The 212,313-nt window shown below is 41.0% G+C and overlaps 3 protein-coding genes and 1 non-coding gene across 12 annotated transcripts; 3 read left to right on the forward strand and 1 right to left on the reverse strand.

Moving 5' to 3' along the window:
* Positions 1-62,615: 62,615 nt before the first annotated feature.
* LRP4 (LDL receptor related protein 4) lies at positions 62,616-144,226 on the forward strand. Of its 5 annotated transcripts, none has more exons than XM_059849381.1 (39): positions 62,616-62,817; positions 102,856-103,002; positions 109,008-109,067; positions 112,142-112,258; positions 113,839-113,952; positions 114,397-114,513; positions 116,912-117,040; positions 117,386-117,505; positions 117,637-117,762; positions 120,005-120,130; positions 120,580-120,714; positions 120,879-121,004; positions 122,023-122,253; positions 122,511-122,667; positions 122,994-123,211; positions 124,023-124,199; positions 124,770-124,895; positions 125,604-125,812; positions 126,424-126,505; positions 127,126-127,231; positions 128,009-128,210; positions 128,576-128,765; positions 129,016-129,147; positions 129,823-129,963; positions 130,657-130,743; positions 130,949-131,120; positions 131,203-131,365; positions 131,611-131,836; positions 133,234-133,537; positions 133,809-134,027; positions 134,339-134,473; positions 134,720-134,828; positions 135,158-135,302; positions 135,837-135,950; positions 136,242-136,365; positions 137,362-137,429; positions 138,038-138,125; positions 138,658-138,799; positions 140,542-144,226. In XM_059849381.1, exons 1-39 carry the CDS (start codon positions 62,733-62,735, stop codon positions 140,875-140,877), a joined length of 5,805 nt encoding a protein of 1,934 aa, XP_059705364.1. In that variant the 5' UTR covers positions 62,616-62,732; the 3' UTR covers positions 140,878-144,226. The 5 variants fall into 5 exon arrangements, with proteins under 5 accessions (XP_059705364.1, XP_059705365.1, XP_059705369.1 ...); XM_059849382.1 differs by having other exon boundaries at positions 124,773-124,895; XM_059849386.1 differs by having other exon boundaries at positions 139,363-140,567.
* Positions 144,227-145,502: 1,276 nt separating this feature from the next.
* Positions 145,503-199,245, forward strand: CKAP5 (cytoskeleton associated protein 5). Of its 5 annotated transcripts, none has more exons than XM_059849376.1 (45): positions 145,503-145,621; positions 155,558-155,649; positions 156,208-156,401; positions 157,491-157,697; positions 160,126-160,297; positions 161,229-161,361; positions 161,637-161,740; positions 162,112-162,225; positions 162,427-162,531; positions 165,074-165,163; positions 165,266-165,430; positions 166,215-166,343; positions 167,099-167,281; positions 168,178-168,291; positions 169,476-169,586; positions 170,737-170,829; positions 171,405-171,590; positions 173,266-173,360; positions 174,721-174,778; positions 174,859-174,984; positions 175,316-175,452; positions 175,613-175,787; positions 176,313-176,426; positions 178,523-178,651; positions 179,259-179,453; positions 180,090-180,225; positions 180,953-181,041; positions 181,859-181,969; positions 182,253-182,375; positions 183,041-183,190; positions 183,575-183,778; positions 184,443-184,578; positions 185,362-185,555; positions 187,763-187,935; positions 189,062-189,235; positions 189,667-189,787; positions 190,481-190,660; positions 191,104-191,291; positions 191,687-191,762; positions 192,553-192,741; positions 192,852-192,986; positions 193,498-193,581; positions 193,675-193,834; positions 195,476-195,630; positions 196,830-199,245. In XM_059849376.1, the coding sequence occupies exons 2-45, from the start codon at positions 155,593-155,595 to the stop codon at positions 197,082-197,084; spliced, it is 6,219 nt and encodes a 2,072-aa protein (XP_059705359.1). In that variant the 5' UTR covers positions 145,503-145,621; positions 155,558-155,592; the 3' UTR covers positions 197,085-199,245. The 5 variants fall into 5 exon arrangements, with proteins under 5 accessions (XP_059705359.1, XP_059705362.1, XP_059705363.1 ...); XM_059849379.1 differs by having other exon boundaries at positions 196,833-199,245; XM_059849377.1 differs by having other exon boundaries at positions 145,521-145,651.
* Positions 189,835-189,945, forward strand: LOC132329538 (small nucleolar RNA SNORD67). The gene has a single exon (XR_009487094.1). It is a non-coding gene; the product is annotated as a small nucleolar RNA SNORD67 (small nucleolar RNA).
* Positions 199,246-200,335: 1,090 nt separating the features above from the next.
* On the reverse strand, positions 200,336-210,020 carry F2 (coagulation factor II, thrombin). The gene is made up of 14 exons (XM_059849401.1): positions 209,935-210,020; positions 208,876-209,039; positions 207,926-207,950; positions 207,676-207,726; positions 207,075-207,180; positions 206,862-206,992; positions 204,946-205,242; positions 204,472-204,585; positions 204,074-204,197; positions 203,423-203,590; positions 202,921-203,094; positions 202,631-202,809; positions 201,291-201,361; positions 200,336-200,550 (listed from the first exon to the last, which is right to left on the reverse strand). Exons 1-14 carry the CDS (start codon positions 210,011-210,013, stop codon positions 200,407-200,409), a joined length of 1,827 nt encoding a protein of 608 aa, XP_059705384.1. The 5' UTR covers positions 210,014-210,020; the 3' UTR covers positions 200,336-200,406.
* Positions 210,021-212,313: the final 2,293 nt, after the last annotated feature.

Here is a 212,313-nt window from a genome sequence, read left to right on the forward strand (position 1 = left end):
ATGCATTTAAGTCAGTTACCCAACACTAGCTAGATCCTTGCATTATGGATCTGGACTCAAAATGCTGAAAATTTTCTTCATTAATTTGGCTAGGTAGATTATTGCTAAAGCCTAAATTAAGCATTATTGCTAACTGAACAGATGAGAAACAAATGAACTGAATCATCAATGAAAAGATTTAAAAGCACAGCAAAGCAGTCCCTAGTGTTCTGCAAAAACCTCTGTTTATTAAACTGGTTACTATTTAATCTTATAAAATTTAAGGACATACGTGTTTCTATTTCTAGGGTTTTCCTTGTCTGTTCCAAGACAGATCATCCTGTGAAATTGGAGCCCAACATTAGCTGTACAGAAGGAAGGTCTTTAAGTGATAGTACATGATACCACATTTAACAGTGTTCCTGTGCCAATCTGCATAATGAGTGGGGGATGAAAAGCAATAGTTTTCTTCATGTACAGCTCAGTGAGGACAGTTCCAAGCCTGCCACACAAAACTGCTTTAATAATGCAATCCAGTGCCTTTGATTTGAGGAACACGCAAAAGAATAAACAACCTATTAATCTAAATTTTCTCGTTTGCCTGAAAGTACAAAGCAGCAAACCTCTTGGCTACATTAAGCGCACTGAAATGCAAAACTGCTTTTTTTCTCACCCTACAGTTACTCAGGAAAAAGAAGGGTAGAGAAGAGGGGAAGAAGAGAATAGGCAAGGGAAGCAGAAATTGTTTTCATAGAAACTGCTCAGTTAAAACACAGGGCACAACAAATTCTGAAGAAGGGCTTTCAAGTATTGCCACACGAAGGCACTTTAATGCAAGTGGATATGCTCAGAAGATGAGTGCTAGAGATAGCACTACTTAGTAAAGAGAAAGAGTCCTCAGGCTAACCAGCTCTGAATTGAACTGGTACTGTCAAGACTAAGGAACCACTGGTAATAGCCTGAACAATGTTTTCAGTGGTTTTGTTTGTTTTGGGAAGCTTCAATACAAAATACAGGTGAACACTTTGATTAATGTTAGTCTCCTGACTGTCTGCAGTGGTGTGTTTTGCTCTGTTATTCTAATGTACTTGCAGTCAGCAGAGGTGCTTTCATTATCCATCCACTAATTTTAACATCTGAAACAGAATTATTCTGGAAACACTGTCAGTCTGACTCAGTCTGAATCTGCTGTGCTCAAGCACTATGAGTGTGGTTGGAGGATATGTTTAGGCATTTGGCTAAGCAGTTTTGGCAAACATTCTTGGTTCCCCTAGAGCCTTTTTCACAGTTTGAGAAGGGCAGAGATATATTAAAGTTGCTTGTCAAAGCAACTTCATTACATCTATGGTCTGAGTAAAACATGCATAGTTTTGTTCAAACTCTTTTCTGTATGTAGAGTAAATTAAACCATACATCAGAGAGTTCAGAAAAAGAATAAAGCTACTTCATTGGCTGCAGTACCAGTGGGCTTTTGGTAAAAACAGAAAAAATATTCTGACAACTTTGGGATGAAGAGAAGAACAATAAACTGAAAAAATGCCAGGACCTATACCACAGAGGATTTAATATCTGTATATCTGTCAGTTCAGCATCCATAATACTTTTTATATGGAAAGTTCAGGAAAACACTAGAAATACCTGCAACCAGGATGCTTTCAGTAAAATGTTATGTGAGCCAATAAACAAGTCATCCTTGTGCTTTGGCTCCCACTCTTCCATATGCAGTTAAAGCCAGACAAGACAAATTCAACAAGCTGTCGATAGCTTATGCTACAATTGTAAACAAGAGATCTGAAGTTATATATAAATTGGTTTCTGAGGAAGAGAACTTTGATGGTGTTAAGAACAGGTCTGGCCTAGGAGGCCCTTTATAACACCATCAGACAAAGCTGTAATATAAACAAAGATTTTATACAGGGTCTTCTACTGCAAAGGGAAGTCTTATTCTCCCTTATATTTCATTCCCATCCTCTCCATTATTCCAGCACAGCTGCCTATACAGCCTCATTACAAACAGGACAAATACTAGTGAAACTGATAAGAAATTTCTTTTTTACAGGTTATTTTTAGTTTGGATCAGCTCTGTGCTGATTTCACCACGCAGCCAACTGCACCCCCACAAAGAAAGGGAAGAAAATCAGTAGAGAGGAAGGCAAGGACTACTCCTTCTCTCACCAGTGCCAACCTAACAGTCCTTATCTGGCCACAGGCTTGGTTGTCTTCCTTGGGCAGAAGCAGTTTCCTTGCAAGTCACCTGGCAGCACAGCTGGCCACAGAACTCCCAGGCAAACTCTTTTCTCTACCATCTAAAAGCAATGCATCACCTTCCTCAGAATGCAATCCACAAAATGTCCCCACCTCCAAAGCACACAAGAGAGTGACAGACAATGCTTTATAAATTATAGTAGCTGCAATTAGAAAACATGACTGAAATACATAATATTCCTGTTAAAAAAATAAGTCAATGCCAGTGCAAAAGCAGGAAATTAATCTCCTGGAGAGTAAGCTTAACTATCTCCTGAATCACACAATTCTAAATCATTAAGGAAATAGCTTATGGTTATTAAAGCTAGAGCATTAAAGGGATAAATCATTCTGAATTTATCTACTGAAAAATCTCTTACAAGAGTAAAATCTTGAACTAAAGTTAGTGAATAAGTGTCAGGTGCCTCCAATTATATCCTCCAGTAGCCACCGTGCGAAGAAATTTAAGGTCATTTAATTAAGGACAAATGACTCTTTAACCAGTCACTTTAGCACTCAGCAGTGGTGTATGAGTCTCTATTTTGTAGCATCAGAGACTGCATTTTATTAAAGAACACTGGAACATCCCTTGCTCTGGGCAATAAAGTCATTAGTGCAGCTAGTTCCACCCCCTCTTATGCGTTTATGTATTTGACTTGGAAAGGTGCATCTTCTTCAAAAGTGCCATGTTTGCCTTAAGGTATTCCAGACAAGTCAATTTTCTTTACTAGTAATGGGAGTACATAACCTTTTGAAGTTTTGGAGTTTCTTGGTTTGGGTGGATTTTTTTTCAAGAGTTACTCATGACTATCAGGTGGTTGAAAGCGTGATAATTAATTTTGAAATTACCAGATTAGATTTCTTAGCAGAGAGTGGGTTATTAATAGCTAAAGAGTTCAAAATTCTGAAAATCCACCCACAGTTGAACTGACATGCCAACATAAGGCTTATTTTGCCTTTGCTGTCAGCTTCTATCATTTAGAAGACTTATTATTCAGCTTTTAAAATGACAAATATCATTACAGCAAACCACTCCAACTTCAGTAAACTGAAAAACCTGCTTTTGGATCTTCACAGTTTAAAACAATCTATCTTTCCACTCAACAGAATAAAATAAGGATAAGAAGAGATAAATCCATTTGTAGAAAATAACCCTTTGAGAAACTTTATGGCATTGCCTAAGCACTGAATTTTTTATCTTATGTTACAAATTCCTGTAACTGAAACTGAAATTTTTCCCTGTTTACTCCTTCAGGTGTTTTGGAAGTCATGCAAAGAATAGAACAAGGTTTTGCCCAAGCTGTTGCCTGATTTTATGCACAAGTTATAAAATGAACGAAGAAGAAACACCTGCTCTGGAATTTGTTCAGCACATGGAATACATGGCAGCACATGGAGTAAGAAGGCTGTTAGTATTCATCAATTATTTCAGTAATGTAAGTCCTCGTTTATCCCCCCCCAAAAAAAAAAAAACCAAAAAACTCAAGGAAAAGCCCTTTAAAGAGATGACAATAATACATTGTAAATGTCTTGAGGCTGATCCTGTGCAGGGCCAGGATTTGGACTCAATGATCCTTATGGGTCCCTTCCAACTCAGCACACTCTGTGATATATTCCTTTCCCAAAGGTGCACAGCCTACCCAAGATGAAATTCAGATAGCAGGAGAGATTAAGTTCTCTGCCAAACATTGACAATATTTTAACTACCTTTCTGATATATTTCAAGTGGAAGATTCAAGTAAGATTCACCTAATATTAGCATAAATATCTTTCATAGATTCCTAAGCAGTATAAAAATAAATAAAACAATGTAAAAAAAAAAAAAAAGCATCTGACAGCAGCAAATAATACTGAGAGGCCAGGAATTTGCAGAAAACTGGGAAGAGAAACAAAATGAAGATGGTAAAAAAAAAAAAAAAAATCGGGGGAAAAAGAGAAAGATAATGATATGCATATCAGGAGAAAACTGTAGTAATGATAGTCCTCTTGACATTTTGCTACACAGGGGGGAAAAAAGTAGTGTTCAGAAAAAGCATGTGCTGTATTTAATGTGATACATATCACCCTTCTCTTTCTGCAAAATCCAAAACATTTTCCATTCCAATGATAATTTGCGAGGATGTCAGAAGTGAAGTGGTACTTAACATATTAAAAAATTAAAAGCAGATGTTCATAATTTCTGTGAGAATTTTCAAGAGGGTTGGCTGACAAGCTCTCAGCACTACTGAGAAGTGGTTTTCAAGGCCTGAAACACCTGGGAAATTTTACAGGACTAGAAAAAAGCTGAAGTCACTTCAGCACTTAAAAATTCTAAGACTGGGACTTACTCTGAGTGAAGGGCCTACCCAACAAGGGCACACAGTATACTGATGAGAGCAAAGATGGGGTCTAAATGACACTTAAAGTACTGTCACCAGTTGAGATAACCTGGGCATCTGTACCATGGCCACTCTGATAGCACTTCTAAACAAAATATTCAAACAGGAAATATTGCATTTTATCAGTAAATAACTGATAGCTATGAAACATGAAGAAAGGTTTTTTGGTGAATTAAGCAATCTTTTCAAAGGGAACACAAGTCAAAGTGTAAAAAAGCATCAAAAATCAGTTAGGTTTTCTGAGATATTACCCTTCATACAAACAACACTGTGATTAAAATTTTTGAATTACTCAAAACAACAGCTAACTACAATAACTGTTACATCTCAAAATAAGGATGAGGAATCGCTACTTAGGAGATGTACTTCACGTGGGATCCCCAAGAATACCTCCTCGGTTCTACATTTTAAAGCAGCTTTTCAATTAATGGCCTAGAAGAGAAAAAGAATTCAGTGTAACATTTGTGAGCCAGATACAAACTGAGGAAACTAAAAATTTTAAAGGAGTGAGTAGTAACACGGTGAAACCTCATGGGTATAGTCGGCTCACATGTAGCTTAGAGCCTCATACACGAAACACTCTATCCAGAAGCAAAGAATGCAGAGGGTTCCACTTGCATACATAGTTAAAACAAAGACAGGTGAAAAAGGTGGTCACCAGAAATGCTCAGAAAAATGCAGTTAGGAGAATAATATGGTCCTGAGATGAGTAAACACAGCAATGTCAAGTAGAGAGGTTCAGTTACCAGTACTTGACCAATCTGGAATGATGGTTGAATTGAAACGGAGTCAGAAGCGCTGTGGGAATGATCATGTGCTTGCAAAACATGCCTCACAGAGAGAGGCTCAAGATGATAATTTACTTAGCTTGTCAAAAGCAAGAATAAGGAATTGACTTTAACATATGATTGAAACACTTAAAACCCCCTAATTTTCATAAAGTAAAAAAAAAAAAAAAATCAGGTGAACATAATCACACTAGTTGAGATTGCAGTAGTGTACTCAGAAATGTGATTTTACAGGCACCCAAAGAGATGTTTCAGTTCAAAATCAAGTAAGTCTTAGTAAATTCTGACCTCCAACAAAACACACAAGTTACCAATAAACAACCTTCCTCTCCTGTCAGGACAATTTCTCACCTGGCCCTCCTATCTTCACAAGCAACTGTCCTCTCAGCAGCAGCAGCGTGGAGTGTGCACAAGGGCCACCGTACTGCATGTCTGCAGAACAACTACACATGGCTCAGCCTTCCTGAGGAAGGTGTCTGAGAGCAGGCAGTTTGCAGAAGCCCTCCTTCCCATGAAAACCCAGTACTTCATGGGGACCGGGCTGCAGGCCAGCCTAATTGCTCTGGCAGCATCGGCAGCTGACTGCTTCCTCCTGCTATTTTTCCCAGGGGCCCTTCGGCCCCTTCAGGCTCACATGACTTAATCAAACCTGAATGCCCTTCTGGAAGATATGCAAATTATTTTTCAGTCAGACAAAAGTGTTTTGGCTCAATACTGGTGTTACTAAGTGAAGTTTAATGATGTGCTATACAGGTCAAACTTCATGGCCTAATGGCACTTTCTGGCTATAAACCCAACAAGTGTATTATGCTCTAAAGGAGGTTTTAAAGCAAAATATTAATATATTCAGTACATTACCTAATTAGACTAGGCTAATATCAATACAAAGCAATATGACCTGTATTTTAAGGTCAGGTTTGTCAATGACGGGATTTTTGCACTCAGGAACTGTTGTCAGTTTGAGTTCAGCCATGGGTGCAGAGTACCACACTCTGCATTCCACCTCTCTGTGACCTCGCACTGGCACATTTCAATGTGCTGTGCTGGGAGAAAACTAACTCAAGCAGCAGAAGTACTGAATAGTTTGCTGCCAGTTTAGCATGCTGAGACAGATCAGCACAAGATGGAACAAGTGCTGGAGCTGCCATGAGAAGGATGCAAGAAGGCAGTACCTCACTAGCCAGCAATTAGATCAGGTTATGCTGACATGGTACTGCAGATTTAATTAAAGTCTCAGATGCATTAATAAAGTCTCAGATGCATTCAATTCTGAGAAGACAACATCTTCAGTTTCCAATTTATCTTAGGCATATGACCAGAATAGGTCCCTTTTTCCTGTCTAGCTCTTACCGCAAGAAATTGAATCACTAGGATATCTTAAATGCTGAGCCTTTTCCCAGTGCCAAGTAGAATAAACCAACTATAAATGTTTCATAGCCATATGAAGCATGGTGGTTTGGTTTTAAAGCCATTTTAAAAAATGATTGTGAAGAAAGAAAAATTACATTGCTTCCAAGGTAATGAAAGTACAATTTCTAACAGAACAGGTTTCAACTTGCAAGTATTCCTGGGCAACCCACTGTGGGGTGGAACATACAGTCCTGTGTATTTCCTTTATTTATATTAAAGATACAGTGTGGGATCATAACGTGCATTACCAACAACAACACTTAACTGAATATTGAACAACTCTACAGGACATACACATGTATTTTCTTGGTTCTCTTTCACCTGGTCAGATCAACTGAAAAAAAAACAAGGACACTAGAAGTAATGCTAAGATAAGGATAGTGTCAGTTGTTCTAGTTAAAGTAAGGCTTCTGGGATAATGTGCCAAGCACTTAACTGGGTACAGGAATAAGTTCTTTTTAAACAATAATGGTATCTCTACCTTATCCAGTCAGCTGCATGTCCTTGTACACATTACTAGAATTAATACTACACAGAACTCAATTTGTTGTTTATTTACAATCACCCTTCTCACATACTAATGAATGACACCAGCTCTTCAGAAGGAGAATTTGCTTTTCTTGCCAATTCATCTTTGGCAGACTCTGCCCTCAAAATAGAAGATTTCAGGGAGGGACTGAAGCAAATGAGAGGGAATACACAGGAGGATAGCATGATAGGAGAAGAATGCTTGCAATTTTATGTGGAGAAAACCCAGCTGCCAGTTTTTCAGACATTTGAACTCACATACAGATACTCTGCTGTTTCATCAACAAGGGGTAAACACTTTGATACTCAGTGGCCAGGGAACAGGTGCTCCTCTGTGCCCTAACCTGCTTATGCACTTCTAATCAAAAATGGCTGCATTAAAAAATAATGCAATACAACATGCTTCATCCCACTCCCTTAAAACATCTCTATTACAACACCATCACCTCCATGTTACACAAAGCATATACAGACACCGTAGTTACTGGGCAGCTTCTTCAAACTCACCTGTGACTCAGGTAAAACATTGTGGAATTGGGACTTTCCAACAAGCAAAAATTTAAAATACTTTGGAACTTTGAAACTCCTTCAAATCCAGAGAAGTAATTTGCCCTTCTTTTGTTGTCTTGCAAGCTCCTCTCATGGTGCTTGTGGCCCTTTCCAAATCACTTAATGCTACTTGGAAGCAAGAGGATTGCATGCAGTAGTTTTATCAGAATTTGTCTATTCGGTAAATCTAAAGCCTGCAACAATGTGCATGCACAAATCAATTGAACTATCACAATGTTTGTTGGTCCCTAGATATCTTCTAGCTCTCAGGCATAGAAGTCACATGCTAAAACTGTGGAAGATAACCAAGGGATATTTTGTAGAGGTACCATCCAGACCAGGCTAAAACTGCAGAATACAGCATCCCTTCAGGTTCTCACTTGTTCCTTAATGTAACTGGAAAATAATTATATATAGAAATGGGAGAACAAACTCTGCAACAATTTCTAAATATATTAACTCTAGTAGAATTTGAAGTAGTTCACTTAAAGCCAAAATTGAATTCTGTGAAAAGTCATCCAATTGATTCCCAGATCATCCCACTAAGATAATCCAATGTCAAGATTTCAGAGAAACCTAATTATGAAAGTGATCCGAGTTAAAAATAAGCTTTTAAAAATGCAGTACAAGTAGTGAAATGATAAAAGAACACTGTACTGAGTATATCTGGAGAACTCCCCAGTTAGCAAAGGGAAATCACATTCTTTTGCAGAAAAATTAGCAGCCTACATGCAGCTTTGCCTGCATTCAAGTCCCAAGAAGTTCTGCATTGCACTTCCAATTAAAGCAGATGGGAGTCAGTCTCAGAGGCTTAACTGAAGGTATGTTCTGTGAGATGTTTCCATTAACAATTCTTTCTCAGTGTGGTCACTTTTGCTTATTTGGTTTTGTTTCTCCTCAAAATCATCAAAGGCGACAAATAAAATGCTATTTTTTCTTTAAGGCCTAAGGATAATAATATCTGTCAAATCTGCATTTACCTTGAAACCATTTCAAGTTCCAAGTGATCTGAAAAAGGTTCCTGAAGAACAGAAAAGTCACTTCTAGATACCTCAGTAACTGAAAATTGCAGTATTTTGAAGAAAACTCTCTTGATATTTTCTTTAAATCATCTCTTCTGCAGAGGTACAATCTATTTAATTCTTTATTAATTTTTTCTGTATTTATTTGTTTTTGCGTGTATTTCCTCAAAAAGCTACTATAGCCTGAAAACAAGATTTTAGAATAACTTCTGGCTATAACTTGAATAATCACATTTCTAGGTTGTGAGGAATATGTTTGATGACACAGTTAACTCCTTAAGGATTCAGGCTCCTCTACAATTACCACCACGCTCTAGTTTCAAAATGAACACTATTGTGTAACTTTAGGAGTTATGTAAATTCCTTTTGCTAAGGTAACTGTAAAAGATCTTAAAAGACAAATAAATTATTAAGGTGAGTTAACTTACTAGCAAGCAAATATCCATCATTTTGAGGCTGCTTAAAATATTAGATTAACTTAACACTAAAGCTTCTTCTAAAAATACCTTAGAGCCATTGTTTAGAACAGACATAACAGTGAGGTCTCTGCCCTGTAGAGTAGTCATAAGTGAATAAAAAGTAAAATTCTTCTCTACCTGTATCTCCGTTACATAAAAAATGCTCCACTCCCCAAAAAAAAGGTAATTAAGACAGATTTGCTTGTATGATGACACTTTCCTAATCTGAATTTTTACTTTTTTTATATGCTCAGTTTGTACCAGTTAGAAACATACAAATATCCACAAATTAATATTGGATGTATGTGACCAACACTTAATTTTTTATTAAACATTTGCCAAATGCTCAAAGAGAGTAAGAAAAGGCAAAGGAGCAAATGTTAACAATTGGGCTAAGAAGAATGGTACACCTCACACTCTTCTGAAACCGTTCCAGGTCTGAAGGATTTCAAGATGATTCTGTACATTGTGTGTGACAATCCAGCGCAACCAAACCACAACAAACAGAGCCGCCACTTTCATATTTACTCTCTGCAGGTTTGGTTAGTTTTCACATGAATAGATATAACTCTTGAAATCCAGTTCTATCTGTCATAAAGCCGTTCCTGTCTTCCTCCAGAATTGATTTTAATATCATCCTAAGAACTGTTAAAAGGCAGGAAAATTCCCACAGGAAAAAATTTTGAGTCTGAACTGGGGGAGGGGGGGCAGAAAGAAGAGAAGAAAGACTGATATTAAAGGCTTTTTTATGTTAAAGTTTTTACATTTCAAATGTTAACAATGTTTTACTCACTCTTTTTTCTGTATTCAAAAAAGAGTTACATTATTTTAATGGAAGGAAGTTGCAAGTTTACATTCATCTGTCTAAAATTAGCTGTTTATCACTAACAAGAAAGTTCCTTAGGCCTTGACTCCGTCAAATTTGATCTATACAGATAGCTAAACACTCTCAGTTTTACTGATCCAGCCAACACTTCTATGTCCAAAGATTACTTAATTCACTCCAACAGGTGTAACTCCAGGTTATAAATAGAAAAATGAAGGTACAGTGAGATTAAGGGATTTGCCAAAGATACGGATTAACAGGATTAGGATTCAGGAGCTGCCAGTTTGAATTTCCTTACTTATCCCATATTTGCTCCAGCAAGCTAAGTACAACAAGGACAGCAGAGAACAGAAGAAAATGCTGACATCTTCTACTTGGCACCAAGAAAAAAAAAGTTAAAACCACTATTCAGTATCAGCTGTCTGACTAGGAATTTCCTTTATGTATACCCAAAGCATGCCTATTATCAGAAATAATATTTTGAGTACACAAGAACTAATTTAATTTATTTTAAATCAGCGTAAGACCTTGCAAAACAAAGCTCCAGGCTCTGTGTGTGTATAGGGGTGCTCCAAATACATTTTTCTAAAAGAGAAAGACAAAAGAAATAACAAAGCTTTCAGTAGCTATATTATTTCTTTAAAAACTGCTTCCCTTAGTAACCCTGTTTATTTGCTGCATCTGTGTGTTGGGTTAGTGTGGCAAGGTTTTGGTAGTGGGTGAAGATGCAGGGATGGTTTGTGTGAGAAGTTTTAAGAAGCTTCACCCCCAGGTGTGACAGAGCCAATGCCAGCCCGAACCAAAAGCAACACATCACTGGCCAAGGCTGAGCCCATCAGTGACTGTGGTAGTGCCTCTGGGATAACATATTTAAGAAGGGATAAAAACCCCCAAACTGCAGAGCTGCAGCTGGAGACTGAAATGAGACTGTGTGAGAGAAACAGCTCTCACACAAAGGTCAGTGCACAAGGAGGGGCAGGAGGTGCTCCAGACACCGGAGCAGAAACATCCCTGTAGCTCCGGTGGGGCAAGGAGGTACAGAAATCCAGAGTAAGGTTGAGCCTAGGAAGAAAGGAGGGCTTGCTGGAAGGTGTTTTTAAGATGTGGTTTCCTCTTTATCCTACTCTTGATTTCATTGTTAATAAATTCAATTAATTTCCACAAATCGTGTCAGTTTTGCCCGTGACAGTAAATGGTGAGTGATCTTTCCCCATCCTCATTTGACCGCAAGCCTTTAGTTAGATTTTTCTCTTGATTCTCCAGCTAAGGAGGGGAAGTGAGAAAGCAGCCTTGGTGGGTACCTGACATCCAGTTAGGGTCAACCCAACACAATCTGCTAAAGGTAGCAATGTTTACTTACCAAGAAACAGATAATGAACATTTTACTAGACTTTTTTTCTTTCATATTAGTTCTGCAAGATATCTTAGCTGGGGTTCAAAGGAAATACTTGAAGAGATTACAAATTCAATTTCAGCAACCATTGATTTGTTTCTTAACTCCTCTGTCTAGTAAGATTGAATACAATATTCATTTCCCTTTGCTTTGCTTAGGGGATACTTTAGATACAAAAGCTGGGGAAGATTTATAAGGGACAAAAAGCATCATGGAATAAAAAACTTTCCTAAAATGTATTAATGAACTTTACTCATGATTCCTTATTCAAGAATAGTGAGTGCCAGAATAAATTAACACAGCATCATTAGAAAGACACATTTTGTAAAGGGTTTAACATACTGATCCAGAAAACAGAAAATGTTTGAAATGCAGAGTGAAATTTAATTTTTATGTTGTCTTTCCTCAAGCTCTGAACTTAGAGCCTCATTGAGAAGGCTGTTCTACCTAAACTCCTAGTATAAACAACAGGAGAAGGATAGTGAGCAGAAACCCATTGGAACTATTCAAAACTACCCTATGGATGAGACACTCTCTGATGACTACCAAAGAAGTGCAATAGATTTCAAGTTTGGGCATCAAACTTGTATACTCACAGGACAAGACATGATGCATACAACCTGCAAAAAGGGACATGCTTCAGCAGATATTCTTTAGTTTTGGCTTTAGCTACACCATGCATATAGGACAAATTTCCCATGGAGCAGCCTCTTCAAAGCAGAGGCTGCTTTGAAGATGTCAAAATTCCACTTTGCTGGGTTTGAGACCCAGAGTTTAGCTTTTAAGCCTGTTTTTCCAGATACACAGCCAGACATGACATAGCCAGATCAGGTTCTAAGCTTCATTGTTTTACTCTTTAAATGAAAGAACTCAGAAGATGGCCCTTCACAGAACAGATATGTTTAAGAAATCTTTCACTAGACATTGTATGCAACTTGCCTAGTAGACTGGACCTAAAGGGAAAGAACTGTCTGCTATTTTATAAGGTGGTCAATCCCTTAAAGAACAACATGCCTGAACAAGACTGCTAGCTAGTACTTTGAAGCTAAGCAAAAATAACAAAAGACTGCAACCTGTGTATAAAAGGGAAATAGTCTGAATTTACAATAACGGAAGATGAATAAAGAATATACTTCAGCATATAAAGTAGTTTCTATTTTGAGCTTCTTCAAAAGGGATAATCTCTTGCCAATTCTACTTTAGAAGCCAGCAACTTCTGTACACCAAGACTGGCTTTCTAAGTGATACAGTTACCAGCTAAGCACCAGACTGCTTATGAGCCAAGACACTTTCAGACAGGGTAAACACTTTTAGACAGGTATTGCACACACATGAAATAACCTTCCCCTCCTGAAGAGCAAAGAATTGTCAGGAGAATAATACTGAGCATGTGGTCCTACAACAGAGATGATGAACTCGATGGCACATGTTAATTAAACTGATTTCTATCTTGCTCTAAAGACTTTATTGAGAAAAGCATGTGGCAAAGGGGGCTGTTACATCAAACTTGAAAACAACTACAGATACATCCCACATCATCCCACACAGCCCATGCACAGTGATCTACCATTCTGAGTAAGATGAGTAGTCTCAAAACATTTAAAAAACAAAAAACCCGACAGATTCTTACAATTTAAGCAGACAATGTTGCTTCATACTAACATATGTGTGTTTTCCTACTTGTTTCACAGTAAAGAAATCCTGTATATCTGTAAAAAATACAGCTTTAGTATATAAAATTGAAGTAATATATCAAAAGGCCAAACATCTTGAACTCTGACTATGCGAACTTCAGCTAGTTACTTCATTTCCCTGTCTCACTTTCTGGAACTGTTAAGTGATAATAGGATTGTCAAGAATTTTGGGAAGCTTCAATTCTTAATGTGTGAAAAATACCTGGAGAGTCTTAGAGAGTAGGTACCAAAAAGTGTTATCAATAATCATCATTCTGAAATTAAGACATCACATTTGAGGTCCTGTCCATCACAGAAGAAAGCCATGAAACACTTCTCAGCACCTTAAGGACAATTACACTTGCTCAGTCATTTCAAGGGTTTGATAAGAAAAGTTTCCAGTCAAAGTAGACAGAAAAAAATAAATTCTTTCAGAAATAAGCTGCCATATTAACTGCTGGTTATCCTAATCATGTTAACTAGCATTTGCTTTGCATTGTAACTTTTCACAGCACACCTATCCTTCTGCCTCTGCCTGTAGAATGAAGAAATACCTAACAGCAGCATGGGGAATTGGGACGAGAAAGAGGAAATAAAGAAAAAAAAATTTTTCTGATATCAGGTAGTGATGCAGAGACAATTCCATGCAAAAAGAACTGACAGCTTGACTTCTTTTCAGAAAATGTTTAAGTTATTCTGGGAATTATGCAAGGGAAATTTGACTGAAGACTAGATGAGCACTTTGAATATGCAATACCTTAACTCCAGCAGAAAGAGTAGGGAGAAAAGTGGTAACAGATAAGAAGATACCATAGCTGGAAGGAAACAAATATTTGACAAACAGATGATAAAACCAGAGACAAATAATAAAAAAATGGGCAGGTAAAGAGCTGACTAGAGAAAGGGATGAAGATAGCTCTCAATTAGTTTTGTCCTACAACACAAAGGAACTAAAGGGGAAGAATTAAAATTCTATTCAGGACAATATTGCCTTTCCTGCATCTCTCCCTACCCTCTATGAAAATGAACACTATTAACACTTTGGAATCTCACATACTTGCATTTCCAAACAGAAAAAAAAAATTATTCTCAAATGTTCAGTTTCCTTTAGGTTTATTGTGTACTTCATGTACTCTCCAGCCCCCTATGCTATGGCTTCTTCTACTGAGAAATGCCAGGTTACTGCATTACAAATATTACCCAAGTTCTACTGGAGAATCTGTACAAATTCATTAAATTAGCTGATGTAAATTTTGACTATTTCTGGGTCTGAACCTTAATGCAGGAAAACTTCAGAGAAGACAGGATTTGACAAGTATCTATGTGAGCACTAGGATTAGCAAAGCTTTTATCCTATGAATTTTTGGGTTTTGGCTAACTGACATTGCAGTCTAGACAAGAGTGAACCTCTGTGTAAGCTTTTCCTGTGCCTGAAGTATTTCTAAGGTGTTTTTCTTTATACCTGAAAAACCATTTTAGAAAAGTTTCAGAAATGTATCTACCTGCAATTAGAAGGACCACAGCCTTGGACTTCAGGAGAGCATACTTTAATGACTTCAGAGATCTCTTTGGAAGAATTCAATGGGATATGGCTCTAATAGAAAAAGGGGTCAAGAAGTGATGGATATTTAAGTATCTCTTCATCCAAGATAAAGAAAGCTCCATTTTTCCAACAGAAGTTATGAGATTCATGCTTAGCAGGATCACGGAATGCAAATCACTCTCAGATCTGGTTATGAAGGAAGGTATCACAGACTGTACATTACCACAGTCATGTCCTCTGACAAATTCAAAATGGATCAAGCTTAACTTATAAATATTGCTGAGTACATTTCATAACTCATTTGCAGATTACAGGTTTTCCATAGTAATACCTTATCCCCATTTCATAGAGTAGTAGTAGCATATCAAAGTACTAATCATGCATGCAGATCACTTCTACTGATACTCATCAAGGATCCTTGAAAGAGGCATAACAAAGTGTAAGCCAACAATCCTTTGCATCATATACAACAACTTTACACCTGATCATACTGATTTAAACCAGACTTCAAGATGTTTACTGAGGTAAGGCAACTTTAAAAGGATGCAAGAATTTCTGTACTTAATTCAATATCACACTTTAGTCAAACATGGACATACTGAATGGAACCAAGGCATCAAAACAAAGCAAAAAGTAGGAACTTCCTGAAAGGTTTAAAGTTGATCGAATTATCTTGCCTAACAAGAAAAGGCTTACTGGCAGAATTCAGTAATATAGTTATAGAAACAGAAATTCAGCCAGTCCTTTTAAAAACACAGGGGAAAATTAGTTCCTCAAAAGAAATAAATGGCACTCTCAAGCTTATTTTATCAAAATAACTGAATATAAAGCTTTTGTGAGTATAACTAATAGATTAAGTAGAAGAACAGGGAGCCAGAAATTGTAGTTGTGCAAATTCCCACTAAAAAAAAAACCTTCTAGATATAGGTCAGTCTGCTCAATCCAATGAATGAAATACATATTGTAGAGTCAGGAGCACACTATATAAATCAGCTGAGTTAATTTAGGAAAGCTAGGAAGTGTATGTGGAGTGATGGAAACTATAAATAATAAGACTATGAGAGAGAAAAGTTGAAGAAGAACCTGGGATGATAAAGACACAAAAATTATTTGTTCTGAGATTTTTTTGTGCAGCTAGACAAAAACACAGTTATCTCTCCACTTAAAATGATAACTCCTACTACCAAGGCTACGTCAAAGACTTAATTACATGTGTGAAGGAGACACATGTACTCTTCTGTTCATGCTGAACACACATTCACCATCTTCTTCCTCAGATTGCAGCTACACTGCTCACAGCAGCTCAACACTCAACTCTAGAGATGCTAGAGTTTATTCCACAGAAATGAGCGCAGACACACCATAACAACCCTCCCCTTATGTCCGCTGATCTGCTGAGACAGATCAAGAAGGCTCAGGCTGCTGTCAGAGCAATATAGCTCTGCAGCATCCAGGTCCCAAGCTAGTATTTTGAGATAGCGCTGAATTGTACCATAGGGAAATACAACCACCAAGCTTAGTTGTCTATGTAAACATTGCATTACACAGCACAGACACACATTTGAAGCCAACAGCATGGGCAGAAATATGCTTTAGGGCTCACAGAGAAGGGATGAAGATAATGCAGTTTAGGTACTTTCACCTCTCAGGGCAGACTAAGAGCCAACACTGGGCTGAAAGCAGATGTGGGCTTCACAGAGACCCTTCTCATGAAACCTCTTTGCAGAAAGTCACAGTATAAGGAACTGAGACAAAACAAGATTTTCATCTACTTTCTCTACCTCTCCCTTTCAGCATCTCTGCTGCTGAGGAATAAATCAGAAAATATCATAAAACATATTAATTAATGAAACTAAGGCTTCATAGACATTCTACTAGATGATCGCCTATGCATATGAAATGTACTGATCATCTTTTGAGACATTCACAAGTGAAAGAAGAGATAGACCAAGTTTATCTAATATAAGAAACATGGAGCATTCAGAATCCCAGGCCAGGTCAAACAATCTAGAACCAGTTTTGTTCCAGGGAACTTCCCCACAATTTGTAATTCTAACTCTTCAAGACTACATTGAAACCTAAAAAAGTCTTAATTAAAAAAATTCATTTCAGTTGGTTTGAATAGGAATGCTGTCATAGGGATGGGAAGCTTGCCAGAAGACTGCAAAGCAAATAGTAATAATAATTACCAGTTGAATTTTGGATAATTGCTTAGCAGAATGCAACAATGATCACTGCTTATTTAAATGTTTTGCTCAACTGGGACGAAAAGTAAAAAACATATTAATTTAATTTGCCAATGACACAACCAGTGAAGAAGTGTCAAAAGACACAAAATAGCCAGAAAACATTAGAAAACAAACAGAAACATTTACTGGTTAAAAAAAAAAGTCCAGCGAGATACACATCTGGAATATGAAATTGAAAAAAACCATTTGAATATTAAGAAGAGCTGGTGTATGCTCAGAGACAGTTGAAAAGGAAATATAATACTGGGGTGAAAAATAAACCCAAACCAGATTAGACAAGAAGGATTTTGAGTATACTACATTTAATTTCACAAACCACCTTGACAGAATGGCATGAACTGAATTCAGGGAGAGACTAGCTGAAGACTCCATCACTGACCCACTTCTACAAATGATTTGCCCCAATGCACTTTAGATCTATGTAATGCAGATGTTTTAACTTACAATGTCTTGTAGATATATCTCACCATCTCTAAAATGTAATCCTCCACTTATTTCTCCCCAGCTTCAGAAATCCTTTGTCCTGATACTCCAGAGTCATGAGTGCTTCCAGGCAGAGCTACACTGATAAATCATAAATAGCAACAGCTGTAACCGTAGTGCGAAGGAACTATGATGTTAGTAAGGTTAGAGATCAGTCATTTCAGCCAAGGCTATTTTGCTGCAGAATGAATTTCCAGAAAACACAGCTAACTTATCTTTAGGACATGCTGTGAGACCTCACTGATTCATAAAAGATTTCCTAAAATAACATGGTATAAAAATCTGATTTGGTTTGAGTAACAAAAAGGAAATGAAAAAAGATTCTGATATTTATTGTGATCATCACCATATTGTTCTAAACATCTCAGTTAGCAGAGGTTGGCAAAGCTAAAAATGAAGATAGTCTAAAAGCTTACAAAGGTGGGAGTAAAAAAAGGCAGAGTAATTTAATATAAAGAATAACATATGGAAGCATTAGAATGACACTAGCAAAGGAAGGGATTTGTAACCTCAGGAAAATAATCTTGTTGGCAAAAATGCATTAAAATAGCATATTTCAAAACTGAGCTGGGAGAACAGTGGTCCATTTAGCTCTTCTCCATCTCCAAGTAGCATGAATTATATAGATAAGACATTTCTTTAATTTTTGTAAGGAATCTAGCCTTCCTGGCAAACTCAAGTAGAATTAGTCATAGAGGCTTACCACTCTTCTCATTTCATGACATAGTTTGTGTGCTTGTGGAAAGGGAGGTTGTGGTCAACCTCCCTTTCCACAAGCTCCAGAGACAGCTAGGCTTCCAATTTCCTAATTCAAGTGTGCAGAAGCAAAGAAGTAGCCATCACACCATGTGATGAATGTGAAAGAAACCTGGTCATTTTACAAGATTTTATTTCAATATGAACAGTAACAGTACCTTTTGTCTGAAGGGGAGGCAAGTGTCTGCAAAAAGGATTCTCAGGCATTATAGTCTAACATACTTTCTGCAGCAGTTTTACATTTCAGTGCTAAGTCTAAGGTATCAAACAACAGCTATTTTTGCTGGAAGCAGTTCTAAATTGGGAGGGGGGGAGGTGCAAAGAAAGAAAAAAGAGAAAAGCTGTTGAAAAGCACCAAAGAAAGCTGGGGCTCTAGAAAAGAAGTGCCAATGGTTCTGACTGAGCTTTCTGTTCACTTCTCAGTACATCAGGCCTGGAACAAGTTTCTCAGTGCAAAATTTCTCTAATTGGCTGGAAAGCATTTAAGGAAAAATCTTTCTTTTTAATTAAAAACAGAAAACCAACAAGACATGAAAGCCATGGGGGTTGGGAGAGGCATATGTTGACCTTATGAGGCTTCACAGCAGAACTCTGCAGGGGCCGTTTAAACTGAGAAAGCACAGTTTTAATTAAAGAGTCCTGAGGAACAGACAATTCAAAAGAGCAGGTCAGATAGATTCCAAGAGGTCAATTTAAGCACAAGCAGAGGGAAAACAAGACTTCTGGCCATTCTGCCTTCCTCTGGGAGAAATCTGTTGCTAACTGATCATTATGCTTCAACAAACACAAGCTGTCCTCTAACCACCTCTGTGAGCGTTGCGTATCATTGGTACAAGCTAAAAGGAGGGCACAAAGGGTTACAGTGAATGGGGTAACAGACTCACTGGTGACCTCTCACTAGTGGGCTTCCACAGGGCTCCATCTTACGCCCAGTTCTCAACATCTTCATAAATGACCTAGATGCACAACTCAAAGGAATACTAAATAAGTTTGTCAATGACACTAAACTGGGCAAAGCCCTTTTCTCAAGGGCAGAAAGGCCCTGCAGAGAGACTTCAACAAATCAGAGGGCTGGGCATTCACCAACCATATGAATTTTAAGACAGGCAAGTGCCGGATTCTGCACCTGGGGTGGGGCAACCCTGGATATGTGGACAGATTGGGGAACAAGAGGCTGGAGGGCACCAACACAGGAAAGGGACATGGGGGTCCTGGTTGACAGAAAGTGGATTATGAGTCAGCAGTGCCCTGGCAGCTAGGAAGGCCAACCCTGTCCAGGGGAGCATCAGGCCCAGCAGCACCAGCCGGGCAAAGGAAGGGATTGTCCCACTTTGCTCTGCACTGGGGCAGCCTCAGCTCCAGTGCTGGGGGCAGTTTTGGGTACCACAATCTAAGAAAGACATTAAAGTATTATAGATTGTTCAAAGGAGGGCTAGGACGGGCTGAGGTCGCTTGCTCTGTTCAGCCTGGAGAAGACACTGAGGGGAAACATCATTGTAGTCTTCAGCATCCTCACAAGGGGAAGGAGAGGGGCAAGCACCGATCTCTTCTCTCTTGTGACCCGGGACAAGACTCAAGGAATACATGAGGAAGACATGAAGCTGAGTCAGAGGAGACTTAGGCTGGATATTAGGAAAAGGGTTTATCACCCAGAGGGTGGTTGGGCACTGGAACAGGCTCCCCAGGAAAGTGGTAACAGCAAAAGCCTGACGGAAGCAAGAGGCTTCTGTTCAAGAAGCATCTGAAAAATGCTTTCAGGCACACGGTGTGATTCTTGGGGTTGTCCTGTGCAGGGCCAGGAACTGGATTCAGTGATCATGATGGTCCCTTCCAGCTCAGGATATTCTATGATTCTATCACAAGAAATTCTGTGAAGTATTTTTCACCAAGAAACCTCAGTTTCTTGACACTGGATCACATTCATCTGTTTCCTTCTAGTCCTGGTATCACATTCCCAATGCATGGAATCCCAGATATGCTTATGTATACTTGAAAATAGAACTCTGCATCTTACTAAGCTTCTAAACCCACTGGAAAATCCTGTAAAATGGATCCAGCATATCACCAAAAAGAAACTATCTTAAGAAAAATAAACAAACAAACAAAACCCCCCCAGACAACAAATTTTTCTTTACTTTTTTAAGTGTTAGCATCACATTTATTGAAGCTGGTAAATTTCCCTTACTATTCAGGGACAAAACTAAAACTAAATGGACAAATGAACTAAACAAAAGGACTTCAACAATCAACTTAACTTCATAGAAAAAATAACATAAAACATACCATATTTCTCCATGAAGAGCTATTTCCCAGTAATACAAAAGGATAAGGAATTAAGTAGAAAAGCAACATCTACAGCAATTTCCCATGAGATACAGTAATGTTAGTGTATTTCAGTTACTGTATAATGGTTCTGCACACACACAGATTGTTACATTTAAGCATTGCTTGTGTTCAGACAGATTTCTCTATTATTGGGCATTTGAGAATTCATGGCTAGGTGCATCTTCTTAGTGAATGGCTAGGTGCATATTCTTGGGTGAATGACAGGCACATTCCAAGTCAAGGCATGGTCAAGACTGACAGACAAAGCAGGAAATTTCCCTGCATCAAGGAGGAACAGCTACCAGACAGATTAAGCAATCACTTATTTGTGAGATATTGTCTACTTTTCTAAAATCCCAATTACACACTCAGAAGTGAAAATATGGGGGTTTTGTTTTTTAGGGTTTTGTGAATTTGTATAAGCTCACAAAACTGCATCATCTTACATCTTTAATATTTTCCCTTGCTCCCCTCCAGCTGGGTACAAGCTTTGATGTAAGTTATTTATTAGGTGGACTTACATCCTCATAGGGTTGGTATTTATGTCATTTATCAGGGATACTCTCCACAGATGCAGAAAATTAAGAAAAAGCCACCACCCACTCCTAAAACATGAAATTCAAATCTGGAATGAAATGTAAAGTAATTGAGAGGGGAAAACAGCAGTAAATACTTTTATGATAAAGGAACAAATAAAACCAAGAACAACCTAGAAGACATTGTCTTCCTTTGTCAGAAGACATGTACTTCTGACAAAGGAAGACAAAAGATGCTTTCATAGTTCTTCACAGACATAAATCAATGACAAAGAATGGAGCAATCCCTGCTCAGAAACAAACACAGAGAGAAAACTGGGGCAGATAAGAATCGTGCTGTAGAAAACAAAGGGTATATTTTCATCCTTTTCTGCACACAGAAATTCCATTGACAAAAAGTGACCATTTGATGAATAACACTTCATACACCTCACACAGGGCATCGAATGCAGAAATTCTAGCTCAGGTCTCAAAAGCAATATTTCTATGTTAGCCCAAGCTATATTGCTACTAATTTCAGAAACAGCAGGTTGTTTGTCCCTTGCTCTGTTGCACAGTATACATCCATAAGCAGAATTTCTTACCAGGACTCCATAACTTACCTCCTTGTGGTGGTTTGACCCTGACCAGGTGCCCACCAAAGCTGCTCTGTTACTCTCCCCCCTCAACTGGACAATCAAGAAAAAATATAATTAAATGCCCATAAGGCAAGAGTAGGACAGGGAGAGATCACTGGCCAGTTACTATCACAGGCAAAACAGACTTGACTTGGGGAAATGAAATTGAATTTATTACCAATGAAATCAGAGTAGGATAGTGAGAAATAAAACCAAATCTTAAACCTTCCACTCAGCTCTCCCTTCTTTCTGGGCTCAACCTCACGCCTGATTTCTTTACCACATTCCCTCCCTCAAGTGACACAGGGAGACCAGGAAGTTTGTCACACATTGTCTCTACCATTTCTATCTCCTTGCTCTCTTCCCCAGCTCCAACATGGCATTCCACAGACACTCCTCCACAAACTTCTGCAGCATAATACCCTCCCAAGGGCTGCAGCTCATCACAAACTGCTCAGAGTAGGTCCCTTCTACAGGGTACAGTCCTGCAGGAATGCACTGCACCAGCTTGAGTTCCCCATGGAGTCACAAGTCCTGCCAGCAAAGCTGCTCCAGCATGGGCTCCTCTCTCCATGGATCCACAGGTCCTCCCAGGAGTCAGCTTCAGCATAGGTTTCCCATGCAAACAGAGCTAAGAAAAACCATCTAGGTCTACTCTATGCCTGAGTATGGTAATGACCATATTTCACCCACCACATTGCACAGGTTCAGCATTTCAATAAATGAGTTTAATTCTTAAGGGGCCATGAATGTTATGAGTTCCATTACACACAGGTATAGCAAAAAAAAAATTCCATAGCAAGTAAAACTGAAATGAAAAATATCAAGGCTCTAGACTATAATTATGACTAGAGAACCACAGAAATTGGACTAAGTGGATGAAAATATTGACAGTAATTTATCCAAAGTGACGCATTGCTGTTTCTGGTTAGTGTAAAAAGAAAATGTATGTAAATGTATAAATATACAGTTAAACATGTAATATTTACTCAGACTAAAAAGTGAAGCTAGTGGACTTCAAAGTTGGAAAAACACACACTGAACTCCTTTTAGGCAACAACCAGAGCTTAGCAACATCCAGCTGAGCTTTTGTTCCTGTGCTTATTACCCTTTCTCTTCCAAGTACCTTGGTGATTACACTTTCTTCTATGGCCTTTTCCATACTCACATAAACCTACTAAAAGTTAAAGAGAAAGGAGATATTAAGAAGCTAAAACTTGTCCATTCTTTCCAACAAATCCAGGTGCCCTTCATCTGGCTGAGGTTGGTGCTGGATAAATGAAGCGTGATGAAAACTTACACTGAAGGTATTGCAGTGGATACTTTGCATTAGAGAGCTCTACTTCTCAGTTTTTCAATATGGTTTACCACAAACAGCTGCAGTTCTGGTGGATGACTACACTATTATCTCTAAGTCCCCCCCAGAAATATGTTCTAGAAGTCTACATTTTATTTTTCCTGACTATGACCTGATCTCAAAACAGGTATGTCCTTACTGCATACTGTTAAATTAGTATCATATAGTTTATCTCAAATCTTTAAAATATTATCCCTGAACTAAAGTAAATTATTTGTAACATAACAAAGTACCTCTCCCTGGGAAGAAGGTGTTACAGATAGCATAGTCAGTTACTTCAGCAGCTTAGTACAGATTTTGTCATTTTTAACTATGATTGCTTAATTGCCAAAGATCTAGATGGCACACGTCAAAAAAGTCTTTATTCACGGTCTGGCAAACTCTGTTCATCAAAAGCAGAAGTGTTGCAAAGCTTAGCCAGAAGGCAAGGTTTTATCTATATTTAAGAGATGGTTCTAGTCTTTCCTGCAAGAAGAAATGAGACTGAATAGCCTGAAAAAAAATGAGGCTTATAGTAAAACAAAAACCACCAACATCCATATTTGTAGAGCAACTTTCAGTGTATTTGCTTAAAATACTAAATTAAAAAGCGAAACAAAACATAATTTTAGTTGCATGTAGTTACAGGAGTTTATTTTGAACTCTGGCCAGTTCTGTAATACCTAATATACCAAGTACAATAAAAGAATAGCTAGACATGATAGCACAGTGCCGAGCATTTATTTTGGCACTGGAGCTTTTTCCTTGTGGGTAGGGCTGGGGAAGAGGTCACACAGTTGTCAGTGGTCCCTCTTCCACAGCCATCAGAATTCTGCAGCATCACCTAGCTGTGGCAGGACTATTCAGGCACCACTCAGGTGGCAGTGTTAACTGCCCCTCACCACTAGGAACCCAGCCTCCTGCAGGCTCCTAATGAGAGCACTCAGGAGACCAACTGGCTGAGAATCTCAGCACCCCCTTCCCTCACACTCCACACTGGATATTCTAACCTTCTCTGGGTACCAGCCACCAACCTCCAACACATTTTTTTCCCTATCCATCTCAATGCACAGGCCTACAATGTCCTCCCTCTGATCTACTGTTTTTTGACATGCTGTGCTATTACAGAAGTAGCATTGGCAACAAGGTGCTTCTACACTGCTGTATTCTGGGAGCTATTTTTAACCATTCCACAGGGAAATGTGATGTTCTCTCCCCATTAAAAAAGTTAGAATATTAGAATGCAATGAGAAGGACCAGTATTTGTAGTGCATTAATAGCCTGGCTAACGATTTTCATGTCAAGGTAACAGGACAGCAGCAGATGCTGGAGTACTTGCCTCCATTTTTCCCCACAGTTCGGAAACACCTCCAGAAGGTCCGAAGAAAAGAGGCCCTGTTATGAGGGGTGGCTTGGACGAAGCTGAACTCACGGAACAAGATGTGTGTTCCTTGCCGCACGCTGTTAAAACTGTGGACAGAAAGTCAAAACAAGAATGTTAGAAAGCTGAACCAACATGAATATTCTGGGAACAACTAGAACAGCAGCAAGAAAACCACTGGCCATTACATTTTGTGAAACCAAATCTCCAAAGTTTATACCCATCTGTTCTCTAGAGAGAACTCTATTTGCAAAAACCACACATTGAAATTTAATTATAGGAATTAGAGGTTTGTGAAAGTAAAATTCATTCTAAAGAATCCCAGCAAGGAGTGTCCAACACCCACTTATTTGAAAACAATCCATTGGAAAATGGCTTGCCAAGAGTAACTGTTGTTTATTTGACCAGAAGATGCCCTTTCTTTTAGTACCTTTGAACTTCACTGCTGTTTTCATTACAGTTTTCTTAAAAGCCACAAAAAAATCCTCTTTAAGAGAAGCCTCAAGGTGTCATTTCTAGGTTACTGAAAATTGACCATTGGATAAAATTGACTGCAGTTGTGATGAAAAGCTGATTGACACACCAAACAACAATTTGCACTAATGCATTTTGAAAAAAAGTAGTTGGTCATTATGATGAATCTTCAATTTGACACTCATATTTTTGTATTTTAGTATAAATTTCTAAAATATGAGTTGTAAGCACTTTAGGCTAACTTATTACAGCAAACATTTGTCTTACAGAGGTTTCTCTGAAGTGCAAGAGGTTCTCCTTTGGGCATGGTAAAGCTCAACATACAAGAACAAAAGAAATGCAAATACAAACATTATATACCAAAAGGTATAATGACAGGGTTGCCTCAAAGATAGATTTTGTGCATTTCACTTGGCATCATGCAAGTGGGACAAAGCTTTGAAACACTCCAGAGAGATCATTAAAACATTCACTTGGGACAGCAGCTTAACTCTCCCTCATAGATGAGAATTAATGAAAAGATACAAGTTTACTTTAATCACAGCAGATCCTCTCCATAGGTAGCATCTCCGAAACAGACAAAATCTGGTGGTCAGTGTGAACCCTCTCAGTCTGCAATTTAAAATCACCTCTTTTAATATAAAGATTTTAAATCACTTTATCCTTCTTAATACAGAAAAGGGTCTCACATTTGAAAGAGAATTATACCAGACAGACCTGAGCAAAATTTTAAAAGTCATGTTACAACTGGGTGTGGGCATGGATGTGTGTATGGAGAGAAGCCATTCAGTTTTTACAAAAGGAATCACCATTTCTCATTTTTAATATCCTGGTTCTCAAACATATGTGAGTAAACAGAATCTGTTGTCATGTGTTGAAAGGTAGTACAGAACACAGTTTCTAGCCCCCCTACCCAAAAGGAAATGTAAATAAAAGAAGTACAATCACCTTATGATTAAGAAACAGTCATGACACTTGAATCCTGGAATCAGGAATATTCTTCCTCTAAATATCATGGAGAAATACAGTGTTTCATATTTATGAAACTTTATTCATGCAAAGCACAACCATTGTCCCAAGAGATTAAAGTAAATAAATAAATCATGTGCTGGATCAAAATATGCCAAAATTACATGACTATCATTGCAAGTAAAGGGTATTCATGACAAAGTGCTGTCGCTCACTGCCTTAGAGTGAACAAGTTAAGAGTAAGGTAAAGTAACTTGCAAAAAGTCCCACAAGATGCCTGTGACAAAGCTGGAAATGGAATTTCAGATCTTCTCATCCCAAACCACAGCCTGTATGACTTTTTTCATTTCTGATCTGCATTGTTTCACTGATGAAAGAGGGATGGAGAAAAGAAGGATACAGATGAAAAAGAAGAAACTTGGTGTAATAGAAGAAGGCAGCTTTCAGAAAGATAACACACATAAGGGAGACATTTTGGAAGAGAAAGAAAATGAAGGCACAATGATACAATTAAATGCACCAAATTATGCTGCTCAGAACATCTACAGAACATGCAAATTTTGGAAGCAGATCCTGGCACAATTGTAATGGAAAGGTCCAGACATGAAGCCAACATACTATTAATTCACAGCAGACAGCCCTACTATATAACTCCTTTTTTCTAATAAGCAAAAACTCTCGTCACTTGCATTTTCAGCATGGGATGGCTATAAACCGACCAGGCAGAAGGGTATGACATCATTTGTTGCTTACTCAGTTAAAAGAGTGGGTGGAAACGCTGGAACATCAGCACACCTGGATGTGCTGACAGCCAAGTGCCGCCAGCTAGTTGAGTAAAGGAGGATTTTGTTTAACTATACAGTGGAAGGATTTTCCCCCAAAAGCTCAAGATTGCAAGCCTGGGAGTCAGAATTTTATCCCAGTTAAGATGCTGCATTTCAGACACCCTACTACTTACATTCCTTTTTATAAGTAATAAAAGTTCAGCTTAAAGGAACCAGCCCATGATGGAGCTATCCAGCAAGCAGCCCAATGACAAATCTATTCTCAGACAGGGTCAAGATCACTACAAGGGACAGGAATACTATATATTTTGAATAAACTATATATGCTGAAATTCCTAGATCATGGGTAGATGGGCAGTAGCAAAATAACTTGGCCACCTTTTTTTAACAGCTGCCCAGAGATAAAATTACCATTAATGTGGCAATCTTACAGGTAAACATTTCTAGAAGAAAGAAAAATTATGACAACCCAAAGTTGTTACAGGTATTCAAACAGTAGGTAGGGCATAAGACCAACACCCTACCTTGATTTTTATACATGCAAACAGATATTTTTTCCAATATCTTTTGAATACAGAAAAGAAATAAGCTGCACTCAGAGGAATAGTTTCAGCAAGATACCAACAATAAAGGAACAAACGTAACCATTAAGCTCAAGCATTCTCAGCAAGTTGAACAGCTGCTGAGATTCTTCCCTTAGGATTGCTCAGTCTTCCCTCTATCTGTCCTCCTCTCACTGAACAGCTCATACTGTTAGCAAAGTTAAGTGTCCAGAGCTTTTCAGCACATTTGAAGAATAAAGACTTAGGACAAAAACCAGGGTACCTCAACAAGTTATTACTTTGTGCTCAATGATTTAGAAATGGGTTTGGGAACCCAGCAGCACGGAAAATAATTTTTCACTTCTCTGGTTAATTTTTCTTTTTCTTCTTTCAGGCATTTAAAGTGCAGCCATCTGCAAGAGATTCCTTCTAGAAGAAAACTTTCAACAACTGTGCTAGCCTCCAAGCCTCCTATTGCAAACCTAATGATTGCTTCAGTCCTCTACATTACCATTAAATAGAGTAGGCAAATTAAAAGAATAACAACAGTTACTAATGATGTGATTTTATTTGTCCTGCTGAAACCAAGACTACAAATTGAATTGGATGTTCATTAGTTAACACCAGTTTACTATGAGCACTCATATTTCACACAAGAAATGTTAGGCAACTGGATACTCTGTTAACAAAACAGCTTTTTCCATTCACTTGTGAGAAAATCCTGAAGACAAGAGAAGAATAAAGCAAGGTTCTCAGCTGATGGGGATATCTAAAGAAATTCTTACAGTAGGGGCTTCAGGATGCCTTTCTCACTCCTTTCCTTCCTGTGCCCCAGAGCAGCCAAACCCCAGAACTGTCTCCTCCAAACCACTGCTGAGAGGGCTGCATCTTGTAGCGCACCCAGGCTGTTCTTGTGGGATGGCACACAAACGTAAGGGGAAGAAAAAAGGTTTGGGAGGAAACTGTGATAAAACAGCCCCAGCTCTCAAAAATGGCTGTGCTGGGAATCCCAGGACTCAGGTGCTGCTTCTCTGAACAGAGCAGCTTTCATAAGGCTTTGTCTTTTGTGTGTTTACATTTCGGCAACCTGCCAGAGTCCAGAAACTTTCAAGCACTCTTTTCAAACCTTTGGACTTCTAAATAGATTGTAAAAGTCCCAGGATGCTATGGTAACATCTCAATTGAAACCCATTACAGCAGTTAGCCTCTGCCTGCTGAACTCAGGCAAAGCCAAATACGCACAATGCAGAGTCCCAAGTCCTCGAGAAGGATGGAAGAGCTTGCCAGGACCCTGCTGTCCCCCTAGCAGGTGCCACCTCTGGTTACCATGCAAAGAGCTGAACAAGCTCACAAGACCCCTCCTCTACCAAATGGAAAACAAGGAACAATGACCATTTTTCCTTAATTGACAGCATTACTGCTTGCATTTTCCATCAAGAGCATGATGAAGAAAAAATTTTGAAGGCTTCTTGAGCATGAAGCACTTACACACACACCCCCCCACACACTCTTCTCTTGCCAGCTACACAAGTGTCTAAGTCATTAAAGCAGAGTTGAGTATCTCAAGCAAAAATAAGGAAGTCTCAAATTCAAAGTTGCTGTCAGAGGCTATGTTCAGACTGACTGAAAGGTCTGTAAAGAAAAACAGTGCAGAGGATTTGATATCAACATCATGGGCATCCCAGGATTTGTTTTTTCTTGACACATGCCCTGGACTACTTCTAAATCTAGTCCCATTGACTGAATGCTCATTTGCAGAAGGAATACATCTTCCAGTTGAGCTCCATCTGAAAGGAACCCAGAGCTCCAAGACTGCTTCATTGTGTGAAGTAAAGCACAGTAAGTAGGGGCAACCAGGAGTATCAGGATAGGAGACTGTGCCACAATGGGTAACAAATAACTAGCAATAGAAAATACTGAAATACAAAAGGCTTTATAAAACAGGCAATTTCTATTGTTAAATAACTCATCCACAACAATAAAGCAACCCCAAATGACCAACTGCACTTAGCCCAAGGCTATGCTCTGAGATAGCAAAGTGAGGTTTACCTTGCCTAGAAGGAACCCCGAGAAGGAACACTTAAAACTGGAAGCATAACTGGGAAAAAAAAAAATCACTGTTGTAGTGATTAAATTACTGCTGTATGAATGTAGTTTAAGATCGTTTTATTTTCACCTCTTGGTTTAAGTGTACTACAATATTTTCAATACTCAGATGAATCATTGGACTGCTTTTTTAGCTAGCCCCCTTGGAAAGCAGTGTAGGACTACGAGCATTCCTCAATTCAAAGGCATTGTTTCAAGTGCTTTTTTAAATTCCACAGATCTTAGAACTTGGGACACTGAGGTCAGCCTCAAGGAAACCACCATCCTCCTCTAACGAAATTAGCCGTGCTTTTTAGGCATTTCCTTGGAAATGTGTTAAGACAAAACAGATGCAAAAAGTTATTCCTGATGACTGGCTTTAAGGGAAAATAATTGGTTTTTTTAACAACTAGGCAGATAGGAAATCATTAACATTAAAAAATTTTGGCAAGATTGGGTGATATAACACTGCAAACATAGAGACTGCATCTTTTGAGATCCTTTCTGTCTCGCGCACTCAAGTTTACTTCAGCTGAAGGGTGTGGAAAAATGAAAAGGAGCGACAAATTTTAATTATGTGTTTTCAGACTTCTTGATATAGGCTAGGAATCTCTGTATTCATGGCAGACTTAATACAGGTGGTGCAAAGATTATCCCATGTACTGGGATGAAGGAAATTAACCACAGCACCTGTGACACAGCTCAGAGGAGGCAGTGAACAAGCTTTCTTATGTTGCTTTGTAGCAAATCAAACCCTCTGAGACCAGTTTACAGATTCTGGAGAAGGAAAGGATTAAAGGAGTTGCCGTGCTTGCTTGTTATTACCCAGAAAGCCTTTATCTTTTTTAGAGTCCCTCTCCCTTAATTTTTCATATGCTAGGTCAGTAATTTAACACCTCAAGCCCTGCAAATCCCAAGCTAAAATGACCATACTGTGTTGAATTAGTAGCCTAGGAATAAAAAATAAGAAAAAAAATTAAAAGGCAAATGGGGAGGGGTGGGGACGTGGGAATCTTTAAAAACAGAGGCCTTTTGATCAGAGCAGCATCCTGCAGTTTGCTGTAACTCAAGCTGACCATTCTTACATAGCAGGAATTAAGGACTCCCCCTGCCAGGCAGGGCCCTATTAAAACACAATAGCTGTTTGAAAAGGGTAAGCAAGCTGATATGGATATAATAGGCCACATATTGGGGCCCCTTTCTACTGTGAAATAAAGCTTCTTCTTAGAATTATGAGCTGGGAAGCCTAGTATTCAGGAAGATGGGAAAGGGCATACAATAAAAGACCATAAATAGCCCTGCAGAAGCCCTTCAAGGTGCTTAAGGGAAAAGTAAAGAAGCCTTCACAGATAAGCATCAATCACCCATGACCAGCTCTTTCAGTCTGATCAGGTGCAATTTCAGACTACATGGTGTTTCAGTGAGTATGGAGAGGTCTTGCTGGTATAAACAGAAATTTATGTTTTACAGTAGGAAACTCTAAGTTGCATACCACAGGAAGGGCTGCATGAACACCATTATAACTAACTTTTATGGAGATGACTGCAAGTTGCTACCCAGCTTCCCTCAAAAAAAACCTGGTTTTTTCTGCCCAAACCTAAACTAAATACATAAATAATAAACCAATCCAGAATTTTAACTACACAAGGAAAACTAATAACTCTCCAGCTAATCTATTTAGTATTTGTTCAAAGTAGTCCAACTTGAAATTTTGGGGCAACAAGAAAATTCCTTCTGAACTGCTCCATAACTCTCTACATTCTGAGGGTATGGGAGATGCAAGTCCTCTGTTAACTTCATTATCATACAGCCATGATCTCTATTCTTTGGCTTCCTTTGTTAACCAATGAGTATTTCTGTCCTCCCTGTCGTGTTGTGGAATTCATTCACTGGCTTCAAGATGCCACAGAAACCATACTGTGAACCTGTGGCAAGGGTGACAAGATGGCACAAGGATGAAAAACTATATTAAAAACACAAGCCACACAAGGTAGCACTATGATTTCCTCTTGTCTAACAGTTCACAAAGTAGCTATGGAATTGACATCGTCTGGAGATGGATTTTGATACCAAAGCATAAATGTCCACCAAAGGAGGAGTATGGATTTGAAAATTATGGAGGAACTGCATCCATCTTGAGCTCCTGAGATCAAAGCAAAATGCCATGTAAAGGCAAATTGACTTTTCAGAAAGTTGAGGCCAAAGCATAAGTACAAGTAAGAACCTGCTTGCTCCATTCTGCAGGAATCTTCCTGTTGTAAGACAGTTCCATGTTTAATAAACTAGACTTTTAGTTTTTTTAAAAGGTAGCAGCCCAATCATATTATGGCTGTGATGCTGCACGAAATACTGAAATATAACTGAATATGTGTTCCAAAGAGATTCGATACCGGTGCCATGCAAACGGATTCCGTATTTGCTCATTTCAGCCTTCGTTTGACTGGAGAATTTCAGAAGAAGAAATTTACTACTGGTACTCTGTCATCCGATTCAGTTGCCTTGGCAAGAACTATAGCACATCAAAGACTGAGCAGCTTCCAATATTTTCATCATGGCAACAAATGAACCTTGCCAAAATTCTCTAATATAGATGAAGTTACATCATTTGACATTAATGCTAACTCTGCATTTGGAGATTGCTAAGCTAAACCACTTCGTGCTCACTACAACTTCTTGGCTACAGTGTTGACCAGATACAGTTTGTTTAATTCACTTGAAGATACACAATAACATTAAATTGCAGGACCTTGTTATTGCAACTCACTAAAACTAATGTATTCTGGGATCTGTATGGTTTCAACACAGCACTGCACAGAAAATCTCAGGTTCTCTGAAGACATGTAGATTTCTAGAAACTAGACTTTTTGCTTTTCTTGCTATTGTTTAGTGCTGGTTTTAAAGAAAAGGAAGATAAACCACATTTCAAAAATGGATTTTCCAGGCTTTCAAGACTTTTGGTGTTTGAGATTTATGGAGATGCAGACATAGTTAAGGGATTTTATCCTGTAAAGGATAAGGAATCCTATTACGGGATCTTATCTGATCCCATTGCTGCAAACATTTGCTGATTTTTACAGTTTGGCATATTTAATTTAGGAAAAAATTTCCATTTGTCGGTCTTGTCCACAAGGGAACACATATATTCTTAGCACAGCAAATAGAAATGTTCCTCAAGGTTTTCTGTGATGCCTCAACATTTTGCAGCCTAAGAAGAAACACAAAAGTCCTTCCAACAACACAAAACTGGGAAAAAAACCCAAACCAAGAACAAAAACCCAAACCCTCACTTCAATTCTGATCCATCTTTCCTTAAAGGTATTTCTGGGAAAAAAATAAAGTGTTCCTTAAACTTACACTACGTGATTCCGATTTAATAGGAAGCCTTATAGGTTTAGACAGATGTAAGCCAAGAACTCTAAAACTGATCTCCTATATACATGAAGTAGCCTAGACCCATGCCAAAGTGCTTTATTAAAACAAGAACTAAATCATGTGAGTTAGTAACACAGAGAGAGGTACCGCTATTCATGAAGGTACCATGTATCCAACAGTAGTACTCTTATTGCTTGAGACATCAAAAGCTTTATTGGAGGAAATAGTTTGTTAAAAAGAAAATATTACTAACAGAAAATTATAAAACTATGCCTTCCATTCTTAAGAATAATTTTTAAACCCCCACATATAATATGGGAAAAAACCCCACGTACCAAACTTTCTACACTGCTATGTTTTTCCAAAGCTGCTATTGTTGCGTGCATTTCTACTGAATTCCAGTTCCCAATTCCACACTACTAAAACAGTTTCCTTCAAAACACATCCAGAAACTGTAGGAAATCCAATCTTTCAAGTATGTGACCAAGCATGAGGTGAGATTTACTGCTTTATATACACATTGCAGATCATATGCAAGACTGTAAATAGTCCCACTACATCTGTGGTACATGTATCACTATTTATGTTTCTCATCTACTCCTCTATATTCCAACAGTGACTCAGCAAGCGCAACTGAGCAATTTTCCAAAATGGTGAAGAAAGTTGCTTGTCAAACAGTTATATCAGCACTGAATATCTTATTTGCATCACGGCAAACTCTACTGCAGACCTTTTCTCAGTGGAAGATGGACAATATAAGATTTCCAGAGCTCTCCAATTCTGACTTCAGGGCCCTTTCACTTCTGCAAGGATAGAAACAAAACCACAACAAGAGATGCATGATAAGAAATGCAAGAACAGGGCAGGAACCAGCCAATACCACAGATATAATTAAAAAAAAAAAAAAAAAAAAAAAAAAAAAAAAGGCAGACTGATGGAGAAAGTAAAACTAACAGAAGACTCTGTGACATCCCAGGAAGGGTGAGAGGCACACTGCCAGCTCGTGTCCAGCCTCTCATCCACCAGTATCCCCAAGGCCTTCTTGGCAGGGCTGCTCTCAATCTGTCCATCCCTCAGCCTGTATAAGTTCATACATTTGAAGTCACAAAAGCCTGATCTTAACTCCCAGCTGGGATCATATACTTCGCCAAATTTGTACTAGTAATATCAGCAACTATGATGAAAAGCAATAAAAAAATTGGAAGCATAAACAAGAGTTAAAAACTAAAGCTAGAGAGAAGATAGTACATTCAACTCTAGCACAGAGAAAAAGCACAAAGTTAACTCAGATATATATTGTCTTGATGCTTGTACCATTTGCCACATTCCTGGACTCTGGCTTTTGGGAAATTTCTTTCCAGTTTTATTAGCTATCCACACCACCTGTATGCAGTTGGCTTTAACCTAAAGGAAGCTCAATTTCATGGCAGATGTATTGCATTTCAACCTTCAAGGTTGTAAGAAAAAATAAAACATAACCAATTACATAAGGTCTCCATAAAGTAGTCAGCCAACTCTTGCTGCAGCTATTCTGAAAAAGACCACAAGTAAATATGTAATTTCCAAGATGTGAAGGAATAGGAAAGAAGTAGGCAAAGACTGCACTGCTACTCCTGTGAATCTATACTAGGAGCATCATAATCTGATGACACTGCACTGATCACACTGGAAACTGTGATTACCTCTCTTCAAAGAGCAAGAGCACAGTACAGGTCAAGTCAGTATGTAAGTGCAGACATCATGGGTAACTACCCCGGGCTGACAAGATGCTGATATAAAGTATTAACATTCAAATGCTTTGGCAAATGCTGCAGATTCTTTTGTCAGCAAACAGTATGAAAAGTTTCTTATGTAGAGTATACTACCACATAGAGCATCACTGGTAAATGCTTTCTTTTAAGTTCAATTCTGTTACTGCTTTGCTACAATTGTTAAAAGATAATCCTGTTTACCAAAAAGATTTTTTACCTTTTTATCCCCTTTGTATTTCTTTGCAAGGGATACATCTGAATATCCACTCATCTGTAAGATTCTCAAGAATAAGGTAAGAAAATACTACATCTTCTAATATATTGGCAACATGTGCAAACTACAGTGGGAATTGTGTTATTGAGATTAATATATGCATTTTTTCCAGCTGTTTACTCAACAGCAGTTATCCCAATCAGCATATTTGTCAGGTTAGGACTTGTTGCAATGTTTGTTACAGAGAAACAACTCTGGGAAAATCAGGAGTTCATAGATCCTGGCCATCATATCAAAATCCCAATGCTGTTTCTGCCATAAAGCAATTCTATAATAAAAACATATTGTGGCAGATATACAGTTTCCAGACAAAATTCACATAATTTAAATGTCATACAGAGTTATCCACAACCCCTAGATCTTCCATAGCTCTCATACAAAACACATACCCCATGCACAGTGAGCAGGAGGTGTTGAAATCCCATCTCTAAGGTGGGCTGGAGAAATGCAATTACAAGAAAGAGAGTTTGCCCTTCTGACAATGCTTCTCTGTAGAGGTGAGACTAGAAGACAACAAAGGGACTAACAGAAAGGCTTTGTGTCCATTAGCAACACTCTTAGTGGAGAAATATGCAATTACTGTAGGTTCCCCAGAAAGATTTATCAACAAATTCAGTCCTGCAAATCCATGTAGTCTGTGGAGAGACACTTTGAAAATGTTTCCTTCACAGCAACTTATTCACATTAGCTGCAAAACCTCCTCCGAGCTTCTGGCACAAGAGCCGTGTCTGAGTTCATACATTCACTCTCTTTCCACTGATAACTGAAGAGCAAAGGAGAGGCAGACAGCAGTCGTACGCAGTGCCCTAGGGGTCAAGGAATCCCAAATAAAAGCCTGTCAGGAACCATCAAGCACATTATCCCAGCTGAGATTTTCAGCCCAAAGGGCTGCTGCACAGCTAGGTCATTGACAGCAGCAGCTTGATACTGATCACAAGGCTCTGTGCAGTCTTGCACTGAGTGGCATCATTTTATCTTTTTCTCTCCATAGCAGAAGACATGTAGGAATCAGGACAGTATTTGAAGAATACATGAAATGTTGTGGGGGTTTTTGCAATTTCTCAGAAGATAATATCAGAGAGAATATCAATATTTTAGGTAATATCCTGAAAGTATTAATACCTACAAATACTACTGATTTGCCCAAAACACAAAGAACTAACACTAAAAAACCCGAACAACCAATGCCCCTCCCCCAAACAGTCGTACTGAGAAATTCTAATGAATGGCTTAATCTCTCAGAAAGGGAATCTGGCACAACTTGTCAAAGCCCTAAGGACCTTCTCACTACTGTTTTCGCTGTTTGTACTGTAATTGTACAAAGTACAGAGTCAACATTCTACAATGCTAGGTGCTGTAAAGTACATGCAGTACAATATAATTTCTGTCTTGAAGAGCTTACACTATCCTTGCAAACAAGACAAAACAAGTTACTCTGAAAAGGGGAAAGATGCAGAGCAGATGACAGCAAGATGATGACGATGATAAGGCCTATATACACAGATGCAAAGAAAAAAGAAAATTGATGGCTCTAAGCTAGCTCTAAGAATCTCTCCTTTTCATAATCAGATAATTCAGCTTATTTCCAGTTGCCAATTAAGGCTGCCTTCAGTGAGTGGCTTAGTTCTCATGGGCATCCCATCTGTCTTGTTCCTGGCCCTTCCCCCCTGCCCTCCTCCCCCAAGGGTTTGAGACTTTTTTAAAGAGGAGGACATTATTTACTCTACAGATGTATTTCTGTAATGTTGTACAGCAATAAAGGACTGAACAAGCCAAAAGTTTGTCTGATACCAAAGCCTGTGTCTATTGCCAGAGAAAGCCAAAGGAGCAGTATCATATTTGTCCCTAAGGAAAGAGTTGAACAAATTGTTCCAGCCAATCCAGACAGCAAGAGAAAATGAGGTACTTTCATTGCTAGAAGTTGATACTTCTCACCATGATAACATCTCCCTTCCCAAGGATCCCAAACTATATAGCACTGTCAGTCTTGTCACTAGGAACAAAGCAAATGTTCCTTCCTGTAAAACAGGGCTTTACACAGTGCTGAGCTGGTATTTTGGATTGCCAGGCACACAACAGATCTAAAAGCTGTATCTGACCCTCAGCCCTGTCACACACATCACAGAGACCTCCTCAGATAAATACTGTTAAATTGCCACGTAAGATCCAGCAGGGGTGTTTAAGTTAGAGCCAGCAGAAACACTCTTTACAGAAAAAGGGGATTTCAGACATCAGTTTGCAGAGTCCAGGGAAGCAGCACAACATCTGCAAGCTAAAAGCAAGAGTTTTTTTCTCAGTCATGCTCCAGCTAGCACGTGGTCAGGATATATTTCACCAGAAACAAAAGAAAAGGAGAACTGTTTTGTGACAGAAAATATAGACTCAAAAAGAAAAAAAAAAAAAAAGTCCATTCCCTTGTCTGCAGTTCACTTGTGCTTGATTTATCAAACAAATAATTAAAGTTATGGAAAAAACAGTTTCCTAACCAAGGTAAGTTACAACTGCTTATTATTTCTGATCTTTCCAAAGAGTCTTGAACAGAGCAGCACATCTACCTGCATGCTAGAAGAGAAAGTTGCAAGCAAAGGGTTAGCCTACAAGAAAAGAAAAACGTACTACTAGGAAGTCTCTTCATCAATTTTTTTTTCTTGCTGGTTCTTTAAGCTGAAAAGAAAAAAAAAGACACACAGACTCTTTTAAGAGCCCAGAAAATATAAAGTGGGATGCTATGCACATTCCCTCTGCATGATCAAATGCATTAGAATGAGGGCCCTGTTTTTCTTCAGTATAGGAAAGATCAAGAAAACAGGATGATAAATAATGTATAGGGGAACATGTTCCTTTAAGATATGTTGGCACAGACATCAGGCTGGAAGAAGCAAAGCAGCATTAGTGTGTAATTACACAGAGGGTTTTCAAGAGTCTGCATTTCATGAAGATTCAAGAGCAGAGCTGAGATTTCTCAGGCTTGCAATGAACAAATACTGGTAGCATTTCAGCATATCTATAAAATCAGGATTAGTCCTAAGAGAGGCATAATTTTACTTGTTTAACTAAAAGATGTAGATTAATTGGCAGAAGGATGATTGATCCCTGTTCCTGTAAGGGTCAGGAGTGAGCCAGATGATGGAAGCCTGAAGGTACTCCTAAGATTGAAAGCAGATGTCCATATGATTAGGACAAATGAACACTGGAATAAAGTGGGAGAAAAAACTATCCTCGAAGACTAAAACTATTTTTGAAGGAAAACTGTAGAGATCAAGGTCAATCCTCTGCAAACAGCAATCACAGTGCTAGATGGTGGAGAGCAGTGAAATACATACCCAATTCCATTTCTTAGAAAAAAATTAAATATTCATTTTCAGCAAAACACTTACTGCTTAATCCATACAGAACTAAATTACTCCATAATTTCCAATTCTGAAATTTCACTCAGGTATGCTAAGTCCCAACAAAGTTTTCTTAATTACCAAGAAAACCAAGTTGTTGTAACTGGCTCAAAGACTTGAATTGACTTATGGTAAAGTGGGACATTGCAAAGCACGATGGAAATGCCAACAGGCTGCTCTTCAGCAGTGAATCCAGCAGAGAGGTCCATGGAACATCACCGCATTGAGAAGTATGCCCTCTGAAAGGAGTTTGGAAAATATTTAACACCTGTCCTTGACAGACTAATTTCAATTTCTGAAAAGTTACAGAAGTCATTCTTTTACCCCATAAACACTTTAAAAAAAAAGTTACTTGTTTGGGCCTGGCTGCTAGCTTTCTAAACCCTGGGCTTGGTCTCTAATTTTAAATCAGCATAATAAGGAAATCACAATTTTAAAAACTGGACATCCTAATCCCAAGTCCCTTCATCTCAAATCACTGCAGCATACTTCAAAACATGCCCATTCCAATCCTCTCCTTCAGAAAAACATGGATTATGGAAAACACTGGGACAGTGCCCATAAACCTTCTGGAATCTCACAAGTTATCTTTGAGCTTGAAGAGAGACTGAAGATCAAGTTTATTTGCTTGGGAAAGAAGTGTAGCCTTCAAAGCACAGCTGGAACAAACGTTGATAGTTGAGTGGATGAACAGAAATCTTTAGGGCAGTGAGGGCTCACCACTAAGCCCTGGGAGCCAGAAAATATGACATTTTCATAATATGAAACTTCGCATTCTACACCCATATTGGTTATCATTTATTCTCCATTTTAAATGAAGAATCCCACATTTCAAATCTTCACAGCTCTCAAAATTACTAAGCTTGTTTGTGCTTTGGTATGGGGACACAGTTTCATCAGCTAAAGTTTCTTTCTTTATAAAAGAAAAAAGAAAAAAAGAGAACTACTAGTTCTATATTGCAGTATCAATGAAAATTAATCCTTTTCCTATCTTTCATGAAATCAGAAACTCCACAAGACACTTACTGCGAACAAGAAAACATTGTAAAAATCGTATCTCTGAAAATAAATGGGAAAAACAAGATCCTAGCACCTAAGTCAGTTTGAGGGTTTTGCTCTATGGTGACAGTTTTGTTCATTATTATGGTCTTGAATCACTGCTTATTCTTTTAAAGGTAGAAGAGGAAGAGGAAGTGAAAAGAAAATGGTTATCACATCAAGATGAAGAAATACTACAGAGCATTTTGAACAGTTTCACTGTGTGAACGACCTCTTGCTCACCATTTAATTTTTGAAGTATATATGAGGTATATATCAGAAGTTTAGAAAAGGCACAGAAGAGTCAGTTTGAAGCTAGATGCAAACTCATCTGCAGAGATGCCCTAATGACAATTTCAGCAGGGTATTTCAAAACCACCTTGCCTTCAACTTCGGTAAAGAAATCCTGTTGCTGGGTGGAGGTCATTGTAATCCTGCTCTATATCTTTCTTTAGCTCTTGTTTCCAACTATTTGCTAAGCTGACTAATGTCAGTATTACTTTCTGTGGACAGAAAGCACATAGTTTTTGCCTCAAGAATTTTTTTGCAAATTAGTAAGAAGAGATAGTGCTCCCAACTAGTATTTAAGGACTTACACAGGTTTTAAGGGAAGAAGAGGCATCCTATTAAAGCATTCAACAGAACAATAATCACACAAGGAGACAACTCAGAAAAGGAAGAATGAATGCTGCTGAAAAAAGCAGCAGTTTGTGAAACAGTTTGCTTCAGTATTTCTAAAGCAGTTTGATGCTAACAGTCCTAACCAAGAGTTGCAGAATTTGGTTTTCCATGTTTTTAAAATCACTGTTTCCCAGAGTGACTGCTTTACACAAATGTTTGTAATAGAAGAGGTACTGAACTGTACAAAACCCACTACATTTCCAAAACACACTCAGACAGCCCTTGACTAACCCAGTAAAATCCAGCATTCACAACATAACCAGCACATGTCCAGCTCCATTCTCCACGTTTTCTGTCTGTTTCCAAAAGCCTTCCTCAGGCTGGCCCTATTGGCAGCATCCTGATGTACTTACTATTCAGTGAAGAACCTGGCAATGCCATACTGACTAATATCTTCTCTGTTCTCCAGCAGCTGACTCACTGCATCCTCCATGTATGTGAGGACATGTCGCTGAGCTGCAAATAAAAAACAGTAAGAGACAGAAGTTAGAATACAAGGGGCCTTCCCAGCTGTGTGCCTTACACAAGATATCAAGTATCTGCTTCCTCAATTAGAGAGTGGAGGTTTCTTTCTCCCAGAAATGGATAGCAAAATTCATCACCTAAATCCTGCTTTCCTTCCTGGCTACACAGAGTTAGTCATTAGCAGCACTGACTCTTTTTTAGAATCCCCTGAGACTTTGGTATTGAAGGAAGATAAGGAGTTGTGAGGCAGTTTCACTGCAAAAATGCTTACTCCAGAGGAGTTCCTGATCTCTGTTCTGAGCCATCTTTCCTACACAGATTGTCAATGCTGTTTTGATGGGGCTGTTGCAGAGCTTTAGGTGTTCTTTACTCTTCCCTCTATACCAAAGCCAAGTAGCTTTAAGGTTGTTTTGTAAAGGTTTCCTCCTGAAGGTGCAAATAAAAGTACATCTGTTTCCAAACAAGCATCGGTGAATGTGGCAGGTGGGGAACAGGTCTGAATGCCAAGAGAGATTTACACTGCTTAACAGCCAATCTCAAATAACTGCCTCGGCCAAACACGGGAGAATTTCAGAAATGGAGGATCTGCCAATACCTCACCATAGAATGACACTCACTTATAGAACTCTGGAGTAAAGACAGTTTGGGGCAACACAAACAGTTTTGCTGCTTCTACAGGGGGCAGACTGTACAAAACAAGCATTTGCCAGGGAGGAAGCAGCACAGATTTACCACTGAGCCCCTTTGATGTTTTTGGCTAGAAACCAAGTTGGAGCAACAAAGAGCCGAGTCTGAGGTGATGTGCCAGCCAGCAAGCAGTAGACTTTCCAAATCTACAAGTTCAACAATCAGTAGACAAGTTACAACGAACCCAGGAAAATCATTCCTAACCTGGAAAGCACACAAACCATGTTCCCAAACCACACACCTCCATCCTAAACACGTATCCTACTGTACCTTTGCAAGTAGTGTCGTGTCCTAAAAAGAGCAGGAGAAAACCCTTAGGGAATATAGGAAAGGCAAGGGCTGTTCTTGCTCCTTGCCAATCTGCTCCAGACTTGGCAGAATCACCCCCTCACCAGCAACTGGCCAACCTCAGACCCACATCAATATTCTCCAAACCATTTTAATTTGTGTTTAATATCCCGGTAAGCATCAAGCCTGTGCCACTTGATACACAGCATGGAAGGCCCTTTCATCTTAGTGTGGGGCAGGTGGACTTCAAGAGAGGCCCGGAAATGATTATTCCCAGTGGATACAGTGATTAAAAGTATGCATGAATATTGATTGCTATCAGGGGATTTCTCTGCCTAGAACACTTTTCAGGACAATAGTAAAATTGGTTAAGCACACCCTGGAAAATACCTTGCAGCTGATAGCAAAATGGTGAGCCAAAGGTTTAAAGATATTATCTGGCACTAAAAGATATAGGGCGTAACTTTATTTAATTATTTTAATGCAAAGGAATAAATTTAATTTATGTGAGTGATTAAAGAAAAATAGCTCTGCGCACCTGTGTCCCCCGAGGGAAGAATGAGTCCGTGCAGCTCAGTCATAGGCTCAAGATAGCAACAACTGGGTAACTTTACTTCAGCCCATCCTTCCTCCCTCCTCCTGAAGCAGTCCATCTCACACTCAGCAAATGTCTCCCAAGGCCCCTCCTGAGGTGTCACATGTACCAGATTATGCCAGGAAATGGTACTAGCAGACAGACTTCCATTCATCTCAGCCTGTAATAAACTTCAGCTCAACTGCAAAACCATTCTCAACACGTTGTGGGGAAGTATACCCTCCTTTCACAGAACAGTCCCTATCAATGAACCATACTTCTCCTTAGAGTCATAAACCTCCCCTAGCCCCACAGTGCTACACAGCACAATGTAGCTGACCTCTATAATAAATACCTTTGAATCTGCTCCTGGAGAATAAATTAACTTTCAACATAGAATTTTAGACCTTTCAAAATGTACACAAAAATATGTAGGTCACTATCGAATACAATTGCTTGTAAAAGGGTATTTCTCTTAAGTTTTTTGTTGCATAACCCAAGGATCCTGGCAAAGAGCCTCTATACCTATTTCTCAGAAGAGTGGGTAGAGGTGTGGGGAAGGGAAGAAAACTATGAGCAGAGAAATTAAAAGAAAATAGCACTTTAAATCTCCTTGAGAAGTCTCCCTCTTTGTCCCTTTGGCTGTTGTGCTCTTTCCAGGTAGTACAGTTCACACTGCCAAACCAAATTCCAGCTCTGGCTTCCTGTTCACTGACTGCCCAGTTCCATGGAACGATGCAAGTAATATGTTTTATAACCCAACTAATGCTACGCTATACAGAAAAGTCATAGAACAAAATGTAATTTGCAGACAGGTTTTAGCAGGCCAGAGAGGCAAAATAAAGTGCCAGGAGTCTGGTTATAGCAAAAGAGTAGTTCCTTAATTTATACAAATGGTACTTTCCATAACAAACACTGGAACCATACTGGAACATAGACTGTTTATGCAAGCATAGTCAAAAATCTGCAGAGTTCTAGGCAAAATAAATGAGATGATTCATACATTTTAATAGATTTTGAAAATTCAGGGATAATGATGTACTGGTTGCTCATATTTTGAGGCCCTCTATGCAATAACAAGGCAGCAAGTCCAAATCAGAATGTAAAGCCCAAATACTCACTGTGCTATTACAGCTTTCTGTCTCTACTAATTTTCTTCCTGACAGAACTCCAGTATACTGCAGTTTCCACACAGGAGGTGTTACATCAGGACATCATCCTCGGCATTGGTTTGTTTCAGGCTTATTGTAACCTGAAGAAGTTCCCTACTCATACAGAACTTTCCGATGCAACCCATATTCCGTAAATATAACAAAAAATTCTCAACTCTGAAATCCCAGGCAACTACCCCAAACAGGAAGCCAGTGTGCCTGCCACACTCATTTGGCAGGTGCCACACTCTTTGCTGTCAGGTTTAAAAACTAACAGTTGGTTTTTCACAAAGGAATCTGACAGAGTAAGTTCACAGAGGATTTTTCAGGCAGCCCATAACCTGTGATGTTAAGTAAATACCTTTGCACAGAATATCTTAATTCTCATCACTAAGCCACTAGCAGTGAGCCTCAGTCCAAGCAGCAGCAGCATGTACAGCTCCTCCAAAGCTGCCCCCTGCAGCACTTAAGAGAACAGCCTGTGATACTCACGTGCTCACACCCCACCATCACACACATGCCCAATGTTTAAAATGAATTTTGGAATGAATGCACTTTTGGCTCAGAACCAAATTCAGGGCCGAGCAGTGGCTGTTCAATTCAAGCATGGCCAGACCAAGTCATACAAGTACAAGGCATAATGAGGATTATATCCACAATCTCTATGGATTTCTCGACAGCGGACTAGACAATCACAACTAATTCCATTTAGCCACAACCACACCAAATAATTTTGCATATGTATTTAAAATAGTCTTTTTACAAGCTACCAAATTACTTGTTTCAATCTTCTGATAAGAACAAACAATCCACTACTTTGTAGGTTTGATTACACATGGTATAAGAACAAGCATTGATACTTGAAAAGTCTTGAAGGAAAATTTAATGCAAATAATATCACTCACAAAACTGAATATATGCACTCAAATTCTCAGAGCCAGAAATTCAGGAGGAAGGAAGGAAACAGATGTCACCCTTAAGTCATGATACTGCGTACGTGTAATGGTTTTATTATCCAAGTGGTTATATGATTGCTTAACTCTTCAGGAGATATGACTTCTTCTGAAACAGAAGCTGTCTATCAAAGCAATTTGTTCTGTATGCACACAAGGGGGCTTTTTTTTTTTTTTTAATTGGGGTCATTCCTGACATAACTGAATATGCTGAAAAATTAGGAGTGGGAATTCCTGGATAAGACCAGTTTTTCTTACTTATTTGCCTCCCCCTCAGCTGAAGTGCTGAAAATACACACTACTTGATGCAATTAACGCTATGATTCATTTCAGTTATCAGAAGCTCGAGAGCATAACAAGCTTTAATGGATCTGGAGTATTTCTGGCATTTTTAATCTCTGAGAACATATACTCTGAGAGCATAAGGCAATAGCTAAATGCCCTTTCAATATTTGTTCTAAACTGGAGCTTAACTAAGGACCACCTTATTACACACATCCATAGTAACATAAAATCAATTTCATGCAAACATTACCAAAACAATTATGATGCAAGAGAGAAATAGTAAGGATTTAAACTGCAACAACAAAATCACATCAACTCTGGAAATTTTTCCAGCATTAATGGTTTTTCAGGATGCTCATTATAATCTTTTCAGATATCATTAAGGATTTAATCTCTTCAGATGTTGCTAAGAAATGGCCTGGGAAAAAGAAATAAGTGAACAAAACAATTAACCTAAATGCTACATCTCTGTACTGTCATAGTTTCCTCCAGCTTTGCATAGCTTCACAGTGTAATTTCCTATTAAGCCCCAAAAGCAAAATGTTTTTTGAAGGACAGAACATATAAGTACAAGTAGACCTTGTCATACCAGAGGTATCACACAACATGACACTGCTCTTACTCAGGAGCACATGCCAAGGGGTCACACACCATAACAACAGCACATTTCATATGTTTGAATTTTCAAAACCACTTTCAACAAAAAAATTTAAGAAATACTTCCATTTATAATTTAGTCTTGACCACAGCTGAGAACTTGGTTCAAACAATGAGCATAATATTGCACACAGACGGACTTAATTGTGCAAGTCCTTCCAGCAGACTGCTTCTTGCAAGGTGTCATAGAGCTGCTAGAAACCACTCCCTCACCAAAGCAAATCACTGAGCTATCTTTTCTTTTTTTGTTTGGTTGGGGTTTTTGGAGGTTTTTGTTTAAGTCTAAAATTATCAATCATGGAAGAAATTGTCACTTCAGTTTGTTATAAGGCATTAAGTAGCCTAATGGTTCCCTACCTACTCATGCTCAGAGGGACATATGCAAAGGACTGTATTCTCCAGTTCTGGAACTCTACCCAATTCAGGATCAGATTTCACCTGTACCTTTCAAGTTAAGGTGGAAGTCCTGTGGTGCAACAGCAGTACAGTGGTGAAACCTCCATCTTTTGGACAAAATACTAGACTGAGTCTAGGAAGATTCAAATTTAACTAATGTTTCTTACTCACACAACTCTTACACATTACATGCAAACTCTTACACATTATATTCAATCTACATTACAATCCTCCTATTTGTACAACAGAGCAAGAAATAAAATTTTTTAAAGGCATTCTCTTCTCTTTTTCTAGACCATAAGATCTTTAAGTCACAGAAGTTCACCAAATATTTATACTAAGAGGAGAACCAGGGTCAGCTGAGATGTCTGGATAACAATGCAGCCTATGTGTTGATTATGCTGTTAAAGGAAATGATTGTACTTGCACTTTCCAGATCAATATTTCTTAAGACTGTTCAGAAGAAGAGTAAGCCTTAGGCTTCAGCAAGGTCTCCACACAACTGAGGTTCTCTCTCGGGAGCTACTCAGTTTTGTAAAAGAATGTACACTCTTTCTAATCATTAAACCCTAGACCTTTTATAAGAGAGATGAGGAAACACAACTTTCTTTCTAGGCCCATGTTTTACTGATAAGGCACTTTCCTAGCAGAGTATTTGCATTCTTACATGCCTTATATTGGCAAAGAAGGACAAGAAACAACATCCTGGAGCTGGGTAGTAGAAGGCAGGAGAATACATAGAAAATAGAAGTTTGGAAATTCACAGTACTCTACAGCTTTTTCTCTGTAACAGGAAATGGGAGCAGGGAAGTAATACAATATGAAGCTTCAGAGACAGCTGCATGAGCAGAACAATACCCTAAGTGCTCTACTGCCTGCTATAAATAACTGAGCAATCACCAGTTATTAAACCATAATGAGGAAGCCATGAAAAAGTGTCTCAAATATGCCTCATTTTGCCTACTGTAGGTCCAGTCTCATCCATCAAATGAGAAACACATTATCATCACTATACCCAAACAATAAATGCTGTTTATTCAGTGAAACTACTGTTTATAATGTCCTGCTTGTAACAACATCATCTTCACTGTAGCTTTCTGCCAATTCTGCAGACCTCATCTCCATTCCTATTCCCTAAGCAATGGTCATCTCTTTCCTTCCACTTACTGTCTCATTGTGGCATGAGACATGTTGCCTTGATTTTCACATTCCAGGAACTCTGGCATAACAAAGGTTTGCAATTCTTTTTCATCTTAAGTGAATACTTAATTCTCTCCCTGTTCCTTTTTATTTTAACTCAAAACTGCTTTTACTTCCCTCTTAGCATTCTAACTTGTTATACAAGAATTATCTCAAATAGAACAGGGAATAACACAGCAAGTAGCACATTATGTTATTCTGGCTGCTCAATTTATGTGTTTGCCTGGTTTAGATAATGAGAGAGAGAAGAAGGGAAGAAGGGTTTGGGTGAGTTGCCCATTCCAGCTCGGAAATGGCATGGTCATCTGGATGTGAGAGTCAGAGAACACCTTAAGTGGCAAGCTAAGGCAACACAACTCCAGAATGAAATTATAGAAAGTGAAATTTATCACAGCTCCTTACAACCCCACTTCAGACAACTGTATTAACAAGACCTTGAGGTGCACAACAGAACAATCCAAATAATGGGGGTGATTTCAGGATGCCAATGTAGAAAACAGAAATGCAACTTAGAAAAACATGTGGGGAGGTGTGTTTGTTTGGGGTGGGAGGAGGGAGAGTTGGGGGTTGTTTTGTTTTGGTTTTTAACCATTTTCCTACTGCTAATACACATAAATTCCTTAGGATCTGTGAGCAGTTTGGCAAGTTACAAAGTCTCATGATGGCAGAAATGTTGGTTTTGATAACATTTAGAGCTAATAAGAATATGCTTCCCCATCTAATAGACAATAGAAACTGCAATCTAAAACCAAGGTATACTAAGTAATGAACAGAACAGACGCTTATAGAAGTTATTCCTCAGCCTAATATGGTGACATGTCTTTTTCTGACTCCAATGTCAGAATAATTTAGGAAGTTGTACAAAATGAAAAGGGAATTCCAAATCAGCATGTGGAACAGAGACAAAAGAAGGCTCACTTAAGTGACTAGTAAAGCTGCTTGCTCCTAACAATCTTGTACATATAAGAAATCTCTCTTGTATATCTCATGTCTTACCTTCAGATGTGCAACAGACAACTGGATTATTTTCACACTTTAAGAATTTTTAGTCTGCTTCCTAGATTGTTTTGAGTGATTCAATCCTTACTGACAAGTTTCACACAATTAAAAGTGCCTATTTAATTAAAAACAATTACAAGAACCTGAAACCAAGTTGGCTCATTAAGCAAAATAAATTTTACAGGTTTCAACCGAGAGCCACTCTGGAAAAGTTATTAACTACTCTATTAGCATGTAGGTTAAAAACACTGAAGTGGTGTGACAGAATAGCACAAACCCAAAGGGTGTGTGTCTAGTGTATCTACATGGCACTGTGATGCTGTTCTCCAACACCCAAAGCTCCACAACTGAAATCAGCAACAACAACTTCAGCAAGGTGAGTCCCATGAGAGTCACTCTGAATAGAGCAGTAAATAAACCTATTTCTGCCTTGAATTCCTCGACACAGAACAGCATTGCAGTTATACAGGTATGCACAAAGCACCCCAACAGCAGCCTAGCAGCAACAGCACAGTGAGATTCTACTCTAAGACTGTTTAGGTCACTCCTTTGCTTAAATGGTTAAATAAAAGTCTTTTAGTGTAGTACCCCCTGCAAGACAGGTTTTCCATTTACAGCAGTGTTTCTGTACTCTTGTTCCATTTTGACTTACAGAAATGGCAAAATCATGATGGAACAAGCAGCACCAAGCAATCCAATCCATTTCTGACCTTCCCTTGTACAAGAAAACCACAGAAAATTATGTATACCTTGATAAGAGTTATTACCGAACATTCTCTTGGGCCTAGGAAGTAATGGCTGAAGAGTTTCACTTCACAAACACTCTCTTGAACACAATCCAAATGCTTACTACTCACAATTTATCTCCTCTTCACCAATTAAATGAAGTCATATTGACTTTATTCCATCTTAATTATTTTTATTTGACACCTTAACATCAAATCACTTTGCTCCTTAGTTTCCTGGAACATCAAGCCGTTACAGACAGCTTTAAAAGGATGTAGTCTTCAAAAGAGTAGCTGCTTCACAGGTTAAAAGATTTTCATTTTATGTAGGAAACATCATCGACGCTACCTTATTTCAGAACAAAAGCTAACATTCGAACCATCTCGCAACGTAAGAGCAGCACTCCTTCCCATTGTCGGGAAACGAGCACAAAATAAAGATGCTCACACAGATCTGTGAGCAAAACAGGTTGGTAATGGGTGAAGTCTATCACAGAAAAGCTGGACGCCGCTCGCTCTACTCTCACCGCCAAAACGGACAGTGGCCGCTCATGGAGACCACACCTCTGGGCACCGGAGCGATGCTCCCTGTGCCCGAGAGGGCTCTGCAGCCCTCCCACCCCAGCGCCCACAGCCCCGCTCTGTTACGGCCCGGTGCTGCCCGCTCCCCAGCCAAGGCGGACACAGAGCCACTGCGAGCCCCTCAGCCCGGCCCAGCCTGGGGCCGCTCGCCGCAGTCCCCAGAAAGGGCGGGCCGGGCGCAGCCACCCCGGCCCCGCCGAGCCCTCCCCATGCCGGGCCGCAGCACACCACGGGGAGAGAACCCTCAGGAAGCCTCCCCGCCCCGCCGCGCCGCTCCTCACCCAGGTACTCGGGCCCGGGCAGCGAGAGCCGCTCGGGGCTCAGCATCCTCCTCCTGCCGCTCCTTCCCGGCTTCCGCCCGTTTCCAAGGCGCCCGACGCTCCCGGCGCTGCTCGGCCGCTCGCCCCGGCTGGGAACACGCCCCTCGCCGCCACAGTTCCGCGCCCACAGCCGCCCGGCAGCCCCATCGCTCAGGGGCTGGGGCAAGGCTGGGAGAGAGCCCGGGGGAAGGGGCTGCGCCTGGAGCCTGCTGCCAGCGCCCCGAGCAGGGGGCTGCGCCGAGGCCGCCGTGCAGCTCCGGGGCCGAGGGACGCCTCAAAGGGGAGAGCGAGTGAGCAGGCTCTCCCGAAGAGCCGAAATAGCAAGAGGAAAGGCACGTGTAAAGTCATTCTGATTAGATTCAAGTTGTCTGATTAGATTCAAGTTGCTGCTAGGGGTTATTTAGGACTACAGCTGTGAGGGAAAGACCTTAATGTGAAGGTGAATTGTAATAAGTTAAAATCATACAATATGCTGAGTTGGAAGGGACCCATCAGAATTGTCGAGTCCGGCTCCTGGCCCTGCTCAGGACACCCCAAAAATCACACCGTGAGCCTGAGAGCATTGCTCAGATGCTTCTGGAGCCCCGCCAGGCTTGCTGCCCTGACCACTTCCCTGGGTTAATGAAGTCAATGTGTAGCAGCTTTGTTCCAGGGAGCAACGACTGAAAGTGTGACCAAGAAGATCCTTCAGAGTTGTGTCCTTCTGTCCATACTATCCCAGAGCTGGAATTTCTGCATCCCTTGTGCTCAGGAGAGATAGGTATAGAGAGCCTCAGGAATTGTCCCTTCTGTAGATTCAAGTAGAAATGAGCAGAAAAGTCCTGAGTCGCAGGGCTCTTTCTGTTCTTGGCTGGGAGCTTGTCTGGGAATGGCCATTGTACAAGGGATGTACGAGTGGCAGAGCTCTTCATGTGGCTGGATGCAAGCCTGCTGGACTTCTCTTTCCCAGAAGCTGTGGGAAAGCTATTTTTTTCTAATGGTGATGAAAGAAACTGTGAAGTAATTTGGGAATTTTAGCCACAAATTCCTAAATTAAAATTCCCAAATTACTTCACAGTTTCTTTCATCACCATTAAAAAAAAAATACCAGCCCAGGATGTAATCCTGGAAGTATTACCAAAAAACCCACCCAACCAACCAACCAAACAAAAAGCTCTGCAGGTGTTGTCTGTGTTTTAATTGACAGATGCAAAATAAGAGAAATTAAATGAAGCATGTGTACCTGCATACGATCTGCCTTTATTCCACTAGAGAAAAATGCTGAGGCACTGGCAAGTCAACTTTAATCTATATTTAAAGGACAGCCACATTTAAAAAGGGCAAACAAGATGTTATAACTTAACTGTCAATATCCCACATAAGATTGCCTGGACCTCTCCTTTGTTTTTTGGTCTGTCTTTAAAAGCATATAGCTTAGACATAAATATTTCAAAGATGAGCAGAGAGAATAGTTTAGGGAGCAGACAGTGAGACACTCCAGCATGAAGAATTATTGAAAAAATGTAAGATTGCCTTAAAGAGGATAAGCATAACATATGAAATGATGCTACCTAAAATTATTTGTACTACAATGAAACTCACTCAAAACTCCAGTTTGTTCAGTTTGGCACTTTGTGCATTCTGTTATAGGCTATAAATTTAAATATGGGATTTTTTCAGTAATGGATACAATTAGATCACAGAATACATTGATACAAGGTATTTTTGAGCCCAGAAAATCAGCAGAATTTAGAAAGGAAGTGGATTCAAGCAGAATGACAAAACACAGGATTATGTTGTTGCACACATAAGCAGTGTCACTGGTGTTTAAAAACCTCTTCTGTAATGCTGGTCAGCTGAGCTGGTAAGAGCCTTCCACAGGTTGTGCTCTGTTTCCTTTTGTTGTTTGAACCATTTCTGTAAACCAGAGTTTAGCCTTGATCAGTTTCTAGAGCATTTAAAGTCCAGTTTTGAATACTACATATTCTGACATCTCTCTGGTTTTTCCTTTGGGGTGTTTTTTTCCCTTTCCCTTTCACTTTCCCTTTTCCTTTCCCTTTCCCTTTCCCTTTCCCTTTCCCTTTCCCTTTCCCTTTCCCTTTCCCTTTCCCTTTCCCTTTCCCTTTCCCTTTCCCTTTCCTTTTATTTCCTCACTTGGTCTCTATGGCTTAGACTTTGTTATTTCCTTCAGACCAGCTAAAGGAAACCTTTTGGACACTGGTCCCATCTGCAGTTTTAATAACAGTAAGTTTCAGTAGCAATGGTGACTGACTGTTAACAACTTAAAGAAAATTATATAAAAACAAGATGTCATTTCTGAGGCCATTTATAGACTTTCCTGTTTACTCTTATTTCTCCCTTGGCTTTGCCAGAGCCTGGATTAGGTGATATAACAGATCAGCAGCACTTACCTGTTCCCTCACTCGCATGACCTGAAAAGGGAGAAATGCTGCCAGCCTAGCCATAGGTGTTAAGTTTGTTTTACCAACTTCATTTTAGAACCCTAGACTAGTGCATTTTGATAAATTCAGAAGGCTTTTCTGGGCCACTGGAATCCATCTGGAGGTTTAATAGCTGCCCCCAGAGGGGCACATCTAACAAGGACTTAATATTCTTTTGGACCCAGCTGGAAGAATGATTGTGAAGAAAATTATTTTTCCTTGTCACAGCCTCTTGGTAGATTATCAGAGGTACAGATCTCACTTCAGGGCAGCCTATTGAGTACACTTTTATTATCTACCCTGGGAATCATGGTGATGCTTCATCTAGTAACTAAAATTGCTGCATTTTGTTTACCAGGGACATTTGGGCATTCAAATCAGTCTTTCAAGGAGGATCAGTTGGATGACATTCGTACATTTTGTGCCCACCCACTTTCAGAGTTAACGTGATCTTGATCTGATTTAGCTTAATTCACTTTGAAGTGTGGTTTAAGTAGAGTTTCAGAAATCATATGTTTAGTAAACTGGGATAATTTAGTTATATAAGAGTCCATGTGACCACAAGTTTGAAAATAGTTAGTGGTGTAATTTAAATTACGTCATGAAATAAAATGTCTTTATTATGTTAAGATGCATGGACTGAAAATCTTTTCTGTGTAAGTTTTGTGTTTCTCAGCAACTTAGCTGAAATCAGATTTCTGTTTTTCTCCAGAAACACATACTTTGCCCCAACTATATTAATTTCTTCACTTACTTTCTGCTGACTTTATGTTAATCTTCCTGGATTATACTATCAATGTGGAACTGAAATATTTGCCTTTTGTTAGACAAGTCCTCCTGAGAAAAAGCTCCTGTTTCAGAGAGAGTATTATATAGAATAATAAACAGGACTAGATAGCAAGAAAAAAAATCCAGAAGAAATGCCTTGTTTCAAACAGATTGAGTCACTTTGCCTGGCTTCTTTAGCTCTTCTTGGAATTAAATGTCTTCATTTGCTTAGAATGTTAACAATTATTACCATGGTAGTTACAATACAGCCTGTTAGGTGTATTAGAGGAAACAAACTTTTTTTTCTTCAAGTGACTGATGGAAATGCTATGCAATGTACAAAGAACTAAGCTGTGGGCAGTCTTCTCTATTGTTCCATCTGACTGTGAAATCAATGTAAGACAGTTTCACAGAAACACTAAGAAAATGTCTCTAGCCTTTCTTGTTTATCCTTTGAGCATCCAAAGCTTTATCCTGTTTTAAAACATAGCTGAGAGCCTGTCTTGTGCAGAACTCAGCTTTTTTGACTTTGATAGTGCTTTGTGTTCTTCGAGGCTTCCCACATATTTTCTAGATGAGCTTTTCCTTGTACATAATAATTAATAAAATTGCAGGTGTGATAACAAAAAGACATATGAAAAACAAATTATACTGTGAGGAGGAAACATTGACCGAAATAACTGTCAATCTTATTGATAATCTAGTATTTTGGGCACAGTAGCAGAGATAAGTTTTGAGGAGAGATCTGAAGAAATGGAGAATAAGGATTTCGCATGCTATTATTTATGTAAATTATTTGAAATTTTGTAAGTGAAATTAAATTCTATTTTGTAAGTAATTTTAAAAATCAATGGTACTGAAGCTGGATGATTCATTAATGAGTCAGTTGCAAATCCATAAAAACCTCTCATTAAATTTTTGATTTAATAATTATTTATATGGATTATGACCTAATTATTTATATGGATTATGACCAAACTCTCTAAACACATACACTAAAAATAAGATTATCTTAAATAAAATGGTCAGCCAAAACCACAATGAAATTATGTGATGAATTCCATGTTTTTATATTGTTGGTTCCTCAGGAGTCATTTACAGGAAAAGATCCAGTACTTCTAGTGCTTCTCCTAATCTGAGCCTTTTCAAACTGGATGAACTGTTTATCTGGTTCACCTACAGCACAGTGGTTTTGCACAATTAATTATTTTTCCCAAATAATGCAGTATTAATACTGGTTTACCTCTTCAGGTAAAATGAAGACAAACAGATTGGACTTACACTGTTCTTTAAGATCTTCAGAGCAATAAGATTCACCAAATTTCTCTCTCCTAGAATCTGCCACCAGATGAATTCTGGAAACAACTGTGTTTTACAGCTAGTGGTAGATAACATGATAAAGCAGCAGCTCTCTTAAGTAGCCAACATTTGTACCATTACAGAGCTTAATTACTGTGACACCAGTAATTGCACCAGCAAGTCTTAAGTCAGGAATATACTTAACTAGTAAGATGTCATAGGCATACAGAAAACTGCGCTGTGAAAATGATGCCATCATAATTTTTATTTTATTTACTAGTTTAACTGCATTTTAATTTGGATTGCTAAGATTTTATTTTCCCTCTTGAACTGCTGGACAGAAAGAAAGTAAAGAGGGATCTGATCTGATTTTGAGATGTCTGTATTGTTGATGATTCAAGTCTAAACAAGCTCCAAGATCCTTGTATTTTAAATACAAGTTGGTGGGGAGAAAAAAAAAAAAACCTTGAAATATTCTTCTACTCCTCAGCCATAGGAGTGCTTTTGAATTCTGCATGATGTGCTTACGAGAAAAGGGAATAGTAGTATGACAGATTCTGTGGCTCAAGGAGGCCAAACATTCGTTTTCAAATCAATGGTAGCTGTAAGTTGTATAATAGATTCCTGGCATGTATTAAATGCAATGTCCAAATTCTGATTTTGAGTTTAATATTTAGTAAGCAAAGTTGGCTTTTTTGTAAAAACAAACTGTTGAAAGACTCTCCTCCAGTTTTTGTTCCCATTATCTCATCAGGAAGGAAAGGACAACATCTTTAAAAGTACTTAAGTACCAAGTGAGTGACCCTTCTCTGTTGGAATGCCGCCCCACTAATGATGCAGAGAAGAAAAACAGCCATTTCTGGCAGAGTTTGCAGGATCTCTCATGCCAAACAAAAAAAAAGTCTAAAATGCCTGGTAAAAATAAATATCACTATGAAATTCTGGCATGGGAAGCATTTCTGACAGCCAAGGCTTAGCTCATCCTGGGGGGTAATGCAAAAAGGCCAGCAATTTTTATTCTTTGTTTCTACTTATCGAATGTTCCTTGCAAACATAAGCTGCCAGACTCTGTTATCCATTAGACAAGGTGTCTGTGTGAGAAAATTATAATAAGTAAATGGCTCTGTGTGTTGCAAGAGAGCAGGCAGATCTAAGTGGGAGTGAGCTGTTGTGTCTGGGGATCAACTGAAGCTGTAATCGTGATGGCTGTGGTGGCCAGCTCTTATGGGAAAGGTGCGTAACTTTCTTTGTGCAGAACAGAGATTAATCACATGCAAAGTACTCTGAAAATATTTTGTCTTATAACATCTGCATGGAAAAGCAAATGATGGAATCAAGGGAAAAAAACAATTAAATGGAAGAAAGTGGAGATCACAGGTTCATTAAAATAGTGGAATTCTTGCTAAATTCTCAGTCTGTTAGCTACACAAAAGGACATTTGGAAGACAGCACTGCAGAACCCTGCCACTGTACAGAAGTTACAGTCAAAATATTTTTCCAGCAAAAGCACACATCCGTAGCCTGGTGATTCACTCCATAATATAAGAGGACATAGTGATGAATGTTTTTTTTTCCTTTTTGCTACATAATGCATAAGGTGTTTTCAAGAGTAACACGTTTATGGAGTCACTAGAGGAGAAGATAGAGATTGGACAATGTTATAATGGTTGGAGAACTTAGGAAGAGAAGCAGATCACGTAGTGAGGGAGAATATAAACCAGCTGAGACAGAAACAGTAAATGAAGATTATGGCAATTAATTCTAAACAGACTAGAGGAAGTATGGAACATTTTTCAGAATATAGTAGAGAATTAAGACCTAATCAAGTTTTATCTGAGGAACATTTTAATTTTTTTCCTTTGCTTTGTTAACTTTATCACTCTAGTTTCTATACCACAACAAAATAGATTGACCATTCTGCATTTGAATCTGGTAATAACATTAGATATTAAGAAAACATCCTTAAGATTCCAACTTTAAGTGTTAAATTTTACACTGTGTTAGTGAAGGAAGAGGTGTTCCTTGAATGTGTAAAGTTTAGATGTGGACCGAGTTTCAAATTCTGTGGCTACAGTCCATTTCTAATATTTACTAAACATTTCTAATATTTACTAATACTCAAATATTTACCGTTTCACATAACTTAGAACACTACAGTGTGCTCTAAGTTATGTGAAACAGAAAGAGAAACCTGTAGTCCCTATGACACGGTCTTCCCCTGTGCATTAAAAGTGTTGGGTTTTGCTCACTCAGATCTCTGATAGAGTTTCCAACAACTCTGCTGACATAGAATGAAGCACAAATGAAAATGCAATGCACAAACTCAGAATACCTTAAACTCTTAGAATGCTAATATCATGTTAAATAATCAAGTTTCTAAAATCCTAAACTTGCAATGAAATGGACACAAGTATATGTGACTGGGAGGGAGGTTGGATGTGTGTACATACATGTGGGTGACTCATGTGAAGGGGGTATTCAAGTCTGGATCTTGCTCCCACCCATGCCTTTATGCAGATCTCACCTGGTGCTCGTAGGAACAATTAATTTGTTCCCTCACTCCTATTTTTCAAGAGCTAGTATGACAGAGAGAGAGGTGTTAAGAGCTATCTCTGATTCAGCCATCTGATAGGAAAGCAGATGGTTGACATGTTATCAGAAACACTCAAGGGTTGTATCTTGTTTGTGTTGGCAGTACTTGCCAGACCTATCATGCCAATAAAGTATTAGAAGTGAATCATCTTCAAAAAAGAAAACTCTCTTTATCGTTCTGTCTACATTTTTACATCTCCATAGTGGCTTCTGCAAACAAGAAAGGTGTGTGAGCTGAGAGAAAGATGTTTATATCTTTCACATCTATTCCCATGACTACTTGTTTCTTTACAGGCCTCATTTAAGTATTCGAGGTTTTTAAGAAAGGAAAAGTCAACCCATTGAAGATATTCCACATACTGAGATATAAGGTCACATTTCTTTCTGATTGTGTGATTGACTTTTATCACAAACTTCTTATCTGAGTGCAGCAACTACTGATGGCGAACTACATTAATAGCTGGAAGTCAAAGAAAGACACATCTTCAGTTCTTTAGAAAATGCTTCTTTGTGGAGTCAAAAATTAATTTAGATGACACTACTTGCTATTTATCCATTTGAATTATGTTTGGGGAGTAAAGGTTAGGCTTCTTCTGTCTTCAAACTAAATTCTTCTTTTGCTGGCTTTTGAGAGAACATTTCCCTTTTAAGCTCTTCCTCTTTTCCTTTTTTTCTGTGCCAGAGTCAATGTATTAAGCTGTGCAGTTCCTAAGGGTAGGCCATAGGCTACCTTTGCAATGCAGACATTGTGCAAGGTCTGGATAATTGCCATTTCACTGCAGGGAGGAGTCTCATCAGGAATAGAAGAGGGTGTTTATTTGCATTATTTTTACATAGAGGATGTTAGGGAACCAGCAAAAGAAGGAGCAGAACCAGCTTTCAAAAACACAGGAAGAGCTACCATCTCAAAGAAAACATGAAGAAAGATTTGGTTTGGTCTGTTGTTTGGTTTGCGTTTTTTTTTTCCTATTTTGAGAGTCAATTTACTTATGGTTTTGTTTCTTTTTAGTCTTCTTCTTTTTTTTTTTTTTTTTTTTTCCTAGAGTGGAAGATTAAAGGGCCTTGGAAGTTGGTTTCTGTCCCACATTCTAGACACACACACAAAAAGGGGTGGGGTTAGATGAAGCTGTACTTTGGACATTACATTACAAAGGACCTTTTACAAGATTCTTTATATCTCAGCTTTTGAACGTAGCCACTTAATGTAATCTTTAGTTTTCCTGGTCTGCACTGCAAAGTAGAATTGATAGTGGTCCATGAGATGATCATAAAGTTTCCCAAAACAATTGGGCAATTGGAATGCTTAGAAAGCAGCAGTTAAATGAAAGGTCAAGAAAATTAAGTAACACCTAAATTCTCATCTGCTAACCTGAATTTTATATTTTTGTGAATGAAAGCAATTGTGATAACACTGCAAAAGATGGCATCTAGTTTTATTAAGAATAAGTGAGCAGTAACTTGAGAAACACTGTAGGGGACAATGGTGACAATATTTGAATGTTTATGACACCTACAAGCATCTCTGGGTACACAGTAGTAGTGCTAGTACTTAGAAAACTTAAGGAAAGGCAACAAAGGAAAAGGTGATAACATAAAATATAAATGAACGTTAAAATTTCATTTAATGTATTTAACACAGAGATCATAATTTATGAACTAGAAAACCAGATGCAAAAGCTGTCAATCCCTCAGCTCTTTGGAAAATTAAACTATTTATTTACATCAGTGAAGTTGGAAGCCCAACTGTCCTATGTGTGGGTGAAATCTGACTTTTAATTTACCTGGTAATCTAAGCTACCACCTCTTTAGTTCACTGGTGGTATGGAAGAGGGAACTGATGTGGGTAATGTGTCACTGAATAACTAAAGAAATTAAAAGGGCCTCTGGAAAATCTCATGGTCTAATACCTATGGTTTTATCTTGAACTTAGAGCCCTGTTGGGAACATTTTGGTGTTTTCCTGGCTTTTCTGTCTATTTAGTGGAGGTCACTAGTAAAGCAGAATTTGGTCAGAGTGCAGAGTTTGTAATTATCTTTCCAGTTAGAATTTCCTGAGCTGTTGTAGAGCCGAAGTTCCGTAGGCATTCCAAAAGATCATCTTGTCCAGTCTGTACTGCATCAAGACTAAACAAATCAAGGCTAGAAGCAGCATGCTTATCAAATTATGTTCTTATAAAAATCCAATGGAAGAGGTTCTACAGTCCCCCTAGACAGTCTGCTCCATTGTTGAAAAATCCTCAGTTGGAATGCTGATCAGAAAAATCTTTTAAGCATTTCTTGTTGCAAATGAGGTTGACTCTTTCATGTCTTTCTACTGGAGCCATAGAGGATGGCTGATCAACATCTCTGTAATTAACTCTTATAAATATCAGAAAGCTGCATCTGGCTTGAAGCTTTTATTTCTTGACTAGGCATACCTAATTCTTTCAGCTTTTTCTCAAAGGGTTTGATTTATACATTTCTTGTTCTAATTATTTTCTTGTTTCTCTTCAGTTTTTATGTTTCTATGGTGTTCAGGTGGGACCAGACACAGTATCCAACCGGGGGCTTCTGTATTACGCGAATTTAAGAAATCAAATTGTCTCATATGTCACACACCTGTAAAGGTGTTCCAAAATTCAACACATTCCTGGCAGTGCTGCTGCACTGTTGGTTTATACTGTTTGTATCCTAAGATGCTGTATCTGTCTAGTCCAAAATTAAGTGCAGTTTATTCATTTTTCATTCTGTTTCCCAAGAATAGTATGTTTCTAACTACTGTCTTTTTCCTTGGTTTTTGGACAACCTGACCAATTTGTCAGTAGGATTTGTGGTGTCTGATCTCATCCTTCCTAGTGTTTCCAGCCCTTTGCCTTTGTTTTGAGGTTATCAGTTGTTGTAGCACAGATTTTACAAGCATAAATATTGCATCGTTTAAGATGTCAGTGAACATAGTAGACAAAACAGAACTCAGGACACATCTTGAAATAGATCTGAAGTGTCTTTGCCTTTTGATGAATAATGACTAATGACCACTGTGATTTCCTTCTGTCAGATGCTTGCACATCTTCCCATATCTGTATTTAAAATGTTCTATGAAAGTGTCTCGTGAGATGATGCCAAAAGCCAAACAAGGTACATCATGTCTGTTGCCTTCTGTTCACACAGCGAGCTTTACATTACTTTAAAAAGGGAACTTGGTTTAGCACAAATGCATTTTGCCCATTTTCGTGTGTTTTTCATTCTAGTAAATTAATTCACTCTGTCTCAAGTATTTAAAACACAATTGCTCCAAACCTTTCTGAACACAGCAATTAAGCTATCCAATGGGTTGTTCTCTTCTACGAAACCTGAGGTGTGGAAAAGCATCTTCACAAGTAAAAGCTCATTTGAATCCTTTAAAAATACTTTGATAGGTAAGACTTAGACATTTTTTCCTTTGTTTCCCCCTTTCTTTCTTTCAAATTTTATTAAGATCTTTGCAGTTTCAAAAGAGATAAAGCGTATTTTCCCTAATAATCTTACCTTCTTCTGGTCCCTTTCTTCTTTTTCCAATGACACCGTGTTCTTGGTTGTCTTTTTTCTGACACAGGTTTGTTATTTAAAATCACCCTGAAAATGATGCAAACTGTTAGTATTATTTCATTGCACTTATGTTCTATCATCGGATTGGTTTATTTCTCAAATGTTTCTTTTGGAGGGGATGTATATGAATTATGTCCCAAAATGGTTATTAGGATAATAATCTTCTTCCTGTTTCAGTTATAATGACTGGTTGAGTTTTTTTGCTTGGACATGTTGTCATATAAATTAATTGGTAATTATATTTTAATTACTTCTTTCTCATCTGTCTCACAACACTTGCATTATATATCACCTATCAGTGATCTATAAATTATTGCAGGTTACTTCATGATGCTCCTCCCTCATAGGTGTGGGTAGAAGCAAGTACCTATGTTGTGCATGGATTGAAGTGTATTCTGATATTTCCACAATCTTAAAGTTATTTGGTCGGAAAGAGGCAAGACCAAAGCCATATGGTTAAATTTTACCAGCATTATTTAGCAACTATTCTGCTTTTACCATAAATATCCATTTTACACTGCATAAATCTACTTTACAATTATTCCTTAAAGATCCCACATGTAATCAGGGCTATATTCAATCAAAGTATTTATTAACAGGTAGGTAGCTGAGAAGTTTATATTATAAATTTTCATCTGTTCAACTGCAACCTATTTAGGAGATTTTTGGGAAAGATAATACTATGTGCTTCTCTAACATTTCATCAGGGGATTTCAAAATTACTAATAAGACAGAGATATAGTTTAAGGAAAAGAGGAAAGTGATTTGCCAGAATACAGTGCAGGATGCAGAGGACTGGTAAACACACTTTAACAGAGTGGGTAAAAACATTTGTTCTCTGGGGAGAGAAGAACTGAAGAGCTAACAAATGAATTTATTTGTATTTAGGACAATATTTTTCAAGAGGCTTTTGTTCCAAACACAGGGAACCACTCAACAGCTCACTGTTCCATTACTTAAGTATATAATTATCAAGAAGTTTTGGGCCCTTTGTCTGTGTTTTATCACACTCAGTATTTCAGCACCTAAATTTCTAAAAGCTTCTGTGAGCCTGAAGTCAGAAGGACTCCTCTGAGTTATACTACCTGATGATCTAGCCTTACTAGAGAATATAAATTTAAATAAATTTTCTTTATGTTGCTTTGTATTTTAGGGAGATACAGTGAGGGTTTTGCATTCTAGTCAGTCAGTCAGACAGTGTGAGGTTATTGTTTTCTCTCTCAACTTTAACCCACTATTCAGAATTCTTCCCCTTCAGCCATCTTAAACTCTGGTAGCTTGGAGTTTATTACTTTACAATAATTGCGTATGCTTTATGTGCCTCAGTCTGTCACTGAGTCCAAGTCAATATTAGAATGGAGAAGTTTTTTAATCTCGTCACCTCAACCAGTCCCTCTTGACTACCTGTATTTGTTGTTACTCTTCTGCAAGTTTGCACACTTTGCCTATCTTGCACTAACATGGATCTATTCCTATCTTGAGGCAGTGGTTGTGCATATAAAGAAAAAGTCTGCTTTTTAAAAATTTTCGTGGCCATGTACAGAAGAATTTAAACATGGTTTGCTGCTTACTGTTTCTTGTGGTGTTACTGCTCATGGGAGTTCTCCTCAGTGAAGCTGTGTTGGATTATTTTCTCTTTTCACTGAGCACAATTTTTCAAGACTCAGTCCCTGTTTTAATTTTATGTTGACATTTTTTATAATACCCCTTGTCTTCACCATTTTACACTTAATTAATAGGAGTGGCATAATTCAATCACATGCTGTGCCATTTTCTTAGTCTTATGATTGTTTAAAGGATGGGATTAATTGCAGCTTCCTCTGGATTAATCTATGGGAAGGCTTTAAATAAGACCATTTCTATTACTGGCCCTTTGGTGTCAATTTGACAAAATTCTCATCTTCCCCTGTGGTCCAAGGTTTGGACTATCTTAGTCAGCTTTCTGTTCAAGTTAATACTTTGAAATCAACGGAGATTAATTATTTAACAACAGTTCCTTGCATTGTCAACCCTATGCATTAAAATGTCAAATCATGCCAAAAGGATCATAAAACTGGCTCTGAGGGTGATCTCTAGAGAAAGCCCGTCTGCCTTTTAGTGCAGCACAGAATATAAGCCAATTGTCCAAGAATTCATTTCTACTCCTGCAGGAAACGATCCTAAATCTTTTTTTAGGGTACCTGAGATTCATACGTAGTCAGCTGTCTGCGGACACCGCGGCTATAAGGAAAACACCAAATAGCAGAATATTGTCACGAACAGAGGGAAAAATCAGACGTTTCTCCTAGGTAGCAACATGCTTGCTGGGCAAAGGGCTCGCGAACGTTTCCCTTTCGAAGGGAGTTTGGCAAACGGGGACGGGACGGGGAGAAGGGCTCTGCGATGTGCCCTGGGTACAGCAAGCTCACACAAGTCGGGAATCGGTGGCAACGCGCTGGGACCGGAGGATACCGGGCAGCCCTGCTGCGGCCAGCCGAGAGCCCGAAGCAATGTTCCTTGGCGATGCTGCGGGAATTGGGACAGGGACAGCCGACACCGACGGCCCCGAGCACCGGGGCCGCTTTAGGAAGGGCTTCCCCGCCCGCGCTGAGGGAGCTGTACCGGGGGCAAGGGCTGAGTGGGTCTGAGGGCTCTGGGCGAGTCCAAGGGTCTCGCCGACGTGACGGGCGACGGCCCCTCGGAGTGGGGAAGGGAGGTGCGTGTCTCCCCGCGGAGCCTCCGCCGCGGGACCGCCTCTACCGCGCCGAAAGTTTGCGAAGTGCCTCAGCGCTGAGGGGAGCGGGGCGGGGGCTGCCCCGGCGGAGCTCCTCCTTCGGGGCCGGGCCTGGGCGGGCGGAGCGGGGAGGGAGCCCCCGGCCCCGGAGTGCCGCGGCTGCGGACGGAGCGAGCGGCGGTCGTGCCGAGGTGCTCCGCGCAGGAGGCGCCCGCGACGTCGGTGCGGGCGGCCCGGGCACGGGGCCGGGGCGCTGCCACCATGAGGCGGCGCGGCGGGGGTTGTCTCCTGCCTGCGCCTCCGCAGCTCCTGCTGGTGCTGCTGGGAGCGCTGCTCCGCTCCAGAGGTAAGCGGCTGCCGCGGCACGCTCTGCCCCGCGGCAGCGCGGGGGGCCCAGCCGCCGTCCCGGGCTCGGCGGCGGCGATCCGTGCCCGGGCGGAGAGCCCTGCCCGGCGCGCCGCTCACCTGCCCGCGCCCGCCGGGCGGGGAGCCCTGCCCTGCGCCGCCCCGCCGCGCTTTGTCCGCGCCCCGTCCCGCGCCCGGACGCGGGGCTCTCGCCTCCGCCGTGTCGCGGCGGGCCGGAGCCGGCGAAGTGCCCCGGCAGGCCGGAGCGCGGGGCGCGGAGAGGCGCTGCCCTGGGAGCGCCCACGCGGTCGCTGCCCCCCGCGGAAGTTTGGCGGCGGCGGGCGCGGGCTTTGTTCCCGCGGTGCGAGCGGCGGGCCGGGCCGGGGCGGGCGCGCAGGTTGCCTCGCAGGCTGCCGTGCCCGGCGTGTCGGGACAGCCGCCGCTCCGGAGCAGGAATGCAGCCGCTCACCCGCCGCGACGGGCCCCTTAAAGGTACAGCCCGGCTCCGCGGTGGCGCCCCGGGCTACCTGCCTCGCCTCGGCGGGGACTGGGAGTCCTCCCGCAACGCCCTGGCACAGCGGGGCCAGAGCAGGAGTACCAAAAATAGTGATGAGGGGAGAGTTTCGCTCCGCTCTTAGCGAGCCGGGAGGTAGTCTCATGAAGTCTCGCCATGAAAACTTTAGCTTTGTGGTTGCTCTATCAACTGACATCTGCTGTTTACTCGTCTTGTGCTGTGGTTCTTGATTTTACAAGTGCGCCCGGTGGAGAAGAAAACATCTAAACGGTTCACAAAATTGTTTATAAAGAGTTAGAAGGCTTTTGGGGGAGGGGTGTGGAGTAGAGATACGTACCTCATTTCTTTCCCTTCACTGCTTTGGCAGCTGCTGTATAATTTCACCCATCCGTTTTCTCCTGTGCTACTCTGAAATTACAGGAAGCATTTGCAGTAGTGCTGCTGACCTCCATCATTCTACAAGTATTGCCCCTGGGGCACAATCATAGGAAGTTCGGGTTTCAAGTAATATTATTTCTCTTCTAACAAAAAAACTAATTGCAGGCAGCTTTGAAGAATGTGCTAAGCTAGCTTGGATAGACTGACTAGAGAGGGCTGTAGTTCTGCATATCAGACAGCCTGAGTTTTGGGAGCCAGAAGTACTCTTGAGCTCCCAAATGCCACACAGATACTTAGCCGCCCTCTCCGACTGAGAAGGATCTAAAAGATAGATCTTAGTGTAGGTACAGATCTGGATGTGTTTTATTTTGGCTGTTACCCAGGTGCTCCTAGTTAATGTGTCTGGGCTGTTAACAGCCATGTGGGGGATGTCTGATTGTAAAATGCAAGTTTGCTAGTAGGTGGTTGTTCCTTGATGTTTCTAGGATGCCTTTTTTTATGGCAGTTTGTTTGTCTTTCAAGTAGTTTTCCCATCAGTGCACTTTTGTATCCTCTTGTCAGATGACTGTAAGTTTATGTTTGGATGTGCCAGCTGCTTCCAGAAGTAAATATCCCCTTTCCTTCATCAAAACATGAGGAAATAAGGACACAATTTTGCAATAAGGACACAATTCCTGAGCAATCATTTTCCTATTTGAAGTAGGGAAAAACATGAGGAGATACCAGGATGGAGGTGGCAGAGAAAATGCCAAAAATTTGTGATGAGTCAGTGTTCTTTCACTTAGCTAGAAAATTTTTGAGGTTGTCCCTTAGGAGTACCTGCAGGGGTGGTGTGCAGCTTAACTGTCATAAAGCATTCACGGAAGTTGTGATGGCAAACAGGTAAGCTGTTAGAAACACTTGGTCATTTACTGCTCTGCCTCAGTACAGGCGAGCGTAAAGCAAACGAGTCTGCAAGGCTGACCTTTGACTCTTTTGTTGTGGATAGTGGCAGATCAAACTGGAGAAGTCTGTGCCAAAAAATCCCCAAACCAACAAGAGGTCTGCAAGTATCCTGAGCTCTTGGAAAAGTGCATTGCAGGTAAAAACAGGTATAGAGAGGGAATTTAATGCTAATGTCATGCACTACTGGTGGCTGGAGCAAAGAAGGACCGGGTGTTAAGATGGTCTGTGTTAGTATAAATAACACAATGTCACAGAACCCGTCTGGCTGATGTGTTTGCTCTTTTGGCCCCTGGAGCTCTACCAGAACAATACATAGCTAATATCAGAGCTTCACTTCTGAAACATCTTGACTATGTTTTGCTGTTGGAAACCTGAATGTGTTACTTCTGTGGAAGTATATTTTGCAGTGGGAATCACAGTTTCAACTGCCTGTGCTTGGCATAGCTGTTGGTTCTGCAGCTATTAGCCAAGTACAAAGCACCCATTTTCTTATTGTCAACTTGGAGCTGATGATGACCTTCCTGGGTGTGCTCAGAGTGCCAGGGTTTGCTGAATCATCAATTGGGATGATATTCAGGGATCTCTTGATCGCCCTGAATTATCTTGACTTTTTTTTTTTTTTTCCATAGTGGTGATGGCATTGAGTAGCATTCCCTATATTTCTAAAATGAGGAGCAGCTTGCTGCAGGCGGTGACAAGTGATGGTTTTTTGTTTTGCTTTTGACAATTCTGTCTACTAAAACATAGTGGAAAAGCATATGGCATAAATCTTCCGGTATGAAGTTAGCATTATTGTTTGATTTAGTGTATATAAGCAATTTTCTTTTATATTCTCTTTCTAGAAGCTTTCAGTTATGTGCTATAGCACTCTTTTCTGCAATAGAGAAACTCTTCTTGTGTCTTGGGAGTGTGGGTGTATGCAGCAAGAAAATTAATAGGTGCATAGTTGCATAAAGTGTTTGCATTTCCAGAATGTCTTGTGAACCTTGAAAAGGGATATTCTCTTCCTGTGGGCCACAAAATGTGATTGCAGAAAACTGGTAGTTGTTTTTCTACATTGTATTCCTTGAAATTACAGAAGGAAAATGTGGTTAGATACAAACATTATCCAGTTGTTTGTAGTTCAAACCAGAAAACAGTACGTGCTGTATGTTAACTAGAAAGAAATCAAAGAAATTTGTATTTTGTTTTTACTTGTAAATGCTCTCCAGACGAGTGAAATTAACATTAAAAAATAGTTAAAACATTAATTCTGTGAGAATGATCTGTAGTCTGATAGTGCTCTTGAATCTTCGTGCGCTCTTGTGAAATAGGCAAATATTATCCTTGTTTTGTAAATGTGGGAAGTGAAGTAGAAATTGTCTTGCCCAAGGCCAACTCCATTTGCCCTAGAATGCAACTTACCGTCAAACACAATAGAATGTATGCTTCATAACACTTATAAAAGCTGATGAAGAGATATTATCTTAAAAACCAGTCAAGGTTTTAAAAATAGGTTTATATAGTAAGCGCATGTTCTGTAGCTTCGTTGAATTCCTTTGCTGCTTGTGACTTTTTTTCTTTTTAATAATACTTACATTTCTCTTGCTGATGGTCAAAAAATCATAAAACCACAGAAATTTTACTGACTCTGTTGGAAAGGGTGAATTGGTAAATAGTGTTATTAAAAGAAATGTAAAAGAAAGGTGGATACTTAATTTCTCTAGTCCTCTGTTTTTCCTGGCTTAGCTATTTGTGATGTCTTCTTATTTGGGTTTACATAGTCAGATGGTATATCTGTAGACTTAAACTGACCATCTTTTAAGGTGTCTGGCTTTACCTGATAAAACGTCCAGAGCTGGAGCTCTGGCATACAACAAACCCACTCCTTTAAATGACTTACTGTATTTAGCAGCTGTCTGTGTTTCACACAAATCATGGCAAAAAAACCACTAAATGTAATTGTCATCCACAAATCTCATGTCCTTGATGGTTAGGCGCTTTTGTGTCTGTGGTGTTAATGGTTCTTTGCCATTGCTGTTAGGTTAGGTATTACTCTTTTATGGGATTTTGCTGTCTCTACTGAGTGAAAACTGGGCACTGTAATGCTCCTTGAATCTCTTCTTTCTTCTGTCTGTAGATTTCCATTTCCCTGTACTAAAGATAGTAAGTGTATGGATGCAGGAGCTTGTTATCCTGTTCACTTGTTGTTTATTCATGCTGTATATCTGGTTGCTCTGGCCCTGTTACCTGGGAGTATTTGACTGCCCTCCTGTTGTGAGTGAATTCAGGTTCAGGTTTTCAGCTTTCCAGGCATGTTTTTTTGCCACTCTTAAGCAGAGCTGTCTCTTAGATGCTGTGTGTTCCAGCCCTTGCATTTTGTCTGGGGGACTCTTGAACTGCAGTCAGTCTTTCTTTCTGTGAGCAGCAGATCTCCTCAGCTGTTGTGACCTTAGATGAAAATAGACTCACTGTGTATGGGCAGGAAAATAAGTTTTCATAAAAACTTTATTAACATCAAATGGAGCTGATGTTTGTTGAATTTTGTAGTGCTGAATTGTGAATGACTGAAATTCCTTATGTCAGGGAATTAGGTAAGTTAATATAGAAGACAAAGGAAAAAAGGGAATTGAAGTATCATGAACCCAATTCTGATGGTATGAGATACATTAAGCATTCTGGTATAACATGTTAGCAGGACACCTGTGGGTTGAAAAAGTAGTAACAGAAGCTTTGTCTGTCATGAGGTTCTTAGGTGATTAGGTTCTTCTGGTATTAGCCACCAGTCAGCAAGTCACAAACCATTAAGATTAACAGACAGCAATGTAGATGCGTATTCAGTGTTTGCACTGCCCGTTGCAGTTTTGTCAAAAAGTATATGACCAAAGACAGCACAGATCTTGTTTCTCAAGCTGTTGTATGTTGAGAGCAACTTTCTGATGTTGCAATACTCAGAAGTAAAAAGCACCAGCAGATTTTTTCCCTGAATGGGTTAGAGTTAGAATAGAATTCACCTTCCTGTACTGTAATGATGAGGTTGTATAAAGAACTGCTGTCCAGCAAAGCTTCCAGTAGATAACATATTTGCCTGAAAACAGCCCCCATGTTCTGTAGGGTCAAGGTGGAATTTTACTCTTGAAGTTAAATCTACCAGCCGTGAGACGTTATCGTGACTCCAGGCAGGGGAGACCCCTCTCCTGGCTACCAGCATGGTGACTTCCTCAGTGTGCCCTAGCAGGGCATAGTCTTCTGTGTCTCTTTGTTACTGCCTGACAGCCCCTCCCAGCTGCTGGGGCTTTCTGTTTCTATTGCATAGCAGCAGTTCTTTAATCAGAAATCTTGTTAGTATTCAAGGATAATTGATCCGACTCTCTGGTAGGGGGTGGGGACCCAGCCTTGCATCCTTCTCCTACTTGCCACCCCCAGTTTGACCCCTGTTGTCTCTTTGTTTCCTCCTGTTAAGTTTGTGCCAGTGATATGTGTGTGTGCTGTTTTTCCAAGCAGCCTGAAGTTGGCTGTAACCAAGAGCAGCAGTTAAATAGAGCCCGATTTCCCCGCTTCCTGGCGTTCAGTTGTTCGGCTCCATTTTCTGGTCTTCTGTGTTTTTGATTTGCAGAGAAGGAACTTACTTGGTGCCCCCGGGCATCTCTTAAACCCATTAGAACAAACTCCATTATTTCACTGTACTTAGAAATCCTCCTCCTTTAGCCCCAGCATCCATCAAAATAATGTATCCTCTGTAAGGCCCTCTGGAAAATGTTTAATAGGATCTTTTCAAACTCAAGGAGAGTTCCAGTTGGAAAGGGGGAGGGGAGAAGGCTAATGGAAGATCTGACTGTGACTTGCAGTAAGCCTGAACTTGGCCTGTGTCAGCTCTCCCTTCACCTCCATGCTGAACAGAGCAGATCCAACACTGGGATCAAAGCTGGAAACAAAAGGCTTTGGGAGAAAAATTTCCCGTCTGGCCAAGAGGCAGCCACACAAAAGTGGTGCATAATTTATCACTCGAGGTTTATTTCTGCTGTGCTCCTTCTGGAGAGAGGAGGAAAAAAGAATTGACTCTCCTGCTGTTTTGAAGTGGATAAGTGATGGCTTTGGAGATTTGAGGCAGGAAGGAGCTAGAGATACCATGGAAAAACCTTTTTGGTGCATTCTGTACCCAGCTCCTCTCTTCTCAGACATGGTCAGACATTATTTCTCTTGAGGGGAACCCTCTTCTTGCATTTTGAAGTTTCAGAGATTGAGGACTTTTAACTTCTCTGGTAATTTTCAAATCACAATGGAGTGGTGTTGCCCTCAGCAAAATCAAGTTCTCTGACTTTCCAAGGTGTTTTTCTTAACTTAAGGATTGGTCTAGGTGCTGTGGCTCTGTGTAACATGAAGGAAGAGGCTATATTTGCCCCAAAGGCTTTATAGTCTTAATTTGACATCTAACATCTGATAAGGATCAGGGGTGTGATAATTCTACTGGGATAGATAAGGTCAATATTAAAATTGTATTGCTTTCTAATTAAATTTCCTTTAGCTTTGATTAAATGGGAAAAGCTTCCAAAGTTTTTCATTCCAATCACTTCATAGAATGAGGATAGAGAGAGGTTTTGGATAGGAGTTGGCATCAAAGACACTGAAAGCTGGTAACTGTGTAAATAAGGATGAGGAAGCAAATGCAAGAGTAGTGTAAACCATGAGAAGAAGGTAAAGGGATATAGGAGTATAGATATTAACAGAAGCAAAGATAGGCATTTTGGAAATGAGAGCCAAGGACTTGAGCTGGCAAAGGAACAGAAGAGTCTTCTAAGGAAATCCAAGTGGAGTAATTATGTGGGATCTGATGGCAGAAAGCGTTGTTAATTAGGTAGGATAAAAGATGGAAATTTTGAAAGTGAAGATGAGCATTGAGCATAATTTAACTGCTGAGACAAGGAAAGACTTATTTTACTAATGCTTTAAAGGAGGATGTGACAAATTGTTAGGAATCCATGACAGTAGAGTCCCTGACCTAATGGAGTGATTTTATGAAATATTAGGAGCCTAGCAATGGAGTCAGAGGTGGAAAGGGAGACTATTAGCAGAACACTGAGATGGTGAACCCATGAGATAGCTCCATCACTACCTCTATCTGCAGTGGTGGAATGTGGAATCTCTCAGCCTTAGGAGCGCATAAGCTAGAAGGATTTTTGAGTGGGATGTCCTGGAAGGTATTTTGGCAGACAGTATTGTCTGGAACAGTGTATGAAATTGGGAGAGCAGAACTGAAGTGAGAAGCTGGAACTGTGGAGATAATTGCTTGGACAAAAGCATAAAGTGAGACATAGGAGATGACTATGTGTTTGGTAAGAAGTCTGGATATAGAAACAAGTGTAAGTCTGGTGGCAGAAAATTGCTCCTTTCCTGGAAAAGCAGCCTACTTCTCTTCCCTTTCCCCATTAAGAATTGGTGTGTGAAAGAGTGAGTCACTATTGTGAACAGTTAAAACACAGACACCTGATGTTCTCAGGCTTCTTCTCTAAAAGGCTTGTAAGAAGCATTTTGGGACTGTGCAAGGTTAGAGGGAAATACACACTCTGCTCCTTTAGCCTGAATCTCCAGCTCCGTCAGTTCATTTGACTTGGTGACAGCTGATAGTGCTGGGAGAGGTTCTTGCTTAAGGTGCAGCCATTCAGTATATCAGAACTGTCTCATGGGATCTAGGATTAGAATAAAATAAAGACACACCTTCTTTCTTTTTTTTTTTTTTCCTTTGTGCTCCCACCCAAGTTTAGTTCTGAATTTCCATAACTGCTGAATAGTCAAATCCTTTCTTTGCAACTCTGAGGGCCAGGGAAAAAAAAAAAAAAAAGGAGAGATGTCTTGGGGTTGTAATTTCCTGCTTCTGTTCCAAGCTCTGAGGATGAACTGGGAGGTGGGATAATTCTCTGAATTAAAACTGCATTTGTTAAGAGGAAGCCAGCTTTACTGCTGTCCATTCTTTGTTATTCAGACTTTGCCACGTCTTCAAGCTTGACAAATTTAAGAAATTAGGTTTTTGAGGCCTCAAAGACTGTATTCTCTTCACTGTGATTCTTGAAGCCTGCTACTCCTGAAAAGCCTGAGTTGAGCTTCTTGTGGCTGAAGGACATGCCACTAATTGTGCTGCCTTTATGAAAAGGGCCTTGATCAGCATAGTACCAATTAGCATGAGGAAAAACATAACGAGTCTGTCTGTGAGAGAAATCTAGAGTTTGTGGTATGGGAAAGGGAAGATGGATTGGAGACTGTCATTCTGGAAGCTTTAATAGCCAAGAAACAGGAAAGAATCATCATTGGTAAATAGGAATGCTAGAGAACTACCTGCATTTTAGTAATGGATCTCAAATAGAAGTATTTCAGTGTTTAAATCTTAGAAAGCATGATGCAGGAGTAAGTGAGAGACTGGGTCAGGAGTTCTTCAAGAGCAATAGTCATAGCCCTGCAAACAGACCTAAGTTAAGGAAAGAGCAGGTTGAGCTCAGAGCTGTATTCATGCAGAGATGAAGTGGTGAAGGGAATTTTAATTTTCTTGGGCATTGTCTTGGAAACTGAGAAGGACTGATTTGTCCAGTTGACGTGGTTATGGCCCTTTGCTATCTTAGGGAAGGCTGCCTCTGCATCTCACTTCTTCCCTGATCCAGTGAATGGCAGCTGCAGGAGGGTGTTGACTCATGAAGAGCTGATTGCTGAGCAGTTGTCTCCACCACAAGGGTGGTAACCTGATGTGTTCCAGTTTGAACTGTCACCACTCATGAATCAATACTGTCTGTAGGCCTTTGTTCACTGCATTTTTGAGTGTATGGAAGAACTCAGATCTGCAGTCTGCATTACCTTAAACAACAGAAGACCTTTAGGCGTTTTGAGTGTTAGTTGTTGGTTTTAGAGGGTTTGTTTTTTTGTTTTTTGTTTGTTTTGTTGATTTTTTTTTCCAGGCACAAGGTTCTTTTGTCTGGGAAGCAGGTGGATCCCCTACCTGTGCCTCAACTCCTCCAGAAGGGCAGATTTGTCATCTTTGCATCTTTACAGCTATGCTGAGTAATTTCTATGCTACCAGTACTCAAGCAAGAACAACCCTGGTGTTCCTGGGCTTCTGCAACCTTTGACTACAAACTTTGGCTTGAAGCAGCTTGCTCACTAACAGGAGAAGCTTGTTATTTCTCTGAGGTTTCTCTTGTTTGTGACCTGCTTTCTGTGAACTGGAAGAGGAGGAGCTGTAATCTTATGTTGCTCTTAGTGCAAATTCCAGACTAGAACAAAATAAGTAAATTGCTTAGGTTTAAGTTTTCCAGTCAATTGTCCCTAGAAAATGTTGGGTGTTTTTTTGGTGCTTCTTTTCTTGTCTCGTTATGGTTAGTTCTTCACTCGTAAGTCTTTTGGAGTTTGGGAGCAAAGTTTTAAACTTGAAAGAAATGTCTGAAAAAAAAAGGGGAAAATTCCTGTGATACTCTATAGTAACCTTTTCTTGGTTGGTTGTGCTGGAGAAGCAAACTTGATGATGGTAATATGGAAGAATAAGAGAAACTTAGATGATTATTTTTTGAGAAAGGATCCATGAGCAGTTTTTGTGATGAGATGCATTAGAGCAGACCAGTAAGAAAGAGAGGGTGGCAGACACTTGCCTCCTTTAAATGCTTGGCAGAACCCCACTTAGCTTAATTGGGTACACAAGGTGAAACCTAACAGTTACAATGTAGAAATAATGGGAGATACAGGGCAAATTAGACCTATGTACAGTTCATCAGTTGCAGGATAAAAATAAACAGTACTCAGACAGTAGTAGCCTTCAAGCAAGGAAGGGAGTGAGGCAGAGATGACATCTTTGGTATGTACATCTCGACTTACCCACTCAGATGAAACAGCCTCTGAGCTCAGGCTTCGATCAAGTGACTGGGACAGCTGCCAAAACACCTACGTTAGCTGGCTAAGGTACTGCAGTGCATTGGTCCTGCAGGTTAATCTGGGAAAGGCAGAGTGTTATCTGGGTTTGTCTTGGGTTTTTTCTTGAGCAGCATCATAATAACATGCTTTGCATCCTGTGTCAAGATCTTAAACTAAATGTGGTGGCAGTGCTAAAACTGCTTCTTGAAGTGTTGTGAGGACAGAGGGCCATTGGAGTTACACCCTAGAAGACCAGGTAGCCTAAGGAGCCAGCTTTTCTGATTGTGCAGGCTGCATACCAAAGTCTCTAATGTATGTGCTTTATGGCTCCATGCCCTTTAGAGACAAGCAGAAGGGGAGTGGCTCACAGGAGCAGAATGACAGTAACTCCATAAGGAGAATATTATCAGTTGTGGGATGGGACTGAGCTAAGGTGGGTAGACAGCATAGACCCTCCACAGCCCCACTGTAATGAGCCTCAGGAACCTTTGCATGCTTAAGGCTTTGTGTGGCTGTGCTGGCTGCATTAGTGGCCCTAGCAAGTAGGACATGTTTGAACTGTTCAAACCATTAGAACTGAATGCACTGCTGAGATTTTCCTCCTATACTAATCAAGAGTAAATTAAATATTTGGCTTCCACAAGAACGAACTCCAGAGCTCTGAATGTTCTTCCATTGTAACCAAAGGGAAGCCAACTTTTTTATTTTCAGATGTGCAAGGACATGAAGTTACTAGATATAGAGGTATGTATAATGATTGCTACGGAGTAGGTGTGGGAGGATTTCCATTGCTGATCCTAGCAGCAGCAAAACCAATTTTTTTTAATGCAATCTTATTCAAAGCAGCAAAAATTGTCTCCACCTAAAAGCACAGGAGAACCATAGGCTGAAACCAAATGAAAATGCTATCCATGCCTATGAAAACATTGTTTCTGGGGTTTGACACTCCTTTTGAGGCTCAGGAAGCAAATAATTTCATCCCAAATTCACATGAGAAACTAGTCAGAATCTAAACCAGAACACAAGTTTCTATAGCAGAAAAAAGTCTAAACCTGTTAGCCAACTAAACTGCCACAAGTTATTGTGCAGAGTTATTCTGCTGTCACTTAGTGCCAAGTGAAATGTGCAAAATGAAGTCAGACTTCTACCAAATACTGAGCTGGCATGTGCAATTTGGGTTGCAATTTGGATCCAGGGAGAATACCATAAATAATAAATGTTGGAATGAGAAGTAAAAGGAAATTTTCTTCTGAGAAGAAAATTTTACAATTTTATGAGTAAAAGACAAAATATATTAGAGCAAGGACCATTTATCTTACTAGAAATAAAATGTTATTCTTTGGAACTTGGACTCCATGCCATGTATCCCTTTCTCTTAAAACCTCTGTGGAGATGGGCCCTTCATATGTTGAATCCACTTCTGGAAGAATCTCAAGCATGCTGCTTTTTACATGTGGGTAACACTTGCAGAGCTTGTTTTGCCAATAAAAGTGTCTTTGAATTGATTGTGGTGGGATGTGGTGCGAGTTCTGATGTAACATTAGGCTCTTTGCAAGTGCAGATTTTGATGAGAACTCCTCTCTAAAATCTCTAGTAATTTTGTTCTTGTTGCTGTTGTGAATTGGCTCCTTTCTTTCTGTGTTCCGTTGTTGTACGGATGATGTTTGGAAATGAAATATCTTCCATCTGGTTAAGAAATTTGATTTATCCTTGGAAGTCTGAACTGCTGTCTTTGCTAGCAGGAAATAGACAATGTTCCAACTGTCCTGGTTATCACCCACTTGCCTTTCTCCAGATCCATGTCTTTTGCAAGGATCCTAGAAGAGATGACTTATGGATCATGAATTGCATTTTGCCAATCCTCTGTTCCTTCATATCTATCAGTTCAGTCCTCTCCTCCTGTTTAAACTTGGTAAATTAAACATACGGCTTAAAACAATTAAACAGTGAGCTGGACCGTGGAGGTCTGGTTTGCCTGGATACATTTCATAGCTTGTTTCAGGTGGCACTAAGTATGCAGCTCCAAATGACTTACAAGGGCGTGTTACTGATTCAGAGTAGGGTTTAGTATAACCTTGCTTTATGGGAAATATTGTCATCAAAATACAGTTTTATGGTGATATATAGCCCATGTTTTGGAATAGCTGAATTAGAGGAGTTTTTGCTCCTGCTCCCTTTTCTTTTAGTAAAACTTGATTTCTCTGAGAGAAATTTTTTTGGCAGGGATACTAGGATGTTGTCACTGCTGAGGGTTTTTTTCTCTGCCTACAGTGTGTGTGGCTTGGCCTCCAGCTGCTGGGCTTCCTTGGCCCAGGGGTGTGGTTTCTTGTTGCGCCTGGTCTGGTGTAACAGTGGGTTGTCCCAGAGAGCAGTCTCGCTCCCATGTCCCTTTGATAGATCTAGATATCTGCTGGATGAATCAGTCCAGCTTGTTGGTTTGTCACAGAACTGGCCTGCAGAATGTTGAAATCACAGGTTGCGTGGTATTGGCAAACTGAAGTGTGTTATAGAAGAGTGAGCTCATCAGTATAGACCTGATGGAAGGACAGAGGAAGGCAGGACCAACCGTTTTTTTGGCTTGACTTGCTGGTTCGTTGCCTTGATAGTAATTTGGAAAGGCTTTCCCTAGAAACAAGGAGAGGTGAGAATTCAAGCCCAAGATTTAATTTCTGTGGCTCACATGAGCACAGGCCTCTTTATTGTATTGTTACTTGTATGATAGTGCTGCTTTAGCATCCAAGTGTGGTGAAAGGTCAACCTATAGATGTTGCATTACATTAATACATGTAGAAGGTGTACATTAGTTGTTGATGCCCTTTGTGGTGGAAACTTCTATTCATTAGGTTTGCAAGAAAAGACCTACTATCTTATTTTAGTTGGGCTAACACAGACCAAAGTTGTGAGCTGTTGCTAGAGAAATGGTCAATCTGAATATGAAAAGCTTTATCACTATGCTAGTGCCTTGATTATTCTTCCTTAATCTTGCCTTTTAAATGACTGATGTCTGGCAGAGAGTTGGTTTTTGATGCTTATTTTCAGCCTCTGGTTTAGAGTTTTGCTTGTTCTCCCCACCACTCTCCACTGATGTAGTGTGATGATGTGGTTTCACAAGCCTGGCTTGGGCATGCACACAAAAGAAGGCACAATTCATGCTCCTCCCAAGCCAACGTGGAAGTGGCAGTGGTGATGCAAAGTGTCTGGTTAGTCACAGGAAGACAGAGCTAGCTGTGGGAAAGCATAAGCTGTCTAAATGGCCATTCCTATTCTCCCTGAATGAATATGTGGCAGGCTGAAGGGAAAGATGTACGTAGGATGAATCTTACACATGAATTGTCAATTGGATCACGTAAAGATTCACTCTAATGGAAATCAGAGCTTCACAGTGTTACATGCAGCATGTGCATACAATAAGAACAATCCCTTCTCTGAAGTATTAATAATTTCTACATGTAGTAAATTGACAGATATGTGAAGTAATGAGAAAAAATACCCACAGTGAAATACCGATTAACATAGTAAATAGAGGCTTCAGTTAAGCTTTGCCTTTTAGTCTATATGATGATGCTTCTTCCTGCCTTTCTGTTGAAGCTGCCTTTCTCTAATTGTTCTTTTTCCCCTTCTGATACAATACATGCAAGATTATCACAGTTAGACACATTTGTTGTGTCTGAGGTTGGATACTGGGAGAGTGAAAATTATTCTCAGATGTAATGTCCATCTAAGAGGATTTAGTTGCTCTTTTTGCCCTGGATAGTGCATGTTCCTGTCATCTGCCAGCATATGCAATAAGCAGCTGGCACTAGTCTAATGAGGAGCATCATATCTAAACCAGCTTGCAAAGATCTGTTCTGTGTCTGTGACTCTTCCACTCTTTCCCTTATCCTGACTATAGCCTCTCTTAGGAATGATCACAAAATGGTATTTAACCATGTAATCACAAAGGTCAAGAAAATTGAGAAGCTTAGCTTGGGCTGGGTTAGAAATCCAAGTTTTAGCCAGAGATTCCTGGCTTGGGATAGTTTAACTGTTGCCAACTTTACCTAATAATTATTAAGTGTTCCTTTTTGCGGCTTTGTAGCAGCAAGCTAGATTGCTGGGTAGAGTTCTGTAAATATCTAATTGCCTCCAGTGGCTGTATTTACTCAATAGCTCAAGTGTTTTTCCCTGCACCCCCTGGAGATCAGCTGTACAGAACTTGGGTTGGGAGTGCCATCTTTGCAAGCTGTTACATAAAGATTCCCTGTGGTTGTTGGGTCAGGTGTGCTAACGGCTAGGACTGGGATTTTTTTACTTTTCTCTTAGGAGAGTTGACGGTTTTATTTTGGAATCTACAGACTTTTTTTTGTTTTGAGGTAAAGAAGTTAGCCATGGTGACTGGTTGCTTAATAGCTGGTTTTTTTCTGCACACTAAAGTCAGTGTTTTTTTCCCAGATTAGAATGTTACAGTTTTAAACATTTACTTACTCAAGTGTAGAATGATCTATTTCCCTTTGTTTATTCCTTTTCATAAGAATTTTCAGCACAGTAGCATGTCTATCCTACTTCCAAATGTACAAACACTTGGTAAGCAGACTGTAAGAAGAAAGTCACGCATGACCCACTGTAGTAAATACATTTTTAAAGCTTTAAACAGGAAATGACCCCATCTACTTCTGTCAGTTTGCCTCTGAGGCCATGGTTCTGCCAGCAGTGAAGCAACAGAAGGAATCAAACTGGGCTGGGTGAGGAGGAGTTGGAAGATCCTTCAAGTTTGCCTCTTTTTGAAGCTTATTGCCCACTGCATAGCTTTTGCTCATCCATTTTATTATCAGATTGCACAAAGGTATGCCAGTTTATGGGGTTGTAGGACTGGCAGTAAGAGAAGGAGGGCTAAGGGCTCTTTAGGGTGGGACAGCTGGTGGATGTAAAATCACCATCCTGATGCTTCTTTCTCATTTTGAGCAAACATCATTGTGTTTATGGAGAGCCTGAGACTTGTGTTATCACTTGAATATAGTTACGTCAAGACTGCTTTTTGTCCTTTGCTTATTGTGCACAGAAGAAGGTTTGTTTCAGAGGGATACCTGGAAAGAAATCAAGAAACTAGATTACAGCATGAAGGGCAGAAAATTTTATCTTCCTCATGGAAAACAGACATCTTCCTCTGAGGACTTGATACCTAAATCATCATGTATGTATTGAGTTTGCAAAGTGTGCAGTTTTAAGGAGAGGTACGGGAATGATTTCCCGAAGGCTGTTGCTGTTTGTAGTTCCACTTTATCAAACTGTATGTTTGATAATGTACAGTAAAAAAAATGAAGAGAGGGTAGTGAAACTCTAAACAAGCTTCTCAGAATCTGGACTTTGTGGACCACATTCAGTCTCAGAATAAAGGGCCAGGAAATGGGAAAGCTAACTGAGCTCAGCCTCTGAAGCTGAGTTGGATGCTGTCATGACTGTAATGCTGTGTAGCTTAATGGGGTACTGTGACTTAAGCTGACCTGATCTTGACTCATCAAGTCTTGTTGGCTGAAGGTCCAAATGTACCAGATGTTCTTACTTAGAGAATGATCCATTGGAATAAATGTTATGTTCTTACTGTGTCTGAGAATGGTAGCATAAGGTACCAGAAAAATTCAGCAAATTTAGTCAAGATACATACTGCACAGTAGGGCCTTCCCCCCCCCTTCAGAAACACATATTTTTTTCTTTTTTCTTCCTGACTGAAAAAAAGGTAATTTTACTTCACAACTTTTGAAAAGAATAACTCCTCCACTTAGGAGTGGAAAGAGAGGAAAATGTCTGTATTCAACTGAAAAAACTCCTAAGAACTTCTCAAGGTAGACTGTAATTACTGGAGATAAAATTCTGCTACAAGTAGACACGTAGCCCTGTGTTCTGTCACTTCTCTACTGTTATCCAGTCATTTTAGGTAGCGTTTTTAGCACTGATGGGCTTGGGTTGCTCTTTGATCAGAGGAAGTACTCTATATTTGGCTGAATAATATTGTATTGCAATGCCCACAAATTGACTGAAAAGCCTGATACAACTTAATTTGTCTGTTGTACCCTAGTCCCCAAAGTATGGTGGAATAACAGAAGGAAAATTGCTATTGAGTCATTGTGGTAAGTGCATCTGTAGGACAGGAGACATCACACTGTCTATTCATGGGTTTTGGCCCTGGGTTTTGGTCATGGTTCTAGCAAAAGGAAGTCTGCTTGCATAGGGGACACAGTAGAATTTAAAAGCTTTTCAAGTAGGGGAAAATTCTTCTTCCAGGGCTGAATGATGTGTCTGCTTAAATGGTTTCTTAGCTTTGAGGAATCTTTTGTTTGGATAGGCACTTCAAATCCTGGAACTTAGTCCAGGAAGTAGTATCAGAAGCACTTGTTAATAATATTGTTAATACAGACTATTCTCATGAGAAAAATCTGCAGGCATCTTTAGCCTGCTTTTGTATGGAAGCAGTGGTTATTTCAATATGTGTGCATATCTTCTCACCCAAAAAAACTGGTCCCAGAGAATGGAAGTTTCATGAAAGCAGGCAGCACAATAAAGGGAAGGGACCACAGGAGCAACCTGGCTGTGGGTGAAGATTCCTCATGAGTTTGCATTTTGTTAGACATGAAAGAATCCCCTCCCTCCATTTGGCAACAGATGCATCAAAATTGTCTGTTAAGAGATGAATCCATCTGAAACTGGCTTTGTGAATCCTGTTTCTCATGTAGCTATTGAGATTATTCAGGTGGGCAAGTTGAGGTCTTACTGGACATAAGCCTATTTCCAGGTCCCCAAGCAGTGGCAGTGGTCTGAGTGGTTAGTTCATCAAGCCAGGAGATGTTTAGTCGTCTCTCATTGGGAGGCAAAGGTCTTTAATGGGCTTTAATTGGATTGCACTTCAGGACTCAAAAGCTTTTTTTGGTTTAGGATGTGGCTGCTTGGTTAGAGTGTAATATTTCTGGAAAGAAGCATGTTAAACCTGTGTTTTGAGCTATCTGGTTGCTGGCTATTTCCCAAATATGAATGAGGTTTTGGGTGGGTTATTTTGTTGTTTTTTTTTTTTTTAATGTTTAAACAGTGATGTTTTTGGACTGGATTTTATCAGTTAAGGTTCTGACATTGTGCTTATCCCCAGCTTAAGGATCCATGGAGGCTGTGCTCTCTTGTATACCAAGAAATTCTAAGTAGAATATCTGAAATAATTACTACTCCCAGTGATCTGCCCTGTGCCTCTGAGTGGCTGAATATGAGGTAAAATATTGCTGAATGTCACAGTTTACAGCCTGGCAACTTTCATTTATTTTAGTGTGCTGGGTTATCAACTGGAGCTTTAGGAACTGTGCACAAGTGTCCTGAGGTAATGTATTGCCAGATAAGATCCTCTGGATTGCTGGGTCTAGTCTGATTGAACTGGAAGGAAGCTGCAGGCGTGCCTCTTTTTCCTCTGGAGATGTGCCTCTTGCTCTTCAGGCTGTGTTACAAGGCCTGTGTGCCTCAGCCTGGCCAGGGCAGAAGCTAGGTGAGGGCTTTTGCTGAGGGCAGGGGAAGGAAGGAAAGGTGTCCTATTTACGCCTAAACATCCTCGGTGTCTCGAAGCACAAGAGAGACATTTTGGAATGCAAGTTGAACCAGTTCTGATGGTTTTTCCTAACTAGTTACATCAGAAAGGCCAAGGATCATTACTTCTTTTGCTGATTTTTTTTTCTTTTGTTTTTTTCCTTTTTTTTTTTCTTTCATCCTTCCTCCCCCTCCACCTTTTGTCTTGCTTTCAGTTCACCCATCTGCATCTGGTCTTGCCCAGGCAGCTGCTGCTCTATTTGTATGTTCCCTGGGGGAGCTCTGGTGTTCCTTTAAGATCTCCTGTTGCTTTGGGAATTCACCTTTTAGACATGGTGCTTCATTAGCCTCTCTCATTTATTTAGTACTGTGAGAAAAGATTTCCCCTCCCAAAAAGCAGAAGAACGAGTTTCCAGCAGCATGTGCTTGAGAGAAGAGTGTCTCTATGTAAATAGAACAGGTTTAAAAGCAATTGGCAAGGGAGCAGCTGAAGAGGTTTTGAAGGAATATTGTTTGACCGAGTTGGCACCGTGAGGCCCTTAGGAGGCTGAGGCTGAAGAAATCCCCCCTGCTCTTTCTCCGTGGGGAAGGTTTGTCCACTGACGAGTGACTGCACTGCCCCTGTGCACTCTTGTCTCTTGTCCCCTGCCTCAGTCTCAGCACGGTTGCTCCTTTTTGTTGCAGCTCGTTAGAGGAAAAATAGCCATTTGGGATTTTTTCAACCATTGGGTTCTGCATTTCCTCATTTGCCGCCCCTCTCCCCTGCCGGGCGTTGCGGGAGTCGTCCCCTCTGCAGGCGATGGTGGGAACGACTCCGGCCTCACTTATCATCAGTGACAAATCAATGGCAGCCTTCAGAAAGCTGGCCCCCAGGATCCCCGCTCGGCCCAGCTCTGGAGCAGTGGGAGGCTTCCCTGGTGGATAAAGGACTCCTTGCAGCCTTGACTTGTTGCCTTAAATCTAACTGAGGAAACCTTTTCAGTCTCTGCATCAGTGGCCCCCTCCCCTCTCGATTTGTCTTGGGGAAGGTGGCGGCTGGTGGAAGGGGGGCACATGGGGAGGTGGGGGGAGATGAGAGTAGGAGAGCGTTTGTAACACTTTTTTCTGTTTCCCTTTACAATAGCCTGGCTGGTGCATGCAGAGCTGGGCTCACAAAGCCTCCCCGAAGTGCCTGGAGTCCCGCAGGGCTCCTTACAGTGAAAGTTTGCTGTGTGTATTCCTACCAACAATACAACTGGGCCCAGCAACCGGCTCCGGCTTTGGGCAAATATTTCTACAGCTTTTCCTTAATCGCTTTTGAGGGAAGGAGGGTGAGATGGGTTTGAGAGGTAGGAGGGTGAAAGAAGTTTTGTGTATGCAAAGGAGACAAAAATACATATGGGTGGACAGATTTATCTCTAGCTTCTGGGGTCCAGGCTTCTAAAAGGAACCTTTGTCAGTATCCGTGCTAAAGCTAGAGAGGGTTTGGGAGGCATCAGTGTTGGATCTGAAGGAGAAGGGAGATTAAGGCAGACAGGGCATAGTGGTTTCAGCTCTGCCAGTCTAGTTTTTTTGTTTTCCTTTAAGAAGGAAGCATAGCTGACAAGCCCTTTCTGTGTAGTTTAATCCAAAGTGTTGGTGTGGACTGAAAGTACAGTCTTTTTTTTTCTGTTATGTCTAGCTTATTTCTACTTAGCTGTTCTGTAGGGTTTATGCTTGATTTCCTATTCTCTCTTTACCTGTGAATTATCTTTCAGTTTCTAGTTTATTTGATCTGGGTCACAGCTCAAGACTGGAAGAAATCAGAGAAGTGATGTCCCTTTAAAGCAAATTATTTCACCTTCACTGTCTGATAGGTTTTGGCCTTGGATGTTGCTTGAACCCACTGCTATAGCCCTGGGAGAGACAGGTAGGCTCATATTCATGTGCTGGTTTTGTCTGTTTCTAAAGGTGCAGTGGAGATACCTAAGCAGCATGAAACTCCTTGATTGGTCCAAGAAGAGATCATGTGAGCCCACTTCTCTGTTGCATTATGAGGAAAAATTAGCCAGGATGCCTCTTTTAACCATTGCTTTCCACCTCTGCAGGGCTGGCAGCAAGCTTGGAGTTCCTAGAGTTTGGAGTTAAATTCTTACGTTAGTTAAGCTGTGTTGCATGCGTATTAAAGGTTCAAATGTAATCTTAGATCTGATGTTTGTGTTACAGTAGGAATGATACCAGAAGCATAATCCTTGTTCCAGGTGTATTATGTCAGAAATTAAATTTAGGCAGGAGGTGCTTACCTGTGTTCTCCTAGAACAGGTAATACTTTCGCTCTAAGGTCGTGGTTCCACAGATGCTTCACACTGAGAGTAACTAGGGGCTGCACATATGGAGACTGAGCTTCCTGGACTCTGTCCAAGGCCATGTGCAGGATGAGCGAGACTACTCTGCAATGGTAAAGCCGAGAGTAAAGTTCTTAGCGTGGATATAACCAGTGCTTTTAAATAAGGGATATCCTTGCCTTTCATTTGGAGATGAGCACAGAATATGAATCCTTATTTGTAGGAGGAAATTCTTAATAGGCCAAATACAGATCTGAGTAAAAAGAACATAGAATAACATCTGTCCTTATGTAGATGTTCAAGCACCTTTACCCTCACTAGCATCTGGTGACTTCACCTTTGTTTTATATTTCTGATGATATAGAGTTTGTAGAAGCATTCTATCCATAGAACATCACAACTAGTAGTGAGGCAAGGTTTGTAGGAAAAGAGAACCACTTCAGTTAGACCAGCTAATGTGGCTGGAAAAACAAACAAGATTTTGGGAGCAGTTTGTCCTAAGTTTTTAAATTAAGTGCAAGTTGAGAATAGTTGCTTTGAGTTCAGCTTGACTGTGTTAGTGAGTTGGATATTACAAAGAAAGTTCCTGATACTTCTGGAGCAGAAGGGGGATGATATGTAGGAAAGGAGTTAGTGCATTAGAGGCCAAGCCTACTCCAATCCTTGCCTGATTCTCTCTTGCAGTTGATTAAAGTGTCACCAATTTCTAGCTTTCCAGGCTGAAACTTGAGGGAGAAAGAGAAGAGTTTTGCCTAAAACTGTCTGTGTAATTTAAGTTAGAAATGATTTGGTGAGTTTGGAGAATAAGGATGGAGAGTGCTTACCCCCTCCATGTTTAAAACCTTGCCATAGTACAGAAAAGTTGGAGAATGTTAGAGAGCCTCTCATACTCTAGAAATAAAAATTAAAAAAAAAAAAAAACCAATCCGAAACCAGAAGAAGCTTAAGGATTCTTTGGTTTCTGAAATTCACCCATGAATAGTGGAGTTGCAAATACTTTGCAAATATTCAAACATTTCTAATGTTTTAAAAATTTTCAATCAGTATTTGTATGTGCTGAGTAGGAGTTAAAAACCCTGCCAGCAAAATCCTCTTTGATGCTGACTGTGGTGGACATGGACTATCCAGTCACACAGGCTTGAGTTACCCAGGAGCTCTGCTCCAGTTACTGCTCTGTGCGAAGGGCACCAGAGGAGCTCTGGTCCAGAGAATGCCTTCTGAGAGGCTGCCCTTTGGGCTGAAGGCTTCTTTGCTGACCTACAGGCCATGAGGAGGAGGAGAAGGCAGCTGCAGGAGGCTATTTCTGTGTGCCACAAAGCAGTGTTGAAGATTGTGTTGCAATGCAAGAAATAGCATGGAGAGTTGAGTCTGTCATCCCACAAGGGATACATGCAAAACCAGTGCAGCTGTATTCTGTCAAATACCAAATAATACAACCTGTCTGCCTGGTCAGATTATTCCAAGTAGTTTTAAAGGGTTAACTTTTTGGTAGCTAAGTGATCCAGATGGAAAAGAGCTATTCTTTTGCCATCAGTGTGCACCTGGCTTAAACTTGTATATTTGTACTCAGAGGGAATAGAGAGAAAAGTGACTGCTGGCATCTGATTGGACCAAGATTGAATTTATGGGCATTTTTCAGGGGAGGAAAAAAGCCAGTAAAGTTTAGGATGAAGGAGTAGCAGAAGAAAATTGAAGTTTGTAGAAGTGGGGAAGCTTGTTAAGAGACAAAAAGAAATGAGGGAATATGGGCATGTGTAAGGAGGGTTCTGAGTAGTGAGTGTGAGATGGGACATTCTGCCTCATGCTCTTTTCCTCCCATCTAGCTCATACCTGTACCTCATCTCCCAAGTTCATCTAGCCTGTACATTTTACTCCCAAGTCCCACTTTCCTATAGTGGCTCACCCACAAAGCAACTTCTGTCTTTTACATTCTTTTCTGTAGCCCATCCTTTTTCTTAGGAAAAGGGGACTTGCTAGTTTGAGAGGCCTGAGGCTGACCTGTTTGGCCCTGTGTTTTACCTTCATATCACCCGTGTTACTCCCCTTTCCTTCTGTAGTGTTTTACAAGCATCCAAACCTTTTGCAAACCAAGTTGGACACTTGAGAACAAGTTGGACACTTGGATTTCTGTCATGAGACTCTGTCTGTCAGAGGTCTAGAAAACAGAGCTGATGATAGCATTTAAAGAAGTAAGATGTGAAGGTGAACCTGTGTTTATGGATTGCTTGGCTGTTCTGGTGATGAATACCATATAATAATTGTGCATTGGGTTCAGAAGTTTGTGTTGCAAATAATACGGAGATTGTGTGGTGCCATAAAAGTGCAGAAGCTGTACAGGTGAGTTTAATTCTGGGATTTCATTAAAGCTTTTTCTAACTTGTTTATAATGGAGTTTAAATGTTCTGTGTAATCAATAACAGCTGGATTTTTCTTCTGAAGTGTGCTGCGTAAGATACTGTTGCTCAGTTCTGCATACCAGGAAGCAACCTTTTAAATTCACACCTGTGAAACAAAATTTACTAAAATCTTCCAGGCCTTGGCTCTTCATTTCCTTTCAGTGGAGGGAGAGCTGGTGTTGGGGATGTGTCTCCTTGTATGTTGTTTACTGCTACCTCTGGTTAACCTGTTCCTCATGAACCATTCAATGCATTCAATTACACTACTTATTTCCTCCACTGTTGAGGAGTATATTTGTATATAATACAATATTTTTACTTAGACATGTCCCATAGCAGTTCCTTTCTCTTTCTGCTCCTGCAGGAAGAGATGGTCCAGGTCTCTCATAATGCTGTGCTTGTAGCCTCTTTCAGTCTCTTTTGACCCATTCCCTGTTGAATGAGAGTGTTGAGTAAAGGCCACAGGTCTGCAGATGAAAAACACAGGGAACATGAGTTGAGATCCATGTTAATTTCCCTCCGGAAACTGCATCTCTGTAATTACAGTTCCAACATCCTCCAGAAGAAAAGGGCCCTGTCCCCCCCTACAGCCCCCCTGGCAAATTTGATGTTCCTTGCAGCGGGGAAACCAGGCGTGGAGCAGAGCAGGTCAGCTGGGGCTTGAGAACGCTCCCTTTTGGTGGCTTCATTGCTGAAGGGGGGTGGGGGCCTATTGCTGTTCTCAACCCCCTTCTTGCCCCTTCCCTCAAATCTCCCAAGTAAATACAATTTTATTTTATTATATTGCTGCTGATCTGCTGTTGTTTTTGATACAAAAAAGGTGGAAGGGGCAAGAAGGAACGAAAGAGTCTGGCGACAGGAAGAGATGAATTGCTGAAGAATGACACTGGCAGGGACTATTGTTCATTTTAACGCTGGAGCAGGAGCAGAGAGAAACGTTCACACGCCATTCTTGGGCATCCTGCTGGGCAGGCTAGGAAAGGGGCATTCCAGCTGGTCGTGAGATTTGGCTGGACAGATTGAATTGGGCTGAATAGAATGCTCGCCGTTTTTTATTATTATTATTTTTTTTCTTATAAAGAAACCCACTGATTAATTGCAATGGAACCCGATTAAAGGCAGAGTCTGAAACCCACACAGACATTAGACATAAAGCTGTCAGCCTACCAGCATGTGATGACTGGGCATTAACCCTTTACAAGGCTAATGGGGGAGGGGGATCCTCACCAGAGTCAACGTTGCTCAGTGTGTGTATACGTGTTTGTGAGAGACGGGACTTCTGTCATTTGGGGAAGGAGTTGTGTGCACAGCAGGAGACCTGTAAACAGACCATATCTCATAAAAAACAAGGGACTGGAGAATGAAAATAGGGTTTAGGGCCATTTTGTTCATGGAGAGGTTGTATGAGGTTTGCTCAAATGTTACTGGCTATATTTTAATAGTTTTGCAGAATTCAGTAGCCCTTGTCCACCCATATCTGTCTTTCCTTCTGTGCAATCCTGAATGTGGCAGTAGGAAAAATTCTGCAAAGAGACCTGTAAAGTTCCACAGATTGCATGGGGAATGTTGTGAAAGAACTTGGTTGAAACACAAAGAGCATAAAAACCAGGTGACTATATAAAGGAATGCTATAATTTGTGTGTGAGAACAAAGCTGTAGTTGAGCTCAGTTTGGTGACTGGTGTGGAAAGTGGATGGCAGCTTGGACATATGTTGTCTCAACAGGGAACGGGATGGAATTTCAGAATGCTTAGAAACCCCTTTCTAGGACTAAAAACTCATTTCTATTGTATATTGATTTAATTTTACAAATTTTGAAAAAAATTCCATGTTGTGATACTTGTGGCTTTCTTTAACCTATTTTTTTGCTCATCTGATTTAGTGTCTGGACATGGTTCAATGCTCTCTGATCATTCTCTTCTTCTTTAATACCCTGTTTGTAGCTTGCTTCTCTTGAGAAGCACAGATGATTTATTCAAATAGACTCTTCAAGCTTTGAAAGGAGTCTCTGTGCTGCAGTGCGAGGAGATTGGTGGGGGGCAGATGCTCTTGCCCCCCAGCAATGCTCAGCTTCAAGTGTGGCTCAGCAAAAGATGGCACATAAGTCCTCTAATGAGTGTGCTCTCCAGTCGTTTTATCTTTTTCTACAGCACCCTGTGCACATGTGTGCCCACTGGCTTGGAAATGTGTCTGTAGAGAAGTGGAAAGAGTGGAGATACGGTTGGAGCAAACAAAGGTCCTTTGTGGGCTCTGGGAAAATGACAAAGGGGTTGCTTTTTGCTCTCTGAAGCTCCTCATTCCTTCCAATTCATCAAATAGTTAAGGTTGGAAAAGGCCTTTAAGATCAATGAGTCCAACTGTTAACCAAGTACTGCCAAGTACACCCCTAAACTATGTCATTAAGTACGTCTACATGCCTTTTGAATACCTCCAGGAATGGTCACTCTACCACTTCTCTGGGCAGCCTGTTCCAATGCTTGACAACCCTTTTGGTGAAGAAATTTTTCATAATAAATCTAAACTAGGTATTTCCATGTGTAACTTGAGACCACTTCCTCTTGTCCTATGGCTTGTTACTTGGAAGAAGAGACTGACCCCCATTTCACTACAACATCCCTTCAGGGAGTTGAAATGGTCTCCCCAAGCCTCCTTTTCTCCGGGCTAAACACCCCCAGCTCCCTCAGCTGCTCCACATTGGACTTGTGCTCCAAGAGCCTTCTCCAGCATCATTGCACTTCTCTGGATGTGCTCCAGCACTTCCGTGTCCTTCTTGTGGAGAGAGGCCCAAAACTGGACATAGCACTTGAGGTGTGGCCTCACCAGTGATGAGTACAAGGAGATAATTGCTGTCCTGGTTCAGCTGGCCACACTACTGCTGATACAGGCCAGGATACCATTGGCCTTCTTGGCCACCTGGATGCATGCTGGATCATGTTCAGCTGCTGTCAGCCAGCACCCCCAGGTCCTTTTCTGCTGGACAGCTGCTTCCTGTGAAGCCAAGCCAGTGAAGGCACAACTTGCATTCTGAATGCTCACTTCCTGTTGGGAAAAGAAAAAAAAGTCAAAACATCATCTTTAAACTCCCTCCATGTAGACATTTGTGTTGGATCAAGGAAGAAGGGCATTATGCGAAGTCCTACAATTCATCACTAAAATGAAGAACAACATGAACAGATAGAATCTTGCATTATTTTCACTGCATCCTATTAATAAAAAAGAGACTGCTGCAAAAGTTTTTTCTGCAGACAGCTGTGTATAACTCCCTTTGAGAACATGGGGTCTCTTGAGATCCTGTGAAGGGATACTGGAAATGTTCACTCACTCTCAACTGACCAAAGATGTCAATCAAATTTCATAGTAACTCAGCATCAGTGTAGCCCAAGGAAGCAGGGATAACAGTTTCCTCAGATTCTTATTCTGTATTTTGAACATGGAGATAGGAAGGTAGATGTTAACCACTGTAGTGCAAAAAGCCCTGTGAGCAAGCAGGACTTAAAAAGTCCGCTGTTCATGCCGCTGGATTTGGAGGGGAGAGACGGGGGGAGTTGCTTCTGTACAAAAATCTCCTTACTCTTTGGTGACTTCCCATGTCTTCTTGTTTCTTTTTTGGCTGTTCATTTGTGGGTTCTCTTCCTCTTCCCCACCACCTACTAGTCCTGCTGTGGTCCTTTCCTGCAGCTCTGTTAACGTTTAACAAATTTCCCTCCAGTTCCTATGTTTCTTTTGGCTGTAGCTCAAGGCAAACTCCCCAGATCCAAAACTAATTTAGGGCTCTGAGCAACAGTAGCATTTAAATGTTGGCTTTGTGCCATCAGGCGGGCAGCCTCTTCACTGAGAAGAAATCTAATTCCAGTGTTTATTAGATTAACAGTGGCCTCAGGACTGGACTTCCTTTTAATGTTGTCCTTTTAAGAATTGTAAGGCTAATACAGGAACTTGGGAACCCCAGGAGAGTCTCAGGAGCCTGGCTCTGACTTTTTTTTGGAAGCAGGACTCGGATCTGACTTAATTTGGGTCAGATGGCATAGGGGAGCAGACTGGTGAGGTAGAGCAGGAGGTGTTGACTTCCCAAGCAGTGTGTGTAAATCCTTCCATGTTTGTGCAATAGTGGCTTTGATTTCCTGCAAGTTTGTTTCAACAAGCTCTCTGGGGTAAGAACCTAGGTATGGAAGGGCAAATTGTGCCCTGGTTAAGAGGTGGACTGGGACTGGGTAGGATCTGTTTTAATTTCTCAGTTTAGCCACAAGCTCTTTGGGAAGTCACTTAAGGCTCAGGTTTCCAAGCGTGAAGACTGCCTGTGGTGGGAGGTATGAGTATTTTGTAATATTCAGAGTCAGGTCTGAGTCTCTTAGGCCAGCTGTGTAATAATGATAGTTAAATGTCTAATTTTCTACTGATTTTAATCACCTTAGGCACCCAAATACTCACAGTTCTGGGCTGTTTAGCTTCCATTTTTTTTCCTCCTGTATTGAAGATAATACTTCTCAGCTTTTTAAGAGGTGTTAAAATTGTTCATTAGTAGAAAAAGGCAACTTGACGCTGTAATAGTAGAGACCACCCACATACCTAGAAAGATGTGGTTCCATGACTGGGCCATTTTGTTTTTTGTGTATCTTCCTCTGCTTGCCTCACTGCTGTTGCTATTATTTAATTGAAAGTGAAACCCAGCATGAACAGTATGAAACTGGCTGTAAGGGATTCTCTGGTGCTTTTCGCTATTGTGGTGAATTTTTCTGGGGTGTGAATATAAATGAACTGTGGGACTTGGGGGTTTGTAGTGGCAGCACCTGAGACTTCCAGTTTAAACAGAGGAAGAGTTTGGTGACCATGTTCTAAGTGTTGCAAAGCAGTCTGAAGTCCAGGTGCTGTGGGAGGTGTAGGTTGGTGCTTCATGGGCTGCCCTGAAAGCAAACAAATGTGGGTGGGCTAAATAGGGGGTGATGTACGGTATAGCTGCCCTGCAGTAAGCCCAGCACTGACATTCTTGTTCTTCCTGTTGGCAATTCTGTTAGGAAGAATTTATCCCACCTGAGCCCATAAAGCATATTTGCATCGAACTTGTGTTTTTTGGGTGCACATCTGTGTGTGTATATATGTGTGCATATATATATTTTAAAAATATTGCTGGTAAAGGTTTCTTTTTTACTTTAAAGTTAATCCAGTTCTCTGGTAGGCTGCACAGTTGCTGTGATGTCTCTGTGGTTGTGTGGTACCTCTCTCTTTGCCAGACCCAGCTGTGTTCTTCCAGCTCAATCTGGGCAGTTAATAATTGCTCCTTTGCCCCTCATCCTCTGAGGGCAACATAATATCATGTGTGGAGTTATTTTTTAGAAAACAACATACAGAACAACTTTCTTTGTCCCAAGATAGCTCCATTTATCTTGTGGTTTCTGCTTTTGAAGTCCTCCTGCCCGTGGGATTGCAAAAACGAGCTCCTGCCTCCTTATTGCCACAAAACCACATTTTGTATCCTATCCCTTCCCTGGAGGACTCTTCTGCTAGGCTGAGCTCTTGTGGTTGGCTTCCCAGTCTCTTGAGTGGCAGAGCTGGAAAGGTTCAAAGCTCAGATGCTCCACTGCTAACATGAGGGCCTCTTTTTTTCTATAAATACCAAAATAAATTCCTTAACATGATCTCTCTATAAGAAAACAGTCTCTATCTTGTCCAGGGACCTGGTCTTTTTTGTATCATGCCATAATGATGGGAAGAATCTGACTGCAGCCTGCAAAAGCCAAAATGGTTTTTTTTGGAGCTGGTTGATCTCTTTGCATTATGGGCCTGGACAACTGCAGTCCCGCTAGAACCTAAAGTTCCTTGAAAAGGAAAACTTTTCAATGCTTTCACTTTTACTTTCTGAAAAGTTTATGGCTATGAGTATTGGTGTGTTCTGGGACTGAAAAGAACAGAAGTCCTGAAAAGGTTAAACAAATAAATGAGTTTTCTGGGTTTTGGAGAGAAGTTCTGGAGGGTGGAATGTCCTTACAGCTTGTCCAGTGCCTGGAGCATCTGAAAGATGAAAGAAGCTGGCTGATAATTTCCTGTGGGACTAACTTACTTAGAGTAGTTCAGAGAGCCAATGCCAGGTGAAACCTTGAAGACAGAATGAAAATGGCTTTGAAATTGTGTTGAGCAAGGTTATGAGTAATTTGTAAATCAAGAGAGCACTAGGGAAGCACTGATGCAGTAATTAACAAAGATCATGAGTGGTGTGGCAGGAGAAGCTAAAAGCTCAAGGAACTTTTAAATCAGAAGGAAAAGGATTTTCCTGTAGACTTTGTGGTAAGGAAGTGGCTGGATTCTGAATTTTCCAAAGCACATTTATCCTTGCAGCCCAGATAGAAAAATGCCACTTCTAGTTTGTCTTGGATCCCTGAAACCTCTGAGCACAACTTCTCAAGCAAAGATGGCAGTGGTGCTTCCTCCTCTTTGCTACCATCTTTTGACCATTCCATTTTCCTTTTGCCCCACCTCCAGACACCTTAGCTGCTCATGACACTGCAGGTAAATCAGTGCAGTTTACAGCCAGTAGATTAAAACAAATTGGCATTAATTTCGGTTTTTGTTAATGCTGTGACCTGTAACTGGTTCCTTAAATAGTCTTTGTCATTTGGAAACTGTTATTGTTCAACACTTATGTGCAGACAGGAAGATATATGGCTCTCCTGTATGAAACTGAAAACTGAGTGAGGATTTTTTTTTTACTTGTTTTTAGCTCAATTCATATTTAGTTAGTGGTGAGATGACAGCTGTGTCTTTCTCAGCTGTGAAGCAAGGAATTCAGTGATATCTCAAGGATGCTTGGAAGAGGAATGGGAGCAGAAGCAGAATAGATGTTGGAAAAGCACTGATTGTTATGCTCAAAAGTTAATAGTTGAGTTTACTTAAAATAAGAGAAGTGAAGTACAAGAGGGAGGAATGCATGTATTCAAATTAAATCTTTATTTTCTCATGTTGTAGTTAGGAGTGACAGATGCCAAGCTGGTTTTCATTAGGTCCTTTATGTAGCTTGCTTGCATTCTTCTCCATTTAGTGAAGGGGAAGGATTGTAAAGCTCCAGAATTTCTGCAATAGCTCTGAGATTCTGATTCTTAGAGATTGTTTCCCAGAAGTGACAGAACTTATCCTTACTGTGACTATAATAAACTTTTGATGCTCCTGTAGCTGAGATAATGTAAGGATCACTTTAGGATAATTACTTCAAGGATGAGAGTACTTCTGTCTATGAAATAATGGAAAAGGTAAAGGAAAGCTCACAGAACGTGAAATGCCAGTGTTTTCTGCCCCATATTTGGGAAAACAAAGTCCAGTGTTTCACTTCCATGAACTTTGATGTAGCAGAATGTTTTCTGGCTGTTCAGTTCACTTCATTTGCAAGTGCTGTCATGCTAGTGAAACTCATAGGTATCTCTACTAGGTGAAGTACATCAGAAGTACCTTTTTCCTGTGGATTATCTGCTTAAAACACCAGGTTGCTTCTCCAGCTGGCTCTTAGCAATTGCTTCTCTAGCTGGCACTTAGTAATTTTGAAAGTCACCTGGTAATGTTTCTGCTGTTGTGCTATTATTTTCTAAATTTTAGTCTACTGTGAGATTCATGATAAGCGAACAGTAAATTGTTTGCAACCTTTATGGGACAGGAAAGGGTAGAGGTTGTTAGTGTGTGGGTTAAAAAAAACAACCACACTGAAAGAAATGGAAAGTTATGTGTCTCATATTGCTGAAGTGACTAATTCTTGCAAAGCATGACGTAGGCTAGGTAGTATTTTAAAGTGTTTGTCTGGCATGCTGTATATTCTGAAAGGACCTGAGTCCTGTTTCTCTGCCTGTCAGGCCCTTGTGGTCCTGCTAAACATTCCCACAATGTTTTAGGTTGGATGATGATGTCCTTGAGTGATGTTATGCAGTAACAACCTTTTGTCATTCTGTCTATTTCTCAGTGGGCAGTATTTCATTTATGTTTTAATGTGCTTGAGTGGAATGATCCTGCATGACAAGTAACTTAATGCTGGGGTAAGTCCCTTGGATTCCTTATTGCAGTTCTCTGTTGACATGAAGTTGCACAGGAGCCTGCAGCTATGTAAGAAAATGCTGCTTCATGTTAAAATCAGCAAAGCATCTTTCTTGATGCCATCCTTCAGGTGTCACTCTGCACTTCATAATATAAAATGGATGACATGCTCTCTGCCAAAGAGAGAAAAGCTGCAGGTAATGAAATGCCAAGACTGAAGGGATGCTTTTAACAGTAACATGAAACAAATTCGCACAGTGGGAAACAATGTTCCTGCTCCTTGGAATCCATGTAGGAAAAATGATTTAGTCCACAGAGAAAATAGAAGTACATGGGTTAAAGATATGTAGGAGGCTCAGTCTCTTCCAGTTAGGGCCTTGGAGGTAAGAAACAGAATGTCAGATTTAGTGTACTGCAGGTCATGACTTTCTGAGGTCTTTGCACCTTCATAGATTCTTGGTAAAACAAACAGATGCTCCCACTATCTAACGTTTTTGTACATACTTATAGGGAGAGCCATCATAGTGAATTCTGATCCTTTGAAAGGCTCAAAGACTTTTTTAAAAGGGCTGTTTCTGTTAACATAGGACATGATGCTTGAAGCAGGCTGATATGGTGCTTGGTTTCTTGGATGTCAGCAGTGTTTGACAGATGTGTGCAGCTACAGAACAAAACCAGCATTTACTACTCTTCAGTTACAAATGTTTGGGGGAACCTTGTAGTTACAAAAAGGACATTTGCCATTTAATGGCTATTAAATATGCAAAATGTATCACTGTATGGTCACATTTCAGCCAAAATATCTGGAAATTAGAGTTGAGGTGTTTTACCAGGTCCTTAAAAAGTACTTCTGGTATTCCCAGGAAGGAGCTGCATATGATTCTGAAGAGAAGGCTGGGGGAAAAAGTCACAGAACAGGTCAGGTTGGAAGGGACCCCAGTAGGTATTGTGGTCCAACCCCTGCTCATGCAAGGTTGTCCTAGATCACATGGCACTGGATTGCACCTAGGTAGTTTTTAGATATCTCCTATGAGGAAGACTCTGCATCCTGTTCCAGTGCTTGGTCACCTGCACAAGAAGAAGTTCTTATGCTTGAGTGGAACTTCCTGTGCATCAGTTTCTGCCTGTTGCCTCTTGTCCTGTTGCTTGGCACCACTGAGCAGAGCCTGGCTCCATCCTCTGACACCCTCCATTCAGATATTGATAGACTTTGATGAGATCCCCTCTCAGCTGTCTCTTCTCAAAGCTGAACAGGCTCAACTCCCTCAGCCTTTGCTCCTAAGAGAGATTCTTCATCCCCTCAATCATCTTCTTAGCCCTCCACTGGACCCGCTCCAGGACCTCCATGTCTATCTTGTGCTGAGGAGCTGAGAGGTGGAGATAACATTGCAGGTGTGGTCACTAGGATACAGCTTTCTCCTGTCTAGCCTCACCTGTTAAAATTCCTCAGTCCATTTGAAATAGTTGTCATTTACCTGATACTTCATGCCTGCTTTTGGACAAGAACTTAAAGCTGAGATTTTCATATGTTTAACGTGCTTTAGTGGTTGAAAAGTTCCTGTTTCAATACTGAGACTTCATGTGTTGTCCACTGTGAGCTACTTCCATAGGCAATTAAAGAGTTGCTCAGGAAACAATGTTTCCTATTCAGAAAAAAACCCTCATAGAATTGGTAGTTGTTGCCTTTTATCTGATTTCAAGAACTAAATAGTCAGCAGGGAATAAAAATATACCATGTTGGTTCAGGCTTCAAATAATATTTTTGGAGTCTTGAGGGAACTGTGGGCTGTAACACACTTTTGATAAATGTTTGGTTGCTGTGGCTAGTATATGATGCCTAATTTCCCTGTACAAGCCTCAGTATGGACCTTAATCTTACACTTCACTTCTCAGATGGGGGAAAGTTTCTTCCTCCATGGTGTGACATTTATACATAATTAGCTTAAAGTTTTTTTTTTTTTTTGCTGCCATATTGTGTCATAGCAGAAACCAGTGGCTAGTCTTTTATTATTGCTCCTTGATTTTTCCAGGCATTGCTGCATCCTAGCCTTTTCTATTAATTTGTTCAATTTGTTTCAAATTAATTTCCACCAGATGCACTAGTTTAAAAAAAAAATATTTTTTTAAAGGTTGAATCTTAATTTCCTGCCCATAATTCTAATCTTCTAAGGTCTCTTCTGTATTATTTCTTTTTCCTCTGTTCTGTTTGGAGAAGAGTATTTCCTATTTTGGTATCATTTGCAGGCTCCTTTAACTTGATACTTATTCTTTCTTCCAGATCATTAAAGAAGTTATTTAATGGGACTGGATCTAATGCTGATCCCTGTAATACCTACTAGCTATCCCTACCCCCTGCAGCTTGACTTGCTGCCATTTCTCATTATCTTTTGTTTATGGTCCTTCAGCTGACTTTTTTGATCTGTGTTTGCTGGTAACCCAGCCAATTTGAATAGGATTTTGAGTAGGATTTCATGGCAATAATAATGCACCTTCTGTTCAAAGACTCTGTATGTGTAGAAACAGATTAAACATTAAACCTCTGTACATTGTGGTGGCATAATAGTAGTATACCCATTTTAGAAGGGAAGAAGTAATTTTGTCAAGTTCTGTAGAAGATACAGAATTAGGACAGATATCTAGAGACCTCAGTTATAGTCACATTGATTATTGCAAAGTATTAATTTATGGCTTTAATGTTTTGGAAGAAGGAACTGTAACATTTGCTTCCTAATCATTGAGTCTTTTTAAGTTCAAATCAAATGCTTCTTCAGTGTATTTTTTCAACAGTTGTTTCTGTAAATGCTTTCTTACTCCGCAGGTGTGGGTAGAAGTTTTCAGTGGGATTGCTGGTCTTTAATTCTGTGGCATCAGAGTTGGGATCCAGAGACTTGAGGATGTTTTTAAAGGTCTCCTATTTCTCTCCCCATGCAGTGTTTCTCAAAATATAGCTTCTCACTCTAGCTCAATCATACACCCATTGCACTAACACTCAGTCAGTTTGCACTTTGTTGTACCCCTTATTTTCTTCAAGTCCTAATTAGCAGATGCCCTGTGGAATTTTTCTTCCTTATGCTTTCTATTCTTTGTGCTCACATTAAGTGTAACATTTTTGAGGTCTGAGGTGTGTAGTTGTGCAGTTTAATATGGTAACTGGAGGTGATTGTGCTTGATAACATGCCTCTCCCTAGCACTTTGTGCAGTCATGTGTTTAATTGAGAACAAGCTGGTTCAGGATTGAGGTTATCCCTGCTTTTTCAAATTGAAAGGGGAACTTCTAGGACTAGGGAACTTTCATTCTCACTTGGAGACTGCCAAAGTAGGCACCATATTCCAATACCAAAAAGCTGTAACATCTTCAGTTTCTTCTATGGTTCATGTGGTTTTGTTGAGGTTTATGTCTTTTCTTTTCCTTAACCTTTCCACTATCACATACTTCCTCAAACAAAACTAACAATTCTGTTTAAAGCTTTGAAAACTTTTGGATTGCTCTTCCTAGAGATGTTAACTTTAGTCTAGGCAGGCTTCAACAACTCGAAAACTATGTGGGTACCCAATCAGAACTGCTTCAGATGCTTCTGTAATGGGAGTAGAAAAGAAGAGAAAACTGTTGGCTTTTATCAGTGCCTGGTGCCCCTTCTGACATCAGGCTGTTGTGCTGCAATGTTGCCTTTTCTGTGTCTGCCAGCAGAGCTCTGAGTTTAAACAATGGTCAGCAAATCCCTCTTCTAAAGCTGGATTAACTGTACTTTTTCCTTCAGTGGAAACTGCTATTTGGGTAAGAGAGGAATCCAGAATTTTCATTTTCCCTCAAGACAGGCAAGCAAATAAAGCTGAGCTGCTTTGCTGTAGGAATTCAGGGAAGTTCTGGATAAAGAAGGAAAGTGTGTCATCTGAACTATGCTCAAGACCATCTGATATATCCTCTCATATGCCCTCATCAAGATGTCTATGTGATGGGAATGCAAAAGAGAGCCTGACCTGAAAGTGGAGAGAGAAGGATAATTGTTATGACACAGACCTTCTGGCAATGGATGGGCAAGGTGTTAAGAAGGCTATTAAAGGCCGTGCTACAGAATTCACTAATTTTAACCCCAAGTAAACAATCAGATGCTCATGAGTTCTTAAAATACAGAAGAAAGAAATTCAGTGCATCTCTTGAAGGCAGGGCAAAATATTCTGATGCTTATTCCAGATTTGTTCAAAAATGCATCTGGGGATACCCTTCCATGCTTTCTCTGGAAAAAACCCTACACCCTTATACCCATCACTATTAGGACTTCAGTTCTCTCCTTTCACCTTTAATGCCATTAATCATATTCCATTTCATTTACACAGTCCTGGATTTCTTTTTTTCCTCTTTGTATCTCTAAGTGTCAAATGTGTCCTGTATTTTCACCCTCCTTCAATATCCACTTATACCTTCTGTCCTCACAACATTTTTCTGTGGTAGAATTAAAATTATAAAATACTGTATTTTTATATTTCTGGTTGCGTCTCTTGTAATCATGAGGTTTGCAGAAAGATCTCTACCTGCCATTGAAGGTCTTCCCTAGGCCAGAATTAGATCCCTGTCCATGGAGCGGGAGAAACCCAGATCTGTATGTTACTCAGTGCTGGACCAAGAGAATGATTGATTGTTCTTTCCAGAGGTTTCTGATTCTGAGCTGAACAGTCTGCAACTGTAAATAATGCCAAATGTGTTTGTAGTTCTGGCTTTTCTAAAGCTATTGGTGCTGTTTTCCTTGCAGCATAGAAACACTTACTTAGCCATGGTTTTAGCTGTGCTGTCCAATGTTACAGGTACATGAAGATCTGGAGGGTGGTGCAAACAAACTGATGGCTGTGAACTTCCTACTGCTGATTTTAAAAATAACAGTAAGAGGTTCTGTGTTAGGATCAAAGGGAAAAGATAAAATCAACAGGGTAGTGTGGAGTGGGAGTCTCTTTTATGTAGCTGGTTCTTGATACCTGGATAAAAGAAGATTTGGAAAGGCAGCATGGCATTGACCATTAAAGCAGCGTGGCATTGGCAGCATGGCATTGACCATTAAAGCCAGATTGTTTTGCAGTTGTTCATTGAGGAAACTTCATCCATATATGAATATGATAAAATTCTGATAGTGCTAGAATGCTACTACAGACTGACAGGAATGTGTTGATCTCAACAAAAGATGGTTTTTACAGTGAGAACAACCATGCTACCTCCCCATTACCTCCCCAGAGACATGACAGAGTCCCCATCACTGGAGGTTCTCAAGGTGCAGCTGTACAGGGTGCTGGATAGTCTCATCCAGTCTCCAATCTCCACAAAAGGTTGGGCCAGGTGATCTTTTGAGGTCCCTTCCAAATCGGGCTGTTGCATGATTCCATGTTGTATAAACAGCCTGTCAAAGGTTGAATTGCTGCAAAATAGTGTTAAGAGCTGCCATGTGTCATTATTTTTATTGAAGAGGGAATGGGTTAGAATCTTTCTTTTTGGAATAAAGCATGCCATTAAGACTTAAACAAAACCATGTTTTCACTCTCCACTAGAAATCTGCTGTTTCTGTCAAAGCAACAACTACAGACCCCAGTTTGGTAGTTTTCCTGTCTACTTAAGTTTTCTTTGTAATGTCAATATCTTTATGAATCTGTGGCAAATAATGGATTGCTCTGTAACAGCTCTGAGGGCTGCAAATGACTTTATCAGCAAAATGAAACTGTGTATATTATTAGGTTTTGCTTTATGGGACTATATTGTTTGACTTGATGAAGAGTTGCTGGGAGGTGAAGGAAGCAGAGTAAGAACCTATTGTTTAAGCAGCCCTGTCCTCACCCCCCCCCCAAAAAAAAAAAGGCAGGAATAATAGGATGTTAATTGACTTCTGCTTTTCAGCTATTTTCAAATTATAAAACTGCTTTGCCAACTTTAGACATAAAAGTACATAAATCCTAACTTGTTTTAAGAGAGGTGGGGGCAACTCACCCTTCCTTAGGAGACATTTCATTTATCGGATATATATGAAGATGTGGAAGATATTTGGAAGCAATCTGAAGAAACAACATACCATGCTAAATTGAAGGTGATGGCAGATGTTAAGTATGAGGGCTGTGTTTAGACTGACTTACTGTTTTTAAAATCCAGAGGTTGTTTGTATACTTTGCTAGAAAACTGTTTGGTTACTGGATCCTGCTGCTGTGCATCTGGAGGGAGCCAAACGACAGACAGCGAAGATAATTTTTTAGTTGTTTGTACCCATGGGCAAGTGAGAGTAGCAAGTTTTTTTTTGGTCACATGAGGGATCAGGAGAGGCCATGAAAATTGAGTGATATCAGCTCAGCATGTGGTAGTATCTCTCTTTAGCTTTTTTGTGGCATTTTGTATATATTGCATTGCTAAAATATGTCAGGGTTTTTCCTCCTACATAAGTGAAAATATTTTTGAATACTGAGTCAGTAAAATGTCCAAGCCTGCAACGTGATGTAAAGTTTTGGGAAAAATATTTGTCGTTACTAAGCCCAGACGTGCCTCTCGTTGTTCCTGCTCCAGAATAATGTGTACAAGTGCAATTAGATATGTCCCCTTTGATTGTTGGTCCAGTTGCCTGAACAGCAAGCACTGATTTCCGTCCTGTTCCTGGCCCACTGAGTAACTGGGATTGAAACGTGACACTGGAGCTTTATATGTGTGTTTGGTCAGCCTTCTGTCTCACACTCCCAGTGTTTAATGAGAGTTTGAGGTAAGAGAGTAGATCTCCTGCTAAAGCTTCTCACACCAAGTGCACCATTTCCGCTTGGAGTTGGAAAAAACATGCTTCTCATCTTTATCCTTCCTGACCCTCTACTGTTACAGATACAGTTACAGGGTAGTGTCACTGGAGCTCTGAGTGCTGGGAAATATTTATGAGACACCAAAAGTGAAATGCTATGCACAGTGAAATGATTGAGAAAATTCCTGCTGCCTTCAGGTGGGCCAGCTTTCATTCACCTTGTTCTTTCAGCTGGGAAAGACTAGCCATCCAGGATTTCCTTCTGGAGCTGTTCATAGCTTGAAATCAGTGTGCTTTCCCAGCAATCATGTGCATTAATTGACAGTGCAAAACCAGGGTAGATCATGATTTATAAATTACTAGAAGGCTAGTTCTCCTAAGGGTCACAAATCACAAACCATTAGATCTGCACTGGTTGTAATTTGAAATAGTTGAGCAAAGTATGCTTACATAATGGCACTGCAGACACCAGCTAGTGCAAATGAGAGAGTGTTGATACCTGGGTCATAGTGTGTCCTTCAGCTTCCACCAGTTTCAGTAGCAGGGTAAAATCACAGAGCAGAGATGATGGAACATAGCAACTTTAATGAGGTGAGAAGAACAGATTTAGTATGTGTGTGCTTATATGTAATATTAGTAACAACTTTGAAGAGCACTGTGTGTTTGACAATACAGCAGATTAAGTTACAGTTTGCAGACTGGGACAGCTGCACTAATTCTTTCATTGCTGTTGCAGAGCAGTCTGCATGCTGCTCATGGGGAAGGCCAGAAAAGCTGGTGAAAGGATTAAAGAGAGCAAGTCTTCAGAGGAGGGGCTGAAGGAGTTAAGGTTGTTTAGCCTGGAGAAAATGAGGCTCAGGGAGACCCTATCGCTCTCCACAACTACCTGGAAGGAGGTTGTAGGGAGGTAGGTGTCTATTTTCCCAGGTAAAAAGTGATAGGATGAGCAGAAATGGTCTCAAGTTGTGTCTGAGGAGGTTTAGCTTGGATATTAGGGAAAATTTTTTCACCAAAAGGGTTGTCAGCAGTGGAGGACAGGCTGCCCAGGGAATGGTGGAGTCTCCATTCCTGGAGGTATATAAAAGGCATGTGGATGTGGCACTTAGAGATGTGGTTTAATGGTGGACCTGGCAGTGTTGGATTCATGGTTGGATTTGGTGACCGTGGAGATCTTTGCCAAGCTAAATGACAGTGATCTTGTGTACTCCAACAGGAAGGGGTATCGGGGTTTAAAGTAGCTGGGATGTGTTTTGGGGTGCTTTTGAGGATAATGGTAGAAAATTGCTTTGGAAAAGGTAGTTTAAACAGCAGCTACTTAGGTTACAATGTACAACTAGTTCTGCCTTTTTAAAAGGTTGTAGCACCTACAACAGCAGAAGATAGTTTGTCCTGAATTTTCTGTCTTGTTGCTTTGAAGAGACAGACCTGTTTGATTTTTGTGTGTGGTTGTGGTTGTTCTGAATTTCTCCTAGTCTGAAATACTGCTTAGATGATAAATTGCTTTTCCTTAGCCATGTCTGTTGCTTTTTTTGCCTTCTGGCTACATCACCCACTTGCTGTCCTTTTGAGCCAGCCGTTGCCCTGGCCATACCTGGTAAGTCCTCCAAAGATCTGATTGCCTGGCCTCTTGCATTCCTTATTCACTTCCTGTTCTTTTAGCCTTTATCCCTTGTTACACCAGATGATGGCTGCATTTCTGTTGTATGCAGTAGCACCTTGAGATGTATGTATTCTACTAAACCTTTCAAAGGTAACTTGTAGTGGCCATGAGTGAAAGAATAAAAGATTTTCACGCCCATGACAGACTGAACAGAAATCCCACAACCAATTTGTTGGGTGCAGTTCAGCTTGGAAAATAGTTTGTAGTTAAGGCCTTGCAACCTGCAGTGTAGCATTTGCAAGCAGGCAGCTGAGGCCAGCAGAAAGCTCTTCAGCCAGTTTTGTGCAGAAGAAACATAATGTAATCCTTTTTCAAGGAAGTGCATTCTCTCTGAAGTTAAATCTTTGCTTTACTGGCACAAGTGGATGTCTTCACTGGAAGGAATTCTGCTGTTGAAAGAGTTGCAGAAATATTACATCAATTTTGCAGTTATTCCTTTTCTCAATTAGAATGAAAAATAATGAAAGTATGAGGCTTGCTTTTTCTTTTTGCTTAATTAGTGCAGGTTATGGTTAATCACATGTATGAGTGAGATCAATGAAATCAAAAAGGCTGAAAATAGTTCAGTATGTATGTAATTACCACTTGGGGCAGGTATTTCTCTGTAATTCTTTCCTTATGATCTGTTGTTTAATCTAAGAGCTTTGGGTTTATTTGAATCGCAGAAAGAAGGAACCATGCAAAAAAATCCAACCAGACTAGCTTAAGGGAGTTGATGATTGATAATCATTTGTTTAACAGTGATATTGATTATATAGATTGTCTAGATAACGTCAGACAGAAGTTCAGGCATGACCTTTTCCTTTTGGGGGTGGGGGGTGTTACAGCCTGTTCTTTCTCAAGGCAGAGATTTTCTTAAGAGGAAGTGTGGGATAATAGTGTCCTAAATAGTTGCATTTGCACAGGGGTGAGAGTCAAGAGTTGTGTTAGAGTATTGTTCTGAAGGTGGGAAAGGAGGGCTGGGAAGTCCTTAGGCTAACTTTAGGGCTGGAAAAAATATTCTCATCAGGTTATATATTATCATTTGGACTGCATTTTCTTTTGGTCAGTTTGTAAAGCTGAAAATCCTCTTGCTCTTATTAATGTCAGTTATGCACAGCCTAGTGTAACAGTTTAATGTTTACAGGTAAATAATAAAAGGTATTTTTTTCCACTCTGACTGGAGTCTGAAATGTCTAAAATAGTGACATGCTAAAGGTTTTAATCTAAAAAGTTTAGGGTTTGGAGAAGACCCTTCAAATAGCAAGGATTCTACTTCAGAGAGTTTTCCCTTGTGTTGTGGTGTCAGAACTAAGTGAAGAGCAGCAGCAGTGCTGTGGTCTAGGAGAGGACTGACTTTGTAAAATAAAAGGGGTGTTCTGATACCTGGCATTCCTTGAATGTTTGTGATTAGTGCTGAGTTATTTTTCAGCTGATTCCCAAGTCTCTTTTTGGCAGATTGCACTTTGCTGTTGCCTTCAAAGAGCCCCTTTCCAAGAAGCTGTGCATAGTAATTGATCTCCAATTTTTCAGCATGTGAGGTGAATATTTTCCTTTGCAGTCAAGGATGTGTTCTTACACAGTAGTGTGTACATACTTTCTGTGTGTACACAGAGAAAAATTGATGTCACTTTGTATTTAATGTTTATTCTAAAATAGATGGGATCTCTTCAAAACATTTTTCTCTCTTTTTTATTTCCTTTACAGGTGTTACAAGTAGCACTGAGTGCTCCTGTGGACGTAATCATTTTACCTGTGCTGTCAGTGCTTTTGGTGAATGCACCTGCATCCCTGCTCAGTGGCAATGCGATGGAGACAATGACTGTGGGGACCACAGTGATGAAGATGGCTGCAGTAAGAATACCATCCTAGACTTGTGTTTGGGAAAATTGAATATCTTTTTCTCTGCAGGTGCTGCCCTGTTTTACAGGCGCATCCTACCATTTGTGTGACAAATGTTTTTGTTTGTAGGTGACTTGTACTTTTGACTGACTCTGAGGTGAACAAAGCCATTGTCCAATGATATAAAACACAGTGGAAGCCCAACTTCGGCTTTTTTTGCAGCTGGTTTTAGGTGATGCTTGGACATAAATATGTTAGAGGGAGAGGAGGGACAGAAAAGAGTATCTCTCATTTTTCCACCCTTGCAAAAGCACTATCTCTGAGTTAAATTATAAGATTTTGCTGTGAATAGGAATGGAAAATAAACAGTTTGAAGAGGCGTATTGAGGGTGTCTGCCCACTTAAGTAACATTCTAGTTTCTGTCCTTGCTGCCCTGTGATGGGAGGGAAAGGCAAGCACTGAAATTCATTGGTTTTGGGATCTGCTGAGAGACATTACCTTGCAGATACCGTGTATCTGCATAGTGTTGGCACCTGTGTAGCTGAGCCCATCTAGGTGAGACCTGTTGAGAAATGTCATTCTGAATGTGTGTAGCATGACAGAGGTGAGTAGAGAAAGCCTCTTTCCATGGAAACACAAGGAAGTTCCTTTTTTACCTTGTCTCTTTGTATTCCACAGAGCATGGTAGAATGAAGAGCAGAAAAAAAGGCCTGGTGTCATGACACTCCTTTCCTAAAAGTTGCCCTAAAGCTGAAAATTTAAGGCTCCTGTCAGTGGGCATGAGAGAGAAATTTATCTTCCTCTGCTGGATCTTTCTCTAATCTTTCCTGATTTCTGTTGTTGATTACTGTATGGAAAGGAGCTTCCCTAATCTTTTAAGTATTGTCTTAAATAATCTCTTCTTCCTTAAATGTGGGAGATGTCAACCCAGCTTCATGAAAATTTCTTTCCTTCTGAGTTCTTGTTTCTTAAATTTTTTTTTCTTAAAAATTTTTTAAAATTTTGTGAATGTTGAAGATGAGGAAAAGGCTGGGTCAGTGGGCTGAGACCAGTTGTGCGAGGTTCAACAAGGTGAAGTGTCAGATCCTGCCCATGGATCACAACAACCCCAGACAGCTCTACGGGCTGGAAAGCTGCACAGCAGAAAAGGACCTGGGGATGCTGGTCAAAAGCAGCTGAACATGATCCAGTGTATGTGTCCAGGTGACCAAGAAGGCCAATGGCATCCTGGCCTGTATCAGCACTAGTGTGTCCAGCAGGACCAGGGCAGTGATTGTCTCCCTGTGCTTGGCACTGGTGAGGCCACACCTGAAGTGCTGTGTCTGGTTTCAAGCCCCTCTCTACAAGAGAGAGATGTGTGTCCAGAGAAGCACAACTGGGCTGGTGAAGGGTCTAGAAAACATAATAATATATAATTTTATTTATTGACTGGGGTTTAGCCTGGAGAAAAGGAGGGTAGGGCAACCTCATTGCCCTCTACAACTACCTGAGAGGAGGTTGTAGTGAGGTGGGGTCGGTCTCTTCTAGCGTGTCTCAAGTGAAAGTATGAGAGTGAATGGCCCTGAGTTGTACCAGGCATGGTACAGATGGGACATTAGAAAATAACTTTTCACTGAAAGAGTGGTCAGGCTTTGGAATAAGTTGCCCAGGGAGGTGGTGGAGTCATGGTCTCTGGAAGTGTCTAAGAGGTGTCTGGATGTGGCACTTGAGAGTATGGCTTGGGGGTGCTATAGGTTGACTGTTGGACTAGATGGTCTTGAGGGTCTTCTCCAACCTTGATGATTCTGTGATCTTATTCAGGATATAACTTGCTCCATTTATACAGAGTAGTAAAGTGATTCAAGGGGGAAGGACTAGAATAGGAGCTGTCTTTTTAAATATTGCATCCTGGTAGAATAGATACAAAGAGAACTTTTTCAGCTGACAGCCAGCAGTACTTGAAGTGCAATTTAGAGGAAAGGCAAAAGCAGAAATAAAAGTTAACATTTCTGTAACATCCTTTGCCCTATTTCTTAAGTGCATGACTTCAGCACACACATACAAGGTTGCAGTGGAGGAGCCCGAGGAACACTTACTCCTTTAAGCCTGTTATATCTTGCTCTGAGTGGCTGCTCATTATGAATCCAAGTATGATACTATTCTTAGCCTGTAAGAACTAGATCAGCTCTACAGTGTAGGTTTGTGGTAATTGTCTGTGCTGTTTCGTGTCTTGCTTAGTTATTATAGCACCAAACTTTTTTTGCCAGAACAGGTTGCTTGCTAAATCCCTCTCTTCTGCTTGGCATACAGGAGCCTTTTGAAGCTGTACTCATTTGTGGGGTTAACCTTCCTTTTTCTCTGCTTGCTGACTGTGCCAAGCATAAACAGGGCAGCATGAGTGCAAGAGCAAGGGTGGGGCTTGAGCCCCTTGGAACAGCAACTTGAACTTTAAATTGATTTAAGCTTCTCAGGAATCAGCAGTGATGCACACAGTACATGTTGGGTCACTAATTTTTCTTTCCTTCCCTGGCTGTTTGTCTATGACATGCATAAAGTTTCCTGGCTGGAGTGAAATTTTGAGCTTCTCTGTTTTGAAATTGATTTATAATTTTATTTATTGACTGAAATTTTAAAATTCCTTTTAATACAAATACTTAGCTAAAGATTTGGATTATTCTGAAGTCATCCAGCAAGTCCCAGATATACTAAAGGTCTACTTTAAAAATTCCTCAAAAAACTGGGGCTAGTCTTCATGCTGAAGTGGCCCAGTTGTTTTTTCTGACTTATGAACTGCAATCTGCAACCTCTTTATATGGAGTCTTCTGAGATGCTAAAGCTGTTTAGATTCTTTTCCAGCAATTGTATGGATATGCCGCTCTGAGTTTTACAGGCAGGAATTATAATATCAAGTAGATGTCTCTGATTGTCAGAGTGAACAGATGTGTTTGCAGGGAAACCCACCTTTCCACTGATCTGCTGCAAGCTATTTTTAGAGTTACAGGATTTTCTCTTTTCTCCTGTGAATGTCCAGACTTTCCAGAGAAATACATCTGCAACCTTTTTAAAGTGTACTTTTCTTCAGTTTATCATATGCTCATATGTGTACTCTAAGCCAGTACAATGAGAAGAATGAGTTCTGTCTACTTCCTTGGGAAGAGAGGAGGAAAATGGGAAGACATTGGACTTACTGGACTCCTAATAAAGCAAGAAACTGAAACAAGCTGGGGGCTAAGATGAAAATTACTTTAGCAAGTCAAGATTCAGTCTTGCATCTGTGTCTATACAGTACTCTATATATGCTTTAGTAGTTGATTGGAGTTTGCTACTTCTGTATTAATGCAATTTTCTAGCCTTGAATTGGTAATGGTGTAATTTTGGTTAAAGAATAACAGCTTGAAATGCAGTGTGTGGTGTAAAAAAAAAAAAGCAAGATACTTAGTAGTGAGTGGAGTTACAACTGTGAAAAAGAGGAGCAGAGGAGCAGACGTGGGAAACACTCCTTTTGAGAGATATTTTCAGTTTTGAGATAAATTCTTAAAATATGGTGTGTTTTACTTTGTTTGAATTTTAATATTGTGTTGCACACTATAAAACAAATCACGACTTCCTGAGTTGATTCCACTAAATTTTTCCTCAACTGTCACTGTTTCTGCACACCCCAAACACTTTACATTTGTATCAGTATCCTTGGAACATCTGCCTCTCCCATAGGTATTTTCCATTAGTTTTGGGAGAGCCCTGCCTCTGCTTCCCTGTGACAGAAATTGTTCTTGCAAATTTGAAGCCGTGCTGTGATGGAAGCCAATTATTCTGTGACATGTTTGCTTCCTGCTCTGGATCATGTTTACAAGCCAGAGTGCTGTAGTAATAATAGCAATAAGCAACCTGCTAGCTGTCATGCCAGCTCCATAGACTTTGTCTGGTGTCAGCTCTCTGGCTTGCTGACAGTGTCTGCCTTGGAAGCCCTCACTGTACATGCACAGAGTAGTTCAGCTGCCTTCCTGCCTTGTGCCAGCAGAGACTGCTTTGGCCTGTCCCTAACGAAAGCCGCATGCAAGAAGAGGAATGGTTTTCATTCTGCCCTCCTGCACGCCCTTTGAAGTCCTCATGGTGTGAATGAGTCTTACTTCCTGTGGCAAGGGTGAAAGGACAACTGAGTAAACTTGGCCAGAGGACTGATACACAGTTCTGTTTCTCATAAGATACACAGAATGTCCCCATAACCATCTTCCTAGAAGAGCTTTCTTGCTCTGAATTTTGGATCTGTATCATACATAATTACTTGTTACTTGTTGGGACGCAGACTTGCTTGCTTACCTCCTTGCACTGTTGTACAATACTTCTCCATTTGAAGGAACTGAAGAAAAATTTACTTCTTTTACCTTAAAGATTACTGAAAGTGATCTGTTATTCCCATCTCATGGAGAAATCTACACAGTTCCAGTTGGGCTACAGCTCATTCAAGCCCTGTAGAGGATCTACTCCTTGCCAGGCAGGACTATCACTATAACCTGCTCATCAGCCCCACAAGAAAAAATTTTAAGGTGAGGTTAGGAGAAAAATCTCATAGGTCTTCTATTAAAATTAATGGAAATTTTGAAAGAATAATTTTCCTTCTGCCATTCACTTAATCAGGAGCTCAGATGCAAAGGCTCAGGTGAAGCTTTACTTCTAAACTTCAAGTTTTAAAATCTAGGAACTCTTGTCAACAGTTCAGTATTCTATTGAAAACACACCAGTTCTGTATCTGCAACTTTGTCATGTTATTGGGCCTGGAGTATGTATGTTTCCTTTAAAAGGCACCAGAATTAATGCAATGCCCCCTCAGGCAGAGTGCTTGTGATCAAAGGGCTGTGAAAGATTGGATGCTGATAGTCTTTACTTCTTCTTTTTTTTTTTTTTTTCTTTTGACCCACAACATGCTTAAATACAGTTCAGCAGTGCAATAACATTTTATGTTATTCTGGAACGAGATTTTCTAAAATGTTTGTTAGTAAAATGCAATGTCTCCTTTTTCTTCTGAGAGTGGAATAACCTCCTTTATTTTTGTCCCTGGACTTTTTGCCTGCTGTGCTGCAGATCTCAGCAAACAGATCTGTTTGTGGGTATGTGTGTGTTTATACATATGCACGAATATGAACATAGCTGGGGGTCAGGCTGCACTTTTCTAATGTAGGTAGCATGATTTTTTTTTTAAATTGTATTTATGTTTAAAATTGACTTCTCATTCTTCACATGAATGAGAGTTTGTCTAATTAAGCAGCCAGTATTGTTCAAGCCTCTCTGTGTTCCAGAGCTCTGAACACCAGTTGCTTGCTGTCCTTGGGTACAAAGCAACCTGCTTGCCACAGGCAATAGGGAAAAGTGTTCAAAGGACAGTGGGACGTGATTCAGTCTGTGTTTCACCTTATAAACTTCTCTTTTCCCCCACCCTCCCCCTTCTCCTTCTGCTTGGCAATAAAAGAGTGTCCTGTGTAATAGGAGTTGGGAGAGGGGGAGGAATAGCAGGCTTATGATAGACCTAGCTTTGCTGAAACATTGGATGATGTCCAGTGTGACCATGCAGAGGGATGAGCTCAGGGAAATGGTTGGAAGTTCAAAGGCCTTTTTGTATTGCTCACTGTCAGTTGACAGATGTGCTCTCTTTAGCTGTTGCTGCCCAGCCCAGTTCTTCCCACTGGCTCCCCTTTCTTGGGTTTGCTCCCCATCCTGCCTCTGGCTCTGCCTGGGGAGGCAAGTTAGTACCTGTCTGTCTGGGCATTTGCCTGCTTTCAACTCCATCCTGGGACTTGTCTTTGCTCATCTCTCTTAGGGAAATATTGTTTCTTTGCATTGATATGGAGAGATCAAGCTGGAATTGAGCAGAGAAGGGGGGTTGAGGATTAACTGTGTTTACTGTTGGCATAGCCTAATCCTGCTATGAGTACTGGTGAAAGCATCTTACTACAATCTATGATAGCTCTCTTATCAGGGGAAGCGATGCCTATGAAGGACTAGCAGCTGCTTCAGAAAGTAATTAATATCCTTCATTTTACAGGTTGGAGAAGGGGGAAAAAGAGGCAGATCTGTCCCAGGGTCATACATCAATATCAAGATGGTATGAGAATATGGGGATTCAGTTTCTAGTCTTCTTGATGCTAATCCAGCTTGTCCTCCAGCAAGATGAAGAGGTCTTGTTCCACCTCTGTCAGTGAAAAGAGTTCTTGCTGCTTCATTTGTATTTCATGTACCTACCTTGTGACTATGGCTTTTGAAGTTAGCTATGTGAGTAAAAACAATACACTTACCAGACTGTATAGCTGCTCCATTATGTCAGAACAAGACATGGTGGTGGTTGTTTGAATGTCCTTAGTGCAACCTCCTAACTTTTGAATTACCTCTTAACTTCAAATTTCCAAACACTTTGGATGTATTTACAACAGTATTAAACATTCCCTGTGGGCTAGTGATATGGCCTTGGCTCTAAATCTATAGAAATGAAACTCATCAAAATATGAAGTGATAAATGGCCAACAGAAGAGCTGATTCGTAACAACCCTAGGGCAAAGGGCTGTGCAGTGGAACTGGAGCCTGATGTCCTTAGAACTTATAGAAGGAAACTGGAATGTTTTTGTGTAAGCGGTGTGCTTTTTAGTGGAAAGAAGGGATTGGGAGGGCGGAGCTAGGAAAAGGGGGATTAGGAAGATTGCCCCCATGTGAAAGCTGCTCCCAGAATTTCTTGCATTTTCTTTTGAAGCATCTGTTTCTGACCATTATTAGATTCAGGTTACAGGTTTATATGGATCCCTGCCCTGATCCCATTGGCAGTTCCTCTGCTCTATGAGACATCAGCCCTCATTCATTAGTTTGGGTTTTTTGGTCTCAAGTGGATTTGTGGTTTTTCTTCCTCCTTTAAAGTAGAGCTCCTGTAGAAGGAGATTTAATTCCACCCTGCCCCCACTCCAGTGTTTTCTGGGCTAGCACACACTTGCTCTCTGCTAGGGGAAGGGAATTTGGTCCTCCTTTGTATATGGCAGTTTGTGTTTTGCTCTCTTCCCCTGTGCTTGAGGCTTGATTTTTATATCTTGGGGGAGTATGAAATTGGTTGAACTGCTCCCTGTAGGGGTGGAATTTCATTTTATGTCCTTAGCTCATGGAGGGATGCATCAGTTCAGTGGGATAATAGTATCTGCTCTGAACCAGCGCTAATGGCTTAACCCTCTGGGAGCCTGAAGAATTCTCCCCTGGAGATTGAGCATGCAAATTCCCTTCCAGGTGGCTCCTGTGCAGTCCTTTGGTGATTAGTCATGCTAAAGCATATGCTGGGAGGATGGTCTTAGTCCTGAAATTGCAGCTGAGGCCAGGAAAGGTTTTTCTCAGCATGAAGTGTTTGGAAGTTGTTCTTGAGGGAGAGAGATGGGATCTGTGGGACTGATCGTCTGAGTCCAAAAATGTCCTGGTTTTATTTGGAAGCAGAGTTTGGAAAGTGGAGAGTTTTCAACTTCTACCTGCCCTGAGGAAGAAGATGAAACTCCTTCATTTTGCTGCAGCAAACCACAGAAAGTGAAATATAAGGAAGAGGGTCAGTTATTGAAAGATCAGGATGCTGTCAAACCTGTAGAGGGAAAATACAGATTTTTGTGCTTCCCTTTCCTTCATACCCCTCTGGGGCCTAGAAGAAGATACAGCTGGATATGAGATGGATAGATATCTGCATGGGGTAGCCTAGACATGATTGGAAGGACCTTTTCCCAAGGGCCAATGCCAAAGTCTTTGAATGTTGAGGGCAATTAAATCTGCAGTGATGTCCTCAGATACAAAAATGCCTGCCACACTACAGGAACAGCTGAGAAGATGATTTGAATTTGTGGTTAGAAAAATGGATGTTAGACAAAGTCTGAATTTATCTGCCCTAATATATTCTTAGAGAGGGGGGCTTTTAGGACAGGCCCTTGGTGAAAAATGTTGGAGGACTTGCTATGGAGAGCAGTGAATGATTCAGTATGTATAGTCCATGCTTCTTTAACAGGACAATGATGGCAGTCCTGGGCCAAGGGGAAACAGAGAAAAGCTGGAAAAACTGAAAATGTGACTATTTGTTCTCCTTATTAAATCATCCTCCTTTTGTGTGTGGCTGCTGTCTTCACCTTCCTTTTTTACCCACCTCCCTCCACTCTCACTCCCACCTCCAGGAGAGTGTTGGCAGGAAAGGGAGTAGCAGCATAGCAGAAGAGGGCCGGCCTGCCTGGTGACAGATGGGAGTTGCTGTCGGCAGGCTGGGCTGGGATGAAAGGGTTTCAGGCAGTAGCCTTTCTCACCCGTGTCACATCCCCGAGCAAATGCTGTTCTTTGGAGAACACACCTGTCAGGAACAGTCTTGTGCAGCCCCTTGCCTACCACAGCTGGCAGCACTTAAAAGCATGAACCTCTCAGAGTTGAGTGTTCCTCTCATCTGTGGGGGAAAGAACAGGAATGATGTTCCCCCTTGAATTCCAGCTTTGTGGCTCCAGGCCGCTTCAGATGCTGTGGATTTGTGGTTCCACTCCATTGCAAACAGACTCCTGTGTAGACAGGCATCATCCCATGTCTGTCCCCTTCATTCATCCTTTCTGAATAGAAACCTTGGGCAAGCTTGGGACTCTGTTGTCCACACCTGAGGTACAGAAAATTATCCCCTGCAGTGGATTCCTGCTTCTCAGCTTCTCCTTGCAGGTTTCTTAGGCAAAAAAAAAACCTGACAGAGCCCCCATGCTGAAACATACTGTAGCATGTTACTTCATAAAGTCAAAACATTTCTTCTGATAGTTCTCACTCTAAGGAACTTGCTGTGTGATAGAAACAGGATAGACTGCTGTGGGAAGCATGCAGGAAAGATGTTGATGGTTTAACTCTGTTTGTTATAAAACAAGTGCAGTTATGGGAGGACAGCAGGCTCAAGGATGAAAGAGGAAAAAGGAACTCCATGGGGGGAATTGCAACAGCTACTTTATTTTGGAAAGGTCAGTGTTTCTCTGGGGAAGAGAGACTGCCAAGCTACAGACCTACCCTGACCCACCCCCCCCCCAAGGAATAACTTGAAATTTTGTCTTTTGTTTCTAAGAGATTTAGCTCTGCTCCCTCAGGAGGGAAGGAACTTTGTTTTCAGGAAGGAAGCTGGCTGCAGCTCCATGAGGTGTTTCTTTGCTCTTTCAGTGCTGCCCACATGCTCCCCCTTGGACTTCCACTGTGACAATGGGAAATGTATCCGCCGGTCGTGGGTCTGCGATGGAGACAATGACTGTGAGGATGACTCTGATGAGCAGGACTGCCGTAAGTCACGTGTCTAGGGGAAGAGGGTGGGTGCAGTGCCTGCCTGCTGTGACTGGCGAAAGTTGACCCTTTTTATTACAGGAATGTAAGGTTCTATCCACTGAGTTGGACTACTGGCTTGTAATAAGCTATATTCTGCCCATGACAGAGGTGTGTACCTGTAAGCCCTGCTGCCTTGGCACCTGGCTTGCTGTTCAGCTGCCTGTCTTGGGGGAGGGGATGCTTCTCCATCCAGCTGTAGAACCGTTTATGCCCTGCAGCCCTGCTAGTTAATGTCCCATGAAGCACTTCCCTGAGTTGGGCTCTTCATGCCCTCCCCTGTTAGTGGAAACACCTAACCCCTGCCAAATCCTACTGAACTGCCTGTCTGGCTGACTTCCTGTGGCCTCAGGTTCCAGTGTCTGACTTTTCTGCAGGGCTGGCCTGTCACCAACATCCTGTCCCTTCAAACAGGGCTCCTTGAGGAGAGGGAGGTGCTGTAAGGATTCTGCCTACACAGAGTTGTGTGCATGGTGCTCCAGAGTGACTCTGTTGGAGGAACCCCATCTGAAGAAATGTAGAAATAAAGCTTTTGACTGTAAAGTATTCCATGTCCACTGCATGCATGGAAGTTTGTTCACCTTCTGATCAGTATATCCCTGATCTTTGCCTGCCTTTTTGGGCAAAGAACTGGGAAGCAAAGTTCAGGGGTTGACATCCTGTGTGATGCTCTGGAATGCAGGACTAAACTCCGTTTTCCAGTCAATTTGAATATATTCATCAAGGAAAAGATATGTAGGTCTGGGTCTCTTTGGTTTTCTGTTTCTTATAAAAGTTTGAAATGCCCTCATATCTAAGACAACAGTGGAGAAGGGTGTGATCAAAAGATTTAGAGACCAATGAAAGAAGAAAGACAAGGTTCTGTGCATGAGAAATTCCTGGGGGCTTATTCAGGCTAGTGGTAACCATAGGAGGGTTTCTGTTGGACTGGAGTCCTCAGGTGCTAAATTTGCAGTCCTTTTCATTTCCTTACTTGTCTGCAGACAAGCTTCCTTAGGAGACTGGCAAGGAGAGTGGAATGAGCTGCAAATACTGAGGTGTTCACAAGAGGAAGTTCAAATTTTCTCTCTCCCTCTTCAGTGAACATGTCCTTTGCTTTGACATTGGTGTGAAAAGAAGGTGGAAATACAACACTGCTAGCAGTTATCTGTTAAATAATGATAGAGACTATTAACTCATTTAAAAAGAGGTTTGGATTACCTTTTTTCTGTGCAGGGTTATCTTGAGTCTGGCTTGGGACAGTGCTAGAATACATACTGGCATAGGATGGGTGGCTTCATCTCTCTGTTCCAGCTACTTCCTTCAACCTAAACCTCAAGTTTTAGAGCCTGCTGTACTGTTGGTGTGTGAACAGAGTGGAAAAGAGACACTCAAGAAATCTCCCAGTGGCTCTCCTGGTATTTGTTAGGAGAATCAGCTCTCCAGCATCCTTGTTTCCTCGGAGGATGATGTTGCTTGACTTGTAACATGTCACTCATTTGGTGTCCAGCAAGCTAAATCTTCTTGCCTTGCCTTCACCTTACCCTGTTGTGTTCTTGCAGCTCCAAGGGAGTGTGAGGAAGATGAGTTCTCATGTCAGAATGGATACTGCATTCGCAGCCTGTGGCACTGTGATGGTGACAATGACTGTGGGGACAACAGTGATGAGCAGTGTGGTGAGTAAATGTAAATACTGCCCTCACAGTACTTTAAGAGGAGTTGTGCAGAGTCCTGCCTGTGCAATTCTAGGATTCCCAGAACACGGCTAAGGCTCCCAGCTGGCTTTTCTGGGCTGAACTTGTGGGATATTCCATTCCAAGGGTTGGCTGCTTAGGATCTTGGGTTCTGTGGCTTACCTGCCAGGCAAAAAAAAATCACTTGAGACCTTTCATTCCTTGACATGGCATTGTGAATTCCCCTTGGATTCCTGTTGAATCCAGCACTCTCTGTCAGTTCAGTGAACAATGATGGTTTTGCTCGGGCCCTGCCTGATATGGGTATGTATAGTTTAATGAGCAGTCTTGTTTGTGGGTGCCCTAGGAGCTTCAGGAGGATGTTGTGGTGTTTTCCTTGGTACTCTGAGAAAAGCCAAGGCTTTGTTTGCATTGCTGTCTCTGCAGATATGAGAAAGTGCTCAGAGAAGGAGTTCCGTTGCAGTGACGGCAGCTGCATAGCTGAGCACTGGTTCTGTGATGGGGACACAGACTGCAAGGATGGCTCAGATGAAGAGAATTGCCGTAAGTGCTTTTCTTTGTAATCACAGGAAATAGCCCTTTGGACCTGCTCTTGCCTTGGGTTTGGCATGTTTTCTGCAGCAGAGATCAAAAACAACTTAGTTCTGCCTGTACTGGCAACTATGCTACCTTCTGGTGCCTGTCCCAGAGGGCACAAAAGAATGGTGTCTCTCTTGTGTTTACTCACAGGCATACTTCATCTGTGTTTTGCTGCTTCTTTCTTCCCATAGCTGTGACCTTGAATCAGAGCAGGAGGTTTATACTTTACTGAGTATTGCTCTCTATAAAACTGGGGGAGTTGAAGGGCAGCTGGAAGGCGAGAATACTATTCCCTTCTTTTTCCTCTTGTCTGATTCCAGACTGAAATTTTGGAAGTGGAGGGGTACTCTGCTTATTGAAACCACCCTCAGGTACTGCACACTGAAGACACCTCCTACCTGCCCAGTCTCTCTTCACCTAAATGCTTTTTGTAGGATGTTGCCCAACAAGTGACCGATGCTGAAGGAAGAGGGTGGTGTTGATGCATGAGAATCCACAGCAGTTGTTTCCTTCTTCACCTTCACAGGCTTGTAGCAAGTGGGACAGGAGTTTGTGTCCCTTTCTAACCCACACTGCCTCTCTCCTGAGTCTGTGAGCACTGTCCATGTCTCTGGAACTTGCAGTGGTCCCTTCCCCCTCCCTGCTCTCAAAGGCATTTTGCAGAATTTGTTCTAGATAGCAGGAAACTTCAAAAGGCTCTGGGAGGGGGATGAGGGCCGCCAGCTCCTGAAGGGCAGGGGGAGTGGATGCATGGGGAGTTGTCTTTTATCTTTCCAGATAATGAGACTTGGCAGAAAGCCAGGGGCTGCAAACATTTCTAAGCCAGGAAAGGACTCTAAGAGGAAGCCAGCCTCTTTCGCTCTCTGCCTTTCTTGTTCCCTTGCCTGTCACTTCACCGAAGGCCATGAATAGACCCTCAGGAAGGGAAGAGAGATGTTCCAATGTTTCCTCCTGTGGGAGTGCAGGGGCACCCAGAAGTGCTGTCCCTGCTTCTCTGAGCTGAAATGCTATTTCAGTCCTAGTTGGCAGTTGTCTCTATAAGACATTTTAAGTAACTTGCTAAGAAGTTCAGTTTGGCTACCTCCTGTTCTTTTATCTTCATCCATGTGGTTGTCATCTTTTTCTTCTCTACAGTCGTGTTTGTCATTCGTCTGGGACAAGGTGGGATTACACACTTCTTTTTTGTCTGGGTTTTTTATTTTCTTTTTGTTTCTCTTGGGGATGTGTGTGTTATAATTGAATCACACAGCATGATAATTTAAATCACTGATTTAATTTTCTCAAGGAAACTGAAACACTCAGGCTCTTTTGGTGGGGAACACATTAACACACATTTTCATATCCAGCCACTGACACTCACTGAATTAAAGCTCTTAGCTCATGCCTTCAGGCTGTGCCCATTTCTTCAAGATGAACAGGCAGGTGAATTTCACTTCCTAGACTACTCTTTCTTTTCAGTCTTTCTTTTCCTTTTTGTTTAATAGATTTATATTCAGAACTCCTCAGTTGGGAGACTTGTATATCTGAAATGTACAGAGCATTCTCCAAATAGTATGAGAAGAGGTGTCAGATTCTGTTGTGAGGGACTCAAAATATTTTTCATGCCTTCCCACTTAGTGTACTGTTGAACAGAGAGCAGTAGGCAAATCCTTGACCATTAGATTGTTTGGCTTTGCCCGGGGTCATCTCTCTGGCAGTGCTCCTTACTGAATAGACATGGTTGTTTTGGTCAGAGCTTGAGAGGAGAGGGAGGGGGAAATCCTCAAAGGTCAGGTGCTGGCCTGGACACCCTGCTGCTTGTTTGCTTCCTTTGGTCTTTAAGTGCTTATTTTTGTTAAAATTTTAAAGGAATCATTCCCTAGTTTAACCTTGCATTCTGACATGCCTCAGTCCTTAATATAAAGCTATCCCTAAGGTTTCTTTTTTTTCTGTTTTTCAATCTACCTTTTTTCAGATTTATTAAACAATTTTAACACATTTTTGGCACTAAGACATAGTGCTTCAAGCACAAGATGGAAGGTGACACTCTTGGATCCATTTTGAGGCTTTCCCATCAATTCTTCCTTCATATCTTTTTGCTTCTCTAGAATTTAATGGCTTTTGAAAAGTTCCATGTTTATAGCCTAATATCCTATGTAACTTTTTTCAAAATTGTATTTACTGGATCGTCTGCACGAGTCTTTACATATGAATTTAACCTGCTTTTCAATGAAGCAAAACCAGCATTCCTCTCTGTAATACAAATCATGCAGAGATAAGCAGCAATGAATACTTGCCAATCCATTATGGGGCTGAGAAGGTTGCCTCTAAACTAGGCTGTGCCTTGTCACCTCACATATTTTTTCTTTGATTCCCTTGTTAGCATCGGATGTTCCAGCTGCCACCTGCAGCTTGGAGGAGTTCCAGTGTGCATATGGACGCTGCATCTTGGACATCTACCACTGTGATGGTGATGATGACTGTGGGGACTGGTCTGATGAATCTGACTGCTGTAAGTTAGCCCAGGGTGATGTCCTTGTCCAAGAATCGGGGTTGCAAACCTAAATGCATTTTGCATTGGCTGGAGAAGGGGTTACAATGTAGATGGCAATCTAATTGTTCACAGATAAGCTGGCTCCTTCATTATTAGGGGTTTTGTTTAACTCTGGAAAGTGAGAATAGTGATGAGAACTGTGTAGTTCGTACACTTCTGCTTACAAGAATTACTACAGTTTCCAGAAGAAATCTACTCAGGACCAAGTTCCTTAATAATGGAGGGTAATGGTGAAACTGAGGAGCTCTGGGGATTGTTACATTGGTCTGAGTTTGCTCTTTTTGTGTTTTATCATCTCTGCAGCATCTCACCAGCCTTGTCGCTCTGGAGAGTTCATGTGCAACAGTGGCTTGTGCATTAATGCTGGCTGGAGGTGTGATGGCGACTTCGACTGTGATGACCAGTCAGATGAGAGGAACTGCAGTAAGTGCTGGGAACTGGAGGAAACGTTCTGTTTCTGTGGATGCAAAAGAGTGTTTGGGACAGTTAGCTTTGGAATTGGGTCTCTTCTGATCCTTCTTGCTCGTTTGATGTTCCTTTTTTTGGGCCCTCAGCTACATCTATGTGCACAGCTGACCAGTTCCGCTGTAAGTCAGGACGCTGCGTCCGTCTGTCCTGGCGTTGTGATGGGGAAGATGACTGCTCTGACAACAGTGATGAGGAGAACTGTGAGAACACAGGTTTGACCTGCTGCCTTGCTGCTTAATAGCTAATTAAGTTTCCATCCTGATGGTAGTAGGTAGTAAAGTCTCTTTTGAATTGCTTCAGGGACTTCAGCCTAGAGTTTCTGTTGTTCCCAGAGAATGGGAGCTGTAGGCTGTCTTATATGCTTGCCAACTTGTGCAGATCTGTGTGCTTACACTAACTTAGGTGAAAGTATTTTCTGGTCAAGTATCTTCCTGTCTTGTCTTTGCACTGTGAATTACTACAGAGCTCTGGGACAATTCCATTCAGACTTGGAAACATCCATAATGTACCAAGTTGCTACCTTTGTCACATGGGCTATACTAACTTATGCCTTCTAAGTAGTTCTGGATAGCTTTCCTGTTGCATTGTGAAGTTGCTGAACAATTCTAGCAGACAGTGGAATCAGGAAGGACATTTAGTGGAAGAGAATAACCAAACCTTTGTTTTAGAGGATTAAGGGCATCAACTTCCCCCTTAGATATTTGCTCAGGAGTTACTCTTTCTAGTATTCATTTCACATATTGCTATTCTTTTGTGTGATAGTGGTTATGGGGAGCAGGAGGGTTTTAACACACCCTAGTGTTATGGTAGGATTCAAGAAATGTCTAGAATCTTCTTTTTCCTTAAAGTCTTCAGGATGCCTATAGGTTTTGTTGAGGACTAGATTGTGTTGGTCCATGAATTCATCCAAGTGAGTGCAGCCCAGCTATGTGTACTGATCCTTCTGCATGAGTGTATTCTCAACAGTGGTTTTAGGGGTGACAAAATGGATCTGTGAAAATGTACCTCTTGTTTTGGGACTGTAGAGGGGTGGAGAGTGGCTGTTCTATGAGGACAGCTGAGCTCAGAGGACCTGGAGAGGCACACTTTGTGGTCGCTTGAGAGCAGCTGCTCTCAATTGGTCAGCTGTTGTGAGCGTCAGTGTGGTGATCCTGGAAAAAGCAATTGTACTTAAAGACAAGCTGGTAACCCTGTTTCCTCATCCTGATAACAAAGGTATTTAGAGGTACTGAAAGTAGCCAAGTCAAACTTCCAGAGCCATTGACATTCACTCTCCATATCAAACGAAACACAAGGTACAGTTACTGTAAGGTTAGTTGTGCAGTTCTACGTTAGGTCTGTGGTGAAAATTAAACTGGTTTTTCCAGGAAGTGTACTCGCTCATCTAAACGACATGGTATGGTGTCCCAATGTCTGTAGCAAGAGTTAAAATCCTCTTGGCTTTAGAGTGGAGATATATTTTTATTGGCCATAGAGAAGATTCCTAAAATACTAGGCAATCAGCTGGTGTAAGGATCTTTATGTTCAATATGACAAATGAAGTCCAAGTTTCAGAATCCTTCATTTACAGTATTCCTGTGCTCTGAAACGTGAATCTGCATGTTGTCTGGTTTTATGTTCCCATTTGGTGTGTCTGTAGTTCTTAACTGTACTTGTTAATCTCACAACTACCCTTTTCCACACTGTTTACAGGCAGTCTGCCAATCTGATTGTTTTTCTGCTGGTAACTGTATTGTCCTATTATCTTTGTAAGATTATCAGAGGGTGATGATTTAGGGACCGCTAATCAAGTTAGCTCAAGAAGTACAAGTAAGAGGCAATAGGACAGTGCAATTATTGCTGAAGAAACAATTTGGCAAAGTCCCTACAAACAGTATTACTTTGCTTACAAGAATTCTGTACAGTTTCCTTGCCAGCAGCAGAAGTTGAAGCGTGTAGGTCATGTGAAATCCTGTTGCCTGAGCTCAGATGTCAGGGATGCATGTAAATCTCATTCCAAGTCCATCAAAGTACAGCTAGGGCTAGACAAGATGTTTCTTCCTAGGCAGGCTTAAGATCCATAGCTCTGCTGGTGTGACAGATCAGATTATTAAAGTGAGGAAACTGATTCCTCCTTTGCACATGCTGAGTAGAGTTGTGGATACTGAAACCAAAGGGAGCTAAGCCAGGACCTTCCCGTCATTCTAGGAGAAACCAGTCGCATGAACTTCACAGTAAAGTGACAGTGGACTCAGACTGGCAGAGAGTTTGCAGACCTCCAAATCAGCATAAAAGTATGCAGAGCAGTAAGGACTGCTAGATGAGCTGAATTCAAAGGAAGAGGAAGTAATATATTTGTGCTCATATGAAAAGTTTGTAATAAATCTTGGAAAATGTTCTGTATTCTTTTCTTCACCATGACTATTTTTCCATCAGTAAGCTGTGATGTGCTACTCTCCCCTTCTTCTATTGCAGGCACCCCTCAGTGTGCCCCAGACCAGTTCCTGTGTGGGAACGGGCGTTGTATTGGCCAGAGGAAGCTGTGCAATGGAGCAAATGATTGTGGAGATGGCAGTGATGAGAGCCCACATCAAAACTGCCGTAAGTCCTCCCAAGTTCAGTCTTAGACATAAATGGAGGCCCATTAATGTGTGGGAGTCTGTCTGGTGTTACTGAAGGGTGTGTGTAGGAAAGAAAGTCTGAGCTGTGATAATGGGAGCGAGTTAAAGATGGAGGAAAAAAACCTTGTTGGTTTTGTCAATTAAAGACTGCACACAAGGAATGATGGGGAAAAGATTATGATCTCAGATATCACCATTTGTCTGCAGAGACACTGAATCCTAAAAACATATTAATCTGAGCTCTGTTGTCCTGTTCAGTTTTGGCCTGCAGAGGAGAACTCTGGCTGCAAAGAGGAAGCTTCCAGCACAGCTTGTGTCCTCCCCCTCTTGTTGAGCCTGCTTTGAAGGGTGACTGCTGCCTAACAGCTGAAGGCAAGAGCAGCTGCCTTGTGGTTTCTGCTCAGTTATCTTCACATGTTTCTTCCGCAGGTCCAAGAACAGGGGAGGAGAATTGCAATGTCAACAATGGTGGCTGTGCTCAGAAATGCCAGATGGTGCGAGGGGTGGTGCAGTGCACTTGCCACACAGGTTACAGGCTCCTGGAAGATGGCCGATCGTGCCAAGGTGGGTTTTTGGAGCAAGAGCCTCCTCCCCGCTGCTTTGGTGTGTTTGAAATTAGTGGCTGTGATAGGGTGAAAATCAGAGTATGAAAGCAGATGCAATCTGTCAGGGAGATTTTCGGGTTTGTTGATGATCTATCTAATGCTAACTTTCTCTGTAACATGCAGATGTGAATGAATGTGCTGAGGAAGGCTACTGCAGCCAAGGCTGTACCAACAGTGAAGGAGGCTTTCAATGCTGGTGTGAGCAAGGCTATGAGCTGCGACCTGACAAACGTAGCTGCAAAGCTCTAGGTAAAGGGGAGTTCAATCCAACAATACAGCTGGTGTGTGTCTGTTGGTCCAGTTCTCATAATGATGTCTTTAGTGCTTCACTGGCAGCATTGTGCTGTTCACCAAACAAAAATGTGAAGGAAAGGAGGTACTTGGATTTGTGTTTGATATGCCCATGCTGTTGATAAATGTTTGTGAAAATTTTGTGTGATTTTGACCATGGAGAGAGGTACTACAGTTTCCTTTTCCCTGCCAGGGAGACAGCCCTTGCCTTTTCTTCTGACACAGAACCTGGGACAAAACAAGCTTTCTGTCTCTGTTCAGGAAGTGTCTTAGCCTTTCCAATGAGTGAGGTTGTATCACAACTCCTCATGGTTTGACCCTTAATTCTGGTCACCAATCCTGAATGCTGTGAATGGCTGCTGTATGGACATCGGCTGGGTTTTTTTAAAGATAGCTATACACCTCTTTAACTTTATTCCTCCTCTAAAGTAAGAGCTGAGGAATTAGAAATTTCACTTAAAGACTTTAGATTTCATTAGGAATTCGCCTAGTGATATCCATAAAGGATGTTGATATTTTGGGGATTTTTTTTTGCATTGGAAATACCTGCTGAGTTTATATCTGGCTGAGGCAGATTTCACCTGTGTCCTGTCTGTAGTAGAAGGTGTAGTAGAGCATGTGTGTTTGCATGGCTAGGAAATGCATATAGGAAAAAGAAACTCTAGTCCAGCTGTTAAGCAGCTGTCCAGTGATATGGTTTCAGAGGCTGAGGGGAGGCAGGCTTAGGTAGGACCTGGAATGATTGCTTCTTGCATAGTTAATATTTGCCAGAAGGTTTAAAACTGCTCATCTTTGAGTTAGGACTGTGTATAGAGGATGTAAAACCAGCTCTCTGAAGTCTTTTGCACTTGAGGGGGTTGATTTCTGCTGCCAGTACTGCAAAACTCAGTTCTGGGACTTGATGCAGAGGGATGGTAGGCAGGACCCAGTCAAATGCTGTCAAATGCTCCAGTGCTGTCTTCCTGTATATTCTTAGGGCCAGAGCCCGTGCTGCTCTTTGCCAATCGAATTGATATCCGACAAGTGCTGCCTCATCGCTCTGAGTATACGCTGCTCCTGAACAACCTGGAAAATGCCATTGCCCTTGATTTCCACCACAGCAAGGAGCTGGTGTTCTGGTCTGATGTCACGCTTGATCGCATCATGAGGGCCAATCTGAATGGTAGCAATGTGGAAGAGGTGGTTTCCACAGGGCTGGAGAGCCCAGGTGCGTTACTGCAAAAAAGGCAATGGTATAGGGTGGGTGAGTGGAGGAAAGTGGGGACCCAGCATTCAGAACAAAGTGCATCTCTCTGAGGAAGCCTATGGGTTGGATGGAATGGGTGTTAGGTGAGTGTTGCCCTGGAGTTAATCTTGGCTCGCAGGGGAAGAAACTGGGCCTCTTCTGAGGTGGACAGAGAAAGGAACTATTTTTCTGTGCAGATCCATGGTTTCATTTTGTGCTTAATTCTGTCTTGTACAAAGGTGGACTTGCTATTGATTGGATCCATGACAAATTATACTGGACAGACTCTGGGACATCTCGAATTGAGGTAGCAAACTTGGATGGCACTCACAGGAAAGTGCTTTTGTGGCAGAACCTGGAGAAGCCCCGAGCAATTGCCCTACATCCTATGGAGGGGTGAGTGAAAATATGAGAAACCAGGGGGAAACCCCAGTGAGGTCTCCATGTAAGTGCTTTTTGTTGAACATAAAACCTCATTCTTGGTTGCAAAGATTACCTCAAGACTCAAGTCTTGAGTTGGCACTGACAGTTTGGGGAACCTGGCAATGTTGGGACCCTTCAGAGCCTTAATCCTGCTGTGGGCCCTTCAGCTTTCAGCAGGCTGTGACCCAGTCTCATGCTCAAGGTCACAGACAGATGATGCTCTGCCCTGATAGGGAGTGCTGCTGGGTGCAGTTATGTGGGCCACAAGTTTTCTAGCTGTCTCTCCCTGTCTCCTCCAGTACTATCTACTGGACTGACTGGGGCAACACTCCCCGCATTGAGTATTCCAACATGGATGGCTCTAATCGGCGCATTATTGCGGATACACACCTCTTCTGGCCCAATGGACTGACCATTGACTATGCAGGACATCGAATGTACTGGGTGGATGCCAAACATCATGTCATTGAGAGGGCTGACCTTGATGGACGCAATAGGAAGGCTGTTATTAGCCAAGGTAAGTAACAGGCTTTCTCCAGGGAGTGCTTTCTGCAGTAAAGACCACAGAGTAGCACAGTGTTGATCTGAGTTTGAGACACTGGCTCCTGCATCTGTGCTTGTCTGCTCTTGTGAGACTCCACCTGGAATGCTGCATCCATCTCTGGGGCTCCAAACATAAGAAGAACATGGAACTGTTGGAGGAAGTCTAGAGGAGGGCCACAAAGTGGATAAGAGGATTGGTGCACTCCCCTACAAAGGCTGGAAAGAAAGTTGGGGCTGTTCAGCCTCGAGAGGAGAAGGTTGTATGGAGACCTCATTGCAACCTTCCAGTATCTGCAGAGAACCTGCCAGGAAGCAGGAAGGGGACTCTTGATCAGGAACTGTAGTGTTAGGACAAGGAGTACTGGATACAAATTAAAAGAGGGGAAATTCAGGTGAGGTATTAGGAAGACATTTTTCACTTATGAGGATGGTGAAGTGGTGGAACAGGTTGCCCAGGGAGGTTGCGAATGCCCCAGCCCTGGCGCTGTTCAAAGCCAGGTTGGATAAAGCCTTAGGCAACCTGGTCTAGTGAGAGGTGTCTCTTCCTGCCTATGGTGGGGAGATTGGGACTAGATGATCTTTAAAGTCCATTCCAGCCTCCTAATGTTCTATCTATGATTATAGGACAGCAGAGAGGAATTGTCTGTTAAATTAGCGTAAAGTGTATTTGAGCAGGTTGAGTGTGGTGAAGCCTAAGGGGCAGTGAAAAGAGCTTTCCCTTGTCTCCCTGCTAGCCTGAGTTATGTTAGATGTGATCATATTCCTGTATCGGATGTCTATTGCAGGGCTCCCACACCCATTTGCTATCACTGTGTTTGAGGACAGTCTGTACTGGACAGACTGGCACACCAAGAGCATCAACAGTGCGAACAAATTCACAGGCAAGAACCAGGAGATCATCCGCAACAAACTCCACTTCCCTATGGACATCCACACGCTGCATCCTCAGCGTCAGCCGGCAGGTAACTGCAGAGAGGGTAGAAACTCGTTTGAGCCAGTAGAAGACCCGGAGCCACCCACTCCCAGTAAAGCCGGGAGATGACATCCTGAACCCAGCATGTGGACACACCCCACCCTGTGCCCGGGGCTGTGGCAGAACTTGCTCCACCGCCCACTTGTTCACTTGTTGAGGTCGCTGGGCCGGTACATCGGCGTGTACCTTGAGTGTTACCGCAGCTCCCCCTGCTGACACCGGGGGTGGACGCCTTTCAGTAGGAAGTGCCTGGGGCTTGTTTACGCAAGAGAAGTTTTGGGATGGGGAAAAGTCCTAAGTGGACGTTGTAATGACTGACATCTTCCTTACTCCTCTTCAGTTGCCATTATCTGCTCTTGAAGTGCATTGAGTTAAATGTTCATTTTAAAATTGAGCCTAAAAATTGAGTTAGTGCTTTAGTTTATATGTTTCCTTATTTTCAGTTAACTTCTGGGTTGGGAAGTTATATCCATGTGGCCATGGCACCTCAACTAGTGTTTTTCCTCATTTCTTTACTCTTTGCTTTATGTGTGGTTGCTCTTGTCTTTGGCTACTTGAGCAGGGAGAAACCGTTGTGGGGACAACAACGGAGGCTGCACTCACCTCTGCCTGCCGAGCAGCAAGGATTACACCTGCGCCTGCCCCACGGGCTTCCGCAAGACCAGCAGCCATGCCTGTGCCCAGAGTAAGTGAGGTGGGACCACGTGCTCAGATGTTCAGTGGGTGGCAGAGGGCTGGCAGTGAGACTAAGCATCAGCAGTATTTGCTTCCAAGGAAATGTAGCTGGATAGACTGAGGTAGAAGTATTAAGGGTCCTGCCAGAGGATGCTTCACCTCTTTGATACATTCCCCTGTTCTGTATTCTCACTGCCCTCATGAGGCTTCATGGGTGGGGGTGCAGACAAATTCCACCCTTTGTCCTTATTTCAGGGCTGCAGTTGGGACCATGCTACCTGGCACAGCTGATTGTTTTTCTAAAATTCTCATAATGATTGTGTCAGTGATGAACAAAAAATTCAGTCCTCGTCATTGCCACATTTCTCTTAGTTTGCAACTATGTGAAAGAATTTGACCAACTATCTCCCAGATTCTCAAGAGCTATTTTAAAATAGCTGTTTGATTCGGAGGGATGTCTGTGCCATCCTTTGAAGAATATGGTTGCCCTTGTTCCCTCAGCATAGGTTACACCCCAGGAGAGAGCTCACAACCACTCTGACCCCACCTTGCCTATCCTCTCCCAGTGGTATTTTGCTTCCAGTAAAAAAAAAAGACCAAAGGCCAGTGAGAGATGATGTAGGTAGTTAAGGTTGTGGTTGTAGCAGGGAATTGTCTGTCTATCACTTTATTGTTAAACTTAGAGAAATTAAAAGAAGACCTTTCGACCTTTGATCAGGTCTTGACAAGTTCCTGCTTTTTGCCCGAAGGATGGACATCCGTCGGATCAGCTTTGACACAGATGACCTGTCAGATGATGTCATCCCCCTTGCTGATGTTCGCAGTGCTGTGGCTCTAGATTGGGACTCAAAGGATGACTATGTCTACTGGACAGATGTTAGCACTGACTCAATCAGCCGAGCGAAATGGGATGGATCGAACCAGGAGGTACGGTGTTCACTGTGTGTGGAGGTCATCTGGCCAGGAGACTCCTTGAGCATCAGATTTGAAGCCACTGGGATACACTGGCTTTTTAAGGCACTGCAGTTCATGTTGGATCTTGTGTTCATTAGTTTGCCTCGTTCTGACAAACTAATGAGGTCACTGCACACTTCATAAACAATTGGGTGTATGGAGAGCCTTGAATGGAGACATGAAGCATGGTGATTTGTGGGCTTTGTTCAATCCCTTTGTTGTAGCCCTAGAATCTGAAAGGAAGAAGTGTTAAATCCTCTATTACGTTCTACGTTTGGAACGAGGATCATGCTCTTTGGAAATGGTTTCTGCACACACTTCTAGGCTGATGGTGCTATAAATGAGGCAAAGAGAGTTCAAAGTTTGGATTTGCAGTTTGTACAGGCACCAAAAAAGTAGAAGTTTCTCCAAATAAAAGCCTTGTTTGGACTTCAAAGTCCTTAATGTTCTCTCTTGTATGGCATTGCTCTGCTCAGGCTTTTGCCTTTTGCAAGTTAACATTGTGAATAGGTAGTGCATTGGACAAGTACTTTCTCCCTAAGGTCTAATTTCACTAAAGATTTTTTCTTTATGTTTTCATTTAGGTTGTGGTGGACACCAGCCTGGAAAGTCCAGCTGGACTTGCAATTGACTGGGTCACCAACAAACTATACTGGACTGATGCAGGTACTGGGATCCTCTGCTTTACATAGACTTCCGTCTTCCTTATTAGTCATGAAAACTGAAAATCAGCTGGGTAGTTCTGTCTGTTTCATTCCAAATTTGTCTGATTTCTGTGTAGCAGAAAGATGGAGTTTCATGTCATGTGCTTCTAACTGAGTGTGAATTGAGGCACAACCCTTAGTTTAATTCTCTTTGCAGTATCCCCAGTACTAATTCTACAAAAGCATTCATCACTGTTGTCTTGCTGCTGGGCTTGTGATTGTGTACATTTATGTATCTTCCAACAGTGTATCTTGGGGTGCAGCAGGTCATACTTGGAGCATGTTCCCTGCTGGAGAGTCATAGTTAAGAGAGATGTAAGGAAGATTATTCTTTTCTAGCTGTTCTCTCATGGCATGGGGGTTTAGGTAAGAGGTGGATTATATACAGGACTCCATATCAGTGACAGCCACAGAGGTGACTTTAGAGGATGGAGAGTGACACTTTAAGCCAGAGTTCTTACCTATCTTCCAGCTAAGAATACAGATGAGTATGGGAGAAGAATGCATTGTTGTATGGAGGTTTTTTGCCTTAGCTCTTGCAATTCCAATTTCATATGTTATTTTCTCTCTTGACTTTTGTAGGAACAGATCGGATAGAGGTGTCCAATACAGATGGGACTATGAGAACAGTTCTAATATGGGAGAACCTAGACAGACCTAGAGATATTGTGGTGGACCCTGTTGGAGGGTAAGAGAGTCTTTCTTCTGGGATGACATAACAATTCTTGCATGTCTAAAGTCTAAAGACTTTCTGATTCTTTGGTTTTGTACAATTTTCTTTCTCACTGGTGCCATTGTTCTACAACCTGCTAGTGACTGAAACTAGAGATGTGATTTTAGATGCTAATAGAACAAGATAAGCAGAGGTAATTGCCTGTTGTGCTGTGGAGCTTACTGGCTGGTATTTTCATTTGTTTGTCCTGGGGATGTAATAACTAAGGATGTGGTACAAAAAATGTTGAGAATGGGGCCATTTAGATATTTTCTATTTCTCTGTGAATTTGTGTTCAAGCTCCCTGCTTATTGACTTGAGTTTCAGTCAGAAGGATGTTCTCAGACCTTTTGGAGGTGGGGATAGGGTGGGTAGGAAAAAGCTCGCCAGCCATTGCTTTAGAGGTGTTGAATGAAAGAGCACTATTCTTTCCTTGAGTGGATTACTAGAAGACAAATGCAGCAAAAATGTAAAGGGCTAGTGGTGTACATTGCTAAATCATCAGTTAATTTTTAGACTTTGACCTATTTTCTTGAATATTTTTCCTACACATTGTAATTAGGCCAGCCCATGGGCAGTAGAAGGTATATAAATTTGAGTATGATCTTAGGTACATTACAGGAACCCAAGGCTGGACACGAGTACACTAATACTTTAATGCTTCTTCCTGCTAGAGCCTGAAGGCACCAGACTTGCTTGCTTCTCTGGCAGTGAAAAATGTGGGCATTCACTTCTATCTGGGCTTCTTCTTAGGTTCATGTACTGGACTGACTGGGGAGCTAACCCAAAAATTGAACGTGCTGGGATGGATGCCTCAAACCGCTTGGTGATCATTTCCTCCAACCTGACATGGCCCAATGGCTTGGCCATTGACTACGAGTCACAGCGCTTGTACTGGGCAGACGCAGGCATGAAGACCATCGAGTATGCCAGTCTGGATGGAAGCCACAGGAAGGTAAGGAAGCCATCTTTGAGGAGCAGGTCTGGGAGTCTGAACACAAAGGGATGATGGTTCCTGCCTCTTTTTCCAATGGAAAGGAAAATTTACAAATCAAAGTACACAGTGGCTTTCACTGAGAGAAAATAACTCCTTTTCAATTTGAAATTGTGTGAGGGAAGTTTGAGGGCTAAGGTTGCCTCATCATTCTCTTTTTGCTGTGATTGTATGTTATGATGTTGAGAGGGAACAAGGGAAGCCTCTTCTCCTTAGGCACTTCATAGTCACTAATACATATATATAAAAAATATATTTTTAAAATATTTTAATTTATATAATATAATATTATATTTTTATTTGGGTGATGGGGGTAATCTGAGCAGGTGCTGATTGGAAACAATCTGCCTCACCCCTTTGGACTTACTCTTTATGGCGAGAGAATCTACTGGACAGACTGGCAGGCCAAAAGCATCCAGAGCGCAGATAGGAGAACTGGGCAGTCTCGGGAAACACTGCAGGACAATCTGGAGAATCTTATGGATATTCATGTTTTCCACCGGCACAGGCCACCAGGTACAGAGCTCACACCCAAGCCCCGCTGAGCTGAGAGCTTGCTCAGGCTCTGCTGTCTGGCACGTCTTTTCTGCAAGCAGCTGACCTGTCAGCCCTCATTGTCTTATGTGTCTGTGTGGAGTATGAGGGCGTGAGAATTAACTCTTGACTTGGTATTTGAGGGCGTTCTACAGTGCGTCTCTGTACCTGCTGCATCTCTTTTTTGTGCTAGTGCTGCTGGCTCATGGATTTCTCATCCTCTTTTCTGTAGTACATACAGCTTGTGAAGTTAACAATGGAGGCTGCAGTCACCTGTGCCTTTTGGCACCTCTTCCAAAAGGCTACAGCTGTACTTGCCCTACAGGGATCAATCTGCAGTCTGATGGCAAGACCTGCTCCCCTGGTGAGTGTTCTCTGTAGAATCCTCATTGCAGTTTTGTATCAGAGCTACATTTTGCTTCTGCCACATTAGAGAAAAAATTTCACTTTTATGTGCTCAACTGCTTTATGCCTTGAAAAACCATTTGGTGCCTGTACCACCAATTTGAGTGGGAATTACTGTGAAGAAACTTACTGATAAATGGATTGATGAAGGAGACATTTTTCTTGAAATTATGTTGCCCAACATAACCAAATGTCACATTTTCTCCCATACTTTTGCCCCAATATTGAGGTGAATTCTTAAACTACAAGGGGATATATTCTTTAATAGGTCTGTATACACTCCTCCTGTGGACCCTCTTCCATGGACAGTAGAAGGCACTTGGCTTAAGGCCGTAGTACATCCACTTTTCCTCCCTACCAGAAAAAAAGCTAATCCTAATTTCAATTTCCCACACATATTAGCAGAAGTAACTCTTCTGTGAGTGTTATGCCTTTCAACTTGGATGTAAAGAAGCATTAAGTGATGCTCAAAAAAGTGATCCTTTTGTATACAGACTGTCCATAAGCCAAGATCTGTCTGAGACACTTTCCCTTTTCCACTGAAGTGGTTGTAAACTCTAGAATATTGATAAATGATGCCTGCAGTTGACTGAACTTGTTCCTCACTGATATCCATCCATTGTCCACTCTGCAGGAATGACCAGCTTTCTGATCTTTGCCAGAAGGACTGACATCCGGATGGTCTCTCTGGATATCCCCTACTTTGCAGATGTTGTTGTCTCAGTCAATGTCACCATGAAGAACACCATTGCAGTTGGAGTAGATCCTCATGAAGGTCTGAACTTCTTACTGTATCTGACTGTGTTTGAAACGCAACAAGTTACTTCCTATCTAAATGCCTTAGTAAAGACCCAGCCACAGATCTTACTGTAGGCTGTGGATTTGGGTAGGTTTTTATTTTCCTTGTATGTGCAGATAATTTGTTTCCAGTGAGGAAAGGAATATCCTTACAGGAAAGCAGAAAACCCAAACTATATGGCAAAAAATTGCCTGCAATATTGAGTGGGGTCCCTGTGCATTTTGGATTTAAGGAAGTTCCTCTTACTGAGGCCTTTTACAACAGTAGAGCTGAGAGATGCTGGTTGCTAATTTATAGTAAACATCTGATGCTGTGCTGTATGTAAACACTGTTGCACTGTAAGGTAGATGATCTCATTTGGAGAAGTCATATGTGGAGCTCTACTACTAGAGCTCCAGATGGTATTAGGTGTTCTCTGTCCCTGTGCGAAGGTCAGATCTTGTGTAAATATCCTACATATTTTGGGGAGAATTGGAACAAGAGAATTTGCACTGTTTTATCACTCTAGCTTAATAATCTTGTGCTGTTATTATTCCTGTCCAGTTTGAATGGTGTAGCAGGTAGTCAGACATCTGGATCTGTTTTTTAAGGATTTTGCTGTTTGGTGGTTGGGATTTGGTTTGGTTTTGTTCTGGACTTTTTCAAGTTTCTCTTTCTTCTTCGACCCAGGAAAGGTTTACTGGTCAGACAGCACGTTGCGGAAAATCAGTCGCGCTGCCCTTGATGGCTCACACTTTGAGGACATCGTCACTACAGGTGAGGGAGACTTTGATCTGAGAGCCTCTTGCTTCTTTGCAGTATGGAAAGAGAGATTCTCTGATGCCCTGGTAAAATACATTTTTGGTGGAAAGGCAAGCAAAGCCTAAAGCAGTTGCCTACAAGATGGACAAGAGAAATACTAGAAATTCCTGACTAAATTGGGAGAAAAAGCAGTGACCAAAATTTTTTGCTATTTTCTCAGGTCTGTTGACTACAGATGGGCTGGCTGTGGATGCTATTGGCAGGAAGATATATTGGACAGATACAGGAACAAACCGGATTGAAGTGGGCAACCTTGATGGCTCCATGAGGAAAGTCTTGGTTTGGCAGAACCTGGACAGCCCTCGGGCAATAGCTTTATACCATGAAATGGGGTTAGTATTGTCAAGACATTGTCTAGGAGTTACACAGGACTCCTGATCTCCTTTTCCATAACACTTGCTGACTTCTCCCCAGGTATATGTACTGGACAGACTGGGGCGAGAATGCCAAGCTGGAACGCTCTGGGATGGATGGCTCTGCACGTATGGTGCTGATCAGCAACAACTTGGGCTGGCCTAATGGACTGGCAGTGGATAAGGCTGGGTCCCAGCTGCTCTGGGCTGATGCACACACAGAGGTCTGATTCTGTTCTTCAGTGTTGTTTGTCATTGGATATTTGGTAGCCTGGAGGCTGCTTTGAAGCTCTTGAGCAAGTTGTCAAAAGAGCAAGGGGAATGGAAGCTTTTCTGGGAGTATGGGCTATGGAGGGAGGGTGAACCTGAATAACATCACTCGCTGAGACTGTTTCCCACTTGCTACAGTAAGTGCTAGCAAGAGGAGAAGTGTTTTGAATATGGGTTGATGTTCCGCTTCTTCCTGTAGCGGATCGAGGCTGCGGATCTCAATGGCGCGAACCGCCGCACCTTGCTGTCTCCAGTGCAACATCCCTATGGCCTCACTTTGCTGGACTCTTACATCTACTGGACTGACTGGCAAACTCGCAGCATTCACAGGGCTGACAAGGACACTGGTGCTAATGTCATCTTGGTGAGGGCAAACCTGCCTGGCCTCATGGATATTCAAGCTGTTGACAGGGCACGGCCCCTGGGTAAGTTGCTCCCCAGGTGGCGGTGTCAGTGGTGGCGAGGGGAGTCCTTCAGAGCTGTCACTGGAAACACAACTTTGGTGTAAAGCAGGAGTGATAGAGTGACTTCTGAAAAATCAGCTTTTCTTCTGATGCCTTCTTTCAAGGCATCACTTCTTCCCTCTTTAACTATTTTTGCACTCCTCCCTGTTTACCCAGCTCTGTAGGTCTAGTGTTGATTACTGCATGCTTTTTGACCCCTTTGTCCCGTTTCCTTATTGGATTGCACTGACAACCTCATTCTTGCACACAGCAGAGCCACTTTCTTAGGACAGCTGAACAAGTCATGCCTTATTAGGCTGCACCAGACTGTACTGATGTTGGACAATTTCCCTTCTTTAACTCCAGAAGACTCTAATTCTTCCTAAACCAGTTGCTGAAATATTATTTCAAGTTCTAGTATTATTTCCCAGTCACTGCAGGCTTCATCTTCTCGTCTCCCTCTTTGGTCTGCAAAATTTCTGCTGCTTTAGTTGCTCTTAATATATCATATTATCCAACTATTCTGTGCCAGAGTCAATTCTTACTCTTTGGGGATCCTGTAAGACCCCATCTTGCCTCCTTTTCAGTGGAAGTTGTTGCTTTGTGCTGTGGTTTTATTTTGGTAGAATTTCCCCAATACATACTTCTGTAGAAAACTCTGCTGCTTTTCCTGTGGTTACTAACAGCAGAACATCACTCTTTACTGTGTAACTTGGCAATATAACTTAAAGCTGACCAAAAGTCTAGCCATCATATCCACATTGTCTTATTCTTATCCATTGTCTTATTCCTACTCCCTGAACCTGTCTCCTGGGCTTATTCCCTCCTAGTAAATGTATGCTGGGTTCTTTACAATTTAAAAAAAAATTATATGACCCTAATATGTCAGGGACTTCCAGCAGGCTTCTCTGATGCCTTTGTTTACTTGCCACTGTGTACAGCTAAGTTGAAACAGAAGCTTCTTTGTCAGCCTGGCCTCTGGTACATTGTCACACTATTTCCCTACAGGGTTGGATCTTTCTGTCAGCATTACCATTTGTAGCAATAATAAAGTTAAACTGCAGTTGCATAAATCTGGGAGCATAAATCTGTTTCTTTTTCCCTGGAAAACTATGATTAGCAAGGAATGGAGGTTAAGATTTTTTTTCTAATGATCCCTCTTCTTCTGGACCCTCCTGTTCTCCTTGCCAATCATGCCCATACCTACCGTGAATCTTGCAGAGGAGGGAGAGCATCTCTGTACAAAGGGCTGTAGATTCCCAGCAAGGCTGGGATGGTAAGGATGAACTCAGCTGCTAGCAAGTTGTGCATGTATGTAGCCTTTAAAGTAAAGCTTTGTTCTGTGAGATGCTAAAACTATGCTTTCCCTGTTTCTAAAGGCTTCAATAAATGTGGAGTTCGTAATGGTGGCTGCTCCCACCTTTGCTTACCTCACCCCACTGGTTTCTCCTGTGCCTGCCCCACTGGCATCCAGCTGAAGAGAGATGAGCAGACATGTGACTCTTCTCCAGAGACCTACCTACTTTTCTCTAGCCGTGCTTCCATCCGTCGTATCTCGCTGGACACCAGTGACCACACAGATGTGCACATACCTGTTCCTGAGCTGAACAATGTCATTTCTCTGGACTATGACAGTGTGGATGGCAAGATTTACTATACAGATGTATTTCTTGATGTCATCAGGTAGGTTCCAGTCAACAGCTTGGCCGGTGCCCAGGTCACCCAGTGACTTGGGCTGAGTGTGCCAGTAAACTGGGGAGACTGAGCACTACACTAGTACTTATGCCTTGTCTTTGGTACACAGCATCATGCTGAAGGTGTGTTTAACCTGCTGGAGACAGGGGCAAAAAGTATTAGGGAGGTATTAGTATGCAGTGGCCCTGTGATTGATGGAGATCCAGCTTTCCAGGAACTACCCGTTCCTCACTGCCCTTTGTCATTGATTTTGATTCAGGCGGGCTGATCTGAATGGCAGCAACATGGAAACTGTTATTGGTCAGGGTTTGAAGACTACGGATGGCCTGGCAGTGGACTGGGTTGCCAGGAACCTCTACTGGACAGACACAGGACGCAATACCATCGAAGTGGCTAGACTGGATGGAAGCTCCAGGAAAGTGCTGATCAATAACAGCCTGGATGAACCTCGAGCCATTGCTGTCTTTCCCAAGAAGGGGTAGGTATGGGGTTATTGGTGGGGCAGGGGGAAGGGCTGCCCAGAGGCAGGCTGGAAGAGGCGGTTGTGAGAGGAAGAAGTGATGTGCCATGTGAATCTGCAGGTACCAGTAAGGGGTTGACTCTGAGTGACTTGTAGTAGTCAGGCAGACAGTGAATTTGAAGGTTGGGCAGATAGCTGTGAGAAGCAGGCTACAGACTATATTATCTTTTTCGAATCTGAAGAATCTGGCAGTTTCATTCATAACTAAAACTTTCTGTAGGCCAAGTGAAATGGTCTTTTCTTCTTACACTTGCCTTTTATCTCTTCAGGTATCTCTTCTGGACAGATTGGGGTCACATTGCTAAAATTGAACGGGCAAATTTGGATGGCTCTGAACGTAAAATCCTGATTAACACTGACCTAGGATGGCCCAATGGATTGACTTTGGATTATGACACCAGGAGGTCAGTGAAAGATTTTCCTATACTTGCATAGGTTTAAGGGATGTAATGAATTTTTTAGCACTCTTAGCTTCATTTATTGGAGCAGCACTGTGGGTTTGGGTTTGTTTTTGGGGTTTGTTTTGGGGCTTTCTTCTATAGCTTTTATTTCCTGATCCATCTTATGATTCCATGATCTTGGTCAGTAAATGACTAGAAAGTAAAGAGAGGTTGTATAATGGAAGCTCACCTCTTTCCCTGTGCCTTCAGGATATACTGGGTGGATGCTCACCTTGATCGCATAGAGAGTTGTGACCTCAATGGGAAGCTACGACAAGTGTTGGTCAGCCAGGTGTCACATCCCTTTGCTCTGACACAGGTGAGAAGATTTTCCTGCTGCCACCATTCTTCCTGGTGTGTTGATGAGTTTGTACAGTGGAGTTTGGGAACAGGGAAGTGTTACAGTCTGAGGAACGCAAGATGGCTGAGGGGATAGTACTTAAATCTTCTCTGGAGCTAACAAAAGAAGTTTGTCTGAACTGTGGGGTGTAGACAGTCATCTAATTTACAATAAGAGGGTAAGGGTTTGGAAAGGCCTTTGTTTTGGCCCTTCTGCCATTGGGATGTGTTTTTTATGGGTAGCCTGTGTTTATATGATTAAACATGCTAATAATGGCTGTGATTTTTCTTTGCTGTCTCCCTGAGCAGCAGGACAGATGGATATACTGGACTGACTGGCAAACGAAATCTATCCAGAGAGTGGACAAATACTCTGGGCGGAACAAAGAGACGGTCCTAGCCAATGTTGAGGGATTGATGGATATCATTGTGGTTTCTCCTCAGAGACAGACAGGTAAATAGAAGGACCTTGATTCCAGCAAATTCTGATTGTAGACCAAAAGAACTCTGGAACCACTGCACTATTGTGGATGTCAAGTAAGGATGACATCCTTTTTTATGCTCAAACTCTTCACGGATCTTCCCTTAGCTCATTCTTTGTCTGCCTGTGACTTTTCAGTCAAGTACATCTTAAAGATATTCTGTTAAAGATATTCTGTTAAGCAAATGTCACTTTCTTGTTGTTCACCCAACATAGTGTTAAAGCCGAAGAATGTGAGGTTCTGAGTTTTTTTTTATCTCTGCAACTGTGTTGTCTGGTCTTCTGTCTAAAGATTTCCAGTACCTTCCTTTCAAGACACCCCTAATCCAATTCAGTGTTTAGCTATTGTCATCACTTTTAGCAATCAGATGATGGGCGTATGCCAAAACCATAATAATTTGCCAGTTTTCTAAGAAGTTTTTCTGGCTGAGCAGCAAAGAAGGATGTTGCTCTGAGCCCCTTTTTGTTAAGATGTAACATATTTAGAAAATTGTTTGTTCTTTCCAGGTAGTAATGCTTGTGGAGTGAACAACGGAGGCTGCACTCACCTCTGCTTTGCCAGGGCTTCTGACTTTGTCTGCGCATGTCCGGATGAGCCAGATGGGCGGCCCTGTTCTACGAGTGAGTTTATTGAGTGTCACTTGGCTAGTGTCTTCCATAAGTGAGTCACTGCTACTGTTTATGCAGTGGCAACCAGAGTGGCTGAGGCTCTCCAGTGTGTAGATCTTATGCAGTCATATACTGGAACTGAGGCCAGTGGTTGTGAGCCTTCTTGTCCTTTCTGCTGACAGACTGGGTTTGAGATGGGAAGGCTGCCCATATAAGCTATAGAGAGTTTTGGAAATGGCCCATCAAACTTGTTTATCTGTCCCACAAAGTTAGAGTCCTGCTTATTTTTCTCTGCTTTTCTAGTTCCTGGTGTGGTGCCCCCTGGTCCAGAACCAACCAGTGTAAGTGAGAGAAGTCAAACACCGCCTGGCAGACTAGGTACTTCAACAACCAAACCTCTCACATCTCTGGAAACAGTGGAAGGAAAGTAAGTGTTCTTGTTCTCTTGGAATTGGGGTGTGAAAGTCCCAGCTTTTGCAAGGTTCTACATGCAAGCCCCCTCTGGTTACAATCATCCGAATATACCTATCCCTAGCCAAAAGACGATATTCCAGCTCCAAATTTCACATTCCTAATGAATGAAGCTGTTATTACAAAGATGCAGTTGAGATGGCAAAGAGCCATTGTTGAGATGGCAGGAAACAGCTGGAGATCCTTTCTGTCCATTTTGTTGAAATGTGTGTGTAGACTGACTGTACTGAAGTGTTAAAATCCACCTTTAGCTCATGTGTCATACTTTGTTTGATTTTTGAATCTCCTAATTTTGAGAACCTATTTCTGAGAGGAGGACAGAGGAGTCTGTTGCTTCAATTCACTGAAACATCTCAGACTAGACCCACACGGCTGAGGAAGTGGTTCTGCCATGGGAAAGGGATAGCTTGCTTGGGGCAGAACAGAATCTTTGCAGCTGTGACATTTAATTTACAATGCAGGTAGTTAAGATACTCTTTTCTGCTAATTCCCTATAGCCTGCTATTTATACAGCTCAGCAAAAGAGTGGCTCTATAGTATATGGTTTAATTATTTACAGAGCAAAACTTGCACTTTGTTGAGTATGATTTGTTGGACAGAAATGTCTTCATGCTGACTCTGAGACATTTTGATTTTTGCTTCAGCACTGATGCTGAAATTTGTTTCCTGAAAAATATGAGTACACCTGTGTACCTGAGAGGCAGGTCTAGAATGAATTGGATATGAAGATACTGTAGACCAATAATTAATGTATCCATGCACACCACCTATATACATGTATGTATAGTTGTCTCTTCTCTGGATGCAGAATACTGAAGAAGAAAAAGGAAGACCTGTGTTTTTTAACTGGAAAGGGAAGGGATATCAGTGCTAGCCCATTCCATCCTGTTTTTTGATACCTTTGTTACTGTTGATTCTACTTTTACTAAATGACTGTCCTTCTGTCATTCAGCTGCTCTGACAAAGATGCTAGGCAAGGCTTGTGTACTCGGGCCAACGAGGCAGTGTTGGCTACCATGGGTGAGTTGCTTTTCTTTAACTCTTCTCCCACCAGGGTTATTCCTCCAGATGTGCTCAGGGCATTCCAGTCCATAGTGTCTGAAACTGAAATTTCTGAAATTCAGACCTGAATTATTCAAATGGCCTCTGACTAGAGCAAAATGCCTCTATAGACATTCATTAACGTATATGGGGACTTTTCCAAGTGACTCTTTGGTCGGAAGAATAGTTCTGTTTTCTTTCATCCTATACCTCATCCACTGGGCTCTTCCCATTAATAGTGCTCAATTTCACTGTCCCCTTTGTGTTTAGTTGAAGATGGTTGACTGTAGTAATTGCTTCCCAATGCAGGAGTAGCCTGTCAACAAGGGGATCTAACTCCTCCATTACAACTCCATTACAAAGATCTTGACACTTCTTAGTTTGCTGGGGCCTGGGTGGGAGGAAAGCTGACCATATGTTTGTTTCATATGAAGCCAAACAAAACCCTCTGCTAAACCTTAATGTGCTGATATTTTAGTTTACATACTTGTGTATGGGTAAAGCCCCATCATCAGGCATTACACCAAGGTCAGTATTATCCAGTGAAATATAAAAGTGCATAAATTTCCCTTGGTATTCACTTTCAGGAGAAGGACTGCATGTCAGCTACATTATTGGAGGTCTTCTCAGCATCTTGTTTATTTTGCTGCTTATTGCTGCTTTAATTATATATAGGTAAGTGATCTTTTTTCCCTCTCCTGTCCAATTGTTAGCTCTTGGGTTGTAGGAGAAGAAAGTCTCTGAAAGCACTAAATCTTTCTTTTTTGTCATTTACAATCCTTTTTTTCCTCCATTGGAAGGAGTCCTTGATGATTTTATTTGCAAAGTTTCAGCCCTGTGCCTCTAAAGTGTTGGTCATGCAGTTCTACTATTTGAAACTTTATTGGCTAAATTTTCTGCAGAGAGCTTATAAATTATGGACAGGAATATGAGATAATTCATATCTCAGTAAATGTGTGAGCTCATGTGCTTTCTGACAGATAACTTCACCAGTTACTGCCATGATAGCTTTTGTGATTACATGGCAGTGCCTTGCTGTACTGGTAGCTAGTAAATGGACTCACAGCTGAAGAGCCAGGGGAAGCCAGGATTCTCCCTTTGAGGGACAGTGGAGATGGCTGAATCCATCCACTTGCTGAGCACTCAGGAACTTTGGATCCTGGCAGTGGGTTTCTGGGAGACTCTTCTGACAGCTCTTTCCCTCTAGGCATAATAAGTCCAAGTTTACGGACCCTGGCTTGGGGAACCTAACCTACAGTAATCCTTCATATCGGACATCTACCCAGGAGGTGAAGATTGAATCGATTCCCAAACCAACCATGTACAACCAGCTCTGCTACAAGAAAGAGGTAAGAACTGCTACTAAGGACACAGGAGCCCAGCCCAAGCTGCTGTTGAGTATTACAGGCCTCACTAGGTGGAAGGATTGCAACTTGCATTTACCTTTAGGACACAGAAGAACACCTTCAGTGAATTGTTCAGACTGCTATGGACATCAGCCAGCAGCACTTCTTCCCCAGTGAGCTGTAGTGAATTTGACTTGTCTTTAGTTCTCTGCTTCTTACCCACTCCCTCAGTGTCTTGTATTTTATTTGCATTGGGTGCTGGCCCTCAAAAGTGCATGAGCCAAATGAAATTGTCTTCCTTGGATACAGGTCTGGGTTAGTGACTTGCACCAAGGTTGCTTTGGACAGTCACCAGGGGAACCAGGCAGCCAGAAAGGGTTCAGTGACAAGAAAGTAGCTCCTGGCTGTGCACAGCCTGAAAGGGGTGGGATAGGGGGAAAAAATAGAACCCTTATTAAATAGAGCATTTTAAAGATCCTTCAGAGGTCCATACTTTGTGCCACATGACGGAGAGAGTTTAATATGATATCTTGCAGCACTTAGTTTCTCCTCTCTTTTCTCCTCAGAAGCTTTCTTATCACTCAGATAGCTTCTCATCTTCCCTCTTCTGATTTCCGTCCACATCCTCACGTCAGGTATCACTGCTCTGTGTGTTTGATCCTGCCTCCCTTACTCAAGCTCTGTTGTGTGGCTCAAGCGCTGTCCCTACTAATTGCTCTTTCTTGGTTTCCTCCCCTGCTTTTATGTCCTTAAACTAGCTCCACTGTCTGTCAGGAGCATACAAGTAATTTTCTGTGGCAGATTCTTTGGTCTGTGCTTTGGCTACTCATACTCACTGATATTTTGAACAGGCAATTTCTGTTAGGACAGTTTGTGATTATCTGTTAGATTGCTTGGTTCCTCTGGCAGGGATCACAGACTTACACAGGGGAGAGTTTTCCCTTACTGTTTTTCAAAGGTACTATCCAATAGATTCCCCAAATCTTCGAGCCATTTTAGCTTTATCTATTAAGGACAAGTCAGGATTATTTATCTGGGAATCTAAATCCTTTCCATTTTTTCCTTAATTCTGATGCTCCTTGACATACACAGATGTATATTTCGCCACCACCTCCGCTTTCTCCTCAGGGATAGATCAGGTGCTCCTTATTTCTCAGTGAGCCAAGTTAGATTTCACTATTTTAATCTCAGTGTGGTCCCTTTTGCCTCTGATCATTTTTGTTGTTTCCTTAAAATCTCCTTCCCCTCTGCTGCTGTGAGACTTGGCCTCAACAATGGTATTCCATCTGTGAGAGGTGAATCTAGAATGACTCAGATATAAAGATTTGCAAACCTAGAATTGATCTCCTGCCTACTTTTACCATGAGGTTTTCTGTCTGCTTCTGCTTACCATTTTGTTTGGTGGGGTTTTTTTCCTTCCATTTTAGGCTCAGTGTTCTTACTCTCTTTTGTCAGGGAATATGTATAGTTGAATGAGAAGAGCAGCCTCATCCTCATTCCGCTTCCATGACTGAGGAATCAGGGGGTTTGGAATGAGAGCCCTTGCAGGGAGAACTCATCTGGGGGTGGTAAAGAACTAAAGGAAGCTTAAAATGGGTTCTGTCATTGTGGCAGTTAAAGCCAGTGGCTGTTTACATGGAGGTCCAGCTCTTTGTCTGCTTCCCTGTCTTCATTCCAGCTCTGCATTGCTCTTTGACGTATTTTTCCATGGATGTATTTTTTTCATTCATCTGTCTTCTCCCTAGACTGCTCCTGACCACAGCTACACTAAGGAGAAGATCAAGATTGTGGAGGGCATATGCCTTTTATCCAGTGATGATTCCGAATGGGATGACCTTAAGCAGATTCGGAGCTCCCGTGGAGGGATCCTCCGGGACCACGTCTGCATGAAGACGGATACGGTCTCTATCCAGGCTAGTTCTGGGTCACTGGATGACACTGAAACTGAGCAGCTGCTACAGGAAGAACAGTCTGAATGCAGCAGTGTTAACACAGCAGCAGCCACTCCTGAGCGGCGGGGCTCGCTCCCAGACACAGGCTGGAAACACCAACGCAAGCCCTCCACAGAGAGCGAGGTCTAAAGTACACGTGACTTTGGAAACAGTCGCACCCTCCCTACCCTCTGCTCTGCACAAAAAAGACAGACTCTGCCTACCTGGCAAGGAAGGGCACAGAGACCAGCCTCTCTTGCAAGGGGCCTGAGACTGGGACCTTTCAGCATGGAGCCTGGGCAGCTGTGTTGTTGTGTTTGGAGAAGGAGGATGGGTGGGTCGGTTGGAACCCAGGGACCCTTTTGACTCATTTTCACTGTCTGTGGTTTATTTATATGTTCCCTTTTCCTGGAAGTTGCCACGTTAACTTTTGCAGTGACCCGTCTGGCCTGAATCTGGTTCAGAGTGTCTGTTCCCTGGCAACCTGCAAGTCCTGTGCCATCCAGCTCACAGTCAATGCCCATGAAGAGAGCAGAGCTGCCTCATTGCTGGCTCCTGATCACAGAAGTACCCCATGTCATTCCAGCACTAGCAGCACTCTGAGGCTTTGTGTTAAGGGGTCTCTGACATGAGAGAGGTCTGGTATAGATGGGATATACTTTGGGGCTCAAGAGGATGCTGAGAGAGCATCAGGTCACCTTGTAAAAGCATAAAGAGGATAACCACAGTTGCCAAGACTTACTTCTTGAGAGCATCACTGCTTACTTTCTTGTCTGCTACTAAAAACTTTAAGGAATGCTCACATTGGAGCACTGTGTCTGTTGCTGGCAGTGGACACTGCTCCTATTCTCCCCTTTCCTGTTAAAACATGTTTCTACTCTGGAAAAACAAGAGTCAGCAAATGCCCCTTTCAGAACTATTCCCTGTGGGTACTGGAGTCTGAGTGCTCAACTTGAGACAAGAAAAAATTGGTATTTTACTTAGCTCTACAGAGCTAATGGGGGGAAATGGATCTCAGCAAGACCTAAATTTTACTGATCTTTGCATAACTGATACATAAAAAAAGAATAAGAAAATTTGCTAGGTCCCCACTAGTCCAAATTCTGCAAGGTCACAATTATTTTGGCCTTTAGGACCTTTGATTTACCATAATAAGGGAAAAGAGAGAATTCCTAGGTCGAGTCTTTCCCAGGGGAATGCTCAGTGCTGACAGTTAGGAACTGCTTTATTACAAGGCTGAGCCCATTTGACCTAGAGTGGGAGACAATAATCAGGGAGCTGCAAAGGCCATTCTAAGTAGTTGTTTATCAGATAGAATTGCACTTTAAGTTCTTCTGTTACCACTAAATAGCTCTCATTGCCAAATAATTTTTCTCATCAGCTGCATGAGCTTCAGTTCTCTGGCCTCCAAGACTCTTACCCTTTAGGGAATGTCATCCCACCCTTGCAGCCAAAACCCAGCAGCATTTGGAGCTGGGTCTTGCATGTTCCCAAGGACTATTTCCACCTCTTCATACTCTCTTGTCATCTGTTTGTTCAAAAAGAAAAAAAGAGACAATATTGCTTGACACTTCTTCAAAAACAAAATTTATATTAACCCCTCAAATCACATGGTAAAATATTGAGCATTAAGCCAGATCCTTGGAAGCAGAACTTCCCAGTGAAGAATTTCTCACTGCAAACTTTGTAACCTCTTTTATCACACGGAAAGAGGTCAAGTACATTCCCATCCATGGTGTAAAGAGAGCAAAACATACACTGGGGTATGGTTCAGAGGTAGGGGGAGGGCACATCTCCCATGCAATGTTTTTTTCAGCTGATTAAAAAGGAGAATCATCCTACTCTGCTCGAACCTTGTTTATATGCTAAGAGGCCTGCTACCCCTGAAGAACACCACAGTTGCCAGTAGTTTGCCTGTACTTTTCACAGTAGAGGTAGCTTTGTAGATAGGGGAAGGTTGCAGCTTCAACCTGGCTAGGTGTCTTGAGACTCTGTCCCTAACTGCACCATTGGGCTGACTGGTGTATATTCCTGTGGAAAATGAACTGGAGCTAAGGCTTGGATTTCCCTGTGTTAATGTGGGACTCTTCCCTACTCCCAGAGGGATTTTTTTTTCTTTTTTAATTAGATTTTTATTTAATTATTTATTTGTTTGACTCCAGCCTTGGAAGCATTGATTTTGTTGGGCAGAGGCACTTTTGGATTGAGGTGTGGACTTGACTGGGAACTGAGAAAGGAGTGCATATCACTGACATGGATGCTGCCCATCTAAGCCACTTCATGCAGGGACACCAGAGGGCTCAAGCATAAGCAGAAGAATCAATTTGAGCAGAAACCATGTGTAGGGGCAGGGGCATCAGGGCTGGGAGTGGGGAGATGGGGGAGGAAGGCTCTGACCTGTAGGAGAGCAGGGTTTCTTTGGGTTTTGGAATGGGTTGTTCTTTTTTTTTTTCCCAGTAGCTTATTATGACCATGCACCAAAATCCTGAGGTGGGACAGGGGTGAAGGGAAACATCTGCCCAGACCTGTCACTTAAGATTAAGTCAGCCTGTCAGAGTAATGGCACTGCTGACAAGTCGCAAGTGTGGAAGGGAAAGGAAAAACACAGTCAGTCTTTTCAACAACTCATGGTGTTTGTGATCTCCACTTTGATCAATATTCTCTGCTGCTTCTTAGGAGAGACGCTGTGCACTCCAGCCTAACAACCATTCATAACTGCTCTCTGCTCCCTTCCTCAAATGATTATGGTGAAAAGGAGCAATAAAATGTCACACAGCCTCCTCTACCAGTGAGGTGGGCAGAAATTCGCATCTTTTTTCTAGAGACAGCCCCAGTGAGATGCTGCCTTGGGGATGCATCATGGTTCCCCATTCCGGGGAAGACCCTCATTGCACTTAGGATGTTAAGAATGTAGAAAGGCTACTGGAGGATGATCTCTTGAGCACTGATTTACTATGTAAAAAGCAAACCTCTCTCCTGTCTGTCCTGAGCTAACGTCAGTGATTTCCGTGTATTCCTGTGTAATGGTTTTAACGTTACTCACTGGAGACATTGGATTTTCTGGAGTTATTTAACCACTGTGTTCAATATTTTAGGGGTTGATGATAATTTAATATAAATTTAGCTTTTCTTAACCACTCTGTCTGGCTATTGGTTGTGAATCATGCATGTTATTTGGATTCTCCTTTGAATGAGGAACTCCGAAATCTGAGACAGAACCTCAACTTTGCTTCATTTGAGAGGAGCAAGAAGATAGGAACCGTTCTTAGAAACCTGATTGTAGCACACACTGTATCCTGGTGATTTTGAATCAAGGGCCCAATATCTATACTCACTGCTACAGATTCTTTCACACTCATAATACCTCTCACTCTGCCCCACCTTGCTTTTTCATCCCCCCCCCCGCCCTTTAACATGGCAACAGCAAAAGGGGCTGTTCATATTAGGACTGTAGAGAACTCAAGCCTCTGCTGAGTGGAAAATAAAGTTCTGAAGAAGAGCTGCTTTTTCTTTCTGTAGGGGGTTTTGTTTAAGCTTCTGTTGCCTTTTTTTTATAACTAGGAGTTTAAATAGTGCAAAAGGCTGAGTAATGAATGAAACATCCACTAATAATGAATAGTGCAGTACTGGTGCTAATCTTGTAACATTCTGTCCCTTTCTGATGAAAGAACTACCTAAAACGTTTAAAACAACTGTGTTTCTGCTCATTTCACAATTGAAGCACTGTGCAGAAGCCGTTTCAGTCAGGTCATGAAAAAATTGCCTCTCTTCCAAAAAAAGTGATGGTGTTCACATGGCATGGTGGGGAGAGTGCAGTGTAAGATTAATTGCAGTTGTGTGCATGGAGTTCTGGTGTCCCTTGTCTTCTATTGTGATCACCCATAAAAATTTTTCCTTCAATCTGTAAGCTGAAGTGAAGAAACAAATGAGACAAAACACACTGTGCTCTAAAATCAGTTCACAGAATAGGTCAGGGTGGAGAGGACACTGTGGGTCACCTGAGCCAACCTCCCTGATCAAGCAGGGTCACCCCAGAGTACATGGCACAGGACTGTCCAGACTAATCCTGTCATCTCCAGTGAGGGAGACTCCACAACTTCTCTGGGCCATCTCCCAGTGCACGGTCACTCACACAGGAAAGAAATTCTTCCTATTAATGTGGAATTTCCTGTGCATCAGTTTCTGCCCCTTTCCGCTTGTCCTATTGCCGGGCACCAAGGAGCAGAGCCTGGTTCATCCTCTGACACCCTCTCTTCGGATACTGATAGACATTGATAAGGTCGCCTCAATCTTTTCTTGAGTTGTTGCTTTACAAACTCACTGACCATGCCAAAGAGAAGGCCCATTCCTCTGGAACAGGATCTTCCCCAAAGCCGAATCCATCAGCTCCGAAATGCTTTAGTCCTTTGCCAACGGGTCCCGCGTCCTGACCCGGCTACCTTAGGACCTGCGCCTCTCGGCAGGCGCTTCTCCGGCCGTGGAGGGCCCGGCAGCCCCCTCCTACACCCTCCCTGGGGACACGGCGGCGGCCGAGAGAGCGGACAGGCACGTCTCGGTAGTTCCCGAGCGGGGTGCGCCGGGACCGGGCCGGTGCTGGGGGAGGCCGCCCGCGGCGGTGCGCGCTCCGCGGCGGTGCGCGCTCCGCGGCGGTGCGCGCTCCGCGGCGGTGCGCGCTCCGCGGCGGTGCGCGCTCCGCCGTCTCGGGAGCGAGCGGAGAGCACGCGCTGCGGCTGCCGGATTCAAACGGGCCAATAAGAGACGCGGGCGCTAGGGCGGGCGGGGCCGGCAGCGGCCAATGGGCGCGGCGGACACTGGGAGGTGCGGGCGGTGCTGGCGATTTCAAACCCCGCCGAGCAGCCGCCGGACCGTCACCGGCCCGACCCGCCGGGCCCAGGTGAGACTCGCCGTCCTTGTCCCTTCCCCGGTGAGCTCCGGTCCCTTCTCCGTCCGCTGTCTGTGCTCGTGGGAGGGTGGCTAGGCCTGCCTCCGCCGCCAGGCCCGAACCTCCCCGTTTCTCGGGGGACCGTGTGGAGGCGTAGTCCCAGCGGTGCGACATCTCTCTGCGGGGATGGCCCGGGCCCGCGGGCTGCGGCGGCATTCGTCCGCAGAGCCCGGCGGCGTGAGGATTGCGCCTGGTAGTGGCGAGAGGCCGCGGCCTGTACCGCGCCGCGCCGCGGAGGTGCCGCTCGCTCAGGCCGCCCGCCAGCCGGGGGGCGATGGGGCCGGTGGGAGCCGCGGGCTCGGTGGCTCCGCTACGGCCTCCTCCGTCCGTTGTGGGCCTTGGGCTGCTGGTGGGGGCCTTCCGTGGGAGGTGGCCGGGACAGTGGGCCTGGGAGCCGCCGGGGGAACGGGGCACCCCTTAAGAGAAATGCGGACTGGGCGCCTTCTGTCCCCTGAGGCTGCGTGCAGGATTGGTTTCGCCTTTAGAATGTCTTAAGCAAAACGTTCTCTGGGGTGATTGTAGTCCTAAAACCAAAGGTGCGAGCTCATCTCTTATTTCTGCAGCTCTGTTGTTGGGTGCGAGTGTTAAGATTGCCAGAGCCCCTCACCAGGAGGTGCTTCCCGTTGAATCCTCTCTAGTATATGCAAAGAAGAGCTGGGTAGAAGTGTGTGTCCTATGCTTCTGCACACACACCTTTCCTGCGTTTAATTTGATTTTGTTTCTGAAACAGATAGTCTTGTGATTCTTCCAAAGACAGTGCTTTTTAGGTTGGTGTGTAGAGGATTTTCCTCCTGAATCTGTAAGGTTTTGGGTCGGAAGACAGAGATTGAGGAATGATACTTCTGTGTGCCTTAAGCAAACTAGGATTCTGTTTAAGAATAAAAAAAAATTTAAAAGTCATATGTGCTACAGTTTTCTAACTGATTTGTGTTTGTTGTGTATTGTCTATCTGGTTATTCTGCAGCTTTGACTTTTTACTGATTTTAGTGTTTGATTTTTTGCTGATTTTAGTGGTTGATTGGAGTGCAGTTCAAGTTGCCTTGTGCAGGTGACAAGGGGTTGAGTAGTTGTCGGGATATTGAGCTACCAGCAATGGGAGCCCTTCCTCATGTATTATTTTTGTGTCAAAGTGTTACTCTAGGCTTTCAGTGAATCTATTAGTCTGAAACTGTAAAACTGCTTAGTTCAGAATGCATGGAATCTCATATATTGGCGTATTCTAAAGGTGTACTCACAAGTCTGTTACTAAAACTTTGAGGAAGGTTCAACTTAGAAGGTAGAATGATTGAGTGCAAATTGTATAGTTTTGACTCTTTAGTGTCCAACATGAGATCAGTTGACTGTACAAAATTTAGAATTTGGTTTGGTTTTCTCGCCTCAGGCTTGGCCTTTCTTTAAACTTTGCTGTTTTGGTAGCTTCCTCTCATATTGAACTTACAGAGTCAAGTTTCCATTTGGTTTTTTTCCTACTTCAAGAATTGTGGTAGGGGCAAGCCTTATAAGCAACATTGAGAGAGTGATCTATGAAAGCAAATGGCCTTCAGGTACAAAGGACTTTCTGAACAAATAGCTGAAGTTGGGTACATTAACCAGGTGACCTGCTATAGGAGAAATTATGTGACAACTTAACAAAAAATTTTGAATTTTAGAAGTATGGTAGTTATTCATTCTGCTTTAGATCTGTATTGATGGAAGGTTTCTCCCTTGGTATTGTAATATGAAAAAGGGAATGCATGGTGATGGAACATGATTCCTGGTTCTTGTACACATGAGACTTGTATTTTGCCAGACTTAACTTTCATGCTGGCTCTTGTCCTTCCCTTTGTATGGGTCAGTTATGTAAGGTGGGCCTCTGCCTCTGAAAACTTGGTCTGCCATGGTGGGTCTGTGCTCTCATACCAGAGTCTGCTAAAATGGGAAGATCTTGTTTCTATTTAATAGTCGATGCAGGAAACGTGAATTTCAGTGTAATGTTATGAATTGTTTCACTCTATGTGTTTGGTGGTAAATTTGCAGCAGAAAAGCACTTAGCATGTTGTACGCTCCTTCAGTTAATTTTTTTTTTTTTTTTTTTTTTTTTTTGCTACCTAGTTGTCATCTGCAAATGCAGCACTTCTGTTTGCCCCTTCTTATGCATCACTAAAGCACATCTTGAACAGTACATCCAATTAGAAACTGCTCAGAATATTTTGTGGAGTAGAGATAACTATCTTAATTATCTAATTTGGAGGATTTTGTTGTGTAGGATGCATGACTGGAAGGACACTTGAAAGATGTAAATGCTTGCAAACCTTTAATCAAGGTTTTCAAAATCCCAGTCAGTGTTCATTTGCTTCCCTTTTGTCCCGTTCCTACCTCTCCTCTGTTTCACACTACCAACAGCTGTCCTTATATGGTATATAAAAGAAATGTATAAACTTGTATTGCTAATTTGTTTGTAAACTATTTAATGTAAATGGTTTGTCAGGTCTGCCAGAGTAGGATGGCATTAAAGCCATTCACATCTGTGGCAGAATGGTTGGTTCAAGACAACATAGTCCAAGAGTAATATGGTGTAGCTTTGCTGATGCTTTGTTGTAGACTGTTCCCACTGGTTCATGTTATATGGGTGGAGTTCTGAAGTGACATTGAAAAGCCTTGTACCCTTTTGTTTAAACTAAATATTGCCTTGTACCAGGCAGTGTTTTTCTGGCTTCTTTGAATAAAGTCTCTTGACCTGAGCACTTGTACATTGTCTGGGGTTGTCTATGACAGCTCGGTTGCTGCCGATGTCAGATGAAAAGTAGAAGCTGCTGTTGAAAAGTAGAAGCTGCTGTGCATGTTTGTGCCTTCCTGTTGCAGGGGGTAGAGAGGTGGTAGGAAAAGTAACTTGGGCAATTATTCAGTGGGAAGCATGGCTGGTGCTGCCGGTGCTTGGATGAGGCTTCTTTCTTCAGCTAGCTAAAAAGATGGCTGGAGAAATACAGCCTTACATCACATGGCTTGATGCTCTTCTGAGGAGGAAGCAAGTGACACTCAGTTCCCACCATACCAGCTTCTTCAGTTGCTATTGTCACTATAGAAAAGGCATCTCAAAATGTCAGACGATGGGCTAGAGAGATTGCTGATGAATCAGCTCCACCAGAATGCTGTCATTACACATCTTGCAGCAGCATGAAATGCGGGGATGGTATGGTGCCAGGCTCTTCGTTCGTACCTCTTTTGGAAGGCACTGTTTCTCCTTCCCCACGGCTGGCCTTGTTCCTGCTGTCGGGTTTCAGAACCGCTCCCTCCTTCAATTAGGGATTGCTGGATGATTGGTGGCCTGGGATAATGTCTGCTGCATGCTGGGGTATGACCGCAGCTCCCTCTGTTAGAGTAGTAATTGTTCTGACGGGCATGGGCGTTCGGGGTATGACTCATGAGGACAACAGGCCTGGCGGACCAAGCTGGTCACTGGTCGCCGGCCCGGCGGCCCCTTCTTTGCCGAGAGGCGGCACCGCGGCCGCCGGCAGGGCCGAGCAGCGCCTGCTGCCGCTCGCCGGCCCCGCGGGGGCGGCTCGGCGGCGGCGGGAAGGGAACGCGATGTGCCTGGGGCTGCTGCAGGGTCAGCGCGCCGGGGCCGCCGCTGCCCTGCCCTGCCCTGCCCGCCTTTGTCTGGCCCCGGCGCGGGCCGGCTCCCGCCCAGGTGCGGCCGCGGCGTCCCGAGCCCCGCCCGCGGCGGGGAGGGGCTCGTCCCGGCCCGCCCGCGGTTCCCGCCCGCTACTGCCGGGAGCCGGCCCGGAGCTGTCAGGGTGAGTGTCCGGCCAGGCCCGGCCAAGCCGCGGGCAGTGCGCGGCGGCGCTGGCAGGGCCCGGCCCGGCCCGGCCGTGGGGCGGGGGCGGCGGGCACAGACAATGCCGGGCGGGCGGGCGGCCTGCTCGCCGTGCCCGGCCGCGGCCTGCGGCCAGACACCCGCGGAGTGGGAAACGCCGCCGGGCTGCGGAGACGCCTCTTGGGCTGCGGGCAGAAGAGTGGAGGGGGTGTTCTTCTGGAAGGTGCTGGGGATGGCGGGGGCGCCGCTAGTTGCAGAAGGAAGCCGTGCTGGAGGGAGCTTCCCTTGGTGAAAGAGGGAGCTAGTGATGTCTCCGCGGGAGCTTTCCTTCTTTCCTTCATCAGCAGTTCAGGCCGTCCTTTTAAAGAAAATCACATGAGCCTTTTCATGCCTGAGCTTTGTAAAACCTCTTGAGGGGTGGGGGCCTTTGCAGCTCACAAGCGCAGTCCCACTGATGTCTTTCACTCCCAACTGTCCACCCTTAGAATTATGTCAGTGCATGCCTGTGCACTTGCCCGTGTGTTGCCCTTTTCCCTTTTGCCCTTCTCGGCTCCCTAAGACTGGCTTCATGCCAGGCTTACCCATGCAGTTACAAATTGCTTTTGGTCTTAGCTGTAACAGAAGGTCAGTTTATTTTGCATTGTCTCTCACTTTTATATGAATGGGAAAGAATGGCCCTGGTTACTTTCAGAGGCCGTGTATTAAAATGTTTCTTTGCAGAGAAATTAAGTATTTGTATATCTTACCAGTAGCTTGTCATTTTTGCTATTAAAATTTCACTGGGGTGAATTAGGGCATACACATTAAAGCAGGCAAGAGAGAATTTAATGCTGTTTGTTCTTGAATGCCATTTCATTACTGCTGAAACAGTAGCTTCCCTTTAGCATGCATTTCTCCTTTTTCTTTTTGTTATTGTTATTCTGAGGTCTTTCTATTTTTTCATCAAGTGTCTGTGTATCTTGCAACTTATACTTCATTTGTTAATTGAAAATGCCAGTATTTAAAATTCTATTAAATTTTTATTGCCTACTGTGTTATGGTTACTCAAATCTTCAACATATTTTCAGAGCTACTTAATGTTGTGCCTGATGGGAAGATTTAGATGGCAAATACAAAAAAAACCCCGTGTTGGACTTAACTTCTAAGAAAGTGAAACTTTGTTCTTTCAGAGCCAAAGAGCAAATCTGACCCAAAACTGCCATTAAACAAAAAACCTAACAGTTCTTTCTGCTGAGAAAACTGTGGCTGTACTACCAGAGATCTGTCTGCAAAGAAGTATAGCTTCATCTGAAATGTGAAATCCAACTATATGCACTCCAAATTTGTGCCCAAATATATAGGAACATTTCAGACAGATTTTTTCCTTTAAAAAGACCTGTCTTGATTTCTCTGAACTTTTTCTTGAGTAATGCTTTTGAAAATCTCTCAAAATATGAAAATATTTAATGATATTCTTGTGCAACAGTAATATTCAATAGGTGAAAGTGAGTAGGGAGAAGTAGACAATCCGTATCAATAAACAGCTGGTTTTATTTAGCATAAAATGGCTTCCTAGTTTGCCGTTGTACATCTTCTGAAGAAAATGGTCTGGAAGCTGACACTTCACAATAAAATACAGTGATAGGTGATGATTGTATGCTTCAAAACAAGTCACATTTTAGAACATTAATGATGTAAAGACTTTTCCTTAGCAGTACCCCATACTCTAAGCTGTGATGTTAATGTGATGTAGCTCTGCAACTTGTAGCAGGAAAAGCATTTCTTTAGAAGTTGAGTAAGATCTGTTCAGAGTAGTGCATGGTGAATCCAAACTTTGATGTTTTCATATTGTCTCAGAATCTTTTAATGTGATACATTTGTTTCCTAAACTTACATATATTCATTTGGGAATTCTCACTTTTATGTTTGAAATTCTTGCATTTGTGCTGCCTTGTAAATGCTTTCCACTTTTGCTGAATTTTGCATGATCTCCCTTCAGAAGGTCCTTTTCTTTCCTTGATGGTCTTCATTTTCTCACTGTTCTGTAATATAAAGCTGCCCTGCCAAGAACTGTCAGGAAAGATTTGTTATTCATCTCCACTACTGATTTCTTGGGTGACTTGCTTTTGGAAATGTTGCATTGACCACTTTTATGACAAGTGTCTCTCACAAAACTTACTTTGGCAGTTCAGTTGCTTCAGAGGTCTTGTTTTCTAGATTTTACCAAAATGAATGTTGTTTCTGAAATACTTAATTCTGTTTGTTCCAAGTTGAGGCAGCAAAAAAAAAAAATCTATGTAGGTCAAACACTTCATTGCTGCAAATTCACTGGTAATAATGGAATTTAGCTGTGTTATCTAAAAATGAGGCCACTTGCTATTTGGTTGTTGAGAAGTAATGACTTGAGGTTTTTGCATGTCTTTGCAAAGAAGTTTTTAAGAAAAACCTTTTTGTCAAATGCAGGATACTCTGTGATCACACAGAACCCAGTGACTTAATTGAAAAGAGAAACAATCATCTTTTATTCTGTTAAATGCAAGATGTAGACAGTACAAAATCTTGGCATTAGGACAGACATGAGCAGTGATGAAGCTAGAAAGACTGGATGTTTCAGAAGGAGCTTTCCCTCTGTGACCCTGGAATACTTTCTGAGAAATTGTCTGTTCTAAAGGGATTTGTAAATTACTGGGGGGAGTATAATTTTATCACTATTTTTAGATGGTGGATTCAGTGCAGAAGATTACTTCAATTACAAAATGGGTTAAGTTTCGATTGTAGATTTTCATGACTAAAAATGGTGGGGGAACTCAGTTGACCAGACTGAAAAAAAAAAAAAATTGGTGAAACACTTTTTCATGGTCATTCAACTCCCTTCCCTATGTCTCTCTTACAGTGTGTGATTCCCCCCAAGTTAAGTACATTGTGATGTGGGAAGGGAAATTGCAGATCCTGTAGTGTATCACTACTGTACAAGCAAGAGGTTGTACTTGGTGGCAGTGAACTGTTGTATATGTATAAGGATAAAAATAATTGTAAATTACTATTAGTCTGGTAATGGACAAGCCTTTTTAATAGAGTTGCTATTGACTTCAGGGTTTGAATTGAATTGATGTTTTGTTTGAGGACTGTCCTACAGTAAGACTTCTTTCCTTGGCAGAACAGATCTCTAGAGAGAAATAATGTTTCTTTTTATTGTTGAAGTAGGAAGTTCATGCTTTTGTCAGTTTTATAAAAAAACAGTGTAGATGTCTAGTACAGGTGCCAAAGTTTTATCCTGGTCTTTCTGTTGCTGGCATGTGTGTGCATGCTTTTTTTCCATTTTTTGTTCAGATTAGCTATTATCCTTGTATTGGTTCCTTATGTGTTCTTTAACAAAAAAGTATTAATAGGCAATAGCTTAAATTAGTTCCAAGTTTCTGATTAAGAATCAGAGCTACCTAATTTTCTATAAAATTCGTTCTGCTTGTTCTTCGCAAGGGTGTTTGTGACTTTGGGAAGAAACCACTGCATCTATTTGTTATCTGCATCCACACTGAGGAAGTACTTCATTATTTCTGTATTGGTGCATTCAAATGAAGATATTCCTAATGACAGCTCAGTTTATATTGGCAAAGCTGTCTTTGCTGATGGCACTTGGCTGCAGAGCTAACTCGAGGAATGGGGGATTTTACTGCTGGAAACTGTTCGTTATAGGGCATGCCTGCATCCATTGCTAGGTGGGCTGTTTGGAAAGCTTTTCATGTGAATTCAGTCTCATTTCTTGCTTTTGCCTTTATAGAGTTAGATATGTTTTACCCCCCACTTCTGTATTTGCCATGAGCATCTTGCTTTTGGGTGTGGGGTGGTGCTTTTTGTATTGTTTCGGTGTGCATGTTTGGTTTCTGTTTGGTGGGTTATTTTGGTTGGTTTTTTTTAATAGGTAAAATGCATTGAGTTTGAATCAGGAGTCTGTTGATTTCTATTTCATTTTGAACTCTCAGTAGGCCAAAGGAGGGATAAGAGAACAAATGAGAGGCTGGGGCAGAGAAAGCATAAGCAGGCGTTCAAGCAGATGAAAGCAGATCCATTGCAAAAGGTTGATGGGGTTTGGATGCAGTAACTGAGTTGCCCTTTTGACCTCATGATTGTTTGGGATTGGTATGGCCTTTGAGTTCTATTCTCATTGTAAATTTTAATTTGGAGTACCTTTTTTTGTCAATTCCTGACATGGATGAATGCTGTGACTAGGGGGTTTTTTTGTTTTGTTTTTTAGTTAAGTTGAGCATTAAAAAAGATAGTGAAAGAGAATTAACAGTTCAGTTGAAAGGGTTTTAGGTAGCCTCACTTCTGAGTACTTTGCTTCTTACATAATAAGCAGATCCTTTCGTTTTCAGTGGTTTACAGTTCTTTGGCCCTCCCCAAAAAAAGTGTGCTTCTTTAGAAGCACATTTGGTCCCACTGTGCTGATGTCAAGAAAAAATATCCATATTGTTGTTTGTTTTGATGAGATAGGGAATGAGAAGGACAAACCATAATAACAGTTGGATCCACTTGTTTATGTATGTAGTCAGCTTGTGCTCTGACATTGACTCTTGTTTTACAGCCATAGGGCAAATTAATGGTTTAGGCAATTATAGTGAGAACAGTATTAACATCCATAGGAACTTGTGAATATTTAAGGCAAGCTTAGTGTAATTTGCTGTGGGGCTGTGTGTATTGGTGACAGGTAGGGGTTTTGGAGTTCTTTGTGCTTCTTATGGTTTTTGTTTTTTTAATTATTGGAAGGTTGGGTTGTTACTTAAGTATCTTCTAACTTACCGAGGAAGGAATAAAAAAAGATTGTTCTTAGTGTATGCTGTTGCTAGCCTAATTTTGCTGTCAGGTTAGCTCTATGTGTTAGTGTTGTGTGGCTGACAGAAGGCTTTGAAGTACTTGCTTATATTAATTTATGTGAGTGAAAATATACCCCTAATTCAAGGGATTAATTTTGTACAGAGAACCTCTGAGTGAATTAGGTGAAATACTTTGTAGCCAAAGGCTGAATTTCTATTAGGGGCATTCTGCTAGTATTGTGTACTTACATGCCTGTAGTGATAAATTGTTGTGTGTAGCCAGGTTATAGAGTTTTCAGACTGGTGTGTTGAAATGTGTTACTCCCTCTCTGGTTTGATTTGTGTTTATAAATAACACTGGGAGCCCTTTCTACTGCTGCTATTTTCATTTTGCTGACCTCTCTGCATCAGACTGGTTCTCATTATTTTCTGAGCAGTCAGATTAGTTGTACAATAAGTCTGAGATGGGCATTGAGCCTAAGATCTCATCTGTCATACCCTAATAGTCAGTGTTCTTATTTTAATCTAAAGGAAAAGGAGAAGGGGAAAACCACTAAAACTTGAATGACTGAGGATTTAAACCCTACACGTGGCAAGAAATTGATCTCTTGTTGATAGTTGCTGATGCTGGCTACATTAGAATTAGGGCAAAAATGGTTTTTGTTCTTCTTGGTAACTCTTCATTTCAGTTGTGCTGTTTGTAAAGTTGTTAAAATGACTGTCCTTACACTTGCATCTGATTATTTTTTGACACTGATTCATGGCACCTGTTGCTAAAAGCACGTGTCAGTAAGAGCCAGTTTTTAGTGTTGATGGGAACTCATTTTGGTTTAGTGCCTTTGCTGTAGTACATTCCTCCTCAAGCTTAGATGAGGTTATATTCCACATGCATTTTCAGCTTACTAAAAGTTTCACCTATTGAGACTGGTAGTGTGAGAAATACTACAAATTGCACTACTCTCTAATCTTTAATGGTTTCTGATAATTTTCTAGAGCTAAAAAAATAGTGGTCTGATCTTCAAAGTGTGCTTCTAAATATAATTACAGCCTCAGATTGCATATTAGCAATGAGATTTGCTATAGAACTGGGCAGGTGTGTTGTTTTGAAATTTTTTTGTGTTTGTTTTGGAATTTTTGGGGGGTTTTTTTGTGTGTTTTGTTGTGGTTTTGGTTTGGTTTTTTTGGGGGGAGGTTTGGTTGGTTTTTTTTGCTTGGTTTGGTTTTATGTTTTTGTATTTTTAGGTATAAGTATGTATTCACACAATATGTATTTTTCTGTTTTCTGACTTGTCCTTATCTCCACAGAAATAACTGTGGTTATAGAGAGAGCCTGATTTACAATGGGGGACGACAGTGAGTGGATGAAATTGCCCATTGATCAGAAATGTGAACATAAGGTAGGCAATCATGGATTTGGCTTGCTGTGTATCTCTGCTCTTGATGATTTTGTAGTGTTTCTGTATCTAAATACTCTGTAATTGGGTAATCTTGACAGCTGCACGGTGTGAGTATTAACAGATCTGAAACTGCATCAGCTCTATCCAACCTAGAGGCTGAATAACCTCTATTAAGCAGATTTTAGTAGCGTTGTATGGCGTAAGCTTGTGTGCTGACAGATAAGTACACTCATTCACGTGGAGAAATTACTCATCTGTAGCTGAAACTGTTGCTGGGCTCCCACCTCCTCACTGGTGTTTGCTAGAACTTATGAAGACCAAGCGGGGCGGCGGGGGGGGGGGGGGTGGTAAGACTGGCGTTTCTCTATCCAGATCATTGTTGGCAGGAGAAAAACAAGTATTTTGTCCTGTTGCATGTCATTCATATAGACACTGAAGAGAAATCTGCAGGTGCCAGCTTGCTGAGCATACTTTCAAATATGATTGAAGAGCTTTGTGAGATTTGGTAAGTTAAGGTTGTAATAGCACAACATTTAAATATCCAATTTCTGGTTCCAGCTATGGAAAGCCAGATTAAACGGTTATGAAGAAGCACTCAAGCTCTTCCAGAAGATAGATGATGAAAAGAGTCCTGAATGGTCGAAGTATCTTGGATTGATAAAGAAATTTGTGACCGACTCCAATGCAGTGGCTCAGTTGAAAGGACTGGAAGCAGCGCTTGCTTATGTTGAAAATGCTCATGTAGCTGGGAAGTAAGTAGCCTCTTCTTGCTGCTCTTAGGCTGTTGGGACAGTTTAATGTGCCTCTCTGAGAAAAGCTGCAGCTGAATGTAAATTATGCAGTGACCACTATCAATTCTGATCTCTGTTGTTAAGAGCAGAACTTGCTTTCCAGTCTAGAGAACTTGCCGAATGGCATGCTTTCCTTGTGGATGGCCTCCATGTGCATATTAACTTATCACAGCTTGCTTGCAGTGTTCTAAAAAACTATTGAAAATTTCTGAAATGGTGAAAAAGTGAATCACTAATGTGGCGGTGTAAGTGCTGTGAACTGGAATCTCTGTTCTTGTTTGTTTTGAAACAGTCTATCTATACAGGAGGGAGCCTTTTTTTTGTGTGTGTGTAATTCATACATGAAATAAACTATAGTTATGTTTATGTTACATTGCATCCAGCATAACCAATATGAATCTTCATACCTGCCAATTTCTTCACTGGATGTGTTTTAGTACTTCTGTGTTGTGTAGGCCATGAAGTAGACCATACTCCCGAGGGTGAAATAAAAGGCTGTAACAGGCCAGTTTGTCCACTTTGGTCCATTGACTTTGTGACCTGATGAAATGAATAAAATGTCTTACTTAAAAACCCCAAATCTTTCTTTAAAAAAATCTAAAAACCTTGCACACTCATTGATTTGAAAGTGGTGTCAGTAATTTAGTGTATGTGAAGCTTGGAAGTATATGTGAAACACTGTGCTGGGATTATGTACTGATACACTTAACATATTGCAACATACATAATTCCAGGACATGGCATTTATTTGTGAACCTCAACTAGAGAGTGTTAATACACTCTTGAGAATGTCTACTATTCACTGGTGTAGTCTGATATTAGAATCATGTTAACTGTGATCTGTGTTCTTCTATAAACTAGATGATGAAGCCATCCCTTAAAAAAGGTTATTTTCTTCAAGGTTATTTTTGGATGTAGTCCCTTTTATGTGCAGGCTTGTTGGGTCTTAATCTGGATTTGGTGCTATGTGAGTTTTTTTTCCTGTGGATAATGATGTAGAACACTTAATTCACATAAATGTTCCAAAAGTAATACTCTCTCATCTTTCAGGACAACAGGAGAAGTAGCATCAGGAGTTGTAAATAAAGTGTTCAATCAGCCAAAGGCCAGAGCAAAAGAGCTGGGTGAAGATATATGTCTAATGTATATAGAAATTGAGAAAGGAGAGGCAATACAAGAAGAATTATTAAAGGGTCTGGACAACAAAAACCCAAAAATCATAGTAGCATGTATTGAGACACTGAGGAAAGCACTAAGGTAAGCTTTTAGTTCATGGTGGTTTTGTGGTTTTCTTCTTTGCTTTTTCCTCGCTCCAGCAATATGTGGAGTCCAATTTTATTGCTGTCTTTAGCAGGCCCTTGTTATTATTGAGTAGAATGCATTTTTCCCGAATTGGTATTTTTTTGACAGCAACAGTTGACAACATCATGGGGTTTGTTAGATGTGAGGGTTGTCTATGTTGTACTAGCCTCATCTGTATCTCTTTCATTCATAGTAGCTGTTTACCAAACTTCCATTTTCCCATCCTCTGAGAGAAGGGCAAGATTACTGTGTCTTGTACCAGATTGTGAAGCTTCTCTTCTGAATATCTGTAATAAACTCACTGATCTGAAAACTAAAACACAGTTTAGGTTTTTTTGGTTTTTTTTAAAACCACTGTTTTCCTCACTGATGTACACATGTTTAATTGGGTACACAGTGTGTGTTTTTAGAAGAAAGGAAAAAAAAAAACCCAAGCTCATTGCACAGTAAGCTTTTATTGTCCATATAATAATTCCTTTATTGAAAAGGAGAGCTGCTAGTGCTCCCTAAAAATCAAATCCAATTTAAGATGATGTAGTAGGCTTCAGTATTAGATTACTTTTTGGTTCCACGTCAAGTTTGTTTGCTGCCTTTGAGTGAAAAATACTGGGGCTTCATTAAATTCTTATACTTGGTGTTTATATAATTTACTGACCATTAGGGTTTTTTTTTTTTAAAGGAAACAAACATTTGAAATTAATGAGCAGAACACTTCTTTCTGAGCAAAGTAGCTCATGTGAAAACTGTATGATGTATGTGGAGAGTGCCTTATATATCTTTTAGAGAACTTGCTGAGGCTTACATAGAGATGATCTTTGTTAAAATGATTTTTCAGGCTTCGGTAATATCAAAATAACGCTTTGGGCTTAACACATTACTTATGCTTCTGCTAAGTGAAACTACTGTCCTGTATTTATGAAGGTATTTTAGATCTTTTAATTTGCTTAGCTGGTTAAATGTCCTTTTAACAGTGCAGTGTAATTAGAAACCTGCATAACCTTCCTCAACTAACTACTTCTGTAAAATATGCCGCATATGTTTTTTTCTTACTTGCAGTATTTTATTATCTTTGTGATGGTAAGATCAAATACTCACATCAGCCCTGTAGGCTTAAACTCTGTCTTCTGCTTCTGAGCTGTGTTGCTACTTAAATTTTTCTTATGCTTTGGTAGGCTTTCTGCATTGATAACAAAATTTGTCTGTGCTGTAACTAGGTGGGTAGCTTGAATGCATAACTAGTTTAATTTCTGGTGTTTTCTGTCTTGTGCTAAGATTTCTATTCTTTCTTCTTATATCAATTAGATTATATGAATTAGATGCAAATAAGTTTGCATAGGCATTTCTCCAAATATGCTCTCTTTTTAAGTCATGATAGAAAAATTGAATTATTGGACAACCCATTTGTTCACATATTTAAATCGTGTTACTTCCAAGACCTGTTTTGAAGGTTTTTATACTGAGTATTTTCTAAAATTGATGTGGAAATAGAACAATGTGCACTAGAATTTCTGGAAAGTGAGACATGTAGATTTTAGTTCTTGAGCAGCCGTTTTTGCTAGCTTTTTTATTTGGAACTTGATTTGGAGGGAACCATAAGAAAAAGTGTGATTGGTAGAAAGGTTAATACAGACTTAAGAAGAAATGCTTCTGAATAAAAAAAAATATTGCTTTTGAGGTGTTTTATATATGATGCCGTAGTAATTACAGCAGCTAACTTTACTGTGTGTTTGAAATGAAAGTGCTTGTGTTCTCATTCATCAGTGATTGAAATAGGAAGTTTTGTGTATTAAGTGCAACAGCACGTAGAATCTTCTGTCAAGGAAGGGTGGTTGGCTGGGGAAACTTGTTTTATGTGTTCCTTCAGTGGCACATATTTCAGCACATATGTTTTCTGTGAAGATGACCCAAGCTCACTATAATTATCTGGTCCAACAAGTGAAAAAGTGACTAATGCTTTTACTGCAGTTTGTTTCCAAGGATAGACAAAGGAGATTCTATTCTAATTAAAAAAAAAAAAAAAAAAAAAAAGTAGGTCATACAAATTTTGGTCTAAGGACAACTTATTTCTTTCTTCTCTCTTTGTCTTTTTTTCCCCCCGGCAAGGGAGCTGATTTAAACACTGGATTGGATTAAGTACTTTGAAGTTATTTGATAGGCCTGATTTTGTAATTCCAAGCTGGGTGTGGAGGTTAATTTTGATAGGGCATATATTCTTTAAATTTTATGGTAGCATCTCAAGATAATATCTAGCATAATGGTTTGAGTAAATGACAAAATCACTAAATGTGCACTGGAAGACTTTCATGTTTTTTAAAAAATTGGTTATTTGTGGATTGCTCCCTGTTAATGGACACTGATGCTATTATGTGTGTTTCCCTGTCAGTGAATTTGGTTCAAAGATAATCTCACTGAAGCCAATCATCAAAGTATTGCCAAAACTTTTTGAATCTCGGGAAAAGGCTGTTCGAGATGAAGCCAAGCTCCTTGCTGTGGAAATTTACCGTTGGATAAGGGATGCTTTGAGACCTCCATTGCAGAACATAAATTCTGTTCAGGTAGGCAGGAAGTATTTCTGTATCCAAACATTTGATGCTCATCCTCCCTGATTCTGTGATGTTGGGCATTCTTAAAGCCGAAATTGGAATGTATTTTTTTTGCTCCATTTAACTTTACCCAAAATGTTGGTCACTCCTAGTCATTTGAAAGGAAATCATAACAGTGTTTGGTTGCTCTGAACATACATGAAGTTGTGGGGTGAAGCTTCATATTGGAACTAAGAATGGCACTTGAGCAGTAGAATGTAGCAGAATGGTTGCTGTTAAAAAAGACCATTGCACTGAAAGTCTTCAAGTCAATAATTGTCATTCTCAGTTTTCTTTTTTTCTGAAGATTTTCTTTCTGTGAATCCCTTCATACTTATTCTGATGATGTTGAGGATGTGACTGTTTCCCTTCAGGAAGTGGCATTGAATTATGATACAATATTTCATAATTTTAAAACTTTACAAATTATGCATCCTTTCCTCCTACCCACTTGAGTTAATTATGTTCAGGTGAAAAGCAGTAGCTTGCTTTAAAAGGGCATGGTTAAAAAAAACCAAACTGTTTCATCAAATATAGCTCAGCATGTTTGTTTCATCTTGTTTCTGTGTAATAACAGCGTGGCTGTAAAGGAAAGCTTCCTTCATGCTCAACCATTTTTATTTCAAAGTGTCTACAGAGGGGCCTCACCATTCTGACTGTTCTACTATTTGTTCTTATGTAAAGGCAATAACCTTTAGAGAACCTGTTCTCTTCTTTGACTAAGTATATCCACAGACTTCTGAACACTGAATGTGAAGTCACTCTCCTTTAGTGGCAGAAAAAAGATAGAAGTGATAGTAGAAATGTAGTGCTGTCCTGGCTTTGAAATGGGAAAACTGTAGTGGCTTGCTTGTCTTGGAGCATGTCCATAATGTCTCTGATGATTCTTTTCCCTTTTGGGCAGCTAAAAGAGCTGGAAGAAGAATGGATCAAAGTGTCATCAGCTGCTCCTAAGCAGACCAGGTTCCTGCGTTCCCAACAGGAGCTGAAAGCAAAATTTGAGCAGCAGCAGGGACTTGGAGGAGATGCAGATGGAGGTAAACTATTTAATCTCTGAACTCTGTTGGCAAGTATATTGTATATAGTTGCATTAAATTGTAAAGAAGCTTTTAGTCAAGCTGGTGCTAAATGTGGAGTGCACTACATAAGAAGAAAATGTGTCTGAGGTAGAAACTTTATATAAAAGAATATCTGTCTTTTGAAATAGCAAATTCACAACTGCTGATAGCACTTTCTGAGCAATGAGCCTTAGATGGTGTTCTAATCAAAATTTTGTGTCCCTCTGCTTATATATTCTCTCTCCTGGTTGCAGGAGATGATGATGAGGAGGAGGCGGTACCACAAGTAGATGCATATGAGTTGCTTGAAGCTGTAGAAATTCTCTCCAAGCTTCCCAAAGACTTCTATGAGAAAATAGTAAGTGTAAACTTAAATACTACCTGTTAATTCTTTGTATAGCTGATGAGTCTTAAGATTTATGAGCAGTTCTGCAATGTGTGCTTTAGTGCCACATGGATAATAACAAGCTAGTGTTAATAACATGCAGGCTATCATAAATAAGTTTTAAAGTTGGATTTAGTAGCAAGAAAGCTGTAATTTTAGGGGGTTGAGGTATGTCCTGGGAAAGGACTGTATTTCATATTTCACTGCAGTTACTGATGTTGAACTATAGGGAGACCTTGGTTTTCTCAGGATGGAATAAAGGATTTTAATCTAAGGTCTGTGGCAAGTATGCTTCTCTAGAACTGTTTCTATTTATAGATTAATGTAAATTATTTGCTCTGCAGGAAGCAAAAAAATGGCAAGAAAGGAAAGAGGCTCTAGAGGCTGTTGAACTGCTAGTGAAAAATCCCAAGCTGGAATCAGGAGACTATGCAGACTTGGTGAAAGCGCTCAAAAAGGTAGTAAATAAAACTCAGAGTGCACATATAATTTAATATTTTTTATAATTTATTTGTATGATAGTTTAAAAGTTTACAGTTGATATAATACTCATGAGTAGAAAATTACTAAATGGAGCAGTTGTGGAAATAACCTAGTCTGTGGCCCACTGATTATTGTAAGAAATTCTTCCATTTCTCTGAAACTGATTTTCTCTTCAGGTTGTTGGAAAGGATACAAATGTTATGTTAGTTGCTTTGGCTGCCAAATGCCTTGCTGGACTAGCTACAGGCCTCCGAAAGAAATTTGGACAGTATGCAGGGCATGTAAGTAAGAGTATGTACTTTTTTCCTGGTTTTATTCATGCTGGACACCTTTTTTCCCTTTCCCTTTTCCCTGTCAGGCCTTGGTATTTATCAAAGGTATTCTTTGTACAATTTGGAATGCTTACCAACCGCTTAAAAGAGTAAGCAATGAAATACTTACCTAGATCTTTGTAGCTTAAGTTTGAAAGGACCTTTTTCATTCATATTCAGCATTGTGAAACTTTCTGTTGCAATATAAGTCATCTGTGCTAAGAAAATTGAATTTTTTTGCCATTAAATGAACTTTACTTACGTTACCTTGTCCTAGAGATACTCCTGCAGAAATGCATTTGTAGGCCACAGTGGAAAAAACAGCTTCTAAATCAGAGTTCTTCTTAGCACCTCCATGGTGTGTGTTTTATGTTGGTTGGGTTTTTTGAATGTTGGGGGATGGTAGGTGGTGGGTGTTCTGTTTCCTTGTTGCCTGGGTTTTGTGGGGGTTTCTGTCTGGCTTAAATAGCAAAAAATTCTGAGATTTTTGGTACCAAAATGTTCTGGTGCTCCAGTTTAGTGCTGTTTGTTCTCTCTATGGTGCTCTTCTCTTACCAGTAGCTAATATCAGGGAAGCTTAAGCAATATATGGAAGCAAAGAAGGCAAAGAGAGCTTTTAATAAGTTGCAGTTCTCACTTGTTTATCAAGCCTGTGTCACTGTGTTCTTTAAGCTGCTCAGTCAAATTTTTTGTGTGATATGCAAGAGTAATGGGGTTAAAGAACTGATGTGCCTGGCTGCTGGTAGTGTTGTGTCTGAATTGAGAAGTTGTTCAATCTCACTGCTTCAGAAACATTCTGGTCTCTTGAAGTCTGAACAACAGTTTGGACAGTCATTTTCGTTCTGAAAGCTGTCTGTAGTTACAAAAATCATGCTGTCGTCATATGTTTTATAGTTGATTTCTGAAGGTTAACCCTTATAGCTACAGAGTCACTGTTGAAAAAGCCAAGCTTCTAGAACAAGGGTGTAGCTCTGTGGTTGCCAAGCAAATAGCATTGAGAAGATGACTTTTTCAGTAGTGTAATGGCAGCTCTGAATTGCATAATCTCAGTACTCATTTTAGCAGTTGACTTGATTTGTTTGCTGGATTTATTTGCTTGTGAGGAAGATGCAGACTTCTCCTGAGAGTGGGCATTGAAGTGTTATAAAACAGAATTGTTGCTAGAATTGTATGATTATAAACTCTGTTACTTAAATACAGCACTGCAATGGTAGTCTGCAGTCTGTGTTCCAACAAGAGAAGTGAAATCATGCATAGAATCACACTCCTCACTATAATTGAGTACATGTGTGCCACCTTCACCTCTGACTGCATTTTTACCCCTGGACTAATTTTTCTTCTTTCCCTCACATGGGCTACGGTTTCTAACTTCCATGTTAAAAAATGCTCATTTTGTCTGTCGATATTTTCTAAAACAGTGGCTTAATGATTTTAAATATCTCCTCCTTATGACTTTGTTCTCTGTGGGGTGTAGGGGTATCTAGCACCTGCAGTAGCATGTACAATGGTCTTTGTGGTGCCATCTGTATTATCTGCAGGTTTTTTGAGTGTTGAAGTCTGTGAACTGGGAATTTGGAGGCTGCAGCCCAAGATACCACCTGAGCCTAGGTCACAGTACATCACAAGGGGTTGGGATCCCATAGTGAGCTTCAGAGTAGAAAGCAAATCTGTTTGTTGTTATGCAAGAGCATATAACTTTCTGTAAGCATCTGACTGCTTCCAAACTATGAACTGTTATGTTTATGAAAATCCTGAAAATAGTCTGCTTTCCTCAGTTAAGATCTGCATGTTTCTGGCTCAGTGACAGAAGTCCTTACTCTTACAGAGCCCATACTAAAATGGAATTCATATTACTGGCACATCTGCAGTGTAGTTATTTTTACTTTTTTTTTTTCCCCCTTGATTATTTTATTTGTTTGGTTTTTTTAGCAGTGTCTGTCTGAGCGCCTAGATTAAGTAGGAATTGCTGTCAAATTCCAGTGTGGCATAGTTTACTGTCAGATGTGATTTTTCAAGATGGTAGATCTGAAAAATAGTGCTGCTGAGAGGATTCCAGTTGCTTTAGAATCATGATCTTGTCAGCTGTGGAGCAGACGAGGACATCTTAATGAGCCATGCTTAGTACTGTCAGAAAGCTGGGAAAGAGGGGAAGGGTTAAATGCCTTCTTGGATTCTTAGAATACAACAGCACAGCACCCTTTATGTTGTGAAATTGTTCATTTCCATTGTATTGCTCTGTATTCCAGCATAATTCCATAATCTGTAATTATGTGAACTTGTAGGTCTGCCTTTTGTCATGAAAATGTTTAAAAATCTAGAGTGACTGAAATGAGTTTAATATTGGAAGACGGCAAGAAAAAACTAGTTCGGACTGCTCTTGTGTACTTCTGGAGGGGTACAGCTGGGAGGTTTGAATTACTGGCTTCTCTGCAAAGTAGTGTGGGGTAGGCTATCAGGCTTTCCAGTTATATTAGTGAAGAGGGATTTGACATTTTTGTTCCCTTTTCCATAGGTTGTTCCAACAATCCTGGAGAAATTCAAAGAGAAGAAGCCCCAGGTAGTGCAGGCGCTGCAGGAGGCCATTGATGCAATCTTTCTTACAGTAAGTAAGACTGAAAATTTCCCCACTGACTGAGAATTGGTCTTGAACTTTGATTTGCTTTTCTCATTACTGAAATAATGACTTTTTTATTCAACACCGTAGACTACATTGCAGAACATAAGTGAAGATATTTTGGCAGTCATGGACAACAAAAACCCAACGATTAAGCAACAAACATCCCTTTTCATTGCAAGAAGCTTCCGCCACTGCACACCTTCTACTCTGCCAAAAAGCCTGTTAAAACCTTTCTGTGCTGCACTTCTCAAGGTAAAGCAGAAGGAGTTGATACTTCTCTGGCATTGACTTGAACCCTGTTGTTGTGAAACCTTGGATTGTTTGGGGAGAAAGACCTGAAGGTAGTGCAGAGACCAAAGAGTTCTTGTGTGCAGTGTAGCCCTCAGAGTCAGTTTTGACTGATGTCCAACTTGAAGGTGACTGTCAGTCAGGGAAACAATTTGGTTTCCTTTATCTTAGTTTTTTTGAAGCTGTAGACTCACTAAGTTTGTAGTAGATTAGGACAGTGATTTACAACTATTATCCCAGACACTGTCACTTGCATCTTGCACACATCTCTAAGGTTTTATTGGAATGGTGTTGTTTACTATGAATAAAAGAACAACCACCATTGATTCATACATGGCAGTGACACTAGAGCATTTATTAATGTAAATGATAATGATGTATTGCAAACTGCCCTTTCCTTGGTATAGGCTATATCCCTGGCTTAGAAAATTGAGATTACGACAAGATTACAGAACTTTAAACTCTTTGTAAACTTTCATGATATTTAAATGTTTAAACTTTCATGAATGTTCAACCTCTTCTTGTGGAAAAAAAACCAAAGATGAGAAAATGGCTGTATCTGAGGAAAAAGTAGACTTGGTCAGTACATAGGTTGTTTAACACTTCTGTTTTCCTTTTTCTTTCTGCAGTGGAATGTCAAGGATTACTCTGTAGTAGATTTAGATTCTAAATAAGGGGAGGGGATTTGTATAGAATATGTTCAGATATGTGCCACAAGTCACATGACATAAATTGTCTTTCTCTGTAGCATATCAATGATTCTGCACCTGAAGTAAGAGATGCTGGATTTGAAGCATTAGGCACTGCCTTGAAAGTAGCTGGAGAGAAAGCTGTGAATCCATTTCTAGCAGATGTGGACAAACTAAAGCTTGATCGGGTAAGTATTGTTATAAATGTTGTAAAAAGACTCCATTTATCCATTAAGGATGCATCTTAGGGTAGAGAAGGTGAAAGATGATGCTTTAGCCTAGTTAATTTCAGCACAGATTTTTGAATATGTATTTTTTACTTAAATATTACTGTTATTGCAGGCAATCTGAAAATCTCTTCATTCTTACATAAAGTATCTGACTGTATTATCTATGAGGTGGGTTATAAGATTTAGTTGTGGTTTTGGTTGGTGGTATATGGAATTTTGTTTGTTTTTTAACACTTCGTTGTCTGAAACAAGCTTTTAGGTCACAACCATATGGTCTAATTTTGCATTACTAGATAGGATTTGGTATTAAATACTTACTTCCCAACAACAAAATTGTTATATTTTTGCATAAGCTGGCAGGTGTGTTGACTGAATGAAGATTTTATAATTTGAGGTGCTCACACTTAATCTTGGAGCATCTCTGAGTATCTGTAGGATGTCAGTGTTTTCTTAGTATATAAATGCACTTCATTTTGAACTAGGAGAATTATTTTGGCAATACAGTGATGGTTGATGCCACTGATTGGTTAGCCTTACTATTGAAGGAACACCAGATAACAAAATCTTGCAAAGTAAACAACCTAAACTCTTCACATTTTTTCCACGGTAGTCAAGTTTGAGCCACTGCTGGTAAAGGGACACTGTGCATCCAATTGTGGTAGCTAAATGGCTTCTTTCTAACCCCACCTTTTTCTTTCCCCACTGCTTGGCAGATTAAAGAGTGTGCTGAAAAGGTAGAATTGGTTTATGGTAAAAAAGCAGGAGGAGCAGCTGAGAAAAAAGAAGGCAAGCCTATTACTGGAAAGACCACTGCTGTTCCAGGGCCTGCAGGAGATAAAGAAACAAAAGATGCAGCAACCAAACCAGGACCGCCGAAAAAAGCATCTGCAGTGAAGGTGAGAGGTCGTCTGACAATCAGTTGTCTGTGATTGCATCAAATAAGTTACTTACTCTAGATCAAAGGTGGCCTATTGAACATTTGCCTTCACTGAGCTATCACTGTCCTTTTGCCAGGAGTAGGTGAGCCTAACAGCAAAAGAAATCTGTGACTTTCTGCGAATCTAATGAACTCTCAGTTAATGATACAAACTGTCTTGTCACTTATGCCTTAATACCAGATTTTGATTTTGAAATAGTGATAAAAGACTGGAGGCATTCAGAGGAGCCTCAGATGTTGTAGCATTGGTGTGCTCTGTGATGTAATAATACTTGGCTGAAGTCAACATTTCTTGTAACTAATTAAGTATCGGGTATGTTTTCAGCATAGTTTTGTTTGTTCCTTTGTATATTCTGAAGTAATTTGAACTATTAGCCTGTATTTCTTTAATATTATTCTTTGGATTTTAAAAAATTACTGCAGTAGATGGTCTTTGTAATATGCTGCTTAGTTCTTCAGGTGGGATACCTGGAAGTGAATAGAAGAATAGATACAATTTTTGAAATCTATTGGTACTCAGATAAGCTGAGAAAGAGACACCAGTGACAGGTTTAGTATGTAACCGGTATCCATAGGAAAACATACAGATCAAGTCATTATTTCCTGAACTTTCACAAATACATCGTTCTTTCCTTTTTCATCTTCCATTGTCCTGTTATGTTTTGTAAAACCTGTAGTCTAAAAGCAATATATTAAATAACCTCTAGCTTATCTCTGCCTGCAGTTATGCTATCAGAGATAGGCATTTTTCTGACATTAGAATATAGAAGCGTAGTATAGGAAAAAACAGCAGTTCTTTTGATATCTGAGCTAGAGACCTATTTGATCTTGGCTAACTTGTCCATTTACTTTTAGGGTGGGGTCCCACCAAAGAAAGGCAAACCAGCTATGTCTGCAGGTACAGGAGGTGCTGGGCCTAAAGGCAAGAAGGGTCCTGAGACCAAAGAAATCTTTGAGTCGGAGCTCTCAGTGAGTATTCTGCTATTCTCTGAAATACAAAGCCTTCTGTAACCAAAGATTGCAGCTTTGGTTAGTCAGTTCTTCGGGTACTACAGAGTTTTTCATGGAGGTTGTCTGTTTTTGTTAGGAGAAGGGAAAGCAGTATCTATCAATCTGTAACTGGTGACATGGGACTTTGGTAGATACACCTGTTCTTCAGGCTGTTGTTGGCACTAGGCCATTTAAGGCAGTAAGCAATAAATCATGCTTATACCCTTCCAACGGGGTATATTGTTGTCCCTGAAGTAGGAAGAGATTAGAAAAAAGTCATACTTCATATGTAATTTAGGACACGTGATTTGCTGAAGGAGTCTAGTATTAAAAGCCTGAGAATACATTATTCTGGAGTTTACATTGAAATCTTAAGTGAAATAAAGTAATAATTAAAAGGAACTAATGTTTTGTGCTGTTCATATTAAGTTATATTTTAAAAAACGACTGAATTCTGTATGTTAGCTGACTATCTACCTACTTTCTTGGTCAGGAACCCGGTAAACTCAGGTATCTGTGGCTCAAACAGGGAAAAAAAACCTTTTAAAGCTTTGCTAGATGTATCTGCAAGTTTATTGGACTGTCAATCCAAACCATAGTTATATTTGGAGTGTTGCTTAGAGTGAATAATTTCTATTGTGTATCCAGCTTATATTGTTCATTATACAATAGAAAATGAGAATACAGTTCCTGAAGGTGATGCAGACACCGGTGAAACAAGGGAAGTTTTTATCACTAAACTTTCATTTTCTCTTTTGCTAAAAGGGAGACAAGACCTGTCTGCCCTCATCAAATTTGGATTTGTTGTTGTCAGTGTTTATTCAGACTTGATCCAAAATTACCTTGCAAATTTTAGGTTAGCTCTGCTTGATTCTTTAAGCAGATAGTTGGTATTCAAGATTATTTTTGACTGTGTGCACAGTTTCTCATACTTTCCAGGGATTACTTTTCTGTTGCAGTGCAATTTTAGCAGCTTTCTAAACTCTTAAGACCCCTAAACCACAATCCATAGAAAATCTTTCAATCTACGACAGAGCCCTTTTCCTATTTTGTAAATGCACCGCAGTACAAGGGTCAGTCCAGTCTATTACCTGTCCTTAAGGTTGCTGCCCTCTTCTGAAGGGATCCAATGGAGTGTTAACCTTGTTCTGATCTGGCTGCAGATAGAAGTATGTGAAGAGAAAGCTGCTGCTGTCCTTCCAGCTTCCTGTATCCAGCAGTTGGACAGTGGTAACTGGAAAGAGAGGCTTGCCTGCATGGAGGAGTTTCAGAAGGTATGTTTGGAACAATTGATAAGGCAGGCAGTAGGGAAAGAGAAAACAAGAAATAATTTCTTCAGCTCTCTAGGCTTGATAAGTTTCCTGAAATACTTACTAGTAGTAGTTGTATGTCAGCACTTCAGATGGATCAAGTATTAAACAATATTCGAAAAAGCCAAATGGCTTATATGATTTAAATTCTGTAACAATGATGGAAGTAAGTATTTTACCTTAATGTAGACACTTATGCTTTTGTCAAAAATACTTCTCTTTTGATTGAGGATACTTAGAGGTATTTTTAAAACTCCAAGTAATTGTAAAGCTTGGTCTCAAAGATAGCTAGATTTAAACAAAAGGTTCTGCAACTACTAGGCTAGATGTATTGCAAAGAAGTTCCTGCTGTTTGTATGTTAGGCAGCAATTCATTATAATTAACTATTTGCCAGTTGAAATTTTTGTTTATACAGTACTAGCAGTCTTCACAGCTAGTGGAAAGTGCTTTGTGTAGTCACAGACCAAAAAAAGCTTCAACTGTAGATGTACAAGTAGTTCATCCCATGACGCCAGTACAGTAATGACTGAGCTTTTAGTATTTTAGTGGGAAAAGTGACTAACTTCAGTTGGGAAATGGTGACTGGCTGCATATGAAATGCTGCTGCATTTCAATAAAGCCTGCTTTAATAATGCCTGCTTTATTAAAATGTTGCCATTTCAATTGAATGATTAAGCCTAACAACAGCTAAACCCCAGTAATTTAGATCATATTCAGGCTTAAACTCTGCTGTGTAGTCAACATTCCAACATGAAAGCTGCGTAACATACTTCATCTTAGTAACAAAAGCAGCTTTTTGAGGGGCAGGTGGGCTGTTGGTGGATTTTGTTTGTTTTTAATTAAGTGTTAAATTCCTAGGGTCAGAATGGCCAACAGTGATTGTTAAGGATATTTGTTAAAGAACATTAAAGGAGTAGTGATGTGCATCTGTAGGTTAAGTGTTGGTTCAGTACCTCAGACTCCTGTAAAAATGACTCTTCAGGAAAATTATTATGCTGAGACTTTCTCTAATTTAATTCAGTATTAAGAAAATACTTCGAGGACAGTTGAGAATTTCTGTTTGAGTTTTGTATAATTTGTGACCCACTGGCTAACTTAATGTTTATCTTTTAGGCTGTTGAGCTTATGGAAAGAAGTGAAATGCCTTGCCAAGCCCTAGTAAGGATGCTGGCCAAGAAACCTGGTTGGAAGGAAACAAATTTTCAGGTAATACATTTTCCTTTAGTTACTAAATAGTCCATTTTTGTTAATGTAAAGCAGTTTCCAGCTAAAAAGCTGTAAGTGCATATGTTACTGTGGTCACAGTTCTGTCTGTAATCAATGAGAGAATAAACTCTGAAACTGCATTTTATTTCTGTTGAGAGTTGAGACTCTAGATGTCATCTAAGGTATCCAAAGGTTGTCTTTAGATGTATATGTATACATTTGCATATATATTAAGCATGTGTGTGTATATAAGTTCTAAAAGTAGATAATGACAGGCCAGTATTAATGGTTGTGTATGTATATAATAGTTTGTATTTGTGTGTGTACACAGTTTTTGTGTATAGTCAACCAAAACACCTGTGTGTGTGTTTACAAAATCTGTGTGCATAAATACTTCTGCATATTCAAATGTGTGTGTGTGTGTATATATGCAAATACAAATTTTGTCCATATGTTAGTATTTACCCACAAACCCATATAATTCTTATATGTATCTATAGATATATAGAATGAGAAAAATTAGTCTAAAGTGCACGAAGTAGTGAGTAACTTTCTTGCTGTTTTGGACATTGCAGGTGATGCAGATGAAACTGCATATAGTTGCATTAATTGCACAGAAAGGAAACTTCTCCAAAACTTCAGCACAGGTTGTGCTGGATGGTCTTGTAGACAAGGTTGGTGATGTGAAATGTGGAACTAATGCAAAAGAGGCCATGACAGCAATAGCAGAAGCGTGTCAGTTGCCATGGACTGCTGAGCAGGTGAGTGAGCAGCAAAGGTATTCTTTCAGTAAATAAAATCAGAAATAGTATGTTGGGTGTACTTTCAGTAAAGGACACCCTACTCTGAGGAGTAAATCCCAAATCTTTGATTTTTCTCAGTTGGATGAAAGTGATTTGTTTGCTCTCAAGATGCTTCCCAAAGCAGAAGTTAAATATATATTCCTCTAAAGTTGAAAATAGATTCATAGGATGGTTTGAGTTGAAAGAGACCTTAAAGGTCATCTAGGTCCTCCCCCCACAGCCTATCAGGGATACCTTCTACTAGACCAGGTTGCTCAAAACCCCATCCACCCTTTCCTTGAACATATCCAGGGGTGGGGCAGCCACAACTCCTCCTTCCTCCTCACATTCCTCTTTGTCCAACCGCTGTATGCGCTTTTCAAAAGTTTTCTTGGAGACCTCCTTCAAGTACTAAAGGGCCACAAGAAGATCACCCTAGAGCCTTATCCAGGCTGAAAAATTCCTGTTCTGTCAGCCTTCCCTCATAGGAGAGGTGCTTCATCCTTTAAATCATGGTGTCCCTGCTCTGTACTCATTCTAACAGATCCATGTCCTTCCCGTGCTGAATTCCCCAGAACTGGATGTGGCGCTGCTGGTGAAGTCTCACAAGAACAGAGCAGAGGGAATCCCCCCTTCCCCCTCACCGTGCTGACCACACTGCTTTTGGTGCAGTCCAGAACACAGTTGGCTTTCTGGGCTGTAAGTGCACATGGCTGGGTCGTGTCTTGCCCCTTGGAAGGGGTGGATGCTCTTTCTTGTGCATGCTCTCTCTCCACTCATCCCCCAGCCTGTGTTGATACCAGGAGTTGCCCTGACCCAGGTGCAACACCTTGGCTTGTTGAATCTCCTCAGGTTTCCATGGGCTCACTTCTCAAGCTTGTCCAGGTCTCTCTGGATGGCCTCCTGTCCTTCAGGTGTGTTAACTCCACCACTCAGCTTGTTTCATCACAAACTTGCCCTCAGAAAGCCCTCAATCCTTTTGTCTGTCATTTATGACATTAAATGACACTGGCCCTAATATGGATCCCTGAGGAGTGCTGCCTGTCATTAATGTCTGTCAGGGCTCTGAGCCATTTACCACTACCTGGATGTGATCATTCCACCAGTTCCTTACCCACAAGAGGCCACCTGTGAAATCCGTGTCCCTCCAATTTAGAGAGAAGGACGTTGTGGGGGGCCTTGTCAAAGGCCTGACAGAAGTCCAGCTATACAGTATTTGTAACTGCACTGATGTAATTGCTCCATCAAAAAAGGCCATGAGGTTGGTCAGGGAGGACTTGCCCTTGGTGAAGCTGTGCTGCCTGTCTCAATCACATCCGTGTCCTCCGTGTGATTCAACACATCTTCTAGGAGGATCTCTTCTGTGATCTTCCAAGGCACAGTAATAATGAATAATTATCTAATGCTTTTTTTAAAATGCAGGTACGAATCTGTAATAAAGGTGTCTCTGATGCTTCGAAGTACTTCAGGAACTACTAATTCACTTCAGTTCCAGTTCTGCCCTGCTACAGTGACATAGTTGCTTTTTCCTTTTCTGTTACCCCAGCTTTTCCTGTACTTGCCCTGTGTTTTTTGCAGGTTTCTTCACTTTATTACAGTGCTTTGTCACCTCGTTTGCCAGTGAAAGTTTACACTTAACTCTCTTCTATTCCAGGTTGTGGCTATGGCTTTCTCTCAGAAGAATCCTAAAAACCAGTCAGAAACTTTGAACTGGCTTTCAAATGCAATTAAAGAGTTTGGCTTTTCTGGGTAAGTCTTCTAATTAAATTGCTAAGAGAAACTTGAATGAAAGTGTTTCTAATCTGGAACTAAGGTTCTGTTTGTTCATCTGAACTCTAGTTCCTTAAACTCTGATGTTAGCCATGTTCTTCTAGCTCTTAAGTATATAACTGAAAGTATCTGGCATTACTAGTATGATGGGATGTGATTACACTACTGGCTACTTTACTCATCACTTGATCTTCCCTGAAGAGCATTTGTCTTAAGGTACTTAGAGGTGTGGGCTGGGCACAGTGCTGTAGTATTGCATGTCTGTTATACTCCTACTTGGATACACCTGCGCCCAGGTGGATCACTGTACATTTTATAGTTGAAGAGAAAAAACCACAGCAACTGAATCTGGCAACCTACAGAAGAGTACATAACCAGCGTGCCTATTAATTTCCTTGGGAAACATTTTGAGGTTGATTACAGGTGGATGAAGTTTTAGCCAACAAAATAGCTGTTATTGTGTCTGGCATTCTGAGTGTGAGAAACTATTTCTCCATCTGAACCAGGGATAGCATGCCTTAATTTTTAATCACTAGCCTTTTAACTGAATGTGGTTAAGCATGTATAATAGAGTTTAGCCCTGAGGGGGAAAAAATCTCTAAGCAGAGAAAACTTCAAATATCATTTTATTTGACTACTTGGGCAGTTACTATGCCAGTCTTGAGTTATTATGTGGCTTTTAAATGGATAGTGACATTGATTAAGTCTAGGAAATACACTCTTCTGTAGTAAATTCCACCAAAAATATATATTTGCATCATGGAATGTGTATAGATGTGTTACTAGTACAGCAGTGTTTGAGGCTGCACAGATAATACAGAAGACTCAGGAATTTAACCCTTCTTTTATTTCTCTTATAAATATCCTTTTGAAAATTGTGTCTTTTTCTGGAAGATTGTGAGACTAACTATACAACAAAATAAAAAGAAGGCGCCCCACAACAGTAATATACCGTCAACTTTATTGTATAGTCATGTTTCAGGTACTTAAAATGTTTCTGGATTCATTCATCAATATTTCAGTCCTAGCAGTCACATGGATTATATAGCTTAAGAAATTTTCCAGCTGTGATGATAGTAGGCTTTTGTATAAATTGTTTACTGATTGATTTTCACAGTAGGCTATTCTCCAGACTGATCTTTCAGTAGTTATTTAAGCAGCTGCTATTTACACTGTACCTGTGATGATGTTTTATGAGTATACATGTCTTCTGCTTCTAAGTTAGCTGTGTAAATCTGTCTAGGGGTATCTTTTTTATTTAACCTAGTGTGATGATTTTGTTTGTTGGTTCTGTTTCCTGTGTTGTGTTTTATTTATGGGAGACATCTTTTTTCCACAGATTGAATGTCAAAGCTTTTATCAGTAATGTGAAGACAGCTCTTGCTGCAACTAACCCAGTGAGTAAATTTAGAATCTTAATCCTGAATTATTATCAGTCCTTAATTTGAAGACTGAGTGCTTTTTCCTCTTCCGGCAGGCTGTGAGGACTTCTGCCATTACATTGCTGGGAGTAATGTATCTTTATGTGGGACCTTCTCTGCGAATGTTTTTTGAGGATGAAAAGCCAGCCCTTCTCTCTCAGATAGATGCAGAATTTGAAAAGGTATGAAGTGGAGCTCTCTTGCTACCAACTGTCATTAAAGCTACTTTGAAACTTCAGTAGCTGGAGTTTGTAGTAATACTGTGGTCTAACCCTTGAGCTTGTAATTGATCCAGATTTATACGATGGTGCACAAAGGCTGAAAATTCATTATGTGTAGCTATTTCAACAGTTTTTTCATTATGAGCTTTAAAAGTTCCTGGGTTTGTTTGAATAGTATAATGGTTTAGAAGTCTGCTGTCCTGATCCAGTGCATTCATATCATACAAGTGGTTTTATTTTTAATGTCAAATTAAAAATTTTAAAATTGTTTCTGATTTTGTGTTGCTTGTAGATGCAAGGACAGACAGCACCAGCTCCAACTCGTGGCATTTCCAGGCACAGCGTGGGAGGTGGGGATGATGGCGAAGAAGAAGAACAGGAGGAGGTCGGGAATGATGTTGTGGATCTCTTGCCAAGAACAGATATTGGGTAGGTTTGTATTCTAGCACATGAAGATACACTGCCACTGCAATTCAAAACTTTGCATTTCTAACTGCTTTCTAAGTAGAAATCAATGGTGTTAAAACACTCCAATACTAATCGAGATATCACTAAGTAAACAGGCACTTTACCTGTTCTTCTCTGGCAGTGATAAGATCACAGCGGAACTAGTGTCTAAGATTGGGGATAAAAATTGGAAGATTAGAAAAGAAGGTCTGGATGAAGTGACAAGCATAATAAATGAAGCAAAGTTCATACAGCCAAACATAGGAGAACTTCCAGCTGCTCTGAAGGGTCGTCTCAATGACTCCAACAAAATCTTGGTATGTTTTTCAAAATCCTGTTTCAGTTGTTTCCAGCTTAAATCTTAAGGTAGTCGTGATTTCTGAACCTTGATTATTTCTGTGTGGTCTCTTTCAATGTCATTATATCAACCGTTCGAAAATAATGAACTGTGTGTTTCCAGATCATTTATTTCCATATTTTAATAAGTATTTGCCTTTTTTCATTTAAAAATGCTTCAAAAGCAAGGAAAAACTACCTTTACTCTGAATGTAATATAAGGAAATCTGAAAAGAATTTGACTAATTGCTTCATTTGTGAAGCAAAAGTGAATTGTCCCTTGTTTGAAGATATTTTTACTTTAAATTTAATTTGTTCTGAATATGGAAGTTTTTTTTTTTTTCCGTATGATGAATTTGAAGGCTGGAATAGGTTTCATTGAGCAGGCATTCTAAAGTAAAAGCTTAATATATAGCAGTATCTCTTTTCCATGTGTAACTGGAAGTTTTTGCACAAATGCTTGTAACACTGTTTTATTTAAAACCTTTTTTTTTCCTTATGTGCAGGTGCAACAAACACTGAGCATTCTTCAGCAACTAGCAACAGCAATGGGCCCCAATATCAAACAGTATGTGAAAAATTTGGGGATTCCTGTCATTACAGTCCTAGGAGATAGTAAGGTAAGACAAATGTCAAGATCTCTTTGCTTTTTGTGTATCTAAGCTATGCCTGAAAGGTGGTTGATAGTTAAAACTTCCTTGGAAGCTTTCCAGTTTTTAAAGAAAAAAGTTCCTGCCTGAATGACAACTTCATTTTCAAGTATAAATATGTGCCTGAATATATATTCAGATGTATTTCCTTGTAACTAAACCCAGTGAAACAATCTGGCTTTTAAATTAATGTGGTGACTATATGCCTATTTCTGCTGCTGAAAGTACAGTATTTTAGACACTGAACAGGTTTGCTTGGTAAAGTTTCTTGTAGAATTTTTAGTGTATCACTGGATTACACTATACATTGTTTTTGTCTCTGCCACTGTGTAGGGGCCCTTTGAACTGTAGGTAGAGGCATAGGACATTCACAACTGACACTGAAGCTTGTGTAAATAACATCAGTGTTGAGTTTGACAGGATGCTGTGTCAAAATAAAGCTTAGGACCATGGGAAAGAGCTATTTGAAGCAGTGAGTAAAAAGACTTGGGAAGATGCCAATATCTTGTGCCAGAAGCCATGGGCAATTATCAAAGATGGCATACTGTCTCTGCTTGGAATGTGAGTAGGAAAAAGAGCAGAAGCTGGATCTACCTGTCCCAAACAGTGGAAAGATTTGGACTGGTTCTAGGGCTGGATAAAAATCTCCTGGTTAAAATTGTTTTCTCTTTAAGAGGCTTCAGGATCTGAGATCTTATATGACTGTTAAATTCTTTTAACTCACCAATTATCCTGAGGTAACATCAAGCTCCTTTTGTAGAGACATAGAACTTTTTAGGTTTGAGGGGAGCCCTACAGACCATCTAGTTCCAACCTCACTGCTATAGGCAGGGACACTTTCCACTAGACCAGGTTGCTCAGAGCCCCAGACAGGTAGGAGAGTTGCAAGTATGTGGCTTAAGGATAAGCCCAATTGTGATTAACTTACACTGTTACTAAAATGCATAATACTGACATAACTTGTAAGCACTATAATGCTGACAGAAGATTGTATGCTCGTTTGAACACTCTTATAGTGGTAATTTTTTTAAGTACTTAAAGTGCAAGATTTAACTAGTTTATCAAATTTATCAAGTTTTTGAAGATGAGGATGGTCCATTTTGGGTCCTACTTCAGTGTGTTTGTCATGGACTCACTAATAATTGAGGAAAATAATCATCTTGAAGCTTGAGTGAAGACAAGTTTAATTTGGGTGAAGGGAAGCAAGGCCTTGTCAGAGAGGCTGATGACCATGTGTTTATATGCAGCACATGATTTGTTCGTTTTCCTCAATGAGATAGAAGATGGGAGAAGTTGGTAAAGCAAGGATGCTGACTTCTTGTTTACAAGTATACCTGGATGTTACTTCTGCATTTAATATGGTTCATACTTAACAAGAGTCTACTAAGTTTTTAGCTTTCCTCAGAAATTCAGCCTACAGGAGAAGGTCATGTGTGTAAAGTCATGTCTAGACTGTTAACGTTTTAAAGAACCATGGTTGTTAAATATTCCATCTGGCTTCTCATAACTTCGTATAGCTGCTTCAAAAAAGGGTGCTGTTCTAAATTTTGCTTGGAAAAAAACAAGGTGGAAATTGGTAGGAATTAGAGGGTTCTCTCATTCCTGGTTTTGCTCATGTGTATCCTAAATAAGAGTGCCCTAATAGTCAGGCTCAATAATCCATTTGTCTTGATTTATGAATGTGCAGCCTATTTAAGCACTATATAAGTCACTATCACTATTTTTTAGCTTCTTTAAAAGTTACTCTCAGAATTGTCGTCAATGAATGGTAGCATGAAAAAGTAATTTTAGAGACCCTCACCCTCTTCATTAAACTTTTTTTTTTTTTTTTTAATTTTGGTAGATGAGTATAATGTCTGATTTGGAAATTGCTGCAGCTGATATCATCACTGAAGCGAAATTCTTCTGAATCTTAGACTTCTTAAGCTGCAAATACAAAAAGAGATTTCAAAGCCCATGGTGTGGAAGCTTTTTGCTTTCATAGGAAGGATGACTATTTCCTCTTCTGTCATAGTCTTCTGACCCCTCTTTAGGTTTATTCTTTTTAAATCTTGTTCTTGCTACAGAATAACGTTCGTGCTGCTGCACTGGCAACTGTGAATGCCTGGGCCGAACAAACTGGCATGAAAGAGTGGTTGGAAGGGGAAGATCTGTCAGAAGAGCTTAAAAAAGAAAATCCTTTCCTTAGACAAGAGGTAGGCTTCTGTCAAGCAAACTTCTTATGTGTGTCAAATCAAAATAACCTTATTTCTATTTATCTATGCAGACTGAAATGACACAGTGCTACCATTATATGGGAATACAAGTAGCTGTGTATTTGTGCTAACATAAAATTATGAAAGGCTAAAAAGTAAAATCTTGAAAGGCTAATAACAAGCTTTCTTTGTGCAGAATAGCTGTCATTTAGACTTCAGTGCCTCTAAAATGAAACTTCTGTTTTGATTAGCGTTTTAAGAGCTAGTTTGTGTTCACTCAGATTCACCGTGGAACAGAATGGGAGACATTAAAAAGAGGGCTGAAATTCTATTCCTTTCAAAAGGAAGGAACAGCCTGCAAACAGACCAGGCTTAAAGTTTTAAGATAGTTGTGTGTTAATATGCTGTACTTAATTTAATTTTTGTAATTGCTGATATGAAAATTGATGTTGAAGAGTATTTGTCTAAAAAATGTTTGTGTGGGTTTTTCCTACTCTTTCATTGTAGAATGTAATGGTATGCGAAGGACTGCTATTCAGGCTCTCGTGCCTTGACACAGCACTGTGAACACTTGTTTAAAAGCTTTTATTTTAAAACTTTCTTACAGCTTCTTGGTTGGTTGGCTGAGAAGTTGCCTGCCCTCCGTTCTGTTCCTTCTGACCTACTCTTGTGCGTGCCTCACCTGTACTCCTGCCTTGAAGATCGAAATGGGGATGTGCGCAAAAAGGCACAGGATGCCCTGCCATTCTTCATGATGCATCTGGGCTTTGAGAAGATGGCAAAAGCCACTGGCAAGCTGAAGGTACTTCTGTTACAAAGATTAGGTCATGTGGTCTTGAATGAGTGACTATTAAGTCCTATTCACAGTCTCATGACATGCTGTCTTGAGTCATGTAAGCTTGTCTGCATTGAGTATTTTCAGCGGGACTGAAAATAGTATCAGGAGCTGTAAGCTAGAGGTTTCTCTGCTACAGAAATGACTACTGCCATTACAAGCTTATTACATCAAGAGCTTGATGTTTAGTTACTCTGCTTTACTTCTGAAAAAAATCTACTTGCAGATAGCTTCCATACCAGTTCCTGTCCCACTCTATGTCTCTCTACTCATACTTTAATATGATTTCTAGTGGTTTGGTTTGTCTTATGGACCCCTGAGTGGAGAGTAGGCACTCCACTGACATCCAAAGATCACTCACCTAGACTGAGTTTACAGATTTCCCATAGATCTTGCAGAAGAAAGTTTAAGGAAAGATGTTTTAACTCAGAACAAAAGTATCTGAGAACAATGATGTTCTAAGATGACCACCCTCTGAGATGCTTAACAGAGCATAGATTGTTTCAAACTAATTTTGGTTTTGTTGTCTGTAGCACGTATTGGAAAGATTAGTGATAGGCATTATTAAATTTATCACTCCTTTTTGTACTTTTTGTTCTCTAGCCAACTTCTAAAGACCAGGTACTGGCCATGCTGGAGAAAGCCAAAGCCAACATGCCAGCCAAACCAGCTCCTCCTGCTAAAGCGTCTTCCAGAGTGGTAGGAGGAGCAGCTCCAGCCAAATTCCAACCTGCATCAGGTAACTTCTCTGACATTTTGGGAAATGACTGAGAAAATGGTGGATTTTTAAGCTTTTTGACATGCCAGAGGAATAAACATACTTATCTGAAGAAGTATTCAGCCATAGTTAGGATTCTGGTCTTTCTTGCATTTGAATCAGCTTCCAGTGTAGGAGGGTGTTTCCTTTCCACACAACCATCTGTCAGCTGCTATTCAAAAACTTGAAAATATATACTTGGTATTGCAGCTGAAACCAAGCTGGGCAAAAGGGGGAGGTTTATTCTAATTCTAATCTGATTTTAATGTAATTTTTTAAAAATGTTTTCACATTATTTTTTATCTGGACTATTTCCTCAGTGTAGTTCACTGTGGGACTGCCAGAATGCTTCCATGATGGGATTAGGGGACAACTGATTTGAAGAATCAAACTGCTGGGGCTAGCTTACTCAAGCCAGGTTAAACTACAGCTCTAGACATTAGCCTGCACAGTATATATGCCTGCATTTTTTAATTGTTTACAAAAATGACAAATTGACTGAGGACCATAATCTTAATTAGGAAATTAGGAAAACTTTGTATGCTAACATGGAATTTAAGGGACTTCTTCAGTGGGTCTAAAAACCTCAGACATATGTGTGATTAAGCATATTGTATCCACGAGCAGTTTTTCTTAGGTCCTAAGAAGAGAAAACTGATAACCTAAAATGGGCTTCTAGATAACTTTAAATGGTCTATTGTTTCTCCAGCATTTGCTGATGATTTGGGGTCTAATACTGTAGAATCCAAGCCTGATCTCAAAAAAGCCAAAGCAGGAGGACTCTCCTCTAAAACTAAGGTATGTTGACTGTCTTTTGTGTAAAATCAGTTTTATGAAGTTAGTAGCTGTGGTTTGTTAAAGTGTTAGAGGTAGAAGAGTGTAGTCCTTGCTACAGACAACTTTTATTTGAAATCTTCATGTTTGTCTGCACTCTGAAATGACAGACATTCCCATATCACTTACCTGATCTCTGCTTTTGTCATTACCTATGTAATTTCTAATGTCCGTATTGTCAGAAATCAGTCTAATGAGAAACTCAGTCTGTTCTAAATTTTCCTGGCCTCTTTGATTTTGTGCTACTGTGAATTCATTCTTACTATTCCAGGCCCAATGTTACACTTGAATGTTAATTTTGAACCCATGTATCAAAATAAATTAATCTTTGCCTTACAGTATGTAGGGTAAGAAGTTCTCAGTCAAAGCGCAAAAAGGGAAGGAGTAGCCTTAAAAACACAATCTCAACTAATTACAGTCAATGTTTGATTAGGTTTTTCTGTTGTTTTGTGTTACGGTAATTTTTTTTGTTGTTAATACATAAGTTTGTCCTATGTATGTAACTAAAAATAACCCAAATTGTTCTGCAGTCCCATTGTCTCCATTGTCTGAAGTAGTGCTGTAACAAGAACATTTGATGTAGGTCCGTATTCATGGTAAGAATGAGCTGAACAAACCTTGAAGGATGTTGTAGGTTTGCTCAAGTCAATGCAGTGTTCTGCCTGAACTCTGCTGGTAGAATTAAGACCTTTATTGTCAGACAGCTGTTTACTCTTAAGAGTTTCCATTCCAAACCTTCTAACACTTTCTAAGCAAAGACTTTTCTTTGGCTTATTTCCAGCAGTCAGATGTTAATAGCAATATGTCCAAGGGTAATGCCTGCCTGTCCAAAGCTATTACAAGCCTCAGCAAGGGCAGTTCAAGTCTGACAAAGAGCCAGTCTGTCAAACAGGTACCATGTTGGGTTTTAGGGATGTGTGTGGGTGACTAGCACACTGGTTGAGTGTGATGTGTCATAATTCAGAGGGTACTACTGTGCACACTGTCATGGGTATTGCTTCCACAGCAGCTGAGCACACACTTTTAAACTTCTAATCAACATTTTTCTTTCAGTTTCTCTCTGGCTCTTATACACTATAGGCAGCATGAGGGTGGCAAGTATCTAACGCTTGCAGTTGCTGGGACTGAGGCATATATATGGCTTGTGTTGCCTGCTAATACCTTGCTTCTTTCAGGTACAGGGAAAGAAGGTGCTAAGCAAGCCTAGTCTGAAGGAAGATGATGATAAATCAGGCCCTATTTTTATCATTGTCCCAAATGGGAAGGAGCAGAGGATGAGAGAAGAGAAAGCTCTGAAGGTGAGAACAGTCAGAATGTGTTCACAAATTTTGAAGTGGAGGCTTTAAACGCTTTCTTTAGTTTTTAATTTGGTATTAAACATACTGTGACATGTGTTAGCCACTGTCTATCTCTTGGAGTCTGATTCTTGAGCTGAATTTCATACATCAGTAGTGGGCTTACTGTGGTGTTTCTTTTCTGATTTTCAAATTTTGTGCATTTATACACTGTCATAAAAACCTGAGGCCTTTTTACATTTTTTAAGTTGTAAAGTATCATTAAGCTCAGTCAGTTGTTTTCAGGTACAATGTCAGAGTTCTAGGGTATGTTGCAAATGCTTTAATATACTTACTTTGAGCAGTCGCACTTAGCAGTTTGTAGGGAAACTTCTATTAGTGAAAATATGCATGTTATTTGTAACTTGCTAGTAAGTAGGCCTGTCTGGAGCTTAAAAACAAGTTTAAGTGATAGTTAAGATAATAGCATAAGAATAATTAGTCCATAGGAAGAAAACTTGTCATGTAAAAAAAAGGTGAGCAAACACCACTGATTTTTTATTACTTATTGGCAGTAAGAAGGCTTTGAAAACAGATTCTAAAGCAGAATTAAAAGATGTTCAATCAGCAGCATCTGTCAGCAAGAAAAGGTATTGCTTGCTGTGAGTTCTAAATGCTGCCTTTTACAGGTGTTAAAGTGGAATTTCACTACTCCCCGTGATGAATATATTGAACAGCTGAAAACTCAGATGTCCACTTGTGTCGCCAAATGGCTGCAGGATGAGATGTTTCATGCAGACTTCCAGCACCACAACAAAGCCCTGTCTGTTATGATTGAGGTGAGTTTGAATTTGTGGTAGAAGATGAGGCTGACAGAATTGCTCTCTGCAGTGAAAGATACTGCTTGAATTAAAATAAAATACAAATTTCCTGAGGAGCCAGGGGCCATTGCTTTGTGTAGTTGAAACCTAAACATACATAGAAATAATTTTCAGAGGTATGATGAAGTTGGTATTAATACTGTTTCTCTGGAGAAGGGAAAATTTCCTCACCAGAGACTTCTCTTAAAATTTCAGAAAGGCATATAAGTTAAAAGTGAGTATGTATTGTTCTAAGAATCTACCAATAAATGTAGATTACCTTATCAGACATAGCTTAGCTTATTTTCTTGTTGAACAGTGTATATATGCTTCATTTATTTAACTTTTTTATCTGCCTTCAAGCACTTGGAGAGTGAAAAAGATGGAGTCATCAGCTGCCTGGATTTGATCCTAAAATGGCTTACCCTGCGGTTCTTTGATACCAACACAAGTGTTTTGATGAAAGCACTTGAATACCTTAAATTGCTTTTCAATTTGCTGAGTCAAGAAGAGTATCACCTCACCGAAAATGAAGCATCTTCTTTCATCCCATATCTTATCCTAAAGGTACAATTTGTTTCACAGAAACTCATGTTATTTTTCATGAGGTTTATGGCAGAATACCATCAAACACTACAATATGTTCATTCTAAATATATTTCAAATGGAATTAAGTCCAGTTGGTGGCTTGTGTGAGATTCAACAGGCTGTGTTTATTTAACCTGGAGAAGAGGAGGCTCGGGGGATATAGCAGTGCTCTTCATAACTACCTGAAAGGAGGCTGTAGTGAGGAGGGTGTTGATGTTGTCTTGTCAAGTAACAAGTGAATAGAATGAGAGCAAAAGGTCACAAGTTGTTCTAGGGGAGGCTTACACTGGGTATTCGGAAAAATTTCTTTCCTAAATGGGTTGTCAGTCACTGAAATGGGCTGCCCAGGGAAGAGGTTTAGTCTCCATCAGTGGAAGTATTTAGAAGACATGGTTTAGTGGTAGACTTGGCAGTGTTGGTTTAACGGTTTGACTCAATGATGTTAAGGTTGTCTTTTGTCACCTTTATGATTCTATATTGCGTATTTCCCTTAAAAGCCATTGACAAAAATGGGATTTTTGCCTTGAGAATGATTCTGGCTTTCCTAAGACTATTTAGAATAGTCAAAACTAATCACAAAACTGTATAAAATATTCTGGTTTTTTTCTCCTCTTTTTAATTTTTTATGTTAATTTTCCATTAGGTAGGAGAACCGAAAGATGTCATCCGTAAGGATGTACGTGCCATTCTGAACAGAATGTGTCTCATCTATCCAGCCAGCAAGATGTTCCCTTTTATCATGGAGGGGACAAAATCAAAGAACTCCAAACAACGCGCAGGTGGGAAATGGCCTGTTGAACTGTACATGTGCAAAGTACTTGAAATTGCTTTGGTTTGCATCTTGAAAAACCCAGCCCAAGAATGTTGGGTGGGATGTGAGATTTACATGCACATGGCATTTATTTTATGCAGATGTTTGCAAGTGTTTAAAGGATGAGATTTTCAAGTAGTATCATATTGCTTTTTATTTTTTGGTGTCTTTGTACCTTCCAAAGACAAGTAATCCCTTAAGTTGCTATGAGTATTATGAGTCCCTTGAGTAGGCTTGTTTTCTTAGTGAAACAGTGCTGGTGAGAACAGTGGCAGTACGGTTTCCCTACTCACCAAGGGAATCAGTTAATCTGAGCAAGAAATGTCTCTAAACTGTACATCTGTCTCACCACAAGTAATGTCTGTAATAAAGTTGTGGCATTTGTAGTTCAAACAACTTCCTGATCACTTTGAGAATATCTTATCCTGGTATATGCAGAAAGTTAAATTCTATTCATAATATAGTATTGCAAGCTCACAACTGTTTACCTGAATGTGATGTTAACTGTAGCATTGCTCATACATGGTTGTGGGAAATCCTTGAAGTGTAGAAGGATGACTGACTGCTTTTATCTGTAGTCTGCTGTATCTTACTATTCATCCCATAAATCACCTGGAGTATATCTGTCATCAGCTTTGTGATTGGCAGTTCTCTACAGTGAATGTTGAAGCTGTGCAAGCAACATAGGCATTGGGAGGGCTCTCTTCCCAGCAGCTTTTAAGCTGAATGTGCATATGTTACCTTCTTTTAGAATGCTTGGAAGAGCTTGGATGTCTGGTTGAATCGTATGGCATGAATGTATGCCAGCCAACTCCAGGGAAAGCCTTAAAAGAAATGGCAACACACATTGGTGACCGGGACAACACTGTGCGCAACGCTGCGCTGAACACCATCGTGACTGTCTACAATGTCCATGGCGACCAAGTGTTCAAACTGATTGGAAATGTCAGTATAACTGCACATGAGTTTATGGGGGATTTTGGTTAGTGTGCTGTGCTTGGTTTGGTTTGTGGGATTGTTTGTTTGGTGGTTTGGTTTTTCTTCAAGTCCTTACACTTGTGTAGGGGATTAGCACTCTTTTGCTTGTGACTGGTCATGGTACATTTTGCTGATGGTGTCGAGCATTTTGTAGTTTTGAGAATAACTTACTACATCATAGATTCTCTGATGGCTATTTGGTTAATCCCAGATGGTAGAATATATGACATCATAGAATGGTTTGTGAAGGGACCTTAAAAATCATTTAGGTCCAAGCCCCCTGCCATGAGCAGAGACACTTGAACACTTCCAGGGACTGGGTATCCTGTTTCATTGCCTCAGCCACTCTCACAGTGAAGAGTTCCTAATCCAATCTAAATTTTTCTTCTTTAATTTTAAAGTAATTCCACTTTTCTGTCACTGTGTGCTCTTGTTAGAAGTCCCTCTCCAGCTCCCTTGTAGGCCCCTTTTAGGTACTGGAAGACTGCAGTGAGGTCTCCAGAGCCTTCTCTTCAGTATGCTCTCAAACCCCAACTCTCAGCCTGTTTCCAGTAAGAGAGGTATATATAATCTGGATGTGCATGAATGAAAAAGAAAACTGGAAAAAAAGAGACTGACCTACATGGGAATGAAATTGTTTATAAAGAGTAACTTGTGTTATAGTCAATTTCACAAGTAACACATCCGATTCAGAATATTTGGGTAACTTATTTGGCCAAAAAAGGCTGGTTGTTGGGGCTCCAATAAGTTCTCAGCTTTTTTTATTTTTTATTGTCCCCAACTTGTCTAACTGCTTTGTAGTTGAAGTCTGGTAAGTTTTGCTTACTTGCTTCATCTTACTTCATTTCATTTTTAAAGTATCAGTACTATGCTGCTTTGTATTGCTGCCATTTTGCTCTAAGAAAATTATACTTGACCATTGTCATCTTAAATGCAGTAAAAGTTAAGGATGGCAAAACTCAGTTTCCAGTGTCCGGCAATGGAAAGCTAGTTCACTGTGTTTGTAATTACTGTGCATATCAGATTACGTACACTGAATTCCAATCTAAATCAAGAGCAGTTAGATAATTTTTTACAGTTCTGTTCTCTGAATTTGGCCTTGGTAATGTTTCTAGCAGCATTAAAACTGATTGGAATGTGATAGATATTTTAATGCCTTTGCAGCTTTGTTGTGTTGTGTCATATGCCATAGGGCATACAAGCTATTGGATGGATATTTTATGGAATATGACAAGGCTGCCCTGCTGCATTTTTTTTTTTTTTTAATTTCCAGCTTCTTGAAAAGTTGAAATTTAATGTGGTGCTGATTTTCTCTGGCAACTCTTCCCATGAGAGTTAATGTTGCATTTTCATTAACATCTTATATTTCCATCCTATTTAACTATTGTTCAGAGTGCAATCTGCTTCTTCCTCAGTTTTACATAGTCCATTTGTTTTTGAATTTTCAAGGTAAAGGAAAAACTGTAGCACCTGAACCATTCAGCTCTTTCTAACCATGACTTTCTGAACTTCAGTATGGTCCATCTATGTGTTCTCAGGAAGGTTTCTAAATCATAGGGATGCTGGAAAGTACTTCTCATGAAATTGAAAATGCCTACTTTTATTTCAAATGGAGTTATTTGTAGTCTTTGGTCTGGTAGATGAGCAGGTAAATATGAATATTTTCAGTGCCTGAGTTGGAGCATTAAGTTGCCTGATCAGGTGTTCATACTGAATTATGAGTACATTGAACAGGACAATTGTCAGAAGAACTCTGGCTTCTGTGGCAGAGTCCAGAGTGTTCAAGCACTGCCTGATCTGCTAATAGGGAATATAGAAAGGTGGGTGGGGCTTTTTTTGTTTGGGGTTTTTGCAGCAGCACATGCAACAATTACAAACACGGGATAGTACCATAGTTTGACTTCAAGATTAATTGTTTCTTGAAAGTTACGTGGGCTAGAAATAGATGTATTCTGTATTACAGCTTGTCAACATGGTCTAATTAGCTCTTGAAGTAGCACCTGACAGTCCAGAGTGTTCTGGTGAGTTTGCTGCTACGAAGTAGCATTGACAGTTCCGACTTTTGTATGAGAGAGCTTCAGTCTGCACTGATAAGTATGGTGTGAATCCTGTAGGTGACTGAGATTTCTAAAACCCATACAGCTCAGGATGAATGATAGCATTGTGTGTTACAGCTTTCAGAGAAAGACATGAGCATGCTGGAGGAAAGAATAAAGCGATCAGCCAAGAGACCCTCTTCTGCTCCAGTGAGACAGGCAGAGGAGAAACCTCCGCGTACTCAGAGCATCAGTGCCAATGCCAGCATGATGCGCAAGGGGCAAGCTGAGGACATGTCCTCCAAGCTCAAGTATGTAATGTTATATTATGGTCTCTAGCCTGCATAATGTATGTGCTAATATGTCTTACAATGTCATTTTAGTTCTCGTATCATCATCTTCGCATGTTGTGAAAAATGGCCAAATAATATAAATCTAAATGTCTGAAATTTTTTTGTCTTGTCTGTCTTTAAATCTTTCTAAATGGTCTTGTGCCTTTTTTCACTGCTTCTCCATGGACAGAATTATGTATCGCACTTATAGGATGTAAGTACTGCCCACTAACTCCTTGGTAGTAAGGCTCTTTTATCTTTCAATTTCTATCCTTGCCATCCCTTCTTGAGGGTGATAGGTTTGCCATGGCTAGTTCAAGGTTATTTACAGGTCTCTGAATTAAAGAAAAGAAAGAAAACAGAAATACAGGTTTCTGTCAAGGTGACTGTAGATCAGGCTGCAGACAGACATGGCACTTCCTCATTAAGCAGCTGTTCAAAATATTGGAATAACTTTCAGTGTGTTGGACTAAACTTGATATTTGTTGGATCACGTTCTAGTTGTGTTAGACATGAAGCACAAAAATGGATAAGCATGTGTGAATTGTAGAGCCTGGGACAACAGTACCCAAAACAAAAAGCTCAGAAACTATTCCTTCCCACCTGCTCATCATTTTTGATTAAAAGTCTGTGCTGAGAACTATATGTTCAAGTATTTCCTTGAAAAATCTGATATGCAGTATAGGTCATGTGGGAATGCTGTGTGTCTTAGATTCAGAGGAGCTTGTGAGGTTGCTCTGTATGTATGCATCCTGTCCATTATTTAAAATAAAAGGCAAAAAAAGCCGCTCAAACTTTAAAGTTATATTCTTTTAATATTACTGTAAACTGTGCTAGTTAGCCCAAACCGTGCATGCCTGGCACAGGTACAGGACATCTTGTGGTTTACAAGAGAAACTAGGAGGGCAAGTAAGTAGCAGCTGCTCTTCTGGCCTACAGAAGTTTGTTTTACTAAGGACTAGGGGAAAAGCAGAGGGAGTTAAGGGGCTTGAATATAATCCAAGCTGCCAAACCTGTGTTAGTATGAGAACTTTAGGGCTACCAGTGGATGCTAGTTGCTAATATTCTTACCTCTTAAGCTAAAACCCTCTCCTGGTTTCTGTAGCCAAAATCGCAACATGGGCGGCCACTCGGAGACAACACATACAGTCCCACGGGAATTTCAGCTGGATCTTGATGAAATTGAAAATGACAATGGAACCGTCAGATGTGAGATGCCAGCACTTGTACAGCACAAACTGGATGACATCTTTGAGCCAGTCTTGATTCCTGAGCCCAAGTGAGTTTAGCTTTACCTTCTAAGTGAAATCAGCAGGGCTACCTAAAAAGTATTTTGAGAAGGCGAATGGATAGAGCTAGTTTCTACATTCAGACTTGTTTTCATAAGAGCATAATGTCAGCTAACTAGAAGAGATGACAAAACAAAGGTCTGTTGTACTCTTCTGAAATCTGGAGAGCAGTTATTTTTAATGAAAAACATTAGTTCTACTTAGGCATTTTTATAGTTAAATGATACTGAGTTTGTAAATGCATCATCAGTGTCTTTACAAACAGTGCAATAGACATGGTTAAAAGAAATTACTCCTTCCTTGAGAATCCTCAGTGAAGAATGAAATTCTTTGTCTTCTAAATCTTCACTGAAATGCAGCAGTTAAGAGTACATAAGTGGAGCTCTCCAAAAAGTAATGAATGCTGTTTTCAACCCTTTAGAATCCGTGCTGTGTCCCCGCACTTTGATGACATGCACAGTAACACAGCTTCTACTATCAACTTTGTCATTTCCCAAGTGGCCAGTGGTGATATAAATACAAGCATCCAGGCTCTGACACAGGTAAGTGAATTAAGGCAGCAGCTCATCGCACTGTACCAGACTTTGCCTGCGAGGGTGATGAGTTGCACTGTGGTGGAGCAATCGTGTCAGGTGACGTGGTCTCTGCTCAGAATCTCCCTGATGACAAAACTAAGTGCACAGGGGCCATCTGACTCGCTTTAGCAGTAGAAATTCCACTTGAAAGATGTAGAATAAACTTAATGCTTTTCTCATTAGTGCTTCTGTGTTATAATTTTGGTTTTGTCAAGTTATTTTTGCTAAGTTTGTAAAAACCAGTTAGTCAGTGAGACTTAACTTTTAAATTTGAACTGTTTTAGAGATCCTTAGGAAAAGGATTGTCTTGCCGCATAGTTTTTGTGTGGGTTTAAGGTGTCTTTAACGATTTAGAAGCTTTTTTTGTCCAGAAGATTTCATAAAGCTGTAAATTCCAGAATCTGTTATGCAGCTGTTGATGTTTTCATTTGTATAGGGGATAGGATTGCAGTTCTCTAAAATATCAGTAATTGATTATGTTTGGATTAGCAATACAAATCTCTAGCTACTGATTTTGGGTGAAAGCTTAGAATACAACTGCCTTGGCAAATGGATTGGTCAGGGCAAAACCTTTCCTACAGAAACGTATTTAAATTATGGTTATTTTGTGCTGTTTGCATTATGTTGACTTTACTAGAGTGTTTTGGTTTTAAATCTTAGATTGATGAGGTACTCAAACAGGAGGACAAAGCAGAAGCTATGTCTGGCCACATCGACCAATTCCTAATAGCCACATTTATGCAGCTCCGGTTAATCTACAATACACACATGGCAGATGAGAAGCTTGACAAAGAGGAGATTGTCAGACTTTACAGCTGTATCATTGGGAGCATGATCACGGTAAGGCTTGCTGTAAAAGATAAGGTGAAAAGCAAATAACTTCTGTGCAGAAGTTGTGGGAGAATGGAATGTCTGTTCTGTACCTAGGTTAGCTTACTACTGAGTCGTTCTTACGAAGGTTTGTTGCCAGCTGCTCATCAATGCACCTTTTGAGAGTAGGTGGGGAACGAGAATTTGGGGAAGGGAAGAAGGTCTCTGCTTCTGCAAAATACAGCCACTAAGACTTCTATTAAGCTCTATTTTTAATATTCTTTGCCTTTTGATTGCTGAGTTGGTGGCCTGAGTATTTTCAGAAGTCACTCAGTAGAAATAACTTTCTTCATAGTTCTGTTTTTACTCTTGTGGAAAACGGGGAGATGTCGTGGTTTGACAGTGGAGTCTAGAGATGTCCTTACACTAAAGGATTATGTGCAGGGAAAACTAATGCTTTCTTCAATCTGTAGCTATTTCAGATAGAGAGTCTGGCTCGAGAGGCATCCACTGGTGTGCTTAAAGACCTAATGCATGGTCTTATTACATTAATGCTGGATTCTCGGGTTGAAGATCTTGAAGAGGGTGAGCAGGTCATCCGATCAGTCAACCTCTTGGTAGTTAAAGTTCTGGAGAAGTCTGACCAGACCAACATCTTGAGGTAAGTAACGAAAAGTGCACGATTAACTGCTCTTCTTTACCTATTCTCTTATGTTTCTTGAACAGCTGAGTTTTAGTCATTTTGTAAGCAAAGACTGATGTTTGTAGATTATTCAGCTAGCTAATAAAGAATTATCACTGACTGTGATCAGAATTTGACTGCACAGCTGGAGGCAGGCTAAACAAGCCAGCTTAGTATGGTTCTTTGTGCTTTGAAGTTCAGCAGACTGTCTCTTGATTTCTTGTAACATACTAAAAAGAGAGAAGGAAAGAGCTGTTGCACATCTGCTGGACTAACCCCAGTCTCTGGTATGGTATTCTGTGGTGAGTTGGTATGGTTTTTTTCTTATGTATAGCACTTTTTTTGTGTAACCTTTATCAATTTATTCCTTCTAGTGCTCTGCTTGTCCTGCTCCAAGACAGTCTTCTAGCCACAGCCAGCTCTCCTAAGTTTTCAGAACTTGTCATGAAGGTGAGCCTGTATTAGAGATTTTGAACTTACGTGGTTTCTCTGAATCATCTTACCTGAAAGAACAGATGGAGTTAAAAAAATTAGTGTCCATAACTTGAAATATTTCTTACCACTTCTATAATTCTGATCTTACTAGATGTTACATATAGGGACTTTCAGAGGGAGCTTAACACCTGTTAATAGTTTACAGAAGCTTGTGTACACTAATACAAACTCCACACAGAGGTGCAGTCCTCCATACAGTCACCTGCTGGGCTTGTTTGCTTGAGCACTGTACTATGGATTCAAACAGTGCCAGGCTGGAACTGACTTCTATCCTGTCATCTTTATTGACAGGCAGAGTGAACAGGCAAATGTCTGCATTTAAAGCATGAGCATAATCTTTTCTTACCATACAACACCCTTTTGTAACTGGTATGATTTAAAGACGGCTCAGGCATTCTTAATGAGGTTAAACCTAAAGAACTTGTGCTATGTGTAGGTGTGCATAGCATATATATATATATATATCTGCTGAAATTCCTTCACACAAAGCATTCAGTCTCCAGTTACAAGTAGAGAAATCAGTACCTTACTTTTGCATCAGCTCTAAAAGATCTGGATACTGTACAGCCAGTTATAAAGAGAAAGTACGTACTAGTGCAAATATAGCTTGAGCAGCAGACACAATGCATGCCTGTATGATGTGCTAGCAGAGTGAAGTGGCTCAGTGATAGTGTTGTGTAACTTCTTGTATAATCAAGTGCTCCTTTCTTGAGTTGTCTTGCTTTAAGTCAGCCTCTCGTTCCAGTGTCTGTGGAGAATGGTGCGTCTTCTTCCGGAAACCATCAATAACATCAATCTGGATCGGATCCTGCTGGATATCCACATTTTCATGAAGGTCTTTCCCAAAGAGAAGCTGAAGCAATGTAAGAGTGAGTTCCCTATTAGGACACTGAAGACGCTCCTTCACACCCTGTGCAAGCTGAAAGGGCCCAAGGTTAGAGCAATCACTAGTCACATATTTTTAAATTGGATGTTCATGCAGTCTTCAGAGTATTTCCTCTTTTTTTTTTCCTTTTTTTAAATTCCATTTTTTTCTCATTTTAGATCTTAGATCATTTAACAATGATAGACAACAAAAATGAGTCTGAGCTAGAAGCTCACCTTTGTAGACTAATGAAACACACTATGGAACAGACTGGAAAAGCTGATAAGGATACAGAAAAAGGAGCTTCTCGCATAGTAAGTAAAGATGTGTTGGCAGGGGAAGGGAGTGTAAAGCAATTCATTTTAAGAAACAAACTAAATTTTGTGTAAGTAGTGATTCCCTTTTCAACATGCAACTAATGTTGGAAATACTCTTGTAAAGTGAATTTTTCATTTACGGCTGTTTTGGGAATTTGTTGTGTGTGTTTACCTGAGTATTCTGTGCATATCCCAGGATGAAGTACTCTGCAGGAAATTCAAATGTGCAGTAAATGTTTTATGCTGCATGGTACTGCATCTGATCTACTAAAAGTTAGCCATATCCAAAACAGGTTTTAAACTTCTCAGAAGGAGTCCTAAAGCTTCCTGATGTCCTTGTTCACATTCTGCGTATAAAGTGGCTGTATAGAACCCTGGTCACTTCAAGGTTTCCTTCATCTTGGAAGTTCTGTACCTAGCTAGCAGGTGTGAACATGTCATGGGTTTGTCTGATTGCTTTTTGGTTTTATTCTTTGTTTTAAAAGTCTCCTTTTGTTTATTTATTTAGGAGGAAAAGGCTTCGAAAGCCAAAGTCAATGATATTTTGGCAGAAATATTTAAGAAGATTGGCTCAAAGGAGAACACCAAGGAGGTGAGTGCCCCCTTCCTGCAAGAATGAGAGCATGATACACTAGAATAGTGTACGCCGCGGTTGTAGTAATACATAGCAACTCTTCCCTCCCAGGGTCTGGCAGAACTGTATGAATACAAAAAGAAGTATTCTGATGCAGACATTGAGCCCTTCCTGAAAAATTCCTCACAGTTCTTCCAAAGCTATGTGGAAAGAGGCCTCCGACTGATAGAAACAGAACGGGAAGGGAAAGGACGCATTGCTACTTCGACAGGTACATGTTATAGCAAAACTCATTGGTTTGTGAGAAGCAGAAATAGAACAGTTCCAGGTCTCCTGGTAGAAATTAATATTTGCATGAGTTTATGGATTTCTGAAGTAAGCCATGTATTTTCTTGCTGCTTGAGTTGCTTCATGAGGCAGCATTTTTAGGGAGTATGCATTCTTTGTTTACAAAACCAGAAGTTAGAACCACACTAAATGTAGAAAATATCTGAAAGGCTTGGCAAACATGTGGTTCTAATCCATATCCTGTAGTGTGGATTGAACATTAGTCTGTGTTTCCTGTGTCTGGTATCAAGAATTGGTTCTGCAAGGGATAATGCTGGTTTAAAATAGCAGCACCAGCTGTCAGATTCTCCTTTTACCTTTTTACTAAAAAAACATATAGGATGCTTTTAATAATATTATTTTCTGTGGAATTGGAAAGCTTATTTTAAATAACATTAACTGTTTCTGCAGAATTTTGTATTAATTGGATGAATTACTGTAAAACTGTTTGTTGCTGAGTCTTTTCATTGCAGATAAATACGAAGGAGTATTTAATGAAATATTAGGGAAGGAATGTGACAAACTATTAGCTGACAGTAAAAGCTGATACACAGTCTAGCAAAACTACCTGTAACCTTTATTTCTTGCTCTTTTCATAGTGTCCTGTGAAACTTGAGCCTTTTTCTACTACTGCCCCTTCTCCTATCCCTGTATTGTAGATTCCTTTAGGAAGATGGATGATATGAGGTTCTTTCAGAACTTCATAAATGTGTCCACCTATATAGGACAGAAAATTCTACCTTGCATTGTGAAAGTCTGTACAACTGAGAAATACTAGTTCAGCAGTTTTCAAAACCAAATTTACGTGCCACCGTTGTCTTTTTTTTTCTTCCCTAACTTTGTCTGATATAATAAATTATGCTGTTCCATATTGCAACAGTGCTTTATTTAGAGTAAGATATAAATGCTTAACCTTAATTCTTCTTTTATCTATTTTAAACATCCTTGTAGTAAATTAGTGAAAACAAATCCTTGTCCATGCTAAGTCTTAAGAAAGAATTTTCAGTTCTTTTAATAATGGAAAAGTTTTTTTTCATAATGTCAATTCCTTTTCTAGTCTCATGGTAGGGAAGCTTTAAAAACCTTGTTATGTGCATTCCAGAAATCACTGTTTGAAACTGTGTTGGAATAAAAAGCTTCAAGTTGTTCAAATGAGAGGTAAAAAGGGATTAGAATCAGTGGTAAGCCCAAAAGTACGACTTAACTAGAAAAAGTCAACTCCAAGTATTTCTCACCTTGCCAATTGCTCAATTCTCCTGCTATACATTATGGTCACTGCTGATGCACATCAGTATCTTCCTCTCCCTGTGCTGTTCTCTTCAGCTGTTGGCTTTGGCTCTTCTAAAGCTGCTCTGCAGCCATTCCTTAAATTTCTTCTTTTTTTTTCTTGGTTTTCAGTTGTCATTTTTGCAAGGAAATGAAAGGCCAGATATATCTATACTAGCAAATGCAAATAACTAGCAAATAATAGGTTGATTAATTCTTCATCCATTTCATCTTATTTCAAGGAATTGCCCAAGAGGTTTATGCTTTTTTGACATTTTAAATTTTTTAACTCTCCTCCATCCTTCCCCTCATCTTCCAGGAATTTCTTCTCAGATGGAAGGAACATGTGTTCCTGCGTCTACCCACACTGTATCTTCATCTATAGGAAACACAAATGGGGAGGAAGTGGGGCCTTCAGTTTACTTGGAAAGATTAAAAATCCTGAGGCAGCGTTGTGGCCTCGACAATGCAAAGGTATTGTACTTCACAACACTTGTAAATCCCCTGGAGAGGCACTTGATTTGCATTTACCTTTTTTCTTTTTTTTCTTTTTTTTTTTTTCCTTATGAATTCAAATGCCAGAAGGCAGATTCCAATCAGAATTTATGATCTTTCATTTATAATTCATGTCCTGGCTACTCACTGCATGTCACTATGCCTAGTATAAATTGCTTTAATCTCATTGCTTGGCCAAGTAGGCTTGCATTTCAATCTGCTCTGTCTGCATTGCTGGTGTTGTGTGCAGGTTGTTTCTACAGGCCTGTAGCTTATTGTCTTTCCATGCTGGGAAGTTGAGTCTCAGAAAGGTTCAAAAAATAACTGTTCTCTAAAAGTTAACACCTCAGAGATGAAGGATGTGGAAATTCTAGACTTTCTTCTCTAAAACAATCATGAGAGCTGATAAAACTAAATTTTATATATTTTGGGTGTATGGATACTGAGGTGCAGGAATGCTGAATGAGCTTAGTACTGGAAATCTGTGGACCAAAATTCCTTACAGTTCAATGATTAGTGTGTTAGGAATCTAGTGCCAATTCCTGAAATTTGAATTCGGTGTGAAGTGATGTTCACTCTAGGAATAGTCATCCAGATGCATCACTGTTTTAACCTTTTGACACAAATTTGAGTATCAGCTTAGAGCTCTGAGGAGGGGAAATGTTTCCTAGATCATAGTAACAAGGTAAGTAACTCAGATGGAACTATCCATTGGTAAAAGAACAGTGAATTGACACTTTAAGTCTTTGACAGGTTCAGTCTTGCCAGTTTCCTCTTCTCATTCTTCCAGAAAATTCATTGTCTGCTGATGTTGCACATAGGCAGGGATTTTTCTCTTGTGTTAGAATTTAGGCTGTTCAAGACTCTGGCAGTCTGTCTCAGTAAAACTCTGATCTGCAGGAAAGTTTTTGATCTTGAAAGACTAGTTTCTTTGTGTCCCTGTTGACATAAAATTAAACATTAACTACTCGGATGATTGAGCATAGTAATTAGCTTTGCATGGTTCTGACTTTGACAGCAACTGACTTTATTACTCCAGATCCACTTGTCTTGTAGTGCTCTTTCCCTTTCCTCTGTTTTTATTGCTTGTAGAGATAAAAAGCCGTTGATTATGATTTGTACATTTTATATGGCCTTTACCACTATATGTCTTAACACTTCACTTTTCTCCCTCATAGCAGGAAGACAGACCCCCTCTGACGTCTCTGCTCTCTAAACCAACACTCCCTACAGTTGCATCCTCTACAGATATGCTTCACAGTAAGCTCTCTCAGCTGCGTGAGTCTCGGGAGCAGTACCAGCATCTGGACCTGGACTCCAATCAGACTCATTCCTCTGGCATTGGAACTACCCTGGCTTCACCCTCTTCTGCAGCAGCCAATATTGATGACTTGAAAAAAAGATTGGAGAGAATAAAAAGCAGTCGCAAATAGAGATGCAAAGAGACGGTATCGCTGTTGCTTGGGGCTGTCTTCAGCTTTAGTTTACTAAACTAGAAGTCTTCATAGTTAAATGGCCTCATTTAGGCCTAATGTATACAAACTGGTTTATGTATAATACAGTGGATTTTGGGGGGTTGAGTTATTGTGGCACAAGTATTTGTACATAATCTGCTTCTCAATGAGCATCTCTTTGACAATAGAAGGCTGTCTGTGTATTAGTTTTAGTGTACAGACCTGTAAACAACCATCCTCTTGCTCAGACTAGTTTCTCATGACTTGGGGTTTTTATTTGTAAAGTTGTCTTTAAAATCTTTTCCTAGTTCTTAACTCTTAGAAAACCTTTAGTGATTTCACTTTTAATTTTGTGAATTCTTCTCCATGTAATCCTTGAACTGTTGATTCTGTATGGACACATGGCATGAAGTAACTAATTTAAGTGTCTTTTGTAAATAAAGTTTGCATTAACTATACCAGCCTCTATAGGAACAGCAGCAACTGCTGGTTAGAGGTCACTCTCTATTTCTGAATGTTAGTGACTGGGCATCTAGAAACTGAACTGAGCTGATGTGAACCTTGGAGTTTGGATACACTGTAAGGAAGATGAGTGGAAATACACTGTCTGTGGGTGCAGTCTTGAGACTTTGCACTCTTGTATGAGCAGCAGTACATTTTTTTATATAGTTGTGGGTTTTTTTGTTTTGTTTTGGAATGTTTCTGTAACTTGAAAATATTTAGTTTGCTGAAATGTTTATTTTGAATTATCTAGTCCCTGTGATGCCTTTACTCAGATTGTGTGGTCCCAGCTGAGGGAGCTTTCTTTGAGGGAGCCTGCTGCTGATGATATGGAATAGAGTAGCAGTGGTGTATGGTCAGTGGACTCATTTATCCTAAACTCATCTGGTTAAGCAGTGTTCCTCATGCAGGTAAACCTCCTTCACTACATTCTTTTTGCTCTTAAACATCAGATGTTACCATTTTTTAACTAAGACACCTAACAGAACTAGTCTGCAAAAGTTGTAGCCACTTCTTTTTTTTTTTTTTTTTTTTTTTAATGAGTGAAGAGCCTTTTTCAGACACTCCAAATAATGAAGATTTAAGACAGACATACTGCGTATCCTTTCTAGCCCTTTCATTTCTAGGGAGGTCATGTGTTTTCACCTTACTGCTGCACTTCTCTGTGAAAACTGGTTGTGTAGCATGAATTGCACATCTGTTCCATAGCTAGAACAGAGTTATTGAATGGTTGGACAGGCAGGCTTAAAATAACACACTTCTACTCTAGATTTTTAATCTCTTCCATGTAACTGCTGCTTTTGTTGTTTGCTATGTGGATCAGCAGTCTCTGCCTAAGAGCCATTGCTGAAACTGTCTTGCCTGATTACAGTAAAAACGTGACTTTAAATTAGTACTTGTACTACAGATCTATGCCAGAGCTTCTGCAAATGTCTGAAATCTTCCTTTCACAGGACCCCTAGGCTGGGGTTGCAGTTGACATAATGCTGCTTGGTGCTTATGGTGAGTTTGCACACTGTGATAGCAGGTGATCACGAGCATTCTCCATCCTGTGTTAACTGATATGATGCCATTCATTGCTCCACTGCCTTGATTTAGTAGTCATAGTCTCCTCTCATAACCTGAAATGGGCGTGCACTTGTGGAACAGAGCTCTGTTACAAGTGGAGGTTTGGCCCTTGTTGGTGAGTGCTGTGGTTTTGTGCACTTAAACTGGGGCAGTTTGTGAATAGTTTGTGTTGGCTAGAGATACACTAGAGTTACTGCCACTACCTCTCAGTTACTAGCTGCTCTCTGAAACTTAGTGACATTTTAATTAATCCATATGTTCCTTTACCATATTCAGCAGACATTCTGAAGAACTATTTGTTAATTAGCTCAGGATGTAAAACAGCAATGCCTGCAAACCTGCATAAACTATTTTAAATTTGAAGCTGACTCAGAAGTGAAATACAGGAATAATTGAGTAGCAAAAGATATAATTGTTTTTATTAATGAGTTTTTGCCCTGTGTCTTTGTAGTGTTTGGTTGGACTCAATATCCTGGGAGTTCTGAACTAAAACTTGTGCACATAAATTAATAAAGCCTAATCTTTAGCCCAGACAATATTTAAATAACATTAAACTGAATTTTAAAAATGATTCTTCTGTATTGTTTGTAACAAGTCAATATGAACAGTGACTTTCTCCAGAAACTGTATGGTCCTGGTTCCCTTCTTTTGTCACAGATTTGATAGTAGTGAAGGGGTGAGGCTTAAAATTTAAACATTAGAAGGGCTAAACATTTTCAGTGTTCAATGTATGTGGTTATCAATGACTTTAAACAGTCATGAAACTTGAGCTGTTGAGGTTTTTTTTCTTCATATTTCATTGAGAGGTTGGTTTTTGTGCTTTATTTGGGAAAAAAAGGCATGATTGTCTTAGTAGAAAATTGGCTGGTCATAATTTCTGTTTACTGCTGTACTTCTGGGTCCTCAGTGGTCAACAAATTCCTACTAAAGAGGAGTTTATGAAAGACTGAAGCTTGTTTTTGGAGAGATCCCTAAACAGCCTTTATAACACAAGCAAACAGGTATAGTGCAGGATGTTTTCACTGCAGGCTTTGACAATGACTACATGAATTGCTTCCTTCAGAATCTTGCTGTGCAGGTGGAAAATACACAATGAGGACCTGGCACCACCTGCTGTGTAGGAACTTACTGGAAATGCTGCTTAATCTATTCAAGCCACTATTCCTTTGTAGGATGAATTGCACACAGTGGTGCTGGTATTTATTGCTGGCTGTTGTAGTGTAAACAATGTTTTCTGATCAAAACGGCTTCTAATTGCTTTCCTTTTGACATTGGTGTTTTGTGGAATGCTACAGGTACTGTAGGGTGGTTATCTCTGGTACATATATGAGTCAAAAACTAGAACAGAATGTTAGTTGTCTTGAAGGGAGGAAAGGGAGAGGGCATGAGGGCATAATCTTGCTTGCTGTGACTGACAAGGCCATTGTGTGGGGTCTGAAACCTGTTGATTATAGCTGATGGAAGGGAGGGGATTTGAAGCACAACAGGTAATTAGCAGTATTGCTAGTGCCGTGGCACTCCTGGCTACTGTCATGACTTAGTACAACTGCACCTAAACTCGGCATGAATAAAAGGAAGAAGATGGGTTTCAGAGCTTTTATTTTCAAGGGATAAGACCTTCCTTTTGTCAAGTTGTAAGGATATAACTTGTCTTACTTCACTATCTTCTATGCTTATGTTTTAAAGTGGAGCATTGTAACAAAACTGAGACCAGGCAAGGTAAATGCTTCATCTATCGCCCTTGATTTTCGATGACTTTTCGTATCCACTTTTTCAGGCGGAATACATGGGTGTAAAATCCATATTTGCCATCTCGGTCACAGCCTTCTCCCCATGAAACTATTCCCACTTGATACCAGCGGTTGTCATCTGGGTTCTAAAGTAAACAAAAAATTAGATTGATAGAAGGAGAAAAATACCTTGATTGAATCAGAGAATCATTAAGATTGGAAAAGACTTCTAAGATCAAGTCCAACCTTTGACCAAACACTACCGTGTTAACTATACCACTGCACTAAATGCACTCTTTCAGTGAAGAAATTCCTCCTGATGTCCAACTTGAACCTCCCTTGGCTCAGCTTGAGGCCATTTTCTCTTGTCCTTTGTTTGACAGGAGGAAGAGGCTGAGTGCCAACTAGCTACAACCTCCTTTCAGGAGGTCTCCCCCTGAGCTTCCTTCAGACTAAACAAGCCCAGTCCCCTCAGCCACACCTCATGAGACTTGTGTTCTGGATTGTTTAGCAGCTTGGTTGCCCTCTCAGATCTAAACCTTGGATGTGCCCCAGTGTGTTTAATGATGGATGCTACTTTGGAATTCAGACTGGCATCTCCAACAGAGTTTGTTGGAGTAATTTTGTCTCTACTCCTAAATCTCTAGTTAAGAATTAGCCATCACTCATGCATCCTGCAGGTGATCTCCCAATATGCTGAGAGCTCAGTAAGAAATGGGCCTGGATGACTGCAGGATTGGTCTCCATTGCTCACTTTGGGCATGAGCTGGGTTTGCTTCAACCACTCAGCAGTGGCTTGACTCTGCTGCTTTTTTTTGACTATGAATTTCAGCACAGAACAAACCTATTTTCATACGTCTTATAAGCTTGAACTTGCTGAACATACCTTCATTACAAAAGGTCCCCCACTGTCCCCTTCACAGGCATCTCCTCTCTTTAGCGCATCAGGACTGTAACCTACAGGCAAGAAAAGCGGATATTTGACCGTAGGGGGAGTGGCTGGTGTTGGCCATGTTTTCTTTAAGGTTTTGGGATAAACGGCATAAATGTTTTGGGACCCATGAGATTGCTGATTCTGTCAACTTGGACTTCTGTTTTTCATATATGTAAAAATTCTAACTTTGCATCTGTCTTTGCAGCATTCTTGAATCTACCCTCTGCTCTCATTCCTGTTTTTTCATCAGAATTTGTGTTAGTGTCAGTTGCACTGACACTGTACAACAGCTGTAGCTTGAGCTACTGTGCTTGTCTTGTCTTAGAACTTGTCTTGTCTTAGAACCTTATTTGTAACAATCTGACTTCCCTCTTCTTCTATTTACTATAGAGATTCACTGCTATCCCCCCTTTTACTTTCCTGTCATTGTAAGTTCTGCTTTTCCTCTCCCTAGCTGTCTTTCTAAAGTATCACTATGAAGAGGAAGAGGATTTCATTCATTCCTGATAAACTGGATAGTATCTCTGCACGTTCCCATCACCCATGTCTCCATTTTTTCTGAATGTCTGCATGCCAGCTATTTCATAGAATGTTGTTTAGAAAGAGAATCCAGAAGAGCTCTGTATTTTCAGCACACTTGTGTAGTTGGCTTCCATCTTAACTCAAGCAGTCGCATGTGTTTAGATGCAAGCAGCACAAATTTAGTCAAAAATCTCAAGGCTTGCTTGTAGGAACTGATAAAGTCTGCACAAATGAAGAATATATCAGAAACTATTAAACTGGTACATAAATCCATAGTAACTTGGTAACTTGAATTCTGTGTCTACTTCCCTTCTCACTCAAAAAGGGTATGATGCTAGAAGAGATTTAGGAAGGTAGGAGCCTTCAAAATTTGTGACCATAAGTATGAATGGGCTCCAAAAGATTGAGACAAGCTAGTAGATAGGATAATAGGTGTGTAGCCTTTAATTTAGGAAGTCGCTCAACTGCTCTCTGTACTGGTGAAAAGATAATTTTATTTGTGCTTAGCTCTCCCACAGTTGCTGCTGCTGCATAGTACCATTAGACTAATGCCTGACACAGGTTGGTGTTGCAAACTTTATTCCTAGCTTTAAGTTCTCCAGCTTTCACAGTTTCTGAGAGCTGAGAAATTTCTTATCATGGCAAAGTTATTCTTTGTGGAGGGCATTTGCAAATTTATCAGAAAGTAACCTAGCTGCAGGAGTCACACCAGGAGCTCAGAGCCCTTGACTTCTGTGGTAAGTTGTGCCTGTGACTCCAGTGTTACTTACCTGCACAGAACATGTTGTCAGTGACTTTAACTTTGGTGGATGCCTTGCAGGTACTTTGATCTACAATAGGTACATTGACTTGTTGCAGAACTGTGGGCAAGTTGGAGGGGCTAGTGGCCCATGTTTCTTTCAAGTTTCCCCAACCAGTTACCCTCCCTTTGTAACCTGCCAGCATCAGCCTGTGGAAGGAAGCACAAGTATAATTAAATGTATTGTAACAGCTTTCTTCTGCCTGGCACTCTTACTGCCAATAGCCTTGAGAAGTTTTGTTTTTCTCTCTCTCTTCTCACCTCTGCACGACCTCTTTGGTAGGCAGACAGACAGGATGGATGTAGTCACTGAAGCTGATGGGTCTCTTTAAGTGCATGAGTGCAATATCTCGGTCCATGTTCTCTTTCCAGTTGTACTTGGGATGGATGATGATTTTATCCAACAGAGCAATCTTCTCTTTATTCTTTTCATATCTGAAATAGTTATGAAGGAAAGAACTTGCTGTACAGTAGCAGCTGAGAGTCTTTTGGAGTTTATGATACTCTCAGCTTTGTACCCTCTGAGACAATGCTGTCTTTACATAGGAGCACCCTTTTAGATTTCCCAGGCTTCCTTGCTCCCTTTCGCTTCAACCTTCAGGATCAACAAAAGCAGCAAAAGACAGCCCCATTAGACCCTTATTGAGAGGCATGTAACATTAGTTATAATACTTCTGTGGATACTGAATGACAGCCCAACTCCAAAGTATCTCATTACTTCAAGAGGAAGTCTAGTTCCTTCTCACTTGATTCAGACTCTTACTTTGCTCTTACGTGCTTGCCAATCCGCACCAATATGTCACTTGTACTTAGGTTCTTGTCCCAGGGTGGATAAAAAAGACAATGAGCAGCAGTCAGGATCCAGCTGTCACTGATGAGGCTGGCACCACACAGCAGCTCCTGAGGAGACTTTTTGTAGAGCATCACCTGCCTGAGAGATGAGGAGGAAGGAAGCCCTTAGAAGGCCTAAATGGGTCGTGGTGTCTTGCAAAAAGTGCAGATTGGGCAGTGAGCAGAAAACAGCATTGCTCTATACTGACAAAACAGAGTGAGTAGCTCTGTAGCAAGTCTTCCCTGGGAATGTATATCCTATGTAGCAGGCCATTTATTTACCCCCTTTCTTTTACGTGAAGTTTCTCATCCTTTTTGTTCCAGCAAAGCTGGAAAAAGAGGAAGACATGAAGATGAAACACAGCAACACACTTACTTTCTCTGGTGGTTGCATACTTGATTCAAGCGGTGAGTTTCTTTCCAGCTATTTTAGTACTGCTCTGTCAACCACTTGGAGAAGCTTTGATTAGAATTTGTAATTTTTGCATATTGCCTAAAATAGGAAAGCCCTTTTATTTCTACCTGCATAAGCTGAAGAGAAGGAAAACACAATTGCCAAAGACTATGCAAAGACAATACTTACCAGGGGGAGCTTCCAACTTCTGCATCATCCCCACTGACAATTCTTCCTGTGTAGGAATCCAACAGCTCCCTCTCACTTTTGTCTGTTATCTTTTTCTTCTCAAATAAAGGACGAGTGCCACAATCTGAAAAAATAAGCAATCTGGCTTTGCTTCTGTACCTGAATCACTGGAGAACTGTTGTCTGCAGTCAGCAAGTGAAGCTGGAAGATCTCAGAAAGGAAGTGCTTACTAGCTCCATGATTGGAACTGGATATTGACTTTTGAGAGTTCTTCAAGGAATTTAAGTATCTTCCCCTTCTTTTAACAGCTTTTGGCTAGCTGATGTTTCTGAGGAACAGGGAATGGGAAGAAGCTATAGCCCTTCTGCAAACATGCTGTACCTAGAGTTTTTGCTCACCTGCTTCACCTGAACCAAAAGTTTTTTCATCAAAGAAGGGTTTGAACTCTTTAGGAATTGTAGAGCGTCCCGATATTCCCTCAGACTCTTGGTTCTCATCCTCTAGCGAGCTGTCTGAGAGATGGAAAGACAAACAAGGCAAAATGTTTAGGTGTAGTTGCCATAGTTATCAGCAATGTAAATGTTCCTTTCCCCATACAGTGGGTCTGATGAAGGAATGATGTTTTAAAACACCAGTGCTCTTTTTAATATGCCTTGTCCACCAGTGTGAGTTTTCAGGGAGAACACCTGAGAGAGGTAACAATGCTATGCACGTAAGGCAGGTTCGTACATGTGATATATGGACAAACATGACTCCGGTGTGCGTGGTGCACGTGCATCCTTCTCTATTCCTCCCAGGCCAAGCATTTCATTCTACTGTTATTTGCCACTGCTTCCAATATGTGCCTACCCAAACCTAAGCAGACTTCTCACCGCAGTAATGCAGATCACAGTAGTCAAAGTAGGGTGATTCATCTGTGGCACACCAGGCACCCTCGTCATCTCTGTCTGGATTCCGACAGTAATTCTCCTGCAGCTCCACTTCTGGGTCAATTAGTTTTCCATGGAGCAGCTCTTTGGCTTTCTCAGAGTTCCATGGCAGACACTTAGCTCCAGACACAGTGACTGAGAGAGTCCCTGTGTAAAGCATGCCTTTCTCTGGTTCACAGGGCTCCATTGGTGCAGGTTCTATGGTCCGTGGAGTGAATGGAACTGTTGTTCTATCTTCACCTGGAAAGACAGAGAGCTGTGATTTAAGCCACAGCTGTGTACTCAGAAGTGCTATTAGCAAATAGCACCAGAGCCCCTTTACTAAAGCCTAGAGTTCCATGGGGCCTCCCATTATGTTTAGGAACTCCTAGTGTGTTTCTGTGCATGTGGTGGCCCTCTAAAATATTGCAGTGTCAGAGATGGTTCAGCAGTATGTGAAGTGAGACTGGCACGATTCATCGCACTCCTCTTTGTCACTAAGATATGAGGAACAATATTGTGTTTCCTTCTGGGGCATCTTTTAGAACCAGCTCAAGGGATGGGTAGGTGTTTCAGGCATCATAATTCTGCTGTATTAGCTCCTTCAACACCTTATTCTAAAATGCTTCACTAGGCCATATTTGGGGGAGACTTTTACTGTGGTATTCTACTAAAATGGCAAATTTAACTTTTGCCAATGTTCCTAAATCTAATGATAAGTGAAAAATTCCCCTGCAAGACTTTTCACACTTTTTCTTGCAAGTGTCCTAATGACTGCAAGTTTTAAGCAGCATTTCCTGAAGGAGTGGGTACCCAACAATCTCTTTTGGCTTGGCCTCAAGGTTGCCTTCTCCTTGTGCCCAGGGGGAGTCCCCACGTGAAGAGAGACCCCATTTCACTATTTACTCTGGTGCACAACAGCCATTGGGCAAGTAGCATTCACCTTTATTGGTGGGGCTTTTGTTTTTTGAGTCATGTCAACATGATTATAAAAGAACTGTGCACAAAACCAAGGCTTTTCTAATCCTGCTATATCCATGCACACAGGAAATCTAACTGTAAGATACTGCAGGTCAGAAATTAACTGGTGAACAGAGCACAGATGCCTGATGGCCTCAGAGCAGTATTTCTTTTCAGTTTGTTAGATTCTGCAAACCAGAGCAATAGTAATGGCTTTTGAAATTTCAAAATAACCCCATGTCAAAATGGTTGCTGACCTCTAGCTTTTGCTATTGAGTTGTTGCTTCTAGTCTGTTTTTGAAAGTGAAACTTCTGCTGTGTGAGAAGGTTCTCTCCTTTACCAGTTCTTCTGAGACAGAGGCCAAGCCCCAGGGGAGATGGCTCTGTACTAGGGAGAAACAGGAATGTGTAAGTGTAGGGGGATGATCCTCCATGTTCAGCTCAATGATGAGAGAAGGGCATCTTCTCTTTACTTGAGATTGTGACAATTAAACTGCACACCACAGGAGAGAATGTTAGGGCAGGCAGTCAAGCACAAACTGTAGTTCTTTTGTCCTAAAGGTAGGAATTCAGACCAAAAAACATTATGACTCATGGCTGTCACAAATTAGAGACAACTGGGCCAGGATTTTGGGGTGACTGACTAGAAAATACTGTAGTACATTCCAGTGTACTGCTGACACTGGTTTTAATTTAGATCTAGATTAGCATAATCTAGCGAAAACAGCTCCTTATGTATGGGCAACTCGGTGACTTTTATTCCTCAGCTCCTTTACCCTTTAAGATGCAGCTTCTCTACTCCTACTGACCTCTGTTCATATAAGCATTCCCCTCCTTAACCCTCTCCTTGACTGCTTTAGTATCAGTCTCAGTGCAGTGTTTGGCTATGAGTGAAGGGCTCTCTGGAGTGCAGGGCATACCACACACGGGGATGGGACACGCCTCCCGTTCTATCGTTGGGTCTCGGGTGTAGCACCATGGGCCTTCTGAGTTGTTGTCTGGGTTCCTGCAGTAGTTCTCAATGAGGTTGGGATAAATGGTGGCATTAAATCTATGAGAGACAAAGCTGGTTAGGCTAGGAAGGAAGGACACCCCAAATAACTCTTAAAGGGGTATGCAGGAGATGAACTTACTTAGGAATATGTGGATATTTGCTTGTCCACACTTGACATTCAATCCCAGACTTGGTTTGGCTAATTGTTCCTCGATAGTTCTGGCCCAGCCCAAGAGCGCAGTTACCTGTCAAAATCCCAACACAGTGTAAGCCACTCAGTGGAACTGGATGTTGCATTTTTCAAGGTCAGAAGTACCATCTCACATATCCCTTTAACTTTTGCTGGGTGCATGAGCCTGCAATAGCAGAGGCATCCTCTTCCTGTGAGAAGAGCACACAGCCTAAGCTTTCTCTGCTTCATCAGAGGGAGCTATCCCTGAGGGCTCTTGGCTTTGCTTTGGCTCAGAGCCTTTCTTAGAGGCTGCTCACACCTGACTGTGTTGCAAGGATAAGGATATTTACCCCATGCTATTTTAGTGCACAAACTAGATTGTTTGTTGAAATTATTACTGGGGAAATAAAGAGTAAGAAATAATTTTAAATTCCTCCCCTGGTATTTTTCTTTAAAATTAGATGGCTTCTCTAACATCGGTTTAATTTTTTTCTGTAAAATCTCTGCAGGAAGCAAGTTCCTGGCACTCACTGTATCAAGGAGATTGAGGTCAGCATGAAGTTCATACCTTCTAGACAAGCATCCAGAACTGTCCTGGACTTTCCCAGGCCCTGACATACTAGCAAAATAAGAAGAAAGAGACACATTATATGAAAGCAATCCAAATAAGCATCATCATTTGAACTACTTTATCATCTAGAGACAAAACACAAGTGCTTAGGCCTGGAAAGCGTGCTCTTAAAAGAAGGAGCCATCTCTCCAGGATGAGACAGTGCATCCTAAGGAATAACAGTACCTGCAAGAATCAAAAAACTTACCTTGGTATTTTGACCAAAATATATCCTGAAAAAAAAAAAAAAAATTAGGAACACAGAACATCAAACCTTTCTTGGCTACTGCTATTCAAGGCAGTAAGAGAACGTCCCATCACAACAAAAGAAAAGACTAACCTAGCTCTGTTTATACCAATTACTATGGAGTCAAAGCAAAAAACATGATACCATTTTTTATAGGAAAACCACATTCCTATAAAAAAGACTCAGGAACCAAGACTGTTGTTTCTAAAGAGACCAAAGATGTTTACAACCTTCAGCAAGCTGCAGAGCAAGCAGTGCAGTGGGCTACAGTGCAGAAGTCCAAGCAGCTGAACCGGAATTTCTAAGGCCACAGATCGCATGTAGGTATTGCTCATCTCTGCCACGCAGCCTGAGGCTGATTGCTTTTGAAGTACTCCAAAGAGGTAGTGTCTTGCTGGCTCCTTACTGTTTATCTGTTGGTTTTTTGGGTGTGAAATTCTGCAAGGACACCAGCCTTGGGGCTAGGAGCAAATCCGAAAAGGATGCAACATGAATTTGGCAAAGTGAGTCTGGAAACCGGAAAAAAGGACAAGGTGTGCAAAAGCTTCAGCTCAAGGGAGTCTGAGGAATCTGCACTCAGTGTTTTGACTACTATGTCAGTGCTTCTGTGAGTGTCTGGGATGTGTGGTACCATGCTGAGCTAGTGGAAGATGCTACTCAGGACTAATGGCACCTTGTCACTTCATGCATCAAGAGGGAGAGAAAAGAACCTGAGCTTTCAGGTGTAGTCCCTGCAGTGTCTCAAGGAGGGAAGCTCCCTAAGGAAGCCTGCGCTTGCCATGGGGTTTGCATTCATCAGCCTCATCTTTGGTTCACAGAATTGAGTATTACAACCCTGGCCCCTGACTGTGTGGGCAACCTGCTGGTGTCTCCTACAGAGGCTGGCCGGGGGAATGTTTCCTGGTACGTACCGTCTGATCGGTGGATTCAAGGGCTTCGAAAGCCTCCTCATAACTGCATGTCTCCTCCAGGCACTCTCGCTCCAGGTTTCCCCTGAGCATCTCTTCTAGAAATCCCTTGTTGGCACGTCGGTGGCGCTTGAGCAGTGACAATGCCTGCCCCTTTTCCAGGAAAACTATCAGGTCAGAACACTGCCAGTCAAAGGGCTGCTCACAGCCAGAGGGCACCTTTGTCTCCCCTTGCAGTTTCCAAAAACCGCAGGCAGCTGATGTGATCCCACAGCCCAGCCTCCCCCAGCGCACCATACAGAGAGGAGAAGCTCTGTCAGGTCTACGCTTCATGATCAGAGCAGACTCTCTGGAATTCATCCCGTCACAGCTCCCATCACTTATAAGGAACAGAAGTGACAGGAACACTACTTCCTCAGCAAAGCTTGTCTGCTCCTTTGCAGTTAGATAGAGGCTTGTTTGCTTTGAGCCTGCTGCCTTCTCTGGCCCCAGCCACTGTATTTCTGTCTTGCAAGCCTCAGACCACTGTGATAACCACAGCTTGGTTCCATTTCATGTTCAGAGCCCCTGATTTGAGACCTGGAGACAGGTCTTCCCCTACTCCGTAGCAGGTCTGAGAGGACTTAACCTCATTTAAAGAAAAGACAGAAGCTCTAACAAAAGGAGCAGTGGGCAGGAAGGTGGCATTTTTTGTATGACCTAAAGTTTTGATAAGGGACAGCTGGGGAGGCAATAGAAAATTGAAGTCACCTAGGTCAGCTGAGAAACTCTATCCCCAAAAGCCCCATGGTTATGTTAGACTTGATCCTGGACTAAGCCACAGTCCCCTCCCTGCCATTTCCCATGTGACCCATAAAATGTAGAGTTGCTGTCACCAGCTGACAGATGCAGCTGCATCCTCCTATGTTCACTCGGTCCTCAGCACCCTTTTGCTCCCAGCTTCAAGCTTTTAGCTTGTCCTCCTGACTTGAGGAAGAAAACTTGCCACCTGTGTTGCCCCTGGAAAGAACTATCCCCGTCTTCCTCCTGTCATCTACTGGTACTTCTGCCCTTGAGTCTTACCTCCAGCATGGCTCAAGGTGAGGTGCAGAAGGCTGGAGAAGAGCAGGCCCCTCAGTATGATGGTTTTGGTCTGCGCCATGCTGTACAGCCCTGGCTGCAGGGGAATTGCAAAGGAAGCAGAATAAGCAGAGTCACAGCCCCGCTGGGTTAATATTGAACCAGAATGAAGAAACAGGACTCCAGGTCGTGGTGTGTCAGGGACAGTGGGACTCTTATCCCTCCTCTCTTGGCATCTCTCCCTCCTGTCAGAGCATCTTTGTTTCCTTACTTAACTTCCTATTTCATATCTAGGAAGATGGCATGAGTAGCAAGAGGACAAGTTTGACCTAGGGCACAGGGAGAACTTGGGCCAGAGAAAGGTACCTCTGCCAGCTCACAGCCATCCCAGCCAGAGAGCTTGCTCCTTTTCCCTGGTTTTGCTCCCATGCAGCCCTTGGCACCATCACTGCCTCCCCACCATGCTGGTTCAGGCCCCTGCCACTGACTTCTCAAAGGCTGTACTCTAGCAGCCTCAAACGCAGGAAGACTTTGAGACCACCTTAGCCATTCCCAGTCCTTCTCTTTTTAGCTGCAAGCCCCCCTGATTCTCCCTAGTGCTCAGTTGTCTTTCCTTCCTGAAGTTATCAGCAAGCTCAGCCCCAGCTATTTTGGTACCACAACACACAGTTTCAGTGTTCTTCCTTCTCCCTTGCCCATGACAGTGAGCAGAAAGGATGCCTTTCACAGCCCATTTGGAATTTAAATTTTCCTCCAAGTTAGGTTAGTTAGCAGTGCCATTGGCAGTGCATTCTTCCCAATACCTTATAATTCCCAGCTAAATGGAGGAGGAAGAAGCAGCACGAAGGCTGGGCTCCCCCTTTTCTTCCCCCCATAGTGGAATGTACTAAAGTCCATCCAAAAGGAAACAGAAACTCTGACAAGCGGGGACCTAGCACACCCAAAACAAGCCAGGAAAACAAGGGCTTCCAGGAACAGGGAGAGAGGAATGGTCTGGATGTCATGACATCAGCTATTAAGTAAAGAAGTGGGCTACCAGACCTGAGAAGGCTCTAATGATTGCTACAGCAAGCAGACTATTAGCAAGAGTAGAAAAACAGGGCAGTGTGGGGGTAGTCTCGGGAATTGCCACATGGAACAAAAGTGCTTCCTGCCAGCAGGGAGCATATTTTGTGCTGTGCCTCTGTGCAGCCAATACATCTGTAATGTTTATCTCCATAGAAGGAGTGCAAATATTAGCATTAGGGTGGCTGAGGAATGACTCTGGACACTGGTACAAAGAGCAGTTGCAGAGGCTTCCTTCCTCACATAATAAGAGTATCTCCTGTTCTTATCCATACACATCTCTACTCCTTGCTATGGATTTTGGAGAGACACCTTTAGGAATGGCTGGGATTCCCTGGGTGGAAATGACCTGGGGGGAGAGTATGTGAATGGGATTAGACACAGCCCTAGAAATACCCATGTTACATAGCAGGGGAAGCAGCATTTAGGCAGAGAGCACAGGCAGGGACCAGGAAAAGCACAAACAAGGATGGTGAGGTCAGAGCTGCTGCTGTGTCCCCCACAGGCACCTCCACTCCTAACTGGAGGAGGACCATCTTTCAATCTCCTCAATCACTTTCATTTCTGCATCTCTGCCTCTTCTTTATGATAACCAGGCAGCATTTACACTGCAGCTTAAGTCAAGGTTGTTATACTTAGGCATAGATTTTTACCCTCTTCTTGTCTTTCCTTTAAAGAAAAGGTTTACCACCTTCCATAAGATCATGCAGAATATAAGGATAACTGTAAGCAATGCTACAATACAGTAGTTAAGCTTGGTTATCAGACAGGTATGAATATCTTCTAATGCCTACCTATGCCATCTTCCTTAAACATTACTTCTGCTCTGGTTCCTACATTTATTTTGTTGCTTAAGCATTTGTTTGAAAAACCCTTACTGAAACTGATGATGATTCTGTCGCTACATCTGGCTGCTGCTTGTCCAGCTGCTGTTCTTCTTTCCCCCGTGATACAAGACAAACCCACCTATCAGGGCAACTAGGTTGTTAACTGTAACTGCTGAAACATTTATCTCTAGAGTACTCAAGGCTTCATCCATCACTTAGGTGTCTTCTATTTCTTCATGTTTTGCTTTGTAATTGGAGATTTTCACTACATCCTGGGACATTTTCCCAGCCCTTTCTGGTGTCTCACAACAATGTTAGTAATTTAAGATGCTGACTCCCCACACTGTGGCCTTTCTCATTCCCTAATGTGCTTCTAGGGCTTCTCTCTGTTTCCCCCATTCCTGTGATTAGCCTCTGCAGCAGCACAGCATGCATCAGCTACCACCTCTCCAGGAGTGTGACTTCCACCTCTCCAACATTTAACTCTTCC

The sequence above is a fragment of the Haemorhous mexicanus genome, chromosome 6 (genome assembly GCF_027477595.1).
Source record: "Haemorhous mexicanus isolate bHaeMex1 chromosome 6, bHaeMex1.pri, whole genome shotgun sequence".
Lineage (NCBI taxonomy): Eukaryota > Metazoa > Chordata > Aves > Passeriformes > Fringillidae > Haemorhous > Haemorhous mexicanus.

Coding starts and splice junctions, on each gene's coding strand:
- LRP4 (XM_059849381.1), top strand. CDS start 62,733: ATGAGGCGGCGCGGCGGGGGTTGTCTCCTGCCTGCGCCTCCGCAGCTC. Junction 122,668..122,993: donor GCCCTACATCCTATGGAGGG/GTGAGTGAAAAT, acceptor TGTCTCCTCCAG/TACTATCTACTGGACTGACT. Junction 131,366..131,610: donor GGGCTGATGCACACACAGAG/GTCTGATTCTGT, acceptor TTCTTCCTGTAG/CGGATCGAGGCTGCGGATCT.
- CKAP5 (XM_059849376.1), top strand. CDS start 155,593: ATGGGGGACGACAGTGAGTGGATGAAATTGCCCATTGATCAGAAATGT. Junction 155,650..156,207: donor ATCAGAAATGTGAACATAAG/GTAGGCAATCAT, acceptor TTCTGGTTCCAG/CTATGGAAAGCCAGATTAAA. Junction 192,987..193,497: donor AAAAAGGAGCTTCTCGCATA/GTAAGTAAAGAT, acceptor TTATTTATTTAG/GAGGAAAAGGCTTCGAAAGC.
- F2 (XM_059849401.1), bottom strand. CDS start 210,013: ATGGCGCAGACCAAAACCATCATACTGAGGGGCCTGCTCTTCTCCAGC. Junction 203,591..204,073: donor GAAGTTGGAAGCTCCCCCTG/GTAAGTATTGTC, acceptor CTCATCTCTCAG/GCAGGTGATGCTCTACAAAA. Junction 200,551..201,290: donor GGGGACCTTTTGTAATGAAG/GTATGTTCAGCA, acceptor TGTTTACTTTAG/AACCCAGATGACAACCGCTG.